The following is a 204,717-nucleotide window of genomic DNA, read 5'->3' as shown; positions in this document are numbered from 1 at the left end:
TGACAATGAATCCCTGTTTTTAGGGCAGCACTATTTATAATAGTGAGAACATTAAACAAAGTGTCCACTGACAGAACAGTGAAGACCGAGCGGTGCATTGCACAATGGGATATTATTCAGCCATGAAGCGGAACCAAAGCACACCACCGGCAGCAGCATGGATGACCCCAGAGGTCATCACACTAAGTGAAGTAAGTCAGAGGCAGAAAGACAAATATCGTAAGATATCACTTACCTACAAGTTCATACAAATGAACTAATTTAAAAACAGAACCAACTCACAAAGTTAGAAAACCAACTAGTCATTATAAAGAAAAACAGTTAGGTGGGAGGGATAATTAAGACTGGTGCTCGGTCACTTCAGTCCTCTCTGATTCTGAAACCCCATGGACTGTAGCCCATATGGCTTCTCTGTCCACAGGATTTCCCAGGCAAGAGTACTGGAGTGGGTACCATTTTCTTCTCCAGGGGTCTTCCTGACCCAGGGATTGAACCCTGGTTTCCGGCCTTGAAGGTGGATTCTTTACCATCTGAGCCATGTGAATGCTTCTGAACCTGACGCTCCCTCTCAGCATCCAGCTCACAGGGCAATCGGTCCGCTCAACATGCTGAAGAGCATCTCAGGGTCACTGTGTCCTCTTCTCCCCCAGTCTCTCCCACCTTAGTAAACGGTACCAACCTCCACCTAGCGATCACTTTCCAAATCCCTGGACAGCGTCTGTGTGTTAGTGTGTCCTCTTCTCCCAAAGTCTCTTCTGTATTAGTAACTGGTACCAACCTCCACCTACTGATCGGGCCCAAAGGCCTGAGCAGCATCTCAGCATGAGTGTGCCTGCTTCTCCCCAAGCCTCTCCCATGATAGTGAATGGCAGCAACTTCCAGGTACTGATCAGGCCCCACACCCCTAAACAGCATCTCAGTGTGAATGTGTCTTCTCCTCCTCAAGTCTCACATGTCTTAGTAAATGGTATGAACTTCCACCTTCCGATCAGGCGGCAAATCCCAGAAGAGCATCTGGGTGTTAGTGTGTCTTATTCTCCCCAAGTTTCTCCCAATTTAGTAAATGGTACCAACTTCCACCTACTGATGAGGCCCTAACCCCTGCAGAGCACCTTCTCCCCAGGCGCAGCCCCCATGAGGTTTGTCCCAGGTGCAGGGGCAGCTGCCTGAGTCTAGCTGGGATCGTGGGTTCCTTTTCCTTCAAACAAGCTGTGTGGCCAGTGGCACTCGAGTTGGCTCCACCCGTGAGTCGTTCCCATATCCCAGGGGACCCCAAGTGGTGTGGGGAAAGGGCACAGCAGCTGGGGCTGCAAGTCCACGCCAGCCTCTGCAGGGAGGTCCTGCCAGTGTGGACAAGGCCCTGAACCCCTCCCCACAGGGAGGAGAGCCTGAGTGGATGCCCTCAAAGTGCTGCCTCCCCCGGGGGGCAGCATCAGATATCACCCCCCCGGACAGGAGCAGCTGGACAGGCAGGGGCCTCACGTTTGTGCTCTGCCGGCCACTGTAAATTCTGTTCCTTGTCACCCTGCTTCAGCGCTGGCTATGCCAAACTTTATATGCTGAGCCAAGTCTTTCCGTCTTGTCCAATTCTTTAAGACCCTCTGGACTGTAGCCCACCAGGCTCCTCTGTCCATGGGATTCTCCAGGCAAGAATACTGCAGTGGGTTGCCATGCCCTCTTCCAGGGGACCTTCCCCACCCAGGAATCGAGCCTGCATCTCTCATGCCTCCAGCATTGGCAGGCGGGTTCTTTATCACTAGTGCCCCCAGGGAAGCCCTGTTCCAAACGTTAGGACCATAAATAAATGAGACTGTGTTCTAATATATGCATGTGCTTCTTTCACTGGCTCTGTTGCGTCAGGGTCGTAACCGGTATACCTCCCCCAGGGACCTCAACCCCTGTGACTTTGGGGGATGGGGCCCTGGGCAGCAGAAGCCCCCTGGGGTCCACCTGGTCCACATCTTTGTCTCCTGCCCTGCGGTGGCGGGGGGGGGGGAGGCGTCAGAGGAGGTTCCCCACCACCTTCCACACACACATTGCCTGCCTGACAATACTGGGGTCCCCCCTGGAGCATAACGCCTCCCCACAACCCTCCCAAGGGAGGCACTGCTGAGGCTCTGAGGAAACAGCAGGCAGGACTGTCCCTCGGGGGGGGTCCAACCTGGGTGGAGGGGTGGAGGGCCCAGCCCACGTGGGTCCCCAGGCACCGCAGCCCCAGCCCTACGCTCACTCTCACCCTCATGTTCCTCCCCACCCCCACGCACCTGCACCCCCGCCAGGCCCCACCTCCTGGAGTCCAGTGGCCCCTGACCCTACCCTCCCAGGGTCCTTTCTACCTTTCCCTCCTCTTGTCTCTTGATTTGTCTTGGTGTGTCTCTGACTCTCGGTTTTTCTGTCTCTCTCTCTGTCCACCATGTCCCCTCCCTAGCTCAGTGATCATCTGGAGAGTCTATGAGCTCCTAGATGATGCTGAAGTCAGGGTGGAGGGAGTGTGCACCTTCAAGCCACTGGATGATGATCTAATGCCCGTCAGAGCTGGCAGCTGTAGGAAAGAAAAACTTTTTCCCTGCCCATCTTGGGCTGTCTTCTGGGCCTCTGTAACAAAGAACAGATTCACAAGAGAAAAGATTTCAGGTAAGCTTTTATGACATGGGAGCCCTCATAAGGAGATGAAGACCCCAGTGGCCTAAGTGTTTCTGTAAGCTGAGAGACGAGGTGACTGTGGAAAAGTAACTCAACACACAAGGCAGTAACATTAACAAGGAACCATCCTGACACCCTCTCCAGTGATGAGACTGTCTCTCCTCCCAGTTCAGGGAAAATGGCTCACCTTCCTGAGTTCAGGAAGGGGATCCAAGCGCCCTTAGCTCAGAATACTCTTGCGTGTTCAGGGGCACACGTTCTGCCACCCTCCAGAGTGAGGAACCAGGCTCCAGGCTGTGGGAGCATCAGGGTCCCAGGGTCCCCACCTCCCCTGCAGCCCCGCATACTGCATGGGCCCCGGGGCTGCAGGGGGTTCTGTCCAGGGAGGCCCCGCAGCTGGGAGCACATGGACCAGTGGGGGCGCAGGCAAGTGTGGGATGGCGGGGGATGGCTCCCAGCCTGGGTCCTCACTGACAATGAAGTCAGGCCCCTCAGGGGCCTTTATCTTCTCCTAAACTCAGGAGACAGTTGTTGGAGAGGCCAGCCTATGCTCATTGCCACATCCCTGACTCTGCACTTGGGGCCAAGGGAGGGACTTGGGCCCAGGGGTCCAAGGAAAGGCTTGCTGCTGGTCCCTCCAGCTGTGGAGCCGGCCCAGGGCTGGGGCAGACCCACTCCCTGGAGGGGATGGGTGCCCCCAGGGCAGGCCACACTGGAAGTGAACCCTGGTGGCAACGCCAGGGCCCCACGCCCTCCCCCAGCCAAGCACCAGAGGAGCTCAGCTTTCCAGAGCTGAGCGCCTTCAAGACAGGCCGGCAGCAGCCAGACACCTCCACAGCCAGAGCCAAATGGGCGCCCAGGACAAAAATAGCCATCAGATGACCAGAGGGTTGGCTCCCCACTGTCTAAGGCAAGCTGCTTGCAGCAGCTGCAGCTAAAAATAGGCAAGAAGGGGGCTGGTCTTCAGCAGAAGCACAGGGGGTTAGTCCCAGCGACCACAGGTGGGCCATGCAGTCGCTGCGCTTCATCTCCGCGGTGGCCCTGGTGTCCCACCCCCCGGGGGCCCAGCAGAGCCTGGACTCCGTGGCCCATAATCTATACCCGCTGCTCTTCAAAGCCAGCTACCTGCTGGAGCAGTCCGCCGTGATCCGCCTTCTTCTCCAGCACTGGCCACTGGAGGAGTTTCGGCTGGGCCCTCTGCTGGGTCCGAGCGCGGACCACGCGGGGGACCTGCGGGACCGGGCCTGCCGGGCCTGCCTGGAGGCCTGCATGCACGGCCTGGCCGATCACGTGCTCCAGGGCGGGGGCTGCCGGCGGCTGCGGGTGGTTGACCTCACAGGCATCCGAGATGTGCAGGTGCAGAGGTGCCCCTGCGGGCGGGCGCTGGGCAGATGGGGCCGGACGGAGCTGCTGGCCAGGACCTGCTGCGAGCTGCAGGAGCAGCCCTGCACCACCCGGCGCCCCGTCGAGGTCCTGGCCGACGTCTTCGTCACCGCGGGCAACTTTGAGGCGGTGGCACGCGCCCTGGGGCCGGCGGGCCCCGGCCCTCTGCGCGTGCGCTGCCTCTCGCTGCGGGCGGACAGCCTGGACCCGGGACGGCTGCTGCACGTGCTGCGCCTGGCAGGGCCCCGCGAGCTGCGCCGGCTGGAGGTGGTGCACAACGTGCGTCTGCACGCAGGCCACGTGCAGCAGCTGCTGGCCCAGGGGGGCTTCCCGCGGCTGGTCTCACTCACCCTGCCCGCCAAGGCCTTTGACGCGCCCCCCGCCAGCACCCCTGCCCCTGCTCGCCTCCATCGCCTGGGCGCTCAGCAGGATGACGCAGCTCACGGAGCTGCACGTGGCCTTCTCCACGCTGACCGGGAAACTGCAGACACTGCTTGGGTGAGTCTGGGGTGACCAGAAGGAGGGGGCAGGGGTGGGGGGCATCTGCCCTCAGCCCCTCAGCCCAGGTCAGGGCAGCGTGGGGCTGTGCGCAGACCTGGTGACTTACCAGGCACAAGGCCCGGTCCCTGTGGATTTTGCCCAGCCCAGAGCAGCCAGAGCGGACCCATGGGGAGGGAGGAAGCCCAGCTGGGACTGGCGTTGGGGGCCACCTGGGAGTCCCATGCCTCAAAGGACACTCTCCAGGTGGTAAGGAAAAGACAAGAGTCCTGAGTAGCAAGCAGGCAACATAGAAGTAACTCTATCACAGTGTATTAATTACCTTTTGGTGTAACAAATCACCCCAGTGCTGAGGCTTAGGCTCATTTCCATGGTTGTCAGTGAAAAAAAGTGAAAAGTGCAAGTCACTCAGTCGTGTCCGACTCTTTGCAACCCATGGACTCTATGGAATTTTCTAGGATTCCAGTCCATGGAATTCTCCAGGCCGGAATACTGGAGTGGGTAGCCTTTCCCTTCTCCAGGGAATCTTCCAAACCGAGGGATCGAACCCAGGTCTCCTGCATTGCAAGTGGATTCTTCACCAGCTGAGCCACAAGGGAAGCCCAAGAATACTGGAGTGGGGAGCCTATCCCGTCTCCAGGGGCTCTTCCCCACCCAGGGATCAAGCTGGGGTCTTCCGCATTGCGGGCAGATTCTTCACCGGCTGAGCCACAGGAGACCTCAGCTCCTTGGCCCATGGGCCCCTCCAGAAGCCCTCTGGCTCCTGTACCCTTCCCTGCAGAGTACGACGCTGCTGCTGCTGCCGCTCACGGTGTGGTGAGGGCCAGTCACCAGGCCAGGGGAGGGCACCACCAAGGATCGCCACCTTGGCGGCCACCAGCTGTGAATATACTTACAAAAATTATGGAAAATAACCTCTCGTTTCTTGAGCCAATGACTGTGAGGATGTCTTCTCTGGTTTAGGGAGCCCTTGGCTTGCCAGAATTTTTCCTTTATGCAGTGGCTGGCCAGGGCCTGCATGGCCTCTATTCTCTGGGGCTCCTGGGCTCCCCGCCCCATCCCCCACCCCGCTCCTCAACCAGGCAGTTGCCCAGCTCAGGAAAGGCTGGCCCTGAACCCACACACAAACACGACTGCCGTGTGGCAGCACCCTGGGACCCTCGGGACAGTCCTGCATTTGTGGTGCCTGGAGAAGCGTGTTCACAACCAGATGACCCGGCACAAACCCACAGGGCCATCTCCTTGGCCCCGCCCTGACCTCACCTGTCTCCCCTGACCTTCTGCTCTGCACACTCGCTGAGCGCCTGTCCAAAGCCCCAGAAGGTCCACGTGTGCGGTGTGTCAGGCCTAAGTGGGAGGGAGTAGACGGCCGTGTGGTCAGGGAAGGTCGGTTTCCAAGGTGACCTTTGAGCAGAGACCTGGCCCCTGAGTGAGTGGAGGGCTAGGGGAGAGTGAACCGGCAGGAACCCTGAAGGTGAAGGGCCTGAGCTGGGGCTGAAGCCGGCTCTGGGAGACACCGAGGGTGCAGCCTGGGCTGGGGGCTGAAGGACAGGTGAGGAAGGGAGCAGGGGGGAGGAACGGGGGGAGGGAAGAGCCGGGTCAAGCCCTGGGAGCTCTGAGCCCGACTCGGGACAGTCAGCCCCACAGGACAAGGGTTGGCCCGGCTCTCTTGGCTCACACAGCAGACCCCGGTGGAGAGACGGGAAGACCAGCAGGCAGGGCAGGCCTCCCACGGCCCCCAGGTTGGTGACCCCCTGGGAAAACTCACTGCTGAGATGCATTACAGCAGACGGCTGTGATGACGGGCACGCACCTGTCTGCCTCCCTCCCACTTAGCCCTGACACACGGCACATCTGCGCCTTCTGGGGCTTTGGACAGGCCCTCAGCAACCAGCTGACTGAAGCCCAAGTGTGCAGAGCTTCAGGAAGACAGGTGATGTCAGGGTGGAGCCAACAAGACGGCCCTGTGGGCTTGTGCTGGGTCATCTGGTTGTGAGTGCACTTCCCCAGGCACCACAAATGCAGGGCTGTCCCGAGGGTCCCCGGGCGGCGCCACACGGCAGTCGTGTTTCTGTGTGGGCTCAGGGCCCGCCTTTCCGGACACATGGGAGCACATTGGAGACCCAGGCCCAGGGGTTTCATTGGGGGCTTGTTGGGAGGGCACCTCGGCCTGGCATGCACGGAGATTTCAGATCCCAGAAGGAGGCCTGTGTCAGCAGGCACCACATTGCTTGTGTGGACAGCTCAGGCCAGGGGCCCCTTTTCAGGTGAAGGGGGCCCTTTCCCAAATCCAAGCTCCCAGACACACATTGGCAGTCAGGCCTGCCCTTTGACCCTTTTCCACACAGGAGGCCCCCTAAGGGTTGAGGAAGGGCAGCGGGGAGAGGGCTCCTTATGGATGGATGTGGGCATGAGAGAGATGGCAGTGGAAACACTCCACACAGCTCAGGGCCTGAGCCACGGCCGGCAGAGCCGCGGTGGGTGGACAGCAGGCTGTGTCGGCAGCTAGAAGACCGCAGGAGCTCCGGGCCCAGGGTACAGATACAGGGTGAGGTGGGAGAGGAGCCCCAGCGGGCAGGTGGAGAGTGGACCCCCACATCCTGGCACTGGGTGCTCAGCCCAGTGACCCCAGACCCAGGCCAGGAATCCCCAGGGCGGGTGTGGGTCTGTGAGAGCCGCTGAGCGGGGCAAGGACTCCTACTCAGAGCACAGGAGGGTCTTCAGTTCCCTGGCAAGCTAAGAATGGACCCCTCCCTGACCTAAAAACCTGTGCGCTCCAGCCCTTCATTCGGAGCCAAGCCAGGGTTTCGTTTCCTGCCAATTCACAGGCACTTCATGGCCCCACAAGCTTGTGAACACACAGAGCCCTGTTGACAGAAGAAACTGACCACTTTGGTGGCTGAGGACAAAGGCCAGGCCTGTCTTCAGGTAACTCAAGCCTCTACTGCGGGGGGCTACACACTGTCTGGTGACTCAGCCCTTCGTTGCACCTGGGCAGCCGCAGACAGGACGTACAGGAAGGTCTTGCCGTGTTCAGATTATACTTGATTTACGGGCACTGAAACTTGAATTTCATATCATTTTCACATGTCGCAAAATATTCTCATTTTGATTTGTTCAACTGCTTAAAAATGAAAAACAGTCCTGCTCTCAGGCAGTGGAGTCCGGGGTAGGTGGGTGCGACTCTGAGCCGCAGTCTGCTGTGCCTGAAACAGGATTCACCCCAAGGCTCCAGAGCAACCCGGGGCCTGCTCTCAGCCGCTATTTCCCACCTTGTCCGCAGCCCCCTCCGGACGCCGCTGAGAGTGCTGGACGTGGGCAACTGCGCCCTGAACCATGAAGACATGACCTTCTTGGCGAACTGCATCCACGCGGCCCACCTGGAGGTGCTGGACCTCAGCGGGCACTGTCTGGTGGACCTGTTCCCGGCCACCTTCCACCGGCTGCTGGGCCAGGCAGCCCCCACGCTGAGGGCCCTGACCCTGGAGGAGTGCGGCCTCGAGGACCGGCACGTGGGCGCGCTGAGCCTGGCGCTGGGCACCTGCCGCCGGCTGCGGGAGCTGCGCTTCCTGGGGAACCCGCTGTCGGGCCGCGCGCTCCGGCGCCTCTTCACCGCCCTCTGCGAGCTCCCCCGGCTGCGGTGCGTGGAGTTCCCAGTGCCCCGGGACTGCTACCCTGAGGGCAGCGCCTACCCCCAGGACGAGCTGGCCATGTCCAAGTTCGACCAGCAGAAATACGACGCCATTGCGGCAGACCTGCGCGCGGTGCTGCTGCGCGCCGGCCGGGACGACATCCAGGTCTCCACACCCCTCTTCGGGAGTTTCGACCCAGACATTCAGGAAACCAGCAATGAACTCGGAGCTTTCTTGCTGCAAGCTTTCAAAACCGCTCTAGAAAACTTCTCCAGAGTGCTGAAACAGATGGAGTAGACCGTGCACGGCCGAGGCGGTGCGTCCGCAGCTCGGCCTCCAGCCTCCCCGCCCGGCTATCCCCCCGCCCACCACCTGGGCGCCTCCTGGTGAAAACACCCAGGCGCTGCTGCAGGAGCGCGGCCCTGACTCCGCCCTCTCCCTGGGAGCAAAGACAGAACGCGGGTCTTACTGAGCCCCATGCTCAGGGTTGGGGGGGAGCAGGCCGGATGCCCACCAGTGGGAGCTGAGGAGCTGCCCCAGCAGTAGGGGGTCGAGTGAGCTGCAGGGGCAGGACCGGCGCTCGGGTGCTGGGAGAACAGGCCAGTGTGAGCGCGGAAGGACAGAGGATACCTCTCTGGACACACGGATGAAAGCGACCAGCCGGGGGGAGTGAAAGCGAGGGGCGCACCGGGCCCCGGGCTGCAGGGTACAGGTGTCTGCCGCGCTGCCCTGTATGAATATTTAATCCCCTGTCCAGCGAGGACATTGGCTTTGCTGTTAATGGCTCTTCCTGCCCTCTGGCCTGCAAGTGGTAGGCGAGGGCTCCGCTGTTGCCAGGCCGAGCCCAGAGCAGGGGTGACCTCTGGCTCTGATACCTCCACCGACCCTGGGCTTGGGTTGCGCCTTCTGGCAGCTGAGTCCTGGAGCTTCAGGAGTGGTTAATTCCAATGTTTGGACTTGGTTTCTACTAAGATCAGATTTGTGCAGAGTGCTGCATATTAAGGTAATTAAATATTAATGCTAATAAAACAGAGGTGTGGCTTACTCAGATATGGTATTCTTTTTTAATCTAGTGGATGAAGAAAAGGTCTTGCATTAATTTGTATTTCCTAGATGTTCATGAAACTGGGCGTGTTCATATGCTTGTTGGCCATTTGTATTCCTTTGTTAAAATGATTTATTTAAAAACAAAAAGTTCACCCACTTCTCCCCTTCCCCCACAGGACCCTTGCCTGTTCTAATCTCTTTAACTTATATGCAGAGTACATCATGTGGAATGCCAGGCTGGATGAATAACAAGCTGGAATCAAGACTGCTGGAAGAACTATCACCAACCTCAGATACGCAGATGATACCACTCTAATGGCAGAAAGCAAAGAGAAAGTAACAGCCTCTTGATGGGAGTGAAAGAGGAGAGTGAAAAAGCTGGCTTAAAACTCAACATTCAAAAAACCAAGATCATAGCATCCAGTCCCATCACTTCATGGCAAAGAAGGGAAAAGTGGAAGTAGTGAGATTTTATTTTCTTGGGCTCCAGATTCACTGCAGGCTGTTACTGCAGCCATGAAATTAAAAGATGCTTACTCCTCTGAAGGAAAGTTATGACCAACCTAGACAGCATGTTAAAAAGCAGAGACATTACTTTGCCAACAAAGGTCCATGTAATCAAAGCTATGGTTTTCCAGTGGTCATGTATGGATATGAGTTGGACCGTAAAGAAAGCTGAGCGCTGAATTGATGCTTTTGAACTGTGGTGTTGGAGAAGACTCGAGAGTTCCTTGGACTGCCAGGAAATCCAACCAGTCCATCCTAAAGATCAGTCCTGGGTGTTCATTGGAAGGACTGATGCTGAGGCTTAAGCTCCAATACTTTAACCACCTGATGGGAAGACTTGACTCATTGGGAAAAACCTTGATGCTGGGAAAGATCAAAGCAGGAGAAAGGGATGACAGAGGATGAGATGGTCGGATGGCATCACTGACTAGATGGACATGAGTTTGAGCCAGCTTTGGGAGTTGGTGATGGACAGGGAGGCCTGGTGTGGTGCAGCCCATGGTGTTGCAAAGAGTTGGACACGACTTAACAACTGAAAAAACCAAATATCTATAGCATTCCACAGGGCTTCCCAGGTGGCTCAGTGGTAAAGAATCTGCCTCCCAATGCAGGAGCCACAGGAAACGTGGGTTTCATCCCTGGGTCGGGAAGAGCCCCTGGGTCTTCGGGAAAGCAGTGATGCACAGAGTGGGCTGGAGTGACAATGTGGCGGCTTCTACTCCCTGCACTCATCAGCTCTGCCTCTTGCTCACCCCTGCACGTCTCCTCACGTGCTGTGCTGGTCAAGTCTCCCTGGCACCTATTTCAGCCTCGTGGACTTTGTTATTCCAAGACTCTTGGGAGGCACAGGGCAAATTTTTGAAATGATTTTGTTCTAATTCTGAAGAGTAGAGTAGCTTCTGCTGTATGTGTCTCTGGAAGTTTTTCAATGAGACCTGGCCTCTGGGCGGTCAGCAGGTCTGACCGGGCACGTGTGAGGCTGAGCCCAGCAGCGTTGGAGAGAAGAGTCGGGCAGACTGTGGCGACACAGGACCTGAGATCTACGGCAGGAGGGCACACAGGGGCCTGCTGGTGGAGAGCACTCCCAGCTGCCCCCACCCTACCCTGAGGAATAGCCCACTTTCGTGGAACTGAAGAGCCTGGGACGCTCGTCTGGAGCACTTCAGAGGCGCACAGGTGGCCCGACTGGGACCTATGCCTCCCGCTCATGCCAGGGCATTGAACTCACTTGTCGCTGTGGTCCTGCTCAGCCCCAACACTGAATACGCCGCTTCCAGCCTGGCGGGTTTTCCCTGCACCTGCCCAGCCCAAGACTGGGGGGCCTGAGGATGCCCAGTGATGCTGGCAGGGCATGTGACCGTGGGTGCCCAGCAGGGCCAGGACCACCCTTGTGCTTCTCGTGCAGCAGACAGCAGAGCTCCCACGCGAGGGCAAACCACAATCCACAGGGGAGGAAGAGCGTGCCAGGGTCAGGAGCCCAGCAGCGTGGCCCATGGCGGCTCAACTGGGCTGCTCTTGAGGAGCCTGAGGTGCTGTCATCTGCCTAAACCCACCCAGTCTTACCAGGGGCCAGATAGTTGAATGGAATGGGGAGATGATGGGGACCCTGATAGACCCTATGGGACCACAACCTAGATGTGTGGGGAGCCCCATCTTTACCTCCCCTTGGCCTGTGTGGATTGATAATTGCCCTTCCTCCAGGAATGCAGCACTGCTTCCTGCTGACCATCCTGGCAAGAAGGGGATGCAGCTTCAGGGGCTTCAATGCATCTGTCCCACCTTAACAATTCTTGTTGCAGACGGTTCTTTCCAATTGTATACTCAGAGCTGAGGAGACACCCGCACACCCAGCAGACTCATACGGTGACTGCGCCCAAAGACCCAGAGACTTCAGCCTGCAGCTCTCTCATCAGCTGCCCCCTGCTAGACCCAGGAAGGCCCTCCCCGCCCTGCCGGCAGCCCCGTGCTCTGTGCAGGTCCTTGCTTTGCTGGAGGGTCTGCGGGGCACCTGCCTCCTTCACAGCTGCCACACCCGGCTGCTCCTACTCCACTCAGAGGCCACAGCACCACACAACCCCGCAGCCCCCAAACTTGGCCGCTGTTTTTACCCTGGGGCCAGAAGCGGGAGAGCTGGTTTGCCAGCAGAGAAGATAAAATGAGATCTGAGGCCAAAAGGTGGTTTCTCCAAGGTTCAAGATGTCATTCACGAGCCATTTCTGGCTCTTCTCTGAGGTCTGACCCCCACACCCCACCCCTGCCCTGAGGCCCCATGAGGTGGCCTTAGTCAAGCCCCCGGCTAAGCCAGCAGGACCAGAGCCCTGTTGAGAGCACAGCTGCTCTCGGGGTTCCTCAGGTGGAGGCGAGCACCTCTCACATCAGCCCACAAACCCACCAGTCCTTCAAAACTGACCTGGTCTCACTCGGGGCAGTGCAGTTCTGAAGCCCAGCTGCCTGGGTCTGAACTGGACCTGTGACCACCTGCATGACCCTGGACATGATGGCTGCACAGAAGGGCTCACTGCAGGCCTGGGAGGCTGCTGACAGGCTGGCCCTCAGCTGGTGCCTAGGACCTGGGCTGGGGAGGCTCCTGCCAACATCAAGTGGTAGGAATGGCCCCTGGCGCCCACACCTGCTTTCCTCTGGGAGTCAGGAATTTGGGTCTGTGCCAGGCAGACTGCCTGTGTGACTGGCCCTCCACAGAGACCCGGGACACTGTCTCTGAGGCGCGCCCACATGGCCGTGTGGCCCTAGGCAGGCGGGGGGGGGGGGGGGGGGGTCGTGGCTGGAAGCCGCGTGGTCTCCCCCTTTTGCCAGGTGTGTATCCCTCTGCTGGCCTTGTCCTCCTTCTATGTGATGAGCCTCAAGTATGAGAACAGCCACACATTGAGTCCTCAGACCTCCCAGCAGGTCATCAAGTCTGGGGTGGTCTCAGGAGCCTCTACCCCAAGGATAGCAAGAGCGCTCACTGCACAAGACTGGGGTCAGGGTGGCACAAGTGATGTGCGTAACACATACACAGGCCAATTCACATTAGCTCCGTGGGAAGTGGGCCTAAGTTTGTAGTAAAAAATTGAGATAATCTATTTTAAAAAGCCTTGTAAGGAGTAAAGAATTACACACAGAAAAAGTGGTACTGCTGCTTTCAAACTGCAGGTGTTTTAAATATAGCCCATTGCTAATATTTAGGTTGGTGAAAAAGTAACTGTGGTTTCGGATCATAACTTTAAATCATTATAACTATGCTTAAACACATTTTTATTAATCAAAACAGGAATCATTACATCCAGCACATTTTTGCCAATGAGAAATTTATTCACCCCTGTAGCATTAAAAATCCATGCCTTGGGATTCGATGAACTCTTGGAAAGTATTTTATGCATCCTGCTGGTTGTGGAAGCATTCTCCCTGCAAAGTTCTTGAGATGCTTGAGGAAGTGGTAGTCTCTGGCAAGAGTTCAGATGAATACGGTGGATGGGGCTGAACTCTGTGGCCCAATTTGTTCAACTTCTGGAGCACTGGCTGTGCAATGGGTGGTTGGGCACTGTCATGGAGAAGAGCTCGGCCCATCCTGCTGACCAACGCCAGCTGAGGGCACTGCAGTTTTCGGCGCATCTCGTCAACCTGCTGAGCACACTTCTCAGATGTAGTCATTTCACTAGGATTCATAAGGCTGTAGTGGGTTAGACAGTCAGGAGACCGCCAAAAGCGACCATGAGCTTTTGACGGTGCAGGCTTGGCTTTGGGAAGGCCTGAAGCCTCTCCTCGTCACCAGCCGCTCATCCAGCCACTGCCAGCTGTCGCATGAAGCCCATTTTCTGCCACTTCCGAATCCGACTGAGAAACGGTTTGCCATCGTTGCGTAAGAGAAACGCGATTTCATTTGCAGTCAGCTCACGAGGCCCCCCCAGTATCGCGCTTTATCACCTACAAACCTGCTTCAAATGCTGAACGGCTGCAGAATGGTTGACACTGAGCGCTTTGGCAACTTCTCGTGCGGCTGCAGGAGGGTCAGCTCCGATGCTGGCTCTCAGCTGGCCACTGTCGACTTCTGAGGCCCACCTACTGCACTCCTCGTTGTCAAGGCTCTCGTCTCCTTTACAAAACTTCCTGAACAGCTACTGCACTGTATGTTTGTCAGCAGTTCCCGGGTCAGACGCGTCACTGATGTTGCTAGTTGTCTCTGCTGATTCATGACTTATTTTGAACTCAAGTAAGAAAATCGCTCTAATCTGCTTTTTGTCTAACATCATTTCCCTAGTCTAAAATAAACAGCAAGTAATAAATCATTACCAAAAAACATAAAGTGAGAAATGTGCATTAAAATGATGTAAAACATAACCTCGGGCTTCCCTGGTGGGTCAGACAGTAAAGAATCTGCCTGCAAAGCAGATGTGGGTTCAATCCCTGGGTCAGGAAGATCCCCTGGGGAAGAGAATGGCAACCCACTCCAGTATTCTTCCTGGATAATCCCATGGACAGAGGAGCCTGGAGGGCTACAGCCCATGGAATCACAAAGAGTCAAGCACAACTCAGTGACTAACACTTGCACTTTCAAAACAACTTCATTTATTTAAGAATGTATTTCAATATCATATAGCAAAATTCAACAATGCAAAACTGCAATTACCTTTGCACCAACCTAAATAAATAGTATCTGCTTACTGAATACAGACACAGCAAACTCCAAACACCCACAAGGGTTATCAAGTGGAAAGCAGAAACACTCTGATGGGAAAAAGCTTCAGACCACGAAACCTTGCTGGCGTCACCACCATCTGTTCCCATCTTTGAGGCAGTCCTCACCGCTACCTGACAACTTCTAACTGTAGTTTTAGGAGAGAGAAAAATAATTTGAGGAGAAAACAGAACTTATTTAGGGAGTGACAAAATGACTTCCAGGATGAACGCTGTATTTGACATTCTTAAAAACAGTTTTACTCTAAAGCTGTGAGGTTATCCTGTTCTGCTTAATAAAATATTGATCTGCTTCTGAGACTGCGTCCTCAGCTGCTGCAGGGGACAGAGGCTCACTGTCCTGCTCAGAGGGTGACGGGCGTGGCCACTGCTGAGAGGCTGCGGTGCGCATGCAGGGTCACAGCAAGGGAGCGCTGGCAGGAGGGGCAGCGAACGTCGGAAAACCCGAAACAAACCCGAAACAAACCCGAAACGCAAAGCTCCGACCCGGAGCAGTTCATCCCTGTCTTACTTTTCCAGTATGGCTTTCTCTACCTGCTTAAACTTCTTCAGTTCAATGATCAGTTCCCAGTATCTGAGATACAGCCACATGAGCCTCCCGTTTTGGCGCTTGTTGGTGTTCCAGACATCCCCACAGTGCGTATCGTGCTTAAATATGTCAGTGAGGCCAGCTGCCATCTCGAGGTCCGCAGCCACCGGGTCGGTGGCTGCGCGGACCAGCAGGCTCTTCTCGAGCTCGAGCCGCCTGCGGCGCGGAAGCACCAGGCTGCAGTAGATGCTCTGTCTCTCGGTGAGCGCGGCCTCGAACTCGCTCAGCAGGAGTCTGGCCCTGCGCTGCCAGTCCTCCTCCTGGCCCAGGCAGCGCAGGTATGCACTCTGCAAGGGCTGCCTCCTCTCCTGAAGGGCCTGAGCCCGCTCCTGTTCCAGAAGTTTCTTCTCTTCCACCAACTTGCGCCCCTGAGAGATGAGGGCTTCCCGGTAACTAGTTGTTCTGTTCTGCTCCTTTTCAAGTTCCAGGGACAAGTGTGCCACGGCCCGCCGGCTTTCTGCGATTGTGGCGTGGTACCTGGCTTCAAGCTCCCGCTGGAAGGCAGCTGTCCTCTGACGGTAAGCTTCTCTCTCCTTTTCTATTTCTTTTCTTGACTCCCTAGACCAAATCCAGCCTGACGCAAATAATTTGGGGGAGGAAAACACACATAATGAACACCAGAGCTCAAGTTATAATCTCTATTTACAGGAAGCATAAAACTGCTATAGAACATTTCAATAAATTCTTACGTCCTGAGACAAACAAAATGAATAGTTTGTATGAAGCTATGTGGGCTTCCCAGGTGGCTCAGATGGTGAAGAATCCACATGCCAGAGCAGGAGACACGTGTTGGATCCCCGGGCAGGGAAGATCCCCTGAAGGAGAAAATGGCAACCCGCTCCAGTATTCGTGCTGGGATAATCCCACGGACAGAGGAGCCTGGTGGCCTATAGTCCATGGGTCACAAAGAGTCAGACAAGACTAAAGCAAGTAAGCACACGTACAATATGCAGAGTGCTTCAAATCAGGTAAGGGCTCTCCAAAGAGAAGTCCAACAAGACTGCAGAGACCCCTTCCAGCCTCGTAACGTCTGAGGGCTGAGAAAACATACCTCCAGCATAGCACCTCGTGCCTATACTCTGGGCACAGGGCCCCCACAGACCATTGGCAAGGTTTAAAAATGACTATGGGCAAGTCTGGTGGCTCAGAGGTTAAAGGGTCTGCCTGCAAAGCAGGAGACCTGGGTTCGATCCCTGGGTTGGGAAGATTCCCCTGGAGAAGGAAATGGCAACCCACTCCAGTATTCTTGCCTGGAGAATCCCATGGATGGAGGAGCCTGGTGGGCTATAGTCCACGGGGTCACAAAGAGTCGGACACGACTGAGCGACTTCACTCACTCACTCACTCACTCACTCACGGGCAAGTATGCTTCACAGTGTTGGCCAGGTTAGTACAGAACTGAAAAAAGTTCAAAGTGTGTTCAAAGCTGTGCCCGGTCATCACTAGTAAACAAGTAAGGCCCAAGATGGCTGCTTATATCCTGCTAGGGGGTCATACAAATAAGTCAGAATTTCAGCCTCAAGACACAGCTCCACCATAACCTCACAAACACGAGACATAAGGTGTGGGCAGCTGGGGTGGGTAATACCCTGCTCTGCTCCACAAACTGACAAGCCAAAGTGAGAAACAGAGCTGATGACCACAAAGCCTGCGACCAGCTGGAGCCTGGTTCTGGGTGCTGTCTCCAGACCTTCTCCATCCTCAGTGAGAGTTTTGGTCTTTTCTGATAACAAGACAAAAGACAGTGTAATGATTTCACTGGTATAGGATATGCTCCACGTTATGAATGGCTGCTTTTGTTATTGAGTCACTCAGTCACTTTGTGACCCCATGGACTGAAGCACACCAGGCCTCCCTGTCCTTTACCATCTCTGGAGCTTGCTCAAACTCACATCCATTGACTCAGTGATGCCATTCAACCATCTCGTCCTCTGTCATCCCCTTCTCCTCCTACCTTCTATCTTTCCCACCATCAGGGTCTTTTCCAATGAGTCAGCTCTTTGCATCAGGTGGCCAAAGGACTGGAGCTTCAGCTTCAGCATCAGTCCTCCACATGAATTTCAAACCCAATTTGAAATCAGGGTTAATTTCCTTAGGATTGACTGGTTTGATCTCCTTGTTGTCCAAGGAATTTTCAAGAGTCTCCTCCAACACCACAGTCAAATGCATCAGTTCTTTGGTGCTCAGCATTTTTTATGATACAACGCTCACATCCATACTGAAAAACCACAGCATTGACTATACGGACATTTGTCAGCAAAGTAATGTCTCTACTTTTCAATATGCTGTCTAGGTTTGTCGTAACTTTCTTCCAAGGAGCAAGTGGCTTTTAATTCCATGGCTGCAATCACCATATGCAGTGATTTTCAGTTCAGTTCAGTCGCTCAGTTGTGTCCAACTCTTTGTGAGCCCATGGACTGCAGCACATCAGGCTTCCCTTTCCATCACCAACTCCTGGATTTTACTCAAACACATGTCCATCGAGTCGGTGATATGATCCAACCATCTCATCCTCTGTCATCCCCTTCTCCTCCTGCCTTCAATCATTCCCAGCATCAGGGCCTTTTCCAATGAGTCAGTTCTTCCCATCAGGTGGCCAAACTACTGGAGCTTCAGCTTCAGCATCAGTCCTTCCAATAAATATTCAGGATTGATTTCCTTTAGGATGGACTGGTTGGATCTCCCTGTAGTCCAAGAGACTCTCAAGAGTCTTCTCCAACACCAAGGATCAAAAGCATCAATTCTTCGGTGCTCAGTTTTCTTTATAGTCCAACTCTCACATCCATACATGGCTATTAGAAAAACCATAGCTTTGACTGGATGGACTTTTGTTGGCAAAGTAACGTCTCTGTTTTTTAATATGCCGTCTAGGTTGGTCATAGCTTTTCTTCCAAGAAGCGGCTTTTTATTTCATGACTGCAGTCACTGTCTGCAGTGGTTTTGGAGCCCCCAAAATAAAGTCTCTCACTGTTTCCATACTTTCTCCATCATTTTGCCATGAAGTGATGGGACTGGATGCCATGATCTTAGTTTTCTGAATGTTGACTTTTCAGCCAGCTTTTCCACTCTCCTCTTTCACTTTCATCAAGGGGCTCTTTAGGTCTTCTTTGCTTTCTGCCATAAGGGTGGTGTCATCTGCATATTTGAGGTTATTGATATTTCTCCTGGCAACCTGATTCCAGCTTATGCTTCATCCAGCTGGGCATCTCCGCATATAAGTAAAGTAAGCAGGGTGACAATATACAGCCTTGACATACTCCTTTCCCAACTTGGAACCAATCTGTTGTTCTATGTCTGGTTCTAACTGTTGCTTTCTGACCTGCATACAGATTTCTCAGAAGACAGGTCAGGTGGTCTGGTATTCCCATTTCTTATAAAATTTTCCAGTTTGTTGTGATCCACACAGTCAAAGGCTTTGGCATAAGCAATAAAGCAGAAGTAGATATTTTTCTGGAACTCTTCCTTTTCCAATGACCCAGCAGATGTCGGCAATTTGATCTCTGGTTCCTATGCCTTTTCTAAATCCAGCTGGAACATCTGGAAGTTCACGGTTCACATATAGTTGAAGCCTGGCTTGGAGAATTTTGAGCATCACTTTCCTAGTGTGTGAGATGAGTGCAACTTTGTGCAAGTTTGGTAAACAGTCTTTGCGATTGGAATGAAAACTGACCTCTTCCATCACTGGAAGGACTGATGCTGAAGCTGAAGTGCCAATCCTTCGGCCACCTGATGCAAAGAGCTGACTCAATGGGAAAGACTTTGATGCTGGCAAAGATTGAAGGCAGGAGAAGAAAGAAGCAACAGAGGATGAGATGATTGAATGGCATCACCAACTCAGTGGACATGAGTTTGAGGAAATACTGGGAGAGAGAGAAGGACAGGGAAGCCTGGTGTGCTGCGGTCCATGGGGTTGTAAACAGCCAGACACGACCGAGCAACTAAACCACCATAAACCGATGGTTCTACACTGCAGCACCTGACTGAGCCACAGTTAGCTTCCGGCCTTATTTTTGCTAAGCAACTAAACAACAACAACACACTGACTCAGCGCTGAAAATCTGAAATAAGAGCTTCGAGGCCTCTGTGTTTGCATGTTGTAGACGTGTGGTATAACCAAAATTAATTTATAAAAGAGCTCTGCTTAATTGACTTAATTGTTTATACTGGAGAAGGAAATGGCAACCCACCCCAGTATTCTTGCCTGGTGAATTCCATGGACAGAGGAGCCTGGCAGGTTACAGTTCATGGGGTTGCAAAGAGTCAGACACAACTGAGCAATTAAGCACAAGTGCTTATATAAGTACTCAGGAGTATAAAACTGGCCTGAAAGAATTTGGGGTTCATGTGATCTAGGAAATATTCAACACTAAATAAATATCTGGTATTGAAGGTGACTTGTTTCTAGGTTTGACTAATAGAGACATGTCTTTAGAATCATCACTGTCAAGTACAGTATTTCTGTTATACCTAGGTTTATTAAAGGTCAAATAAGATCTTATTATATGTCACAAATCTGTCATCAAAAAAAAATAGCTTGAAGTGGAAAAAGAAAAAAAAACTTGAAAGTAGGATGTCTGTTTTCAGTAAAAGAAGGTGTAAAGAATGAGAAAAAAATACTGGAAGAGAAAGTTCTACATGATCAAGATTTTCTAAGACTGGATTAAATTTACTTGGGTAAACGGCTTTTGTTAGGAGTGAAAGAAAGTGAAAGTGAAGTCACTTAGTCGTGTCAGACTCCTTGCAACCCCGTGGACTACAGCCAACCAGGCTCCTCCGTCCATGGGATTCTCCAGACAAGAATACTGGAGTGGGTTGCCATTTCCTTCTCCAAGGGATCTTCCTGACCCAGGGATTGAACCCAGGTCTCCTGCATTGCAGACAGACGCTTTAACCTCTGAGCCACCAGGGAAGCAGGCTGGGCCAAGACTGGATTTGGCTTCTTCGAAGTTTTCTTGAAATGCTGCTTTTAATAACAGATAGTATGAGTTTTTTAGTAGCAGAAAGTGAAGAGGAACTAAAGAGCCTCTTGATGTGGGTGAAAGAGGAAGGTGAAAAAGCTAGCTTAAAACTCAACGTTCAAAAAACTAAGATCATTGCATCTGGTCCCATCACTTCATGGCAAATAGATGGAGAAAAAGGGGACACAGTAACAGATTTTTTCTTGGGCTCCAAAATCACTGTGGATGGGGACTGTAGCCAGTAAAAGACACTTGCTCCTTGTAAGGAAAGCTATGACAAACCTAGACAGCATATTAAAAAGCAGGGATGTCACTTAGTCAACAAAATGTTCATATAGCCAAAGCTACAGTTTTTCCAGTAGTCACTTAGGGATGTGGGAGTTGGACCATTAAGAAGGCTGAGCACTTAAGAACTGATGCTTTTGAACTGTGGTGTTGGAGAAGGCTCCTGAGAGTCCCTTGGACTGCAAGATCAAACCAGTCAATCCTAAAGGAAATCAACCCTGAATATGCATTGGAAGGACTGCTGCTGAAGCTCCAATACTTTGGCCACCTGACGTGAAGAGCCAACTCGTTGGAAAAGACCCTGATGCTGGGAAAGACTGAAGGCAGGAAGAGAAAGGGGCTACAGAGGATGAGATGGTTGGATGGCACCACCAACTCAATGGACCTAAGTTTGAGCAAGCTCCAGAAGATGGCAAAGGACAGGAAAGCCTGGCACGTTACAGCTCATGGGATCACTAAGAGTCAGACACAACTTCGCAACTGAACAACATATCTAAAAAGGCACCAAACCCCTTCATGGTGACACAAGCTCCTGTGACTAGCAGAAAACCTCTTGTAAAATGAGCCCTTGATTGCATTCAACGCCCCCTTCACCAAAATCTTGTATGCTGACCTTCCCCCACTTCCTCTCTGGAGCTCTGCCTCCGAGCTATCTGAGGTGCTGCCTCCCAGGCTGCAGTCCTTATTTCTCCCCAAATAAAACTTAACTCTCAACTCTCACCTGTCCATCTTTTTTTTAGTCAACAATTCTTTTGTCATTTATAGATAGTTATTTTTGTAGTCTGATATCATACAAAGTGCTTCATCATCAAGAAGAGTCACAGGAAGGCTGTGGAAGCTGTGTAACAGCTCCACATCAAGCTGACAGCTATGTGAGGATTCCAGCCCAAACCGACTGCAAACAAGAAGCCATCCTGCCCCTGGGGTCCTAGACCAGGCATCCAGAGATTTTTACTCCCTGACAGATAAGGTCAATACCCCTCCTCAGCCTTGAAGCCACAGAAATTGGAGCATCACCCCTCTGCTTTCCATAAGAACATGGGACTAAAATCTGAAGGGAGAATGAAACAGGAGGGAAGGGGGCAGGGCACAACTTTTAAAAGAACGGCATAGCCCTTGGTGCCAGTGATAATGAACCTGCCTGCCAATGCAGGAGACACGAGTTCAATCCCTGGGTCAGGAAGATCCCCTGGAGGAGGGCATGGCCACCCACTCCAGCATTCTTGCCTGGAGAATCCCATGAAGAGAGGCGCCTGGTAGGTCGCAGCCCACAGGGCTGCAAAGAGTAGAAGCGAATGAAGCGACTTAGCACGCAGCTGTTGTTCAGTCACTAGGTGGCGTCCAGCTCTGCCACCCCACGGACTGTAGCGCGCCAGGCTCCTGTCCTCCACTGTCTCCTGGAGTTCGCTCAAAACCATGTCCACCGAGTTGGTGATGCTATCTAACCATCTTATCCTCTGACCTTCCCTTCTCCTTTTGCCTTCAGTCTTTCCCAGCACCACAACTTTTCCAATGAGTTGGCTCTTCCCATCAGGTGGCCAAAGTACTGCAGCTTCAGCTTCAGCACCAATCCTTCCAATGAATATTCAGGGTTGATTTCCTTTAGGGTTGACTGGTTTGATCTTCCTGCAACTGGTCAGAACCAAGTAGGTCCAAGATGGCAGGATCCACTGCCAGTGGACCCTGAGCCTCATTATACGCTCACTATAATACAGCAGCATGCTAAATTACACAATGACCAACTCTAGAACAGTTCTAAAGCCAACCATGAAAGGTCAAAAAAGTAGGCTGTGGCCCATTCCTGGAAATCACTGCGCCCTTCCCCAAATAATTAGAATAATCTTCCGACTCATTAGCCTATGAAATTACCCAGCCCATAAAAGCTAACCACCCCACATTTCAGGGCCTCTGCTTCTAAGATGGACCATATTCTGTGGAGTGTGTCTCTCTCTAAACAAATCCACTTTCTACTAATCAAAAAAAAAAAGGTCTCTTTGGCGTAAGGATTATATCAACTGGTTATTTTTTAAGAAACAGCAGACATGGAAGAGACTTTGAAAACCAAGTAGGAGTTACCCGTTCATAAGAAACACTTGGGGCTTCCCTGGTGGCTCAGCAGGAAAGAGCTCACCTGCCAACGCAGGACACAGGTTTGATCCTTGGATCAGGAAGGTCCCCTGGAGAAGGACATGGCAACCTACTGCAGTATTTTTACCTGGGAAAGCTCATGGATAGAGGAGCCTGGCAGGCTACCATCCATGGGGCTGCAAAGAGTTGGAGACGACTTAGAGCCTAACTAACAACACAAGAAACACTTAGATTTATAAGAGAAGTCTCCAGTTGTAACGGAGTCTCCCTGACTGTGCCAGGAACAGGGTAACCAAATTGCCTGAAAGTTATCTAATGAAAAGGCTACAGCCTAAGTCTGCACAAGAACCTTACCCTCGATCACTGTGCTTCTCCTGTTCTCTGGTAACTGACTCTCCCCACCCCAAGCTCCCTCTTTGGTCTTGAGCTGAGCGTGGCACCTCAGGGGAGAGCCCGTGCATCCTGCTGGGTCGCTCAGCTTTCCTGGCTCTCCTATGCTGTGGTTGTTGTGCGTGTGCTCAGTGGTGTCCAACTCTTCGCTCCACGAACCGTATCCCAGCAGGCTCCTCTGTCCATGGCATTTCCCAGGCAGGAACACTGGAGTGGGTTGCCGTGCCGTCCTCCAGAGGGTCTTCCCGACCGGGGTACGAAGCCCACATCTCTCACGTCTCTGCACAGGCAGGCGGCAGAGTCTTCACCAATAAGCCACCTAGGAAGCCCCAGCTCTCTCCAATGGGTAGATGTTAGGAACTTTGGTTTTATTTTCTCCTGTTACTCTAACTCGTATCAATTTAATTCTTAGACCAGCCAGAAAAACCTAAAAGCGTAAAGTTTCTTCCTCTGCAACAATGACAAAACATAAAATCAACTCCTAACCATCCAGAAATTCATCAGGGATTGAATTGGCCAAAAAGTTCGTTCAAGTTTAAAACTCAAACGAACTTTTTGGTCACCGCAATAGTCCGGATAAAAACTAAGAGCTGGAAAAATTACAAGGGACCAGTGACTGGTAATTTCCCCAAAGTGGTACAAAGTGGGTTCCATGTAGAGAGAATTTCTAGTCAGCCTGAGCAGAGATTTCAGGGATGAAGTCTCCCAAAGACTGATACCCTAAACAGTACACAGACATCGAAAACGGGTTTTCCTTCATGCCTACGTCACTCTTCCTCATTAGCGCTTATGAGGGCAACTGAAGCAAGGGAGCCCCCTTCAGAGCAATGAAGCTTTGAAAAGAATGAACGGTTACTGATCACTCCACACAAAATCTCTCTCTTATTTAACCCTCACACCGCACTAAGATAATTACAGTGTCAGAGAAACTGAGGCTCAGAGGCTTAAATCGCTTGACCAGGACACACAGTACGCCTCTGTGTGAACAGAGACTGGTGCCTGCCATTCACGGCTGAGTGATTAGCCACTGCAGTCAGTGACCTACGCGTCCACCCTGAAAGGCATTCAGGGTGAACGCACTCTGTCTTGGATACATGAGACCCAACATAGTTAAGATACAAACTTACGGAAGAATTTTAATGACCCCAGATTCTTGCACCTCCCCATACTAAAATCCTTAACTTGAGATACCTGGTTTTTCTTTCGTGAGAAGGAGTAATCTTTCAGCAAGATGCAGCCTGACCACATGTATTCCCTGGCTCCTCCTCTACCTCAGCAGAGCAGTTCCTAACAGGTATCTGAAAGGCTCTCTCCTGGGCTTACAGGGCTTCCCAGGCGGCTCAGTGGTAAAGAATCCATCTGCCAATGCAGGAGACATGGGTTCGGTCCCTGGGTTGGGAAGATCCCCTGGATAAGGAAATGAAAACCCACTCCAATATTTTCACCTGGAAAATCCCATGGACAGAGGAGCCTGGCAGGCTACAAACCATGGGGTCACAAAGAGTCGGACACAACTGAGCGCACACACACACATCTTGTGATACAGTCTTCACAGCTCACTGTGCATTTTTTCCCCAGGCAACATTTGCTAGGTTTCAAAGCCCAAGATCTCTGGGCTCCACACTTTGAGCCCAGAAAACAAGTTAGGAGAATCATGACTTACGAAAAGCAGCGAGTCCCAGCATTGGAACCAACAGGGCATAATTCCATCTGCTTCCATCACCTCCATCAGCCCTGGAATTGGGCCGGATATTCCAATTTGGGGGGTCATTTAAGTTATTCATGGAGATACACCTTGAAGTAAATAACAATATCGTTAACCACACAAAATGGAACAAAATACACTGCTCACAATATATCATCTGCAGGGGACCCTGGTTTGATTCCTGGGTCCTGAAGATCCCTCAGAGAAGGAACAGGGTTCCCACGGGAGTATTCTTGGGCTACGCTGATGGCTCAGCCGGTAAAGGGTCCACCTGCAATGTGGGAGAGCTGGGTTCCATGATCCCCTGGAGGAGGGCATTACAACCCACTCCAGTATTCTCGCCTGGAGAATCCGCATGGAGAGATGAGCCTGGCGGGCTACAGTCCATGGGGTCACAAAAAATCCGACACGACTGAGCGACTAAGCACAGCATGTGGTCCACGTGAGCCTTTTTTTTTTTTTTTTTTTTCTCTCTTAAAAAACTTTGTTCAGATCTAGGTATGGGCTCCACAGCGGTGAGCCTTACGAGATTAAAGCAACTCGCAAATCGTAGGCGAGCGTGATGTGTTTCAAATAACTGAAATACAAATAGAAGGAGGTGAATACAGACAGAAGAAACTCAATTCAGCATCAAAGACTCTTCATAGGATTTCCAATAAATACTTGCTTAACGCCTAAAGGTATAAAATCCTAATTAGCAATAAAGAAATGACACACACACAAAAGCTCAGTAGTTATTGTGAAGGTGCTTGTGGCCAGCACAATTTAAAAAAAAAAAAAAAAAGTCAGAGGATGTACCGAAGCTCACGACCCTCAAAGCGCAGGGCTGGGAGCGGCACTCCGCCCCCGACCCCACAAACTTCAGGGCCTGCGCTCCACTTCGGACAGCGCGCTCGAGGGTGCCCGGGCACCCGCCGCCCCGGGACGCGCAGAGGGCTCCGAACGGGCTGGGCGCCCCGGTGACCGCGGAACACCGGTCCAAGCTGGCGGCCCGCCGTCCAACTGCCCGATACCGGAACTCCCGCTCCGTCCCGGAGAGACAGCGGGACGGGTACCCCGGTACCGTCTCACAAAACTGCCGCAATCTCCAGAAAAACCCAACACTGTCTGGATATGAGGAGAAACCGGGGGAGCCCGAGAAGACCCCCAAACGCCAACTTACCTCCGGCCGGGAACTCGCCGACCAGGTGCCCTGAGAGCCCCCGCCCGCCAGCCCTTCTGCGCAGGCGCGGCGTTGCCCAGTCTCCCGGGCGCGGCGACGTAAGACCCCGGGCGCGGCGACGTAGGACCCCGGGCGCGGCGACGTAGGACCCAGGGTGCGGCGACCTAAGACTTCGAGCGCGGCGACGTAAGACCCGGGGCGCGGCGACGTGCGCAGGCGCGGTCTGCGCGGGGCGTACCGACTGCTCCGGAGGGCGGACATGGCTGGGGTTGCCGCTGTGTCGCGCTTGCTGCGCGCTCGGCGCCTGGCGCTGAACTGCACGGTGAGTGTCCGCCGCGGGCAGGGCGCGGCAGACACCGGGTCCCGGGTCCCCTGCCTCGCGGCGATACGGGCTGGGGAGGGCCCACCGCACGTTCCGGAGCCGGCCGGGCTGCGGCGCGGTGAAGGTCACTGCCCCGGGGCCCGTCCGGGAGCCCGGCGCGGCTGCGAGGCTGCTTGCCCAGCCGCGGGGGCGCGCTCGAAGATTTGGCCGCCCAAGGTCACGCGGCGGGACGCGCCCGGGGCAGCCGGACGGCCGTGGGGCCGGTGGGGTGCGGTGAGCAGCGCCCCGGCACTCGGCTCGGCCTTGCTTCTGGGGCTTTGGGGCTTTGCGCGGTCCCTGGGCACTGGCCGCAGAGCGACCGGGGCGGTCGCGGGGCCGGTGTCCTCCTGGGCGTCCCCTGCGGAGCCCGGGGAGCCCTTCTCGGTCGGTCCGCGCTGTGGTTTCCCAAGGCCTGGCTGCTGGACCGTGTCCCTTCCACTCCTGACAGTTAAGTCTTCTGAGTTGATCCTCTGGAATTTTCCTGAAACACTGGATTTAGAGGGTTTAGTTACTTGGTCCCGTTATATGAACTTGCTCAGCCACCTAGTTAGCAAGGCTTTCAACAGTGTAGACTTGATTTGTGCCTGTAATTATACCCAGAGTTGTTTTCTTCTTAAAGTTTTGATGTTAGAGGTTATTTTTAAATGTGAGGAGGTTGAGTCGGACATTCTGCCAACCCCAGAAAGTGTTTTAAATGTTGTGCCATGTTGTTGATGCTTACTGAGCGGAGGTTCCCCCCAGCCCCTCAAATCTTGGGCTTTAAGACACAAGGGTAGCAGGGGGTCCACAAGCAGGGGATGAAGTCCATGGTCAGTGGAGTAGTTTTAGTCAACGAAGCATAAGCAGACTTCTGCATGGGCCCTTCTTGTTAGGTGAGATGGCGGTTTGGTCTGGTGGTCATTGGGGAAGAATGGGCAGGTCTGTCAGCCTGGACTGGAGCCCAGCGATCCTTACTCCAGCCATTCCAGCCTGTGCTTGCCCTTCACCCATCACTCGCTCTTTGACAGTTTATGTACCTGTTGCTGACCTTTCTTTATCCAGGCTGGGCTGGAGGGAATTCAGCTTTGAGGTTTTAGCTGAAAGTGAAAGTTTCACACAACAGATTGGAGCCTAAACCTCTCCTCTCCTGTTGGCTTGATATGGAAGTGACCTTAGTGCAGTCTGCTCTCAACTGCCAGCCCTGTGCTTCACTGTCTCGCGATTCTTCACCAGGGGCTTCTGTTCAGGTGCTTGTGAACAAAATGGCGAGAGAGAGTTAGCAAAATTAAACCACAGGTTAGATCTACCAAAGATGGTCTTGAGTTTTAAAGTCTTTTATCTTGATGAAGGTAGCTTTTAAAATTATTTCCACCTATGTAAATTAATCTGTCTACAAGCTGCTTAATGGAGTTTAAGGTTGGCAAGAACAGAAGCAGGAAACTAGCAGAACAAAAAAAGAAAGGAATTCATAATCTCTCTCTGTTCAAGGACTGTACTCAATAAGGATAATTTGAATAAAGTCCACAGAAAATTTATTCAATTCCGTGGTGTTTTCAAGTCATATTTACAGCTACTTTTGAGTTACAAAATTATCAAACCTATTTTGCCTTTGTTTCCTTTTTAATTGTCCCAATGCACTGACACAGATTTGCACACTATTTGGAAGAAGTTAAATCGAAAGGAAGAGTAAAACCAGTAACCTCAGATAGTTGCTGCTTAACTTCAGGTGATATTTTTCCATTTTCAGCAAGCTGTTCTAGAATAAGTCAATTTATTCAAAAGTATTGTTCTGAATATGTGCTAGTGGCATATCTGCTGCTGCTGCTGCTGAGTCCCTTCAGTCGTGTCCGACTCGGTGCGACCCCATAGACGGCAGCCCCCCAGGCTCCCCCGTCCCTGGGGTTCTCCAGGCAAGAACACTGGAGCGGGTTGCCATTTCCTTCTCCAATGCATGAAAGTGAGAAGTGAAAGTCAAGTCACTCAGTCCTGTCCGACTCTTAGCGACCCCATGGACTGCAGCCTACCAGGCTTCTCCGCCCATGGGATTTTCCAGGCAAGAGTACTGGAGTGGGGTGCCATTGCCTTCTCCGAGTGGCATATTTAGATTTACATTATTTAGGCCACTGTAGTAGCTAGTACCCTTTTGTTTTGTTTCTTGGAATAATTACAATGCCACTGGCTTTCAGTTCTGCATTCCATGTCCTGTTTTTCCTGGTTCATTTGAAAAAATGTGGCTGTTTTGGTACGTACCTGGATATTCATCTAATTTTGGAAGCCCAGAAATTTTTTCCCAAGGATCCCTGGATGGTAGAGAAAGTATAGGATCTGGAGCCTGCCAGCCAGATCCAATACCCTGGAAAGATTCCATTTCTCTGTTGATTACTGAGGGTTCTGTGAGGGAACGCGTGAAACTTGTGTGGTATTCCTCCGTGGCAGGGCCTGCAGCTCACAGCCTACCCTCAGTTACCATGTGAATGATGTTTTAAACATTCCTGTTTGAAAAACCTTTAAATTTTAAGTGAAAGTAATTGCACATAGTAAGCAAAAAAAAAAAGTGAGTATAGAAGTTCTCATAAGTGAAAAGAAGGAAGACCACTTCCTTCCCTAAACCTGTTCTCTAGTGGAATCAGTTCTGAACTGATTTTGGTGTTGATGCTGCTATTTACATCCATTTCTGTAGCTGATATGAGGTGCATTTTGTCCATTTTAGACACTGACATTTGCTGGTAAATAAGGGTGTAGTTCTCCTGCGGAGGTACGGGTCAGCAGTGGACTGCCGCAGAGGCAGGGGCTTTGGGTGCAGCAGACCTGGGTACAGCATAAGCCCTCTTGGAGGAGGTTGCCATTAACCCCACACAGGGCTGCCAGAATTACACAGGACTGGGGAAACAGACTCTTGGAGGGCACAGACAGAACCTTGTGTGCACCAGGATCCAGGAGAAAGGAACAGTGCCCCCCCCCCCAGCCCCCGCCGACGAGAGACTGACCCAGACTTGCCGGCAAGTGTCCAGGAGTCTCCGGCAGAGGTGTGGTCGGCCGTGGCCTGCTGCAGGGTTGGGCGCACATTACCTCCACCGTAATTTGGCCCCAGGTCAATAACAAGGAGGGAACACAGCCCCATCCCTCAACAGAAAATTGAGTTAAAGATTTACTGAGCATGGCCCCGCCCATCAGAACAAGACCCAGTGTTCCCCTCAGTCAGTCTCTCCCATCAGGAAGCTTCCATAAGCCTCTTACCCTTCTCCATCAGAGGGCAAGCAGATTGAAAACCACAATCACAGAAAACTAACCAAACTGATCACATGGACCACAGCCTTGTCTAACTCAATGAAACTGTGACCCATGCTGTGTAGGGCCACCCAAGACGGACAGACAGGTCATGGTGGAGAGTTCTGACAAAACGTGGTCCACTGGAGAAGGAAATGGTAAGCCACTTAAGTGTTCTTGCCTTGAGAACCCCACAAACAGTATGAAAAGGCAATATGATAGGATACCAAAAGAGGAACTCCCCAGGTCATTAGGTGCCCAATATGCTACTGGAGATCAGTGGAGAAATAACTCCAGAAAGGATGAAGAGACGGAGCCAAAGCAACAACACCCAGTTGTGGATATGACTGGTGATGGAAGTAAAGTCCAATGCTGTAAAGAGCAATATTGCATAGGAACCTGGAATATTAGGTACATGAATCAAGGCAAATTGGAAGTGGTCAAACGGAAGATGGCAAGAGTAAACGTCAACATTTTAGGAGTCAGCGAACTAAAATGGACTGAAATGGGTGAATTTAACTCAGATGACCATTATATCTACTGCTCTGGGCAAGAATCCCACAATGAAGGGAAAGGCAAAGGAGAAAAGGAAAGATATACCCATTTGAGTGCAGAGTTCCAAAGAATAGCAAGGAGAGATAAGAAAGGCTTCCTCAGTGATCAATGCAAACAAAAAGAGGAAAACAAATAGAATGGGAAAGACTAGAGATCTCTTCAAGAAAATTAGAGATACCAAGGGAATAGTCATGGAAAGATGGGCACAATAAAGGACAGAAGTGGTATGGACTTAACAGAAGCAGAAAATATTAAGAGGTGGCAAGAATACACAGAACTATACAAAAAGATCTTAACCCACATAATCACGATGGTGTGATCACTCATCTAGAGCCAGACACCCTGGAATGGTGAAATCAAGTGGGCCTTAGGAAGCATCACTACGAACAAAGCTAGTGGAGGTGATGGAATTCCAGTTGAGCTATTTCAGATCCTAAAAGATGATGTTGTGAAAGTGCTGCACTCGATATGCCAACAAATTTGGAAAAAAACAGCAGTGGCCACAGGACTGGAAAAGATCGGTTTTCATTCCATTCCCAAAGAAAGGCAATGCCAAAGAAGGCTCAAACTACTGCACGATTGCACTCATCTCACTTTACTCATGCTAGTAAAGTAACGCTCAAAATTCTCCAAGCCAGGCTTCACCAGTAAGTGAACCGTGAACTTCCAGATGTCCAAGCTGGGTTTAGGAAAGGCAGAGGAACCAGAGATCAAATGGCCAACATCTGTTGGATCATTGAAAAAGCAAGAGAATTCCAGAAAAAGATCTGCTTTATTGACTACACCAAAGCCTTTGACTGTAGATCACAAAATACTGTGGAAAATTCTTCACAAGATGGGAGTACCAGACCACTTGACCTGTCTCCTTAGAAGTCTGTATGCAGGTCAAGAAGTAACAGTTAGAACTGGATGTGGAACAACAGATTGGTTCCAAATTGGGAAAAGAGTGCGTCAAGGCTGTGTATTGTCGCCCGGCTTATTTAACTTCTATGCAGAGCGCATCATAAGGAAACCTGGACTGGATGAAGCACAAGCTGGAATCAGGAGAAATATCAATGACCTCAGATATGCAGATGACACCACCCTTACGGCAGAAAGTGAAGAGGAGCTACAGAGCCTCTTGATGAAAGTGAAGGAGAGTCAAAAAGTTGACTTTAAGCTCAACATTCAGAAAACTAAGATCATGGCATCTGGTCCCATCACTTCATGGCAAATAGATAGGGAAGCAGTGGAAACAGTGAGAGACTTTATTTCGGGGGGCTCCAAAATCAATGCAGACAGTGACTACAGCCATGAAATTAAAAGACACCTGCTCCTTGGAAGAAAAGTTATGACCAACCTAGACAGCTTATTAAAAAGCAAAGGCATTACTTTGCCAACAAAGATCCGTCTAGTCAAAGCTATGGTTTTTCCAGTGGTCATGTATAAATGTGAGAGTTGGACTGTGAAGAAGGCTGAGCGCCAAAAATCAATGCTTTTGAAAGGTGATGTTGGAGAAGACTCTTGAGAGTCCCTTGGACTGCAAGGAGATCCAACCAGTCCATCCTAAAGGAAATCGGTCCTGAATATCCATTGGAAGGAATGATGCTGAAGCTGAAACTCCAGTACTTTGGCCACTTGATGCTAAGAACTGACTCGTTTGAAAAGGCCCTGATGCTGGGAAAGATTAACGGGAAAGGAGAAGGAGACGACAGAAGATGAGAGGGTTGGATGGCATCACCGACTAAATGGACATGAGTTTGAGTAAACTCCAGGAGTTGGTGATGGACAGGGCGGCCTGGCGTGCTGCAGTCCGTGGGGTGTGCAAAGAGTCAGACATGACCGAGCGACTACTCTGAAGGGTTCGGTTCCCTTACCCCGCTGCGGGCACCCTCAGTTCTCCCAGTGTGGTGTGCAGCCACTTTGAGAATCCTTTCTGTGCAGCTCTGTAGCTGCTCAGCTCGGACCCGATCTTGGAGAGTAGCTGCTTGGTCCTGACCCACAGGGAGCCGTGCCGGGTCCTGACCCACAGGGAGCTGTGCTGGATGAGGGCTCTGCACTTGGCTCAGCTGGGGGGATGAGTGTCTGGCCTTCACACTTGGTTCTGTCTTTATTGTCCTGATTCAGTGTCCTGTACTTTTATGCTAACTCTGTTAATATCTTAGGTAGATTTCTGCTTTCTTTTTCATGTGGCCCTGTTGCAAAATGGTTGATTTTTTTGTCTTCAAAAAACGTGAGAATAATAAGTGGCATAAAATGAGTTTTCTCTAAAGACAGAAATTGGATTAAATTGCACTCTCCAAATTCTGAAATCACTCCCCAAATCTGATTTAGGTACAAAAAATCGTGTTACTGTTTTCCACGGGATAATCTGTGTAACGTGATAATCTGTTACCGATTTCATTACAGTAGGGACTGCTTTTTAAGCTAACCATGTGGATGTGTGTGTTTATCTTTATTCAGTGTGAACATCCTGGAAAGAAGTAAATACTTTGGGAATCTCACAGTTTCTATTTTAATTTTAACTTGGTATCACAAAGTATACGATTCTTATTGGTGCTGTTGGCTACATTTTTATTGTTCAGTTCAGTCACAGTACTTTCTGATGTTTTCAAGAGCATTTGTATTGAAATTCCTTCAGGGACTTGGTTTATGTTAAAATACAAATTTACAATTTGAAAAAGTGTAAGAAAGCTGGAGAGTATTCTTTTAAATTCACATCTAAAGGAAAAAACTAAATTAGTTTGTCAATAAAAACAAATGTACTAAAAAAAAAAAACAAATACCCTTAACATTACAAATGAAAAATTCAAGGACGTCACTCTTACCAGTTCGAATCTACTTAAAAATGCAAGAAACTACACTTTTTAAGTAGAGCTGGTAAGATGCAGTCAGGTGTCTAATCAGCCACCACTCAGTCCCTGAGTTAGGGGCAGCCTCCTGCCTCTGGCATTCCTCGCTGGTGGTCAGCCGGGCCGTCCAGCGCTGACAGAGTTCCTCAGCTTACAGAAGTCTGTCCGGTTTCAAACAACTTGGTTGCAGTTCATTTTGTATTTGGAAATTCTCCCTATAATCCACATGTGTTTGTCCCAAAGCATAGTTTCTTTTCTCCACAAAAGCTGAAGGTATTTAGTTCCCAAAACTGTTGTTCAGAATGTTCTAAGTCTCTTATCAGTCTGCTAAAATGTGGTAAGCAGAATGAAAAGACTTGTTCCCTAAATTGTGGACCTTAGTCCACGCAGAATGTTGCCTCTCTTGCTGGGTTGTGATTTCATTGCCACCATATCCTGTAAATGGTTGTCGGAAGGGACATTTTAGCTGAGGCTTGCAGTTGTAGAGGTTGGCCAGGGACAGACCGGGGACAGCTGTCCAGGCGGGGTATGGAGATGAAGTATGACAGGCAGGGATGTGGCTGAGCCGGTGCAGGTGTGAAGAGGGCGACACAGGACCAGGAGCGTCTCAGGGCCTGGACGTGTGTCCGTGGAGGGCCCGCCCCGGGGCGGCGTGCTCGGCAGCCTCACTGCCCCCTCCTCACTGTCAGCGCCTCCTGCAGTGAGCCGCAGGCCCCATGTGCAGGGTGGGGGCCAGTGTGGAGAGGGCTGGGTGGACCCGAGAGAAGCACTTGGTCGTCTGCAGACCTGCCGCTTAGGCAGCACAGGTGTCCTTCCCCTTCTGCGCTAAGTACCTCAAGTCAAGAAATTAATGTGAAAGTGTGCCTTTTACATTTCCTGGGTCAGTGAATGTCCTGTCCGGAAACAAGCTTCATGTGGAAGGGCCTTTGCTGGTTACCACTTCCTCAAGCCGGGTGGGCCTGGGTCCTTAGCCCCTCCCTTAACCTTCGGAGCTAAGTGGAGGGTTCCAGGAAAGGGTTCTGGATGAGGGCGTGCACCCGGGTCCATGAGAACGCTGGCGGCTTAGGAGATCGGGAGTCCCCGGCTCCGTGAAGACACGCAGCCCTCCCCCTGTGTTTCAGAAGCGGCCGGCAGCATGGCAGACAGGAGCCCGCGACTTTCACTTCACCGTTGACGGCAATAAGAGGTCGTCCGCTAAAGTTTCAGATGCGGTAAGTTCAGGGCTCTTGGTTTTAAGTGATTTTCTTGACTTAGCAGAGTAGTCTTCTATACCAGCTATTTGTGTACTTGAGTAACACACAGGTTTTTACTTAAATTCTCTTTCTAATTCATACTCAAAATTTTTTTTTTTTGCTGTATTAGTAATTATAGTACAGACGTGAACAGAGATACTGGCGTTTTTGCTTGTAGCTCTTGTGTATCTATAAGCAGATTAAACTTCAGGTGAAGTAAACAAAATAACAAAATACAGATGCCAGGTGAACAGTATTTACTGGAATTCGAGGTGGCAGACGCCTTCTCAGCTGAACATGGGCTCCTCTGTGTTTACGAGGCTCTTCCGCACCCTGTTGAAGTAACTGGAATTTGCTTCTGAGGCCACTTCCATAGGCACTCACAGTGGTTTCTGAGTGCTGGTTGGCACCTTCTCAGTTGTAAACACAGTGTGGGCCTGGAACATACTTGGGTTCTTGGTGGGTGGTCTCCCAGGTGAACAACCGTGCTTATCTATACGAGATGACCCTTCAGTGTTTCCATGGAAACTTGCAAGTCGTGGCCTATACTGTCTATAAGCCTAGGCTTGTCTGCCACGTGTATACAGATGTAAGCGTAAGAAGAAAAGAGGAAAGATGGTGACTGTAAAGAGAAGCCATAGGTGGAACTGGTGTTCTGATCTGTGGCGTTGCCCCATGCACCTGTGGGCCCGTGCTGTGAGTTTCTGGCCTCTCAGCTGATGGCGGGGGTCCCGGCTCCGTGAGGTTGGTGCTCTGCTGTGGTGGGAGCACCCTTTCGACTTGAGGACGTGCCCACCGTGTCTGCCGTTGCTGCCGTGCCTGGTGTGCAGCCCAGCACGATGGAGGCCCTCCGGCTGTGGCAGCGACTTGTGTGTGTTGAGGTCCTTCACCGTGACCACAGCCTCAGTGTCTGGCCTAGTTGAACCAGTGGTTGACGGGGACATTTCTTTTCCAGATCTCTGCGCAGTACCCAGTCGTGGACCATGAGTTTGATGCCGTGGTGGTCGGTGCAGGGGGGGCAGGCCTGCGGGCCGCGTTCGGCCTCTCCGAAGCAGGTTTCAACACGGCCTGCGTCACGAAGCTCTTCCCCACCAGGTCCCATACTGTCGCGGCCCAGGTATGAGAAGGCGCTGTCGTGCTCACAGTGCCTGCAAGGTGCCGCTCGAGGAGCCCTGCCCTGCACTGTGACCCCTCTGCTCCTGGCGCTCGGTCCCCGGGGCTGTCTGCCCGCTGTCACCGCCCAGCGCCTGGGGACGCATCCCTCCTGTTTCCGCTCCAGTCACGCCCCCGCGCCTGCCCCCATCGCGGTGTGACCTCCTCCCGTGCGCTCGCCCCACATGAACGAGCGGGCTGTGCGCTCGCCCTGTGTCTGCCGGAGCCGCAGGGCCAGCCTCAGCGCTGGGGACGGGCTCTGATGATGCACGAAGCTGCAGCAGAGAGCAGTGGCCTGTGCTGCTCTGGATTTAGGGAAGGGGGCGAGTGAGGTGGGAACTCACGTGACTTTATGGCTGTGATTTTTCACTCCAGGCACACTGTAGGTAGTGCCCTAGGGCCACACGTGGCGCCTCTCCTGGCATTTGGGCACACTTCCTCGCTGGGACAGCAGAGGATGTGCTGGCTCCGGGGCCAGTGGCTGCTCCCGTCGCCGCGCCTGGGGCAGCAGCCTTCTTCAGCCACCGAGCTATCCCGGACTTTGTTCGAAAGCTGTGCTTTGTAAACTGAAGAATAAGTAATAAACTTCTGTGGATAATTCATTGTCTAAAAGGAAGAATAGATATAAACAGATAATTTTAAATAGTATTGCAAAAATAATACAGTTTTCAGGTGGAGTGCCGTATCAATAAGACAGAATGACGAAAGCGTAGTGTGACTTGAATGCTGGTTCTCAAGAAAGGAGTGTCTAATTGGGGAAGGATGACCACGTTTGTGTGTGCGCTAGGCTGTGTATTTTTGCACTATTTATTTATTGAGAATGTTTTACTTACTAGGTGAGCAAAACTCCAAGTTTGACAAAACTCTTGGCAAGGCTGTAGGGAAACAGGAATTTTTTTACATCGCTGGGGAAGATATAAATTTATCTAACCCCTTTGGAAGGCAGTTTGATTTTCACATCATTTTAAACCAGCTTTCTATATTCTGCTACCCTAGTACTTCAGATTTTTCTTTATCAGGAATGTGTTTGAGTGTAGAGTCGGAGGAGGGAGGAGGGAATGAATTAACTCGTATGTTGTCTGGCCGAGCCTCCATGCTCTATGCTAGCATCAGTTTGGTAGCAAAACACACAGCAAGCTGAGGGAGCGCAGCAGCTGCGGAAGGAGCTCAGGAGAGTCTTCGTGAGAAGTTACGGCTGAATAACAGTGGGGGAGGGCGGTTAGAGAAAGACGCCACCTGAGGAGGAGTAGCAGGCGGGGGTGGGCAGCGCCCAGCAGGGGAAGGGGCGTGGGGGCCTGGCTCTGCGCCTCTGCAGTGGGCGCTTCCTGCCTTTAACCTGTGCGCACAAGCACCTCTGGGGACACTGTCATAAAACAGTAGGCAGCTCTGAGTCCCCTTTATGTGCCAGGCTTGGTAGGAAAGAAGCCTCACCCAGGGGACCTCAGCCGACCCTCCAGACAACTCCCCGAGGCCTCAGGCCCCATGCCGCTCTCCCAGGTGAGGCGCCTGAGGCTAGGGGACTCCAAAGCTGCCTCTGGGTTGCAGGGGGGAGACCTGCTTCGGAGTCTGCCGGGCGGTGGGATCCCTCACAGACGCTGGCACTCGAGGAGCTGGCTTTGTCCGCGTCTGTTCCGTCAGGGCGGTGAGAAGTGGGCTGACGGTGCAGCCGAGTTCCTGCTGTGGTTCACGGGCTGCTTCGTTTCAGGGAGGGATCAATGCCGCCCTGGGGAACATGGAGGAGGACAACTGGCGGTGGCACTTCTACGACACCGTGAAGGGCTCCGACTGGCTGGGGGACCAGGACGCCATCCACTACATGACGGAGCAGGCCCCCGCCTCTGTGGTGGAGGTGCGTCCTTGGCGGCTGCGGGCGCAGCGGCGGCAGCCGGGGGCCAACTGGCTGGGCGGCAGTGAGCCGCCGTCACGGGCGGGCTGCTCCCCGGGGCTGACCTTTTCATAGAGGGGGTTCACCCTGGTCTGCGGGTTCGTGTTGAAGCCCTAGTGTCGGCTAGCTGTGAGTATCCTGTAAAGTCCTAGGGTCTCCTTTTGTGTTCCTCAGCTGGAGAATTACGGCATGCCCTTTAGCAGAACTGAAGATGGGAAGATCTACCAGCGTGCCTTTGGCGGACAGAGCCTCAAGTTCGGGAAGGGCGGGCAGGCCCACCGCTGCTGCTGCGTGGCTGACCGCACGGGCCACTCGCTGCTACACACGTTGTATGGAAGGGTGAGGCAGCGGGGCGCCGCCCGCCTGGGCATGTGGAGGGTGGGGAGCAGGCCGCTCTGGGCCGGGTCACCACCAGCCCAGGGGGCGCTTTCTGAGCGGCAGAGTAATTTGGTTAGTTGTTAATTTGAAAGGATCTGTTTTAGGAAAGGTAAGTGGGGGTCGTTGCATGCCAGGTTTGACTCTGGCCTCTATCATGAAAGTTCAAGAACAGAGTGAGCATTTTGAAGCTCTGCGCAGTCTAGGGTGCGCCCCCTGCTGTGGTGGAAATGTGCGGAGCATCTCGTTTCACTGGGACTCGTGCGCCACATGGCGCAGCCTGGTCCACGTTGGACCCCGTGGTCCGTGGCTCGGCCCCGGCGGCTAGGGGGGACTTGGTGCTGCCTCCGGCGCCTCTCGGCTGCGTGGAGCTGAGGTGAGGCCCACGTGCAGCCCCCTCTCCTGGGCTCTGGTCTTTGTGCTATTGAGCGGGCGTCCGAGGGCTGCGGTCTGCGGCTCCTTTTTGAACCCGTTGTTCCCCTCGGGTCTGCCTGGCCCCTCTCCCCTCAGGTCGTCGTCTCTAGCCAGTTAGGTCCACAGTGCCGCTGCAAGTGCAGGACCCTTTTTCCCGTCTTCTCCCCCTTTCAGTCCCTGCGCTACGACACCAGCTACTTTGTGGAGTACTTTGCCCTGGACCTCCTGATGGAGAGCGGGGAGTGCCGCGGCGTGATCGCTCTGTGCATAGAAGACGGGTCCATCCACCGCATCAGGGCCAGGAACACCGTCATCGCCACCGGGTGAGAGCCTGCCTTAGTGGTGTTCGACTTCTCTGCAGGCAAGCTGTGTTTCGGAACTTCCTGTTTCTAGTGAGGATGGAGGCATCACGGGGCGGTCGGTGCAGCCCAGGCTGTGGGTCACCTGCTGGCTCGTACCGCTGCGGGCCTGAGGGGCAGCCCCAGCAGCTACCTTGGGCATGGCCAGAAAGAGTCAGCAGTTCCCAGCTGGGTGGACCCTCGAGGAGACCAAGGCCGGGTCATGTGATGCTTTCTGGAGTAACATCTCTTTTGCTTTGGTGGATGCTATGATTATACTGACTTCTGGGGTAGGTAAATGCTGTTTATTCACATGAAGAAAGTAAAATTCCAAGTTCTATACCTCAGTCTGTTACTTTAACCCTTTCAAGAAGTGAATCCATAACGTTTTTCCTTTTTACTGTGAAAAGAGCGTTCTTTCAGAGAATCACACAGCGCAGACGTGCCCTAGAGGCCAGGGCAGCTCGTGCGGATGCACCAGAGGTGCTGCCCAGGGCACGGCCCCTCAGTCCTTAGCGAGGCCCCAGGGACGCTTGTGAAGTCGCCGCTCTGCTGGCCTGTGTTTTCCAGAGGCTACGGGCGCACCTACTTCAGCTGCACGTCGGCGCACACCAGCACCGGGGACGGCACCGCCATGGTGACCAGGGCTGGCCTGCCCTGCCAGGACCTGGAGTTCGTGCAGTTCCACCCCACAGGTAGGGCGCGTCGGGCTCGTCTTTCAGGAGACCACGCGCTTGCTTTCTCGGATCTCAGTCCTGAGCCATGGCCTCCCCGAGGAGCTTCTTCCCAGGGCCCTCGGGGCGGTGAAGCCAGCTCCACCTCACCTTGGCGCGCTCGCAAGCGACGCAGTGGCTGCTCGCTGTCCCTCTCCTCGATGAGGCTGTCTGCTCCCCTGGGAGACCAGAGCAGGTCTGCCTCTTTACACTGCCCAGTATTGCCTGGAGAGTCCCACGGACAGAGGAGCCTGGCAAGCTACAGTCCGTGGGGTCACAAAGAGTCAGACACGGCTGAGTGACCAACACTGGCACTTCGGCGCCCAGCACGTGGCAGGGCCGGAGGGAAGGCGTTTGGGTGGAGAAGCAGCACACGGTGACTCTGGGCTGCGACGGTGACCGAGCGGCAGGCCGGGCCAGAGGCACCCGCGTAAGGCGATGCGCGCTCGAGCGTGGGAGGGTGCTGGGGGCGACCTGCCAGCCGAGGAGCCACCCCCGCGCTCAGAACCGGGCACACTCTGCCACCTGACCCTGGCGTGGGTGAGAAAAGCCAGTGCGTTAGGTGGCAGTTTTATTGCTGGTTTAACCAGCAAGATATCTGAAACTTCTGGTTTTCGCTGTAGTTAGAGCTTTTTTTTTTTGGCGTCCTTTTCAATTTTTGAGAAACTACTGGAAGAAATGAGCATTGAATCTAGGAAATCTGAAAAATGACAGGAAGCAAGGTAACCCTTTAGAACACTAACTGAAGGGTTAGGCTTCAGACTACACACTGCATCCAGCTCTGGACACCCTTGTGCTCATCGCCGTGAGGGAAGTCGAGGGCACTTTGAAGTCGAGGGAAGAAACAGCGCAGCTCCCCCTCCACCCTGCCAGACTTGGGTTTGGGCCTGCGCTTCCCAGCGTGATGCTGGTGGGCTTGCCTGTGAAGCCGGGGAGACTTGGAATGCCCGTGGTGGGTGCAGCCTCCACGAGGCTGTCGCAGTCTGCAGCCTTGTCAGTCATTCAGTTGCTGCAGACACCAGCTGCCCAACCGGGCTCCCTTACTTTCACCAGTCAACACAACTCCGTGGTGTTGAACAGTTAAAACCTGAGCTGTTAACTGTGCACTTTGCCGTGTTGAGAGGGCACAGCACGGTCACGGTCAGGGCAGTGAGCAGAACTGCGTGGACGCTGCAGCCAAGCCTTCTGTGCAGCTGGGCCGCGCCACTTCTAGGCTGTGGCCTCGCCGTCTGCCTTGGCTTGTTCTCTATCTTCTGCTCTCCTGGGAGGGGTGCTCTTTCACACCCTTTCCTTGCTCCTCCCAGAGTATCTTGGGAAAAGCATTTGCTGAAGTATAGACCCAGCGATTGTTAGGTTGTAACTGTCTCATCGGTTGCTTCTTTGCAGGCATATATGGCGCTGGCTGTCTCATCACGGAGGGCTGTCGTGGAGAGGGGGGCATCCTCATCAACAGCCAGGGTGAGAGGTTCATGGAGCGCTATGCCCCCGTCGCTAAGGACCTGGCATCTAGGGACGTCGTGTCCCGGTCCATGACCCTGGAAATCCGCGAGGGAAGGTCTGTGTGCTCATGCCCGCCCCATCCTCTGGTGGCTGGGGTTCGTGTCTGCATTTCAGCAGGGCTGGGGGGCTCCTGTGTGTGTCAGCCTGCCACCCACCCCGGAGGCCGCGTGCAGCTGCCTCTGTCTGCCAGTTCATGGTCTCTGGAGACCTGTAGTTCAAGAAGTTTCGCAGTTAGCTGTGGATCCTTCTCAGACCTGTGGACCAGTCCGTGTGTGTGAGCGTGTGGTGCCTTCGTCTGCTTAGTGGCTCAGTTGTGTCAGGCTCTTGCAAGCCCCTGGACCGTAGCCCGCCAGTCTCCTTTGTCCATGGAGGTTCTCCAGGCAAGAATACTGGAGTGGGCTGCCATGCCCTCCTCCAGGGGATGGTCCCAACCCAGGGACTGAACCCAGGTCTCCTGCGTGGCAGGCAGACTCTTTGCCGTCTGAGCCCCCAGGGGAGTTTGACGGTGAGCTTCCAGTGCCTGTTGCTTAACCCTGAGTGGCTGGGGGCTCTCAAGATGAGTGGGATTTGTTCTTTGCGAAGCAGTGTGAGGTCTGAGCCCCTGACACCACGCCAGCTGTGGTGATGCTGGTTAAATGCCTGGGGTGTGGCCTCTGGAGGCATCACCTGTGTGCACGAGAAAGAAGACAGGTGGTTCTTTGGCATGAAAGGACTAATGCATTCATTCATCCAGCAGAACACGGCAGGTTGTGATCTCCCAGCACTCAGGTGTGAGCCTGGTGCAGGTGGGGTGCCTGCCGTGTTCACAGCTGCGTTGCAGCCCCTGGGGCCCACCTTGCTGCTTGGGTGCCGAGAAGAGATGCCCTAGAGAGGTGGCCTTAGTGAAAGGGGCGCTTTCTCCTGGATCAGAGCAGGTGGCGCCTGACACGCCACCAGGACGCTGTGACCTCACGGCGTTTCCTGGGTGTGGTTCTCGACCTGTTGCCTTGCTGTTCTCTCCCCCAGAGGCTGTGGGCCCGAGAAGGACCACGTGTACCTGCAGCTGCACCACCTGCCGCCAGAGCAGCTGGCCATGCGCCTGCCCGGCATCTCAGAGACGGCCATGATCTTCGCGGGCGTGGACGTCACCAAGGAGCCCATCCCCGTGCTTCCCACCGTGCACTACAACATGGGTGGCATCCCCACCAACTACAAGGGGCAGGTGATCGGCTGGAGACCCCCAGAAGTGCTGTGCAGTGTGACGGGACCCCCCGCCCAGAAGTGCTGTGCGGTGGTGTGACGGGTGCTTCTGCTGGAGGGCGGGAGGCCCTGGTGCTCCTCCAGTGCTCGCATTTGCGCCTTAATCAGCTGTTGGCATTTGGTTACTTCTCCCTTAGTCATATATTAGGTCTTTTGCAGTGTTTCCTACAGAAGTGCATGTTTTCAACAGTAAATTGTGAGCTCTTCACAGTTAACTCCTGTGGGTGGTTTGCGGCTCACAGAGAGCTTTTTAGTCACTATTACAGCCCTTTGTCCGGTGAGGTGGGCTGCACTAACACCTCCGGTCCTCCACCTCCCCGTTGGGTGCTCTCCCGCCTGCTGCCCTCTCTGTGCCGCACCCACAGCTGGCGTGGGGCTCCGGGGGCACATCAGGTGGCAGGGAGGGTCTCCTGGGCATGAGATTGCATTCCTTAGACCTCAGCACAGGGCCGGGGAGGGGGCTGGGCAGTATCTTGAGGGGAGGGAGGTCCAGTCTTACTTCCTCTCCTTTCTCTACCCCTGCTGCAGGGAGAGGGAGCTGGGCAGACCGTGCTCGCTAACCTTGGTCTCCTTCCCCAGGTTCTGAAGCACGTGAATGGCCGGGACCAGGTTGTGCCCGGCCTGTATGCATGCGGGGAGGCTGCCTGCGCCTCGGTGCATGGCGCCAACCGTCTGGGTGCAAACTCGCTCCTGGACCTGGTGGTCTTCGGCCGGGCGTGCGCCCTGAGCATCGCAGAGTCCTGCAGACCTGGTACTTGCCTCTTCCGGAGCCTGGCAGTTTGCGGAGGCTTTGCTTTGTCGTCATACAGTGGGGAGGGGGCGGAGCGGGGAAGTCCTGATTTTATCCCACAGAAGTGAAGAAACAAATTCAGAGATTTTTATGGTGATAGACCCAAGACAGACACAGGCTGGGTGGAGTTGTTAACGTTTTGCTCAGAAATCACCCCTGAGAAATTATTGGGGTTTATCACAAATTACTTGCCTGGTGTGAATTATCTCCAAAGAAGTGTTTTAAATAGTAGGTATAAATGAAGCAAAATACAACTACATCTCTTAAGGAAGAAAAGGATGAGTTGACAGGAGAAGCTTGGGTCGCAGCTCTCCCCGCCAGTGAAGCTGGGTTTCTCCCTGTGATTTCCCCTTGTGGACATAAAGTAGCGTAATTTACTGAGGAGGCGATGCCGCGTGCTGGTCTGACATCAGCCCTAGTGCCCACTTTGCTAGAGTGGGGGCCCCACAGCAGCTCTCAGAGCAGAGGCGAGCACTCGAGGCTCCCTTGTCTTCTGACGTGAGAAGGAATTGTTACAAGAATGCCGTTTACTTCTGTACCTGAGGGGTCGCACTTTTAAAACTTTTGGAAATTGGCAATAAAAGAAACAAACTACCCACTCAGGTAGCAGCACGGATGAGTCTGTCAGGTGCTGTGATCCAGACCCAAGAGGCCACGTGTATGTGATTTTGTGTGTGGGGTTCTGGAGTAGGGAGACTGGAGCAGGAGAGCGTGGGGTGGTCGTTAAGGGCCTGCGTCCACTTGGGGAGGGTCACGCAGCTCTGCCTGTCAGAACCAGCAACCACACTAAGTTAGGCTAAATGTTAAACTCACGGCAGTCTCAGCAGTCTGTATGCGTTACTGAAATCTGTAGACGTGTACACCTAAGAGAAAAAGTTTTACAGAACGACGTTTTTAAAGCATTTGAAACAAAAGGGAGCAAAGCCACCCACCTGGAAGAGCTCAGGCAACACTCGGCCTCGGAGAGAGAGTGACCGCAGGCGTTTGTCTCCTGCACGTCACACCTACGTGCGTTACCTTCTGCAGAGAATATATTTGTCATCCCCAAACAGCTTAAAACCCCTCAAAGTGTTTATCTTTTTAGAAAGGCAAGAACAGCAGCTCTTGAGGGTAAAGGGCCAGGGTCACCTGGAGGCTGTTACGCACCCCCAGCCAGGTCCCTCCCATCCACACCGCCGCCCACCGTCTAGCGCCGGAAGGGCTGTGCCGAGTGAGCGCGGCTCTCCTGTGGTGTGCGGCGTTTCTCCTCCGCAGGTTAGCAGCGCAGGAGGCACCTGCCTTCATTTGATTGTTGGCTTCCGTTCTTTTCATGCAAAGATTGCTTATTGGACACCGACTTTTTACCAGAAATTTAGTCTTTTTGTTTACTCTTTGACCCCAAGTCAATAGATGCTTCCTCAGGGACAGGGTAGTTCAGGGAGAATATTACATGTGCATTTTCCAAACTCCCTGAAAAAAGTATAACACATTTGGTGGGTTTTTTTTTTTTTTTAAGGAGATAAAGTTCCCTCAATTAAACCAAATGCTGGGGAAGAATCTGTCATGAATCTTGACAAATTGAGATTTGCCGATGGAAGCATAAGAACATCGGAATTGCGACTCAGCATGCAGAAGGTAGGAACCTGGACAAGCTCTGGAGTGAGCAGGCCAGCTGTATCGACAGCTCTGCCCTGGGGTTGCCGTGTCCCAGAGGCATGTTCAGGCCTGTGTAAGATACAAGTGCTTTCCATACCGAAAGCTGGAGGGGGCAGCCCAGGGCAGAACCAGCGGCTCCCCAGCATCGGGATGTGGCTTTCTCTTTAATTTCACTTTAAAATGTAGGTACGTGTGGTTAGTGGCTAATCCATCAGGTAACACAAGGTCAATTAAAACAGGAATCCGATTATTTTAGTAGGGGGAATCTTGCTCCATGAAGGAGACCTTGCTCTGTCTGCTTGAGATTTCTGTGTGGGAGCGTTTTCTGGAAAGAAGCCCAAATGGTTCCTTTGGCCATAGACACAGACACCAGCAAAAGGGAAGGAGGTGCACGTGGCCGTTCCCAGAGGACCGTGGCGCTCTCTTTGCGAGTCTGGGCTTCAGGGGGGGCCTCATGGAGTGGTAAGGGGGGAGGGAACAGATGCGTGGAGAAAGACAGTCCAGGGTACAAGTTCAGGGTGGAAATCAGTAAGCCCTGGCGTGTACAGCAGTGTCCTGACTAGTCAGTATTCCTGTATTGTACACGTGAGAGTTGCTTAGAGAGCAGGTTTTTAAAGTTCTCACCAACTACATTTTAAAATTCAGAGCAATAAATTCAGTCTGAATATTTTAGTTTTTCTATTGAAGTAAATATTTTATTAAAAAAAAAAAAAAGAAATGCGTAAGAAAAAACCTGAAGGTTTAAGGGTTCTTGGCGTGACTTCTCCACGTGAATTAAGAGCTTACAGGTGTTTTACATCACAGTCGATGCAGAGCCATGCCGCGGTGTTCCGTGTGGGCAGTGTGCTGCAGGAAGGCTGTGAGAAGATCAGCAGCCTCTACGGAGACCTGCGGCATCTGAAGACGTTCGACAGGGGTGAGTGCACCGCGGCCCGCCCGCTGTCGGAGGGTCCACGGTACTTGCTCAGCAGGCCGTGTCGTCTAATGGCCGCCTTGTGTGCCCAGGAATGGTCTGGAACACTGACCTGGTGGAGACCCTGGAGCTGCAGAACCTGATGCTTTGTGCTCTGCAGACCATCTATGGAGCGGAGGCCCGGAAGGAGTCGCGTGGCGCCCATGCCAGGGAGGACTTCAAGGTGCGCCTTCTCCCCAGGCAGCCCGTCAGCCGTCACTGCGGCCCTCACTCCCTTCGCGGGGCTCTGTTTCTCACAGGGCTGTGAGAAGAGTGCCTTTCTCTCCTGAGATCGCCACACCTGTGTCCTCGCGTGTCGGCACTCTGGTACCATTTCTCCTTCCGCTTGGTGTCTGCTGCTGCCTCGAAGCCTGGCCGGGGCGGAGGTGCAGCCAGTGCTGCCCCTGGTCTGGAAAGAGCTGTGGGGCCTCGTTGCAGCTCACTGTCATCTAATGAACTGATTTTTACGCCGAGCTCACTTGCCAGATTCTGCAGAAAAGTGCACCCAGCATGTGGTAGTTAGATTTCCCTGGAAGGAGGTTTTTGGGGCGGCAGTCAGGTTAGGATGGGGCACGTTTACCGGGCCTGAGCTGCTTTAGGATGGACAGGCAGTCTTTGGTCCAGGACCACGTTTGGGTGGCTCAGCTAGAGGCTGAGCAGGAGGAACTGGCTTCTGATCCACAAGACGCCAGTCGGAGCTGTGTTAGATTTGCCAGGTGCTTAGAGGAGGATGTTTGTGAGCACACTCGTCCTGTGTGTCCAGGACAGAAACCGCTCCCGGAAGCCAGTTGGTTCCTGTGGCTGAGATGTCCCCGAAGACCTGGAGCGGATTGGGGTTGGGTCGCTTGCTCCTCCCTGGGGTACAGGTGCAGCAGTCAGGGAGGTGTCCATTGCCCCAGGCAAGAGGTGTGGCCTTGCTCAGCAGAAGCTGCCAAGTGGGTGGATGTTTGGGGTTTTATTTGAGGAGGCTTTGTGCGTCTTACCTGTTACAACATGCAGGGTATTCCTTAATAGCATTCAGCTTCTCTAAGAGTTTTGGAAAACTTAAATGGCTAAGATGAGAACATTTAAATTTAAAAGGCTGAAAGAAAAGGTTGAAGTCTGAAAGAGTACAGAGCAGAAAGACAGGAAAAATATTTGATACACTCAAGTGCATAAAAGACCAGTTAAACTCTACCACCCACCCGCTGGTCGTGGAGAGAAAATGCAGAAGTGGGGTTCTGAGCTTCGCCGTGCCGCAGGCCCGCTCGGGGGCCTGACCTCATCAGCGCTATCGGGGGATGGGATGGACGGGGGTCCTCGATCGGGCCAGCCTGGGGCTAGGGGTTGGCAGCTTATCGGTAAAGGCCCATGGGTGTGTCTAGAGGACTCCCAAATCCTGTTTGTTTTACTTGCACGTGGTGCCCGGTGGCGCGATTTCATGCGCTCTTCTGGATCAGGTCTGCACACTTGGTTTCAGTGGGAATGACAAGTTTGCCGTGTTTCCCGGATGTCTGGCTGTAAAGGGTATTTGTTGATGGCATTTTCTGAAATAAACTTACTTTCTGTGGCCTTAGGAGAGGGTTGACGAGTACGATTACTCCAAGCCCGTCCAGGGGCAGCAGAAGAAGCCGTTTGAGCAGCACTGGAGGAAGCACACGCTCTCCTACGTCGACGTCAAGACTGGGGAGGTGCGTGGGGGGCGGGCTCCGCCTGTCCACACGGGCGCCTGGCCTGGCCCTTGGGTGACGCGGGTCAGCGTTCGGCGAACTGCGAGGAGCAGCGTGGATTTCAGTTGGCTGCTGACAGATGAGAGACGCCACTGAAAGCACACTGTCCGTTGGGCTCTGCCTGGAAAGGAGCCAAGCGGGGTAGATGGTTGAGAGGCTGCCTCCCACCCACCGTTGTGAAACAGTTCCCCCGAGTGTTGAGTGCATATAAACTTTGACTTGAAAGTAGGAAAAACTGCAAATATGATTTACACGTAATTAAGTGATGACAGTGTATACAGAATTTTACCTGCTTTTTTGAGCATTTTCAGTTTAAGTTTTAATTTGAAGTCTTGAGAATTTGATACAGTGTTATTTTAATTGTTGTATTCCATATGTGAACTTACATAGTCTCAAGTTCATTACTGAAGAATATTTTAGTAAATACCTTTGTTTTTAAGTTCCTAAATGTGTCTGCAAACCTGCTTTTATGATTTTTCAAAAGCACAAGAGTATTGTGCATTTCTCTGCGTTAACTCATCACCGGCTCTTCTTTTTTTAGGTCACCCTGGAATACAGACCTGTGATCGACAGGACTTTGAACGAGACCGACTGTGCCACTGTCCCCCCAGCCATCCGCTCCTACTGAGGAGCCTGGGGCTCCCTGCTCCTGTAACTATGTATAATAGCTCACGCCCAGGTTCAGGTCATAACCGCTCTCTTGATTGTGTCCTTGACGGACTGCGGAGGCCATCTGGTAGAGATTCCTACCAGAGGCCAGTAACTTGCCAGTGATCAGCAGCCAGGAAGTGTTCCGCCTGCCTTCATCCCTGCCTCCTTCTCATGGAATAATAAAACTAGATGAAACGTAAGTTACAGACTTGTGTTTGCGTCCAGGTTCATCTGCAGTATTGTACTGTTTGACTTGAGCATACTTACTGACCTGAAATATAAAACATAACTGCCTTTCTATTCTGTTGCATCAAAGTCCAGAGATTTTGCCATGGTGTGTGTGTAAGGCATGAGTTTTGGTGCTTGACAGCAAGTGAAGACAACAGACATGACCTGCTAGATCTTAGCAGGAGGATGGTTTAATACTTGAGCGTGTGTCCTGAAGTATTTAAATGACCTACACCACAGGAAGGTGATGTGGGCATAAATGGGTCTTCTCCCCCCTTGCAGGTGCTGCTTGGAGCCACCTCGCCAGATCTTGTCTCAGCGTTGGATTCTGTAGAATCCAGTCTGAGGCAGTTGGGTTCCTTCGTTTCAGATTCTGTTTTTCTAGGTTAGGGATTGCCCAGAACTTCTCGCTCAGTAGGTCCTGGGATTGGGCCTGAGAATTTGCATTCGTAGCATGACCAAGGACCACACTTCAGAAACCACCTGTGTGGAGTGATGTGGTCCAGCAAATGTGAAGGAGGTGATTTTCGGGAGGAAAGGGCATGTGGGAAGGCTGCGCAACAGCCTCAGACCGCTTTGCCCAGCCGGTGGGCACTACGAGGAAGTACGTGCCAGGGCACCTTGTAAGCTGGGTGGAAGTGTTAACATGGGCATTGAGCAACATTGAAGTGTTAGGACAAGGAATTCAAAGCTGGCATGGGTACCCCTGAGGCATGAGAGGGTAACTGGAGGGCTGATGGTTGCAAAGGAGTAACTGATGAGGGAGGTTTCTTGATGTCTGCCACTAATTCTGAACCAAAAACAAACCTGTTTTCATGAGTATTCTGAGATCAAGAAAACCACCAGGGAGTGGGTAATCTGGAAATGTAAGTCTCTGTGGAATTCCTTCAGTTAAGGAACTGTGATACAGAATATTTCATACTGAAAACGTTAAGCGAATTGACAAACCGGAAAAGTGAAAGAAAAAGAGTCAAGATAACAAGGAAATAGAATTCTGCCCAGAGAGCTGTAGATCATTTCTAATAAGGATCAAAAAAAGCAAAAAGGTAAGATACATCGTAAAAGAGTCAGACCTGCAATAGCTATAGCCATATCGCTGTTTAGGGTTCAGTCCAGGCACTCAGTCGTGTCCGACTCTGTGACCCCATGAACCGCAGCACGCCAGGCCTCCCTGTCCATCACCAACTCCCGGAGTTCACCCAAACTCATGTCCATTGGGTCGGTGACGCCATCCAGCCATCTCATCCTCTGTCATCCCCTTCTCCTCCTGCCCCCAATCACTCCCAGCATCAGGGTCTTTTCCAATGAGTCAGCTCTTCTCAAGAGGTGGCCAAAGTATTGGAGTTTCAGCTTCAGCATCAGTTCTTCCAATGAACACCCAGGACTGATCTTTAGAATGGACTGGTTGGATCTCCTTGCAGTCCAAGGGACTCTCAAGAGCCTTCTCCAACACCACAGTTCAAAAGCATCAATTCTTCAGCACTCGGCTTTCTTCACAGTCCAACTCTCAACATCCATACACGACCACTGGAAAAACCATAGCCTTGGCTAGACAGACTTTTGTTGGAAAAGTAATGTCTCTGCTTTTGAATATGCTGTCTAGGTTGGCTATAACTTTCCTTCCAAGGAGTAAGCATCTTTTAATTTCATGGCTGCAGTCACCATCTGCAGTGATTTTAGAGCCCCCAAAAATAAAGTCAGCCACTGTTTCCACTGTTTCCCCATCTATTTCCCATGAAGTGAAGGGACCAGATGCCATGATCTTAGTTTTCTGAATGTTGAGCTTTAAGTCAACTTTTTCACTCTCCTCTTTCACTTTCATCAAGAGGCTTTTTAGTTCCTCTTCATTTTCTGCCATAAGGGTGGTGTCATCTACATATCTGAGGTTATTAATATTTCTCCCGGCAATCTTGATTCCAGCTTTTGCTTCTTCCAGCCCAGTGTTTCTCATAATGTACTCTGCATATAAGTTAAATAAGGTCACTAAAACTAAGATTTTATTCCCCAGTCATCTTGGTGTGTTTCGAGTGCTCCAGAGCCACATGTGGCTCGTGGCTGCCACACTGGATGGCAGATAAAGGCAGCTCCATCACTGCAGGAAATTCTGGGGGACAACGCCAGTGTAGATCTAAGACTACACTAAACCGCTGCTCAACACATAGACTGCTACTCAGTGAAAAGCCAGAGTTAGAAACAAAGCTGGAAGGTCACTGACTTTCATACTGGATTCTGGCAAGAATACTGGTTGGAAAGGAAGGGGAGGAGAGGCGTCGTGAGCTTGTATCCTGGAATTCCACGCTGTGCTGGGAAGGGCAGAGAGAAGGCAGGGTCTCCAGTGTGCAGGTGTCATGGTCCTGATAAGAAAATAAAGGCAAGTAATGAGCCAGAACGCAGGAGGAGAAGGGGACAACAGAGGACGTGATGGACGGCATCACCGCCTCAGTGGACATGAGTTTGAGTAAACTCCGAGAGTTGGTAATGGACGGGAATCTGGCGTGCTGCAGTCCATGGGGTCGCAGAGAGTCGGACACAAGTGAGCTAGTGAACAGAATGAGCCAGGGTGGCTTCCAGGGGAAGCTGGTAAGGTAGATAATACAAGATCTTAGGTGTGCACACGTATACAACGACAGGACCAGGGTGCGTAGCCTTGGTGTCCATTCACGTTTCATGTTTACTGAGGGCTTACTGTGCCCAAAGATGAACAGGGGATGGATTTAAATGTGTTAGCGCTAGCACTCTGTTTAGAACCAATGTTCAGAAAAATCGAGGGATAACAGGCATTTTCTGATTAGAGAAATCAGACCAAAGGAAAGACGCCCAATAATTAGGGGAGTGTCATCTTTCAGTTCATTGCTCTGCTCCACCCAGAATCACCATCTAAATGGAAAGCTTAGAACAGACCTAGTTAGGAGGGAATTGAATCCCAAGATGGGCAAGGAGATAGTGGGAAGCACATCAATACTTTAGTGACTATTCTGGCCCAGAGAATTCCGTGGACTCTGTAGTCCATGGGGTCGCAAAGAGTCGGATACACCTGAGCGACTGGCACTTTTTCAGCAGAGCCAGGGGTGGATGGTCAGCCTCTTTCTGTTAGCAGAGGGTGGTCGTCACGGTTGCTGTACATCTTTGTAAGGTGGTGTCAGGACTCCAGGCAACAAGATACCACCGGGGCACCACCCTACACCCCACCAAATGGATGACAGCCATCTGGCTAGAACTGCAGGCTGAGTCCTGCGCTGGAACCAGCCCAGGCGCCACTGCCATCACTGTTAGAGCTACAGTCTGAGCCATCGGGGCCGAGGTGAAAGTGCCAGGCTAGTCTCTGGTGAACCCTAGACTCTTTTGTACATATATAGAGGCTACATTGGGTGGGTAGGGGTGGTATTTACATCTTCACATCCTAAATTAGTCTCCCCTTTAAGACTGGCCATGAGGCTGGAAAAGGTTTTCATTCCAGTTCCAAAGAAAGGCATTGCCAAAGAGTATTCAAACTACCATATAATTGCACTCATTTCACATGTTAATAAAGTAATACTCAAAATCCTTCAAGCCAGGCTTCAACAGTACATGAACTGAGAAATTCCAGATATACAGGCTGGATTTAGAAAAGGCAGAGGAACCAGAGATCAAATTGCCAACATCAGTTGGATCATAGAAAAAACAAGGGTATTTCCAAAAAAAAAAAAAAAATCATCGTTGACTACACAAAAGCCTTTGTGTCGGTTCAGTCACTCAGTCACGTCTGACTCCTTGCAATCATGGCCTGTAGCCCGCCAGGCCTCTCTGTCCCTCACCATCCAGGAAAACTCTTGAAGAGATGGAACACCAGACCACCTAACCTGCCTCCTGAGAAACCTGTATGCAGGTCAGGAAGCAACTGTCAGAGCTGGACATGGAAGGGACTGGTTCAAAATTGGGAAGGGAGCACACTGAGGCGACGTAACTGTCACCCTGCTTGTTTAATGCATATGCTCAGGCCACTGTGTGCAGTGCTGGATAAATCACAAGCTAAATGAAGGCTGCCAGGAGAAATACCAGCCTCAGATATGCAAATGATGCCGCTCCAGTGACCAAAAACAAAGAGGAACTGAAAAGCCTCTTGATGATGGTGTAAGGAGAGTGGAAAAGCTGGCTTAAAACTCAGCATTTAGAAAACTAAGATCATGGCATCTGGTCCCATTCCTTCATGGCAAATAGATGGGGGAAAAGTGAAAAAGATGGCGGCTCTTATTTTCTTGGGCTCCATAATCACTGCAGACAGTGCCTGCAGCCGTGAAGTTAAAAGATGCTGGCTCCTTGGAAGTAAAGCTACGACAGACGGGTTGTTCAGTCGCTAATTCATTCCGCCTCTGCCGTCCCATGGGCCGCAGCACGCAGGGCTTCCCTATCATTTTCACTGTCTGGGAGTTTGCTCAAATTCATGTCCATTAAGGTGGTAATGCTACCTGACCATCTCATCCTCTGCCACCCTCTTCTTTTGCCTTCAGTCTTCACAGCAACAGGGTCTTTTTCAGTGAGTCGGCTCTTCACATCATGTGCCCAAACTACTGGAGCTTCAGCTTCAGCATCAGTCCTTCCAGTGAATATTCAGGACTGATTTCCTTTAGGATTGACTGGTTTAATCTCCTTGCAGTCCAAGGGACTCTTAAGAGTCTTCTCCAACACCACAATTCAAAAGCATCAATTCTTGGCTGCTCAGCTTTCCTTAAGGGTCCAAGTCTCACACCCATACATGACTACTGAGAAGACCATAGCTCTGACTATACAGAGCTTTGTTGGCAAAGTAATGTCTCCCCTTTTTAATATGCTGTCTAGGTTCGTCATAGCTTTCCTTCCAAGGATCAAGCGTCATTTAATTTCATGACTGCAGTCACCATATGCAGTGATTTTGGAGCCTAAGAACTCCCCTTCTATTTGCCATGAAAGGATGGGACCAGATGGCATGATCTTAGTTTTCTGAATGTTGAATTTTAAGCCAGCTTTTTCATTCTCCTCTTTCACCCTCATCAAGAGGCTTTTAGTTCCTCTTCACTTTCTGCCATTGGAGTGGTATTATCTGCATATCTGAGGTTGATATTTCTTCTGCCAATCTTGATTCCAGCTTGTGATCCATTCAGTCCAACATTTTGCATGATGTACTCTGCGTATAAGTTAAATAAGCAGGGTGACAATATACAGCCTTGATGGACTCCTTTCCCAATTTTGAACCAGTCCATTCCATGTACAGTTTTAACTGTTGCTTCTTGACTATTAGAAGGATTGATGCTGAAGCTGAAGCTTCAATCCTTTGGCCACCTGATGCAAAGAGTCAACTCATTGGAAAGGACCCTGATCCTGGGAAAGATTGAGGGCAAGAGGAGAAGGGGGTGGCAGAGGATGAGAAGGTTGGATGGCATCACTGATTCTAATGGAGATGAGTTTGAGCAAACTCCAGGAGATAGTGAAGGAAAGGGAGGCCTGGTGTGCTGCAGTCCATGGGATTGCAAAGAGTTGGTCATGATTTAGCGATTAAGAAGGTAAGGGCATCTGTTGTCTGCCTCGGCTGGGCTTGAATCCCGTGCTGCTGCAGCTGCTGACCTTTGACATGCCCTGAAACGAGTCCAGGGTGAAGACTGAGGCATGCTGTGCTCCAGGAAAACTGTTGGAACAGGTCTTAGATAGATATTTTCAGCAACTGATTTTATGATCCCAATCCTTGTATCTCATGTCTGAAAGTGAAAGTCACTCAGTCATATCTGACTCTTTGTGACCCCAAGGACTATACAGTCCACAGAATTCTCCAGGCCAGAATCATGGAGTGGGTAGCCTTTCCCTTCTCCAGCGGATCTTCCCAACCCAGGAAGCGAACCAGGGTCACCTTATTGCAGGTGGATTTCTTTACCAACTGAACTATCAGGGAAGCCCGCATCTCCTGTCTGGAGAAGCACTAAATCCCTTCATGGTAAAGTTAGCTTCTGGTAACTAGCAGAACACTTTTACAAGTAAGTGCTTGATTGCATGAACTCCCCCTTTGCCAAAATCACATATGTTGACACCCCCCACCCCCACCCCATACCTCTTGGGAGGTGTTTCTCAGAACAACCTGAAGTGTTGTTTCCTGGGCTGTTTCCTTCATTTTGCCTCAGATAAAACTAAACTCACAACTCTCATGTTGTGCATCTTTTCTCAGTTGACAGATTTTAAGCCAGCATAGTTTTCTCGTCGGTTAAATGTGAACTTTGGTACCTTGCCATGAGGTTCTGGTATAAGGATTACACACAGCAATATTTAAACACTAGGGTTGATTCAGTAATTGATTCTTCCCTTGAATGAATCATTTCCAACCCTTGGAACTAAACAGAAAGTAGAATGGAGTAATTCTGGGCCCCACAGTTGGTGTTGGCTGTGGCAATCCAGGCTGGAGACTCAGCCAAAGGTTGGTAGAGGCTGTGTCACTGTCAGGAGAGGGAGACCAAAGCCAGCTAGAGTCGCTGAGGAGTTCCTTGCAGAAGTTGCCCTGTACACTCTGTGCTGGAAAACTTACAAATTGGGTGCAAAATCATAGTTATTAATTTTGTAGTGTTCTAGAGAAAAATGAGCCAGAGGTGGGAGACAGAATAAACAAGTTTCAGAAACTACAGATCAAAGAGCTGTGGAAAACTGTAGAAAGGATTAGTCAGCAAGTGATGTGAATGCTTTCAGTTTAGTTCAGTCGCTCAGTCATGTCCGACTCTGCGACCCCATGAATCGCAGCAAGCCAGGCCTCCCTGTCCATCACCAATTCCCGGAGTTCACTCAGATTCACGTCCATCGAGTCAGTGAATGCTTTAGGAGGATAAAACTAGAAAGCACTTGAATTCATTAAGTCATGAAAAAAGCCACATTGTTGAGGTTTGTAGAGTAATAATCTGTGTGAGTGCCCAAATCAGAATACTTTAATCTCTTTGAAGAGTTTAAAGAACTCTCCAGCATATGGTCTGGTGGTTAAAGGGGGCTGAGGACAATACAATTGGAGACTAACAACAGGTCAGATGCAGAGCCCTGGAAAATGAAAGTGGAGGTCGCTCAGCCGTGTCCAGCTCTTTGGGACCCCGTGGGCTATCCAGTCCATGGAATTCTCCAGGCCAGAATACTGGAGTGGGTAGCCTTTTCCTTCTCCGGGGGATCTTCCTAACCCAGGGATCAAACCCAGGCCTCTCTCATTGCAGGCGGATTCTTTACTAGCTGAGCTACAAGGGAAGCTCAAGAATACTGGAGTGGGTAGCCTATCCCTTCTCCAGCAGGTCTTCGGGACCCAGGAATCGAACCAGGGTCTTCTGCAGAGCTTTGGAGTGCTGAATAATGAAATCCCTTCAGGAAAGGAAGGATCAGGGGCTTCCCTGGTGCTCGGCCCTTCCACAAGCTAAGCAGGGGAGGAAGATGAACCAAGTCAGCGGGATTGCATCAGCAGCTCAACACTTTTGCGAGCCTGGAAGGCGGTGGGAGAGCCCTGAAGCTGGGCTTCCCTGCGCAGAGGGCGCTGCGGCTCAGTCGAAGTCCGGACGGAGGCGGTGGCGTCTTCAGCTGGCCGGAGGGACACGCTGGCCGCCCACCACGGTCAGCAGGGGACATCAGGGCCTGGTCACGCACGTGCAGACCGAGCTGGGGAGCTCCAGGCCCTGTCAGACGCCGGAGGGGGCGTCGTGTGGTACCGAGAAGAAAGCGGGTGTGGGGAAGGAACGCAGAGAAGCGGGGCAGGGGCCGGGCGAGGAGTCCGGAAAGCACAGGAGTCTGGCGCGTCCTCCGCTCCATCACCGCCCTTCCATGGCCTTCATTTGGTGCAAGGACAGTCCATGCTCGAAGGAACTGCCCCCGCCCTTCACGTCCACTCTGTGCCTCGGGAGAAGCAGCTCCCACGCGCGTCCGTGATCCTGGAGGCCGCGTGGCCTCGGCCAGCGGCTCCGAGCCTCTCGCTGGACCCTGACACGCTGGCCGGACGCGGGGGCGTTGCCTGGCAACGGGGCAGCGACGGGATTGGCCGCGCTCGCTCCCGTGACCGCCCCGGAAGTGGCGCGCCCGGCCTCGCCCTCGCCGAGGCGGAAGTGGAGCCACCTGACGCCGCCCGCTTCCCGGCCGCCCCTCAGCCGCACCTCCGCCCTGCTGCGCCTCGGCCCATGGCCAACTACCCGTACCGCCCGGGCCCCGGCGCCGGCCCTGCCGGGGGCGCCGCGCTGCCGGACCAGAGCTTCCTGTGGAACGTCTTCCAGAGGTGCGGCCAGCCGGGCGGGCGGGCGGGCGCGGGCAGGCCTCCCCTTCCCTCGGTGTCAGCCCCGGGCCTTCCCCGTCCTGCCCCTCCGCCCGCAGTCCAGCCTCCCTCCTGGAGCCCTGGCCCCCCGGCCTGCTCCGTCCCCCGAGCTTTGACCTCCTCTCCGCCCCCGGGCACTTCCGGAGCGCAGAGCGGCCGCCCGGAGGCTCGGCCTCCGTCCTTCTACCCCCAGAGAGGGGCCTTTGCTCGGGGACGAGGGTCTCCCGGGGACGCTTATTCAGTTAGGGGAGCAGAAACGCGGGCTCGCCGTGGCTGCCTCAGCCACCAGGCGGGAAGCCAGGCCCTGGCTGTGCGCAGGGGACCGTCACCGCAGTGTCTTCGGTACCCGGTCGTCCTTCCAGCGAATCGGCGCCCCATGCTAGAGTGATTCAAGGTCAGGGAGTGACTTAGTTGTCTAAGAGAACCTTTTCCTGTTTGTGAAAAGGACAAGATCTGAATGGCATTCAGACAGGGTGTGGGAGAAAGGCTTAAGAGAAACGGAGAAGCAGCTTGGCCTTCAGCAGGGGGACCTCAGACAGTGAAGGAGACAGGCTTGCTTATTCCCCACCCGACTATGGGAGTGAGATAGTCTAGCAGCCAGAGGGAAAAGAGCAGGGAAATTAATTTAGGATTGACAGGAGAGTTAAACCTTGGTTCTGGTCCTGTGTTGCTTTGCCTGCACTTTGAATCACCAGTTTAACTGATCTTAATTTTGTAGGGTTGATAAGGACAGGAGTGGTGTGATATCTGACAACGAGCTTCAGCAAGCACTGTCCAATGGTGAGTGCACCTGGCCGTCTGGACTTGTGAACTGCCCGCCTGACCACCCATAGTGAACATCTTCTTTCCTAATCCCTGGCTTGTGGTGGAGGGCTTCCATCCTGGGCGTCCTGTCGGAGCTGCTCTGGGTCCTTGCGGAGCTGGGTGGGGCAGCTGCATGGAGGTCCCAGGGAAAGCCTGAGAGTTGGAGGCTGGGGTGTGAGCTCCAGGAGCACAGGGAGCCTGGCTTTGTACAGCAGATGGTCCTCCGGTTTATTGAAGGCTGTTGAATTTCTCTGGTGACGGTGTCTTGTGACTTGCGAGGCGGGGCACCAGGGTCCCACTGACGCCGAGGAAGTAACTGGGAATGCCGGTGGCCCTGCAGCCGGGTCTCGGGGCTCAGGCTTTTCAGTGGGTGAGTGCAAGTCATCCAGACAGGGGCAAGAGGGTCCCAGCTCTTTGTGCCAGTTCTGGGGGCACACCTTGGAGTCACCTTTTTGCTGGTCTCAGTGTGATTAATCCATTGACGTGGAGACCTTATTTCAGTGAATACCTGACTGTGTTGCCCTTCTTTTGATTCGTCAGACACCACTGTCTTTTTCTGGTCCTTAGATTTGTGGTGTCTTCCAGAGGGGTGCCATTTAAACCTGAAGAGGGATTGATTTTAAGAGGTAATGACGATGCTGAAAGGCTCACCCTTACCAGCGGGAGCTGGCTGGTGCTGTGGGAGGTGGACGGTGCCTCCCAGGCCTGCGCGTGGACTGGAAGGGAGGTGTGCCCCACTGTGGGTACTCCTCTGCTGCTGTTGGTGAAGGGTTGGTATTAAAATGATCACACAGGTGATACTGTCTCTAGAGGATGTCAGACCTGCCGCCATTTCAGCTGGTTGTTAAAGCAAATGGCTCTGTCGGAACACAGCGTTGAACCAGGAGCCTGCTGGAGACGGAGTGTGTTTAACCCAGCCACTGAGTGTATATCAGGGCCTGCTCTGGTGACCCTGTGGAGTCACATTTCTTGATTTGCCCTGAGGGGTTCCTCGGCTTCTGTTGGGGCTGGGTGAGAGCTTACTGGTAGTCACTGAGCCCAGAGGGAGGTAGGGACTCCCTCCCCCCCCTGCCGTGGCTGCCTCTCTCCTCCCTGGGGGTGTGCTGGTTTTTGTGTGGAGCAGCTTGTGATGGTTGTTTTACCTGTTTTGTGTGTATCTTATAAACTGTGATTTTTTTTTAACCAATCGCATTTTCCTCTTTAAATTAGCTGCTAAAATTTTTAAATTTCTGCCTCACCAGTGCCGCAAGCTGAGAATTTTCAGAGGTGAATTTCACTGATAGTCGGGGACCCCATGCTTTCTTAGGCTTTTGTCCCCCCATCCTGCATAACCAGAGGTTGCTCTGTTTTGCTGTGCTCTGAATATCTTCCTAGATTCAATTAGGCTTTTTCTGCAGGAAGTCTGGTTATGAGTGGGTACCGATCGCTAGTCCTTTCTCAGCCCCAGAACAGAGGTAGGTGGCACACTGGAATCAGGATGTGTGCCCGCATAGCTAGGCACTCCCCCACACCTGGTGCCGTCCCACCCGCCTCCTCCCGTTGGCCACCTGAAGGCACAGGCTGGCTGTGGCTCTGCTCCTCCTGCCAGGGTGCCCACCATTCCTCCGGGGCTGAGCGGCTCCTGTCTCTGCACTCATGGCCCCTCCCTTTTCTTGGGTGCTGCCTGTCTCCTCCTCTCGCTCTGCTGGGGTCGTCTCTGCAGCTGCGTCTGGCTCCTGGGCCTCAGCGTCCTGGAGGAAGTTCGAGCCGGTCTCCTGTTTCCAGTTGTGCTGTGTGTCCCGGCCTCAGTCCCTGAGGATGGACACGAGTCAGTTCTCTTCCTGCTCTTCAAATTCCCAGAGTTGTTAAGATTGGAGTTACTTTGACTTTCAGTTTTCTCCCCGGAATGGACCTCTGTTTTCATATTGCTAAGTTGCTTCAGTTGGATCTGACTCTTTGTGACCCCGTGGACTGCAGCCCGCCAGGCTCCTCTGTCCATGGGATTCTCCAGGCAAGAATACGGGAGAGGGTTGCCGTTTCCTTCTCCAGGGGGTCTTCCCAACCTGCATCTCCTAGGTCTCTTGCATTGGCAGGCAGGTTCTTTACCATTAGTGCCACCTGGAAAGCCTGTTTTCGTATTAGGACTAGAATATGAAGTTATTTCAGGAAATAAGTTCATTCCTGGTGGAAAAACTGAAGGCACAAAATAGCATGGCTTCTCTCTTCTGTTAGCTGTGTGCCTCTGAAGCACTGTTAAAATCGGTTGAATCCGCCCCTGAAGAAGTCCTCGTGGGCCCTGCACACTGAATCCTTTCTGTCTTTTTTTCCCTGGGGGAACTTTCCCGTGGCTGGTCTCAGGGAAGTGTGGTTAAGAGGTGCGAAGAGACACAGGACTGTCTTGCCATCTGAAATAACACATCACAAACCATCTTCAGTTAGGTACTTTTTAAAAACATTTTTACTTCAGATTATTGGAAATTAAATTTGCTCAAGCCCCTTTATCTGTGCTTCTGTAGGTTTGCAGCAGCATAACATTGGTATACTTTGAGAAGGCACTTCTCAAACTGGACTGTATATATTTATGGCTGTGCTGGGTCTGTCGCTGCAGAGGACTCTTTGTGGTGGCGGTGAGTGGGGTCGCTGAAGTTGCGGTGCCCCAGCTTCTCGCTGCGGCGCCTCCTGTCGAGGAGCACGGGCTCGGGCGCAGCAGCCGTGGAGCACGACTTCGTTGCTCCGTGCTTTGAGGGGTCTTCCGGGTCAGGGGTCGAACCTGTGCCTTCTGCACTGGCAGGTGGATTCGAGCCACCCAGAAGCCCTAGTTGGACTTTAAACAATAGGTCGTCTGATACATTGTTTCTATCAAAACGGACTTCAGCTCTCCTAGAGGCCTGGCAGTCGCAGCTCTTTGAGGCTGTAGGTGAGGGTGACTGGTGGGTACGGAATTCCTGAGCCTGGAGAGGCACCAGGGTCCTGGCACGGTCCACGCGAGCCTGCAGGGTGCGCCCAGCCTGCCTGCGTGGCTCCTGCCTCCCCCAGAAGGGCTGGGCGGCGGCTCTGATGTGGGGAAGAGGAAGGGGACAGCGGTGGTGCTGTGAAAGGCCCAGCTCACCCGCCGATTCCGTGTGGCTGCTGGATGCAGGACGACCCTACCCATGAACCTCTCGCTGCAATCCAAGTCTGTGCTAACAGGATGCAATTTCTAGAAAGAAAACTCTCTGGAGAGCAAGAAGAATATATTATCACAGAGCAGAGTGGCGTTTTTCTGCTTTAAGAAGGGGTCCAATATAAATTTGTTAAAATCATCTGTACTCCTGAGGGTTACAGGAAAAGCACTTGCGCGCCCGGTGTGAGCCCCCTACCCCCCACCCGCCACCATGCAGCTGTGGCCCTTTCGTGTTCAAATTATGGGTGAAGAGAGTTAGGTGTCCTCAGTGCCCATGGAGAGTCTGTGTGTGTTTCTGGCTTTTTTTTTTTTTTTGGTTCTTTCAGATGAGACTGAAGCAAGACCTATAGGAACAGAGATCATGTCTTTCTAAGTGGAAGTCTGACAGGAGATCTTCTCGGGCCGGCGGCTGGCATTCCTAGCGCGTTGGTTACCGAGGGAAGCGGGTGGGAATGTTTGACGTTGGGGTTGGCCCTGAAGGCCGCAGGAGGGTCACTCGTGCCAAAGGGCCTCTCTCTGCTCAGTGTGTCCTGGGCACCCAGCAGGCTCTGGTAGGCCTGCTCTCCGTGTCGCAGTGCATTTTCTTACAGAAGGTCGTAGGTCTTCAGGCTGACGCTCTGGTGTGTTTAACAGCCAGCCTTCCTGAAGTATTGAGTGCAGCATCACTAGGGGCTGTCAAGCTTTGCTGTTTAGTCTGAGACCGCAGGACCTGGCACTCAATAGAGTCCGTTCACTGCTGGGTGTTGTCACTAACCCTTGGTTTCCGTGGAGAGTCGGCCCGGTTTGGATGACCGCAAGAGCTAGTTAAGGGACCAGGAGCCTGCCTCTGCCTCCCGAGCTGGCCAGCCTGCGGGTCTCCTGTCTCCGTGCCCGGCTTGGCCCGGGGTGGCCTCTGCTGTCCCCAGCTTCCGGTCCTCCAGCTCATCCACCCACACGCCCCTCTGCCCCCACAGGGGCCTGGCCCTAACCTCGCAGAGTGCCTGTGTTTACAGCATCATCAAGTCACTTCTGTTTAAAATTCATTTGCCAACGTGGCCAGGATGCCCTCACAATCCGGATGAACAGTGGGCGTGGCCTCTTCAGTCTGCGGAATCCCTGCGGCTGCACCCGGGCCCCCGGCGGACGGTCCCTTAGCACTCTCGGTGTGGGCACAGCCGGCATCAGAGCTGAGGAAGGCAGGAAGGGTCTGGCAGCTGCGTTTGGTGCCTCGGGCTCCTGGTCCAGCGTGGGCTGTGTCCTGTGGAAACAGCAGCCAGTGTGTGAGCAGCTGGGACGTCAGAACCTTCTGTGCACAGACTGCGCCTCCTCTAGGCCCCTCTGTGCATGACTCCTTTGTGGCCTGGTTTTGGTGAGCTGACCTTCCCCAGAACCTTCATTTCCACCTGCCCACCATCCCCCGGACCCCCAAGAAGCCCTCAGAGATGCCTGCCCAGCGCGCAGGGGCCCCAGCCGCAGGCCTGGCAGAAGGGGCGGCTTCACGAGTGTCGGGGCCCCAAGGCGCCAGTGGGGTGACCTCGGGGCTCAAGGCGGCTTCCCTGGCAAAGCCGCGCACAGACTGAGGTTGAGGAGAGGCAGGGGTGGGGTCACGGTGGGGCTGCCTGGGGCACCGGGGCGCGTGTGGGCCAGCCGGGCATGCTCGGAGCCGGGGGCGCTGCCCTGCGTGGGGCCGGGAGGGGCCTGCGCCCCCAGAGCTGAAGCGGTCTGTACGTAGGAGGGGAGGTGGGGTGTTACTATACAAGGAGGGATGCGGGGACACGGCACATAAAAAACAATCGCCCTGGTTTTGGTCAGCGTGCATCACTGAGAACAGATCCCTGGGCACAGAGGCACCTGGTGAACGTCCCATCATCACAGCTTATGAAGGGCTCTGAATTACCAAATCTGTCAGAGTGAGCAGCTCCCGTGATAACAACTGTTTGGGGAGACCCCACTGCTGTTCTGAGATGAGTCATGGGATGATGCGTCCTCTTCACAGTTTCAGAGACGATGGTGTGTTGCCAGCCTGTTACCTCGGGGAGCACGTAAGCCTGTCTTCACGCTGTGCTTTCCGGAGCGCTCCGGCAGGTTCGCTCACCACGTGTGCAGCCGCTGTGGATGCGAGGGCGACCCTGGTCCTGCAGCGGTGGTTCCCCTGGGGGTGGGGTTTTCTGAAGTGCAGTTGTGACGCTCCCAGCGGGGCTAAGCGCCCTCTTCTCAGCTCACCTGGTGCTGTGGGCCTGGGAAGTTCAGGGAGTGGTAAGATGGCCGTCTCTAGTTATAACATGAGGAGGGCGAGTGGCCAGGCGCAGGTCTTCATGAGCAGCGGTGAACGTGTGGCTGGACCGGAGTGACTCTCGGGCCGCGTAGACAGGACCCTGGCTGGCCGTCGTCCAGGGGCAGCCTCCCCGCTGAGACCGCGGCTCTCAGGGCTCGACGCTGACGGCTGCTCACTTCTCTGGCTTCTGGGGTTACGGACGGGGGTTCGGAGATGCTGCCTGTCTCACCTCCTGCTGTTTGTTTCAGGCACCTGGACTCCATTTAACCCAGTGACTGTCCGATCGATCATATGTGAGTATGGGCAGCCCTGCCGGGCCTGTGCTTCCGGCTGATTCTCTTTGGGTGTCCCGCCCGCCCCCCCACCCCTGAGCCTCCGCTCCGCGTTCGCTGGGCGCCCCACCCTCATTTCCGCACACGCTTCTGTTCCCCCCGGGTTGCGTGGCCGTGATGGGAAGAAGCAGCTGAGTTCTCACGTGACGACTCACTCAGCTGGAGTGACTTCTGTGCACACCAGGAGCACTTCGGTTTCCTGGAGAGGCAGGTGGCGCACTACGTTTTGTTAAGAGTGTCTCAGACTGAGATTTCATACATGCGTCTCCATCCGTTTTGCATGCGGTTGTATGTAAATGTAGTTACAAGTTCTTATTTGGACCTGGAATGAGGCTGATTTGTTTTTTAAATGAAAAGTGGGTCTTGCTTAAAAAAAAACCCAAAAGCCAGTAGTCTTTTGCTCATTGTAACCGGCCTCCCTGACCAAGCCCTCTAAGGAGCTTCTCCTCGGGGACGCGGATCCTCTAGGGGATGGATGGGCAGCTCCAGGAACCAGACCTGAGCCTGGAGGGTTGGGGTGGGCCCCTTGACCCCTCTGCACCCCGAGAGCCGGTGTGCCCAGCTTTTGAGGAGCACCCTTCGGTGTAAATCGCTCTTGCTGTGGATCCGTCAGGGTGTTTGGCTTGCACGTCCCTCTCCACAGCCCCTCACGCCCACCTGGCTGATTGAGGGCTGGTGTCACCACAGCCCCTGGGGACCTGCCGGCGGAGCTCCGGGCTGGTCCTGGAGGAGCCCAGCCTGCAGAGCTGCGGGTGTGCCTCTGCCCTGGTTCCTGCTGAGCCATGCCCTTTCGCTTCAGCCATGTTTGACAGAGAGAACAAGGCCGGCGTGAACTTCAGTGAGTTCACTGGCGTCTGGAAGTACATCACGGACTGGCAGAACGTCTTCCGCACCTACGACAGGGACAACTCGGGCATGATCGACAAGAACGAGCTCAAGCAAGCCCTCTCAGGTTTCGGTAAAACGCTTGTCTTGACTGCATAGCTCTTTCATTTTGGAGCCATATGGTGTATCTTGTTGCTTTGCTCAGCTTGATGATTTGAAAGTCGCCTCTGTGAACTTTTTGTTTATACTGCAGTTTCACATTTTTGATGTTTCTTTATCATACAGGTTTATATTTGACTTGGGGGCTTTTATGCGGTTTTCCATCCAAAATGAGATAAGGGCTATGCAGTAGTTTTCTTTTGTGAAGTGATGTCGCAGGCACACTGAGAATGTGGCTTTCAAAAAGTTAAAGTGAACGAGTCAAGATAAAACAGCTTACATGTATAAAGCAGCTTCCGTTCCCTGACATGAGAATACACGGACCAATGATAAAATGCCCACAAAAGACGAGCCCATGGGTTGCATGGCGTGCAGGCGTGAGCACGGAAGTCCGCATTCTCAGGTGTGTGCAGCCTGCGTGCTTGCCGTGCCGCGAGCAGTGTCCCCGTGGTGCCTTCCAGAGCGGTCAGCAGGCCTGGTCCCGGGGCCCACCTGGGCCTGCGGGGAGCTCGGGGCTGGTGAGGAGGGCGCAGGCATCGCACCAGGATCCTGGTCTGACGGCGTGAATCCCCCAGCCCTGTTTTGGCGGGGCCCTTCTGTCAGAGTCCATTGCACTTTATTCTGGCTGTTTCTGGTTTTAATAACGAAATACACTTTGGTCCTTGCGGTTATTGCTGTGCTTCTTCCCCACCCCTCTTCCTCTGTGTTTGTCATTTACGGCTGTCTTTTCCTGTCTGTCTCTTGCTTTAGAGGCTGTGGGACCCCCCAGAATTTTGTGTCGCCACCAGGTGCAGGTCAGGATTTGGGCAGGATGCTGGCCCCGGGTTCTCTGGATTGGAACTTGGAATGCGGCTGACCTTGCTGTGCCCGCAGGTGGGGGAGCTGAGCATTAGGGGCGTCCCTCACAGAGCAGTCCTGGGCAGGAGGAAGCTGGAGGCCTGGCTGACTGGAACCTGGACCCTCTGGATTAGTTTCCAGGCTGATGATCTCAGCACCGACCGCAGTGTTTCTAACCTTGTCAGGCCTGGAGCCCGCTTTTGCTCAGGGCCAGCAACCGTCACGCCCTGGGCTCGGGTTGGAAACGCTGAGGTCGACCAGCTGGTCCCTGGCTCTCGGGCCTGCGAGTCCCAGTCAGATCCGGGAGGTCAGACGCTGATAGGCTCACGGTGCGGGGCAGAGCCGAGAGCCTCCCTGACCTTCAGCTTTTCCTGGAGAAAGGACATAAACCCTGCTGCAGCGTTTCTTCAGCTGTGCCGCGGGGTTCCCTCCTGCCCTTGGTCCTCCGCTTCTCAAACTCCTTTGGCCCCTCTTCTCCCACCCAGGGTGGCCGTCAGCCTTTTGCCGGTTCCCTGTTGGAGACTGGTAAAGAATTTGCCCTGGGAGTGGAATCTCCTCTTTGGTTTCTAAGAACAAGTGTCTGTCAGTCAAGCTGGAGCTGCATTGCAGCTCAGCAGACGCATGAGGGGGTCAGGGTGGCTGAAGCCCTAAGTGCCCTCTGACCTCTCACCCCCCTACATGGAGTCTCAGGCCGACCCTGGCAGGGCTGTGTGACCCTAAACGGCTCACCTGCTGGATTTGAGGGCCCTTCTGTTCGTCTTTTAGGCTTTTATTCCCATTATGTGCCCCGTAATGGAAGGAAGAGCCTCTTGACAAAGGTGAAAGAGGAGAATGAGAGAGCCGACTTAAAGCTCGACATTCAAGAGCGAAGGTCGTGGCATCCAGTCCCGTCACTTCACGGCAAATAGATGGGGACTGTAGAAACGGGGGCAGACTATTTCCTTGGGCTCCAAAATCACTCTAGATGGTGACTGCAACCATGAAATTAAAAGCCGCTTGAGCAACCTAGACAGTGTATTTAAAAGCAGAGACATCACTTTACCAACAAAGGTCCGTCTAGTTAAAGCTCTGGTTTTTCCAGTAGTCATGCATGGATGTGAGAGTTGGATCATAAAGAAAGCTGAGTTCCCAGGAATTGGTGCTTTTGAACTGTGGTGTTGGAGAAGACTCTTGAGAGTCCCTTGGACTGCAAGGAGATCCAACCAGTCCATTCTAAAGATCAGTCGTGGGTGTTCTTTGGAAGGACTGATGCTGATGCTGATACTCCAATACTTTGGCCACCTCATGGAAAGAACTGACTCATTGGAAAAGACCTTGATGCTGGGAAAGATTGAAGGCTGGAGGAGAAGGGGACGACAGAGAATGAGAGGGTTGGATGGCATCACCGACTCAATGGACATGAGTTTGAGCAAACTCTGGGAGTTGGTGATGGACAGGGAGGCCTGGTGTGCTGCAGTCCATGGGGTCGTAAAGAGTCGGACACGACTGAGTGGCTGAACAGCATGTTTTGCGTGCCAGGTACGGAGACCGGAAAGTAAGGTGTATAAGGCAAGGCCACACACGCCACTTGTCGGGGACAGACAGTCCTGCCGTCCCTAACAAAGGCAGGCTCCCCACCACAAGCGCTCCCGCCCCAGCCCTGCACCCAGCCCCTGGCAGCCTGAAGCCAGCGTGGTTTGAGGGGACGTCGCACAGGAGCAGTGAGCCTCCGCTCACTCATCGCCGTCGTCGGCTGCTTTCCGTTTTGTGCTGCGCCTGCTCTGCCCCTTTTAACGCAGTAGAGTCCAGGCCCTGCCACCCACACGCCCACTCTGCATCCTGGAGCCCGCGCCATCAGCTGTCAGCCACCCTGCCCAGGTCAACGGCGTCTTTACAGTCAGGTTGACCAAGTTTCGGCCCTGACGGGGCCACGGCAGCCCCCACCCCTGTCTGTGCCGTTGGCCCCGTCTGTCCTCTGCTGTAGTCTCTGACTGGCATCTGCTTTTCTTCCTAGCACCGTGAGTGGGCCCTGGGTGGCCAGTGGAGGCAGCAGGCCGCCTCGCTAGCTCTTGGGGAAGAAGGGCTTGTTCCCTCCGCTGGAAGTGCAGCCTTGGGGGAAGGGGCGTTCTAGGAGGACGTGCGTGACACAGTGAGCTGGCCAGCAGGGTTTCCGCCTGCCTCGCTGGCCTAGAACAGGCTGCCGAGGCGGGCCTACATCTGGGACCTGGGGGCAGAGCGGGCCGAGCGGCGCGTCGGGCCAGTGGCGCCTGTCTGGTCCCTCGAGCCCCAGCCTCCGTGATGCTGTGTCACTGTTGCCATCGTGCCGTCCTTCCCCGGCCTGGCCTCTGTCCGGCCACAGGCTGTGCCAGGTGCAGGAGGGTCCTGTCTGCTGCTCAGCTGCAGGGCAGGGGCCTGGATTAGTTCGTGGGATGTGAGGAGCTCGCTGACCGCTCTGGAAGGTACTGTCACACGTGTGCACGTTTGACTTTTTCAGTAGAGTGATGACGTGCTTATAGAGGGAATTAACCGAGACGCTCACTCAGGTAATTGGTGCACATAGACTTGCAAAGATTCCAGCGAGACTGAAAAGTGGTAAAAATATTCTGCACCTGGATGTCGTTTCCTGAATAAGTAAGGAAGCCACAGTCACACAGGTGGTGAGACGGGGCGGCGAGTGCAGGGCTGAGAGAGCAAGGGCATCCCTGCTGCCCTGCTGGAGGCCGGGCCGCTGGGGCATTGGAGGGGGGGTCAAGGCACCGGGATGGCCCTTCCAGAGCTCCGTCAGAGTGCAGCTGCTGCACCCTCGAAGCCTTAATGTCTTGATGCCAGTGAGCGGCTGATGTAGGGGAGGGGCCATCAGTTAACTTCCTGTCCTTAAGTTTACACTTTGTCTCCTTGGGAGCCTTAGTGACCTTTTATTTTGCAGAGCATTCTTTAGCAGGGAATAATCCAGGACAGCTGAGTTAGTCACAACTTCACCGCTAGCTTGTTAAGAATGAAGTAAAGTTTACCAATAAGGGCTTTTGAGAAGGCTGATATTCCAGAAGCCCTGCAGGGCGCCTGTACCGCTGGAGTTGGTGTGAATGAGTGACTCCGTGGTCCCTCCAGGAGGGTGCCTCCGTGGGGCCGAGGGCACAGTGCAGAGACTCTGCTTAGCTCTCCGTGTCTTGCCGTGTGCTTGCCCCTGGGGGGCCCACGTTGTGTTCCTGGGGGTTGGGTGGGGGAGACTGGGTTCCAGGGCGGGCATGGGGTTGATTGTGCCCGCCCCCCTGCAGGGTACCGGCTGTCTGATCAGTTTCACGACATCCTCATTAGGAAGTTCGACCGACAAGGCCGGGGGCAGATCGCCTTCGACGACTTCATCCAGGGCTGCATCGTGCTGCAGGTACCGCCATCGGAAGGCCCGGGGGGGTGGGCTGTGGGCGCCCGAGGCCCCGCGCTTGGACAGTAGAAGCGAGTCAGACGCATAAGACTGGCTCTAGAAGCTACAGAAGTGAGTGTGCTCTTTGGTAACTAGTTCTCCTGATAAAAGGAGGTGTAGACAGCATGTCCCTCCTCCCCTGGAAACCCTGAGAGCCGTCCATTTGGAAGGGATCCAGCAGAAGGTTCACATGAAGACCTGGTGGTGGTTTTTGTTGTGTTTCTTCCTGAGGATTGGAGAAGGTTCTGTCGTGAGGCTCGCTCTGTGCCCTTCACGGGAGGCTCCCTCCCCAGCGAGACTCAGGAGCAGTGCCTGGCGGGCTGCTGATTGCAGTGTCCGCTGCCTCGCAGGCCCCTCCGAGCTGGCTCCTCCTGTGGTCCCTCGGCTTCACCCAGGAGGAACCAGGCGCAGGCATGCCCTCCGAGGGTGGAGGCGGCCACACTTGACCTGCCTGGCTGTTCCCACACAGGCCCTGCTCCTGTCTCCAGGTGGGAGGCCAAGTTCCTTAGATTTCAGCTTTAGAAAATGAGGTGAATTGGTGTAAACCTTTTCTTTATTGTGAAAAATCTTTAGAAGACAACCCCTGTGCCCATTAGAGTCAGCCGTTACCAACTCACAGCCAAGTCCATATAATACTCCACTCGCTCGCAATTCTGACACAGTTCCATTTATGGGAAGCAAATGTGTTTTCCAGAAGTATTTCAGCAGAACCCAGCCCTGAAAGACACCCTTGCCATTTACATCTGAACCATTTTGTTGTCTTTAGAATCTGCAGAAAAGATTCTAAAATAAGGCATAGAAATAATATAGAAATGGAGAAGGCAGTGGCAACTCACTCCAGTCCTCTTGCCTGGAAAATCCCAAGGGCAGAAGAGCCTGGTAGGCTGCAGTCCATGGGGTCTTGAAGAGTCAGACACGACTAAGTGACTTCACTTTCCCTTTTCACTTTTATGCATTGGAAAAGGAAATGGCAATCCACTCCAGTGTTCTTGCCTAGAGAATCCCAGGGACAGCGGAGCCTGTGGGCTGCCGTCTGTGGGGTTGCACAGAGTCAGACATGACTGAAGCGACTTAGCAGCAGCAGCAGAATCTGCAGAGAGGTGTGCAGGGCACGAGGTTGTCAGTGTAGCTGGTCACTTGGGGCCCGTTCTCAGGGCTCTCCTTGTCGCAGTGATAGTTGGATGACTGAGGTTTCTCTCCCTGACCTGCTGTCCTGATTCCCTTCCTGGGGAATCTGGGCCCGCCAGGCCCTGTGCTTCAGTGACTCATTGGAGTGCCAGGTGTCTCCCTCTCAGGGTCCGGTGAGGTGAGATTACAGGGCGTCCCTGGTGGCTCAGACAATGAAGAATCCGCCTGCAATGCTGGAGACCCAGGTTCGATCCCTGGGTTGGGAAGATCCCCTGGAGGAAGGCATGGCAACCCATGCCTAGAGAATCCTGTGGACAGAGGAGACTGGCAGGCTGCAGTCCATGGGTTCACAAGGGATCAGATACGACTGAGTGACTAACACTTTTCACTTTTATGCTGTCAGAATACGTTAGGAATAGGGGTGATGTAGAAATTTCACCAGGATCTGTGGGGTTGGGATTTTCATTTGAGGTTATGTCCCCTAAGTAACCAGCTGGTCCTTATGTCTGCATAAGCAAAGGTCACCCTGTGTCCCTTTCAGCCCCTGGAGTAACAGGATCTGAGTCCCCGCTGCCTGTAGAATGAGCACAGACCGTGGGCCGCCCGTGGCCTGCCGCTGTCTGGGCCTGGTGTCCCTGCCCCCACCCCTGGAGAAGGAACCTGAACTGTGCACAGACACGGGGGTCAGAAAGGAAAGGCTCAGCTGCAGGCCACCTGCAGAAAGTCTTCAGAAGCCCTCAGAGGTCGTCTTCCATCTGCCTCTTTCGAGAAAGAAAAGGCCTTATTGAAAGTTGGTTTTATGAAGCAATGTGAAAAGTGGCAGAAATCTTCAAGCGCAAAGAAAGGGAAACTGCGCCGTGCCCTCCCAGCAGAGGAGACTGCTGCTGCGGTGTCTGGGCTCTGTGTTGCGCCAAGGTTGGCCACTCAGGAAGCTCCAGCTCACCCCCGCGTGGACCGTCTCCTGTGTCAGCCTGTTGATTGTTGGCCATTGACCTGCCCAGCTCGGGGCAGAGAGGGCTGGAACTGGAGCCGGGAGTGGGAGGCTCAGCTCACGGGCCAGGCTGCAGCCTTGCTTGGCCCTCGGGCAGGTGGACAGGTGGCCGCCAGGGTCTCAGTGAGCCTGGGCACTGTCCTCTCCAGTCTGGGCTCTTCCAAACCCTTGGTGGTTTCCAGCTTCTGTCCTTCAGCACAGCACTGACCTAGCTGCCCCAGTCTCTGCTGTCCGGTGGCTGGACTTGTGAACAAACGGGGAGCCCTGGGGGCTGGTCAGCCAGGAGGGGATGGGGAGGGTGGGCATCAAGACGAGGGCCTGGGCTGGCACAGGAGACCCCACCCTTCTGGGGCATCAAGGTGAGGGTCTGGGCTGGCACAGGAGACCCTGCCCTTCTGGGGCATCAAGGTGAGGGCCTGGGCTGGCACAGGAGACCCCACCCTTCTGGGGCATCAAGGTGAGGGCCTGGGCTGGCACAGGAGACCCCGCCCTTCTGGGGCATCAAGGTGAGGGCCTGGGCTGGCACAGGAGACCCGGCCCTTCTGGCTCTGCAGCCAGGCTCCCCCCGGGGCTGCCCAGTGGGGGCTGGTTTCCCTTTGTCCTGAGCAGCCTGTCGACAGAACAGAGGTGAGCCTTCAAGGAGGGCCCCAGGAGAATGGTCTTGTGGTGGCAAAGGAGGCCCCAGGCACATCACCCGCTGTGGGGAAACCTTGTTCTGGGGCCAGAGGCCCTGCCAGGACCCGGGGCTGTGGCCCACACACTGGGCACCCCCTCATCGTCCACTGTCCTGCCCGACGCCCCATCTCCTGAGCAGACCGGCCTGCCCTGCGGGCAGTCAGGGACACCTGCCCTGCGTCCCTGCACTGGGGCTGTGGGGTGTGGAGACGGACTCTTCTGAAGTTGGGCTCCTAAATGGCTATTCACCAATACGTTGTGTTCCTTCTGTCGGGAAGTGTCAAGTCTAAATACCTGCTGTTTTTCCTCAGAGGTTGACAGATATATTCAGACGCTATGATACAGACCAGGACGGCTGGATCCAAGTGTCATATGAACAGTATCTGTCCATGGTCTTCAGCATCGTATGACCCTGCCTTTCTGCAAACACCAGCATGACTTACGGGAAAAAAGACTGAAAATGCCAAATCTCCTCCCTTTGATGGAACAAGCACCAGTGCAGTTAGACACTGCTCTTTCTTTAGACTTTGTATAACTACTATTTGGGGACCCAACTGTATATATGTGGATAAGCTGGTTAACGTTTCCCAGTTGTAACAATAGTTATATCTTTCCTCAGATACAGACATTTGATATGAGGCTGTTTAATTGTGCCATGAGGTAACATATAATAATGTTTCAGGTATTCTGCTTGCAAAAACTTATCATGTGCTTTTTCAGACAGCTCTAGTTCTGGAGTGAGATGCTTCCTTAGCCAATAGGAACTTCAGACAGTAGGGAACTTGCACAGGAGGCCACTCACGCGCCTTACATTCTAAAGGGGGTTAGCTGTGCTCACTTGAACGTGCAGCGTAAGCAGTAAAGCACGCGCATCCTTGCGCCTGTCGCCTCAGATGCGCTCACCTGGAGCCCCAAGGGGTTCGGCAACCTGGGCTGTCCCCTGGCCCTGGTCATGGGAATCCCAAGATTTGTCCACCCTCTGTGACAGGAGTCGGTTTACATTTGGTAAAACTTCTTTGGAAATACAGATCCAAATTTGATTTGGAAAGGAGTGGTTTTTCTTTCACTTACTAATGATGCACCTCTGCCCTCTGATGGGCTTGATCAGAGCTTGTCACGTGTGAAGGTGTGCAGGGAGTGTGCCAGCCCCTGCTGTGTGCTTGGTGCCCAGAAGGCCCAGGCTCCCTGCGCTTCCCCCAGGCGCGCCTCGGGCTCCTTCTGTGCCCGCCCCCTTTAAACGCGCCTCCCTAAACCAGGACTCGGGGTGGGCCTCTGGGCGGGTGTCAGCGACCCATAAATGGGTCTGGGGTGCCAGAAACGGGGGGTCCACTTTGGGGGCCTGTGCTGGTGGGAGATCGGAGCCTTGGGGAGCTGTGGGTTTTATCTGCAGTGTGATTACGAGGAATGTCATCGAGCACAGTGCCTGGGGTGGAAAGAAGGAGTCTGTGGGGCTCCAGCCGGCCTTGTGAGCTCATGGACAAAGGTCCAAGGGGTTCTCTGAGGATTCCACACCTTTACCCTTCGTGGATCTCTGCACTTCGAAACACTTCTGAGGACCCCAGCCCACAATCACAAGTTGTCCTCCAGAGGTCGGTTCTCAAATTCCTGACCCAAGGGACATCTAGGTGTGCAGCTGGGCTCATCTTGTACCTGGTGCCCACTGCCCCAGCCAAAACCACCCCTCGTCTACCTCCCTGTCTGCCAGGAAACGGAGGTGGAGACAGTGGGGCCCACTTCCCCGCTGGAGGTTCCACACTAGACAGAGATGTAGACAGCGGGCCCACTTCTAGAGACTTCCCAATAGACGGAGGTGGAGACAGTGGGCCCACTTCCCCTAGAGGTTCCCCAGTAGACCCCAGTGGGCCCCTCCTCCCCTGGAGGTTCCGCAGTGGATGGAGGTGGAGACAGTGGGGCCCACTTCTCTGGAGGTTCCCCAGCAGACAGAGGTGTAGACAGCGGGCCCACTTCTAGAGACTCCCCAGTAGACGGAGGTGTAGACAGTGGGCCCCTCCCCTGGAGGTTCCGCAGTGGATGGAGGTGTAGACAGTTGGCCCCTCCTACCCTGGAGTTTCCCCAATAGACGGAGGTGTAGACAGTGAAACCCACTTACCCTGGAGGTTCCCGAGTAGATGGCGGTGTAGACAGTGTGCCCACTTCCCCTGGAGTTTCCCCAGTATATGGAGGTGTAGACAGTGGGCCCACTTCCCCTGGGAGATTCCCTGTAGATGGAGGTGGAGACAGTGGGGCCCACTTCCCCTGGAGGTTCCAGAGTAGACGGAGTGTGGACAGTGGGCCCCTTCTCCCCTGGTGATTCCCCAGTAGATGGAGGTGGAGACAGTGGGGCCCACTTCCCCTGGAGCTTTTCCAGTAGATGGAGGTGGAGACAGTGGGGCCCACTTCCCCTGAGGGTCCCCAGGTGTGGATAGTTGGTCCCCAGTGGATGGAAGTGTGGACAGCACGGTCCCTCTGCCCTGGGAGGCGCCATGCTTGCTTACCCCATGAGCTCTGGCCAGCACAGACCGCATGCTCAGAGCGAGGGCGGGCACCCCGCATTCGCGCTTGGGGCCCCTGTGGCGTGGGCCCCTCACCATCTCATGTTGGCCTCTCTGTCCTCCCCACCCCCACCCCTGCAGGACCTTAGGCCCTGGATTCCCCCCGGACCCCAGGATCCGGGATCTCTGAAGCTGGTCTGGGGTGACAGCAATTCCCAGCTTCACTGAGGAGCCTGCCCAGTGCACAGCCTGACTTTAATTTCTGGAGATCCCTGGGGCCTGTGCCCAGACAGAGCGGACATTGAGTTGCTTGCTCTCAGTGCAGGTCGGCCGTAGGCAGGAACCTGTGCTCGTGTGATTGGGGATGTCCCCTGATTCAGGGACGTGAACTGCAAAGAGGTCTGATGTGACACAGATGTGCTCGGGTGGCGCCGTACACAGCTGGAGCAGGCACACACATGGGTGGTGGAGACACACGGGTGGCGGGAGGGGCACACACGGGCAGTCCAGGCGCACAGGTGCGGTGGGCTGGCGTACGCTCTGCACGGACCCTCTCAGCGGACTCGGGTTTGTACCAGTGCACATACAGGTGGGGGTGTGTGTGGGCTGGCGGTGCGGCTGCCGCGGGAGAGGCAGGTGGGTTAAGGGCTGGGGGCCCCCAAGCCCTGCCCAGGCATTCACACAGGGAGATGGGGACCCCTGCCCTCCGGGGCCACACCTGAAAGGTCTCAGCACCAGTTGGCCACACGGGGGCGGTGCTGTGCCGCCTGGAGGGCCGCCTGACCCTGGGTCTCACCCAGACCCGAGCCCTGACCGCAGGCGTGGAATTTCCAGAAGCAGCAGAGAAACCCGAGGGATCGGGTCACCGGTTGTGAGGATGGAAACAGCTCTGGGGCTTTTCCTTTGTCAGGATTCTCCACACTCAGGCCAGCCTGGAGCCCTTGAGAGTCGGTTCGGGGATGGGGCAGAGGAAGGGCTACCGGGAAGCCGGTCCAGCCTCGGGGGGCTCAGGGTGGGGCCGTGCAGGGGGCCAGGCCATCTGCTGCCTCTAGCCTGGTCACTTAGCCCCTGCCCCTGGCTGCCTGCTCTCACACTCCTCCTCCACGGGCATCATGAGCTGATGACCCAGCTCCCTATCTGTCTCCCAGGAACATGATGGATGTGCCCGAGACACCACTGTTCTCATCCAGCTTCCTAGCCCAGTTCTCCACGAAGAGGATGGTCGCCCGGTCACCACCCCGGTCACCGCCCATCACCACAGCCAGCTGGGGGAGCCACCTGCGCAGTCCAGGCGAGCCTGGTCAAAGGGGGAGCGGGCGGGGGCCCAGGGTGGGGGGTCGGGGGCTGCAGCGGAGCTGATGTGAGGAGCAGTGTGTGGCATGGCCGCATCACTGCATCTCCCCTTAAGGGCGAGTGTGAGGGTGACTGTGAGCGTGGAAGTGTGCCAGGGCACGCGTGAGGGTGTCATCGGTGTCCAGGCTGCAGGCTCCAGGAAGCCAGCCTGTGTGAGAGGCTGAATGGACCTCTTGGGAAGATGGGTAAAGGCAGAGATTCTTACCTGTTGTACGGTGGTGAAAATGTACATAATGAAAAGTTTACCATTTTAACCAGTTTTAAGTGCACAGCTAAAAGCAGAGGCATTGCTTTGCCAACAAAGGTCCGTCTAGTCAAGGCTGTGGTTGTTCCAGTGGTCACGTATGGATGTGAGAGTTGGACTGTGAAGAAAGCTGAGCACTGAAGAATCGATGCTTTTGAACTGTGGTGTTGGAGAAGACTCTTGAGAGTCCCTTGGACTGCAAGGAGATCCAACCAGTCCATTCTGAAGGAAATCAGCCCTTGGTGTTCTTTGGAAGGAATGATGCTAAAGCTGAAACTCCAATACTTTGGCCACCTCATGAGAAGAGTTGACTCATTGGAAAAGACTCTGATGCTGGGAGGGATTGGGGGCAGGAGGAGAAGGGGACAACAGAGGATGAGATGGCTGGATGGCATCACCGACCCAATGGACATGAGTTTGGGTGAACTCCGGGAGATGGTGATGGACAGGGAGGCCTGGCGTGCTGCGGTTCATGGGGTCGCAAAAAGTCGGACACGACTGAGCGACTGGACTGGACTGGACTGGACTCGACGGGACTGGACGGGACTGGCGAGCGCAGCTCACAGGTATGAAGTGCACTCAGTGTTTTGCAGCCTCACACCACCCTCCGTGTGACCCCTCATCCTGTGAGGCTGGAGCGCCGTCCCCGTGAACACTGAGTCCCCGCCCCCACCTGCCACCCACCGTTCTCCAGGAGCCCGACCCCTCTGGGCCCCTGTGTGAGCAAGTCCTGCAGGGTCTGCCCTCCCGGAACGCGTGCACGTCGCTGAGCACGGGGTCCTCAGATCTCACGCACGCTGGAGCCTGTCTGGGACTCTCCTTCCTGTGTCAGACGTGTGAGTGGAGCACCGTGCGCCCACCCCTCACCTGCTGGTGGACACTCAGGCTGCTTCCAGTCCTTGGCTGTCGTGAACCTGCTGCTGGGAGCCTGGCTGAGCAGGCTCCTCCTCGGCACCGTGCTGTCACTTCCTTCAGGCAGATCCCCAGAGGTGGTGGGTTATGTGACAGATCTATGCTCAAGTTTTTGAGGGACTTCCATCTGTTTTCCACTTGACTGCACTATTTTGCATTCCCACCCACAGTGGCCAAGAGCTCCACTTTCTCCATATCTTGCAACATTTATGTTTTGCCAATTTTTATGTTTTGACTAGTTTTTGGTGTTAGTTCTAGAAGATCTCATAGGTCTTCACCAGTCAGTTCAGTTCAGTCACTCAGTCGTGTCCGACTCTTTGCGACCCCATGAACCGCAGCACGCCAGGCCTCCCTGTCCATCACCAACTCCCGGAGTTCACTCAGACTCGCATCCGTCAAGTCACTGATGCCATCCAGCCATCTCATCCTCTGTCGTCCCCTTCTCCTGCCCCCAATCCCTCCTAGCATCAGAGTCTTTTCCAGTGAGTCAACTCTTCGCATGAGGTGGCCAAAGTATTGGAGTTTCACCTTCAACATCAGTCCTTCCAAAGAACACCCAAGACTGACCTCCTTTAGAATGGACTGGTTGGATCTCCTTGCAGTCCAAGGGACTCTCAAGAGTCTTCTCCAACACCACAGTTCAAAAGCATCAATTCTTCGGTGCTCAGCTTTCTTTATAGTCCAGCTCTCACATCCATACATGACCACAGGAAAACCATAGCCTTGACTAGACGGACCTTTGTTGGCAAAGTAATCTCTCTGCTTTTCAATATGCTATCTAGTTTGGTCATAACTTTCCTTCCAAGGAGTAAGCGTCTTTTAATTTCATGGCTGCAGTCACCATCTGCAGTGATTTTGGAGCCCAGAAAAATAAAGTTTGACACTGTTTCCACTGTTTCCCCATCTATTTCCCATGAAGTGATGGGACCAGATGCCATGATCTTCGTTTTCTGAATGTTGAGTTTTAAGCCAACTTTTTCACTCTCCTCTTTCACTTTCATCAAGAGGCTTTTTAGCTCCTCTTCACTTTCTGCCATAAGGGTGGTGTCATCTGCCTATCTGAGGTTATTGATATTTCTCCCGGCAATCTTGATTCCAGCCTGTGCTTCTTCCAGCCCAGAGTTTCTCATGATGTACTCTGCACAGAAGTTAAATAAGCCGGGTGACAATATACAGCCTTGACGCACTCCTTTTCCTATTTGGAACCAGTCTGCTGTTCCATGTCCAGTTCTAACTGTGGCTTCCTGGCCTGCGTACAGCTTTCTCAAGAGGCAGGGCAGGTGGGCTGGTGTCCCGTCTCTTGAAGAGTTTCCCACAGTTTAGGTCTTCATGAAACTGTTCAGTTTCAGCTTCTTTGGCGTTAGTGGTCGGGGCATCTACTTCGATTACCATGATGTCATTCATAAAGGAAATCAACCCTGAATAGTCATTGGAATATTCATTGGAAGGACTGATGCTGAAGCTCCAATCCTTTGGCCACCCGACGCAAAGAGCCAACTCACTGGGAAAGTCCCTGATGCTGGGAAAGATTGAAGGCAGGAGGAGAAGGGGGTGACAGAGGCTGAGATGGTTGGACGGCATCACCGACTCGATGGACATGGGTTTAAGCAAACTTCAGGAGATGATGAAGGACAAGGAAGCTTGGTGTGCTGCAGTTCATGGGGTCACAAAGACTTGGACACGACTAAGTATCTTCTTCAAAGATGGAGAAGCTCTATACAGTTAGTAAAAACAAGACCGAGAGCTGACTGTGACTCAGATCATTAACTCCTTATTGCGAAATTCAGACGTAAATTGAAGAAAATAGGGAAAACCACTAGACCATTCAGGTATGACCTAAATCAAATCCCTTATGACTATACAGTGGAAGTGACAAATAAATTCAAGGGATTAGAGCTGATAGAGTGCCTGAAGAACTGTGGATGGAGGTTCGTGACATTGTATAGGAGGCAGTGATGAAGACCATCCCCAAGAAAAAGAAACACAAAAAAGCAAAATGGCTGTCTGAGGAGGCCTTACAAACAGCTATGAAAAGAAGAGAAACTAAAGGCAAAGGAGAAAAGGGAAGACATACCCATTTGAATGCAGCGTTCCAAAGAATAGCAAGGAGCGATAAGAAAGCCTTCCTTAGTGATCAATGCAAAGAAATAGAGGAAAACAACAGAATGGGAAAGACTAGAGATCTCTTCAAGAAAATTAGAGATACCAAGGGAACTTTTCATGCAAAGATGGGCACAATAAAGGACAGAAATGGTATGGACCTAACAGAAGCAGAAGATATTAAGAAGAGGTGGCAAGAATACACAGAAGAACTGTACAAAAAGATCTTCATGACCCAGATAATCACGATGGTGTGATCACTCACCTAGAGCCAGACATCTTGGAATGTGAAGTCAAGTGGGCCTTGGGAAGCATCACTACGAACAAAGCTAGTGGAGGTGGTGGAATTCCAGTTGAGCTATTTCAAATCCTCATAAGAGATGATGCCGTGAAAGTGCTGCACTCAATATGCCAGCAAATTTGGAAAACTCAGCAGTGGCCACAGGACTGGAAAAGGTCAGTTTTCATTCCAATCCCAAGAAAGGCAATGCCAAAGAATGCTCAAACTACAGCACAATTGCACTCATCTCACATGCTAGTAAAGTAATGCTCAAAATTCTCCAAGACAGGCTTCAGCAATACGTGAACCATGAACTTCCAGATCAAGCTGGATTTAGAAAAGGCAGAGGAACCAGAGATCAAATTGCCAACATCTGCTGGATCATCAAAAAAGCAAGAGAGTTCCAGAAAAACATCTACTTCTGCTTTATTGACTATGCCAAAGCCTTTGACTGTGTGGATCACAATAAACTGTGGAAAATTCTGAAAGAGATGGGAATACCAGACCACCTCACCTGCCTCCTGAGAAACCTGTATGCAGGTCAAGAAGAAGCAACAGTTAGAACTGGACAAGGAACAACAGACTGATTCCAAATAGGGTAAGGAGTACATCAAGGCTGTATATTGTCACCGTGCTTATTTAACTTCTATGTAAGTACATCATGGGAAATGCAGGGCTGGATGAAGCACAAGCTGGAATCAAGATTGCTGGGAAAAATATCAATAACCTCAGATAGGCAGATGACACCACCCTTATGGCATAAAGCGAAGAGGAACTGAAGAGCCTCTTGATGAAGGTGAAAGAAGAGAGTGAAAAAGTTGGCTTAAAACTCAACATTCAGAAAACGAAGATCATGGCATCTGGTCCCATCACATCATGGGAAATAGATGGGGAAACAGTGGAAACAGTGTCAGACTCTATTTTGGGGGCTCCAAAATCACTGCAGATGGTGACTGCAGCCATGACATTAAAAGACGCTTACTTTTAATGTAAGAAGAAAAGTTATGAGCAACCTAGATAATATATTCAAAAGCAGAGACATTACTTTGGCATTACTACAACAACGGTCCATCTAGTCAAGGCTATGGTTTTTCCTGTGGTCATGTATGGATGTGAGAGTTGGACTATAAAGAAAGCTGAGCGCCAAAGAATTGATGCTTTTGATCTGTGGTGTTGGAGAAGACTCTTGAGAGTCCCTTGGACTGCAAGGAGATCCAACCAGTCCATTCTAAAGGAGATCAGTCGTGGGTGTTCTTTGGAAGGACTGATGCTGATGCTGATACTCCAATACTTTGGCCACCTCATGCAAAGAACTGACTCATTGGAAAAGCCTGTGATGCTGGGAAATATTGAAGGCAGGAGGAGAAGGGGACGACAGAGGATGAGATGCTTGGATGGCATCACTGACTCAATGGGCATGAGTTTGAGTAAACTCTGGGAGTTGGTGATGAACAGAGAAGCCTGGTGTGCTGCAGTCCACGGGATCGCAAAGAGTCGGACATGACTGAGCGACTGGACTGAACTGACCTGAAGCAACTGAGCAATGTTTGACAGTGGCTATCCTAATAAGTGTGAGATCATATCTTATTTGTGGTTTTTATTTGCATTTCCTTAATAATCTGTGAAAAAGCCAACTTAAAACTCAATATTTAAAAAAGTAAGATCATGGCATCCGGCCCCATCACTTCATGACAAATAGAAGGGGAAAAGGTGGGAGCAGTGACAGGTTTCTTCCTCTTGCTCTAAAATCGCTGTGGATGGTGACTGCAGGCATGAAATTAGAAGACGCTTGCTTCTTGGCAGGAAAGTTGTGACAAACCTAGACAGTGTATTTAAAGGCAAAGACATCACCCTTGTCAAGCATCCCTGACTATAGTGTGAGGGTTTGTTTCTGGGCTGTTTTGTTGGTCTATACTTACCTGTTTTATAGATGAGAAAGTGAAGGCTCAGCGAGGACCCATAATGTGGCCAAGGTCATGTGGTAAGTGGTGCTTAGGCTGGGGTTTGGCGGAAGGGTGCCCTGGCCCTGCTGTATTCATGCAGAGGTGGGTGCACAGGGGGCCCGTCAGACCCAGCCACTCTTCCCACCAGGCCCCGTCCAGCCCGGCTGTGCTCGGCCCTCACCTGGTTCACAGAGGTGCAGACTAGCTTCCAGCAACGCACAGAAACAGAGAGGTAAACGTCTGCCCCCAGAACCCAGGAAGGGCAAATTCCAGGGGAAAGCTGGCAGTCCGTGTCCCCAGAGCCTGGTGGGGCTCAGGGGGGCAGCGGCAGGGGGTGGCTGAGGGCTCCCTGAACAGGGAGCCCCTCCGCCCTTGAGCAGGAGCCACCCCCTGAGACAGCACCCACAGGTATGCACTGCCCAACAGGCCCAGCGCTCTGTCCACCCCAGCAGTGCCTCCCTCTGTGAGAAGCGCGGGACGGTTCCCTCGGCACCTGTAAGAGGGCAGAGCAAGGACCTGAGGACAGCTCAGAGCTCCTGACGTCCACAGTCTCAGAGACGGCCGGAGACATCGCATCAGTTAGAAAAGAACCACTTCTGGTCACAGAAATGACACAGAATGGACGCAGAGCAGCTGGAAGGGAAAAGCTAGAGAACAGAGCCAACTGTGGGGAATAGAAGTTCAGAACAGAAGAGAGCCTTTTCCAGAGCTAAGGTGCGCCGGGAGGACTGGAGGGGAGCGCGGGCGCAGACAGGAGCAGGGAACTCTGCGGAGCCGCCCTCAGCCCGACAGGGCAGTTTCTGAGAAGGCCCCCCACGTCCCTGGAACGGGGGAGCTCCTGCAGGAGAAGGGGCCGGTCCCCGGTGGACAGAGCCTGGAGCGGGGCCTGAGGGGTCAGGGCGGGGGGCTGAGGCGGCCTGACTCACGGAGCTGCGGAAGGCTCGCTTCTCAGACACCAAAGGATGTGGGGGACGAGGCAGGTTCAAAGAAACCCAAGTGAGTCATCGTTCTTGGGGAGCGGGTTGTGCAACAAAGGAAGCGGCTCTAGCGAGCTGCCCATCCTCCCCCCGCCCCGCCCCGCCTCTCCCCTGCCCTCCTCCCTCTCCCCTCCCCTTCCCTGCTCTCTCCCCTCCCCGCCCCGCCCGCCCGCCCCCTTCCCCACCCTCCCCCTGCCTCTTCCTTCCCCCTCCCCCTCCCTTCTGTCCCCACAGCGGCTGGTTCTGGGCTGTGAGGCTGTAGCAGGTTAGGGTTAGGGGTGAAGTTAATAGATGAAAGTTCCTGCTGCCTGGCCCCCCTCAACAAAAAACCCAAAGGTCAGGAGTGAGGGAGGCAGGGGTGGCCTCTGCCTGAAGCTGAAGGATACACCGGACAGCATTCCAGTCAGAAGGATCCTGGAGCAAGAGGAGGGGAGGGCGGAGCCTGGGGGTCTTGGCTGCACCCTCTTCACAAGCAGGGCTCCTGGGGATCCTGACCCCCCGCCAGGCCGGAGGGCACAGTCCCTCGTCTGCTCTGTGCCCTGGAGCAGGAAGCTCTGCTTGGCCGTGCACTGGACACTGGGCACACTCAGGCACACTCAGGGAGGCACACTCAGGGAGGCACACTCAGGGAGGCACACTCAGTTAGGCACACTCCGGGATGGCCCTCAGGCAGGGAGGGGGCACTGCGGCACTCTGGGCTCCCCCCCCTCGCGGGGGGACAGAGAAAGCGCAGCCCTGAATGAGGGCTGCTTGGGCAACATGCTGTCCCCCGGGCCGGGGGGCCTGGCTCCTGTGCTGGGCACCTGCAGAGCAACTGCACACCCCGTCCGCCCTCGAGGAGGCCTTGGCCGTCTGGGGAGGTGGGGAGGTTGGAGCGGGCCGCACAGCAGGGATGGCGCTCAGGCTCGCGTAGCCGTCAGGTCACCCACCTCCCAGGACGGCAAGTCTGGGGCGCGGACGCAGACACCCAGTGAGCAGCGAAGGCACCTGGGGGTGGTCTCTTTCCCAAGCCTCTTCCCTGCCAGGTGGTGGCTACCCTCCCACCCTAGGAGGACAAATGATCTAAGGAAGAGGAGTCTGTCCCTGGCTGGTTGGACCTTCGTTGCCGGGGCAAGGAGGGCGGGGAGAGAGGGCAGACTCAGCAACCTGGAGCCTATTTGCAGTTGGGGTTCCTGGGTGTGGAGGGAGGGGAGGTTCTGAAGAGAACCCCGCCCGAGTCGCAGCCCCAGAGGGGCACAGTGCGGGGGGCGGTGGGCAGGGTGGGCACGTTGCTCAGTCGCTTGGTTGTGTCCGACTCTCAGCGACCCCACGGACTGCAGCCTGCCAGGCTCGCCTGTACATGGGATTCTCCAGGAGAAAACACTGGAGTGGGTTGCCATTTCCTTCTCCACACGGTGGTGAATAAAACAGGGCACCCACAAGCTGCCGTGTGTCTCCACGGTCTGTGTGGACTGTGTCCTGCTGGCCTCCTGGAAACACTGCCCAGGTGGGAATGCCCACTCACGGTGGGAATGCACCCGGGGGCTCTCATAAAGGGGCTTCAGAGGAGGCACCGCCCTGGGAGGGCTGCCCTGTTTGTGTTCAGTCCCAGTGACGCCCCCAGGTCTGCAGAGGCCGTGGGCTCTGGGGCAGGCACAGCCGACGGGAGGCTGGAGTGGCGGGGGCGGTGCGTGGACACTGGCTTCTCTGTGCTCGGCGTAGGGAGGCCCCGGGAAGAGGCAGCAAGACGCGCTGAGGTGTCTCACTCAGGCGGGCTCCCCAGGGGGCTGGTGGGTGCGTAGGAATGATGCCCGGGCAGCAAGCTCGAGGGGACACAGTGGATGCCGGGCTCTGTAAACAAAGCTCCGTGTCCTTCTGTCACCCACCCAGGGATCTCCACCCTCCATCCTGCTCTGAGGGCCCCCTACAGGCGTGGCCTTCACAGAGGGGACCCTGTTGCCCCTGCTGTCCGAGATGTACCCTCCCAACGTCTTACGCGTGCTTTCCCTTTCTTTTTAACAAAAAGGGAAAACAATGAAAGTAGTTCAAAAGCACTCCGTGCTTCTGCAAAATAATCAGCAATTGTGGACTTTTTACAAGGGAAAGAAATGAGAGTTTGCCTGTGATCTGAGTTATGCACCCGGAGTCTTTCTGCGCACAACACACTTTACAAAAATTGGATCAAGATACAGCAGCTGATTCTAACTGCTTAAAAAACACAGCCACAGAGCTGCATGTTGCTCCATGTCAAAAGGTAATATAAAACAGTAATAATAAAAGCTGACACTTTGAGTCCTTGTTCTGGAGTGGGGACTCTGCTTTTCCTCAGGTAGAAGTGAATGGACCTGGTGAGTTTGCCTATTAGACACTGGAGCAAGAAACATCTGTGTGATTTCAGGCAAGAATAGGCCCTGTAAAAGGCAGAGGAGATGGACAGCAGGGTTTGATCTGGGGTGGATGTTCTCTCTGAGGACAGAGGATCAGAGCGCAGTCCTGCCAGTAGCTGCAGAAGAGATTTCCTGGAGCAGGAGCAAGTGCCAAGGTCCTGAGGCCTGTGGTCTGTGAGGTCAGGATGGGACCAGGGTTCTGGGTGGGGGTGGGATCAGGGCTGGCTGCAGGCTTGCATGAAGACAATGCGAGGTTCCCTGGGGACCGGGGAGGGTCCGGATTGCCGAGCAACACAAGGAGGCCCCTGGGCCGAGGTCTCCGGGGACCCTTCAGACTTTGTGGAGAACCCAGGGTGTGAGGTGAGATTCATGGATGTCTGGGAGGCTCTGGGCCAGATATGCAGCTCCAACCCAGTGAGGGAAAGCGGGCCTTCCAAAGTCCGGACATGTCCACCAAGATGGAGGGAGGGTAGGAGGGTCAGGGTGGAAGAGAGGGAAGGAGCGGGGGAAAGATGGGAAGGGTCGGCTGGAGGCCTTAGCTCCCGTGAACCAGAAAAGTCCGGATCAAGACTTCCTCCTGGAAGGTGCGAGGTTAAAAGTACTATATTAATATTTTAAACTGTAAGACCCTTTGGTTTTAGCAATAACCCCACTGAAGCAGGTAGAGCAGGATATGCTACGTTACACATTCTGATCCGGATGCCGGGACCCAGCGGCTAGGGGAGTTCGGACCCTGCACCTCCTCACCGCGGTTAGGTGCCCACCGGCCTCAGCTGGCGGGGCGGAAGGGGGCCGCGACTGGAGGCGAGGACTAGAGTCCGGGGCTCCCGCGGGGAGCATGCGGGCCCCGAGGGGCACAGCGCAGCCTGGAGGCGACAGGGCGTCGAGCGCTCCGCGAGGACGCGGGAGGCGCAGGGCCCCAGCCCGCCGTGGCTCGCTCGGACTCGGGGACCACGGGGAGAGAGGGGCGCGGGGCAGGACGCCCCGGGCGGGGACGCTCGAGCCGACCCGGGGACCCGGACCGCGCGGGGTGCACGCGCGCGCCCCCTGCCGCCGCCGGGGCCCGGTCGTCTCGGGGCGGGGCGGCTCGCGTGCCGGGGTGGAGCTGTCCTTTCGCGGCCGCAGCCGCCGCCTGGTCCCTGAGATGCGAGCGCCGGCAGCCGTGCCAACACAGCTCCCGGCCCCGGCGGACGCCTCCCGCGGGCGCTCCCGAGCCTCCGCGCCCCGCCGGCCGGGTAAGTGCCCCGGGCGCGCTCCGCCGCTCGGGCTCCGCGGCGGAGACCCGCGCGCAGAGCCATCTCCCCAAGGGTCCCCCTCCACTCACCCCATCCTCAAGTCTCCAGGCCCGGGGGTCCAACCGGCAGCTGCTCACCTAAAAATAAAACAGGAGCTTTCGAGGGACTTCCATTGCTCGTGGTCACTCAGCTTCCCGACCTGGGTGCGTCAGACAGCCCCCTCCCCCGGCGTTGGGAGAGTTGGGCCAATTGCCCTTAGCTCTTGGCCCAGTTTCCCTAGGAAATGTTTCGGGCAGATGCTAGGGGTTGGGGGGAGACTTGGAACTGAACCCCTGAGCCCTCCCCAAGGCAGCTGGTGAGAGTGGGGGGCCCCAGAGCTGGGGGTGTGCAGCTCAGCCCCCTCCTTCCCGGCAGGGAGCGCCAGCCTTGGTTCTCACACTGGATAAGGCTGAAGGCATGTGTTCCAGGAATTCGCTGGGCTTCAGTTAGTGGCACCAAGAAAATTTTTCTCCCTAAAGTCTTATTTTGAGTGGTGGAAAATCCCCAGCTTGTGGGCACTTTGTGAAAGGCACTGGGCTGCCCACAGGGCAGGTGACCAGTCAGAGGTCCGAGGCCAGAGGCCTTGGGAGGTTAGCCCTGGGGCTCCTCTGTCTGTCTCCCGGTTGGTCTGAGGGGCTGGGGCCAGAGGCTGCCCCCTTGGAAGTGTCCAGCGGGTCTCCAGCTGTGCCCGCCCGGTGACTCACGTGGGGCCTGTGCGTGACCGGCCACACGCTCTGACCCTCAAGGGGCCGGGTGCAGACGGGAGGCGTGAGAGCGCACCCTGGGCACTTGCCCCCTCGCTCCGGGTACTCGACGGTCGTGACTGGACCTCTCCTGGCCTGGTCAGCAGCCCGGCCCACCCAGGCCGTCTCCAGGGGCCTCTGGCGGAGGCGGGCTCCTGTGCCTGGCGGGTCTCCGCCCAGCATCCGCCATCAGGGCCTCCAGCCTGACTTCTGCAGCCTGTTGGGCCCAAGCCCCGTCCCGGTGGTCTCAGGACCCACTCGTGGGCAGGTGAGCGGCCTTCTGTCCCCGGGGGGGAGGGCAGTCTGTGCCAGCTCCAGCCGCTGGGGCCAGCAGACCACGCCTATGGTCTGTGTGCCCGGGAGGACTTCGGGGTGGTCCTGGGCAGAGCTTGGACTTGGACCTTGGGCATTGTCCACTTCTTGATTTGGCCCCAGAGTGGGGCGGCCAGGTGGACGGGCACACACGCTGGGCAGGAGCTGTGGGCACCACTCTGTGGTGTGGGAGGCTCTTTTATTTTTGTTTTCTGCTTATGTGTATTTTATGAAGTGGACAACTATTATTTCTACCATGAAAGGGTCTTGGGAAAGCCCAGATCCCTCCGAGTAGCCGAGTCAGCTCCGAGCTCCGGGAGGCTGGCCCCACACTGCCCGGCGGTGCGTTTCTGGGGAGGGTGGCTCAGGCCCGCCAGGGCTGCATCTGTTTGAGAGAGTCTGCAAGTGGTCAGGAAAATGGAGCCCGCACTGAGGCACGACGAGGCTCTTCCAGGGAACAGCGGCATCCCGGGGTTCCTCTCCCACCCTTCACGGGGTGCCTGGAGTGTATTTGTTTGCTCTGGTGCTTTTTGCCACAACTTGCGTTTTTAGGACCTTACCATCCTGGGCCTTTGTGGGCTGGCTGTGGGCACGCTGGGGGAGGCCTGCACTGGGGAGCCTGGATCCATCTCAAGTCCTGCTGCTGGAGGGGGTTTGTACGGAGGGAAGTGAGGGGTCAGCACCACCCCCTCGATGTGTCCCCCCGGCTCATCTTCCCTGTCACCCCCACCCCGCGCCACCCCTGATCCAAGCCGTGGGCTCGTTTAGGGAATGGTGGCGCTGGGGAGGGGTCTCCTGGGGCCGGTGCAGGTCAGCCCCCCACCGCTTTGGGTCCTGATGGGGCTCAGTGGGTCTCTGGGTGCCCAGCCCCTCTCGGGTGCGGGGGAACGTCCCTGGCCAGTGTCCCCTGAGGCTGGGCTGGTTCTGGGTGCGGCTCAGTCCTCTCCTGCCGGCATTGAGAGGCCTTGCAATTCAGATGACATGACCTCGCCTTCTGGGCTCCAGGCCGCGAGGCCCTGACCTGGCTTCCCAGAGACGGGCAGGCCTGGTAGCTGTGGCTCCGGGTGAGCTGAGAAGGCTGGACCCTTCCCAAGCATCTGCCCACCAGGCCTCACTCACCCGCCCCAGCCCGTCTCCAGAGCTCTCGTTTCCTCAGACTCGTCACCCCGCAGCTTCAAAGCCAGCTGTTGCCCCCCAAGCCCTGCAGCTGCCCCCCTGCCCAGAAGCCGCCCCAGCACCGCCAGGAACACCCCAGCCCAGCCGCCCTGCCCCCCCCGGGAACACCCCGCCAGCGCCGCCACCGCTCGGTCCTTTTCTGCCACTCCTGTTTTCCTGGCTACTCCAGACACTCTATTTCCATTTGTATAGAAATTTGTGTTCTGTGTTTTCAGGGTGGTAACATTCAATTATATGAAACTGACCATTAAAGAGTTTACAGTACCGTGGTATTTATTGAGTATATTGCCAAAGCTGTGCAACTACCACCTCTAATTCCAAAACATTTTCTTCATCCCAAATGGAAATGCCATACCCTTCTTTTTTCCTCCGGCCCCTGGCATTCACCTACTTTCTGGACGTTTCCTCCCCATGGAATTGGGGTGCATCCTTGGGGCCTGCCTTCCGTCCCAATGAGTCGCGTCTCCAAGCTCCATCTGTGTTGCAGGACGCCAGGGCTTCACCCCTTCTTGCGGCGAGTGGCAGGCCACAGTGTGTGTGGGCCACGTTTCGCTTACCTGCTCGTCGACTCGTGGGCATCTGGGTGGTTTCTGCTTTTTGGCTGTTGTGAGTGATGATGCTCTGAGTGTTTGTGTGCTCTGAGCGTGCGCTTTCCGTGCTCTTGGGAGAGGAGTGGAATTGCGGGGTTGTATAGTGACTCTGTGTTGCCCTTTTTGAGGAAATTCCCAAACACTGCCTACAGGAGCTGTGCCGTTTTCCATCCCCACCAGCAAGGCACTTGGGACCCATTTTCCCTACATCCTCACCGACATCTGTCGTTTGCCTTTTTAAAAATATTGCAGTCGTCGCCGTGGGTATGGAGTGGTGTCTCGTTGTGGGTTTGGTTTGCATTTCCCTAGAGGCTCATGATGTGACCGTCTTTTTACGTACCTGTGGACCGTTTCTATGCTTTCGAGGGAGAAATATCTGTTCAGGTCCTTTGCTCATTTTTAATTAGGTTGTTTGTCTTTTTGTTTTCGCGTTTGAAGAGTTCTTTTTATAGCCTGGATTCTAGACTTTATCAGATATGTGATTTGTATTTAATATTCTCTGTGTGAGTGTCCCTTCACTTTCTTGATAGTGTCCTTTGAAGTCCACATTTTAAATCTTGGTGAAGTTCAATTTATCTCATTTTTCTTTTCTTACTTATGCTTTTGGTGACATATCTAAGAATCCATTGCCAAATTTAAGGCTGAAAGAAACATAGCATTCTGTTTCCTTCAAGTTTTACAGTTTTAGCTCGTACCCTCAGGTCTTTTACTAACTGGTTGACATTTGTCGGTGGTTGGTGGGTCCCCCGCCCTTCGGTGTGTGCGTGTCCAGCTGTCCAGAATCTTTTGGTGAGGGGGCCCTTCTTCCCCATCGAAGGGCCTCGTTGTTGAAAATCCATAGACCACGCATGTTTCTTCTTATGCCACATCTCTCTTCAAAGCCTTTTAAACCCTTTTATTATGAAAGTTTCAAACCTTCTACGAAAGTGGAGAGAGTTTCATAACAAGCCCGACCCATTCATCAGGCAGCATGGCCCCCACCCCACTCCCCAGACTGCGCAGAAACAGTGGCCCGCGTGTCATGCTCCCACAGGGTCAGCGTGTATGTGTCTCTGAAACGTGTGGACTTTAAGAATGAGCCTTTGATGGGTTTTTTTAGTTAATTTTTTAAAATTGAGAGACTTTGGTTAATCGAAAGAAGTATCAGCAACAGTGAAAAGAGAGCTCAAAAGGGTATTTAGGACTGAGGGAGGTGCCCAGAGGGCTCGTTTGGGTGTGGGGGTTCAGGCTCCAGGAGAGCAGGGGTGGTCGCCCCGCTTCCCGGCCCCCGGCACGGGTGGGCAGGAGCATGCAGATGGCGGGATGCGTGGGAGCCGGAAGCCCCTGGTGGTGGCCGGTGTCCCACAGCGCTCACTGCGGAGGAGAGGTGCTGGGAGGGCCCGGCCCGTGGAGCAGGCAGGTGCCTGGCACTCGGGGTCCCCGGGGACCATCCCCCGCGTCCCGTTGCTGCTGGGGTGCCGCCTCGTCCCCCTCCTGGCCTCTGTGCTGTGGCTGCCGTGTTCGTCTGCGTGGGTCGTAGACCTCACTACACACTGTTGTCGTTGCTTAAACAGTGAATCTCTCTTAAAGACATTTAAACGGGAAGAAGGGGTCCCGCATTTCTGCTGCGCAGCGGCCACTTCCTGTGCTTTCTGCTCGCTTGTGGACCCGCGTTTCCATCTGGTATCACTTTCCTTTGGCCTGAAGACACTCTTTCACATTTCTTGTAGTGTGGGTCAGCTGGCAACGAACGCTTTCGGCTTTCTCATGTCTGGAAAAGTCTTTATTTAGCCTTAATTTTGCGCAGTGAGCTCCCGCGTCAGCAATCCCACTCCTGTGCCTTTTCCTTGGGTGCTCTAAGGGTGCGGCTGCTGTGTCCTCCGCGCCCGTGTCTCTCAGGAGGCGTCTGTGGTCACACTTACCTGTGCCCCTCTGTGCCCAACACTGTGGTCTCTGGCAGCTGCTAAGACTGTCCTCTTTATTGCTGGTTGTGAGCGAGTTGATTTTGATGTGCCTTGTATAGTTTTTTCCCTCTTTCTTACGCTTGGGATGCAGTGACTTCCTGAATCTGTAGGTTTGTAGTTTTCATTGTTTGGACAAATTTCTGCTATTATTGCTTACTTCTGTCACCTCCTTTGCCCTCCTATTCTTTAGGGCCCCAGTTACACATATTAAGCCTCTTGAAATATCTAAATATTTAATTTTTATTTTGATGCTATTATAAATGGTATGTTTTTTTTCCAATATCTGTATTCAGTTGTTCATTGCTAGTGCATGGAAACAGTTGACTTTTCTATATTGTCCTTTTTCTCTGTGACCTCGCTGAACTCAGTTATTATAAGAGGTTTGTCGTAGCCAAATTCTGTCACTTGCCCTGTGGACCATCATGTTGCCTGTGGACACTGGGGGATGATGGCGGGGACACCTTTGTCTCGTTCACGTCTCTGGGATGTGCTCAGCCTTTCCCTCCTAGGTGTGACGTCTGCCGCACATCTTCCCGTAGATGCCTTTTACCAGGCTGAGCTTCCCTGGTGGCTCAGGTGGTAAAGAATCCATCTGCAGTGCAGGAGACCTGGGTACGATTCCTGGGTCGGGAAGATCTCCTGGAGCAGGGAATGGCAACCCACTCCAGTCCTCTTGCCTGGAGAATTCCATGGACAGAGGAGCCTGGTGAGTTACACTTCATGGGGTCACAAAGAGTTGGACACACATGAGTGACTAACACTTTATCAGGTTAATTAACTTCCTTCTATTCCTAGTTTAATGAGAGTTTTAAAAATTATTCTACATGGATTTGGCCTAATGCGTTTTATATATGTTGAGGTGACCATGTGTATTTTTCTTTTGTTCATAAATAAAGTGAATTATATTCAATTTCTTGAATTCCTTGAGCAAACCTCACTTGTGATATGTTGTGCTCTCTGTATATTTCTGGTTCCTCTTTGCTAACATTTAATTGAAGATTTTCGTGCCTGTGTTTGTGAGGGATGACTTTTGTCTATAGTTTACTCTAAACATCTTTGGTTTTAGTATCGGGAATGCTGAACTTAAACTAAGTTGGTTGTCAGTTTTAAATTTGATTTTAGTTTTTGCAGAGAATTGTATGGTTTCTCCCTTCAACTGGTAGAATTTGCCAGTGACTCCACCTGGGCTCTTGCTTTTGTTTGTTGTAGGAGTAGATACAGGCTAAGCAGGTTATTTTTCTCGAGTGAGTTTGTTAGTTTATGTCCTTCAGGAAACTGGTCCATTTCATCTAAACTGTTGAATCTGTGGGGAGAGTGTTTGTCTTGGTCCCTTTAGTGAAAGTGTTATTGCTCAGTGGTGTCTGACTCTGTGTGACCCCAGGGACCATAGCCCGCCAGGCTCCTCTGTCCATGGAATTCTCCAGGCAAGAGGGGGTTGCCATTCCCTTCTCCAGGGGATCTTCCCACCCCAGGGATTGAATCAGGTTAAATGGGTTAAATTCTTTACCATCTGAGCCACCAGGGAAGCCCCTTAGTCTCCTTGGACTGCCATAACAAAACACACAGGCTCAGGGGCTTAAACAACACCTGTGAAGAGTGAAGATTCATTTCTCACAGTTCCAGCAGCTGTGAAGTCCAAGATCAAGGTGCCTGCTGACCTGACTTCTGGTGAGAAGGGGCTTTTTAGCTCGCACGCAGTGAAGAGTGTTGTGCTCTCTCCCTCTTCTTGTGAGGCCAGCAGTTCTGGCAGGGCAGGGTTCCGCCTAGAAGACCCCCTTTAGCCCTAATCGCCTCCTTGAAGGCCAGTCTCCAGGGAAGTCAGATGTGGGACCAGGGCTCTGGCCCATGAGCTTGCAGGGCACACAGCTAAGTTCATGACCGTGTTCTCTTGCTTTTCTTCTGATGGCTGTGGGATCTGTAGTGATGTCCCTTTGTTTCCAAAAGAGTGAGGTGGGCTGCTTGCTGCAAAATCTCTTACCAAAAGGTATGTGGGGTCTGGCTACTCGCTGCCCAAAGCCAGTAAACAGGCCAGGTTTGTGGAAACTTTGCTTTATTTCAGATGCTGGCAGCTGGGACGGAGAGAGGATGGCCGATGTCTGTCCAAAGGCTGACTTCCACCCCGCTACTGGCAACCAACAGGGCAAGAGCTTTTATAGACAGAAGGCGGGGGGGGGGGGGGGGGGGGGGGGGGGGGGGTTCTACATGCGGAAATAGCACAGTCAGCTCTAACAGTCGTCTTCAAATTGGGCATCAGTGGTCTGACCAGCATCATCTCGGTGGTTTTAGGTGCAGTTAAATTTCAGCTCCGGGCCAGTTTGTCACCATTTCTTTGAGGCCAGTTCCTGGGTACAGTCTGGCCATCGTGCAGTTTAAATTCTCCACCTGGGGTTTCAGTGCCTATAAGACAGCTCACAGGATATGGCTCCGGATATTACGTATAGCCTTTGAGAAAGAGCCGAAGGTCCTTGACTGTGCTTAACAACTGCACTGCTATTTAGTCCCTGTTTCCCTTTGTTTCTTCATTGCTCACTTCTCCGATTAAACTTATTCTTTGACTGAAGTTTTCTGCAGACAGGAGACAGGCAGAGGAATTGGTGGAGGGCAAGGACCATAGGGTCTGGCTCTGTTCACCTTCTTTTATTCATGATATTGGTACTTTGTCTCTTCTCTATTTTTTGATCAGCCTGGCAAGAGGTTTATTAATTTTGTTGGTCTTTTCAAAGAACTAGCTCTTGGCTTCATTTATTTTTCTGTTTTCCTGCTTTAAGCTTCACTGAGGGGCTTCTCTGGCAATCCAGCGGGCAGGGCGTTGCTGTCTGATGCAGGGAGTGCAGGTTTGATCTGTGGTTGGGAAGCTAAGATCCCACATGCCTCCAGGTCAAAAAAAACCCAAAACAAACAAACAGAAGAAACATAAGTTTTATCGATATTTCCTCTTAATTATTTCCACCTTTCTGCTTGATTTGGATTTGTTTTCTTGTAGTTCCTTAAAGTGGAAGCTTAGGTTACTTACCTGGAACCTTTAATTTTTTCCTACTATAAACATTTAATGTTACCAGTGTCCATCAAAGTACTGCTCAGCTGTACCCCATAAAGGCTGATGTGTTGTATTTTCATTCAATTCAAAATATTTCTAAATTTTTTTGAGACTTTCTCTTTGACCTGTGGTTATTTGCTTACCAGATAGTTGCGAATTTTCCATATATGTTTCTAGTTTAATTTCATTATTGTTAGAGAACATACTTTGTATGATTTTTATTCTTTTAAGTCTGTTAAGGATTGCTTTACATTTCAGAATATGGTCTGTCTTGAATGTTCCAACTACAGAGAGTGAGGACTCTGCTGCTGTTGGGTGAAGGGGTCTGTATGTACTTCAATTAGTCTATGTCTGTTGTTTGGATATTCCACAACCTTTGTGATTTTCTGTTTATTTGCTTCATGCATCTTGAAGCTCTGAGTGGGGCATTGTCATTGAGAAAGACAGCCCGTTCATGCACTGCGTCCCTTTCTGTGCTGGCGACTCTCCTTCATCTGAAGTCAGCTCTGTCTGACACTCACTCAGCTACTCACATGGCTACTCCAGCTGGACTTTGGATCGGTGTATCCTTTTTGATCCATTTACTTTACCTACTTTTGCCAGTAGTGTGTTTCTTATGCTTAGAGTGGATTCATGACATGTTTCCGGCATTTTCACATCACTTGCTGAACGTGGAGGAAAGGGTGGAAATCGTGAGTTTGAATCTGCTTCCTCTTCCAGGTTGGACACTTGAGGCCTGGCGGGGCTGCTGGCCCCCTCTCTGCGTCTGCTGGCCCGGAGCCTGACGCCGAGGGGTCGCTGGTCTACAGGGTGTCCGTGAGACCAAGGTTCTGGCGTGTGTCCTGAGGTGATGGGCAGGCTGCCCGGCCTTGGGCCACGGTCACGGAGCTGCTCCCTCCGCCAGTGATTGCGGCCACACTGCAGCGGGCGGCCACCAGGCATGGTCAGCGGGCTCAGTGCAGCTCTGAGCTAGTGGCCAAAGCGGATGCCCGGTGTGGTGGCGTCTAGAGAGATTTTACGTAGAAAAGAGGAAGCCCGTGTGCCCAGAGGTGCAGGCCTCGGGGGAGGTAGGCTGCTGGGAGGGACACACGGGCCACAGGCAGCAGGAGGGGGCGCCTGCCCAGAGCCTGACCCAGCACTCGGCCCTCTGTGCCTGCGGCCTGCTGTCCTGCTGCTTTCCGTCGCTTCAGGGGCTCTACCTGCCAGGAGCTTTCCCAGCACAGGGCTGTCCTCTCAGGAGCGCGGTGACAGGACCGGGTCCTCGGGCCACCCTGGGGGCCCAGGGGCTGCCCGTGGAGAAGGGGCATGGCAGGAGCCAGCTCCCACACTCAGGGCCTGGGCCTGGGGGCTGTGGTTCACACCCGGGGCATCATGCCCTCTCGTGCCTCGCTTGGGGGGGCACGCCCCGGCCACTGCCTCGGGGTTTGGGGCGATGTGTGGACACCGGCTCCGTTCATGTGACCAACTTGATGCTCCCTCTCTTTTAGGGCCCGAGACGATGATCCCACCGGGGGAATGCCTATATGCCGGGAGGAAACGCAGGAAGCCCGTTCAGAAACAGTAAAGTATCATGTCTTTGTTGACGGCTACTGATGGAGGGGAGGCCTTGTGTTTTCATTGGAAAAAGTGAATTTTAGGAAGAAAGCAAGTGAGGCAAGGGTTCTGTCAGGCCTTTCTGAGGGCCAGGCACCCTCAGGATACTGGGGTCTTGGCTGCCGGGTACGGGGGCAGGACCCTGGGCTGCCTTCCCAGCCCTGATTGCAGCTGAGGTCCGACCGAGGGGTAGCCCCTGCCTGGATGTGACTGTTTCCGGCTGGATACGCCCCAGTGCCCCTGGGCTTCACCTCAAGTGAAAGGAGACCGGGGCTCATGCCCCAGCCTCCAGGAGGCAGAGTTGAGGGTGCCCCCGGCGCAACCCCGCCAGTCCTGTCTGTGGCTGCCCAGTGCAGCTCGGGGCCACCAGCAGGCACCCTGCAGTCGCGTCCATGTGGGCGCCGGGTTTCTGTGACCCAGGCCACCCCCTGGCCCCTGTGAGAGGTTGACAGGAGTGGGGCCCCCTCCAGCCCCAAGGATGGGCTGCAAGACTGGTGAGGCTGGACCTTGGGAAGTGGCTGTCACCTGAGTTAGCTGTGTGGCTTCTGTGACCTTGGGATGGGGCCGGGGGCAAGTGTGCAGCCTGATCTGAGCGGGGCGGGGGGACAGCAGAGTTGTATACCCAGGGAGAGGCAGGGCAACGTCCTCAGCTCCTCTGCTCTGGTGAGAACACTTGTCTCCTTGGATAGGGAGAGAAAAGACCTGGAGACACCCTGGGATCCGGGGGCGGGGATGTGTCCACCAGGATCCAGGGGCCATGTCCACACCTGGGGGCTGAGAGCAGTGATGCACAAACCAGCCAAAACGGTGTTTATCGGGGCAGCTCCCTGCCTCTGTGCACGAGGGGCCGGCCGTGTTTGCACACCTGGCAGTGTGCCTGTGACATTGCTCCTCAAGGGTTCCTTGTCCAGCAGTTCAGGACGCACCGCGCTGTGTAGGCCCCAGCCTTCTGCCAGCGCCTGCTCAGGCCGCCTCACGGGTGTCTGCTGTGACTTCGGACTGCGTGTTGCGCTCTCGCCCGTCTTTGCAGAGGCGGCGGCTCTGGCCACGTGCTGGCCTCTCCTCGTGGGCCGAGCAGGCTCTTTGAGCGTTCACGGTGGGAGTGGTGGATGCCTCGGCTTTGACTCAGAGCCCGCTCTGCAGCCCCTGCCTGGCCGCCTCTGTCACCCTCGTGGACTCGGGGACGTGGGTCAGTGATGCAGACAGAGGGGTGCGGCCTGCTGTGCTGTGAGCAGTGAGTTTCCTGCTGAGCTGGGGAGCTGGTGCCTCAGCCAGGATCAGTAGCCGGCAGCAAGCTATCAGCTTGCAAGCAGGTGAATCGGGCACGTGTGTTCCTACAAGTGGCGCTGCTCAGGCCAGGAGTGTGGCGTCTGTGATCTCACAGGTGTCACCGCACTGGCCGGCACTAGAGCCGAGTCCTGCCGGGCGCAGGGTGCTCCTCGGGCCTTGGGGAATGTGGGTGCTTTTCTCAGGCTCGAGCCTGGCAGACACGCTGTCTCCTTTTCTGTGACTGTCTGTTGACAGCTTTCACTCACTTTTCTATCGGACTGTGTATGTTTTTGTGCCTCTTGATTTGTGAGAGCTTTTTGTACACTGGGGATACAGATTCTTGAACGTGTTTCACATACTTTCTGTCAGTTTTTATTTTACTTGTCGTATTCTTTGCCATGCAAAAAGCACTTAATTTTCATATAGTTGAGTTTATTAATCTTTTCCTTTGTGGCTAATTTTATGTCACATTTAGAAAGGTCTTCCCTGCATCAAGTTTATGAGCATTTTCCTAGAAGACCTTGAATATACATTGAGAAGTTCTGAGCCCTTGGCGTCTTTCCTGGTGGAAGGTGTGTGTTCTGAATCTGTTTCTTCTTCCCTGTGGCTGCTGGCTGTTCCCAGAATCTCTGTTGGGTGAGCAGTGTTCTCCTCACTGATCTGTCAGGGTGCTGGGTGTTTAGGTCTGTGGTTCAGGGACAGTGAAGGACACCTGGGCACACTCACTCAGCTGTGCCTGTGCACATGGCCCTGCTGGCCTGTCTGGGCACCAGTGTCTGTGGGTTGCAAAGGCTGGGAAGGCTGCTGGGATGTGTACCAGGTGCTCTCCTGGGAATGTGAGCCCCATGTGCCAGCTGCAGTCCTGCCCCCTCGCCAAGGCTATGGGCTGTGGGTGGGCAAAGAAAGTCTGGAGCCTGCCGTCAATGGACTGCAGGTGGAATCTGCTAGAAGCCCAGGTAAGAACGTGCTCCCCGGAGGCCCAGGGTGGGCCCACGCCGGAGCAAGCAAGGTGGGCTGCAGGGTCCCTGCCCCCCACCCACCGCCACAACAGGTGACCGGCCCCTGCCCCTGCTGTGGGGGGTGACCGTGTCCCCGCCCCCTCTATGGGGGGTGACCAGCCCCTGCTCCCCCGCCGAGGGAGGTGACCGTGTCCGCACCCTGCCTTGGGGGGTGACTGGTCCCCACCCCTCACCGTGAGGGGTGACCGTGTCCCCACCCTGCCTTGGGGGGTGACCGGCCCCCACCCCTCACCGTGAGGGGTGACCATGCCCCCATCCTGCCTTGGGGGGTGACCGGCCCCTGCTCCCCCACCGTGGGGGGTGACCGTGTCCCCGCCCTGCCTTGCGGGGTGACCAGCCCCTGCTCCCCAGCCGAGGGGGGTGACCGTGTCCGCACCCTGCCTTGGGGGGTGACCGGTCCCCACCCCTCACCCTGAGGGGTGACCGCATCCCCACCCTGCCTTGGGGGGTGACCGTGTCCCCACCCTGCCGTGGGGGGTGGCTGTGTCCCCACCCTGCCTTGGGGGGTGACCGGCCCCTGCCCCCGCCGTGGGGGGTGACCGCGGTGGTGATAGTCCCGTGCTCTGGGGGCAGCACCTTGCACTCTGAGCTCAGAGCTGTGTGAGCGACGGGGCTCCCCCTCGTCTCCGCTTCTGTCTTCGTGTCATTGGCTGGGACCAGAGTGCCCTGGGCTAAGAGCGCTCACTGCACATGGTCTGCTCCGTGTGGGGACACGGGGCGGCTTGGGAAGGCCCTCCTGAAACTGAAGTTAGTGGCTCTGAGGCTCCTTGTGCCTGACACTCCTCCTGCGGCCTCACAGGCACCTTGCCTGCACCCCTGTCCTGCAGGCTGGTCTGCACTTCCTGGGACTTTCCACGCAGGGGACCTTCTCCAAGTGGGGGCTTCAATCCCCTGTGGTGATGACGTAGCTTCCTCCGCGATTTGTGTGCCATCGTGCGGATGAACCATGTGTGGTTACTCATCTCAGGTGACAGTTGGTGGGGGGGGGGGGTCCCAGGTTGAGGAGTCACCAGCAAAGCTGCTGTGAACGCTTATGTTTGAGTCTTCGAGTGTGTGCCTTCATTTCTCTTAGGTGGGATTGTGGGTCCGTGTGCAGTCGAGAAGGGCTCGGCTTTCTGAGAATCCACCAGGCAGATGGTTTTCTGAGCAGCTTTGCTGTCCACGCTGCTGGAGGTGGGGCGCGGGGCTCCTCTGCCTTCTCAGGGCGCCTGGGTGTCCGTCCTGGTCTCAGCTCCCCGACGGCCGTGGTGGAGGCTCACCGTGGCTTTACACTGCATTTCTCCAGTGAGGAACGGTGCTCGTGGCCTTTCCTGTGCTTATCTGCTGCCCACAGAGCTGCTCTGGTAAAGAGCTCATCTGTCTTCTTATTGGGCTGTTTGTCTTCTTGTTGAATTGTGAAACTTCTTTACTATTCTGGATATAGGCTCTTGTGAATATTTTCAGCCAGTCAATCTATGGCTCCCCTTTTAATTTTCTTAATGGTGACTTTCAAAAGTCATTTTAAATTCTTTGAGGAAGAACAATTTATCACTTTTTTCTTTCACAGTATTTTTAGTGTGTGCCCTGAGAGTCCCGGGACTCCTTCCAGGGTCTCCAAGATTCTCTAATGCATTTTCTTGTAAAGTATTATAGTACATTTCAGACTTGGGCCTGCAGTCTGTTCTGGTCTAATATCTGGTACGGTATGAGGTGAGGCGGATGCTCGCTTGTTTCCTGGCTGTCCGGCTGACTGGTGCCGCTTGTTGGGAAGAGCTCCTCTTCCTGTCTGTTCTGGTCTAATGTCTGGTACGGTGTGAGGTGAGGCTGATGCTTCCTTCTTTTCCTGGCTGTCCGACTGATTAGCGCCATTTCAGACTTGGGCCTGCAGTCTGTTCTGACCTGCTTTCTGGTATGGTGTGAGGTGAGGCGGATGCTCACTCTGTTGGAAGGAGCTCCTCTTCCTGTCTGTTCCGATCTAATGTCTGGTACGGTGTGAGGTGAGGCGGATGCTCACCTGTTGCCTGGCTGTCCGGCTGATTGGCACCATTTGTTGGAAGGAGCTCCTTTTCCTGTTGAGTTTCGTCATGACTTTGTCAAGTGAATGGACCAAAAGCACCTGGCTGTCTCTGGACCCTCTCTTCTGGACCCTCTCTTCTGCTCCACTGATCTTTTCCCATCTTTGTCTGAAACAAACCAAAATGGAACACTTAACTCCGAGAGGATTATGGTCAGTCAGGTAAGTCCTCCAACTCTGCCCTCTGACTGAGGATCCCCCGCACGTCCAAGTAAAGTCTAGACTGCTTGTCGTTTCTGCAAAAAGTCCTGTTGAGATTTCCATGGAGGCTCCATCGGTCCCACAGGTCAGTATGGGGGTGACACCATCTTAACAGTACCCAGCATTACTGGCTGTATTTCCATGGTTTGTGTCTCTTTGCTCAGCGCTGTTTAGGTGTCTGAGTGTCTCCTGTTGAACTTGTCCCAGGTATTTTAGGTTTCTGGGTCCCTCACCTCCTCCCGAGTCTCTACCCTGCAGAGTCAGGGCTTCCCACCGTGGCTCTGGGCCCAAACCCAAGGTCAGCTCAGAGGGGCGCTTCCCTCCAGTGGCCCCCTGACCCACCTGGTGGGGGCAAGGGTCTCTGCCCCGGCCCCTGGAACTGAAGCCTGGGGAGGCATGTTGGGCTGGGTTTCAGGGGCAGCCAGGTGCTTGGTTTGAGAAAGCTGGAAAGAACAGAGCCTTCCCAACACCCGTATCTTCAATCCGGAGTGTCCCCCGGTGCCCCGCTGGGTGGGGGTGGGGACAGTCACTGCTCAGTCCATCCCAGGTGTGGCTGGGGGCCTGCTCCCCACAGGTCTGCCCCAGTGAGGTCTCTGCCCTCCTCTGGCCCCTATACCTGCCCTTGGCACTGCTCTGCTTTCTGGGGAGGCCTTGAGTTCTCTCACTTCTGGGCGGGGCTCCCCTCTGAATGGCAAATCGAGGCTGCTCCGTCTCTCCACACCTCCTGGCTCTGCATTTTGTTAGCAGATGACCAAGGTTGGTGTAGGCACCTCATTAAGGAATAAATAAGAAAAGAAACCAAAGAAAGTGACAAGATAACCGGAGAATGGGAGAAAATTTGTGTGTCTGTTAAGGATCTAGTATCCCAAATATATAAAGATTTCCTGCAACTCAAGAGCAAACAACCCAATTTAAAAATGGGCAAAAGGCTCGAGTAGACATTCCTCCAAAGAAATACAGAGATGGCCAACAAGCACGTGAGAAGATGCCCAGCACTGTTGGCCATCATTCATTCAGTTAGTTCAGTCGCTCAGTCGTGTCAGATTCTTTGTGGCCCCGTGGACTCCAGCCCGCCAGGCCTCCCTGTCCATCACCAACTCCCAGAGCTTGTTCAAACTCATGTCCATTGAGTCGGTGATGCCATCCAACCATCTCATCCTCTGTCATCCCCTTCTCCTCCTGCCCTCAATCTTTCCCAGCATCAGGGTCTTTTCAAATGAGTTAGTTCTTCCCATCAGGTGGCCAAAGTATTGGAGTTTCAGCTTCAGCCTCAGTCCTTCCAATGAATATTCAGGACTGATTTCCTATAGGATGGACTGGTTGATCTCCTTGCAGTCCAAGGGGCTCTCAAGTCTTCTCCAACACCTCAGTTCAAGTGCATTCGTTCTTTGGTGCTCAGTTTTCTTTATGGTCCAACTCTCACAGCCATACATGACTGCTGGAAAAACCATAGCTTTGACTAGACGGACCTTTGTTGGCAAAGTAATGTCTCTGCTTTTTAATATGCAGGGATTTTGGAGCCCCAAAAATAAAGTCAGCCACTGTTTGTAGTGTTCCCGCATCTATTTGCCATAAAGTGATGGGACCGGATGCCATGATCTTCGTTTTCTGAATGTTGAGCTTTAAGCCAGCTTTTTCACTCTCCTCTTTCACTTTCATCAAGAGGCTCTTTAGTTCTTCTTCACTTTCTGCCATAAGGGTGGTGTCATCTGCATATCTGAGGTTATTGATATGTCTCCCGGCAATCTTGATTCCAGCTTGTGCTTCATCCAGCCCAGCATTTCTCATGATGTACTCTGCATTTACGTTAAATAAGCAGGGTGACAATATACAGCCTGGACATACTCCTTTCCCAATTTGGAACCAATCTGTTTTTCCATGTCCGATTCTAACTGTTGCTTCTTGACCCACATACAGGTTTCTTAGGAGGCAGGTAAGATGGTCTGATATTCCCGTCTCTCAATGAATTTCCCACAGTTTGTTGTGATACATACAATCAAAGGCTTTAGCATAGTCCATGAAGCAGAAGTAGATGTTTTTCTGGAACTCTCTTGCCTATTCTATGATCCAGCAGATGTTGGCGATTTGATCTCTGGTTCCTCTGCCTTTTCTAAATCCAGCTTGAACACCTGAAAGTTCTCGGTTCACGTACTGCTGAAGCCTGGCTTGGAGGATTTTGAGCATGACCTTGCTAGCATGTGAAATCAGCACAGCTGTGCGGGTAGTTTGAGCATTCTTTAGTTTTGCCCTTCTTTGGGACTGGAATGAAACTGACCTTCTCCAGTCCTGTGGCCATCGCTGAGTTTTCCAAATTTGCTGGCATTTTGAGTGCAGCACTTTAACAGCATCATCTTTTAGGATTTGAAATAGCTCAGCTGGAATTCTATCACCTCCATTAGCTTTGCTCATGGTGATGCTTCCCAAGGCCCACTTGACTTCACACCCCAGGATGTCTGGCTCTAGGTGAGTGATCACACCGTTACACCATCACCCAGATGGGAATATTATTTTAAAAAGGACAATAGCAAGTGTTGCTGAGGCTGTGAAGTATGGCTGGTGCGGAGGATCGCCGGGCCATGGAACGTGACTCAGCCCTGAGAAGCAGTGCAGCTCCACACAGGCTGCCTGACGGGAGCAGCTTGACTGTGTGATGGCCGGTGAAGGGTGCCAGGTGTGAGGAGTCTGACTCCATTCACAGGAATGTCTGAGCGGGCACATCCAGAGAGACAGACACGGGCTGTGGCCGCTGGGGCCCGAGAGGTGAGGGGAGCCGCTTGGTAGGAGTGCTGCTTGGGGCTGAAGTGATGTTTTGGAGCTTGATGGAGGCTGACAGCTCCATGAATGTCCTAAATGCCGGCACACTTTCACGTTAGAGCAGCTTTACATGGCATGAATTGCAGCTCCGTCAAGAGAGAGAAGTGGCCGAGGTGGAGCTTCTGCTCTTGTGTGGTTTTGTGTGGTCTTGGCCCCCACGGCCCCATGGGGTGGGGGGGTGCCCGGGGGTTTCTGACCGAAAGGAATGTGTGGGACAGGGTTCCACATTCTTGCAAGTGAGTGCACGGTAGAAAAACAGGACCTTTTGGACCCAGGAGCCCGGAGCCCCTGAAGGCAGCCCCCAACCTGGGGAGCGCGGGCCCGGGGAAGCGGCCCCTGCCTGACTGGCCTGGCCTCAGTTTCTAGGAAGGAGGTTAAGGAGACATTTCTGCGTGGAGGGGGCAGGGCTGGGGGTGGGTAAGAGGGCCTGTGAGGGCAGCTGCAGCAGGCAGGACATCTAGGTAGGGCCGCACCCTTAGAGGGAGGGAGGTGGCGGGGCCCTGGCCTCCCCCTCCTGAGTGAAGGGTCAGGGAGGGGGCACCACAGTGCCCAGAGGGGCCACGCAGGCCTAGAGGGCAAGGCCCAGTGGAGCTCCCGAGAGAGCTGAGCAGTGTGCCCAGGGCTGGTGCCTGCTGCTACCTTGGTGGGTGTGAGCACAGAGAGGCCACATGGCTCTCCTGCTGGCTCTTCCCCGTCTCTGGGCCTCCCTCCAGAGCTGCGACCAGCGGCCGGCATGGTTGGTGCGGCCTGTGTGGCTGATGTAGCTGCCATGGCCTCTGTGCCCCGCGTGGCCTCTGTGGCTGGCGTAGCTGTTGTGCCCAGCGTGGCCTCTGTGCCCGGCGTGGCCTCTGTGCCCTGCGTGGCCTCTGTGCCCGGCGTGGCCTCTGTGCCCCGCGTGGCCTCTGTGCCCGGCGTGGCCTCTGTGCCCCGCGTGGCCTCTGTGCCCGGCGTGGCCTCTGTGCCCCGCGTGGCCTCTGTGGCCAGCGTAGCTGATGTGCCCGGCATAGCTGATGTGCCCGGCGTGGCCTCTGGCTGGCATGGCCTCTGTGCCCGGCGTGGCCTCTGTGCCTGGCGTGGCCTCTGTGCCCAGCGTGGCCGCAGTCTAGCTTGTGTGTCTCCGGGAACCAGTGCTTTTTCATCCCGTGAGGCAAGTGTTTGCCGGCAGCTGCCTTTTGACGCTGAGTGCTCCTCCTGAGGTCCCTGCCTGGGGCGCTTTCCACCTGGGAGTTCCAGCCTGACTGCGGTTTTCCCCTCGCAGGAGGCCCGCCGTGGGCGCTGAGAAGTCGAACCCCTCCAAGCGGCACCGGGACCGCCTGAACGCTGAGCTGGACCACCTGGCCAGCCTGCTGCCGCTGCCGCCCGACATCATCTCTAAGCTCGACAAGCTTTCCGTCCTGCGCCTCAGTGTCAGCTACCTCAGGGTGAAGAGCTTCTTCCAAGGTAGGACCCTCACCTCTGCCCCTCGGGCCTCACCTGGGCCCACCTGGCTTCCCCGGGATGGGCCTCTTTTCACTTCTTGTCTGGAGGCCTTTGGAGGCAGAGAGCAGCTCTGGTGGGAGGGCTGGGGCCGGCCTGCCCCATCTGGCTCGCCTGCCCAGCCCTGGGGGCACTGTGCTGCCCGAGGCAGCCCTCCTCAGCGCAGGGCAGCTGGTGTGCCCATCGGGCCTGTCCGCGGCCTCCGGCCAAGCCTTACTCCTCGCGTGGCCTGGCTGAGCTCTTGGGGAGTGTGGTTGTCCCCAGCCCGCTTCAGCAGCCCGGACCAGGGCCATCAGCCCTCAGCCAAGTCTGAGCTTCTCACAAAGCTGTGCGTTTATTCTGTGTCTTCAGGCAGAGGTAAGACGAGTGTTCGCAGGGGGCGTGTGTGGGCACCGGTGGGTGGTGGATGGCAGCTGACTGCCCGCTCACGCTCTGCGTGAGGCCCTGGGAGTCAGTGCATGCACAGCCTCCTGTGACTGACACCGTCCTCGGGCTGTGGTTAGGAGGGCTGGCCGCCGAGGGACCCGGGCCTGTGCGGTGCGGGCTCCACCACGGGGCTGCGGATGTGCGTGCGTCTGACGTGCCTGAGCTGCGGCAGCCACTGTGCCTTGCTGGCTTTCTCGGCCTGGGCGGGCATGCTTCCCGAGGGTGCGGGCTGCTTTCAACCCCGATGCCCCCAGGCACTCGCTCGCCATGCCCTCCAGCTGGGCCAGCGCCGACTAGCCAGGCACAGGGCCCGCCCGGCCCTCCCATTGTCTCCAGGAGCGAGAACCCCAGCCCTCCCGCCATGGCTGGCCCTGGGAGCCCCTCTGTGTGAGGGCCCTGATGGGTCTGGGTCCCACTCCTGGGGTCTCGCGGCCCCTCCCCTGTGTCCAGCTCTGCTCTGGGGCTGGACCCCTGCTGGGGGACTCTGCGTGGAGCTGACCTCGGTAAGCTGAGCTGTCCTTCGTGGAAAGGCACCTCTGTCCCTGGGGAAGGCCGAGCGCTCAGAGCTGTGTCTGCTGACCCAGGCTTGGTTTTGGGGGCGGGGAGGTCCTTGCTCCTTGTGACGCCCACCTGTGTCCACCCCCCCACCCCGCCATGCATGGGCTCATGGACATCATAGGGTGGGGACATAGGCAGAGTTTTGACAGCTTGGCCTGGGATTTAACCAGCACCAGCCTAGGTTCGTCCCCCAGTAAATCTCCCAGACCCTCTGCCCGCCCCCCCCCCATGGCTGGAGGCACAAGCTTAGGAGGCACTTTTGGAAAAGTAGGCTTGGAGGGCAGCAGAGAATGGTGGGCACCATGGGGTCAGGTTGTGCAGGCTGGAGGGCTTCCAAGAGGAGGCGAGGGGAGCGGTGTGGTCTGCAGGCTGCATAGAGGCAGCCCCATCATGGAGCCATCTAAGGGACCCTTGCTACTGCAGTCCTGCTCTGAGAAGGCCCCACTCTCCCCAGCTGTGGTCTGGGCCCCTCTCCCAGCAACTGGTGCCCGGCCCTGCTGGCCCCCACTCCCTGTGGTCAGCCCCGAGGCCCCCTCAGATTCCCAGGCCCACACCTCTGCAACCACCTGGAGTCCTGCCTTCTCTTGCGTGTCCCACTGGCCCACTTGCAGAACTGGGCCTGAATTCTGTCTGAGTCCCTCCCATGCCCACAATCTCCTGTCCCTCCTGAAAGCACCTGTATTTCCCGGGATCTCGGGTTATGGGTGCCCAGGACTGTGATGGACCCAGGAAAATGGAGAAATTCGAGCACTATGCGGTTCTTTGTGTGAGGCGGGCGACCACTTTCCCAGCATTCCAAGCGGAGGCTGGGAGCGGCAGCTCTATGGGGGCTTCACGTGGCGTGTGTGTGTGCTAAGTCACTTCACTCGTGTCCAGCTCTTTGTGCCCCTTTAGACTGTTAGTCCACCAGGCTCCTCTGTCCGTGGGGTTCTCCAGGCAAGAATGCTGGAGTGGGTTGCCGTGCCCTCCTCCAGGGGATCTCCCAACCCAGGGACCAACCCACATCTCCTGTGGCTCCTGCTTTGCAGTCAGAGTCCTGACCGCCGAGCCCCTGGGGAAGCTTTCCAGCGACACTGCTTCTAAATTAAACATCAGCACCTCCAGCTGCAGGGACCTGCGGCCTGGGGCCCAGGGCACGTGGCTCCTGGTCACCGTGGACTGCATGGTTCCTGGATGCTGAGTCCTCGGGGGCTTCGGGAGACCAGGGGCTGTGGCCAGCTTTCTGTTTTGGTGTCAGGCCTTCAGGCACCTCTCCGTCCCTCCTGAGTGCCTCCTGGGGAGGGCTCCGTCCCCAGGGCCCTAGTGGGGACACTGCGGACCTGGCCAAGCCCCTGCTGGGGCTGACGCACAGACTCGCTAAAGCTTTTCTCTCCCATCCAGGTACTAACCATGCCCAACCCTGCTCAGCTTCTGAGGTCAGAATAGATTGGCTGCATTCAGGGTGGTATGGCTGTAGACAAGCCTTTGTTCCTGAGAGGCGGTTCCAGAAGTTCTGCTCTACTACCCAGGTTTCCAAGTCTTACTGAAAACGCATCAGGTCTTTAGGTAGGAAAAACGCAAATGTGTGAAACAGCAAAAGCAGTCACTCAGCGTTGGTGTGGCCTTGGTGCGGAGTCCAGGGCCCTCATCCTGGAGCCCCAGGCCCTGCCGGTGCTGCCAGTTCTCCAGCCCCATCTGTGCTCACAAAGGAGAGTTCCGTGAAGGGATGACGGGCCCGCTCCAAAGGCCTGGGGATGTGGGGGGCTCATGGGCCCATCTTCAGAAACTCTCAGACCTGGATTCCCAGTGCCTGGTCTCCATCCCCACTGTGGGATATCCATTGTGGGGTCTCCATCCGCATTGTGGGGTCTCCATTCCCACTGCGGGGTCTCCATCCCCACCGCGGGGCCTCCATCCCCATTATGGGGTCTCCATCCCCACCGCGGGGCCTCCATCCCCATTATGGGGTCTCCATCCCCACCGCGGGGCCTCCATCCCCCACCGCGGGGCGTCCATCCTCCACCGCGGGGCCTCCATCCCCACCACGGGGTCTCCATCCCCCACCGCGGGGTCTCCATCCCCCACCGCGGGGCCTCCATCCCCCACAGCGGGGCCTCCATCCTCCACCGCGGGGCCTCTATCCGCACCGCGGGGCCTCCATCCTCCACTGCGGGGTCTCCATCCCCATTATGGGGTCTCCATCCCCACCGCGGGGCCTCCATCCCCCACCGCGGGGTCTCCATCCCCCACCGCGGGGTCTCCATCCCCATTATGGGGTCTCCATCCCTGCTGTGGGATCTCTATCTCCATTGTGGTGCCTTCATTCCCTTTCTGGCGTCTCTACCCCCCTTCCAGGGACCCCATTCCTGTCCCCAGGGTTCCCCATGCCCAGGGCTTCCTCAGTGACCCATGTGGACAGCTGGGCCAGGTTTGGGGCTGCCCAGGAGGGGCTTTCTGTTCGCCTTCCTCCCACAGAGGCTTCCCTCTGCCTTTGGACACTGATGGGGGACTGGTCACTCCCTCTCTGGTCACTTCCTCGGGTGCAGCTGTGTCCAGCCAGGCCAGGGTTGGTGGCCTTGGAAAGACTTCGATTCTGTTGTTTCCAGGAGCTCAGGCATCGGCCAGGTGTCTGCCTGAATGCAGGAGCCCTCTAAACCAGGAGCAGAGTGCTCCTCCCACACTGAGCCCGATCCCTTTTGCCCCGAGGCAGGGGGATGCCCCATCAGGTCTGCGGAGCCCGCACGCTGCCAGTGGGAGGCCTTGCTGGTCACAGCTTGGGGAGATAATGAGCTTGACTTCGGTATCACCCTGTTCTCCCAAGGATTCCCAAGTTTGTGATCTTCCTCAGGCTGTACATTTTAGGGGAAATTCTAAACATTTTCCTGAATTCATTTCCTCTGCATAGTTAGAAAAAAGGCGAGCTTAAAAATTGGATCTTAATCTCTGCTTCCTGACTCAGAAATGGATAATTTCATTAAAGCTTCCATAAAATGTCACCTTTGGGAAGGACATGAACTGGAAAGTTCCAGCCTCCAAGAGTAATAATGGCCTGCAAATTGGCTTGTAGTGTTGTGTTTGTGTCAACTTTCATGAATTTTTAAAAGGCAGTGAGCTTATTTAATTACTTAACTTGGTTCTGCGTAGACTGAGGGCTGGTGCTTCTTAGTTATAAACCCTTTGCTTGTACCAAAGAGAGGGATTTTCCACTCTTGCAAGTTTCACTGTTTGCAAGAAGGGAAACTGGGGGCTGATCACAGAAAAGGGAGGAAGGGTGGGTGGAGAATGTGAAGGACCCTGAGGGGGCGGGAGCCGGGTTCTCTTCAGGACGTGTGGTCCCAGCCGCCCAGGCACCCCCTTCTCAGACCCAGCACTCAGCACTGAGGTATTGACCCGGGCAGGAGACTCGCTGGACCTCGGCTTCAAGGGCCTAGAATGCGGACCAGCATGCAGATGACTGAGGACCCCAGTCACCCTAGCCTGGCAGGTGCAAGACCAAGGACCCCCAGTCACCCTAGCCTGGTAGGTGGCAAGACTAAGGACCCCCGGTCACCCTAGCCTGGCAGGTGGTAAGACCAAGGACCCCTGTCATCCTAGCCTGGCCGGTGGCATGACCTAGGACCCCCCCCCCCCGTCACCCTAGCCTGGCCAATGGCAAGACCAAGGACCCCTGGTCACCCTAGCCTGGCTGGTGGCGTGCAGGCAGGACAGTGGGTGGGATGAACAGAGGGAAGGGACACTCAGCAGACAGAACCAGGAGGGGAAAGCACAGGTTCGGCCTCCAGGGATGATCCAGAGATCCCTGAGCTGTGAGGACCCATCCCCTGCTCACCATCCGCCAGGCCCGGGCCTGGGGTCGGCCCACCTGCACGCTCTGTGCCGGATGGACCCTGGTCCTGGGCTCGCCTGAGCTGGGCGGGTCTGCTTCACCTCCTCTGGGTGGCAGGTCCACAGGCCCCGCGTCCTGAGCTGTGTCCGGGACACGCAGGATGCTCTGCTCCTCTGCGGGTCAGAGATGAACTTCTCCCCAAGGCTTAGGGGCCTGCGACCCAGGAGTGCAGTGGGTGCGGCCGAGCTGAACTGTGAGGTTCTCAGCTTTCACTGACGAGTCGTCCTTCCCTGATGAGCTCTGCTGGGAATGAGTGTCTGTGAACCTGCAGAGCATGTCCTGAGGCCTAGCCCCACTGTGTGGGGGCAGGGGCGGTGGGGGGGGGGGCGGAGGCGGGGCTCCGAGGGGGGCTTGGGACGAGGTGGGTCCCATCCTGAGAATGAGCACCCCTGCGTGCCCTCCCCACTGTGTTCTGTGAGTGAGGCGCTCCCGCCTCTGAGCGGCGAGGCATGTGAGGCCTGAGATGCTGAGAGCTGGGTCAGGACCTCCTGCCTTCACGGGGCTGCTCCGTGGATTCCTCCCCAGGGGACGTGGCTGTGGCTGTGGCTGCGTCTCCTCTCCAGCCCTTCCGCTGCGGGAGCCCCTTCCCCACAGCACGGACAGCTTCTGGAGGACAGCCCCCGGGGCCTTTCCAGCACAGGTACGCTGCTCTGGGTCACGTCAGGCTGTGTGCACACCTGTCTCTTCCCCAGGCGGGTCCCCTGCATAGCCATCATTCAGAAAGATCACCCCGGATCGTTTTCTGCTGGTTTTTCTTCTCCCGCCGTCTCTTAGTTGCCTCTGGAGGCGGAGTCTAGCCCAGAGGAGAAGCAGGCTCCTGGTTCCTCCCTTCATCTGTTCACTCTCTCCTGGTTCCTGAGTCCCCCCAGGGCATGTGTCCCCCGGCGTCGCTTTCCCTCTCACTGCCGTGGGATGGACCGGGGCGGTCCCGGGCCTTCCCTGTCCCTTCTGGGTCAGTTAGGGTCTTTCAGTCACTGGCACTAGTGTGATCAGTCCAGCCGAACATTCAATCTCTGAAAGAATTTCAAGTGTGAGCCTTCTCGCTGCCTAGTCTGAGGGTCTGGCAGGCAGGGCTGGGGCAGGGGGAGCCTGATGGTGAGCTTGGCTGCCTCTCCCTGAGGTCCTGCCTCACCAGAGCCATGGTTCCTGGCCTTTCCAGGTCGAAGCAGCAGCAGGAAGAAGAGGTGAGGCTGGGGGAATTCTTCCTGGTGTTGCTGGGAGCTGGCACCCAGGCTGGTGGCCTTGGTATTTTCCCAGCTTCTGAGGACCGCATGCCTGGGGTGTCTGTCTGTCTCAGTGGCTGACATGGGTCACCATGTCTCTCTAGTCACCTCCTTGTGCTTCCTTCTTTAACACAAGGGTCAGACAGCTGCATGCCTACAGGCATCCTCCTGGGAGGAGCTGAGATACCCTCGGCCAGTGTTTGGACACTGTGCCCCACCTGCTCCATAGGAAACGTACGTCTTTGACGGGCCTGGTTGACAACATGGTGCTTCTCACTTGCAGCCCAAACGCCTTTGGAGTTCTTGAATATAGAGATACCCGCCCCACGGGCCTCTGGGGCCATCATGAAACTCCTCTCACTGCGTGCCAGCAGCGAGGGGGGGCCCCCAGCCCTCTCCTGGCACATGTGGCAGGACCGACAGTGCTGCCCTCCAAGGACGTCCTCCTTCCAGCCTCGAACATCTCTCACCTCTGACATCCTCTCTGAAGCCTTGCCAAGGTCATCTGGGGCCAACAGTTGGCACATGTTGTCGTGGGGCCTTGGCCCAAATTCACACTGAAAGTTTCACATTAACAGCGAGCTCTAATGCAGGAAGCAAAGCAGCGGCTGTGCCCCTCGCCTCCCAGGATCTACAGTCCAGTGGGCAGGCCTGCCGCCAAGCACACAGACTCTTCCACTTCCAGAAGATACAATGCCGAGTAACTGTAGCCATCAGGCAGACGACATGCGAAATGTGAGACAAAATATCTGAAATCTTTAAACATGCATCGCTCAGTCAGCAGGACATCAAGGAATACTCAAAGGGACTAAAACCTAAGTGCAGCTGAGAACCCAAAGAGAAACTTTTAAAAACCATTTTTAACGGATGTACCTCCTTTAAAACACAGAAGGAAGGCAAGGTTTGGGCTGCAAGGAGGGACGGAGAGGGTGTCAATCAGAGCAAACACTGATGTGTGGAAGAATAAGACTGGCATCGGAAAGGGCGGAAACGAGGGAGATGCAGCCCTGGCCGTGACGGCGATTTGAGGTGAAGATTTCAACATTTCTTGTATTAATTAAATGTGGAGGTTGAGTAACTAATTCATAATAAAATTTTCAGGCTAATCATCAAGACAACAGAACGGTTTAACGTTCAAAATAAGGGAGAGAAAAAAGTAGAATGAAAAAATGTAATTAATTAAAAGAAAAACACGGGAAAGAAGAAAAAAGAGATGAGGAAGAGTGTAACAAACAGAGAGCGCGGAATTCCAGATGCACCACCAGCCACAGCCGGTGCGAGTGGGCTAAGTAGGCCAGCTAAGAGATGAGGGTTAGAGACAGGAAATAGAGGAGAGCAACAGAGTGGGAAAGACTAGAGGTCTCTTCAAGAAAATCAGAGATACCAAGGGAACATTTCATGCAAAGATGGGCTCGATAAAGGACAGAAATGGTATGGACCTAACAGAAGCAGAAGATATTAGGAAGAGGTGGCAAGAATACACAGAAAAACTGTACAAAAAAAAATCTTCATGACCCAGATAATCACGATGGTGTGATCACTCACCTAGAGCCAGACATCCTGGAATGTGAAGTCAAGTGGGCCTTGGGAAGCATCACTATGAACAAAGCTAGTGGAGGTGATGGAATTCCAGTGGAGCTATTTCAAATCCTGAAAGATGATGCTGTAAAAGTGCTGCACTCAATATGCTAGCAAATTTGGAAAACTCAGCAGTGGCCACAGGACTGGAAAAGGTCAGTTTTCATTCCAATCCCAAGAAAGGCAATGCCAAAGAATGCTCAAACTACAGCACAATTGCACTCATCTCACATGCTAGTAAAGTAATGCTCAAAATTCTCCAAGACAGGCTTCAGCAATACGTGAACCATGAACTTCCAGATCAAGCTGGATTTAGAAAAGGCAGAGGAACCAGAGATCAAATTGCCAACATCTGCTGGATCATCAAAAAAGCAAGAGAGTTCCAGAAAAACATCTATTTCTGCTTTATTGACTATGCCAAAGCCTTTGACTTTGTGGATCACAATATACTGTGGAATATTCTGAAAGAGATGGGAACACCAGACCACCTGACCTGCCTCTTGAGAAATCTGTATGCAGGTCAGGAAGCAACAGTTAGAACTGGACATGGAACAACAGACTGGTTCCAAATAGGAAAAGGAGTGCGTCAAGGCTGTATATTGTCCCCCTGCTTATTTAACTTATATGCAGAGTACATCATGAGAAACACTGGACTGGAAGAAGCACAAGCTGGAATCAAGATTGCCAGGAGAAATATCAATAACCTCACATATGCAGATGACATCACCCTTATGGCAGAAAGTGAAGAGAAACTAAAGAGCCTCTTGATGAAAGTGAAAGAGGAGAGTGAAAAAGTTGGCTTAAAGCTCAACATTCAGAAAACGAAGATCATGGCATCCGGTCCCATCACTTCATGGGAAATAAGTGGGGAAACATTGGAAACAGTGTCAGACTTTATTTCTGGGGGTTCCAAAATCACTGGAGATGGTGATTGCAGCCATGAAATTAAAAGACGCTTATTCCTTGGAAGAAAAGTTATGACCAACCTAGATAGCATATTCAAAAGCAGAGGCATTACTTTTCCAACAAAGGTCCATCTAGTCAAGGTTATGGTTTTTCCTGTGGTCATGTATGGATGCGAGAGTTGGACTGTGAAGAAAGCTGAATGCCGAGGAATTGATGCGTTTGAACTGTGGTGTTGGAGAAGACTCTTGAGGGTCCCTTGGACTGCGGGGAGATCCAACCAGTCCATTCTGAAGGAGATCAGCCCTGGGATTTCTTTGAAAGGAATGATGCTAAAGCTGAAACTCCAGTACTTTGGCCAGCTCATACGAAGAGTTGACTCATTGGAAAAGACCCTGATGCTGGGAGGGATTGGGGGCAGGAGGAGAAGGGGACGACCGAGGATGAGATGGCTGGATGGCATCACGGACTCGATGGACATGAGTCTGAGTGAACTCCGGGAGATGGTGATGGACAGGGAGGCCTGGCATGTTGTGATTCATGGGGTCGCAAAGAGTCGGACACGACTGAGCGACTGAACTGAACTGAACTGAGGAAATAAGGATTGTTAGAGTGAATATCTCTGTTTACAAAAGGCACAGAAAGGTTGAAAGTCAAAGGATGGGAAAAGATACAGTGGAAAAACACTAACTGAAATACATTTGGTAAAGCTATATTAATGTCAAAAAATTGATTTCAGGGTGAAAAATATTACTGGAAATCATGAGAGCCTATCATTTAAAAGTCATTAAGATTTTGTTTTATCAAGCAAAGAGAATAATTTTAAATTTGTGTGCTTTTAATAACATCACCTCAAAAGTATGAAACCAATATTGACAGAACTATAAGGAAAAATACATGAATTCATCATCAGAGAGAAAGATTTTAGATAGTTCTCTCGGTACTTGATAGATCAGAGAAATAAAAATCAGTAACAATTAAAGAAGATTTGAGCAGTGCACAAAAGGGTTAATCCTGGACAGACATAACACTGTACTCTGAAACTGACGCTCACGCCTTTTCAAGCCCACTTGTAACGTGTAAATATTCTGAAAATACGCGTGCATGCTCAGTTGCTCAGTCGCGTCCAGCTCTTTGCCACTGTATGGACTGCAGCCCACCAGGCTCCTCTGTCCATGGGATTCTCCAGGCAAGAATCCTGGGGTGGGTCACCATGCCCTCCTCCAGGGGATCTTCCCGACCAGGGATAGAACCCGTGTCTCCTGCACTGCAGGCGATTCTTTACCCACTGAGCCACAGGGGAAGCCTGTATTGAAAATATATTGGTCAATAAAGCAAGTCACAGTAAATTTCAAAAGACAAAATCATGAAGAATGCATGGTGAGCCCTCGAGCCAGTTAAGCTGGAAATCTGCAGAAAAGATGGCTTGAAAGCCTTACGTTTGGAAATAAACACATTTGTAATAACATGGATCAAAGCAGGAAACACAGCAGAGCTGAGGGGTGTGTGCAGGTCAGAGTGTGTGTGTGCTCCGCTGTGCTGGACTCTTGGTGACCTCGTGGGCTGCACACCACCAGGCTCCTCTGTCCATCAACGTGTGTGGCTGCAGCTAATGCAATTCTCAGAAATAAACCAACTTGAGGGTCTAATGTGAAAGAAGAAGGGCTGAAATTAACAAGCTGAGCATTCAGTGCTGCTGAAAAAAGAGTGAAATAAATAAAAAACAGTCATAGGAAATAATAAAGCATAGGGTACTTGTGAAATAGAAAGGTAACATGTAATAGAATTCCTTTAAAATGATAAAACAGTAAAGATCTGGTAAGATTGATCAAGGAAAAATAGCAAATAGTATTAGGAAGTAAAAGGAACATTGTATAGCATATTATATATAAAGCATGATGATATATGCTATAGATATTTACAAGATGGCTTGAAATTATTAGGAACAAGTTTATGCTAGTAGATTTAAAAATATAGTAAATGCTTAGAAATATAGCTTATTAAAATTGACTCAAGAAAAAATAAAACACCCAAATAGTCATATGGCTATTTGAATGAGTGGTTAAAATCTTCCCACAGAGAAAAATCTAGGCCTAGACAGTTTGTTTTTTTTTTTTTTTTTTTTTTGGCCTAGACAGTTTTAAAGCAATTTCTACTACATGTCAAAGGAAAAATAAGTCCACCCTATATTGAGCCCATGGTACAGAATTGTAACGGAGGTTCTGATGTGAGCTCACATTATGCGCACAGACACACAGACACACACACACACACACGAGTGTGCCTGCGCACGTGTGCCCGCCTATGCGTGTTCGAGCTCTGCCTGCTGAAGGGGCCACTCCAGTACAGGGGACACAGCTGGCCTTCAGACCTCAGTTTCCAGACACAGTTCACCACTGAAAGGGACTCATGCCTTCTGGCCTCTGCCCAGAGCGGGAGCAGAGAAAGGACAGAGAAAGGATGAGCCTAGATCGTCCATGCTGGACAGCAGGGCTGTGTTCAGAGCACGAGGGGACATACCCCTGGGACCCAGGCCTCCTGAGGGGACATACCCCCAGACCCAGGCTTTCTGAGGGGCACCCGGGCCTCCTGAGGGGGCTCCCAGGATGTGGGCCTCCTGAGGGGCTCCCCAGGACCCAGGCCTCCTGAAGCGTCTCCTCTGGCCACATCGGGACAGTCTCAGCATTAAGATGAACGAGGGTGGAGACAGATGATAATCCAGCAAATGAGATGGGATTCTCTAAATCCGCATGGATATAAGTAAGTGAACAACGAAACAGACACCATGGTTCCTGACCAAACTGCCAGGAGAGAGAGCTCTAGGCGGGTGACTTTTGAGTGGAGGTGAATTATAAGATGCCCAGTTGGTAACTGCTATAGGAATGATTCAGGCTGGAAATGTCAGTGGATGCTAAAATTGGTGAAAGTGAGAAATGGAATGTTTGAGTCTTGAAAAACAAAGTATTAATTAGCTACAAAGAGGGAAGCCCTACAGTGGGGAATGCCAGCACACACTGTCCCCGTGACCAAACGTGGCCTCACCAGTCCCGGAAGAAACTGACCCCGTGAGCCAGGCCGCAGAGGGTGTGAGGACACTTCTTAGTTTCGTGATGTTCCCGCTGCACATGCTGAGGACTCAGCAACAAACGGGACCTCAGGGCAGCCTGCAGAGCAGCTTGTCCCATCTTGAGTCGAGAAGGACCAGGGGCATCTGGATGGAGAGTAGCTCATGCCTGGCTGAGAGGATGCTCTGGGCAGTCGGTGAAGTCCCGGGGTGGAGGGGGTGTCTCTGGGCAGAGGACAGTGGGTGTCGTTCTTACAACATCTCTGCAAGCTTGATATTGTCTCAAAACGCAAACAAGAAGGAATAGAGAAAACTGTGGACCTGGGAGATTGCTGAGGGTATGAGTCAAGGGGAGAAGCTGGAGGAGGAGCAGCGGAGAGGGTGGGGCAGAGGCGGGCAGGAGCTGGTGCTCCTAGAGCTCGCCTCGAATTTTTAGGGGAAGGAACCAGTCCTTTTGCAAGGGAAGAGTGTGCTCTGAGCAGCAGGGTTTCTTGCAGCCACGTTACCACCAGCGGTTCCACAGGCTGAGCCACGGGCCCCTGAGGGGACAAGTGCTGGGAGGGAGTGGAGGGGGCTTCTGGGGGCATCTGGCCCAGCTCACCTGCAGCCGCTTCATGACCAGGCGCTGGGGTCTCCCTTCTCCAAGCGTTTGCTCAGAGCCGCCTCTGGAGGCCTCCTCCAGCCACACTGGGACCTTCCATGCTGGGCTGTGTCCCCAGATGGGGGTGGAGACTGACCCAGCCATGGAAGGCCCCATGGGCAGAGACCTCCCCACACCCCCTGCCCAATCAGCCCTGCCTGTGGGTGGCGAGCCGGGCAGGACTCTGGTGGAAGTGACCCCTGGAGTCACTGGCGGTGACCGACGGGCTCCAGGAGGGGTGACGCGCAAGTTCTGTACTTGGAGGCTTCTTTGTAGCTTTACTCACAAACTCATCCTGTGCACACGCATCAGGCTCTGTGACGGCCGGGCTGGCCGCTCCTCCAGACCCAGCCTGTCCTTGGCTGGAGCTGCCCCGAGGACAGTCTGCCCCTTCCAGCCCCTTCGACCTGGAGTCCCTGGCTTGGTGTCATGGTAGATGAGCAGGCGCTGGAACAGCAGCAGCAGGGAGGGTGGGGCAGGGGCGGCAGGAGCTGGTGCTCCTAGCGCTCGCCTCGAGCCCGCAGGGGAAGGGGCCAGTCCTTGCGCGAGGGCAGCGCGTGCTCTGCGCATCCTCTCTGTCTGCCTGTGAGTTGCAGCAGTGGCATCTGCCTTGTGTCCTGTGGGCTCTTTGACTGTGGTGAAGGGCTCTCTAGTGGTGGTGATTGGCCTTGGCCTGCGACGGCTTGTGGTGGGGCTTGGGTCCCCGGCCAGAGAGAGGCCAAGTCGTGTCAGACCAGCGGTCAGTGACCGGGCCTCTGGCCCTCAGCTTTGCGGAAAAGGATCCCCACGAAGACGGAAGGTACTGAAGCAGGGGAAGAGCACGGTGCGCGTGAACAGACGCAGGGGCGGGCTCAGAGAGCGTCTCTCGCTGCGCCCTCGTGGCAGTCTGAATTACTTTTATGGGGCATTTCTTCTGGGTTTCCTTTGGCCAATCATTTTGATTTCCCTGGTTTCCAGTCCACATTTGATGTATCTCAGGATCCTCCCCTGTGTTTGCATGCGTCCCTTAGCCAAGATGGATTTTACAAGGGATATGGGTAGAGAACATCCCTTGACATAGCTCCCCCTTTGACCCCCAAGGAGCCTTTACATGCGTATGTGGTTGGGGAGGTCTCCTGACTTCTGGGACGAGGTGTGTGTGGTCTGGGCAGGGCCCAGCCTCCTGTCTTAGCTGTCCTGCCGCCCTCATTTCGGAGCTCCGGTCCACGGGGAATGACTGCAATTGCTTTACCCCGCGGGGTGGCATCTCCTCCTGCCTCAGTGGTGGGGGGGGTTTGTTTGCCCCCCAGCTTGTGAGGTCTTGGTTCCCCCACTAGGGATGGGACCCTCATCCCCCACATTGAACGGTGGGCTCTTAACCCCTCGACCGTGAGGCAGGTCCCCCGTCCTGCTTATCTTGACAGCATGCAGTTACTCATGGAATAAGTACCTGACTTTATAGCACTGTCTCTTTTCCTTTTGGTTTTGTCTGCTTTTCTGAAACGTTTCTTGAGCCCTGGGCTTCAGACTGTTGGAACTCAGTGAGAAACCCAAATGGTTGACCTCTTCTACCACGAAGAGTGTGTGGAACAAAAACGCATGTGAATAGAATCCCCTTTTCTTTTTCTTCCAAGAGCTCCTTTTGGTTGTCTTTTTTCCTTTTTCTCTTTAAATTTATGGATTTAGTTTAACTGGAGGATAATTACTTTACAATATTGTGATGTTTTTGCCACGTGCTAAGTCACACAGTCGTGTCTGACTCTTTGTGACCTAGGGACTGTAGCCCACCAGGCTCCTCTGTCCATGGGATTTTCCAGGCAAGAATACTGGAGTGGCCCTCCTCCACAGGGTCTTCCCGACCCAGGGAGCAAGCCCGTATCTCCGGCATTGCAGGCAGGTTCTTTACCGACTGGGCCCCTGGGAAGCCGTACATCACTATGAATCAGTCAGAAGCGTACATGTGTCCCCTCCATCCTGAGCCACCCCCAACCCCTCCAGGTTGTCCCGGAGCACTGGCTTTGGGTGCCCCGCTTCAAGCATCAAACTCAAACCGGTCGCCTACTTTACATATGGTAATATGCATGTTTCAGTGCTATTCTCTCGAATATCCCCCTCTCCTGCTTCCACTGAGTCCAAAAGTCTGTTCTTTATGTTTGGGTCTCCTTTGCTGCCCTGCACGTAGAGTCGCTGGTACCATCTTTCTAGATTCCACGTACATGCATCAATATCTGGTATTTGTCCTTCCCTTTCTGCTCACTTCACTCTGTTTAATAGGCTCTAGATCCGTCCACCTCATCAGAACTGTCTCAAATGCATTCCTTTTTTACAGCTGAGTAATACTCCACTGTGTGTGTGAACGACAGCCTCCTCATCCGTTCATCTGCTGATGGACATCTAGGCAGCTTCCGTGTCCTGGCTATTGTAAACAGTGCTGCGATGAACACTGGGGTACACGTGTCTCTTTCAATTCTGGTTTCCTCGGGGTATCTGACCAGTAGTGGGGCTGCTGAATCGTATGGTAGTTTTATTCCCAGTTTTTTTAAGACTCTCCATACTGTTCTCTATGGTGACTGTATCAGTTTGCGTTCCCACCAACAGTGTAGGATGGTTCCCTTTTCTCCAGCATTTATTATTTGTAAACTTTCTGAGGATGGCCGTTCTGACTGGTGTGAGATGAAACCTCATTGCAGTTTTGATTTGCATGTCTCTGATAATGAGCGATGCTAAGCATCTTCTCATGTTTATTGGCCATCTGTATGTCTTGTTTGGAGAAGTGTCTGTTTACGGCTTCTGCCCATTTTTTGATTGGGTTGTTCATTTTTCTGGCATTGAGCTGCATGAGCTGCTTGTACATTTTGGAGATTAATCCTTTGTCAGTTGCTTCATTTGCTATTCTTCTGAGGGCTGTCTTTTCACCTTGCTTATAGTTTCCTTTGCTGTGCGAAAGCTATATATGAGGAGATAACAGTCGAGGAGATAATAGTTGAAAACTTCCCTAAAATGCTTGCGTCTTGCACTGCAGCATGGGGATTAAGGAGAGAGCACAGTTCCTCTGCAGGACTTGCAGCCCTGGGCTCCTGCCCGCTGGACCCCAGAAAGCCAGTGAAGAGGGGTGGGCTGGGCACCTGTGGAGGTGGGGGCTCTGCTTTCCTGGTGCCGTTGGAGCCAGATTGAGCTGTGAAACCTCTGGGGCTTCCCTGGTCATTGTGGAAAACAGGGACACTCTTTCTGTGGAAAACCCACAAGCTGATGCGGTCTGAGTCCTGGGGTGGACTCTTGTTTTCCAAACATGAGCACGTCTCTTCACGCGCACGATGCTTCTTCTCCCTAACTGAGCTTGGGGCTCTGAATGCAGTTTGCGTCCCTCCTCCACACCTGCCTAACTGTGGGGCTCGAAAGGACACGCACCCACGCCCCGATCCCCTCCCTCGGGGCTAAGAGGAGAGCTGGTCCAGCCCCGGCCACGTATGCCCACGTGCTTCCGGTCACCTTTCCTGGGCTGGGCGGGCAGACTCTGGCACGACAGCACATAGCCCTGCGAGCACGTCTGTTCTCGGCAGCGTAGGTGCAGGAAACCGCTGCCCCTCTGTGGGCCCCTCTGCTGTCGAGTCGCAGGACGGCACTTGCTGCCAGCCTGTGTGATTCACGGTCATCCTCCAACGGCAAGACAAGGAGTTTATCTTTTATTTCTTGAAAAGCGAGGCGTGGGCGAGAGTTTGAATGTCTAAAAACTGAGGTGCTCCATGAATTTGATGCCAGAGTTGTGGCGGGGTCTGCAGGCATGCTGGGGTGGGAGCTCGGGTCAGAGTGGGGCCCCGCATTCTCCATCTGCCCCCCAGGCTTGGCCACTGGTTCCCCCGGCAGGTGCACTGCACTGCCTGGGACCCACACGTGCCCTTGGACTCGTGGGGCCTCTGGACCCCTGAGCGGTGTCCCCAGGATCACCCAGAGGGGCTGGTGGTGGGGGCAGGGGCGAACGAAGCCAGTTAACCTCCCAATCTCTCAGGAAGGTTGGTTCTCCAGGTCCTGGGCCCCTGTCTCAAGGAGGGCATGCGGTCCCTGTAGGAAGTTGCAGGGTGCCCACCGGAGGGTCGAGTTTGCCTGATTCCTGGGCTTGGTCTCAGCTGTTGACAGGGAACAGCCAAGAGCTGCCACCACAGACGTGGCTGCGGTCACTCCTGTCTCAGCTCTCCTGCTGTGACAGACACGCAGACATCACCATTCAGTCCTGCAGGCCGGAGTTCCGAGGTCAGGGTGCCCCATGGCTGGGCTCTGGTGAGGACTGAATTCTGAACTGTCCTCACCCGGGAAGGGGTGAGGTGCCCCCAGGGTCTGCTAAAGGACACTCATCCTGCTCGTGGGGCTCCTCTCATGGCCCAGAGCCCCTCCCAACACCGTGACCTCAGGGGACAGGAATGTGGGCACACAGGCGTCCGTGTGGAGGCCTGTGCCGAGTTGGTGGCAGCAAGACACGGAACTTCAGGGTGCCGCTGCCCAGGCCCCTCTCGAAGCCCCTCAAGCGAGTGGCGTGCTGGACCCCCAGCAGCCCACCTGCACCTCAGGGGGCGCCGAGGTCCCCGGACAGCTGCTCTGAGCCTGTGTTCCTCCGCAGAGCAGGCCCTGAAGTGCATCTGGGCTGGAAGCGTGCAGGAGTGGGGGGCAGGCCTGCTCCTTGGGGTCCCGGGGGCTCCAAGCTCTCTGCCTCCCTCCACGCTGACCTCCCTCCGCAGCATGGAGAGAGCTGGGCTGCGCTGTGGTCACAGCAGCTGCCTCCAGAGGGACACATGGCCGAGCGTGAAGGCGGCCCTGGGCGCACAGGCCGGGGTGGTGAGCTACTGGACCAGGGCTGGAGGGTCGGAGCCAGGCTGTGTGTGCGGTGACCTGACCACTCCAGGAGCTGCCGCTCATCGGAGCTGAGGCCCGGCCCAGCTTCCTGGGGTACCCCGGCTCCTCTCTCGTCACCCTGGTGGTGGAACTCCTGCACCTCGAGCCCAGACAGTCCCCTCCACCCCACATTCCCTGTGTCCATAATCTGGACTCACCTGCCCTGTCCCTGGGGAGCTGTCTGGGAGCAAGGTGGCTTCTGGGCATCATGCACTTCCAGAGGCAGAAACGGGGCATCTCTGGGTTTTTCCTCCACCAGAGACACTTGGCAACTCTCAGTGGCCAGACCCGAGCACAGGACCCTGAGCAGCGACAGGTGGGGCTGGGTCCTTGGGGCACGTGGCTCGGCCCAGAGTGGCAGCTGCCCTGAGTCTCCTCTGTGTGAAGGACAGTGAAGGAGCTGAGGTATGGCAGGGCTGAGCCCCCAAGGGCAGTGGCCTCTCCAGCCTCCCCCCTAGGCTGGGTGCAGCCCAGCCCACACAGGGACGCCCGCTGTCTGCAGATAATCACACACATCTTCTCTTCTCCAGGCAAGGCGCTCAGGGATGTGCTTGGACATTCGGTCGTGGCCAGCTCTTTGCGACCCTCTGGCTACAGGCTGCTAGGCTCCATGGGGGTTTTCGGCAAAAATCCTGGAGTGGGTTGCCATTTCCTCCAGGGATCTTCCCCAGCCAGAGACCAACGCCGTCTCCTGTGCCTCCTGCGTTGCAGGCAGATTGTGCACCGCTGAGCTGTTAGGGAAGCCTCTCAGGGATGCAGGGAGGCAGTGGAGTGAGGGAAGCTGGTTCCAGTTGGTTCTGGGACCACTGGTGGACGGGCCAGACAGGGCAGTGAGAACCTCTGCTATGGCCAGAGCTCTGGGGCCTGTGGAGGGGAGGGAACCCAGGGCCTCCAGCTGAGTCCTGGGGTGCAGGCAGTCTCAGGGCTCAGGCTGAGCTGTGCCAGCCTCAGGGAGTCCGTGCGTTCCTGGGATGGGGCAGCCCTGACTGGCCTCCTCTTCTGCCTGCAGGCCCTCAGCTGTGTCTGCAGACGGTTCAGAAGGTGATCCCAGGCTCTGCCCTGGGCCAGGATGGCTTCTGTGGGGCTGGGGGTCTTGGCGGCCCCTCCCACCACCCCTCGGAGAGCAGGCTGTGGGGAGGAGGCCGCCTGCCTGCTGGGTGGGCCGGGTGGGTCGTCAGTGCTAGCTGGAACCTGCATCACGTGGCTTGGCCCTCTTTGGGGACAATGCAGGGCCAGCTGGGGGAGGACAGCGGCTCAGCGGGGGCACGAGGCCCTTAGACGCGCTGGCTCGCATTTCTGGCTGGACCCCAGGGGGTTCCTAGAACCCTGGGCCGTGGGGCACCCCCGCCAAGACCTTCCTTGCGGAGCCCAGAGGCCACAGCAACTCCTCTCCAACTTCTACAAACTTCCCCCTGGACCACCCACCCCACATACACCTGCTCTCCGCTAGCTCTTCTCCCGGGCCTGTTACCAGGGGCAACCAGGAGCAGGAGACAGGGGAGCATGGTGGTGGGCTCACCCTGTGTCTAAGAGGAGGCCTGGCGGGGAGGGCGCCAGCAGTGGGGCTGAGGGCTGTCTGCGGAGACCCTGCCTGCAGCCTTGGCCTCCTCTGTGGGCGCCACTCAGACGGAGCTGGGCTCAGTCCCAGGTCATCGTGGGTGAGACCCTCCCCCCACTGCCCGCCATGGCAGGGAGGGAGAGAGGCCGGCCCTGGAGAGAGATGCTGAGATGAAAGAGCAGACCCAGATGCTGGCCGCAGGGCCACGGGGAGTGCGGGCTGTTCCTACCCCCCGCCGCACCCCTGGGGGTGCTCCCCACCCCCCTGGGGGTGCTCCCCACTCTCTCTGTCCCTGCTGCCCCATTGCTGTACCATCCCCCCCATTAAGAGCACTGGCACCCCCAGCCCTCCAGGCCCTGGCTCTGACCCCCACCCACACCAGAGTTTGCTGCCCTGGCAACTTCCGGCCCCCTGACCTGGGGGGCTGTGCCTCAGAGGGGTTTTTGGAAGGCCGCGCTCCCCCGCCCCCGCCCTGGCGGGGCCTCCAGGACAGCCTCGGAATCGCATTTGGCTTCTTCCAGTCTCGCCGCAGGCCTGGGGGTGGGGCGCGCGGGCGGCCCTGCTCGCACGCGAGGCTCTGGCCGCGGGCCAGGCGGCTGTCACTGCGGCGCTGACGCCCCATCGCGTGACAGCGGCCCGCGGAGGCCCTGCCGGGCGTGCCCCGCGGAATGTGGCTGCGGAGGCGGGAAGCGGGGGTGCCCGCTGGGGGCGCACGCGATGCTGCCGTGCTGTCGGGGGGCAGGAGGGGGGGAAGTAGGAAGGGGACCCCACTTCTGCCTCCAGAAGCGACCTCTGCTCCCTGCGGCCGCCTGTGTCGGCTCTGGCCCCTGCAAGCCTGTGTTCTGGAGTTGGGGGGCTTAGGGTCCCCAGCAGGGGTCAGCGAATCCCCCGTTTGGTGATGTCACCGCCTGGGGATGTCCCAACCTCCAGCTGCCGGCAGCAGCACCCCCACTCGGGGCTGCAGGGCTGAGAAGCAGAAGAGCCCGGAAGCTGACTCCAAACCTCCCCTTCCCCTTGGGGAGGGGCGGGGGACACCCCCACAGTGCGCTTTGCGGTTGGTCAGTTGGGAGGCCTTGCTGGTCTGGGTACTGGAGAGGAGGGCCCTGCTGGGTGGGGGAGTGGGGTCCTGCCTCCCCCACCCACGCCCCCCGCTCCTGGCCTCAGACCACCTGGGAGATGTGGCCTCTGGGTGGGCTGTTGGGCTGGACCCTCTGGGAAGCCCGCAGAAGGGGTGGGAGTGGGCCTGGGCCCCAGCCTGCTCCCTCCTGGGTCTTTCTCAGCCTCAGAGCCGGGCTGTGTGGTCCTCAGTCAGAGGCGGGAGGCACCTGGGCCCCAGGAGGTTTCTGTGGACCCCAGCACGGCTCCGGTCTCACGAAGCCTCTGCTCAGGGAGGGCTGGCTCCAGGAGTCTTGGGCACTCACCTTTCAGCTTTCTGAGCAGAGAGGCACACACAAGGGATCAAGTGTTAGCGCCTCTGGCTTCTGAGCTCAGAGCTTTTTTGGTGCCTTGAAAACCAGCAACCAAGAGGGGGGTTCAGCTGCTGGAGGGAGAGAGAACCTTCCCTTTCGTGGGGCAGGGAGGCTGGCTGTCTGTGTCTCTGCCCGGGGCCCCGGTGCACTGTCCTGTTTCCCAGAACTCAGCACCTTCTGCTGAGGAAACGGGTTCGTATCTCGTTCCATTTACTGTGGGAGAGGGAGGGGATGGAGCACAGCTTCCGAGGAGGAGGGAGGGGTTGGAGCACAGCTTCCGAGGAGGAGGGATGGAGAGGCCACGGCAGGGCCACCGAGGGGACCGCGTGGGTGGGGCTGAGGGCCTCCAGAGGAGCCCTTTCTCCCTGTGGACACCCTCAGTCTGGACCAGGGGCGTGGAAGAGGGGTCAGCTTGGCTGCTGCCTGTGTGTCCCTGTGTGTGTGTGTCTGCGTGTGTCTGCGTGTGTCTGTGTCCCTCTGTGTGTCTGTGTGTGTCTCTCTGTGCATGTGCGTGACTGTGTGTGTCTCTTTGTATGTGTCTGTGTGTGTCCTTGTGTGTGTGTCTGTGTGTCCCCTTGCGTGTGTGCGTGACTATATATGTCTCTGCGTGTCTGTTTCTGTGTGTGTCTGTATGTGTGTCTGTGTGTCTGTGTGTGTGTGTCTTACTGTGCCTGTATGTGTCTGTTTCTGTATGTGTGTCTCTGCATGTGTGTCTGTGTGTGTCTCTGTGTGTCTGTGTGTCTGTATATCTGTGTATGTGTCTGTTTCTGTGTGTGTCTGTGTCTATATGTGTGTCTGTGTGTCTGTTTCTGTGTGTGTCTGTGTGTGTCTGTGTGTGTGTCTGTGTGTCTCTGTGTGTATGTGCATGCGTCTATGTGTTTGTATGTCTGTGTGTGTGTCTGTGTGTCTCTGTGTGTATGTGCATGCGTCTATGTGTTTGTATGTCTGTGTGTGTGTCTGTGTGTCTCTGTCTGTGTGTGTCTCTGTGTGTGTCTGTTTCTTTATGTGTCTATGTGTGTGTGTGTGTGTGTGTGAATGTATGTGTGAGGGGTCTCTGTTTGCACTGGTCCCCATCCAACCTGGAGGGCACACTGGGGGCCTGGGACCCTGCATTTCTGACCAGCTCCTGGGGGAGCCCATGGCCCCTGGCGGGAGTGTCCAGCACGACTTCTGGTTTGGGAAGAAATGTTGGGGAGCTCTGCGGTATGCTTGTATTTTACCCCAACACCAGATGAGGCAGTGATGGCCTGCAGGGCCCTTGGTGGCACTAACACCCCCCAAATCAGGGGAAATGAAAGCGCAGCCCTGGAGGCCTCCATGGAGGCGTCAGCGCCAGGCCCGGCTCCTGGCCGGGACCCTCATAATTCCAGGAGCTGATGACGGAGCATGGAGTTCAGGGCTAGGATGTGGACGTCTGTCTGTCTGAGCGCGTCACCTCAAGTGCAGATGAGGCCAGAGCGGGGGAGGGGCGGCAGGGGGCTCTGGCAGGGGTGGGGGTCCACGGGGCACTGGCTGCTCCAGTCTGGGTCAGGCCGGGGCTCTGGGACGGAGGGACGGGAGGGGGTGTGCGGGGCTCCAGGCTACTGGTTCCCTCGAACAGTGGTGTCCAGCTTGGGGACCTGCCCAGGCTTGGGTCTTAAGAGGGGAGCTTTGGGACCCCTGAAGGGCTGCTGAAGCGGGGAAGGTGGTTAAGAGGCTCACTGGGGGAGGCGGAGAACAGGGTGGGGTGAGGTCCTTGGGGTGTGGCCAGCTGAGAAGCCCCGTCCCTGAATGTCCCCCACCAGCTGCCCGGTGCTGCCCTGGGTACCCGGGAGGAGAGCAGACCTGGGCCGGCGTGCCTGCGGAGGGTGGGAGCCGGGGACGCAGGAAGAGCGTGACTGACCGTGCCCCCCTCAGCCCTGCAGGAGAGGTGCCCAAGGCAGCTGGTGGCTGCTGCCCCGTCGCCAGGAGACCGGGGTCCACGCAGAGGGTCTGCAGGCTCAGCCGTGCTGGAGGGAAGGCTGCTGCTGGAGGTGAGCCCCCAACCCCGCACCCCTGGGTCTCCTGGCCGCATTGCGGCATCAGTCGTGACCGTTCACAGCCACCAGGAAGCTCAGTCTCAGGAGGGCTTGGTTGCAGGTGGGCTCCAGGACCTCTGCACAGCACACACGGGTGACCCCCAGGCCCGTGGGCTTCAGATGGGAACCTCGCTTTCCCTTCTGCATTTTTTGGTTTTACTTGTCAATGCAAGAACCTAATAAAATGCCAAGTGGGCTCTTCCCCTCAGACTGAGGGCAGAAAATCATGCGCTGTGAGTCCCGGGCTGACCCCGTTGTTGACCTGCACACCAGACGTCACGGGCAGGGCAGGCCTTCTCACCAGAGCCGGGCCTGCCGGGCGGTTCTGAACAGCTTTTCCTGACAAGATAAAGGGAGGTGGGGCTCCCCGGGTGGGATCAGTCACTGCTCACAGGGCGAGAGTGCTGCGATGTCCACCAGAGGTGCAGGCTGTCCCTCCCCGCAGGGTTGGGGTGCAGGGAGCAGCCCGCAGCAGGCTACCCCGTAAGTGGCGGCCGTGGTGGCCTTGCAGCCAGGCTGCCCTGGCTGTCCTCCCATGCCCATGTGTCCCCTGCGTGTCTGCCCGCGGGCCCAGAGCTGAGCCTCTGGTTCTGGGCCCCCAGCGTTGTTTGGCGGGCAGTTCTGACCCCAGATGAAGTCAGCCCTCCGTGGCCCCCAGTTCAGCATGTCTGTTAGGTGACGGGATGGAGGGCAGGTGCTGCTCAGGTGGGAGAAGTCGGCCCGCCTCTGAGAGCGGCTTGATCCCTGCAGGTGGCTGGTCTGCAGCCCAGGCTGCTCCACGGCCTGCATCCCCCTCCCCGCCGGTCATGCTGGGCGTGAGAGTACTCCCGGCTTGTGCCTGCTCAGGTCCCCCGCCTGCCAGGCCAGCGCCCCCTCGGGGTCTGAGTGTTGCGCGGGGACACGCAGTGACCTTGGCAGTGGCCACAGGGCCTTCCTTCCCCCGTGGCCCCGACAACTCCTCCCCCTGCGGCTTCCTCCGCGAGGAAGGGGGGCCCAGGAGACACCTTTTCATCTCAGCCAGGCTCCTGCCTCAGCGCTCTGTTAGAGGTGTGGACGAGGAAGAGAGGGTAGCCGACTGGCTCCTCGGGGTCTGCCTTCCGGCCCTGCCCTGCCTGTGTCTGCTCAGCGGCCCCCCGCCCCCGATCAGGCCCCCGACGGCCCGCGTCACCCTGCACCTTGCTGTGCAGGCCACGCAGCCCCCACCACCCCCGCCCCACAGCCCCCGGGCCTCGGCCCTGCCAAGGGGTGTGGATGCTTGGAGGCCCTAGGAGCTTACAGACCGTCTCTTTCCTAAAGAGGTGAAAGCATGTGAGGACAGATGGGGTTCTCACAGGCGACAGGGTTTGCATTTGATTCACAGGGTGCTGGGGCCTCCAACCCCAGGGCCCCATGGAGCAGAGAGCAGGCCCAAGAGCGGCGTGCTTTGAGAAATGTTGTGCTTTCGGAAGTGGAAACGTTCCCGTATTCATTACTTATCGGGTTTGTAGGAAGCAAATCTTAAATGTTATTTTTCCTTTGAAGCTGCTTTCTTCTGTTAGTACTAGTGAACGTGGAGAATGTCCTGCCAGCCTGGATTTCATTCTCGCCAGATGATAGCTGGCATCACTCTTTCCCTGTTCATGTTCAAGATTAAAATGACATCTTAACCATAAAATCGTGTTTAAACTTTCGCTCTGCACTGTAAACACGGAAGCCAGCGCACACAGCCCGCTGTCCCGGTTAGAGTGCTGGGCACCGTCCCGCACCGGGGCTACCGCCCAGGACCGCACTCCCCCGGTGTCTCTGGGCTGTCCTGCCTCCACGGGGGAGAGAGTCCTGGGCCTCTGTGCTTTCGGCCGTGTCGTGGGCCTTGGGCCACCCCCACCGAGGAGGGTGTCTCCTGTCTGACTGAAGACACCCTGACCCCTTGACCTGGCTGGAGATGAGGTGTCCTGGGCTGCACGGGACTTTTCTGAACAGTGTTCTTTCTGGCGGTTAGGGCGAGAGCACTGAGCAAGTCCTCCCCTGAGGCTTCCCTCCTGCTCTCCGTTTGCAGCCAGACCCCCACCTGCCCCGGCGCCGCATCCCGCGCCTGTGTCCGAGCGGCCGGCACCTGCGGTGCTGGTGTCTCATTGCACCGGCGCTCCCAGCCGCTGAGGCCTCCAGATTGTTTCCAGGCTGTGCGGACTGCGAGTAGAGCTGTGATGAGCGTTCACGCACAGGTTCCTCTGCACACAGGTTTTCCTTTGCTTCAGATGATGGGCGTGTGTGTGCTTAACCTTGCAAGAGGCGGCCACGCTGCTTGCCTGGGCGGCTGTGCTGGTGCGTCCCCGCCACAGGGACGGAGCTCTAAGCTGCTCCAAGTCCCTGGTTTGCACGGTGTACCCAGCTGTTTTAGGAGTTGGGCCCATGTGGCTTTAATTTGTGTTTCCCTCATGACTGATAACGCTGAGCGTCTTTCCGTGTGTCTCTGCCATCCACAGACCCTCTTCGTACGCTGTCTGCTCAAGCCTTTGTCCATTAAGCAAAGACTCTTGACTGCTGCGTTCTGAGCTCAGGCAAGCATCCCAGCAAGCCCCCCTGCGCGCAGGTTACGCAGCGTTTGCTCCCAGCCTGCCTTGTCTTCTCAGTCTTTTTCTTTTGTTTTGTTGTGTTTTGTTGGGTTTTTTTTTTTTCTGTCTTTGCATTCTTGACAGGGTCTTTCAGAGTGAAAGTATTAACTTTGACAAAATTCAGTCTGTCCATCTTTAACAATAGGCCGTGACTTTGATGTCAGATCTAAGAACTCTTCACTTACCGCAAGGTTACAAAGGTCGCTCTTGTATGCCTGAGTCCAGTGTTGCATGCTGCTGCCTTTAGCTCTAAGTTTTACACTCAAGTCTGGGATCTATTTTCAGTAAACTTTAGGGTAAGGTAGGAGACATAGGGCAAGGTTTCTTTATTTTTGCATATGAATTCTAGTTTTTTCAGAACCATTTATTCAAAAGCTGATCCTTTCACCATTGATCCTTTCACCCTTTATACCTTCAGAAAAAAATCAGCTGGTCATGTTTCTGAGTCTGTTTCCAGACTCTCACCCGGCTCGTCGATTGCATGTCTAACCTTCCACAGATAAGCACCTTGCTGTCTTAACTACCACGTTGGTGCCGTTGTTGAGCGGCTCGGTTGTGTCCGGCTCTTTGCCACCCCGCGGACTGCGGCTCAGCAGACTCCCCTGTCCTTCGCCGTCTCCTGGAGCTGGCTCAGACTCCGCCCGCTGAGTCGGCGACGCCGTCCAGCCGGCTCAGCCGTCTCCCCTTCTGCCTTCAGTCTTCCCCAGCTTCAGGGTCTTTCCTGATGGCTCAGCTCTTCACATCAGGTGGCCAGAGTGTTGGGGTTTCAGCTTTAGCATCAGTCCTTCCAAGGAATATTTAGGGTTGATTTTCTTTATAATTACTGGTTTGATCTCCTTGTTGTCCAAAGGACTCTTAAGAGTCTTCTCCAATGCCACAGTTCAAAAGCATCAATTCTTCAGTGCTCAGCCCTTATGATCCAACTCTCACATCCATACATGACGACCGGAAAAACCATAGCTTAGACTAGGTGGGCCTTTGTTGGCAAAGTAATGTGTCTGCTTTTTCTTACGCTCATTTTGCTTTTTATAGATGTCTTAGCTTGAGAAATTTCCCACTATTCCTTCATTTCTGAGAATTCTTATTATTAATGGATATTAAAAGTTTTGTTAGGTGCTTTTTCTGCATCTGTTGAGATCATGGTTTTTCGTCCTGAGTCTTTTCATATTTAATACTGTGAATTACATTAATTGGTTTTCAAATGCTTCCTCAACCTTGCATGCCCGGGATAGACCTTATTAATGTATCGCTGGATTCAGTCTTGCTAATATTTTGGAGATGTTGCGTTTATGCCCATGAGAGCTACTTGGCTGTTCTCTCTTGATGTCTTTGTGGCGGCATGCCGATGCAGGCTTCATAGCATTGGGTGGGAGTGTTCCCTTTTCTTTTCCCTGAAAGAGTTGGTGTAGAATTAATGTTATCCCTCCTCAAGTGATGATAGAATTCGCCAGAGAAAACAACTGATCTGGGGATTTTCTTTAGATTTTCTTTAGTTTAAATCGTAGAAGATTAAACTGTGAGTGCGTTTTCCTTCATTAATAAAGGACTGTTTACATTATCTATTGCGGTGTGAATCTGAGTAGTTTGCGTCTTTCAGGGAGCTGGTCTGCTCCAGCCACATTGCTGATCCGTGAGCGCAGCGCTGTCCACGGCTTTCTCATGTTGCCCTTTTAACGTCTGTGGGTTCTGCGGCTATGTCTCATTTTTTGTTTCATTGGTAATTTGTGTTTTTCTTTTTCTTAGTCACTTGGGCTAGAAGTATATTCACTTTATTGATTTTTTTCAAAGACACACAGCTATTAGTTTCACTGATTGTTGCTATGGGCTGGATACTGTGTCCTCCTGACCCCCACCAAAATTAATAAAATTCAGATTCACGCTAGACTGGAGACCTCCCTCCAGTGTGGCGGTGTTCGGAGGTGAGGTGGTCATGAACCAGGTTGGTGCGCTTGTAAGAAGCCCTGCCCCTCCCTCCCGAAGGACAGGTCTGTCTGAGCCCGACTGCTGGTCCTGGGTGAGGTGTCCGCAGCGCATCAGCCACGTCAGGCCATCCGGTGACGCTGACGACGTCTGCGTCCTCGCTGGTGCGCCGTCTGCTCTCACCTGAAAGGCGCCTCTAGCGCGGCTGCGGACCCCTCGCTTCTCTTCTGAGTTCTGTCAGTTTTGCTCTGGGTTTTGCAGACTCACTCAGGGTTACGTTTTCTTCTTGAGTTGACCTTTCTGTCGTTGTCATCAGGCGCCTCTTTATCGCAGTCTTCCTGGGGTCTGCTTTGTCTGAGGAACCGAATACAGTCGCGCCAGCTTTTGTCTAGTCAATGTTCCTGGGCATACCTTGCTTCATCTTTTCGTCTTAACCCATTTGTATTATTGCATTTAATGTATTGATGGTATATTTTGGGGCCTTTTTTTGGCTTTGTTTTTCTGAGTCCTGTCCAACAGCATCGTCTTTTTAATTGGTGTATTTAGGGCATTTATATTGCAGTAATCGTCGACATTATTGGATTTCAGTCTACCATTTCACAATTTTTCTATATTTGTTTCTTTTCTACCTTCCTTTTGATTTCCATTTCAGTTTATCTGCTGACCTTTGCTGCTTAGCTTTGACATGCTTGGGCCTGGGTGTATGCTGGTTTATTAGATCGTCCCATCTCGGGTTTGCTGAGCTTTCTGAGGGCTTCCCAGGTGGAGCTGGTGGTAAAGAACCTGCTGGCCATTGCAGCAGACGAAAGAGACTCCCGTACGATCCCTGGGTCTGGAAGATGCCCTGGAGCAGGGGCGTGGCTACCCACTCCAGTATTCTTGTCTGGAGAATCCCACGGACAGGGCTTCACAGTCCATAGGGTCGCAAAGAGTCAGACACAACGGAAGCAACTTAGCACGCATGAAGAGCTACCTGAGCCTATGAATTCATGTCTTTCGCCAAATCTGGGAAGTTTCCAGCCATAGTCTTCCAATAGTTTCTATTGCCCCGGTCTCTCTCACTTCAGAAGCCCCACTGCCCAGCTGTTAGCCTTTCTCATCCTGTGCACAGGGACTGAGGCCCCCCTCACTTTCCCCTGCATTTTCTCTCTCAGGCTGGTCGCTTCCTATTGAGACTTCACTGGCTCTTCTCTGTCACCTCCATCCTGCTCTTCAGCCCATCCAGTGAAATTTTTACTTCATGTGCTTTATTTCTCACCTGAAACTCTCAGTTTCTTCATGGTGTCTGTTTGTCGTCTGAGATGCCGCGTCTTTCCCGGCGCTTTCCTTTCTGAGCGCTTCTCTTCTCTCCTGGAGGAGGCTGGCCGTTCTGCGTCCCTCCCTGACCACCGGTCGTCGGCCTCTGCTTCCTGTCTCCTGAGTGTGACCCGCACATTCTGGGTCTATGTATGTGCAGTAATTGTGGCTGTGCGGCTGGCTGAGTGAGGCGCGGGTTCCTGACCTGTTCTCAGAGCCTGTGAACTTGTTACTTTACACAAAACTAGAGGCAGGACTAAAGGCGTGGACATTCAAGCTTCCCCGCGGGGCTCGCAGCGCTGAGGCTGCACAGGGGCCCGCGCCCGCTCCTCGAGTCCGGCACGCTCAGGGTTTGTGGGTCTCTGGGAAGAGGCTGATGGAGCCAAACCCAGGAACCACGAGAAAGCAGCTGCATGGAGACGGCCGTGCGGAGAGGAGCAGGCGCACAGAGAGGCCACGCGGCCCTCGGGCTCCTCAGACACGGGGGCACGTGCCCATGCAAGGCCAGCTGGAGACCCTAACAGCGCTCAAAACTTACAGGCATGGGAGCAAAACCTGGAAATCCGTGGAAGGGTCCAGAGTTTGAGTCCTCCCGCACGTAACTGAGGAACAGGCGGAGAAAAACAGGAAAGTTGGGGAAGTTACCAGGCCCCGGGGACCTGTGTACTCAGAGCTCCAGAAAGATCAGAGGGGAGGAAATGGTCAAGGAAGCGACCCAGAAGATTCCCAGAACCCAGGACTGAGTTTCCGGCCCAAAGGCCCCGTGGGTGACCAGTACAGAGAATGAGAAGGACCAAGTGTTTCAGTTCAGTTCAGCTCAGTCACTCAGTCATGTCCCATCCCATGGACTGCAGCGCACCAGCCCGCCCTGTCCATCACCAACTCCTGGAGCTTGCTCAAACTCCGTCCAACGAGTTGGTGATGCCATCCAACCATCTCATCCTCTCTCGTCCCCTTCTCCTCCAGCCTTCAGTCTTTCCCAACATCAGCGTCTTTTCAAATGAGGCAGTTCTTTGCATCAGGTGGCCAGTGTATTGGAATCAGGTATTGATCAAACCAGTCCATCCTAAAGGAAATTAGTCCTGAATGTTCACTGGAAGGACTGACGCTAAAGCTGAAGCTCCAATACCAAGCTTTCACCTCTGTGAAACTCCACACCCAGCCCAAGAGGGTTGGCTCTGAGACAAGGAGGCGAAGTCGGGAAGGCCACGGGGAGGTGCCTGAGGGGAGGGGGCACCTGCCTGCCTTGGAGGGGTGGGGGCGCTCCTGGGCCTCCCAGTTCCACTTTCTCCACGTGAAGCAGGCCATGACCAAGTGGCAGGTGGGGACCTGGAGCCCGGGGCCCACCAAGAGGTGGGGAGAAGGTGGTGGGCCGCTCGCTGTGGGAGTGCGGGGGTAAGACATCGCCCAGCGGTCACTGAGGACAGCGCATCCCCCCCACCCCCGCTGAGAAGCGTCCGGAGCACCGAGCAGCTCAGGTTCTGGCAGAGCCGTGATGCAGCTCCATCGAGCAGAAGCGAGCTGTGGTGGTGGGGCAGGGGGCGGGGGCACGCGGACACCTGAAACCCTGGGAAGCCGGGTGCAGCCACTCAGGGAGCTGCGAGTAAGCCGCTCCGCTGCCCCGGCTCCGGGCGGCCGCCGGAGCAGGAAGCCCTCAGACTCTGCGCTTTTACTCTGCCCTTCGTCCCTCTGGGTGTCCGTCAGATGCTCAGGTTGCCCCGCTCTCCAGCATCCGGCAGCTGGGACGGCCCCTTGCTGTCATCGCCAGGCTCCTGCTCTCGCTAACTGGCCTTGCCCGTGCACCATGGGCCCTGGCTGGGGGTCTAGCCTCTTTATCCTCCGTGTAATACTCTTGCTGAGGGCTAATTTCTGCCCTTGTATTTTGTAATTTCTATTGACTGTGCTTTCCTGGGTTTCTTGTCCTTCTCTCTAGCTCCCCATTCAGGCTGTGCTTTCTCGTGCTAAAGGGGCCGCGCGCTCCGCTTCAGTTCTTGGGGACCACCTGGTGGCCCCGCATGGACACAGTGACTGTCCAGAAGTTGGATGGCACAGGCTCTGCCACGGTCCTCAGTTCTCCAGGCCCCTCTGAGGTTCCGCACGCGGGCCCCTTCTCCACAGCCCCCGAGCGCTTCCCCGTGGGGCTCCTGTGAAATCTTTCTGCGTCTCACCCGTGCTTCCGCACTTGGATCACGACTTGGGCAAGCATAGACTTCTAGGTTCGAAGGTTTTCCCTCGACCGTCGTCGGTCCTGTCCGACGCTTTGCAGCCCCGTCCGCCGCCAGGCTCTGAGACCTCCTCTCTGCGGCAGGTCCGCTCTAGCTCTGTCTGGAGCTTTTGTGAGCCTGTCTTTGGCCCTGATACTCTTGAATTTCACTGTGATATGTCTCTCGTCTTGTTTTTCCTGCTTGGTGCTCTGAGTTCTTTCCATCTGAGGTCTTTCTTCTTCAGTTTGGATGCTTTGCCCGTGTCCCTCCCAGACTGGTTCCCCCTCTGGAGCCCCACGCCCGGGCCCGGGGCGGTGCTCCCACCCGCAGCTCTTTCTCCTGTGCTGTCTGCTGTCCTCCTCTGCTGCCCCAGGGCCAGCCCTCCAGGCCGCGCACATCACGCGGGCCTCCGTGGCCTCCGTCTGTGCTCTGGATGACCGCTCCGTCCTGCCCGGCCCTGCAACCCCGTGGAGGGTAGCCCACCAGTCTCCTCCTCCTCCCTACGCTTCCTTACCGAGTAAGTGGTTCCCCTTGATTTGCTCACACTGCTTCTTATTCCATTTCGCTATGTCTACCTCCTTAAATCTGTCTGTTAAGCTCATGCTCGTCTGATCCTCTGCTCTGTGCTGCCCCACCCGCTGGCATTCCCCAGGCTGTGTCCTGGCGCATGTGTGCTGGGGTCTGGAGGGTCGGGGGCGCGTGGGCCGGGTGGACTTGCCTCCTTGGTGCCGGTCTCCTCTAGGAAGGGCTGGCCTAGGGTGTGCGCGGGGTGGGAGGGGTGAGTGCCTGGGGGTGCGGCTCAGCTGTGCCCTACGGCTCTGCTTCCCTTATCCCACCAGGCAACGCAGGGCCCAGCAGAGGAGGAAGGGCTCTCGCTTCTATTCTCTGTTCCCCCCGAATGCCTGCCCTGGGCTCGGGCCGCAGCCTTCCTCATCCCGACCCAGACAGCCCTGGGCCCCCACTAGGATAAGGGGGGTGACTGCGGGGGGCGCGGAGCCTGTGCAGACACAGAAGCCTGAACCTTGCTGCAGGGCAGGAAGGCACAGGGCCGCTGGGTTGTGCTGCGTTTCTGCCTTTGAGGCCGCAGCAGCGTCCTTGGGTTAAAGCGGTCAAGATCCTCTGGAGAGGGGTGGCAAACGGGCCGGCGTGCTGATTCCCGAGTGAGGGGGTTTTGCTGTTCCTGCTGCTGGCCCTGGGCCCAGGTAGGTGACTCACGCGACCCCGTGGCACCCATGGGCCTCAAGGAAGCGCCGTGAGAGGGCCTTGCGTGTCTGGAAGGCCCGAGGACCACGCTCACTCAGCAGGCTGTTGACCCGTGCCAACCGAGCTGGCGCAGTTTCTGGAAAAGCCAGCACAATTCCCGGGAAGTTCTCAGGAACCACAAGAGACGTGCCGAGAACCAGAGTGCAGACTCTCTCACCTTCAGGCTGTTGCTCTCCTAGAGAAAGACCTAGAAGCCCCTTTGCCTGGCTGGGCTAAGTGAGCGGGGGCCAGGAGTGCCCGCTCCTGGTGGGCGTGTCTGAGGGCTCCCTGCTGCAGGCCCCTCCACTCGGCGCTGGGCCCACGGGTCTTCTAGGGACAGGGGCACGAAACCCCAGAGCCCGCACAGTGGGTCGCAGAGTCAGCTGGCAGGGGTGGGAGATGGGCGGCCTAGGGCAGGGGTCTCAGGGTCGCCGTCAGAGGGGGGCCAGGCTGCAGGAGGGGGCGTCACACACCCGGGGTCCCGACTGCTGGAGGGTGGTGTTGCCGAGGTCACAGGTGTGCGTCTGAGGCCCGGTGTGGGCGTCCCAGGCCCTCCTACCCCTCGGCTCTGGGGAGAGCGCCTTGATGTCCGCATACCTGCACCCACGTGTTTCCTGGATCCGCTGAGCGGGCTGCTGCGGGGGCCGCTCCATCTCCCACTCTGGTCTCTGTGCTCTGAGAAGTACTGTCCCACCTTCTGCTGTGACCCTGTTGTTCCCAAACTTCTTTGATGTGGCTCTTCTTTCAGGGGCTTGACGGATGTAAGTAAAAGTGTAAATTCCCCGGGGGCTGGCCTTTGGGTGGGCACAGCCCCAAAGGGCAGGCTGCCCCCACTGCCCAGCAGACCCCAGGCCCCACCCCAGGGCCTGTCTGACGTCCACTGAGCGTCCAGGGCGGTCCCGGCCTCAGGCTGTGTCCACCGTGGTGCACGGTAGCGTCCTGTCCATCTAGCAGTCTCCCTGCGGTCAGAAGCCCACAGTTCCCAGCCCCACCCCTGAAGATAGTTCAGCTGTTTGGGGCCTCTCTGTGGCTTTTAGACCTAGAGCTCTGTGCTGTGTGCCTCCTGGCCGTCCACAGTCACTTTAGCTGTCCAGCTTGAGCCCCTGAGCATCCGTAGTCAGCGAGCAGGGCTTCCTGGTCAGCTTACCCCACGGCCACTCAGGCCCTACTCTGCCCTGGGCTCTCCCGGGCTTGGACGTGTGTGCCCCAGGCTCTGCCTTCACTGAGCCCACGGTCATAGGGAGGGTCCCAGTGGGACTTGAGCCGAGGTGAGGATGCAGGCCGGCCCGCTGAAGGACGACCTGCAGGCCAGGCTGCGCCCGCTGCATGACCTCAGGGTCAGCCTCGCCATTCACCGCTGGGCACTGAGACGCTGCGGGCCTGTGGCATCTGCAGGGTTTAATCACTAGGGAAGAGCTCCTGGCTCGCTCTGGGTCACCCTGGGTTCACGGTGGAGCTGCTGAATGTTATGGGGCCTGAGAACCTGCCTGTCCCACAGCCAAGGCTGCGGCCTGGTTTGTTCCATGTGGAGCCTGGGTTCCCCCACCACAGAGCCCAGGTCCACCCACCATGGAGCCTGGGTCGCCCCCCCCCCCGCCCCCGCCGTGGAGCCTGGGTTCCCCCCCGTGGAGCCCGGTTCACCCACCACAGAGCCTGGGTTCACCCTCAGTTTGTTCCACATGGAGCCTGGGTTCCCCCACCGTGGAGCCCAGGTCCACCCACCGTGGAGCCCGGTTTCCCCACCATGGAGCCCAGATTCCCCCACCATGGAACCCAATTCACCCCCGGTTTGTTCCATGTGGAGCCCGGGTTCCCCCACAGCGGAGCTCAGGTTCCCCCACCATGGAGCCCAGGTCCACCCCCTTGGAACCCGGGTCCCCCCCAGCACCATGGAGCCCGGGTTCCCCCACTGCAGAGCCCAGGTTCCCCCACCATGGAGCCCGGTTCACTCCTGGTTTGTTCCTTGTGGAGCCCGGGTTCCCCCACAGCAGAGCCCGGGTCCCCACCAATACCATGGAGCCCAGTTCACCCCTGGTTTGTTCCACATGGAGCCCGGGTTCCCCCACCATGGAGCCCGGTTCACCCCTGGTTTGTTCCACGTGGAGCCCGGGTTCCCCCACCGTGGAGCCCGGGTTCCCCCACCGTGGAGCCCGGGTTCCCCCACCGTGGAGCCCGGGTTCCCCCACCGTGGAGCCCGGGTTCCCCCACCGTGGAGCCCGGGTCCACCCCCTTGGAGCCCGGTTCACCCCCGGTTTGTTCCCCGTGCAGTCTGGGGGCTCACGCCAGCTCCTTCCTGAGGGCCGTGGTGGCAGCACCCTGTGTTGCCGTCGGGCCCGCTTGGCTGGGCTTTCCTGTGTGACAGCTCTTCCACGGGGGCTCTCTCCAGCTCCCAGTGGCGCCCCACCCTCCTGCAGGCCCCCTTGGGCTCTCTGGGGGCATAGGAATGGTCTAGAACCTGGCCACAGGTCTGGAGTGACCCTCGGCTATGAGGCTGAGGCTGGTGGCTCCCACTCGGAGATTTAGAGGGGTGAGTGGGGGCAACCCCTCCACCCCAGGAGCCCAGCAGGATGGACCTGCCTCTCAGACGGAGCATGCCGCTCCTTCAGGGTCATCAGGGGCACCTGTTTATCAATTCCATAAAGTGCTTCTCAGGAGCTAAACCAAGTTTACATTCAGAGAGTCGTCCCAATCTTTAAACAGGCTTTGTTTTCTCTTTAGAAAACACTGCCAACACTTTTGGTAAATCACTCATTCCAGCACAAAACCCCAAGTTCTAATTAACAGGACCAGTATTGATTCTGCCCTTACTCTGTGTGGGTGCTTATTTGAGCTCAGAGACGGTCCCTGCTGTCATCCTTGTTTTTCAGATGAGGAACCTGAGGCCCAGAGGTTAAGTAGTTTGTCCAAGGTCACACAGCTGTTGAAAAAGCAGCCCTTGGTTGAGGTGTGTTTGAAATGGTCACGTCCGCCCAGGGAAGGAAAAGCTATGTCTGCAGCGGCCACATTCTGTGTCCGGTTCTGGGCTCCCCTCCCTCAGGCCGCAGGAGGGCCCAGGGCCAGCCTCACCGTCCAGACACCTGCACTGTCCAGCTGCTCACCTGGAGAGGACGACCTGGGGCCGTGGCTGGCGGAGCAGGGCCGGGATAGCACGGGGCCAGCTCCCAGGGCCCGGGGGTCCGCACCCGCCTCCACCCTCGTGGCTCTGCCCTGGCAGCCCACTGCCTCTTTCAAGAACTGTTTGCAAGCGCTGTCGCTCTCTGAGGCTGGAGCCCGAAGCCAAGTTTACTGTTTGTGGGATCTATAAACAGCCGGCGAGCCGTCCCCTGCAGAAGTGCCTTGCACGCACACGGGCCCCGCGGCAAGGCCCAGCGAGTGATCTGGCTCCAGCAGGCCCAGCGGCCGGTGCCCCGCTCGCGTGACTGGCGGCCCGGCCTGTGGTGTTGCTCCATTGCCATGGCGACAGCTCCCAGGGGAGGGCCCAGCTCCCAGCTTCCCTTCATTCCAGGAGGGGCGAGGAGAGGGGCTGCTGGAACTGTTCCTTTCCCCGCTTCTTTTCCCTCTGCTGTGACCTTGACGAGCAATCTTTGAAGCGCTCGCCGGCTATCTTTTTCTGCCTGTGTTGGAAGACATCAGGGTGTTCAAGGGCTGTCCAGAGGAAGTCCCGCTTGCTCGGCTGTTCGCCCCAATCCCTGCCACGGGGCCGCGGTGGCGTCCGGGGCAGGGCGCGTGGCCGGCCCTGTGGTGGCAGGTGCAGCTCCCGTGACTGGCTGTCACTGAACGTGGACGCGGTTGTTTCTCCTCTTAAAAAAAGCGCAGCCTTCAGCTTGGGGCCAAATTCTTTTCTCCGCTTGAAGAAGTGATCTCATTTTCCATGTACCATATTTAAAAAAACACAAAAGTCTTGCAGGATTAAAAGAGAGAGAGAAAACAAACAAACGTTTGCGATGCATATTTGCCCCGGCCGGTCCCACATGTGCAGCAGTATTTGGCGTGAGGCTTCCAGGCCAGAACGTCGATCTGATATTGAATCCATATGACTCGGCAAACAGCGTTTACGGTCGTTTTTCTTTTTAAAATTTCTGCCTGGTGAGTTAAAATTAAGGTTGTTTTCGGCTGTGACTAATCTCGTAAAATCTTTTTTGAGACAGCATTTGATGCACTCAGACCATGAGCATCTCTTTGGTCTTTGGACTATTATTAGTGGGACGTTGTGAGTCTGGGCTGCCTCTGAGACGGGAAATGCTGTGTGGACAGCTGGTGGCGCCCACTTCGCCCACTCCCGCTGCTGGGGGCAAGTGGGGGTCCCCACGTCTGCAGCTTTTCCAGGGGAGGGGGACGAGGCTCTCAGGCCACCACCACCCAGCCCCGCGTGGCGTCTGGGCTCAGCCACCTGGGCCACGTGGCCACTGGTCAATGAGTCTATAAGAAGGAGGGACAGTAAGCCCGTCGCCACAGTAACGGAGCCGCACCACAAGGCCACCGAAGCCTGCGGTGGCCCTAGCATGGCCTGCCCTGCTCCTGCCCAGATTCCTGGGGTGGGACTTAGACGGGCAGCCTGCAGGCCCTTCCTGGGATGTTCCTGCCAGCTCCGGGTCGGGCCTGTGGCTTCCCGCTCTGGCTTTCCTGGCCAGAGGGCTTGGTCACGGTGGCTGAGGCAGCAGGCTGCACCAGCGCCCAGGGCCTCGGCCACCAGAACCTGCCGGCCGTGGGGCAGGGCGGGGAAGGAGGCAGGCACCCTGAGCGGGTGTTCTGCCTAGGCCCTGGGTCACAGGACGCCAGGTTTGCGGGGGAGGCGCTGGAAGCCATCGCAGGCGGGCCGTGGGCAGCAGTGAGAGCACCAGCACCACCCTCGTCCTGGGGGACGCCCAGCTCTGGGGGCAGCAGGTCCCACCACGCAGGTGCCCAGCAGGTGCCCAGCAGCGCTGCAGCAAGGGAAGGCGGTGCCTTTCCTCCTTGCCTTAGGCGTCTTCCACCCACGCAGTGTTCCATGCAGATGCACGCGTCTCCGGGAGCCCCTACCAGGAGCTGAGAGCAGCCCAGATGCCCGCTGAGCGACAGGGCATACGCAGTGCAGCCTGAGCGTGCAGTGGAGTATTAGTCAGCCTTGAAGAGGAAGGGAATTCCGACACAGGCTCTGCACGGACGGGCTTGAGGGCACCGTGCTGAGGGCCCGAGCCTGGCCCGGAAGGGCCAGTCCTGTGAGTCCGCTCAGGAGGTCCCTGGAGGAGTCGGGCTCCTGGAGACAGGAAGCAGATGGTGGCGGCCGGGACTGGGGAGGGCTGGAGCGTCAGCCTGGGAAGATGAGAAGGCTCTGGAGATGATGCCGCTGGCGGCCGCACAACCACAGGGCTCATGGGGTGAACCGTGTGCACGAGTGTGGCTGAAACGGTGAGCTTTCTGCTGCGCACGTTTTACCGCAACATGAGAAGAGCTGGTATTTCGAAGTGCAGTTCTTGTACATATTGGTGTCTGAGGGACACGGGCGTCCAAGCCTCAGTGGTTCAGCTCATCATAGATTCTGAGGCTGACGGTGCTTCCAAAAATCCTCCGGGCTGGTGAACATGGACACACAGGCTTTGTGTTTTTAGGTGAAGAATGTCTGAAGTGGTGCAGAAACCATGAGGGGCACTATCCAGACTTGTCACCGCCCAGCGGGTGCGCATTCAGGCTGCGTGGGGGCCACTCACAGACGGGGCCCTCCACGCCCAGCCTCCTGTCCTGGAGATCGACCCACACCCTGGGTCGATCCGCACACAGGAAAACCTGGCCTCTGTTACACCGTGTAGCAGCCCAGACACTTCACGGGTCTCCCCACCCCCACCAAGAAATCCGGGGTCTCCTAGCAGAGGCACGTGGGGGAGATTCGGACCTGGTCACAGACTTGTGACCCTCCACCAGGACGAGCACAGGCAAACACTGGACTTTCCCCCCCACTGCCCGAAGGTGTGTGGGCAGTGGCAACAGGCGCTTCCATGGGACTGCACAGGAGCTCGTGACAAATGCTGCCGTCTGTCTGGGAACGCGGACGCTCCGGTGGACACAGCGTGCACAGGGTTGATTGCCATTTCATTGGAGTTCGGGGGTTGTGGCTGGTATTTTAATAACAGGCTTTTGGTGAGACGTGGTCGGCGGCGGCAGACTGCTGGGGGCAGGGGTGCCTCGGGGGGCTGTGTGAGCTTGGGTTTGTCGTACAGGAGACTCAGCGCAAAGTCTAAATCTGACTGCAGATCACCACCCTGCTGTTTGCACCTGAGTGTCAGAAACTCATCCAGAACTGTGCAACAAGGCGAGCCGTCGGGCGTCACCTCCTTTTCAAGTCATGTGGGCACAGGCTGCGCGAGGATTCTCCGAGGGAATGTTGCGTCTGCATCTGAGGCCGCAATCTGACCTCAGCTGTGAGCCCCTGGCATCTCTGATATGTCTTAGGATGCTTTAACATCTTAGCGATTCCCTCTTTTTCTAAGAAAATTTTTCGTGTGTTTATTCACTTGTTGACTATGCTGAGTCTTCAGGGCTGCGCGTGGGTTTTCTCTGGTTGTGGCGCCTGGGTTTCTCGCCGTGCTGGCGTCTCTTGCTGCACAGCATGGGCTCTAGACGCTCCGGCTCAGTAGCTGGGGCCCATGGGCTTTGCCCCTCGGCACGTGGGATCTCCCCGGACAAGGTTCGAGCCCGCGTCACCTGCTCTGGCAGGCGGACTCTCACCCACCGCGCCTCCAGGGAGCTGGCCCGTGCTTCCCTCTGGAGTAAGATCTTCTGTTGAGTGTTTACTGTATGTTAGCCTGAGTGCTGTGATGTTTCTTCTCTGACTTACAGTCTAACAGCTAAGGTGTGGCTTCACAGCAGAGCAAGGTCCCGTGTGCGGCTGTGCGGCTGTGTCCCTTTCTGGGGGTTCCTTGGGAATCTTGTGTGATGTCAGGCTGGGCAGAACACACGATTTCCTTTTGGGCCGGACGTTGCGCTCCATTGATAAATTCATCTTTATGATGGTGAGTCACCCTGTCCAAGACCAAAGGATGTCTTTCTATTGTTCACATATAATCTGGTGTCTCCTGAGATGTTTTAACATTTTCTTCACATCAATTTTGTGTTTTTCTGATTGAGTTTGCAAGTGTTGGGTCTTCTAAAGAGGATTTTATCCATCAGAATGTCCTCTAATATGGTCGTTATTCTAGTATGTAACAGCTATTGACTACATGTTTAATTTTATATCCTTCCTGTCTGCTGAATTCTTCCATCTGGGTTGCTTCATCACTGATTCTCCAGGGTTTTCCAAATAAACGAAGGAGTCCTCTGCAGGCAGTGATCCTCCTACCTTCTCAGTGCTGAACCTCCCACTGAGCTCCCTTCTAGTTGCGACAGTTAGCACCCCAGAAGCTCTAGGACAGGCGTCAGCAACCCTTCTCTGTACGTGGCAGATGGTGTTTCAGCCTTCACGGGTATGTTGTCTCTCTGGGAGCTGTCTAGCCTTGCTCTTGTGGTGCACGTACGTAGATGGACAGGTTTGGCCACAGTGTAAGGTGGACTGGAGGGGTGCTGTGGTTCACACACCCCTGGAGAGGGATGTCAGGGCGTCCTTGCCTGGTTTCCTGATCCTCCTGGAAACACCCAGCATTTTCCCCATTAATTAAGTTGCTATCTTAGGAATAACATGGACACACACACACACGTCCACACGCATTTTCATGCTAAAATGTATTCATAATTCCTATTTTCTTGAGTGTTTTTTAATCAGAAATGAGTGTTGAATTTTGTTGAAAGCTTTTTTGCCATCTATGAAGACGGCAAAAGTTATAGATTTTTCTCCTTAGATCTATAAACTTGCTTGTCTGGTTAGTTTCTCAGTCATGTCTGACTTTGGAGTCAGATGGACTGTAGCCATCCAGGCTTCTCTGCCCATGGGATTTTTCAGGCTAGAGTACTGGAATGGGAGAAGGTTATGCCCTTCTCCAGAGGATCTTCCTGACCCAGGGATCAATAAGCTTGGTGTATTATATCAATGAATTTCCCAATATTGAGCCAAGCTTGCATTCCTAGAATAAATTATTTGATCATGATGTATTCTTTTCATAATGTGAAACTGAAATCTGTTTGCTAATACTTTATTTAGCATATTTGGCATCAATAGACAAAGTCTGTAATTTTATTTTTATTGAATTTCCGTATCAGAATTAACTGTCCATGTTATAGTTCTTAAGAATGAGAGAATCTTCTTCACTTTCTATTTCTGAGACAGTTTAGGGGGCATTGTCATTATCTTATTTTTAGAGATTTTTAAAGCATCTGGGTCAGGCTCATTATCCTGGGTTCGTGCCTCGATAACTTTGTTTCTTCTACAGAAATTGTGCTTCAGGGTTTCCATCTCTAATGGGTTAATTCTGGTAAATTATGTAATTTTTTGAGTATCACTTTTGATATTTCCTCACTGTATTTCTAGCGTCTGTAGGGTGTGTAATGATGTATTCTTTAAAATTCCTTGTGTCAGTCGTATTTTTCCTGATAAATCTTCTAGGAGCTTATCAAGTTTGTTAATCCTTTTAAAGAAGCAATTTTCCACTTTGTAACAATCTTTATTATTTAACTAGTTTAAGAGTTTTCGCTGTTTCTTCTCTTACTTCTAATTTTTCCCTCCTTCTTCTTCTTCTTGCTCCGTCCTCAGTCGTGTCCAGCTCTTTGCAACCCCGTGGACTGCAGCACACCACGCTTCCCTGTCCATCACTATCTCCCAGAGCTTGCTCAAACTCATGTCCATTGAGTCGGTGATGCCATCCAACCATCTCATCCTCTGTCATCCCCTTTTCCTCTCCCTTCTATCTTTCCCAGCATCGGGGTCTTTTCCAATAAGTTGGCTCTTTGCATTAGGTGGTCAAAGTATTGGAGCTTCAGTTTCAGCATCATTCCTTCCAATAAATAGTCAAGATTGATTTCCTTTAGGATGGACTGGTTGGATCTCCTTGCAGTCCAAGGGACTCTCAAGAGTCTTCTCTAGCACCAAAGTTCGAAAGTATCAATTTTTCAGTGCTCAGCCTTCTTTATGGTCAAACTCTCACATCCGTACATGGCTAGTGGAAAAACCATAGCCTTGACTATATGGACCTTTGTCAGCAGAGTGATGTCTCTGCTTTTTAATGTGCTGTCTAGGTTGGTCATAGCTTTTCTTGCAAGGAGCAAGCGTCTTTGAATTTCATGGCTGCAGTCACCATCCGCAGTGATTTTGGAGCCAAGAAAATAAAGTTTGTCATTGTTTCCATTGTTTCCCCATATTCGCCCCGAAGTGATGGGACCAGATGCCGTGATCTTCGTTTTCTGAATGTTGAGCTTTAAGCAGCTTTTTCACTCTCCTCTTTCACTTTCGTCAAGAGGCTCTTTAGCTCCTCTTCACTTTCTGCCAAAAGGGTGGTGTCATCTGCATGTCTGAGGTGATTGATGTTGATGCTGGAATCTTGATTCCAGCTTGTGCTTTATCCTTCTCCTTACATTGTGTTTAATTGTCTCTAGTTTCTTGAGGAGGAATTACACACTTTGTTCTTTTGAAGCAGTCGTCGTAAGCTTACTGAGACTTTACGTTGCCTGTTCTGATTATATGTAACTTGCAGTTCATCACCTCTGTGTGTCCTCTCATGACGGGGTGCAGATTTACCTGTCCTTGTGGTTCTCCATCAGGTTTTAGAAGTGTGAGGCTTTGGATTAGGTGGCTGCCATTATCCTATCACTTCATGGCAAACAGAAGGTGAAAAGTGGAAGCAGTGACTGATTTGCTTTTCATGGGCTCCAAAACCACTGTGGACCTTGATTGCAGCCATGAAATTAAAAGACACTTGCTCCTTGGAAGAAAAGCTATGGCAAACCTAGACAGCCTATTAAAAAGCAGAGATGCTACTTTGCCGAGAAGGGTCTGTCTAATCAAAGCTATGGTTTTGCTAGTGGTAGTCGTGTGCGGACGTAAAAGGTGGACCATAAAGAAGGCTGAGCACTGAAGAACTGATGCTTTCAAATTACAGTGCTGGAGAAGACTCTTGAAAGCCCCTTGGACTACAAGGAGATCAAACCAGTCCATTCTAAAGGAAATCAGTCCTGAATATTTTATGGAAGGACTGATGCTGAAGCTCCAATACTGGCTACCTGATGGGAAGAGCCAACTCACTGGAGAAGACCCTGATGCTCGGAAAGACTGAGGGCAAGCGGAGAAGGGGACGACAGAGGATGAGGTGGTTGGCTGGCATCACTGACTCAATGGACATAATTTGAGCAAGCTCCAGCAGATAGTGGAGGACAGAAGAGCCTGGTGGGCTATAGTCTATGGAGTCGCAGAGTCAGACATGACTTGGAGACTGAACAACAACATTATCCTGGGTCCCTAGAAATCTTCAATACCAGTCATTTGAAAGCTCCTAGAAATTGACATTTATAAATCCTAATAGAAAAATCAGCGCGTAACACGCACAGGCGTTTTACCAAAAAGGAAATACAAGCTACCAGTGAATGTGTGAAATGGTTTCGATCTCATTAATAATCAAAGAATAAAAATTATAATTATCATTATAATTTATCACATAAAACTGGCAAAGATTAGAAAAAAGAAAGAAGTACCCAGAATGGTCACGGATTAAGAGAAATGAATATTACAATGTATTGCTGATAGCTGCAAGCTTCATGGAAGTTAATGCAAAGTCTCTAAATGTCTGCATGTTAAAGCGTCCAGCTGCCTAACCCTCCCTAACCTCCCGCTCTGCCCTAGCCCCAGAGAGTCAGACTGCTCCTGCCCGCCTGCAGGGGGTGGCACAAACAGTGAGCCGCTCCACACGTGGCGCCTGCACTCACCAGGACCCACGCCACCTGGGCTGCTGTCTTCCTTGTCAGGATGAGGGGGATGCCAGGCAGACAGGCAGGCAGACAGCTGGCTGACGGGGTGGGCACTGAGCAGGTGTTCACGGGCCTGTGGTCCCTCGTGCACCCTCACTCGCCATGGCCCTGGGAAGCCTGTGCAGGAGGGGCTGGAGGGCCTGCTTCTCAAAAAAAGGGGAACGTTAAACTGAGCCCAACACAGTGCCTGCCACAATAGTGACAGATTTAGCAATCATTAAGACATTGTGAATAATGACACTGAAATCCACCCCCTTCCCACTCAGCATCTCCCCAGAATGCACCCAGACTGGAGGATCTTAGAGGTGAGGGGACCAGATGTTCTAGGAATACGTTTTCCTCATCATAAATAAGTGGGTATAGAAAATGGAAAAAAAAGGGAAAGGATGTTGGATGATTAGGTACACTTGAACACCAAAATCAAGAGAGAAGCTTACAGGTGGGTTTCCTTGAATATAGATGAATATTTCCCAAGTGAAATGCGTCAGTTCCAAGAGCACACTAGAAACGATGATCAGATAAGCTTTACCCTCCATAGGCAAGAGTGATTCGCCATCAGAAAATCTGTCAGTGAGACTCACTGCATTAATGTACTAGAGGAAACCTACGTGATGGTTTCAGCAGATACAGAAATAGCCCTTGTTGGATGGAGCTCCACATTTTTTCATGATAAGAATTCCTGTCACACCAGAACGTGGTATAGAGGAGGACGGGGAACCCACCTGTGGCGCGGGCGTCCCTGTTGTTCCAGGCATCGGTGTGCCTCATCTCACTGTGGCGATGTCTGTATTTTATACAACATCATCTGATGATCATTGGAAAAAGAGCCCAAGTCATGAGCCTGATAAACGGTGACCAAGTTCTCCTGTCACCTGCTGGCTCAGGACATTTTGTGAACAGCCATAAAAAACTAAAAGTGGGCCTTTCTGGAGGTTATGAGTTCAGACCACAACACGGGGGAAAAGGTTGAAAACCCAAACAGAACCACTGCCTGGAGTTTTTACTGTGGGTGATGTCATGGAGGTGAGATCATGCGAGTGATGTCTGTGTTCTCTTTGTTCCAGTCCCTCCACGGCTTCGCTCTGGTGGTGAGCGCGGAAGGGATGATCTTCTACGCGTCGGCCACGATCGTGGACTACCTGGGCTTCCACCAGGTGAGCACAGCGCCCCGTCTGCTGGGGTTCGGCCCCGTCTGCGGTTCGGCCCGCCTGCAGTCCGGGCCCGCTGCCTTGAAGGCATGCGCTGTCTTCAAGGTGTGTGTGTGCTTAGCTGCTCAGTCATGTCTGACTCTGCGACCCTGTGGACTGTCGCCATCAGACTCCTCTGTCCGTGGAATTCTCCAGGCAAGAATACTGGAGTGGATTGCCATTCCTTCCCAACCCAGGGATCAAACCCGGGCCTCTGCATTGCAGGCGGATTCTTTATTGTCTGGGCCACCAAGGACTTCGAACTTTCAAACTTCAAGGTTTAAAACGTCTCTAAATCAAACTTTCTCTTTTTTTAAATCACCGACCTTTTGTCAGATGAGGTTTTGCACACCCGGCTTTGTCTGGGGCTCAGGGTCACGGTGAGAGGCATGCCGGCGTCCTGGGTGTCCCTGGTCTCACAGCAGCGACTTCTGCACCTGCAGCCCTACCTCTGCCCTCCTCGCAGCGAGAGGCTGGTCAGGGCCAGGCAGGGGCCTGTCCTGAGCTGCACCTCAGTGCCTCAAACCCCGGATGCGACGTGCAGTCAGGATCCAGTGTGCTCCAGAATTGCTCTTGCTGGTGTGCAGATGGCTCACCCGGAATGTTGCCCCAGGTCAGCACAGCCTAGACGATTCCAGACCTCAGGGCAGAGCGGGATGGAGTCCATCCAACCCCGGGTCCAAGGAGGTGGCTCAGTGAGAAGCCCCAGGAAAGGAAGTGGGACCTGGCTTGGCCTCTGGGAGGGAAAAGTCTCACGAGCAATCCAAGCCCAGAGTCAAACGCTGGTGAAACCTCCTGGCTCTGCAACTTGGGTGGCTGGGGTCTGAGGACAAGCCGGGCATAAGTGTGGCCGCCCCCCGCCAAAAGAAAACACCTGCCCGCCCCCTCAGCCCTCTGCAGGGAGCTCACAGCACAGGGTTATAAACTCCAGGAAGCCACCAACTGCCAGCCCTGGCACCTTCCCTGAGGAATGCAAGATAAAAACAGGTGGATTCGAGAGAGAATAAGACAGAACCTGGGAAAACCCAGAATGCAGTGTGTGCTCAGGGCCTCATCCGGGGGCAGAACGTGCAGTGATTCCAACACTTGACTATAGAAGGACTGTGGGCTTCAAGACACAGGGTGAGCCAGAGAGGCGCAGGCACAGTGGGCGGAGGGCAGTGGGGCTGAGCCGGGCCTGGAGTGCATTTGAGACCCCCTCTCCCGCAAGGCCACGGTGGCCTCTGGGAGGTGGACAGTCCACCAAGGGGCCCACCCACTGGCGTGCTTGCCTGGAGGCTGGAGACCACCCCACGGAGCCGGGGCACCTCTGCGGGCCAGGCCACACATTCGCAGCACTCGGGTCAGAGCCCAGCGAGGAAGGCGATGGGGGGCAAGACGTGCAGTTAATACAGAAAATCTTCCTGATGGGCCAGCCGCCGGCCGGGGGTTGGGAGAGAAGCCCGGAGGTCGGGCTGCCTGCGGGGGCTTCCGGCTCCCCCCCTTAGACGCCGGCCTCCCCCGCGAGCTGCCAGATGGGCCTCCAGGTGCACGCTCAGCGCCTCTCCGCCTGCCGGCGTCCTGCGTCCTGCGAAGCCTCCTTCCGCGGTCGCTCCGCAGGGGCCGCGCCACGGGGCCGGGCCCCTCTCGAGCGGCGCCCCTCTCCCAGGCCCGCCAGGGCAGAGCGAGGCCGTGGGCCCGACGATTCGAGCCCCAAGTAATGAAGCCTTCTTCGCGCCCCTGGGCGTCGTGTGCAGCACCTGGATCTAGAGAAATGTGATGTGCTCGCCTGTGCCAGCTGAGAATTTTTTTTTTTGCCCCAATCGCTGTTGCCTGAGTTGCTCTGTAAATTCTCGGGACACCCAGACCACCTGCTTTTGGCTGTGTAATTCGAAGGTCTCACCCCCGGGGTTGGGTTTCAGTGGGAAATGCAGGTGCCTTGTAGAGACCTGATTCCAGGTCTGAACTTGCTAATTGGAGCTTTTGTTTTCTTGGAACTCGGTTATTTCCTCTGAAGTGTTAGAAGTTTAAAAAAAAAAAGTTTTGCCTTTTATTATAAGGAAATTGTTTCCAAATGCCATTAAATCAGGCAGTGCCTCTAGTCTATGTAAAACATTTCATGAGCATATTAGACCAGCCCTGTGCTATTATTGTCGGCTTCTTGGGCAAAATGCTTTACAAAAAGTCAGGAACCAGCCGTTTCCTGCAGCCAGCTGAGCGCCCCGGTTCAGCGTCTTGCGCTCCAGTGCTCTTTGAGATGAACAAATGGGCTTTAGGTGTGTGTCTTAGTTGCCCTTGCCTTTGCTGCTGCAAGAGGTTGTCCATTCTCTCCGAGGTCAGCAGTGGGAGCGTCTCATCCCCAGGTGAATCAGGACGGATGTGAGGGCCTGTGGCAGGAAGCAGTTAAGGGCCCACGGGCATGGAGAGCGGATATGCGCTCTCTCTGCACAAAAGGCAAAGATGGCCACTGCTGGAATGAGCTGTTTGTGAAAATGGCTGTGCTTTTATTCTCGACTCTTCGGAGGGTGGTTCGGAGCCAAGATGAGACGCTCTGGCCAGACCAGAGCGGGCTTGCTCTGTGCTCGTGAGCAGCTGACACATCCGTGTCCCCTGCTTCTCAGATCCCTCACCATTTATTCTTCTTGGCCTCATTTGTAGGAATCAAACCCTAGACATTAGGAAAGATGAAGGGAAGCCAGGCTGACTGCCACGACCTCGGTTTCCTCATCCCAGAAAGTGTCGGCGTTTAAGTGTGTGTGTGTTGGCTGTTCATTTGTGTCCGACTCTCTGTGGCTCCATGCACAGTAATCCCCCAGGCTTCTGTGTCTAACGCCTTCTGCTCTAGCCTAACACCTCTCTGCCTAACACCCAGCCTGATCTGCGAAGCCTCCTCCAGCTCTGCTTGCCCTCCTCCAAGTCGATCTCCTCCTGTGTCAGTTAAGCCGCAGACCCACCCTGTGCATCCCTTTCGTGGATTACCTGAGGTGTGCGGAGAAGGCAAATGGGGCAGCAGGGTGCCCCTCGGGCTCTGCTGAAACTCGCCAGGGACTATGTGGACCTCAGTGCCCACTTATTAGTTTACAGTGAGAGATGCCCAGCGCTCAGACATCAGCACAGTCTTTCCCTCTAATCAAAACCATGGAGGGGAAAATGCCATCCATCAAAGAAAGATGGAAAAACACCAAATTCCTAGTAATGAGTCAAGCAAGTCATACGTAGTACTTCCGCTCAGAAAATACAAAGCATTATTTAAAGAAATTTAAAGATCCAGAGCATTGAAGAACTGATGCTTTCTAACTGTGGTGTTGGAGAAGACTCTTCAGAGTCCCTTGGATAGCAAGGAGATCCAGTCAATCCTAAAGGAAATCAGTCCCAAATATTCATTGGAAGGACTGACGCGGAAGCTGAAGCTCCAATACTTTGGCCACCAGATGCAAAGAGCTGACTCATTGTAAAAGACCCTAATGCTGGGAAAGATTGAAGGCAGGAGGAGAAGGGGGTGGCAGAGGATGAAATGGTTGAATGGCATCACCGACTCAATGGACATGAGTTTGAGCAAGCTCCAGGAGTCATGGAAAGACAGGGATGCCTGGTGTGCTACAGTCCATGGGATCGCAAAGAGTCGGGCATGGCTTAGCAACTGAACTACAAGAAAATGGAAAGATATGCTGTGAACTGGAGGACTTAATATTATCACAAAGGGGACTGATCAAGTTATAGAATAACTGGCGTCCCTGGTGGCTCAGTGGAAAAGAATCCACCTGCCAAGCCGGGAGACACAGGTCCAATCCCTGGTCAGGAAGATCCCTGAAGAAGGAAATGGCAACCCAGCCCAGTGTTCTTGCTTGAGAGATCCCATGGACAGAGGAGCCTGGTGGGCTGCAGTCCATAGTGTCGCTAAGAGTCGGGCACAGCTTAGCGACTTAACAACAGCAACAAAGGACAAATACTGTGCTGCCAAGCTGATTGGAAATGCAGAGACCTGAGCAAAGCCAGCACCATGAGGGAGGGCATTGATGATCTCTGGGACATACAGTCCCAGACACAACACTTCATGTCCAGCTCAGTGGCTGAGACCAGTGGGGTCGGTGCAAAGAAGGACACACGGCCTCAAAAGACAGGGGAGGTTCACAGCAGATTTGGGTTCACAGTGAAGCCGATGTTGCCAGGGGTGGGCAGGCGCTGGTCTTGTCAGTAAATGGTGCCTCAGGGACTGGATCCTCTTGAAAAGAATGAATCTTGACACCTACCTCACACCACGCAGAGTCAATGGGAGATGGTGGAAGTTTCTAGAAGATGACAGGACAGAGTCAGGAGGTATCTGAGGAACAAGCACACAGAGAGGACAGAAGCCGTAAAGCCTGACCGTGAGGAGAGACTGACCGACCCGGCTGTGTCAGACCCGCGAGGAGCGCAGCAGGCCCAGGAGTGGGGAGGCTGCCTGCCAAGGAGTCCACCCGAGGCAGGACGCCCGTCCGGGAGGGTGCAGAAGGTGCCGGGGCGGCCGGGCGGCCCTGTGGAGGGGCGAGAGAAGGACAGCGGCAGGCGGTGCGTGCGCATGCGTTCATCTGAAAACGGATAAATCTGTGGGAAGGCGCTCCGCTTCATTAGTCCTCCTGATGCGCCGACTACACGTTAAGCAGAAACCGCGACGCGGGGACGCGGGCTCACCAAGGCCGCGGAGCGCCTGGGCTCGCACGCGGCTGGGCGGGTGTGCGCGCACGCTCACTCTGGCGGCTGGGCTCGCACGCGGCTGGGCGGGTGTGCGCGCACGCTCACTCTGGCGGCTGGGCTCGCACGCGGCTGGGCGGGTGTGCGCGCACGCTCACTCTGGCGCCTGGGCTCGCACGCGGCTGGGCGGGTGTGCGCGCACGCTCACTCTGGCGGCTGGGCTCGCACGCGGCTGGGGCGGGTGTGCGCGCACGCTCACTCTGGCGGCTGGGCTCGCACGCTCACTCTGGCGGCTGGCGGCGTGCTCCGCTGGGGCCGAGGCCCTGTCCAGCCCGTGGCCCACGCTCCAGTCCGGGGTGCGAGCCGAGCAGAACCGCCCTGGAAGACACAGCAGCCGCGCGGGTGAGAGGCCCGGCCGGCAGGGAGGGACTCCCCGGCGGCGGCGTGATCACGGCGGAGAGCCGCGCCACGGAGGGGCCGAGGCGCTGCCTGCTTCAGGCACCAGGGGCCGCGCCGCCGCCTGAGATGACACGGAGGGCACAGGGCTCCATTTGAGAACAGAACCCGCCGGGGCTGCGGGGTCTGTGCCGTGGCTGCCTCCGAGGAGGGCGGAGGGAAGGGTTCTCAGTCCCGACTGGGTGGGGCAGCGGCGGGACTATAATGTGGGCACATTTCACATTCTGCGTTTCGCCTGCATCACAAAACTGCATGAGGAGAGCTTCACTATGGGACATGCCCTTATGACCCGAGAGCCTCCAGGTGAGGGGGCCTCCAGGCGAAGGGGAGCCTCCAGGCGAAGGGGAGCCTCCAGGTGAGGGGGGCCTCCAGGTGAGTGGGGCTCCAGGTGAGTGGGGCTTCAGGTGAAGGGGAGCCTCCAGGTGAGGGGGCCTCCAGGTGAAGGGGAGCCTCCAGGTGAGGGGTGTCTCCAGGTGAGGGGGGGGTCTCCAGGTGAGGGGGTCCTCCAGATGACAGGGGTCTCCAGGTAAGGGGGGAGCCTTCAGGTGAGGGGGGCCTTCAGGTGAGGGGAGCCTCCAGGTGAGGGGGGTCCTCCAGGTGAGGGGGGTCATCCAGGTGGGGGGTCCTCCAGGTAAGGGGGAGCCTCCAGGTGAGGGGGGTCCTCCAGGCGAGGGGAGCCTCCAGGTGAGGGGGGTCCTCCAGGTGAGGGGGTCATCCAGGTGAGGGGGGTCCTCCAGGTAAGGGGGAGCCTCCAGGTGAGGCAGGTCCTCCAGGTGAGGGGGGTCATCCAGGTGAGGGGGGTCCTCCAGGTAAGGGGGAGCCTCCAGGTGAGGGGGGTCCTCCAGGCGAGGGGAGCCTCCAGGTGAGGGGGGTCCTCCAGGCGAGGGGAGCCTCCAGGCGAGGGGGAGCCTCCAGGCGAGGGGAGCCTCCAGGCGAGTGGGGTCATCCAGGTGAGGGGGCAGCCTCCAGGCGAGGGGGAGCCTCCAGGCGAGGGGAGCCTCCAGGCGAGGGGGGTCATCCAGGTGAGGGGGCAGCCTCCAGGCGAGGGGGAGCCTCCAGGCGAGGGGAGCCTCCAGGAGAGGGGAGCCTCCAGGCAAGGGGAGCCTCCAGGCGGGCACCGTCTCTCCTCAGGCTCCTTCTGTCACTGTGGCCCCTGAGTGTGAAACAGGTAACCCCAGGAAGGTAGAAAATGAGTGTGATTTTAACTCAAAGGCTAAACTCTAACCATGTGCGCACACTCCCCCCACAGTCTAAGACACAGGGTTCACAGAAAGAAGCAGACGCTGAGGCCAGAAGTGCTGTGGTCCTTGGCCAGTGTTGCCCAGGGCTCTGGCAGGAATGAGGACCACTCACAGGGCACGGGGACGCACCAGGCCTTCCTCCTGCTGACACCTGCAGCGCCTTCTGATTCTCACGCACCTGGAGGCCCCCTCACCTGGAGGCTCCCCCCTCACCTGGAGGCCCCCTCACTTGGAGGCTCCCCCCTCACCTGAGTCCCCCCTCACCTGGAGGCTCCCCCCTCACCTGGAGGCCCCCTCACCTGAGTACCCCCTCACCTGGAGGCTCCCCCCTCACCTGGAGGCTCCCCCCTCACCTGGAGACCCCCTCACCTGAGTCCCCCCTCACCTGGAGGCCCCCCTCACCTGGAGGCTCCCCCCTCACCTGGAGGCTCCCCCCTCACCTGGAGGCCCCCTCACCTGAGGCCCCCCTCACCTGGAGGCCCCCCTCACCTGAAGGCCCCTCCTCACCTGAGTTCCCCCTCACCTGTGGCCCCCCCATCCACTCTGAGTGAGGTTGCCTATTACTTCCTAAGAAGGTAACCTCATTTGTGAAGCCTTGATCCTCAGGAACTTTTCCTCCGTCTGGTTTTTACAGTGACCCAGTTGAGAAACAATGAAACTCAGCAGTGGGCCAGCTGAAGGGGCCGAGGGGCTTTTGCGGGACGGGGGTCCCAGGGGTGAATGAGCGATGCCGTTCAGTTCAGATGGGAAGACGTGCATCAGCCTCGGTGGCGTCGACACTCTGGATGTTTTCGCCGACAATCGAGTCCGCTGAGGTCTGCCTTCAAAGCCCGAGGCAGGGCCTTGGTGCCCCGGGCTGCGGGGTCCCAGCGTAGACCTGGGCACTGGGGCGGCCTCTGCGCTCAGGGCCTGAGCAGGTGGGGGGACCCAGGACCAGAGAGAGGGTTGTGGGTCGGAGGGTCCTTGCAGCATCCTGCTGGGGCAGCAGTCAGGCCTGGGGACCCCAGCCCGGCCCTGTCTCACCATACAGGTGTGCTGCCCTAATTAACTTTGGATCCAAGTGTCACAAAGAGGCTGGAAGGTGACCAGACCTAAGCACACAGCTCGATGCGGTTGGAGTCAGCTTTGAGCAGTGGGAATCTTGATCCCAAATGAAGTTTCATCTCTGAGCCCCTGATCTGCCCCTGGAGGCACCGCCTGGCCTGGGGGGCACTTCGTGGGCTGGACGCCTGGGGTCCAGGCAGTGTTGGTTGCCTCCTGTGGGGAGGGACTTTCTCTTCACGGGTGTGACTTGCCTTTGACAGATGGAGGAGATGTTTTTGTGGTCATTAACCCTGGAATACAGTGTGGACATTCCCTCGGGGTAAGGCTAAAATGACTGTCTCGTGTTCCAGACGGACGTGATGCACCAGAATATTTACGACTACATCCACGTGGATGACCGCCAGGACTTCCGCCGGCAGCTGCACTGGGCCATGGACCCTCCTCAGGCAGGGTGCGGGCAGCCCCTGCTCTCGGAGACAGGTGGGTCCTGGGGGCCCTGGTCTGAGGCAGACTCGGAGGCTCCTGAGACGCATGGACGCCTCCGCAGGGGTTGCCCCTTTTCCCCTCCTCCCGTTGAAGTGCCATCGACGCCCCTTCCTCCTCGGAGACCTCCTCCCGCGCGCCCCCACCCCTTCTCAGGAGGCTTCCCCAGGCGGCGCTCCGGCTCCCAGGGCGCCGTGTCTCCTGCACTGTAGGGCGTGAGGCCCAGAAGCCAGGGACCCTGTCTCTAGTTTCGCACACTCCTCCTCTGATGCACGTCTTCTAGGAAATTCTCTCCGCCTGCCTGAGATTTGCCTGAAACCGTCCCCCGGATGTTGCTGTCTGTTCAGGGACGTTGCCCCCTGTGGGCAGGACCCCCGAGGTGCCTCAGATCTGCGGCCCCTGCCCATTGGACATGCCAGGCAGGCGCCAGGTCCCTGAGATGGCAGAGCAGATGAGAGCTCGGGGGGCAGGGCGAGTGGCTGCGCCTGGGGTGCGGTGCAGGGAGACGGGGTCCTGGGTCTACCGCACATCCCCAACAGCGGTCAGGAACTCCAGGAGTTTCCAGCATGCCTTCGCGTGGCAGCGTGGGTTGCCTTCACATGGCAGCGTGGGTCGCCTCCTACAGGTAAAGAAGACGCAGTGCCAGACGCCGACCAGCTTTACAAGCTCAGAGCAAAAGCCCGAGCTAACGGACACTCACGAGGGGCAGGGGGCGGGTGCTCCGGGAGGGAGGTCTGTGCGTTACGTGCCAACAGCTGCTGTTGGCACCACGAACTTGCTGACCAGGGTGTTTCTGCTTTCTCCTTGGTCCCCGCCGTCTGTGCCCAGGAGAGGATGCGGTCCTGGGGAGGCTGCTCCGGGCCCAGGAAGGGGGCGCAGACCCGCCCACCGAGTACTCGGCCTTCCTGACCCGCTCCTTCGTCTGCCGTGTGCGCTGCCTGCTGGACAGCACCTCGGGCTTCCTGGTGAGAGAGAGGGTGGGGATGGCACCTGGGAGCATCCTGGTGAGAGAGAGGGTGGGGATGGCTCCTGGGGCTCCTGGTGAGAGAGAGGGTGGGGATGGCACCTCGGGCTTCCTGGTGAGAGAGAGGGTGGGGATGGCACCTGGGGCTCCTGGTGAGAGAGAGGGTGGGGATGGCACCTGGGGCTCCTGGTGAGAGAGAGGGTGGGGATGGCACCTGGGGCTCCTGGTGAGTGGGAGGGTGGGGATGGCACCTGGGGCTCCTGGTGAGTGGGAGGGTGGGGATGGCACCTGGGGCTCCTGGTGAGAGAGAGGGTGGGGATGGCACCTGGGGCTCCTGGTGAGTGGGAGGGTGGGGATGGCACCTGGGGCTCCTGGTGAGAGAGAGGGTGGGGATGGCTCCTGGGGCTCCTGGTGAGTGGGAGGGTGGGGATGGCACCTGGGGCTCCTGGTGAGTGGGAGGGTGGGGATGGCACCTGGGGCTCCTGGTGAGTGGGAGGGTGGGGATGGCACCTGGGGCTCCTGGTGAGAGAGAGGGTGGGGATGGCACCTGGGGCTCCTGGTGAGTGGGAGGGTGGGGATGGCACCTGGGAGCATCCTGGTGAGAGAGAGGGTGGGGATGGCACCTGGGGCTCCTGGTGAGTGGGAGGGTGGGGATGGCACCTGGGGCTCCTGGTGAGAGAGAGGGTGGGGATGGCACCTGGGGCTCCTGGTGAGAGAGTGGCTGCAGGGCCAGTGCTGCGTAAGTCCAGGCCTGGGCCTGGCACGGGGCTCCAAGGTCCATGGGAGCAGTTGGCGAAGCAAGGGGCGGGGTGTGGATGCCTCGCGGGGTCTGGCCTCGGTGGGCAGGGCTGGGCCACGCAGGCTGATGAGAATGGAGCGGCGGTGACAGCCCCTACCCCTGCTCCTCCTTTATTCAGGCGGTCGGCTGGTTGTCCAGAAGGCCTTTTGTTCTGATCATACTCGGTTTTCAGTTTTGTGGAAAACTAAGATGGCTTTTGCTTCGCATGGATGTAGATAGGTTTCACCTAACACTGAGGCAGAGGTCGAAACCTAGGTTGAAGTGAAGCCATGTCTGAAGCACAGAGTAGAGGAAACAAGCAAAGGAGCTCAGTTTAGAGCATCTCGTCACATCCCACCGCAAGGCTGGCTGCCGCGCGCTCAGGGAAGGCCTCAGGAGTGGGGACTGAGGCTCTGAGCACGGGGGAGTGGGCAGCTCAGATCCCGGGCTCACCCCAGGTTCCCTGCCTGCGTTCAGCCTGCTCACACCCAGCGGTCAGGGCTGCCCCCGAGAGCCCTTGTCAAAACCTCAGGACATGCAGTTGATGTTGGGTTTTTAGCTCTAAGTCAGCCATGGTGGGAATTTTCACACCAAAGAAACCATCTGGTGCCACAGATCAGGGCTTTTCTCCCAGAGCTGGATGTAAGGTGTCCCAGCATGACCAGGACGCTCCAACCAAGCTCGTGGCCAGCACACGTGGGGGCTTTCAGGCATTTGTTCACCCCATAAATTCAGGGCTTCTCCCCCAGAGCTGGATGTAAGGTGTCCCAGCACGACCGGGACGCTCCACACCAAGCTCGTGGCCAGCACACATGGGGGCTTTCAGGCATTTGTTCACCCCCATAATTTCATGCACAGATGGAGAGATGGAAAGATGGGTGGGTGGATGGAGGGAGGGCCAGAGGGAGGGATGGAGGGAGAGGCTGACGGACAAGTGAGGGGCAAGAAGAGCGTGCAGCGTTGTTCATCCACACAGGGCAGGGCACCCTGAAGCCATGCGGACTTACTCAGTTACAGATCAACTTCCCGTCATAGAGAGAGCTTTCATTTCCTTTATCACACACTCCAGAGTTGCTATCTTCCTTTTTAACTCACGCCAAATGCTCACAGGGATCCAAGTCTATGCCCTAACCACTAATGCTGAAAGAGCTAAAGTTAAATGGTTCTATGATGACCTACAAGGCCTTCTAGAACTAACACCAAAAAGAGATGTCCTTTTCATCACAGGGGGCTGGAATGCAAAAATAAGAAGTCAAGAGATACCTGGAGTAACAGGCAAGTTTGGCCTTGGAGTATAAAATGAAGCAGGGCAAAGGCTAACAGAGTTTTGCCAAGAGAATGCACTGGTCATAGCAAACACCCTCTTCTAACAACACGAGAGAAGACTCTACACATGGACATCACCAGATAGCCAACACTGAAATCAGATTGATTATATTCTTTGCAGCAAAAGATGGAGAAGCTCTATACAGTCAGCAAAAACAAGACCAGGAGCTGACTGTGGCTTAGATCATGAAGTCCTTCTTGCCAAATTCAGACTTAAATTGAAGAAAGTAGGGAAACCACTAGACCATTCAGGTATGACCTAAATCAAATCTCTTACAGTTATACAGTGGAAGTCACAAATAGATTACAGGGATTCGATCTGATAGACAGAGTGCCTGAAGAACTATGGATGGAGGTTCATGACATTGTACAGGAGACAGGGATCAAGACCATCCCCCAAAAAAGAAATGCAAAAGGCAAAATGGTTGTCTGAGGAGGCCTCACAAATAGCTGAGAAAAGAAGAGAAGCAAAACGCAAGGAGAAAAGGAAAAATGTAAGCATCTGATTGCAGAGTTCCAAAGAATAGCAAGGAGAGATAAGAAAGCCTTCCTCAGTGATCAATGCAAAGAAATAGAGGAAAATAACAGAATGGGAAAGACTAGAGATCTCTTCAAGAAAATTAGAGACACCAAGGGAGCATTTCATGCAAAGATGGGCACAATAAAGGACAGAAATGGTATGGACCTAACAGAAGCAGAAGATATTAAGAAGAGGTGGCAAGAATACACAGAAAAACTGTACAAAAAAGATCTTCACGACCAAGATAATCACGATGGTGTGATCACTCACCTAGAGCCAGACATCCTGGAATGTGAAGTCAAGTGGGCCTTAGAAAGCATCACTATGAACAAAGCTAGTGGAGGTGATGGAATTCCAGTTGAGCTATTTCAAATCCTGAAAGATGATGCTGTGAAAGTGCTGCACTCAATATGCCAGCAAATTTGGAAAACTCAGCAGTTGCCACAGGACTGGAAAAGGTCAGTTTTCATTCCAGTCCCAAAGAAAGGCACTGCCAAAGAATGCTCAAACTACCACACAATTGCACTCATCTCACACGCTAGTAAAGTAATGCTCAAAATTCTCCAAACCAGGCTTCAACAGTACATGAACCATGAAATTCCAGATGTTCAAGCTGGATTTAGAAAAGGCAGAGGAACCAGAGATCAAATTGCCAACGAAATTGGATTGGATCATCGAAAAAGCAAGAGAGTTCCAGAAAAACATCTACTTCTGCTTTATTGACTATGCCAAAGCCTTTGACTTTGTGGATTACAACAAATGGTGGAAAATTCTTCAAGAGACGGGAATACCAGACCACCTCACCTGCCTCCTGAGAAATCTGTATGCAGGTCAAGAAGCAACAGTTAGAACTGGACGTGGAACAATGGACTGGTTCCAAATTGAGAAAGGGGTATGACAAGGCTGTATATTGTCACCCTGCTTATTTAACTTCTATGCAGAGCGCATCATGCCTAATGTCGGGCTGGATGAAGCACAAGCTGGAATCAAGACTGCTGGGAGAAATACCAGTAACCTCAGATATGCAGATGACACCAGCCTTATGGCAGAAGGAGAAGAGGAACTGAAGAGCCTCTTGATGCAAGTGAAAGAGGAGAGTGAAAAAGCTGACTTAAAAGTCAACATTCAAAAAATGGAGATCATGGCATCTGGTCCCATCACTTCATGGCAAATAGATGGGGAATCCGTGGAAACAGTGACAGACTTTATTTTTCTGGGCTCCAAAATCACTGCAGATGGTGACTGCAGCCATGAAATTAAAAGACACTTGCTCCGTGGAATAAAAGCTATGACCAACCTAGACAGCATGTTAAAAAGCAGAAACATTACTTTGCCAACAAAGGTGCATCTAGTCAAAGCTATGGTTTTTCCAGTAGTCATGTATGGATGTGAGAGATGGACTGTAAAGAAAGCTGAGCACTGAAGAATTGATGCTTTTGAACTGTGGTGTTGGAAAAGACTCTTGAGAGTCCCTTGGACTGCTCGGAGATCAAACCAGTCAACCCTAAAGGTAATCAAGCCTGAATATTCATTGGAAGGACTCACGCTGAAGCTGAAGCTTCAATACTTTGGCCACCTGATGCAAAGAGCTAACTCACTGGAGAAGACCTTGATGTTGGGAAGGATTGGAGGCAGGAAGAGAAGAGGACAACAGAGGATGAGATGGCTTGGTGGCATCACTGACTCAGTGGACAGGAGTTTGAGCAAAGTCCGGAGACAGTGGACAGGGAACCGTGGTGTGCTGCAGTCCATGGCTCACAGAGTCGGACGGGACTGAGCGGCTGAGCTGACTAACTGAACTCGTGCCTAGATCAGGAAAGCCCGGTTGCCCCTGAGTTGTATTGCCATGAGTGGGTGGCGCTTGGGGAATGGAGGGTCATGGGGCCAGTACTTAGAGGTGATTGGCTCCAGCACGGCCCCCCAGGGGGCTGCCTGGTGACTCCGGCCAAGTCCAGGGATGTTCACCCACCTGAATGAGGACTCCCACCCACCAGTGCACACATGGGAACACGCTGGACGTTTAGAGAAAGTTGCAGGGAAACCCCGAAAGATTCAAAAGCAGTGGGGAGCGCCTGTCCCCAGGGGCCGGCATGGAAGACGTGCTGGTGTCCGTCCTGGGAATGTGAGCTCCGAGGCCTTTGGCTGTTGACCAGTTAGCCTGGCTAATTTACCCTGTGATTGTGCCTTCGTTTCTGTCTTTGAAACGGCAGACGATGCAGTTTCAAGGACGACTGAAGTTCCTCTTCGGACAGAACAGGCGGGCACCCTCGGGCGCGGCCCTGCCCCCACGGCTGGCCCTGTTCTGCGTGGCGGCCCCTCTGGCCCTGCCCCCCGGCGTGGAGGTGAGGATGAAGACCGTGTACCTGAGGGCGAAGCACAGGGCGGACGTCCCGGCCTCAACCGACGCGAAGTGAGTAGAGGCCCCGGCGCCAAACCCGTCCCGTGACCGCCGGGCCGCACGCGTGTCTGCGCACGTGCATTTCCTGTCTGCTCTCGCTTCATTTCCAGCAGGGAATAGGACTAAAAAAGTTTGCTGTTTTTAAAGCTGCTACATTATGGGAGAAGCAGCTATTAGAAAAAAGAAAGCCCGTGACTAGTGTTCGTCAACCGTGGCAGCGAACACGTCTACCTGCCTCTCGTCATCCCCCAGCCCTCCACTCAGAGCCTCGGAGGCAGTGCCGGGGCCCCGGTCCCCATGGGCGTGGGGGCGAGGCTGCAGCCTCCGTTTGTCCCCCTCATCGACTCCAGGCTCACAGGGGCACATGCTGGGGACGGGGACTCCACAGGTGTCCTGGCCTTCCGGCTCAGAGGGTGAAGAATCCGTCTGCAAAGCAGGAGAAGTGAAGTGAAGTGAAGTCGCCCAGTCGTGTCCGACTCTTTGTGACCCCATGGACTGTAGCCTACCAGGCTCCTCCCTCCATGGGATTCTCCAGGCAAGAGTACTGGAGTGGGTTGCCATTTCCCTGCGCCCAATCCCTGGGTCGGGAAGATCCCCTGGAGGAGGGAACGGCCACCCCCTCCAGTATTCCTGCCTGGAGAACCCCATGGACAGAAGAGCCTGGTGGGCTGCAGTCCATGGGGTCGCAGAGCTGGACATGACTGAGTGACTAACGCTCTCGCTTTCAGAAAGTTGGGTTTTCTAGGCGACTCCCAGCCGCACTGTCTGGAGCGGGTGGGTCTGTGTGGGGTCGGGCTCTGGGGCAGACGGGCTTCTGTGTGTCTGCTCTGTGTCTGCTGCTGGGGGGGAGGCCCTGGGAGGGCCGGGTCTGAGTCCGTCTGTCTTCTTCCCCAGTATCCCCGCCGTGCCCTGCCCAGGGACAGACTCTCAGGAGGCTGAGCCCCCAGCCCGCTTCCCTGTCGCTCCTTGGTACTCAGGTTCCCCTTGGACCTCAGTTCACGGGCCCGGGAAACCTCCCGTTCCTGCCTGGGGTTCGTGGGGATCTGGGGGAGCCCTGCCTTCAGGCACAGGCACCTCTTCACAGCCTCCAGGTCCCACGGGCCCACACCCTAAGGCAGCAGTGTTCTGGAGCATTTAAAATATATATATGCTTATTTTTTTAGGTAGAAAATGTAAAATAGGAGAAAGGAAAAACAGGATACTCCTGGGAAAAAGCTGTAAAAATAACTGACGAAGCAACTGAAACATGAGGTGCGACAAAGCAGAGGCTACATCACACCTGGGTGCGCCTTGGGGGCGGGGCGGCCCTGCCCACACCCCAGACCTGAGCACTCCCCACCTGCGTCTGCCTCTCAGAGTCCTCTGCGTGCTCACACTCTGGGCTGGCGATGGTGCCCATATGCTGCACTCTCAGGTTCCCAACCCTGTGATCAGAGGGAGGGAAAATCCTCCCTCCATCGCTTCTCCATAGCAAACTAACGCTCAAAATCCTCCAAGCCAGGCTTCAGCAGTATGTGAACCAAGAACTTCCCGATGTTCAAGCTGGATTTTAAAAGGCAGAGGAACCAGAGATCAAACTGTCGATATCTGTTGGTCATCTAAAAAGCAAGAGAGTTCCAGAAAAACATCTGCTTCTGCTTTATTGACTACGCCAAAGCCTTTGACTGTGTGGATCACAACAAACTGGAAAATTCTTCAAGAGTTGGGAATACCAGACCACCTGACCTGCCTTTTGAGAAATCTGTACCCAAGTCAAGAAGTAACAGTTAGAACCAGATATGGAACAACAGACTGGTTCCAAATCGGGAAGGAGGACGTCAAGGCTGTATTTTGTCATCCTGCTTACTTAACATACGTGCAGAGTACGTCATGCGAAACGCCAGGCTGGATGAAGCACAAGCTGGAATCAACATTGCTGGGAGAAGTATCAGTAACCTCAGATATGCAGATGACACCACCCTTATGGCAGAAAGTGAAGAGGAAATAAGGAGCCTCCTGATGAACGTGAAAGAGGAGAGTGGAAAAGCTGGCTTAAAACTCAGCATTCAGAAAGCTAAGATCATGGCATCCGGTCTCATCACTTCACAGCAAAAAGATGGGGAAACAGTGGAAACAGTGACAGTGAAAGTCGCTCAGTCGTGTTCAACTCTTTGTGACCACACGGATGATACAGTCCATGGAATCCTCCAGGCCGGAATACTGGAGTGGGTAGCCTTTCCCTTCTCCAGGGGGTCTTCCCAACCCAGGGATCGAACCCAGGTCTCCCACACTGCAAGTGGACGCTTTGCCAGCTGAGCCCCCAGGGAAGCCCAAGAGTCCTGGGATGGGAGCCCTTCTCCAGTGGACCTGCCCGACCCAGGAATTGAACCAGGGTCTCCTGCATTGCAGGCAGATTCCTTACCAGCTGAGCCCCCAGCGAAGCAAAACAGTGAGAAAGTTTTATTTCTTGGGGCTCCAAAATCACTGAAGATGGTGACTATAGCCATGAAATTAAAAGATGCTTGCTTTTTGGAAGAAAAGCTATGGCCAACCTAGACAGCATGTTAAAAAGCAGAGATATTACTTTGCAGACAAAGGTCTGCTAGTCAAAGTTACGGTTTTTCCAGTAGTCATGTATGAATGTGAAGTTGGACCATAAAGAAAGCTGAGCGCTGAAGAATTGATGCTTTTGAACTGTGGTGTTGGAGAAGACTCTTGAGAGTCCCTTGGACTGCAAGGAGATCCAACCAGTCCATTCTAAAGATGCTGAAGCTGAAGCTCCAATACTTTGGCCACCTGATGTGAAGAACTGACTCATTTGAAAAGACCCTGATGCTGGGAAAGACTGAAGGCAGGAGGAGAAGGGGACGACAGAATGAGATAGTTGGATGGCATCACCAACTCAATGGACATAAGTTTGTGCAAGCTCCGGGAGTTGGTGATGGACACGGAGGCCTGGGGTGCTGCAGTCCATGGGGTTGCAAAGAGTCTGTCGGACAGGACTGAGCGACTGAACGGAGCTGAACTGCCTGATCGCTTCTCCAGGAGGCGTGCTGTCCCCTGGCGGCCACGCGGGGAAGCGCAGGTGGGCCAGACTCCGCGGCGGTTGTGGACTCCTGGACCTCCTGCCGCTGCCCCGGGTGGCGTGGACGCCTGGACGTCCCGGGGAGGGCTGGCGAGGGTCTTCACGGTGAGGCTAGGATGCTGTACAGAGGGGGACTGTGGAGCGAATACTAGACACACGTTGTAAACATCGTTAAAACTCAGGGAGGTTGTCAGAGTGCCAGGCCGGGCGCCCTGTGTTAACACGGCAGCTCCTCGTCGCTCCCGGTTCCACACGGGGCGGTGCATGTATGTGGACGCGGGCGCCCTCCCTCCCCCACGGTGTCCAGAAGCCCATTCACCGCGTCTGCGTCTCCACGCCTGCCCTGCCGATAGGTCCCTCAGTACCATTTCACTAGATTCCCCATAGATGCGCTAATATATGATATTTGTTTTCCTCGGTCTGACTCGCTTCACTGTGCAGCAAGCTCTAGGTTCGGGGGGGCGGGGGGGGGGGGGGAGCGGAGGGGATAGATGTATAATTATGGCCGATTCACAGTGTTGTGTGACAGAAGCCAACACTGTGAAAATTTTAAAAATAAAGAAAGAAACTGGAAGAGAGGAAGAGCCCTCCAACATTTTGGCAAAGAAGCTTCTGTCGCCTTCTGGGTTTTCTGGAGCCGAATTCTGCCCTGAGCTGAACTCCTTCCTGGAACACCTCCTCCCGTCCACTCCCCTCTGAGCTCACAGACCGTGAGGAGTGAACCCGGGGAGTTTGAGGCCCAGGAGGCTGGCTCTGGATGGAGCATCGTGCTCAATGGACCCTGTTCGGGGCCTTTGTGATTCTTTCTGAAAGGGGCCTTTGTGAAGAGCCTCGCTCCTGAATGTTCACGGGTCCTGTGTGCTCTCCTCCTCTGCCCCGTCTCTGCTGTGCCTCGGGGCCTGTCTCTGAGTCTCCTCTGTCTCCATCTCCACCTCTGCCCTGTCTCTGCTCCTGCAGAGACACCCACGAGATGGAGAGTCAGGGCCGCTGCAGGGCAGGAAGCTCTGGCTGTGCGGCCAGGTGGCCAGGGTTTGAATCCCACTCCTGCACCTGCTGTGGGGGCAGCTTCAGGCAAGTTGCTTAACACTTCAGAGCCTCGTCTTTTTCTTTGGAAATATGAGCAGAATACGATCTGTGGGATAAGTTGCAAGCTGCCTTAGGGTCTGTGATTGTAAGTCGTATGAGACACAGGCCTGTGTGTGTGTACACGCTGCCCTGGGCAGTCAGTGTTCAGTCTCCCTAACTCAGTGCCCGCAGTGCCTTTGTGAGCCACTGCAGGTAACTAGCGCAGGTCACAGGGGTCAGTGTCTTCATTCTGACCACCCAGAAGAAGGCAAGCGTGCCGACGCCCATCCGGCAGCCACACGTGTCTGCTTTCTGAGGCAAACCCGTCAGTGCCTCACTGGCCGGAAAAGTGATGTGAACTGGGATTTCCAGCAGCCCTGCAACTGAGAGAAGGCTTTCCAGTCTCCACAGACTTTCACATGGGGAGTCGCTGTATCTTACGCTCTTGGGTGGCAGCAATGCCCGGCGTGTGTAATTTCTGCCCTCGACACACGTTTAATCTGCTTGTTGCTTTGGTCTTGTCTGTCCTTTGCAGAGCAAAAGCTGCCTCACGTCTCTGCGAATCAGAATTGCTCGGAAACCCCAATTACTCAGCAGGTACTCATCACAATTCTCTTGACCACCTTTTCAAGCGCGTGGGGGCCCGATGCTGTCTGGAGCACGGGGCGGGTGGGCAGAGCCGGCTCTCAGGGTCAGTCACCTTGCGGAAGGTGAGTGTCTACCCGCTCCAGGCTCTGCTCAGCCTCGCTTTTCCGAATCCTGACAGGGAGAAGCAACAGAGAAAACGGCCTCTCCTTGTTCAGGGCGCCAGAGGACGCCTGCCGCTGGGGCCGGCTCACAGCCCGGGGCCCCTGCCTGTGCCTCCGGGGAGGCCCTGACCTCGTCCTTGACCTCGAGGGCACCGCAGGGTAAGTGACTGAGTCACGGGGCCGCAGCCCTCAGCCTCCCTGGGTGGGCCGGGGGTCACAGAGGGCACCCACAGCCGCTCCTCGCCCTGGAGGTCGTCCTCACTGCGTGGGGACTGGCCGGGGACACTGGCTCCCCAGCCTCTGTCCTCACCTTCGCTCAGACACCCTCTCCCCTCGCTCCCAACCCAGGCCCCCCGCCCCACCACCAGGTGCTGGGGGACTGTGGGAGGGGCCCTTCGGGGAGGGAGGGGACTGGCCTGGGGTCCCGGGGCTGCAGGTGGCACCCACCCGATGCAGGGTTGCCCCTGCGGCCTGTCCTGTCTGACGGGCGTCCCTTCCCACAGGGCCGGGGAAGGAGAGGAGCTCGGGGGGCTCCCGCGGGATGTGCCCCCGTACAGCTGCCGCCTAGAGCCCCTGGGCCCTGTGAAGCACCTGGACTGGGCTGCTGGGAGGCACAGTCAGGACAGCGGCAGCGCCAAGCGGAAGCTGGAGCCCGGCAAGGCCGACCCGTTCCCCGCCGCCCCGGCCCGTGGCGCCTGCCTGCCCTACCCGGGTGCGCAGGGCGCCGTCCACTCCCTCCGGAGCGCACCCAGCTCACACCTGTCCAGGCCGCCCCCTGGGGCCTGCGCCAGCCGGCCCAGCAGAGCCCTGCGGGACGGGCACCAGGGCCCAGCACCGCCCCCCACCCCCGGCCCCTTCCCCCAGGGGGGCCTGGACAGCAGGGTCCCTCGGCCGGCAGTCCAGCATCTCCCAGTGGGCGGCTACCCCGCTGAGGACAAGCTGCGAGGCCTTCTGATGCCCCCAGGAGCCCCGAGTCACCCCACATTGTCGCTCGACGTGCCCATCAAGATGGAGAGTGACTCGGGGTCCGAGGATGCAGTGGATGGCTACTGCGTGTCCCCAGCCCAGGTGTGGCTGGGGGCCAGCAACCCAGCCAAGAGACAGCTGGCCACCTTCCCAACCAAGATGCACCTGAAGACAGAGCCAGGCGCCAGGCAGCCCCTGTACAGCCCACCCCCAGGCCCTGGCCTGCTGGGTGCCCCGCCCAGACCCGGCAGGGGGCTGGGCCCGCTGCACCCCGTGTCCTGTGCCTGCCTGGAGCCCCCGCCCCCGCCCCGCCTCTGTGTGCGGAGCCACCAGCCCCCCAACCTGGGCTGCAACTGCCGGGCTCCCGTGCCAGCTCCCGCAGTCAAGCTCGAGCCCCTGGACTCGCCCCTGTGGGCAGCTCACGGCCAAGGTGGGCCGCCTGGGCTGTTCTCCAAGAGCGCCCCGGCCGCAGGGATGCCCCCCAGGGACGTGCAGTGCGCCTTCCTGCCCTAGAGCTGCCGGGCCCCACGGACAGCTCTCCGGCCCAAGCCTTCCCCAAGGGAGGCACGTGCAATGGCAAGTTCACAAAGGCCCTAAGAGCAGGGTGGTCGTCAGCTGCTCGAGAGTGGCAGGGCTCTCCTCTGAAGAGCACGGCTCCCCACCCCCACCCCAGGTCATCTCCCCAGCGCCTCGCAGGGAGCAGACCTCAGGGAACAGCCGCACCCTGGTGGCCCACTGCCGAGACAGCTGACTGGAAGTGAGGCTCACTGAATGGCAGGTGGCCACATGCTTGTGCCTGGGAGGAATCTAGAACTTCAGCCAGAAGAGGCTGATGGCACCGGGCCGCCCTCCGCTCCAACGCGCAGTGTGTGCTCGAAACACTGGCCTAGGCTGAGGCCGGCCCGGATCGGGGATCGGCCAGGTCTTGTGCAGCTCTTGCTGCAGTCTCTCTGGGGTTGCAGCGGCCTCCAGCGGGGGTCCCCGCTCATCTGAGCCCGCTGTATCACGTCACCTGGTGCACAGGGTGGAGCCCAGAAGCACAGCACGAGGGGAAGGAAGGAGCTGGTCCGGGTGTCAGGCTGCTTTGCTGACTGCAGGCCTTCAGATGACTCTGATCATCATCACAGAAGGACTAGTCGAGACGAGACAGACAGGCAGCATTTTATAAAACGGCAAAAATTGTAGGGACATCCCCTGTGGTTCTGCGGTTAAATGCCTGCAGGGGGTGTGGGTTCGATCCCTGGTCAGGGAACTAAGATTCCATAAGCCGCAGGGTGCGGCCAGAAAAAAAGAAAAAAATCGTGAAGGGAACACATTCTGAACGTAGGGAATTTAGGTGCTAAAGAAGAAATCAGAAAGCTGAGGCCACCCGCAGTCACCACGGAGAGCTCATGGCTGAGGGCAAAGGTCACCACACCTTCCGGGCGACCTCACCCCACAGGTGCAGTCTGGGCAGGGGGTGACACCAGGGGACAGGGCCACCACGGGGCAGGAGGAAGCTGGCTGGAGGCCCTTCCTCTTTACAGCACCAGCGTCTGTCCTCAGTCACCCCCGGCCCCAAGAGTCTCAGGACGTGCTGGGGCCCCAGCGGGGACTTGCAGTCCCACCAATTCAGCAAGGGGTCTTTCTGTCTGTCATCTGTGGCTTCGGGGTGTCAGCGTTCAGCTCCTGAGTTGGGGGTGAAGCTGTTTGCTTCATTCACCTTGTCGAGCTCAGGACAGGGCCAGCAGGACTGGGTCTGCTGGACTCAGGCGCACCTGGGGGTGCCCTAACCCTCAGCGGCTGCTTCCTGGAAGGGCTTCCCCAGCAGCGTGGTGCGGGTTGAAGGTTTCTTCCCGGGGTAACAGAAGTTACCCGTCAGAGCCTGGGTTCAGTTCAGTTCAGTTCCGTTCAGTCACTCAGTTGTGTCCGACTCTTTGCAACCCCATGAATCGCAGCACGCCAGGCCTCCCTGTCCATCACCATCTCCCGGAGTTCACCCAGACTCACATCCATCGAGTCCATGATGCCATCCAGCCATCTCATCGTGGGTCGTCCCCTTCTCCTCCTGCCCCCAATCTCTCCCAGCATCAGAGTCTTTTCCAATGAGTCAACTCTTCTCATGAGGTGGCCAAAGGACTGGAGTTTCAGCTTTAGCATCATTCCTTCCAAAGAAATCCCAGGGTTGATCTCCTTCAGAATGGACTGGTTGGATCTCCTTGCAGTCCAAGGGACTCTCAAGAGTCTTCTCCAACACCACAGTGCAAAAGCATCAATTCTTCGGAGCTCAGCCTTCTTCACAGTCCAACTCTCACATCCATACATGACCACAGGAAAAACCATAGCCTTGACTAGACGGACCTTAGTCGGCAAAGTAATGTCTCTGCTTTTGAATATACTATCTAGGTTGGTCATAACTTTTCTTCCAAGGAGTAAGCGTCTTTTAATTTCATGGCTGCAGTCACCATCTGCAGTGATTTTGGAGCCCAAGAAAATAAAGTCTGACACTGTTTCTACTGTTTCCCATCTATTTCCCATGAAGTGATGGGACCAGATGCCATGATCTTCGTTTTCTGAATGTTGAGCTTTAAGCTAACATTTTCAGTCTCCTCTTTCACTTTCATCAAGAGGCTTTTTAGCTCCTCTTCACTTTCTGCCATAAGGGTGGTGTCATCTGCATATCTGAAGTTATTGATATTTCTCCCGGCAATCTTGATTCCAGCTTGTGTTTCTTCCAGTCCAGCGTTTCTCATGATGTACTCTGCATAGAAGTTAAATAAGCAGGGTGACAATATACAGCCTAGACATACTCCTTTTCCTATTTGGAACCAGTCTGTTGTTCCAAGTCCAGTTCTAACTGTTGCTTCCTGACCTGCATATAGATTTCTCAAGAGGCAGGTTAGGTGGTCTGGTATTCCCATCTCTTTCCACAGTTTATTGTGATCCACACAGTCAAAGGCTTTGGCATAGTCAATAAAGCAGAAATAGATGTTTTTCTGGAACTCTCTTGCTTTTTCCATGATCCAACGGATGTTGGCAATTTGATCTCTGGTTCCTCTGCCTTTTCTAAAACCAGCTTGAACGTCAGGGAGTTCACGGTTCACGAGCCTGGGTTGGGCGTTGTCAGTTCATGGCCTCATGGGATCCCCAGCAGCCTTCTCTTCCCTGCCCACCCCCTGCAGAGCCCTGCAGAAAGTGATGTTGGTGCTGTGCTGCCCCGCCTTTGCCAGAGTCTCCCCCTCCCCGTTCTGATGGCAGCACAGCTGCCTGTCAGGACCACCTGCCTCCCACCCCCGCCGGCTCAGCACTCCTCTCTGCTTGGTTCTCATGCTGAGCCCAGCCCACCGTGCAGATTTCATCCCTAAGACACAGCATGGACTTTCAGAAACTTCCTCCTTCCTTGCTATTCACGCCAAGTGCCCAGCTCCTCACAGAAGCACTGTGCCATCTCTCAGAAGTGACTGCCAGCCTCTCTGGAGCTCCCTCTGTGAAGCGAGGGTCCTCAAGCACACCCTCCGCACAGGGGCACCCCCTCCTGTCTCGGCACAGTAGCCGGCGGCCTGCACGTGTGCAACCCTGGACCGGAAAGATGGAGTGGAGAGGCGTCACTGCGTGTTTGCACACTGTAGCTGGAGCCCAGCGAAGGGCAGCTGCGGCGTGAGGAGGCGTGGCGGTCTGCCCCCAGGGCCATGGGGCCCGAGCGTCCGGACGCACCCGCTCCCTGGACTGCGTGTGCCAGGTCAGCCCCAGCAGGTGCGTGGCGTGTGGCGACTCACACTTTGTTGACGCAGAGTCCAGCACCTGGACATCAGCGCTCCAGTCTCGCACTGCAGAGCCGCTGTCACGCTGGAGGCCCAGGTCCTGGCGCGCTGGGACAGTGGCAACAGAACCTGCCTCCGTCAGCATTTTGTCGTTCTACAGCCCTGCCCCGCCCCCCCACCCCCACCCCGAGAAACTGTGCAGAAGGTGATGATGGAACGTGGAATGCCAGATGGGGCCATTTCTGCAGATGTGGCCGTCCCTGCTTTAAAGTGTCAGGGACAGCACCGATTTCAGGCCTATATTTTCTGCTGCTGGTAGCTTTTGCCTATATAGCTGAAAAATATTAAAATCAAAGATGATGTAAGAATGGGATGGAAAGGAGGAGATAAATACAACTTATCGTTTATATTTTTGTAGTTTCTATTGGATGAAAAAAGTTTTTAATATCTGGACAGACTTGTTGAATTTTTAAACACAGATGCACTATAATGCAACCTTTCCTACTATTTCCTCAGTGCCTTTAGAAAGAGCTTTCAATTTCCGATACTGTGGTTTGTATTAAATTTATGATATTGACGTAAAATAAATCATATGTTGTATGTATTTACTGTAAATGGAAACATCTCCTTAATTTTCCAAATGAAATACCTTATTTCCTTTAAAGTGTGTGCAGGCTAATTTACGTTCTAAGACCGTCCTTTGCCGCCAGGCTCGGGGCCATGATCAGAGCGACGAGAGTGGGCTTGGGGTCGCAGGAGGAGCCCGCCTCCTTCCCTGCCAGGCCTCCTGCCCAGCACCGAGGGCTGGGGGACGCCCCAGACTCGAACTGCGCTGTGAGGAGCAGGCGCCTGGCCCAATGTCACGCGCCCCGCTCTGCCCAGGCCCCGGGGCCCAGTGTGTGCGAAGGGCCAGGAGGTCATCTGGGCCCAGGCAGAGACCCCCCCGCCAGGGCAAAGGGAGCCGTGTTTTCACTCCCTTCGTTCAGTTGCACAGCACCTCCAAACCTAGCGAGCGTACAGCACCCCGTGTGGCACCCGGAGCTGCCCCGGTGCCAGCCCATCCCGGCCCGGCCCCTTCCTGCACCCTACAGGCCACACCCTGTCCCTTCTCCGCGGCTCCGCGTCCCTCCGGGGGAGACCAGGCCAGCCTGCCCCTGCCTGCTGGGCCCCAGCCAGCCGCTCCCCGGCCCTGGGGGCCAGCGGCCCAGCCTGCCGTCCCCACACCCACCTCCTCTCCCTGTATCCTTCAGTCTCATCATGGGGAGACCTGGAGGCGGGCGTCACCCCGTTGCATGACTCTCCCACCACCCGGCCTGCCACCAGCGGACGTGTGGGTTGTCTCCAGACTTTCACTCGTCCAGCAGCCGCCCCGCTCCCTCTGTGTGCTTCCGTGGGACTGAGGATGCCCCCCGAGGTGCTGATGGCACTCCCCTCACCAGGCACTGCTCAGGAGTCCTCCTCGGCACCCAAGGGACCCTGCCGCAGCAGCCGCAGAGCCCATTCCAGGCTGTGGAATGAAGACGCCAGAGGCGGGGTGGCTTATAGACAACGAGCATTTCTTTCTCCCGATTTCGGAGGCTAGGAGTCTGAGACCTGGGTGGCGCCAGGGTCTGCTGAAGGCCGGCTTCCAGGTCGCTGGGTCTCTCTGAGGCGTGAGGGGGCACTCAGCTGTTTCATGCGCATCTCCTTTCTTCACTCAGCTGCTTGTTGAGTCCTTGCTGAATGCCAGGTCCTGGGATGGCACTGTGGAGCAGGAAATGGCAAACCACTCCAGTATTCTCGCCTAGAGAACCCTGTGGACAGAGGAGCCTGGCGGGCTGCCGTCTATGGGGTCGCACAGAGTCAGACGCGACTGAAGCGACTCAGCAGCAGCAGCAGTGCTGGGGCTGGGGACGCGCTGGGGAAAAGAAGACGCAGAGTCGGGTTGCTGAAGCCGAGGGCCCTGTGCACATGTCCAGGGGACCGGGACCGACAAGTGGCCAAAGTACTGTGTAGGTTCTGTGATGCGTGGGGAGGGGCTGGGTGCTGCTCAGGCGGGTCGGCTGGGGTCTGGTGACCCAGGTGGTGGTTTTGTGGGCGAGGCGGCCTCGGGCCAAGACTTGACAGGAACCGTCCAGATTGTGCATGGAGGAAGCTGGAGTGAGAGGGTGAGGAGAGAGCGGGGAAGAGGCCAGGCAGGAGTGGCAGGTCACAGGCAGGTCTGGGTGAGGGGGCCACCAGAGGGCCTGCAGTGAAAATGACCCCGGGCAGTGGTTTGAAGGCCAGATAGGCTGTAGGAAGGTGAGGGCCCCCAGCCTCCACAAAGACCATGCTGGTGCCACGAGGCACCCTCATCTTGATTTCTTCCCCAGCGAGGTGGAAGGTCCTCTCCTGTCTGTCCTGCACTTGTTTGCTGTTTTTAGTTGAACCGTGGGCATTATTTTAAAATTCAGGATAGCTGCGCTTTGTCAGTTAAAAGTTTCTCTCTCAATCTATGGCTTGTCTTTTCATTTAAGGACTAAAATAGACACAAGAGTTTAAAATCCTGGCACAGAAAACTATCTTTTTCCTGGTGGTTCATGTGTTTGCATCTTAAAATAACTCTTTCTGGCAGTGCCTCTGACATAAAGCCCATTTGTCTTGTATTAACATCACCACAGCCGCTTTCTCAGGCCCAGACTGGTGTGCAAACTGTAAAGCCGACCCGGGGGCCAATATAGGCCGCACCCTAACGGAAGGCGCCCCCCAGATCCCGGGGACCAATGACAGCACACTTACCGGCTAAAGCCGCCCCACCCCAGCCACGTAGAAGGACCTATCAGCTCGCGACGGCTCGGCCTGGCGACCTATCGGAACCCCCGTCCATTAACCTGACCATCCCTCGCAAGGAACGTATATAAGCCACCTCTAACGCGGTCCGGGCGCGGACTTCCTCGACCTGACTCGCTCGGGTCCGGGAATCCCGCCCGGGAGCGCTTCGCCATTAAAAAGGCCGTTAGACACTGTTTTGGTGTCCTGGTCGGTTTTTTTTTTAACCTAACACAAACCTCCTCCAAACTTAACCGTCCTGTTTCTTCACGTTTCTCGTATCTTTCTTACGGTAGCTAGCTGCTTTAAACTTGTGCTCTGATGCTTGGTCTATGTGAGCATGTCTCCACTCCTCCTTCTGTGTCCTTTGCTTTGCTTTTCCTAGTATCACTATGGCATTGCTTGCACTTTCTCCTCATATTTAACAAAGTGTAAGCTACAGTGTAACAAGATCTCCGCTCTCTCAGGACGCTTCAGAGATGTACCTCGCTCCCTTCTTTAGCCCGCCGGGCCAGAGCCTCTCAAGAACTGCTCCTGGTGTCTTCTGCTGAGGGCTTTCAGAGAGAGCTTTCCCACTGAGGAGGGCACCAAACCCAGGTAGGCACAGGCTCCCAGCTCTGTCTTCTTGAGATCCTCTCCTGACCCGGGCACCCCAGCACCTGGGAGACATTGCTTTTTTGGGTTCTGTTGTTTGTTTTCCCTGGTCCACTCGTGCGCTGAAGATGTTTCAAAATGCCTGTACAGTCAGAATTTCAAACACAGTTAGAATCTGTTTACATTCTTCGTTTCTCTAGTGTTCGGTCATTCAGCCGGTCCAACTCTTTGCGGAGAGCCCATGGGGATTCTCCAGGCAGGAATACTGGAGTGGGTTGCCATTTCTTTCTCCAGGGGATCTTCCTGACCCAGCATGGTGCTATATTTTCACAAATTATTAGGGACAGATGAAATCACAGAGGGGTCAGCCCTCAGAGCCAGTCAGGCGCTGAAGTCCTGGCCCTTGCTGAGTGTTCTGCTGTCAGCTGACTGTAGGTCCTGGTTGGCATGGCCGCAGGTAGGGGGCTCCACACCTCCTCCTCCCTGCCCCTGCCTCTGCGACCCAGGCGTTTGCACGCAGATGCTGACGCGGGCGTGTGTGGTGTCTATGGTGCATGTGTGGGTATGGACGTCTGTGTGTGTGCGGTGTGTGCATGTGGTGCGGTGTCTGCATTTGTGTGTGGAGTGTGTGGCATGTCGGTATGTGATATGTGTCTGGGGTGTGTTTATGTGTCTGTCTATGTGTGTGTTTACGTGTGTGTGTGGAGGGGGGGGTGCGTGCGCGCCGCAGCCCCGCTCTAGGTGCCGTGGCCCCATCTGCAGCCGGCCTTCACGGTCACTGAGCCCGCGCGGCCCGGGCCCCGCGTCCGAGCCGCCAGGCCCCGCCCTCCCAGTCTCGAGGCCGGAAGCGGAAGTGCCCGCCGAGCGCTCACTTCCGGGCGGCGGAGGCGGCGGGGGCGACCCGCGAGGTGAGGCTTCGCCGAGCTGTGGCAGCTGCGCGGCGGTGGCGGTCCCCACCCGCCGTCCCTTTCCCCGGCTCCGGCGGGTGCGGGCGCGGCCAGGCGGCGGTGCGGGCGGCCGGGGGGGGGGGTCCCGGGGGCGTCTGAGTCCCGTCGAGAGGCTCGCGTCCTTGACGGGGCCGACTCCGCGTCAGGCCCGGAGGAGGGAGGCGTTGCGGACCTGAGCGCGCGGGCGGCGGCCGGGAGACCCGCGGCCGCCCCGGGCGCCCCGGCCCCGGCGCAGCCCAGGGCCCGGAAATGGGGCGAGGAGACACGGCGCCCCAGCCCAGGTCCGTGAGGGCGCCAGACGCACTCGGGTCCCGCCCCTCAGGGTCTGCGGGGACCTGAGTGTTGCTCCGACAGCGTTTGCGGAGGGAATGGGGAGCGTCCTGGAGATTGGTGCACTGAAAACATGCGTGGAAACGGGCGGCTAACGGCAGATGTCCGCTCTCTCCTTTGCCGGACGCTCCCGAGCTCCCCAGCTCGGATGTTGGTGGAGCCGGCACGAAGGCAGCAGTGCGTTGTCCTGAGGAGAGCGTCGTTTGCCCGCTCACCTGTTTACTAAGGCTGTTAAATAGTAAGATGTGGGATTTGAGACTCTACAGGTAGTGATTTTTGAGGGGAATCGTACGGTGGGTGCTGAAACTTTCGCGGGGATGGTGAGGTGTGTACTGGCCCTGTGCCTCCGCATCTTCCCCGGGGCTTCCTGGCACAGCCGCCCCTCCAGGGAGTTCAGAGCCGGTGTGAAGGCTCTGGAAATGGGAAAGGGGACCTGTCTGGGGGAGAGAAGTGCCCTGGAGACTGCCGTCTGATGTGAGTAATCTGGCCTCCTCCATGTGCTAATATCTTGTGCCTGTAATTGCCCCTGCTCCACTGTAAGGTAAGATTGAATTCTGAAAGTGTATTTCTTATCGAGGAGCTCATAACCCTAGTTCTGGTTTCAGGGTTGCTGGGTTAATGGTCTCAGATGCTCTTCTTATAGCTCTGCTGTGGACAGCTGACTGTTGGTGGAGGGAGTAAGTTTTGTCACTTAACATTTCTACCTTTCTAACACATCCCCCCTCCCTGTTCCCCATCTAGCTGTGGACAGAGGATGCCTCTAATATGACAGGTGCAGACATCCTCCCTGCTTTGTAACCATGAAGGAGACTGACCGGGAGGCTGTCGCAACAGCGGTCCAGAGGGTTGCTGGAATGCTGCAGCGCCCTGACCAGCTGGACAAAGTGGAGCAGTATCGCAGAAGAGAGGCCCGGAAGAAGGCCTCTGTGGAGGCCAGATTAAAGGTACGAGGTCAGAGTGGCCACCAGCACCTGCTGTACTCTCCAGCGGGACAGGGCCTTTTATCTTGAGTTTCAAGTTCTTTAACGAAGTTGTAATTTTGCCAGATTGGACATTGTGAGGATGTGGAAGAAGGCAGACGTGAACATTGCCTTGATTTAGCACATTTTTTCCAATAATGTATTGCCAGTTAGTAGATTGACAAAGTAGGCAGGGGGGTGTTGAAAACACCAAAGAAACAACCCCTTTAAGCATCCAGAAGTGTCCATTTACCTTTTTAAAGAACACTAGCAGAATAACGGTTTTTGTTCTTTAGCAAATGCTCTTCCACCGAGTGTGTCCAGAGAGCATTTTGTTTGGGTCCTTCTAGCACACGCTATAGTATGCTGACTGTGTACCAGGTATTCTGTTGGCCTTCTGGGCAGGAAGGAAGAGAACACTACACATTTATTAGTGTGTGTGAAAATGAGACAAGAAAGAAGTCAATCTTTTATGATTTGGATTGGCTTTCAACATAATTCACATGGAGAAATTGGGTTTTATTAAAACAATGCATGCCTGGTATAGCTATAAAAACATTAAGACCATGGCCTGCTGACTGGCAGCACAACAGTCTTGAGGATTTAAGAGAGTGCATTTGAGGAAGGTTAATTCTCGCATGGACATGGAACAGCAGACTGATTCCAAACAGGAAAAGGAGTACGTCAAGGCTGTATAGTGTCACCCTGCTTATTTAACTTACATGCAGAGTACATCATGCAGAATGTCAGACTGGATGAAACACAAGCTGGAATCAAGATTGCCTGGAGAAATATCAATAACTTCAGATATGCAGATGACACCACCCTTATGGCAGAAAGTGAAGAACTAAAGAGCTTCTTGATGAAAGTGAAAAAGGAGAGTGACAAAGTTGGCTTAAAGCTCAACATTCAGAAAACTAAGATCATGGCATCCAGTCCCATCACTTCATGGCAAATAGATGGGGAAACAGTGGCTGACTTTATTTTTCTGGGCTCCAAAATCACTGCAGATGGTGACTGCAGCCATGAAATTAAAAGACGCTGACTCCTTGGAAGGAAAGTTATGACCAACCTAGACAGCATATTAAAAAGCAGAGACGTTACTTTGTCAACAAAGGTCATTCTAGTCAAGACTATGGTGTCATGTATGGTATGAGAGTTGGACTGTGAAGAAAGCTGAGTGCCGAAGAATTGATGCTTTTGAACTGTGGTGTTGGGGAAGACTCTTGCGAGTCCCTTGGACTGCAAGGAGATCCAACCAGTCCATTCTAAAGGAGACCAGTCCTGGGTGTTCATTGGAAGGACGGATGTTGAAGCTGAAACTCCAGTCCTTTGGCCACCTGATGCGAAGAACTGACTCATTGGAAAAGACTCTGATGCTGGGAGGGATTGGGGGCAGGAGGAGAAGGGGACGACTGAGGATGAGATGGCTGGATGGCATCACCGACTCGATGGACATGGGTTTGGGTGAACTCTGGGAGTTGGTGATGGTCGGAGGCCTGGCGTGCTGCGGTTCATGGGGTCGCAAAGAGTTGGACATGACTGAGCGACTGAACTGAATTCTTGCACTGATACGGTAGTGAGGTTGCCTGTCCAGTTAAAACGTCGGTGCCCAGGTTATGGCAAGTTTGATGAGACAGGATGTGGGTCATTCATTTGCAATAGCAAAGCAGCCAAAGACCTGTTGGACTAACTTGAAGCAGTTTTGTATCAATTTAAAAAATAGTTCAGACCTGCTGCATTTTCATCCAGAATTTTAATCTCTTCTGGAAACTCATGGATAAACTAACAGTTGTGTGGTCTGTTGAAATCATTAGTTATTTCTAAGTGCTACTTACGACTTATAGGGGAACGGTGTCCCTGACTTCCATCGTGCTGCCCTGTCGTTCCCTTCCTATTCCCACCCACCTGCTGCTGCTCCTTCACGCTCTCTCCCTCTGACTGACTGTGCGGCTCCCTGGGCGGCACTTCCACGGGCTCTCAGAGTGAGTCTGAACCTCAGATGGGCCAGCTCTGTGTCTGGGGCCCGCCATCCTGGGGTGGAGTCTGGTTCTGCCTGAGTGGCAGGAAAGCCTTCTCCACTTAAGTTAATGACGAGTCCTGCCTGTTTCTCCATTGAGATCAGGCCTGTTAGGAAGCTGAGGATGCCTGCGAGATGGTGTGCAGAGTCCTAGGCGACCATTTAAGGGGGGCCATGGGACCCAGGGCATTCCCACAGTGGAGTCCAGCATTTTCAGGCCAAGGGCTGCATGAGGAGTGTCGGGAGGTTTTCTCAACAAAGCTTAAAAGCATTACTGTTCTGTTCGCTGACTGTCCTCTGTTCCTGCAGCGCCTCTCTTCTGCTCTCTGAGCCTCCAGGTCCGGCCTGGCTCTGCTCACCCCCGGTGTCTTCCCTAGGCTGCAATCCAGTCACAGTTGGACGGCGTGCGCACGGGCCTGAGCCAGCTCCATAACGCGCTGAACGACGTCAAGGACATCCAGCAGTCCCTGGCGGATGTCAGCAAGGACTGGAGGCAGAGCATCAACACCATCGAGAGCCTCAAGGACGTGAAGGACGCGGTTGTGCGGCACAGCCAGCTCGCTGCCGCCGTGGAGAACCTGAAGAACATCTTCTCAGGTAGCCGCCGGCGGATGCGTGTCTTCGGCCTCCTTGTGTTGCAGGGGTTTTCAGCTGTCCTGGGCAGCGTGTTTTGTGGGCCCGCCCAGAGTGGGTGAGAGGTGTGGTTCCGCCTGCATGGTCAGGCTCTTGTTTCAACGCGGATGGGTGGTCTGCTGAGTGGATGAGGGCTGGTAGAGTGTGGTTCTGAGTCTGTGGGGACCAAGGGACAGATGGAGAGCTGAACACGCGCGCACGGGGAGAGATGCGTGCTCTCCCTCCGCCACAGTGTGTCGCGCGGGACCCTGCCAGCACGGGAGAGGTCCCTGAGCAGCAGCTCCCAGACAGGAGGCCTGTGCACAGGCCGGAGGCTGGGGGTGGGCACGCCCTGGAGACCCAGCCCCGATGGAGGTCGGGCCTGCAGGAGTCCTTGGGGCCGATCGGGTGGCGAGGGGTGGCGGAGGTAGGAGTGGCCCTTTCCGAGCCCTGCCCGGCACCTCGTGGGCGTGAAGGAGAGCACTCCGTAGCCCAGTCAGGCCCTGCCAGCCGTCACCAGGGCAGGGGCTCTGCTGTGTCCAGCCAGCCTCCTTGGGCTCTGCTCCCGGGAGCTCGTCCCTCCCCGAGTCCCCCCGTCCGAGTCCCCCTCCCCCCGCGCCTTTGTCGCAGCCATCAGCATCCCAGCCAGAAGCCTCGGGGTGGTCTGGTCTGGCCCCTTCCCGCCCCTCCTGTGGCGTCTGGTCTCTGCGTGTTCGTGCTGCTTGGCGCCTGCATGTAACCTGGCGCGGTCCGTCCCCTCCTCCCACTGCTGTGAACCCCGGCACGGGCGGCCTGTTCCTCTGGGCGCATGTGTCTGGTGGCAGTGTTGTTGAGTAGTCAGCCGTCCCTCTGTGCATTCTCGCCGCCCTAGGCCTGACACCTAGGGCTCTGCTCTGCCCCGTGAGTGGCCCAGCACCGCCCGCTGTGCTGGCCCCCGGCAGCAGGCCCTCCTGGTGACCTTTGGCAGCCTGGAATCGGACCGGACCCCCTGCCAGGATCTTCTTCATGACGTTTAGAGCCTTCTTGGTTGATTTCCGTCTTATAATTTCTTGTTGACTGTCATTTTCTTCTGGTTTCATAAAATGAACACCAGAAGACTAAAAAGTTACCTTTTCATCTACGTGGCACTTGGATCCACATAACCCAAGTGACCAAAAAACTACCAGTTCATCCATAGAGGTTGAAAATAATGTTCTTCTTTTGATGAAAAGCGAGGCTGTGATGTAGACATGGCTTTTGTTAGGAGCGTGTTTTTACTGAGAGAATGTTGTGCTTGCTTGTCTTCCGTCAGACTTTTATCATTGCCTGTAATTCTGTAGTGTTATGAACAAAGCCTGTTTGTTCTTCTTTTCCACTCTTAAAAACTATAAAATATGCACAATATAAAACCTGTCATCTTGGTCATTTTTAAGTGTACAGTTCTGTAGTATGAGATACTTGCATATCGTTGTGAAGGCATCGTCACAGTCCATCTCAGGGACTGTCTTCACGTTGAAAACTGGAACTCTGCACAGAGCTGTGTGTGAAATATGTCTCAGTAAAACTGAAAGAAAACGCCTGAAGGTCTGCAGCCGTTAATGATACTCCCCCATGGTCCCTCCGCCAAGCCCTTGCTGGTTATTTAGACTTCCTATTTCTTAGTGGTTTGGGCTTTGTGTCTCTCAGGACGTGCGCTTCATCCGGTTGCTCAGCTGGGTTGCGTTCGCTCACAGTGCTCCCTCCTAACGCTTTTTCCCGTGGAGTTGGCAGTAGTGCCCTCGCCTTAACGGTTGCGTCCCCGAGCCGTCTCTCCCCCTCAGTTCATCTGGGTAGGGTTTGTCAGTTGTTAATCTTCGCAAAGAACCACCTTTGCTTTCCTTGATTTTTCTGTTTCGTGTTTCAAGTGTCTGTTTATCTCTGCTCTAGTCTTATTTCATTTCTTTTGACAGGTTTAGGTTTAGCTTTCTTTCCTTTCAGTTCACTTCAGTTGCCCAGTCGTGTCCGACTCTTCGCAACCCCATGGACTGCAGCGCTCCAGGCCTCCCTGTCCATCACCAGCTCCCGGAGTTTACTCAGACTCATGTCCATGCAGTCAGTGATGCCATCCAGCCATCTCATCCTCTGTTCTCTTGTCCTCCTGTCTTCAATCTTTTCCAGCATCAGGGTCTTTTCCAGTGAGTTAGTTCTTTGCATGAGGTGGCCAAAGTATTGGAGTTTCAGCTTTAGCATCAGTCCTTCCAATGTATATTCAGGACTGATTTCCTTTTGGTTTAACTGGTTTGGTCTCCTTGCAGTCCAAGGGATTCTCGAGAGTCTTCTCCAAAACCGCAGTTCAGAAGCATCAGTTCTTCGGTGCTCAGCTTTGTTTATGGTCTAACTGTCACATCCATACATGACCACTGGGAAAACCATAGCCTTGACTAGATGGACCTTTGCAAAGTAATGTCTCTGCTTTTTAATATGCTCTCTAGGTCGGTCATAGCGTTTCTTCCAAGGAGCAAGTGTCTTTTTAATTTCATGGCTATAGTCACCATCTGCAGTGATTTTGGAGCCCAAGAAAATAAGGTCTGTCACTGTTTTCATTGTTTCCCCATCTATTTCCCATGAAGTGATGGGACCAGATGCCAAGATCTCTGTTTTTTGAATGTTGAGTTTTAAGCCAACTTTTTCACTCTCCTCTTTCACTTTCATCAAGAGGGTCTTTAGTTCTGCTTTGCTTTCTGCTATAAGTGTGGTGTCATCTGCATATCTGAGGTTATTGATATTTCTCCTGGCAATCTTGATTCCAGCTTGTGCTTCTTCCAGTCCAGCGTTTCTCATGATGTACTCTGCATAGAAGTTAAATAAGCAGGGTGACAATATACAGCCTTGACGCACTCCTTTCCCGATTTGGAACCAGTCTGTTGTTCCATGTCCAGTTCTAACTGTTGCTTCCTGACCTGCATACAGATTTCTCAGGAGGCAGGTCAGGTGGTCTGGTATTCCCATCTTTTTTGGAATTTTCCACCGTTTGTTGTGATCCACACAGTCAAAGGCTTTGGCGTAGTCAATAAAGCAGAAGTAAATGTTTTTCTAGAACTCTCTTGCATTTTCAGTGATCCAGGGGACGTTGGCAATTTGATCTCTGGTTCCTCTGCCTTTTCTAAATCCAGCTTGAACATCTGGAAGTTCTCGGTTCACATACTGTTGAGGCGTGGCTTAGAGAATTTTGAGCATTACTTGGCTAGTGTGTGAGGTGAGTGCAGTCGCGTGGTAGTTTGAACATTCTTTGGCAGTGCTTTTCTTTGGGATTGGGAGAATATTAAAAAAAAAACTAAGTATGGTTTTTGTGTTAGTTTCTGGTATGCAGCGAAGTGGCTTAGTTACACACATGTATGTCTGTATATTCTGTTCTTTTCCATATTCTTTTCCATTATAGGTGAGGGTTTACCTTATTCTTTTTCTGGTTCCTTAGGTTGTGAAGTTAGGTTGTTGATATGAAATCTTTCTTCCTTTTTAATGTAAGTGTTTATAGCTGTAATTTGCCAATATAGCTGTAATTTCCATCTTCCAGGCCAAGGTATTGAACCAGTGTCTCTTACATTTAACCTGCATTGGCAGGTGGGTTCTGTACCACTATTGTGTTTGCATAAAGACTGCAAAATTTTTTGTTGTAATTCTGTGAAAAATGCCAGGTAATTTGATAGGGATTGCACTGACTCTGTACACTGCTCTCGGTAGTATAGTCATTTTCACAATATTGATTCTTCCTATCCAAGAACATGGTGTATCTCTACATCTGTGTCGTCTTTGATGTCTTTCCTCACTGTCTTAACAGTTTCCTGTGTATAGAGTGTTTGTCTCCTTGCCATTCTTGTTCAGTTGCTAAGTGGTGTCCGACTCTTTCCACACCTGGATTGGAGCGTGCCAGCTTCCCTGTCCTTCACTATCTCTGGAGTTTGCTCAAACGTATGTCCATTGAGTCAGTGATGCTATACAGTCAGCTCCTCTGTCACCCCCTTCTCCTCCTGCCCTCAGTTTTTCCTAGAATCAGGGTCTTTTCCAATGAGTTGGCTCTTCCTATCAGGTGGCCAAAGTATTGGAGCTTTAGCATCAATCCTGCCAGTGAATAGTCTGAGTTGGTTTCCTTTATTTTATTTTTTATTTTTACTATATTTTACTTTACAATAACTGTATTGGTTTTGCCATACATTGACATGAATCTGCCACAGGTGTACATGAGTTCCCAATCCTGAACCCCCCTCCTACCTCCCACTCCATGTCATCTCTCTGGATCATCCCCATGTGATTTCCTTTAGAATTGACTGGTTCAATCTCCTTGCAGTCCACCCACCGTGACTAGTCACTCAGTCTTGTTCAACTTTTTGTGACCTCCCTGGACTGTAGCCCACCAGGCTCCTCTGTCCATGGAATTTCCCAGCCAAGAATACTGGAATGGGTTGCCATTTCCTCCTCCAGAGGATCTTCCTGGCCCAGGGATCGAACCTGGGTCTCTTGCATTGCAGTTTCTTTACTATCTGAGCCAGCAGGAAAGCCCCCCTGCACTCCAGGGGGCGCTCAAGAGTCTTTTCCAGTATAGTTCGAAAGCCTCAGCTCTCTGGCATCAGCCTTCTTTATGGGCCCAGCCCTCACATCCATACACATGACTTCTGGAAAACCACAGCTTTGACTAGACGGACCTTTGTTGGCAAAGTGATGTCTCTGCTTTTTAATACGCTGTTTAGGTTTGTCATAGCTTTTCTTCCAAGGAGCAAGTGTCTTTTAATTTCGTGGCTGCGGTCACCATCTGCCTTGATTTTGGAGCCCAGAAAAATAAAAAATTTGTCACTGTTTGCACTGTTTCCCCATCTATTTGCCATGAAGTGATGGGACCAGGTGCTATGAACTTAGTCTTTTGAATGTTGCATTTTAAGCCAGCTTTTTCTCTCTCCTCTTTCACTTTCATCAAGAGGCCTCTCAGTTCCTTTTCACTTTCTACAATAAGGCTGGTGTCATCTGCATATCTGAGGTTATTGGTATTTCTCCTGGCAATCTTGATTCCAGCTTGTGCTTCATCCAGCCCGACATTAGGCATGATGGACTCTGCATAGAAGTTAAATAAGCAGGGTGACAATATGCAGCCTCGATGTGCTCCTTTCCCAATTTTGAACTAGACTGATTGATGTTCCATGTCTGGTTCTAGCTGTTGCTTCGTGACCTGCACACTGGTTTCTCAGGAGACAGGTAAGGAGTTCTGGTATTTCCGTTTCTTGAAGGATTTTCCACAGTTTGTTGTGCTCCACAGTCAAAGGCTTTGGCATAGAGAAGAAGTAGATGTTCTTTTGGAATTCTCTTGCTTTCTCTGTGATCCAACAAATGTTGGCAATTTGATCTCTGGTTCCTCTGCCTTTTCTAAATCCAGCTTGAACATCTGGAAGTTCTTGGTTTACGTACTACTGAAGCCTAGCTTGAAGGATTTTGAGCATTATTTTACTAGCATGTGAAATGAGTGCAATTATTTGGTATTTTGAACATTCTTTGGCATTGCCCTTTAGAATTGGAATGAAAACTGGCCTTTTCCAGTCCTGTGGCCACTGCTGAGTTTTCCACAGTTGCTGGCATATGGAGGACAGCACTTGCACGGCATCACCTCTCAGGATTTTCAGCAGCTCAGCTGGAGTCCCGTCCCCTCCACTAGCATTGTTCGTAGTGATGCTTTCTAAGGCCCACTTGACTTCCATTCCAGGATGTCTGGCTCTAGGCGAGTGACCACACCATCGTTGTTATCCAGGTCATTGAGACCTTTTTTGTACAGTTCTTTGTATTCTTGCCACCTCTTCTTAATCCAGTTTGCTTCTGCGGGTGCTTGCTGTTTCTGCCTTTGTCGTACCCATCTTTGCATGAAGTGTTCCCTTGGTATCTCCAGTTTTTGTGAAGAGATCACTAAATCCCATTCTGTTGTTTTCTTCTGTTTTTTTTTGCATTGTTCACTTAAGGCTTTCTCCTGTCTCCTGGCTCTGCTTGGGAACTCTGCACTCCGTTGCGTGTATCTTTCCTCTTCTCCTTTGCCTTTCTCTTGTCTTCTCACCTCAGCTGTTTGTAAGGCCTCCTCAGACAACCACTTTGCCTTGTTGCAGTTCTTTTTTTTGTCTCCTTGGATAGATTTATTCGTATGTGTTTTGTTCTTTGGATAAAATGATAAATAAGATTGTTTCCTTAATAATTCTAGAGATTTCTGTTCCTTAATTTCGTACCCTGCGACTTTACCGGATTCGGTGGTCAGCTCTAGTCGATGGCGTCTGTGGGGCTTGCTACGAACATGATAGCGTCGTGTCGTCTGCAGACTGTGACGGCTTTACGCCTTCTCTTCCGATTTGGACTCTTTTTATTTCTTTTTCTTCTCTGATTGCCCTGGCTAGGACTTTGAAAATTGGGTTGAATAATAGTGGTGAGAGTGGGCACCCTTGTCTTGTTCCTAGAGGAAATGCTTTCAGTTTTTCCACCTTTGAGAATGTTGGTTGCTGTGGGTTTGTTGTATGTGGCCTTTACTATGTTGAGGTAGGTTCCCTCTTTGCCCGCCTTCTGGGGAGTTTTTATCTTAAATGGGTTTTGAATTTTATCAGAACCTTTTTCTGCATCTATTGAGAGGATCATACGAATTTTATTCTTTAATTTGTTAATATGGTGCATGACATTAATTGATTTGCATATATGAAGAATCTTTGCATCCCGGAGATAACTCCAACTTGGTCATAGTGAATGATGCTTCTAATGCATTGTGGGATTCTGTTTGCTAGTATTTTGTTGAGGATTTTTGCATCTATGTTTATAAGTGATATTGGTCTGTAATTTTTTTTGTTAAACTTTGATTTTGGTGTCAGGGTGATGATGGCTTCATAGAATGAATTTGAAAGTGTTCCTCCCTCTGCAATTATTTGAAAGGGTTTGAGAAGGATGAGTATTAGCTCTTCTCTAAATGTTTGGTAGAATTTGCCTGAGAGGCTGTCTGGCTCTGGACTTCTGTTTGCTGAAAGATTTTTAATTATAGTTTCAATTTCATCACTTATGACTGGTCTGTTATATTGTTTGCTTCTTCTTGGCTCAGTGTTAGAAGGTTACACCTTTCTAAGAATTTGTTCACTTCTAGATTTTGCATTTTATTGACGTATAGTTGGCGACAGTAGTCTCAGGATCTTTGTATTTCGGCAGCGTCAGTTGTATTAATCATTTCTCCATTTTCATTTCTAATTCTTTTATTTGAATCCTCTCCCTTTTTTCCTTGATGAGCCTGGCTAAAGGTTTATCAATTTTGTTTGTCTTCTCAAAGAATTAGCTTTTAGTTTCATTGAGTTTTGCTATTATTTTCTTCATTTCATTTACTTCTTTGATTTTTATAATTTCTTTTCTCTAGTAACTTTGGGTTTTGTTTATTCTTTCTCCAGTTGCTTTAGGTGTGAGGTTAGGTTGTTTTTTTAAGACTTTTCTTGACTCCTGAGATAGGGCTGAATTTCTACAAACTTCCTCTTAGAACTGCTCTTGCCGCATCCCTTAGGTTTGGGTGGCTGTGTTTTTGTCCGTACCTGTTTCTGTGGGTTTTTTGATTTCCTCAGTGATTTCTCAGTTATTTAGTAACGTGTTGTTTGGCCACCATGTGTTCATGTTGTTTGCAGTTTTTTCTGTGATTTATTTCTAATCTATAACCTTCTGGTCAGAAAAGATACTTGGTACTATTTCAGTTTTCTTAAATTCACCAGGGCTTGGTTCGTGACCCACTAGGTGGCACTAGTGGTAGAGAACCTGCCTACCAGTGCAGACTCGCCCCCTGGTCGGGAAGCTCCCCTGGAGGAGGGTATGGCAGCCCACTCCAGTGTTCTTGCCTGGAGAATCTCGTGGACGGAGGACCTGGTGGGCTACAGGCCATAGGGTCACAGAGAGTGGGCGTGGATGCGGGGACTGCACCGGCACGTGTGACCTGTCCTGGAGAGCGTCCTGTGTGCCTGTGAGAGGAGAGCGCATTCTGTGCTCAGCTGGAATGTCCTGTAAATGTGGAATGTCTTCAGATAATAAAAGAGGAAAATGTGACACAGAGACGTGAAGTGAGCAGATGACGTTGGGAAAGTGGTGCCAGTACGCTTGCTTGATGCAGGATCACTGCAGACCTCCAGCTGGTGGACACGCGGCCCCGGCAGGCAAGTGTGCCCGCCGCCTCGGCTCCTGCGTGTGCCCTCGGGTCGGCCCAGCGGAGAAACACAAGCCCTGGAGGCTCTGTCCTCTCATCTCTAGTTTTTTTCCTTTTTAGCCTCATGACTGATAATTTTCTTCGTCCTATCTTCAAGTTTGCTGATTCATTCTTCTGCTCACTCAAGTCTGTTTTGAGAGCCTGAAGTGGATTTCTCGTTCATCTTCCCTTCTGCCCACATCTGCCTGCGGTCCTTTGAGCGTGTTGCAGAGCTCGTCTTAGGGCCCTTGTCTAGTCCACTGTCTAGTCCTCAGGGATGGCTTGTTTTGTTTTTTTTTTTTTTGACTCCCTCTTCTCTCCTCCGTCTTTGTTTGCCTTGTGCTGTTGTTGAGCAGTGGGCATTTGACTCTAATTAGCGCGTAGCTCTGGAAGGCAGATGCCCCTCTTTGCCAGGGTGTGCTGATTTTATTCATTATTCTTGCTGTTTTGACTGGCTTAGGCTAGCTCTCTTTTGAGGACCAGGCTGGCGTGTAAACTTAAAGTCTTCTCAGGTCTTTCTGAGCCTGTGCCTCTCCTGGTCATTTGCAGTCAGTTCCTACCTTTGTACTGTGCTGACAGCTGAAACACTGCTCATGCCTTTCCCTGGAAGGTGGGAGCCTCCACAGTGTGGCCCCTCACCCGAGTCCTCTGCGTGTGGTGGTTGTCCAGTGGGGGCGGGTTCCTGGCTGCCCTTGCCTGCCGCCGTCCTGGCACCCCATGCTGTCCCGCGTTGGCGTTTCATGGTGCCGTCTTTGCCTTCCCCCCAGTGCCCGAGATCGTGAGGGAGACGCAGGACCTCATCGAGCACGGGGAGCTGCTGCAGGCCCACCGGAAGCTGATGGACCTGGAGTGCTCCCGGGACGGGCTGATGTACGAGCAGTACCGCATGGACAGCGGGAACACGCGTGACATGGCCCTCATCCACAGCTACTTCGGGAGCACGCAGGGGCTGTCCGACGAGTTGGCCAAGCAGCTGTGGATGGTGCTGCAGAGGTCACTGGTCACCGTGCGCCGCGACCCCACCTTGCTCGTCTCTGTCGTCAGGATCATCGAGAGGGAAGAGAAGATTGACCGGCGCACACTTGACCGGAAAAGGCAGACGGGCTTCGTGCCTCCCGGGAGACCCAAGAACTGGAAGGAGAAGATGTTCACCATCCTGGACAGAACAGTTACCACCAGGATCGAGGGCACGCAGGCGGACACCAGGGAGTCGGACAGGATGTGGCTCGTGCGCCACCTGGAGATCATACGGAAGTACGTGCTGGACGACCTCACCGTTGCCAAGAACCTGCTGGCGCAGTGCTTCCCGCCGCACTACGAGATCTTCCGGAGCCTGCTGCGCACCTACCACCAGGCCCTGAGCGCGCGCATGCAGGACCTTGCGGCAGAGGACCTGGAAGCAAATGAGATCGTCAGCCTGCTGACCTGGGTTTTGAACACTTACACCAGGTAACTCCCCCTTCACACCCAGCGTCTCCTGTTCTGTAGGCTGCTGGCAGTCTGCACAGCTGCTGGGTCCTTGACCAAGGGCAGGCACCTGGCACCCACAGGCGTTGCCTCTGGCGGACGTGTCTCCTTCCTGGGCTGCCTGTGACCCGGGGTTGGGTTGTGCAAAGGCTCCTGTGCTTGAGGGGCTCCTGTGCCTGGACAGTGGTGAGCAGCTCAGCATTGCGTGTGCCCCGCGGTGACCCCAGGAGCAGGAGGTGTTGGCCGTCTAACCCAGCGTGGCTGCTGAAGGGGCCCCAGTCGCTCTCGTGGGCTTCCGACAACCCGAGTCTCATTTCTTCTCCCCTACGTGCGCAGAGGATCAGCCATCCTTTTCCTCTTCGGCCTTGAGGTTTTGTCACTCCATCAAGGGGCCATGACCTTTGTGCCAGCATTATTTTGAGGTTGGACTTGAAGAACAAGGCGGTGGTGGGTTGTTCTCAAAGTCTTTAAGGTTAGCTAGTGAGAGGGACGGAAAAGGCAGTGGCACCCGCTCCAGCACCCTTGCCTGGAAACTCCCATGGACGGAGGAGCCTGGTGGGCCACGGTCCATGGGGTCGCTGAGTCGGACATGACTGAGCGACTTCACTTTCCCTTTTCACTTTCATGCATTATAGAAGGAAATGGCAACCCACTCCAGTGCTCTTGCCTAGAGAATCCCAGGGACGGGGGAGGCTGTGGGGTCGCACAGAGTCGGACACGACTGAAGCGACTTAGCAGCAGCAGTGAAAGGGAGGCACAGTTTACCCTCGCCTGTCTTGTCACTGTAGAAATTGAATCTCTTGTTTTAGTAGTAAGGTTTGGGGATGTTTTTAAAGTATTTTTTTAATTGATAAATTTTAATTTTATTAAAATTTATTTCCTTTAAATTAAATTCTAATTGCTTTTATTCATTTTCTTGTTTGACTGTGTTGGGTCTTCGCTGTGTGTGAGCTTTCTCCAGGTGCAGAGGGTGGGGGCCCCTTTGAGTTCTGTTCTGGCACGCAGGCTTCTCACCGTGGCGGCTCCTGCAGTTGTGGAGCACGGAGTCTAGGGGTGCGGGCTTCAGCAGCTGTGGCGTGCAGACTTCCCAGACCAGGGGTTGAACCAGTGTCCCGTGCGTTGCGCGGGAGATTCTTAGCCACCATGGAGGCCTGGTTTGGGGATTCTTTGCTTTGTGTTTTGCTTGTTGTTTGGTAGCTGCTTATAGTAAAGAGCGTGTACGTGTGTGCATTTCAGTGCAAGAAAGTGTGAAGAGAAAGAAAACGTCCGTTGGTTGTGGCTGACGCACTTGTAGTGTCTGGGCGGGACTGGGGCCTCGGAGCTCCCTGTGTGCCGGCCGCCCGCCACAGCCATCCCCAGCGCGCAGGCCCCATGGGTCACCCCCAAGGAAGGCCTCTCACCGTCCCCTTCGCTCTGAGGCCTGGGGGGACTGTGCCTAGCGTCAGTCGGCCAGCCGGTGGGGAGCAGGACTTGAGTCTGGGGTCCGGGCCCCCGCCGTGCTCGAGCCACCAAGCTGTGGCGTGTGCACTGTGTGGCCGGCGTGGTCCAGGCGTTGTTGTTTCTCACGCACCACGCGGTGAGCACCGTCCTGTCGGTGGCGGTTCTTTGACAGCCTCCTATTGCTCATCGTGTTCTGTTGTGTTGGACTTTCTCAGGGGAAACATTGGGCTGTTTCCACACTGGAAACATGTTCATGCAGAATTAAGGTTCTTGGGGCAGAAATAGTCTAGACTGTAGATGGTCTTTGGGTGTTTGCAGAGTGTCATGAGGTACTCCTTCACGCAGGAAGACCTGGAGTTCCTTACGGGTGTTGGATGCTGTTCATGCCTAGGGCTGTCATTCTGGACCCATGCTTAAGGAGTCATCGGAACAGTCAGCCCTGGCCTTCTGGGAACCCAGCCTTGTACCTCGCTTTCATGTTTTTTTGTGAAAGCTCTTTCCCAGCACTCGGTCCACACTCTGGCCTCCTGGGCCCCCCGGGCCGGGTGCAGGCATCAGGGTTAGCACCTGCACCTCGTGTCTAAACCCAGGGCTCATTTCCCAGCTCCCGGGCCTCCTGCCTGCTGGGCCCTGCGCGTCCCCAGGCTGCCACAGAGGGCACACGGACCTCCCCTCCAGCCTCCAGGCAGATGGGGCGGCGGGAGGGGGCTGCCTCGCTGCAGACCTGGAGCTGAGTGAGCCCCAGCCCAGGAGCAGCCCTGCCGAGGGGTTCCCGCCTCCCTGGTGGTCAGTCTGTCTCATCCTCCTGCCTCCCTGGTGGTCTGTCTGTCTGTCTCATCCTCCCGCCTCCCTGGTGGTCTGTCTGTCTGTCTCATCCTCCTGCCTCCCTGGTGGTCCGTCTGTCTGTCTCATCCTCCCGCCTCCCTGGGGGTCAGTCCGTCTGTCTGTCTCATCCTCCCGCCTCCCTGGTGGTCAGTCTGTCTCATCCTCCCGCCTCCCTGGTGGTCTGTCTGTCTGTCTCATCCTCCTGCCTCCCTGGTGGTCAGTCTGTCTCATCCTCCCGCCTCCCTGGGGGTCAGTCCGTCTGTCTGTCTCATCCTCCCGCCTCCCTGGTGGTCAGTCTGTCTCATCCTCCCGCCTCCCTGGTGGTCTGTCTGTCTGTCTCATCCTCCCGCCTCCCTGGTGGTCCGTCTGTCTGTCTCATCCTCCCGCCTCCCTGGGGGTCAGTCCGTCTGTCTGTCTCATCCTCCCGCCTCCCTGGGGGTCAGTCTGTCTCATCCTCCCGCCTCCCTGGTGGTCAGTCTGTCTCATCCTCCCGCCTCCCTGGGGGTCAGTCCGTCTGTCTGTCTCATCCTCCCGCCTCCCTGGTGGTCTGTCTGTCTGTCTCATCCTCCCGCCTCCCTGGTGGTCTGTCTGTCTGTCTCATCCTCCCGCCTCCCTGGTGGTCTGTCTGTCTGTCTCATCCTCCCGCCTCCCTGGTGGTCCGTCTGTCTGTCTCATCCTCCCGCCTCCCTGGGGGTCAGTCCGTCTGTCTGTCTCATCCTCCCGCCTCCCTGGGGGTCAGTCCGTCTGTCTGTCTCGTCCTCCCGCCTCCCTGGGGGTCTGTCCGTCTGTCTGTCTCTGCCGCCTGCTGGGTGGTCAGTCTGTCTGTCTTGCCCCACTTTGCCGCAGCGCGGAGATGATGGGGAACGCGGAGCTGGCCCCCGAGGTGGACGTGGCTCTCCTGGAGCCTTTGCTCTCTGCAGACGTGGTCTCTGCGCTGCTCGACACCTACATGTCCACGCTGACCGTGAGTCACGGTTGGTCCCACATGGGGCTGGGGCGGAGGGAGGGTGGCCCCTTCTGGACTGGTCGGAGCCTGCTCCCTTGGAGGATGGACCTACCTGTCCCCTGGGCTGAGACCAGCTGCCTGGACGCGCAGGGGGCCTGCCCGCCTCCAGCGCTGAGCTGGGAGCAGGAGGGGCGGGCGGGCGGGCAGGGAGGGCACCTCCCGAGCCCTCAGGGCCCAGGGAGAGGGGCGGCGGGCAGGCTGCTCTGAAGCTGCTCCCCCGAGATGGGGCGTCGACTCCATGGCCGGCCCTGTCCTCCCTGCGGCTCAGTCCAACATCATTGCCTGGCTGCGGAAGGCCCTGGAGACCGACAGGAAGGACTGGATGAAGGAGACAGAGCCCGAGGCCGACCAGGACGGCTACTATCAGACGACGCTGCCCGCCATCGTGTTCCAGGTGCGGGGCCAAGGGGCCAGGGGGCCTCACACACACCCACACCCCACACACACCCACCCCACACCACCTCCAGCCCCCTGTAGGGCCTCTAAGGGCCTCTCACACACACACACACACACACACACACACACACCCCACACACACACACACACCCCGCCCCCGCATGGGGGCTTCTAGGGGTCTCTCTCATACACAAACCACACCACTCCCCAACCCCATGGGGCTTCTAGGGGCCTCTCACACACAGACACACACACACACTACCCCCGCCCCCCGCGGGGGCTTCGCACATACACAGCTGCATGCTGGCCTCAGGGAGAGCCTTTTTCTCTCCAGAGCTGGGGAGCCAGGGGTCAGGCTCACCAAGTAGTTTTGCCCTTGGTCACAAAACCTTACGTCTTCTGTGTTCCTAGTGGTTTTTTATTTCAAACTAGAAGCTATTGGGTTGGCCAAAAAGTGCTTCAATTTTTAAATAAAAGACACATTTTTCATTTTCACCAAGAACTTTATTAATCAACATATTCACTGTTCCACTACCTTCTGCCATATATCCAGGCAACTTCATAATCCCATCTTCCCAAAAGTTTTTACCTTTTTGAGCAAAGAGCTGTTCCAGTTCCTTTTATAGTCTTCCAGAGAACTGAAATTGTTTCCAGTAAAAGAGTTTTATACAGACAAAATAAATGGCAGTCTGAAGGTGCATTGTCTGGTGAGCACAGCAGATGAATCAGAACTTCCCATCTAGGCTGTAACTCTTTTTGCCTGATCATCAGAGAAACATGCAGGTTTATGTCATGCTGGTGGAAGACTGCATTTTCTGTTGGCTAATTCCAGACACTTTTCATCGAGTGTTGCTTTCAGTTGGTGTAATTGGGAGCAGTGCTTGTTGGAATTGTTTGGTGTCCAGAAGGAGCTCATAGTAGAAGACTCCCTTCCAGTCCCACCATATACACAGCATTGCCTTCTTCGGATGAAGACCAGCCTTTGACATGGTTGGTGGTGGTCCATTCCGCTCGCCACGGGGTCTCATCTGTTGCGTGTTATCGTATAGGGTCCACTTTTCACCATCTGTCACAGTTTGTTTTAACAGTGAAACGTTTCTGTTATGTAGTGTGTGGATATATAGTCAAGAAGGTTTTTTTCAGTTAAATTACATGGCACCCAAACATTGACGTGTTGAACATAACCAGTCTGGGGCAAATGATTTTCGGCGCTTGATTTGGATATTTTGAGTATGTTGGCTGGCTCCCATGTGGTGGAACATTGACTGTTCACAGTTAATGTCTTGATATGACTGCTGTTAACTTCAGCCAGTCTGCCCCCCCGTGGAGTGAGGACTCTCCAGCACGAAACTTCGCAGACCACTTCCCGTTCCATCAGTCACAGCACCTTTGCCATGCATCTGCATGAGTCTTTCTGCTGTTCAGTTGTGGTTTTACTTCTTTTGAAGTAGTAAAACATAATATGCCAAAAAATTACTTTTCTCTTAAATTTTCACCGTTAAAATGGCTTCACAAAAATTCACCGATTTTTAAAAAAGGAAGAAGCGCGCGCTGATGTGAAGCTGTCTGGATGCAGCCTAACAGGATTGCTTGAGTGAAATTAAAGGCAGGCAAGTGCTCCTAGAGCCGTCTTACGGAAAAGCAGACAGTGGCTGTGGCCGGCCCAGCAGTTGCGCTGTCTGTCTGGCGCTTACTTCCCGAGGTGACTGGCCAGGGCGACTCTCACGTGATGTACTTTGGCGGAGTCCTGTGGGTCTAGGGTGATCATGCGCTCTTATGGTCAGTCTGGACTTTGACGCCTGCTGTGTCTCGAGTGTGCTTGCCTGCCGCCTCCTGGCCTGTCCAGTCTCCTTTCAGAAGTTGCTGGCCTTGTTGACACACGCTCCTGCTGAAACACGGAGCTGGGCCCTGCGTGGCCTTGTTGGTCCCGGGCGTGTTAGGCCCACCCTCTCCTTATTTGGAGACTGATGTCCTGTGATGACGGGGGGCAGGCTCTGCCTTCCGGTCCTTCCCCACCTGTCCTCATCTGGCGCCCCCATTCCAGGGTATATTCTCCCAGCTTCAGGGTGTACTCTCCCAGTTCTTCCTAAGGAACCCACGTGCCAGGACCAGTCCCCGTGTGACCTCAGCTACCCTGGCCCCCATCTCCTGTGAGAGTGTGTGTTTCCCCTGGGGGAGGCCAGCTTGTCTATAGGTGATCAGGAAATGGTTCACTGGGGTTTTTTTTTTCAACCTGCTTAGAAAGTTTTGTGTGTTTGTTGGATTAACTTTGTTATTTTTCAAGTGGCTTCGTTTTTTTCTCTGAATTTCGATTGTCCTAACTACCAGTTAACTTCTTGGGGACTGATATGGGAAACTTGTATCCTCGTGCCTTTATATCAAAGTTCATAAGTCCTTCAATTTTTAGATGTTCGAGCAGAACCTTCAAGTTGCTGCTCAGATAAGTGAAGATTTGAAAACAAAGGTACTAGTTTTGTGTCTTCAGCAAATGAATTCTTTCTTAAGTAGGTACGTATTCTTACCATTGTGCTAATTATAAAGTGTATTTTTTTTTTCTTTTAATGAAAAGCTAAACTGTGTTGATCTTAGTCTGGCTAGTATTAAAAAGAATTTAAGGCTGCACTCATCATAGTCAGCTTCTTCTGCTATTTAGAACTCACACCCTGTCTTACTATCTGCCTTTTTTGTGGGTGCACCCCCTGGGGTCCCGGTGAGGGGGTGCTGAGCGTGTGGAGGGGGGCTGGAGGTCCTGCCAGGGTGGAGCGGGGGTCTCCTCCAGACTGCCTTCCTGGTGTCTGATTTCCTGGGGGGCTGCCCTCAGAAGGAAGGAAGGTGCTCAAAGACCAGTACCTCATAGGGATGCCTGCACCTCTGAATTGTTCCTGAGGGAGATTTTCAGACACAGAGAGAAGCAGCGTGGCACAACGGCTGCTCCGCCCACTGTCCAGCTCCAGAGCTGTCCGTTTAAAGCCACCCTGGGCCTCACCTGGTTCTCTCCCCTCATTGTGCTGAAGCACACTTGACTCGGAGGAAGATGTGGGCCCTGGAGGGCGGACCCCACTGCAGCTGCAGGTGCACAGAGCACCTCCCAAGTGGCCGTCCTGCCCGTGGTCCCGAGTCCGCAGCTTCAGCCAGCCTCAGCTCCCGTTGTGCAGCGGGCATGGCGACTGAAAAAAAATGCACGTGGCTGTGAACCTGTGCAGTTCAAACCCACGTTGTTCAGGGGTCAGCCGTGCTTGACTGCGGATGCCAGACCCTGTGGCATGGCTCACCTGCTTGCCTGCCCTGACCTCAGTGCTATTCACTCGCACACAATAGCCATGAGCGGCCGCTGGCCGCCCGCTGCACCGCGCTGCGTTTGGGGTCCCCACTGGTGTTGGACTTGCTTGCTCACAGGTGTATATCCAGGCTGGGTCAGTGGCCCGTAGAGACCACACGCCCTCCTGTCCGCTCCCAGGGCCCTCCCACCAGGCCTCAGGCTGCTGTCTGCCCCGGGCCACTGACTCCAAAGGCTGAGGCCCCTCTGTGTCTCCTCACTGCTGGGCCGGAACGCAGCAGGCCCATGTCCTCCGCACTCCTGCCCTGGTGGCTCAGGTGCTGACAGCCCGGCCCTGCACACGTCCCCGTCGGCCTCCACCCGCGAGAGTTGTGCCCTGAGTTGGGCGTCTTGTTGGGATTCTTCTGTGAAGCTGACACTCTCCTCGTCAGCCTCAGCTGTGTGGTTAACTGAGCCGTGCTTTGGGCAGAACCGTGGAGTTAAGCTTAATTACTCCCCTTTAGTCGCCTTTTCCGTTTGCTCCTTCCTGAAGAGCCTCTGGAAGCATCACAGATATGCAGGTATGCTGTGGTCTTCTGCTACTGTGTCTGTCTGAGAATCTCCAGAAAACGACCAGAAGTGAAGTGTGCCACCATCTCAGTTTCTGCTCCTGACATCTTACAGTCTGATATATTTTTAGTTTGACTTCTTTGGGGAAAGTTTCAGAAAAGGATGTTTTATCTAACATTTGATCATATTCCCAACACTACTGTATGAGTTTCTAGGCGAGTTACATGTCAGATAAAATAATACTTTCCCAGTTACAAACGTTGCAGGATATTTGTATAATCAGAATATGGAGCCATATTTCAAGGCCTGATACGAAATTTGGAATAATCTGTTTTAATTGATGAGCTCCTGTTGGCATAGGTCGCCCCCCCCCCCCCCAGCCCCGCAGTCTTTCAGTCTGAGCCCCCACTGAGGTGCCAGGGGTGGACCTGTCTGCTGGGCGTGGTGCCGGCCGTGCCGGGCCGTGCTGACCGCCCGGTTCCGCAGGTACAAGGAGGAGGCGCAGCTGTACAGGGACGAGCATCTGCGGGACCGGCAGCACCCGCACTGCTATGTGCAGTACATGGTGGCCGTCGTCAACAACTGCCAGACCTTCAAGTGAGCCGCGGGCGCGGGCGGGTGGGCGGGCGCGTGCGGGCGGTGGCGGCGGGCGGGCGCCTCACGGCACCCTGTCTGTCTCCTGCAGAGAGTCCATAGTCAGCTTAAAAAGGAAGTATCTGAAGCACGAGGTGGAAGAAGGCGTGTCTCTGAGCCAGCCGAGCATGGATGGGGTTTTGGATGCCATTGCCAAAGAGGGCTGCAGCAGCCTGCTGGAGGAAGTCTTCCTGGACCTAGAGGTGGGCGCCCTCTCCCCCGCCCCGCGCTGGGCCCTCCCGACACGGTGTCGCATAGACACGCTTCCAGGAAGTGTCCCGTTGGTTTCGGGGTGGGAGCTGGTGGTGGTCACTGGCAAGTACTGGACTGAGCTGAGCACGGCACATAGGAGTGAGGCCCAGGCAGGTCACCTGAGAGGCGTGGAGTGTGACGAGCACATGAGTTTACATGGAAATGGCTCGTGTTATACAGGGACGGCAGGAACGAGGATGTACTGGAAAGCAGAGTCATGATGCCTTGGGTCCTGCAGGGAGGAGCTCCTGGGGTTATGGGCGGGATGTTTCATGATGTTTGTCTCAAAAATGGTTAGAAAACAAATGAACTGTTTAAAAGACAACATAATAGAGAGACAGACAAAGGACATGAGGAACATTCCACAGGAAAGGGAGTGACCTACGTCCTGAGTAGGAGACAGGACGCCCAGTCTTGCCGATCTTCTAAGAAAAGTAGATTAAGACGATGTTTGTGTTGCTTACCGGGATGGCATGGATTAAGAACATTTCTACCGCACAGTGATAGGGCTTAAGGAAAAAAAAGGCTCTTGTATTCTTTGTAGCACTGTGAACGGGTGTGGTTTGGGGAGCAGTTGGTATAAGTGTTGGAGGCAGCAGTCATGAGGGTTGTAATTTGCTACCTTTTGACTGAGCAGTTCTGGTTTGGGGATTTCACCTGCAGAAACATACAGATTCAAAAAAAAAAAAAAAAAGAAATATACAGATTTACCGCAGCCACCTTTGTAATTGAAAAATGAGACATTTTAAATGTCCGTCAGAGTTGAGCACATGAGTTGCAGAGCACACGCATAGTGAACAGATGGACTCAGCTCAGGTGAAACATTCACACACACACACACACGCCTCCTTCGGGTGTAGGGTGAGTCTCGTGTGGGTCGTGTGTGTGTGTGCAGTTTCTGCACGAGTGTGGCGGTCGTGATCACAGCCTCAGGCAGGCGTGCGAAGGTGGACTCCCGGCTCCCCTTCCCCTCTCCCCGTGATGGGCCAGCGCGAGGGTGTGTCCTGTGGTTTCTGCTTCCAGCAACATCTCAATGAGCTGATGACAAAGAAGTGGCTGTTAGGGTCGAACGCTGTAGACATCATCTGTGTCACTGTGGAAGACTATTTCAATGATTTTGCCAAAATTAAGAAGCCATATAGAAAGGTAAGAAAGAGCAAGGGGCCCCGTGTGATCTCAGTCCCCATGCATCTCCTGTAGAATCTGGTGTCATTAGCTCTCAGGGTGAGAACTTAGGGGTGTTTTGTGCCCCAAGCAAGTTAGAGACACTGGTGTCTCAAGGCGGAGGCAACGGGGCGTCCACCGTGTTGCCCAGGGCCACACCGCATGGCTGCAGGCCCAGAGCCCCGTGGCAGTGGGCCCGAGCGAGGGTGGGGCACCGGCCACGGCTCTGACAAGAGGCCGGGAGCACGTCTGTGCTCTGGGCCTGGCGGGCAGCGATCAGCACAGGGCTCACTGGTCCCTCCGGGCCCCGTGAGACTCCCCCGTCCCCATTCAGGGGTCAGGCAGCCGCTGGGGTAGCTCAGGGATAATCTTCAGGGCCTGGGGTGGTTTTTGCCGTTGTTGCTTTAAAATCAGGGTTTCTGTTTCTGCCTTGCGGAAGCACGAGTGCTTCGATACAGGGAGCTCAGGCCCAGACACTCAGAGGCGGTCTCCAGGCCCCCTCAGGGCCCCGTGGAGATGCTCGTCGCGTCTGTGAACAGCGTCGCCCTGCGGTTTCCTGTCTGGTCCTCGCGTCTTCGTATCTTCTCGTCTTGCTGCCCTGGCTGGGACCCCTAGGAAGGGGCATCTTTGCCCCTTGAAAGTTTAAATTCTGAAAGTTTTGAATTTGAAAGTTTAAATTCCAAGTCTGCCATCAGAGTAATGCAGGGAGTATCTGGTGTTTTGGTTTTTTGTGTTTATTTAGGCTGCCCTGGGTCCTCACTGTGGCTCGAGGGCTCTAGAATGTGCAGACTCAGTAGTTGCCTGTGTTTAGCTGCAACATGTGGGATCTTAGTTCCCCAACCAGGAATCTAACCCAGGGCCCCTGCGCTGGGCGCGAGGAGTCTTAACCACTGGACCTCGAGAGGAGTCCGTACCCTGATGGTCCTGTCTCAGTGTCGGGAGCTTCTGGTAGTTAGAGGTGGGACCATTTCGTTCAGTTTTGGATTTCCTGTTGCTTGTAGAGTATTTGGTTCCACCTTTTGTTTTTTTGAACCTTCTGTGCTTTGATCTGACGGTGACGTGTAACATGCTCAGCCTGGGCTTGTGGCTCACCCTCTCCTGTGGGATCGTCTGCTCTGCAGAGAGCCTGGCCTCACCCGGGTCCCTGAGGGGCTGGGCACGGTCTTACTTTGTCTTGTTTGGGGCCCTTGGGGTCCCCCTCGCATCGGTGTGGGGCAGGGGATTCCCAGCGTCCCTGGTAGAAGGGGCTTCTCATGTCTCGGGGCCCTGATGCTGTGTCGTGTCAGCACTTTTGTGCTCACATGTCCACAGGTGACTTGCCTGAGGTCTTTGTGTCACTGAGGGTGGGCTCCGCAGAGAACCACAGCCTTCTCCAAAATGCTCCCAGAGTCGTACTGTCTGCAGAGACCGGTGTTGAGGAGCCCTCTGAGCAGGGGTGTTAGGTGGGAGGGGCAGAGCAGGGGCCTGGCCGGAGCCCAGTCCTCCCATCAGCTCCACACTCCCCCTGAGCTGAGATGCTCAGAGGTGTGTGCAGGCCCGGCAGGGCAAGGAGACCAGCCCCAGTGCCCCTGGGCGGCCTGCGAGCCCATGAAGGGGTCTCAGTCTGGCAGGCCCAGCTGCCGCCCACCGCCTTGCCCCCGCAGGAAGCACTCGGCAGCAGGTTTGTGCCCAGAACATGTCGGGCGAGGCTGCAGGCAGGTGCCCCCGCGGGCGCTTTATTCTAGGACAGGCCTGAGCCGCAGGGCGGCCGGCGGCGCCAGCTTCTGGCTTCGGCCCCGTGGCTGCTGCGCCTGCCCTTTTCCCAGACGTGAAACAAGGTGAGCTTGCTGCCCTGCTAAATTCAAGTTCGTAAGAAAGCCTCAGAAGAGCTCAGTCTGTAGACACTGAAATCGTGTCACTGAGACGGGAAGGCTGACCGCGCCCCGTCCGCAGCGGATGATCGCCGAGGCGCACCGGCGCGCGGTGCAGGAGTACCTGCGGGCCGTCATGCAGAAGCGCATCTCCTTCCGCGGCGCCGAGGAGCGCAAGGACGGCGCCGAGCGCATGGTGCGCGAGGCCGAGCAGCTGCGCTTCCTCTTCCGCAAGCTGGCTTCCGTGAGTGCGCCGCCTCTTCCTGCTGGGACCGGCCTGGCCGGGGGGCGGGGGGCGGGGGGCGGATGCTTAGTGTCCCCGTCCGTCAGAGGGCTCGGGCTGCCCCGCTACCCCTTCCTGAGCCCTCTCTGGGGAGCAAGTCCTGAGGGGTTGCCGTGAAAGAGGCGGGTGCTGGGCGGAGCCCCGGGCACACGCGCCGCTCGGCACCCTGCCGTCCCGCAGGGCTTTGGCGAGGAGATGGACAGCTACTGTGACACCATCGTCGCTGTCGCGGAGGTCATCAAGCTTACGGACCCCTCTCTGCTGTACCTGGAGGTCTCGACTCTGGTCAGCAAGTACCCGGACATCAGGTGCCAGCAGAGTCTCTCCTGAAGTCGCTGGGGAGGGCGAGGGTCCCAGGCGTTCGTTAGGTGGGAGCCCCCGCGGTGGGGGGAGTGCAGCGGCTCTGGGCCTCTGTGAGGACCCTGAGGCCTGCAGATGGCAACGTGGGCAGTGTGTGCTTCAGAGACGATAGTGAGGCGCTCGAGTCACCGTGCTGGGCGTCCCTGGGCGTGGTGTGCCAGGGGAAGGTAGCCAAGCAGGCAGGTTTCTGGATCTCATCCTGTGCTGTCTCCAGGCCCTCCTCTGTGCTAGCGGGGGAGGGAGGTAGGGGCTCCCCTGCGGCTGCACCCTGACGCCCCCTCGCCCCCAGGGACGACCACATCGGGGCACTGCTGGCCATGCGGGGGGACGCCAGCCGGGACATGAAGCAGACCATCATCGAGACGTTGGAGCAGGGCCCGGCCCAGGCCAGCCCCGACTACGTGCCCATCTTCAAGGATATCGTGGTTCCCAGCCTCAACGTGGCCAAGCTCCTCAAGTAGCCGGTGTGACCCTGGCCTCCGACTGCCGCGCGTCAGAAAGCACTCCCCTCCCCACCCCCAACCCTGTGTGCACACTTCCAAACTGTTACTCGACAAAAACGCTGAACTGCTATCAGGGACTGACAGCTTCCTGCCACCACCTCACCGGTGATGACCTTGCAGACCCGCCCAGAAGCCACTTTCGGGTTTCAGATGCCTGAGGTCAAGGTCAGGCCTCCCCCTGGAAGCAGACCTGCCAGCAGGCATGCGGTGGGTGTGGTAGGTGAGCCCGCAGGCAGGTGGGCGATGCCGGGAGCGCCCGCGAGTTACTCCCTCACGCCCAGCGGATCACAGGCCTGCACCTGAAGGGACAGGGAGCCCTGGGGGAAGTCTCGACTCTGACGCCGCCCTGCTGGACACGGCTCTTGGCCCGCACTCCGAGGGGGTTGCGGGATGGCTCTGGCGCTCGCCCCCGCTCTTCCTGGCAGACAGTGTGTGGGTGCTGGGCGGCTCTGAGGGCCCCGTCCTTCCTCACCCATCTAGAACTAGAGCGCATGCCATGCTGTTTCCTCCTCACGAGAGGCAGAAAATTCGCATGGAGGGCTCTCTGCTCAGAGGAGTTACACACAACCTTGGAGATGGGAGAGGCAGTTCCCACAGCGGATCCTGGTGGGAGGACTCTCTCTCTGGAGGATTCACAGCTGAGATGGAGACGCGAGAGGCGGTTCTCACAGCTGACTCTGGCACAGGAGAGGCATGGCTGTCTCCCAGGCTTCCTGCCAGCTGCTGTCCACTAGCACGTCAGTCCAGTCCAGCTCCTTCTTGACCAGACTGAGAGTCTAGGATTCAGTCGTTTCTGAATTAGTAAAGTTGAGTGTTAGCAGTCATTAGTTGTTGCTCCTCATGATAATGAAAATACGTTTGTTTTTCCACTTAATGAGAGAATTTTCACTCTGAGTTACTTCTTGAGTAAATACCCACGGTGACTGCAGATTGTGGCAGCTGACCCAAGTGACCGGCCCTGTGGTGGCCACCACACGCCTGCACCGTGGTGGGTCCTGAGCTGAATGCTGGACACCACCACATTCCGAGGGCATCCCGATATGCTGAGTGGCGTGGCGGGGGCCACAGTGGAGGGCCGCTCCCGGTGGGCGGGTATGGTGTCCACACTGACGCCCAGGGAAGGGGCGTCTCCAGGTCACGCAGTGCAAGGCCCACGGGCACCTGTGCTGAAGGCCAGCATCTGCCCCTTGCTCAGGCCCCATGTGCCTGCTGGAGGAAGTGGGTTCAACGGTGGACAGCCTGGGCTCACGGTGGGAGCTGACTTCACAGACATCGAGTCTTGGCATTGTTTGTAGAAACACTGCTGTTCAGTGGAAGCACATCTTTCAAGTCGGGAAATTCCAGACACAGGTTTATTTAGCAGGTTTCCAAGACACCGGGGAGAAGGGTCCTGACCGCATGTGCTCGCCACGCTGCCTGGGGTGCTGTCCGGTGCACCTGCCCCACGCAATCTGCGCTCCCCTAGCGAGGACACGGAGGCAGACCCTGGAAGCGGGGCTGGGTTTCTTCCTCCGCTGAGGACCTCAGTCAGGGCTGGTGGGCAGCACAGGTGTCCAGCTGCCCTGAGGCCCTCCTGCATGGGAAGAGGCTGTGAGTCCCTAAGCAGACATGACTGTTCTGACAAGGTGACTCCCAGTGAAGACAGGGTCGTGGTGAGGCTTCTGCCAGCCCAGGACCACCAGAGGCCCTGGCCCCCAGCCCTGGCCCCCTGCCCTGATTGCCAACTCCAGCAATAAGTGTTGTGTTTTGGGGCGGGGGTCAGCTGCAGGAAAAAGCCCCCTGCTTGCTGGAGACTGTGCTTTCCATCAACATGGAAAGGGCTGTAGTTATTGAGTCCTCTTAGAATGTCTATGGTCTAGATTTTGACTTGCTATAGTGTTTTTTTTTAATTAATTTCTTTTTTATTGAAGGATAATTGCTTTACAGAATTTTGCTGTTCTCTGTCAAACCTCAACATGAATCAGCCTTAGTTACATGTATATCCCCTCCCTTTTGAAACTCCCTCCCATCTCCTTCCCCCAACTCATTCCTCTAGGCTGATACAGAGCCCCTGTTGGAGTTTCCTGAGCCATGCAGCACATCGCTAGCTTCTTTATACAGTAAGATTTCAGTGGACTTCCTGGTGGTCCATTGGTTAGGGATCCACCTTCCAATGCGGGGGACATGGGTTCAGTCCCTGGTCAGGGTAGGAAGTGACAGAGCAGCTAAGGCTTCGCAGCAGCAAAAGATCCTGTGTGCCATAACTGGGACTCAATGCAGGCGAAAATAAACAATTAAAATAATGTTAGAAAATTCAACTATTAAAAGGTGGGTCTCTGACAGGGAGGCCTGCAGGGTGACCCACTGGAGAAGACTGCCAGCCCTGGGCGGCTGCACCTGGGGGCTGGGACCCACCGGGACATTTAGGGCCGGGGCTACCCACAGTGGCCACAAGACTGGAAAAGTCAGTTTTCACTCCAGTGCCAAAGAACGCTCAAGCCACCGCACAGTTGCACACTAGTAAAGTAATGCTCAAAATTCTCCAAGCCAGGCTTCAACAATACATGAACCATTAACTCCCAGATGTTCAAACTGGATTTAGAAAAGGCAGAGGAACCAGAGATCAAATTTGTACTATCCGCTGAATCAAAAAACCAAGAGAGTTCCAGAAAAACATCTGCTTTATTGACTATGCCAAAGCCTTTGACTATGTGGATCACAACAAACTGGAAAATTCTTCAAGAAATGGGAACACCAGACCACCTTACTTGTCTCCTGAGAAATCTGTATGTAGGTCAAGAAACGACAAAGAGCTTCATGACCCAGATAATCACAATGGTGTGATCACTCACCTAGAGCCAGACATCCTGGAGTGTGAAGTCAAGTGGGCCTTAGAAAGCATCATTATGAACAAAGCTAGTGGAGGTGATGGAATTCCAGCTGAGCTATTTCAAATCCTGAAAGATGATGCTGTGAAAGTGCTGCACTCAATATGCTAGCAAATTTGGAAAACTCAGCAGTGGCCACAGGTTTGGAAAAGGTCAGTTTTCATTCCAATCCCAAAGAAAGGCAATGCCAAAGAATGCTCAAACTACAGCACAATTGCACTCATCTCACACACTAGTAAAGTAATGCTCTAAATTCTCCAAGCCAGGCTTCAGCAATACGTGAACCATGAACTTCCAGATGTTCAAGCTGGATTTAGAAAAGGCAGAGGAACCAGAGATCAAATTGCCAACATCCACTGGATCATGGAAAAGCAAGAGAGTTCCAGAAAAACATCTATTTCTGCTTTATTGACTATGCCAAAGCCTTTGACTGTGTGGATCACAATAAACTGTGGAAAGAGATGGGAATACCAGACCACCTAACCTGCCTCTTGAGAAACCTATATGCAGGTCAGGAAGCAACAGTTAGAACTGGACAAGGAACAACAGGCTGGTTCCAAATAGGAAAAGGAGTACGTCAAGGCTGTATATTGTCACCTTGCTTATTTAACTTCTATGCAGAGTACATCATGAGAAGTGTTGGGCTGTAAGAAGCACAAGCTGGAATCCAGATTGCCAGGAGAAATATCAATAATCTCAGATACATAGATGACACCACCCTTATGGCAGAAAGTGAAGAACTAAAAAGCCTCTTGATGAAAGACGAGTGAAAACGTTGGCTTAAAGCTCAACATTCAGAAAACTAAGATCATGGCATCCAGTCCCATCACTTCATGGGAAATAGGTGGGGAAAAAGTGTCAAACTTTATTTTGGGGGGGCTCCAAAATCACTGCAGATGATTGTAGCCATGAAATTAAAAGACTTCTTGGAAGGAAAGTAATGACCAACCTAGATAGCATATTCAAAAGCAGAGACATTACTTTGCCAACAAAGGTCCATCTAGTCAAGGCTGTGGTTTTTCCAGTGGTCATGTATGGATGTGAGAGTTAGACTGTGAAGAAGGCTGAGTGCCGAAGAATTGATGCTTTTGAACTGTGGTGTTGGAGAAGAGTCTTGAGAGTCCCTTGGACTGCAAGGAGATCCAAGCAGTCCATCCTAAAGGAGATCAGTCCTGGGTGTTTGGAAGGAATGATGCTAAAGCTGAAACTCCAGTACTTTGGCCACCTCATGGGAAGAGTTGACTCATTGGAAAAGACCCTGATGCTGGGAGGGATTGGGGGCAGGAGAAGGGGACGACCGAGGATGAGATGGCCGGGTGGCATCACCGACTCAATGGACGTGAGTTTGAGTGAACGCCAGGAGTTGGTGATGGACAGGGAGGCCTGGTGTGCTGCAGTTCATGGGGTCGCAGAGTCAGACACGACTGAGCAACTGAACTGAAATGATGCAGATGACACCACCCTTATGGCAGAAAGTGAAGAACAACTAAAGAGCCTCTTGATGAAAATGAAAGATGAGAGAAGAAAGCTGGCTTAAAACTCAACATTCGGAAAACTAAGATCATGGCATCCAGTCCCATCACTTCATGGCAAATAGATGGGGAAACAATGGAAACTGAGACTTTATTTTCTTGGGCTCCAAAATCACTGCAGATGGTGACTTCAGCCATGAAATTAAAAGACACTTGCTCCTTAGAAGAAAAACTATGACCAACCTAGACAGCATATTAAAAAACAGAAACATTACTTTACCAACAGGTTCATCTAGTCAAAGCTATGGTTTTTCCAGTAGTCACGTATGGATGTAAGAGTTGGACTGTAAAGAAAGCTGAGCGCCGGAGAATTGATGCTTTTGAACTGTGTGGTGTTGGAGAAGACTCTTGAGAATCCCTTGGATTCCAAGGAGATCCAACCAGTCCATTCTAAAGGCAATCAGTCCTGAATATTCATTGGAAGGACTGATGCTGAAGCTGAAACTCCAGTACTTCAATAATTTGGCCACCTGATGCAAAGAACTGACTCATTGGGAAAACCCTGATGCTGGGAAAGACTGAAGACAAGGGGACGACAGGATGAGATGGTTGGATGGCATCACCGACTCAGTGGA

At 54.6% G+C, this 204,717-nt stretch overlaps 6 protein-coding genes and 1 long non-coding RNA gene across 16 annotated transcripts; 5 read left to right on the top strand and 2 right to left on the bottom strand.

The window, feature by feature from the left end:
• Positions 1-3,633: 3,633 nt before the first annotated feature.
• LRRC14B (leucine rich repeat containing 14B) lies at positions 3,634-9,204 on the top strand. The gene is given in 3 exon segments (XM_015101351.4): positions 3,634-4,418; positions 4,420-4,524; positions 7,808-9,204. Coding segments are annotated over 3 exon segments (1,518 nt in total). The 5' UTR covers positions 3,634-3,651; the 3' UTR covers positions 8,454-9,204.
• A 5,049-nt stretch (positions 9,205-14,253) lies between these two features.
• On the bottom strand, positions 14,254-25,637 carry CCDC127 (coiled-coil domain containing 127). The gene is made up of 3 exons (XM_004017096.5): positions 25,583-25,637; positions 24,379-24,509; positions 14,254-15,568 (listed from the first exon to the last, which is right to left on the bottom strand). Exons 2-3 carry the CDS (start codon positions 24,497-24,499, stop codon positions 14,913-14,915), a joined length of 777 nt encoding a protein of 258 aa, XP_004017145.2. The 5' UTR covers positions 24,500-24,509; positions 25,583-25,637; the 3' UTR covers positions 14,254-14,912.
• Positions 25,638-25,809: 172 nt separating this feature from the next.
• Positions 25,810-47,360, top strand: SDHA (succinate dehydrogenase complex flavoprotein subunit A). The gene is made up of 15 exons (XM_027980212.2): positions 25,810-25,904; positions 33,697-33,786; positions 34,763-34,924; positions 36,665-36,808; positions 37,019-37,183; positions 37,808-37,956; positions 38,542-38,666; positions 40,071-40,239; positions 41,190-41,385; positions 42,003-42,174; positions 43,709-43,827; positions 44,653-44,764; positions 44,854-44,984; positions 46,357-46,470; positions 47,051-47,360. Exons 1-15 carry the CDS (start codon positions 25,842-25,844, stop codon positions 47,135-47,137), a joined length of 1,998 nt encoding a protein of 665 aa, XP_027836013.1. The 5' UTR covers positions 25,810-25,841; the 3' UTR covers positions 47,138-47,360.
• An 8,100-nt stretch (positions 47,361-55,460) lies between these two features.
• Positions 55,461-71,246, top strand: PDCD6 (programmed cell death 6). 5 transcript variants are annotated; one of them, XM_060400301.1, is made up of 7 exons: positions 55,461-55,615; positions 56,370-56,431; positions 57,023-57,081; positions 62,100-62,144; positions 62,983-63,141; positions 67,259-67,368; positions 70,510-71,246. In XM_060400301.1, the coding sequence occupies exons 5-7, from the start codon at positions 62,985-62,987 to the stop codon at positions 70,606-70,608; spliced, it is 366 nt and encodes a 121-aa protein (XP_060256284.1). In that variant the 5' UTR covers positions 55,461-55,615; positions 56,370-56,431; positions 57,023-57,081; positions 62,100-62,144; positions 62,983-62,984; the 3' UTR covers positions 70,609-71,246. The 5 variants fall into 5 exon arrangements, with proteins under 5 accessions (XP_060256284.1, XP_014956839.2, XP_014956838.2 ...); XM_015101353.4 differs by lacking the exon at positions 57,023-57,081 and having other exon boundaries at positions 62,983-63,135; XM_015101352.4 differs by lacking the exon at positions 57,023-57,081.
• Positions 71,247-79,161: 7,915 nt separating this feature from the next.
• On the bottom strand, positions 79,162-80,543 carry LOC121816781 (uncharacterized). The gene is made up of 4 exons (XR_006056464.2): positions 80,449-80,543; positions 79,704-80,015; positions 79,499-79,608; positions 79,162-79,398 (listed from the first exon to the last, which is right to left on the bottom strand). It is a non-coding gene; the product is annotated as an uncharacterized LOC121816781 (long non-coding RNA).
• Positions 80,544-83,983: 3,440 nt separating this feature from the next.
• On the top strand, positions 83,984-169,917 carry AHRR (aryl hydrocarbon receptor repressor). 4 transcript variants are annotated; one of them, XM_042234002.2, is made up of 11 exons: positions 83,984-84,100; positions 93,428-93,500; positions 102,148-102,329; positions 124,409-124,524; positions 145,747-145,836; positions 153,611-153,740; positions 154,572-154,708; positions 159,584-159,741; positions 164,394-164,455; positions 164,625-164,766; positions 165,111-169,917. In XM_042234002.2, exons 1-11 carry the CDS (start codon positions 84,010-84,012, stop codon positions 166,084-166,086), a joined length of 2,157 nt encoding a protein of 718 aa, XP_042089936.1. In that variant the 5' UTR covers positions 83,984-84,009; the 3' UTR covers positions 166,087-169,917. The 4 variants fall into 4 exon arrangements, with proteins under 4 accessions (XP_042089936.1, XP_042089935.1, XP_042089937.1 ...); XM_042234001.2 differs by having other exon boundaries at positions 159,542-159,741; XM_027979965.3 differs by having other exon boundaries at positions 84,083-85,150; positions 159,542-159,741.
• Positions 169,918-173,556: 3,639 nt separating this feature from the next.
• EXOC3 (exocyst complex component 3) lies at positions 173,557-200,617 on the top strand. Of its 3 annotated transcripts, none has more exons than XM_027980209.3 (13): positions 173,557-173,602; positions 174,713-174,915; positions 177,328-177,547; positions 186,506-187,187; positions 190,317-190,434; positions 190,745-190,870; positions 193,280-193,380; positions 195,185-195,295; positions 195,384-195,534; positions 196,607-196,729; positions 198,680-198,841; positions 199,061-199,188; positions 199,530-200,617. In XM_027980209.3, exons 2-13 carry the CDS (start codon positions 174,772-174,774, stop codon positions 199,699-199,701), a joined length of 2,238 nt encoding a protein of 745 aa, XP_027836010.1. In that variant the 5' UTR covers positions 173,557-173,602; positions 174,713-174,771; the 3' UTR covers positions 199,702-200,617. The 3 variants fall into 3 exon arrangements, with proteins under 3 accessions (XP_027836010.1, XP_042089932.1, XP_027836012.1); XM_042233998.2 differs by having other exon boundaries at positions 173,557-173,679; XM_027980211.3 differs by lacking the exons at positions 198,680-198,841; positions 199,061-199,188; positions 199,530-200,617 and adding an exon at positions 197,187-197,461.
• Positions 200,618-204,717: the final 4,100 nt, after the last annotated feature.

The sequence above is a fragment of the Ovis aries genome, chromosome 16, assembly GCF_016772045.2.
Source record: "Ovis aries strain OAR_USU_Benz2616 breed Rambouillet chromosome 16, ARS-UI_Ramb_v3.0, whole genome shotgun sequence".
Classification (NCBI taxonomy): Eukaryota; Metazoa; Chordata; class Mammalia; order Artiodactyla; family Bovidae; genus Ovis; species Ovis aries.
This window is presented reverse-complemented; position numbering and strand designations above follow the sequence as displayed.

What these genes read in the sequence shown, in the direction of transcription:
- CCDC127 (XM_004017096.5), bottom strand. Translation starts at nt 24,499, where the DNA reads ATGAATAACTTAAATGACCCCCCAAATTGGAATATCCGGCCCAATTCC. An exon ending in GCTGGGACTCGCTGCTTTTC is followed by an intron (nt 15,569 to 24,378) that starts GTAAGTCATGAT and finishes TATTTGCGTCAG; the next exon opens with GCTGGATTTGGTCTAGGGAG.
- SDHA (XM_027980212.2), top strand. Translation starts at nt 25,842, where the DNA reads ATGGCTGGGGTTGCCGCTGTGTCGCGCTTGCTGCGCGCTCGGCGCCTG. An exon ending in CCACCAACTACAAGGGGCAG is followed by an intron (nt 41,386 to 42,002) that starts GTGATCGGCTGG and finishes CTCCTTCCCCAG; the next exon opens with GTTCTGAAGCACGTGAATGG. An exon ending in TGCGACTCAGCATGCAGAAG is followed by an intron (nt 43,828 to 44,652) that starts GTAGGAACCTGG and finishes TTTACATCACAG; the next exon opens with TCGATGCAGAGCCATGCCGC.
- PDCD6 (XM_015101352.4), top strand. Translation starts at nt 55,521, where the DNA reads ATGGCCAACTACCCGTACCGCCCGGGCCCCGGCGCCGGCCCTGCCGGG. An exon ending in CTGTGGAACGTCTTCCAGAG is followed by an intron (nt 55,616 to 56,369) that starts GTGCGGCCAGCC and finishes TTAATTTTGTAG; the next exon opens with GGTTGATAAGGACAGGAGTG. An exon ending in TCAGCAAGCACTGTCCAATG is followed by an intron (nt 56,432 to 62,099) that starts GTGAGTGCACCT and finishes TGTTTGTTTCAG; the next exon opens with GCACCTGGACTCCATTTAAC.
- AHRR (XM_042234001.2), top strand. Translation starts at nt 84,010, where the DNA reads ATGCGAGCGCCGGCAGCCGTGCCAACACAGCTCCCGGCCCCGGCGGAC. An exon ending in ACTACCTGGGCTTCCACCAG is followed by an intron (nt 145,837 to 153,610) that starts GTGAGCACAGCG and finishes CTCGTGTTCCAG; the next exon opens with ACGGACGTGATGCACCAGAA. An exon ending in GACCTCGAGGGCACCGCAGG is followed by an intron (nt 164,767 to 165,110) that starts GTAAGTGACTGA and finishes CCCTTCCCACAG; the next exon opens with GGCCGGGGAAGGAGAGGAGC.
- EXOC3 (XM_027980209.3), top strand. Translation starts at nt 174,772, where the DNA reads ATGAAGGAGACTGACCGGGAGGCTGTCGCAACAGCGGTCCAGAGGGTT. An exon ending in GTTTTGAACACTTACACCAG is followed by an intron (nt 187,188 to 190,316) that starts GTAACTCCCCCT and finishes ACTTTGCCGCAG; the next exon opens with CGCGGAGATGATGGGGAACG. An exon ending in AAGTCTTCCTGGACCTAGAG is followed by an intron (nt 195,535 to 196,606) that starts GTGGGCGCCCTC and finishes TTCTGCTTCCAG; the next exon opens with CAACATCTCAATGAGCTGAT.